Source organism: Sorex araneus, chromosome X (genome assembly GCF_027595985.1).
Source record: "Sorex araneus isolate mSorAra2 chromosome X, mSorAra2.pri, whole genome shotgun sequence".
Lineage (NCBI taxonomy): Eukaryota > Metazoa > Chordata > Mammalia > Eulipotyphla > Soricidae > Sorex > Sorex araneus.
In genome coordinates this window covers 9,782,858-10,069,221 of record NC_073313.1, presented here as the reverse complement: position 1 = coordinate 10,069,221, position 286,364 = coordinate 9,782,858, and the positions used below count along the sequence as shown (strand labels likewise).

General features: G+C 49.9%; 4 protein-coding genes and 1 pseudogene across 4 annotated transcripts; 2 read left to right on the top strand and 3 right to left on the bottom strand.

Moving 5' to 3' along the window:
- Nucleotides 1-47,217: 47,217 nt before the first annotated feature.
- CLCN4 (chloride voltage-gated channel 4) lies at nucleotides 47,218-104,193 on the bottom strand. Its single transcript, XM_004612175.3, has 12 exons — nucleotides 104,068-104,193; nucleotides 89,634-89,788; nucleotides 88,631-88,730; nucleotides 84,841-85,028; nucleotides 81,253-81,375; nucleotides 75,941-76,147; nucleotides 75,249-75,329; nucleotides 73,557-74,102; nucleotides 71,411-71,597; nucleotides 69,619-70,017; nucleotides 64,584-64,800; nucleotides 47,218-57,119 (listed from the first exon to the last, which is right to left on the bottom strand). Exons 2-12 carry the CDS (start codon nucleotides 89,775-89,777, stop codon nucleotides 57,029-57,031), a joined length of 2,283 nt encoding a protein of 760 aa, XP_004612232.1. The 5' UTR covers nucleotides 89,778-89,788; nucleotides 104,068-104,193; the 3' UTR covers nucleotides 47,218-57,028.
- Nucleotides 104,194-112,381: 8,188 nt separating this feature from the next.
- Nucleotides 112,382-195,226, bottom strand: WWC3 (WWC family member 3). The gene is made up of 23 exons (XM_055120840.1): nucleotides 194,829-195,226; nucleotides 164,747-164,856; nucleotides 161,499-161,702; nucleotides 151,759-151,835; nucleotides 150,823-150,902; nucleotides 142,975-143,104; nucleotides 140,484-140,630; nucleotides 136,676-136,749; nucleotides 130,549-130,791; nucleotides 127,656-127,745; nucleotides 126,680-127,245; nucleotides 123,003-123,129; nucleotides 122,834-122,908; nucleotides 122,597-122,680; nucleotides 122,023-122,215; nucleotides 121,198-121,338; nucleotides 120,822-120,943; nucleotides 120,172-120,337; nucleotides 119,079-119,243; nucleotides 117,540-117,632; nucleotides 116,360-116,587; nucleotides 116,084-116,211; nucleotides 112,382-114,496 (listed from the first exon to the last, which is right to left on the bottom strand). Exons 1-23 carry the CDS (start codon nucleotides 195,113-195,115, stop codon nucleotides 114,430-114,432), a joined length of 3,597 nt encoding a protein of 1,198 aa, XP_054976815.1. The 5' UTR covers nucleotides 195,116-195,226; the 3' UTR covers nucleotides 112,382-114,429.
- A 63,023-nt stretch (nucleotides 195,227-258,249) lies between these two features.
- On the top strand, nucleotides 258,250-258,903 carry LOC101542726 (putative claudin-24). Its single transcript, XM_004622181.2, has one exon. The coding sequence runs from the start codon at nucleotides 258,250-258,252 to the stop codon at nucleotides 258,901-258,903; it is 654 nt and encodes a 217-aa protein (XP_004622238.2).
- Nucleotides 258,904-271,767: 12,864 nt separating this feature from the next.
- On the bottom strand, nucleotides 271,768-272,274 carry CLDN34 (claudin 34). The gene has a single exon (XM_055120061.1). The coding sequence runs from the start codon at nucleotides 272,272-272,274 to the stop codon at nucleotides 271,768-271,770; it is 507 nt and encodes a 168-aa protein (XP_054976036.1).
- Nucleotides 272,275-284,963: 12,689 nt separating this feature from the next.
- LOC101544396 (ubiquitin carboxyl-terminal hydrolase 15-like) overlaps nucleotides 284,964-286,364 on the top strand; it is a 2,661-nt pseudogene continuing 1,260 nt past the window's right edge.

Here is a 286,364-nt window from a genome sequence, read left to right as displayed (position 1 = left end):
CTTCTGTAATAAAGACTCCAGATCTGGCCTCTCTGAGTGGTACTCATCAGTCTCTCACGAAGCGCCCTTGAAACAATATGAGAAAGTCAGAAGTGGTATCCTGGGGCTGGAGCAATAGCACAGCGGGTAGGGCATTTGCCTTGCAGCAGCCAACCCAGGTTCGATTCCCAGCATCCCATATGGCCCCCTGAGCACCGCCAGGAGTAATTCCTGAGTGTAGAGCCAGGAGTAACCTCTGAGCATAGCCAGGTGTGACCCAAAAAGCCCCCCCTCCAAAAAAAAAAGAAGTGGTATCCTGGTCAGCTTGAGGGTGGAGTGGTGACAGGTTTGGGCCTGCTTTTCCTGTGTCTGAGCTGAATTCCTCTTTAGCCCTTGATAAACCCTGTGACCTTGCTCATAGTAATTCTACTCCCAAAGCCCCTGTGTCCTCGCTCTAAATGACTAGTTAAGAGGCTTACTTGCCTCATCTCATGAGAATGAGAAAGAACATGGAAATGCATACACACAAATATTCATACTAATATCTTTGCATAAATAGTTTTTTGGTTTTTTTCCTTTCATTTACCCCTTTCATTTTTGTTTCCTTTCATTTACCCCGATGTCTAAGAGTTTCACTTCTGTTTATCTTTTTATAATGACAACTAAAGGTTACATCCCAGAATGTAGAAATCTGACTTAAGTGTGGTACTTAAATTCTAATAATAATGAAAAATAACTCATCAGTGAGAAACCTTTTGGAAAAGATCACTCAAGAAGAAAATTGTTCTTGACAGTGTTAAGAACACCGCTCCGCTCCGCCAACAGGCAATCATGACGCACAGGGAAAAAATCAGCATTAGCGTCAGATAACATTCTTCCAGATGCCATGAAAATTCTCTCTCATCTTCCCCAAGTACAATACTCTGTTCTTTGCCACCTGTTTCGTTTGAATTCACTGCCAGAGAGAGGAGAGGAATGGTATACATTTCACTGCCTGCAATATCCCAGAAGGCAGAATTTATAATGCAAAATATTTGAGTTTTGTGTATTTCCTGAAGTGAAAAGATCAAAGGGAAGGCAAGACAAACAACATTTTTGTTCCCCTTCTGCCTAATTTTAGAAACAGAATCTTTGCCTTTCTTCCCATGGCTGTGCAAGTGAGGGAAGTCCAGGCAAGCCACAAATGTGCGGTGATGTTGATCAGCAATGGGGAAGGTTATGACTGCACAGTGAGGTAGAAAATTGAACTCAAAATACAAACACTGGGGCTAGAGCCCTTGCAGGGAGCTTGCTTTGCATGCAACTGACCTGGTTTCAATCTCTGCCATCCTATTTGTTCCCCCAAGCACTGCCTGGAGTAATTCTTGAGTCCAGAGCCAGAAGTAACCCCTGAGCATTGCCAGGTGTGGCTCAAAAACCAAAAAAGAAATATACAAAAGCCATCTTACTATCTGTCAGATAAAAATGTATAGGAATGTATGGGGAAATAAAACATATTTATCCTGTTCACTTTCATTTAAAACATTAAGAAACATTAAGATTCAAAGGTTTCTATTCACTTGCAATACACCATTTTATAATTTAGGACGTATACATATTTTCCTTTCCTTTTTGTGCATCACACTCAGCACTTCTCAGGGGTTACTCCTGGCTCTGCATTCAGAAATTAATCCTGGTGGTGCTCGGGGGACCATACGGAATGCTGGGGATAGAACCTGGGTCAACCGAACGCAAGGCAAACACCATCCCAGCTGCCATACTATCACTCCAGCCCCTTATACATTTTCTATACTTTAGAAATTTACCCTATTCTTTTCCAAATGTGGGTCCACTTACAACAGTTTGATCTTTTGTTTTATTTTTGGTTTGGGTGCCACACCCAGAATGCTCAGGGCTTACTCCTAGCTGTGCACTCAGGGATCACTCCTGGCAGTGCCTGGAAGATGATGTGGGATGCCATGGATTGAACCATACTCAGTTGCATGCAAGGCAAGCGTCCTCCCTGTTGAACTATCACTCCAGCCCTGCCATTTTACCCTCTGTAGTTTCAATAACTATGAACTGTCTCTGAGAGTTCCTTCAATGTGACGTTTATGCCAGCATCACTTCTTTGGTGCATCTCCATCCACAACTGCTTTCCTCATTTAGGTTGACAAGTTCCCCTTGGAGAACTTTCTCTATGATTCAAATGATGACAGTATCAATATTACTGTAGTCAGCTTTTTCTTCTGTGACACCCTACGTGTTTGATTTAAATTTCACTTCCAGTGTTACTGTTTTCCTTTCCTTTGGACACTGTCGTTTGTGCTGGTCAATTCCTTCTTTAATATCTCCATTGTGCATAATATCACATGAACTAGTCGTTGGGGGACAAAGAGATAACACAATTACGTGCTCTTCCATCTCTGTGAAAACTAGAGAGATACACAGAGCCACTCATCAATAGATTTTGAAAGAAGTGATAAGCGGCTAGTTAGCCAAATACCCTATATACCAAATGACCAACTTCTTTAAAGATAATTAACTGAAGGAGCAGCCTTTAAAATTATTAAGTTACAAAATAAACATTTGATTAAATCTGCTGAAGTTATTCTTTGGCTAAAACCTTTTAAGGTCTCTTCTTGAATATTGTCAATAAAAATAAATGTTTTATTCTTAGACTCATATACTTCTTAACTATACTAAATTAAAATATTGAGTACATGTATTGGGTCATATACTCAAGAATATAGTTAATATATGCTATCAAAGCAAGCACTCAACATATTCAGATTATAAAATACTTAGTTATTGATATATTCAATAAATAATTTCATTAAAATGGTTCTCCATAAATCTGAAAATTAATAAGAAATATATTTATGAAGCCAAAAGAACCCTGAGACCCAGAAGTTTGGGCAAGTTAATGTGAAAAGGGAAAGTACATTATTGACTAGACACAGGAAGAACAGCCTCAAAAGTAGGCTTTGCACTAACAAATGAATCAATCGACCGTTGGGAAATTAGCTCTCAGTAATTAGGCTCTGGGTCAACTGGTTTTCAGCAAATCCTCTCCTGGGACACCTCTGTCCTCCCTCTTTCCTCCTCTTAGCTGGTATCAAGGTCCCTGCTATGTGTCCCCTGGTGTCCTACATGCCTCTGCCATGGGCATAACTGATTTCTTAACCTGACTTAAATGCCAGGCTGCCACTTTCCAAGCAGATTTCATCGGCTCAGTGCATGCTAGGTCTCCATCAAAAAGAAAACCAAAATAAAAGATGCCTTGGACTCTGCCTGTCAACTTGGACACTGGAATCTTTAAAATGTAAAAAAAAAGTGAACACACAGGTTCACAGCTGACTTTGTAAGAGCAGAAGTCGGCCCCACCTGGCGCCTGTCTTCTGAGTTTCTCCCGAGAGTATCTGCTCAGTGGAACCTCAGATACATCTGGTCCCCCAGCTATAAAGACCATATGTTCTAGTTCTCAATGTTCCAACCTAGGAGGAGAAGAGGCTGACAGTTGCTCACCTTAAACAGCCACAGCCAAGCAAATTAATCCTGATGTTGTCCTGTGCCTGGGAATACAGGGCTAGTGTGTCAACATGTCTGACTTCTTTGTGTAAGAGATGGGAAGGATTCGTGGACACTTGCACTTCTAACCTAATTACTATCTAGAAATACATCATGAGTGTAGGAAGGTCCAGATTTGGGGAGAGGAATAGAGTCAAGAGATCTAGCACATATAGATTCTTGCCTTTCTAGTTTATTAGCCCTGTGAACTCATCTGCCCACATTAAGACAGTGACCAGCATTGTCATATCTTCTCTGGTCAGCCCCAGCCTCCTGCCATCACATTGCTGTGTTTATTCTGCAATAAGGAGTGATCATGTAAACCCAGTCCTCAGAGAGACTATGGAGAGGTGGCATCTGGAGGAAAGGGTAACCATAACAGCGATGGAGCCCATTTGTGCTGAGGTTGCAAACAGCTTCCCATGAGCCCCAAGTATGTAAACATTGCCAGCAAAAAGACTGAGAGTTGTTCAAGATGGATTGTTGCATGGGGAGGAGAAAGAGTCCAAAAATACCACCTTCCCTAGCAGTGTATTCACAGGGTTATATGCAATCAGATCAGGAAGTACCCTTGGATGAGCTGCAGGCATGGCGGGAGTGAAGCTCAGAGAAAGGAGCTAACTTCTCAGACCCCAGCCCCAAGACTAGTGGAACCCAGGCGACCCTCTGGAGCCCAAGACACCTGCTCAGACTTGGAAGAATGTGATCTCTATAGCAAGACTTTCCTCTAGTGTGGCCACCCTGTGAGTTTTTTAAATGGAGGTTTTTTTTTTAAACTCTTAAAGTTTGTGTTGTGAAGATTTTCTTCCCTAAATTTGCACTTGCTTAGGAACAAAAACTCATTAATGTACCTTAGACAAGGATCTATTTCCCAAATCTATTATTAAGGTCAAATTAAATGTCCCTAATATTCTTCCTTCTGGCCTCTTCATACAATTGAAAAAGAAAGGAGGTGTGATCGTGCAAAGGTATGATCTCACACAATGATTGGAAAGCAAGCATTTGTCGCAGGCATTTGAGCATTAATGCAATGCCTTTGCGGGCATTGAGCTGGTATGTATTGACTCATATAATATTCAACACTCTAAAGAAGTTCTGCTCTCACCCCCAGTTTATAGTAATGGAAGCTGAGATGAGGACAAATTTGTGTGCCCAACGTCACAGAGGAAGGAGGCAATCTCCTTGAAACCAGACAATTTCCCCCTGACTCTTACCTTCAGATTAATCACTATCTTCCTGTTTCCTCATTCAATCTTTTCCAGCAAACATGTATGGAGCATCTCACATGGAGCTAGGAGCCAGTAGGGCCAGACTAAGACCCTGATGGTACATTTACAAAGTGTGCCATCCACTCATGGGGTGGGGCGTATACACAGGCTCTGGGACTCCACGTCTCCACTCTGAACTATTATGTAGCCTGCTACTAAAGAAAGATAACTCATTTGTTTTCATTTCTTTGGTTACTAAGCTGCACTTTTTCATAGCAATGAGCAATATTTCAAGTTTACTTCTAAAATTTGTTCATTTTTCTTCCCCGCTGGGAAATGCTTCCCTAGGAAGGCTCCAAGTGTTTCAAATGCCTAATTTATACAGAGCTTAAGAGTGCACATCAGCTGGAGCCTCCTGGTTCTTTTTTGCTTTGCTCCACTTTTCAAACAATGGAAGGGGGCCAAGCAGGCATTTCAAACTAGCTAAGGTCCGGGGAAATGGAAATTAATTCAAATTAGCAGAAATATTTACGAGGATGATTTTTAAATCTCCCAAATGTGGAAATAACAGAGAAAGAGAATGAATTATTATGCCAGAGTGTATCAGCTAATAGTCTTCGGTTGCATGTGGCAAAAATCAACCTGAGCTAGTTTAGGCAGAAGGGGGATTTATTATAGGGATGTGGAGTGTCTCGTGGAACCAAGAGAGAAATTATGTGAAGGAGAGCTAAACCACTGAAAAGCTAAACCATTCCCAAAGCTCTTCTAGAAGGTAGCATGCATTGCATCCATGTTCAAGCAATAATCCCTAAAACCAACCCTCAGAAAGACAAATACTAGATGCTCTCCTTCATCTGTGGTACGCAGAGAAACAAAACAAGGGAACAGACAGCACAGAATGATGGCAAACCCTCGCTCAGCCTTGAAGTAAAAACTAAATTGAAATGACCAAGCAGTGAAGAATGGGGGAAGAGACAGGCAAGAAATGCATAAGGAGAGTAGTGGAGGGCCTTGGAAACTTTGGTGGTGGTGGAGGTGCAGCAACTTCATACATTAGTGCCATAAAAGTTAACACTATTGTAAGCATGTTACCTCAACTATAATGCACTGTCTTCCCGTTGTTCATAGATTTGCTCGATTGGGCACCAGTAACATCTCCACTGTGAGACTTGTTGTTACTGTTTTTTGACATATCGAATACGCCACGAGAAACTTGCTATAGTACCTCAACTATAATAAAAATAAAAATTTTAAAGCCCTCAAAACTTACTTAGCAGTTGCTACACTCTCTTAATTTACCAACTAGCACAATGAATTGTCTGTAGAAGCAAGGTTTGCTGTCTTCCTCAATAGAAACGCCTAAGGTTTAATTAGGCCTCCTTCAGACTGTGCATTCAAAATCCTCCTGAATAACTCTGCCATTAGACGTTTTGTGAGATTTTTCATATATTACAATGCGATTTTATCCTGCTTTATTCTGATGCACCATTTCAAAGACTGGTTTTCTTCTTTTGCTATTTAGGGCCTTTTCTTCCTACCAATCGCTCCATTCTTGGGAAGGGGGTAAAAAACTTCCTTAGGTTTCATACTCTTTCTCAACATGCATAAAAAAACACTTGAGACAGGCTGGCGTATGGGGGGGAGGAGGGGAAACCGAAACCGAAACCAGGGACATTGGTGGAGGGAAGTAAGTTGACACTGCTGAAGGGATGGGTGTTGGAACACTGTATCTAAAACTTAACAGTGAAAACTTTGTAACTCGCAGTGATTTAAAAAATTAATATTTTTAAAACTTAAAGAGTTATTCAAACACATATGTTTCTGACTCAAAAAGTCACAGTTGTGGTGGTGGGTCCGGTGTTTAAAATTATGTAGACATGAAAAATATGATCAATGGTATTATAAATCTTGAACCTCAGTAAAAATGATTTAAAAGATAAAAGAGTGAAATTTTTACATTATGAAAATAAATTAAATTTCAAACAAAAAAGTCTGAGATGATCCTCAAGAATTTATATCTCTAGCAAATTCCTAGGTGGAGTTGGTGCTGTGGTCATGAGTTATACTTTCAGAACCACTTGCCTAAGATCTTCTCTAAACGGTTTGTGGGAATACCAAAGGTTTGAAGATGGCTAGCTGTACCATCAGGAATAGCATTCACATCATAGTTTTACCCAGAACGTTATTTTGTGTATATTGACAAACTGATTCTATCTCACAGTGATTCAATAAATTTTTTAAAAAAAGATTCTAAAATTTATGTGAGGATGGGGCTGGGGCAATAGCACAGCGGGTAGGGCGTTTGCCTTGCACGCGGCCGACCCGGGTCCAAATCCCAGCATCCCATATGGTCCCCTGAGCACCGCCAGGGGTAATTCCTGAGTGCAGAGCCAGGAGTAACCTCTGTGCATCGCCAGGCGTGACCCAAAAAAGAAAAAAAATAAAATAAAATAAAATTTATGTGAGGATGCAAAATACCCAGTATGGACCACACAGTGTTAAAAGCGAAGAAGGAAGTTGGAAGATCAATGTTACCTGATTATAAAACCTACTATAACAACAGTCATCGAGGCAGAGTGGTCTCAGTGAGAAAATAGACAAGTAGATGGAACAGATGAGAAAGCCCAGAAACATGCCCACATAAATAAATTAAACCGATCTCTGACAAAAGAGCAAAGGTAAAGTTAGTCTTTTCAACAAATGCTGCTGGAGCAACTAACCTTCCACATAGATAACCTGGATCTGGATATGAATCTAGACACAGCTTACAACCCTTCATAGAAATTAACTCCAAGTAGACCACAGACTTAAATGCAGGACACAAAGCTATAAAACTCGGAGAAGAAAATGTAGGAGAAAATCTAGATGATCCTGATTATAGTAATGACTTTTAAAATAGAAAATCAAAAGCATAATCCATAAATAAATGGTTGATAAACTGGACTTTGTTCTAAAAAGTTTTTTTAATCTGCTTTACTCAAGGCAATGTCAAGAAAATTTGAGGACAAGACACAGACTTGGAGAAAATGTCTGCAGAAAAGGGGGCTTACTTCTGATAAAGAAGCTTTGTCTGGGATATACAAGATTGTTTATTAGAACTCAACAGTAAGAAAATAAACAGGGGGCTGGCGCGATAGCATAGCGGGTGGGGCATTTGCCTTGCACGAGGCTGACCCAGGTTCAATTCCCAGCATCCCATATGGTCCCCTGAGCACCGTTAGGGGTAATTCCTGAGTGCAGAGCCAGAAGTGACCCCTGTGCATCGCCGGGTGTGACCCAAAAAATAAAGAAAAAAAACCAATTTATTTTAATGTACAAAAAGACACTTGCAGACATATCACCAAAGAAAGAAGATAACCAAATGGCAAATAATCCTATGAAAAGATGTTCTGCATCATATGTCACCAGATAAATGCAAATTAAAACTAGGTACACCCATCAGTATAGTCAAAATCCAGAACAATGATGAAACCAAATCTTGGCAAGAAAGTGAAGCAACAGGAACTCTCATTCCTTGCTGGTGGGAACAAAAAATCTAGCGGCCACCTTGGAAGATATTTTGGTGGCTTCTTATATAACCATAGAATTCAGCAATAGAACTTCAAGTTTTTGACCCCTTTGGGGAAATACTAAGGAGTATCTACTGAGCAGATAAATACATTCAGACAATGGAATATTACTAAATCCTAGGAAGAACTGAGCTTTCAAGTAATGAAACCCCTTGAAGGAACCTGAAATGCACCATGGGAAGTGAAGGAAGTCTACCTGAAAAGGGGCTGCGTGCTGTACGGTTGCAGGGGTTGGTGAGGAATGGATGAATAGGAGGAACAGAAAGGATTTTTAGGGAAGCCAAAAAAATCTGTATGATTCTGCAACTGCCTAAACCCATAGAAGAATGTATATATCAAGCATAAACCCTAAGGTAGGGGGGTTTTGGTGATAATGATGTATGTCAATATGTTCATCAACTGTCACAAATGTGCCCTGTGGTAGAGATGGGAAGGTTGTGCATGTATAGGGGGCAGGGTATATGGGCAATCTCTGTACCTTCTCAATTTTGCTACAAACTTGAACCTACTCTAAGGTAATCTTGAAAAACTAAATTATATATATATATATATATATATATATTATATACATATATATATACACTCTGTTGTTTGTTTGTTTGATGGAGGGACACAACTGAGGTGCTCAGGGCTTACTCCTGACTCTATTCTCAGGGATTACTCCTGGTGAGATTTGGGCATATGGTGTACCAACCATACCAAAGATCGAAGCAGGATGTGTGGCCTTACCCACTATACTATCTCACCTGTCCCACATATATCTGACTTAAGGTGTCAGTAACTATAACAATCATTATCACAGTGTTGTACTTCATTTCAAAATTGCTTTTGAATTTAGTATCTTTAACAGGTTTAGGGCTGGCAGCACAAATTTTTTTCAACTATTTGAAAAGGTGATAAAATACAGAAAGTCAATCATTGTAAACACTTTTAAGTGTACCATTCAGTGGCATTACTTGCAATCACATTGTCATGTAACCATCATGCATTTCTAGAACCCCTTTCATTTGAAACACTGAAGCTCTCTTCCCATTACGCAGCCTATTCCCTCCTCCCCCAGCCCCTGCAAACCACCATTCTACTTTCTATATGAAGGAATTTGCTAAAATGTCTTAAAGTATGTAAAGTATGTAAAGATAAATGCAAACCAATTGAGATTTTAAACAAATAAATATGTACTTATAAACCAGTTGTCAGGGATGAGGAAATGGGTGGACGAGTATGGGTTTTAGCAAAGCTAGTAACACGTGCCGGCACCGATTTCCTGATAAATGATGTTGTTGCTAAGTAATCTGCTTCTCACTCTCCCCCTGCTTCACACGGGGCCATCTCTGATTCGAAACTCCTTGTCTCACTCATTCTGAGATTTAAGAACTCAACTGATCTTTTAAGGTATCAATATGGGGGCTGGAGCGATAGTACAACAGGCAAGGCATTTGCTTTGCACTGGACCAACCCAGGTTTGGGCCCTGGCATCACATATACTCCCCTGAGCACCACCAGGAGTGATTCCTGAGTGCAGAGCCAGGACTAACCCCTGAGCATCGCCAGTGTGATCCAAAAAGCCAAAAAAGAAAATTAAAATAAAAAGTTATCCATATGAAAATACTATAAAGCCTATTTGTCTTCTTGCTCCTTTTTTGTTGAAGTAACATTGACTCATAGCCTTATATAGGTTGCAGGCACAGTGTTATAATTTGACATTGATATAGACTACATTATGGTCACCACCAAAAGTCTAGTTCCTGTTCTTCAACTGCATACCCATTTCACTCGAGGCATTCACCTCCCTCCCCATTCCCTTTTGCTAACCATTACATTGCTGTTTCTGAGAGTTTGCTTGATTTGTGGTTTGTTCACTTATTGTACACATATGAAAGAAATCACAGTGTTTGTCTTTTCCTTTCTGACTCATGTCACTAAGCGAAATGCTTTCTAGGTCCATCACATTGTTGCAAAAGGCAATACTGCATCTTTTTCTTTTGTGCATGGAGTAGTATTCCTTGAGTCTAGAGACCTTACCTTTAGTGACTTGTTCATTGATAGGACCTGAGGATATTTTCAGATAGCTATAGAATCCCTCTATTCCATTCCCTGGGGGGAATTACCCCAAGAATGCCAAAACACTCATTCAAAGGCCACCCACACCCCGGTGGCAATAGTCATCACCTTTGAAGCCCAGACATCATGGAGAAGTATGGACAGAGGCAGGCCATCAGCTTCAGCTGGGGCAGTGCCCACAGCAGGTCTGACCTGGGTAAGGATACTGGTCAGCTTTTCAAGGTGGCCACGTGGGCCGAAACTGATCGGGATTCCTGAGGCAGAGTTCAAAGCAAACAGCTATCACACTCCAGTGTGCCAAAGCCTGGGGCCAAAGGTAGACTTCTCAGTCAATGAATTATCCCTGAGTAGCATGTGATGAGATCTGGCAAAGACAGTTGCCTGCACCCTGCCCTGACCCCGACCTGCATTTCATTCCTGACAAAATGAATGGGCCCTTTAGAGTGACCTCTGTTAAGACTCAACTGCTCTGCCTGTTTCTCTTTCAGTAGGAACCTTGAGAATACCAGATAACCCATGGCCTTTCAACAAAAGCCCAACATCAAGCTGCCTTTGACGTTTATGGCGTAGCTTTTAGAACAGTTTGCGCTAACAAAAACAGTTCACATAATTTAGCATTTCAAAAGAATTCTACTTTCTAAATTGCTCCCAAATTGTTTTTATTTATTTTTATTTTTTTTTAATTTTATTGAATCACTGTGAGATAGTTACAAGCTTCCATGTTTGGGTTACAATCACAAAATGATCAAACACCCATCCCTCCATCCCTCCACCAGTGCACATTCCCCACCACCTATATCCTTGGTATACAGCACCTTTCCCACCCTCCCCCTGCCTCCATGGCAGACAATATTCCCCATACTCTCTCTACTTTTGGGCATCATGGCTTGCAACACAGACACTGAGAGGTCATCATGCTTGGTCCATTATCTACTTTCAGCACACATCTGCCATCCCGACTGGTTCCTCCAGCCATCATTTTCTTAGTTATCCCTTCTCTATTCCATCTGCCTTCTCCCCTCCACTCATGAAGCAGTCTTCCAGCTATGGGGCAATCCTCCTGGCCCTTGTATCTACTGTCCTTGGGTGTCAGCCTCATGTGATGTTATTTTATATTCCACAAATGAGTGCAGTCCTTCTATGTCTGTCCCTCTCTTTCTGACTCATTTCACTTAGCATGATACTTTCCATGTCTATCCATTTATAAGCAAATTTTATGACTTCATATCTCCTAACAGCTGCATAGTAGTCTATTGTGTAGATGTACCAAAGTTTCTTTAACCAGTCATCTGTTCTAGAGCACTTGGGTTTTTTCCATATTTTGGCTATTGTGAACAGTGCTGCAATGAACATCTAGGTACAGATGTCATTTCTACTGTGCTTTTTTGCATCCTCGGGATATATTCCCAGAAGTGGTATTGTGGTGTCATATGGAAGCTCAATTTCTAGTTTTTGAAGGACTGTCCATATTGTTTTCCAGAAAGGCTGGACCAGTCAACATTCCTACCAACAGTGAAGGAGCATCCCTTTTTCCCCACATCCACGCCAGCACTGGTTGCTTTTGTTCTTTTGAATGTGTGCCAGTCTCTGTGTTGTGAGATGATATCTCATATTTTACTTGCATCTCCCTGATGACTAATGATGTGGAGCATTTTTTTTGTTTTCTATTTCTACTCTATTTCTTTTTTTTAATTTATTTTTTTATTGAATCACCATGTTGAAAGTTACAAAGCTTTAAGGCTTAAGTCTCAGTTACATAATGCTTGAACACCCATCCCTCCACCAGTGCTTGTATTCCACCACCAAGAACCACAGCAAACCTCCCACCCCACCCCGCCCTGCCCCCCGGTCCCCCACCCCATCTGTGTAGTTGGTAAGTTACACTTTACTTTCTTTTTACCTTGATTACATACAACAACAACAACAACAACAACAAAAACCTCACTATTATTGTTTGGAGTTTCCCCTCCAGAGTCGGACCTGCTGGAAAGGAAGCATTTGATAATTTGTTTTCTACTGCTGTGATTGAGGAGATATGAGGTCATGTGGCCACAGTAGTGGCTGTGAGATTTCTGTCTTTTAGTATTTTAGTGACTAAGTCCAGACGGCTTTCTGCCAGAGGTTGCATCTTTGCTAGATTGATGTGGAGCATTTTTAATGTGCCTTTTGGCCATTTGTATTTCTTTTTTGAGGAAACCTCTGTTCATTTCTTCTCCCTATTTTTTGATGGGGTTGGAGGTTTTTTCCTTATACAATTCTACTAGTGTCTTATATATCCTGAATATTAATCCCTTATAAGATGGGTATTGGGTAAATATCCTTTCCCATTCTCTGGGCTCTTTCTGTGTTTTGGTCACTGTTTCTTTTGAAGTGCAGAGCTTCTTAGCTTGATTTAGTCCCATTTGTTCACGTTTGCTTCCACTTGCATGGTCAGTGCTGTTTCATCCTTAAAGATGCTTTTAGCTTCAATATCATGGCGATTTCTGCCGACATCGACATCTTCAACACTGCTTTATCACCTCTTGATAGATCAACCAGACTCAAGCTTAGCAAGGACATACTTCATTTGAGGGAAGAAATGGAAGAAAGGGACTTAGTAGATATATACAGGACACTTTATTCTCAAAAATCTGAATACACTTTCTTCTCAAGTGTGCATGGAACATTCTCCAAGATAGACCACATGCTGAGCCGCCAAACATACCTCCATAAAATTAAGAAGATAGAGATCATATCAACGATCTTCTCAGACCATGATGCGCTGAAATTAGAAATAAATCACACACAGAAATGGAAAACTAAATCAAGTACCTGGAAATTAAACAGCTCACTATTGGACAATGAGTGGCTTAGAAAGGAAATCAAAAGATTCCTGGAAATGAATGAAAATGAGGACACGAGTTACCAAAACTTATGGGACACAGCAAAATCTGTGTTAAGAGGAAAGTTTATAGCTCTACAAGCATTCCTCAGGAAGGAGGAGCGAGCCCACATAAGTAACCTAACCTCAAAGCTTAAGAGAATGACCAACAAAAGGAGCCAAATCCAAACAGGAGGAAGGGAATAATAAAACTCAGAGCAGAAATTAACGAGATGGGAACCCAAAAAACAATTAGAAAGATCAATGAAACCAAGAGCTGGTTCTTTGAGAAAATAAACAAGATCGATAAATCTCTCGCAAGACTGACAAAAAAGGGAGAGAGAAAACCCTAATAAATCAAATCAGAAGTGAAAAGGGGGGCATTACAACAGAAACTACAGAAATTCAAAGGATCCTCAGAGATTACTTTCAGAATCTTTATGCCACGAAACACGTAAACTCAAATTGCTTCTAATGTTGCACTTTTATTTCCCTACTTACAGGGAGGATGGATGCTGCAGGTGTTCCAAGTGGGATGTGATGGGTAATGCAAATGCAAACTTGAATGCTCAGTGTGAGGTCTTGGATGTAAGCTGCATCATGATACAGGAAGCGGAGCCAGGCTGGCAGGAAGGGGAAGAGAGGAGATAGCTCCTGAGTCCCAGCCATGTGTGAGAGGCCCAGTCTGAGTTCATCTCTTATAACCACTGCTACTCTGCAGGCACTGGCAGCTTGCTCAAGATGCACAGTTGTTAAGAACAAATCTGAATGCAAACCCTGTTCTTGTATTCCTTGATGCTCTCTAGACTATTTATTGAGCACCTTGAGTAGGTCCAGGTATGAAGGTTTCCACCATTTCCCTTCCTGGAAGAGCTAATTTATGCAAAGTGCTCAGGCATACACATCATTAATAATTCTCAAGTTTCTGAGAATATTGTTATCTTAACATCAACTCTATAAGCTGATAAAGATGAATGATTTAGCCAAGTTTCACATAAGGGATTAAGCTACATTGTGAATTTAGGTTGGTCTGGTCCCAAAAGCAGTATGTTTCAATGAAATTTTTTCTTAGCCTCAGTTTTTCTTAGGGTTCATAAGAGTTCCATTCACAAGGCTGAAAAGCTGAAGACGATCTGAGTGCCCATCAAGGGCTGAATTTGTAAATAAAATGTGGTGTATCCAAACAATGGAACATCATAAAAAGGAATTAAGTTCTGACATGTGCTACAACATAGAGGAACCTTGGAAACATCTGCTCAGTGAAAGAAACCAGACACAAAGAGTGCAGAGTGTGTGATTTCATTTTTAGAAATGTCTAGAATCGTAGACACAGAAACTAGATTAGTATTTTCCAGGGATGGGGGGAGAGCAGGCAATGGTAAATGATTGCTAATGGGTACAGAGTTTCTTTTGGAAGATGATGGAAATATTGGAATTAGATCCTGGTGGTGGTTTGACAAACTTTGTGGATATATATAAAATATATGAATTACTGAACGGTACTTTAAAATGCTACATTTTATAGACTGGGGTTTATCTTCTCAAAAATAAATACAGACACAGAAACATGGGAGTAAAGAAAGTATTAACGCTGAGGATGTTTGTGTGGATTCAATGAAGCAAGAGCAGGGAAAGTCGTGTCCAGCCTCTGGGCAAATGCTCTCACCAAATGGTACCTTTAGAGCAGTGGAAGGGCAAGAATGGATGGTATGGGTGGCTGCAGCCCTACAGGAAGTGGCTTCCTCTCTGTTCTAGTTCTTTCCTCTGGAAAGGCCGTTTGTTTATCCATCGGATTGTCCACACTCTGGCAGGGTGGCCACTTTTCTACCCTGATCACCCTATTGCTTCCTCCTCAGACTAATGAGCAAAGCAGGAGCCTCATAGCAGGCTGCCATGCCATGGGGGAGCTCACGGGAAGGAAAGTGCATGCAACTGCCAAGATGAAGAAGGAGCTTGCTTTCACAGAGGCCTCTGGCATTCGATGGGAGTATGTGAACTCTGGCAGAAGTATGAGGGAGTCAATTGTGACTATCTCAACAGGTTCCCATGATGCTGGAACTTCATCTGAAATATCATCAGACTTTCCAGGAAGATGTCAGACTAAGGAAGCTCTGTGATCCAATGTCCAGCAACCACAAACAAAAGCAAGCAACAGGACCTTGAGCTAAAAAGGGGCGGAGCGATTCGAGGGAGGACAGGCAGGGAGCAAGGGTGTGCAAGGTTGAGTAGAGTCTTGGTCAGTTTGAGTTGAGTATGCCTCTGGAGAGGAAGCGTTCTGGAAGGGTTGGGTGGCTGAACTTGAAGCATCATAGAGAGCATACCAACAGAGTCAGATCAAATAAATGTGAGCTTAGTTGAGCTCTACAAAGGAACAGGACAGAACATGACACCAATGGGACCCTATAGAATTCTAGCAAGCTCTGACAATTAAGGATGGTGAGAAAAAGGTCTCTGTCTAGTGCATGTATGAAAATGCCATCATTCCTGTCTGTCATTGAAACCTTGCCTTTCCCCTTCACTGCCAGAGAATTTTTTTGCTATCTCATGTGCCTTCTTTCCTCATCTGCATTTCACTCCAAGAGGCCCAAGAGCAGTGCCAATTTGTGCCAATCACCATCCCCATTTCAACACGAACAAATAGTGCCATGAGTGGAGGGAGTCGGGGTGGGAGAGACAGGGCAGGCACACAGAAATAGTCCAGCTACAGAGTGCTCAGAACCTAGCCCACCAAAGTGGTTATTGATTTTTTTCAATCTTTTTCATTTGGAAATTCCCACCAACTTCAAACTCCTGCCCTGAGTTGCAAAACCAAGATGAGCAAGCAGGTGGGGAGGTGGTGGGGGACTGATGAAGCCGATTAGAGGTGATCTACGAACAGTGGCTGAGACTCCAAGGGACTCCGGTGGCAGTGAGGGGTCATAACTATATGAGACCAGAAACATTCACACTATTGTAAACATGTGAACTTAATGACAATCACCATTACAAGAATAAAATTCCAAAGAGTTAAAAGTTTTTAACCAAAAAAAGTCCATCATCATGACAGAAGCAGAGAAAATTAGACTATAAAGTAAATGTGCAATCTGAAGCCAAAGTGATGTAAAAAAAAGTGATATTTCTCCATCCCAAATGGTCCTATTAGCACTGCCAGGAGTGTCCCCTGAATGCAGAGCCAAGAGTAAGTCCTGAAGACTGCTGGGTATGGCCAAAAATATCTTCGTGTGTGTACGCACGCACAATTTGCCTGGTCAATGGCACCAAATTCTCTTGGCTTTTGCAGGGGGCAGGGTGGTGGTGGTTTATCTCTGGAAATTATTCCTTTTGAATGACTGAAACTTTACATATATTGAATATCTTCTGCAAGTCCCTAACCACCATCATTTCAGTCTCTACTTCTACTATCTACTTCTATTAGTTGATGACTTTAGATACCTTACAAAACTGGAATCACACAGCATTTGTCCTCCAGTGACTAATCTAATTCATTTCATGCCCTCTGGATTTTTCCTGTTATCAGATGCAATAAGATTTCCGTCTTCTTAAGGCTAAATAAAATTTCATAGTACATCAATTCTACATTGGATATTCGTTCCTCTACTTTATGAACATTTAGGTTACCATCTCTTGAGCATTGTTACATTTCTGTATTCTAAACATATTATAAATATGTTTTCTATTTCTGCAGCATATTGTGAATAAAGCTTCAATAGACAGGGGAATGTAGATATCACTTTGAAATAGTGATTCGTTTCCTCTGGATAGATACCCAGAAGAGGGATTACTGGCCCCTACCCCTATGGCAGTTAGATTTTTAATTTCGTGAGGAATGTCCATACTGTCTTTTCATAGCAGATGCATCATTTACATTCTCACCAATAAGAACTGGTATAGGATTGCACAAGATTCCAAGTTCGCCACATCAATGCACAAAGGAGTACAAACTCTGTTTTCGGTTATTGCTATTGTTTGAGAACAGCCACCCTAAAAGGTGTGAAACTTAGCCTACTGTGGATTTGATTTATATTTCCCTCATGATTAGCTATGGCAAGCACTTTCATATTGGTCATTTATCTGTTACCATTGGAGAAATGTCCAGTCAAGTCCTCTGTCTACTTCTCAACTAAGTTATAAGGAGTTTGGGTAGTTTTATTTTTCTTTTGCTATTGTCAGTTTATCTTGTGTATTTTGAATATCACCCCCTTGTTATACAAATAAAATTTAGCTTTGCATTGTTTTTCTCCCTTTCCATAGGTTATCTTTGGAAAGGAAATCATTGATGGTCTCCTTTACTATAATTTGATGTGTTCCCACTTTGCAGGTTTTTTTCCTTTTTGTTGTTCTTGTATGTGTCCAAGAAATCATTGCCAAGACTAATGTCAAAAAGCTTTTCCTGGGGACCAAAGCAATAGGTACAGCAAGTAGATCACTTGCCTTGAACATGACTGACTCCCCCCCTCCCCGGGTTCAATCCCTGGCATCCCATATGATCCCCTGAGCACCAGGAAGAATTCCTGAGCGCAGAGTCAAGAGTAACCCCTGAGTATTGCCAGCTGTGGCCCCAAAACAAATCAAAAAAGCAAAACAAGGGGGCTGGAGTGTTAGCACAGCAGGTAGGGTGTTTGCCTTGCATGCGGCTGACCTGGGTTCGATTCCCAGCATCCCATATTGTCCCCTGAGCACTGCCAGGGGTAATTCCTGAGTTCAGAGCCAGGAGTTACCCCTGTGCATTGCCGAGTGTGACCCAAAAAAAGGCAAAAAAACAAAACAAAAAACAAAAATCAAAACAAAAGAAGCTTTTCTCCTGTTTTCTTCTAGAAGTTTCAATAGTTCCAGGATTTTGCTTAGTTTTGTTTTATTATCAGCTACATGGAAATGATGATTGTCTAATTAGTATCAAGGCAAAATGTTTTCATTGGGGGCATGCAAGAACCGTTGATCAGGGTTGAGAAAATGAAAAAGTTACCTCCCTCCCCTTTTCCCTTCTCACCAGTTCAACCTACTCTTTATTTTATTCCTTACTTTTCAGTGAGCAAATAATTCCGTAGCAGCCAAAATCAAGAAGAGTTGAAAATTATTTAGCCAAGGTTTGAACTGTCCTTCCAAGAAATCCCTTGCTTTTTTCTCTGCAACGTGTATTTTCAAAAGGAAAACCTCATTTAAAAGATCGCTTGTCTCAACATATTCAAATTGAACAGATGTAAAGGAATGCATTAAATCAGTTGTTAGAGGATATGCCCATTAAAGCCACATTCAAGACGTGATTGAACACTTGCATGCTGGATCGTAAACGTGAACCCTCCTTAAATAAGACTGATTATCATCTCCAATGGCCTGTCAGTTTCATCAGAACCAAATATAGCCCCAGATTCTTTCTTTTCTGCTGCAGAATTCTGAACTGGGAAACATGCAGCCATCTGGTTCCCCTTTGGAATCGCTGTGTATTAAATACACAATCATCATATGTGATAAAAGAAAACGCAGGAGACATATGGTGCAGGGGTTCGAAAGTATTTGAATGATTGCACCAAGGGCCACTTTTAGCTCATTTTCTACATGGCAAGAATCAAGAACATTGTTTTTTTTTCTTTGCAAAGTCATTCGAAGCAGTATATTTGTTTGCCCACTGTGATTGCGTTCTTAATCCATTTGTTTGATGTTAGATCTGAAAGTGACAGTGAAGAGAACTGACCATAAATCAGCAGGTTACAACAGCGTCTCTCTGGCATTCTCCTCTGCTCGGGATGTCACGCCAGGCAGCGCATATTGAGGCAGTTCTATAAATTGGGTTATCTTGAGAAGGGAAGAAGGACGGAAAAAGAGCACAGCAAGCTTAAAGAAGCTCTAAATTCTTGATAAGGATCAAGCTGCCTTGGCTTACATGATTTACGCTCGCCACAGTTCTGTCTACACTCAGAGACAAGTTGGCTCCAGGTTTTTTCAGGATATATGTTTTTAGTTCAGTGGCATGCAATAAGTCTGGTAGAAATGATTTACCTTGACTAGAGAATCAAATGATGTATTTCCCCCACCCCAAATATCTTATTTTCCAAAGCCAAAGCTTCACTTCTTCTCTCAACCCAAGATTCCTAAATATTATCTGATTATTTTTTATTTTGCAATTACTTATGCAGTGCTTACTCCATGCCAGGCATTGCTCCAAAGACTTATACATATATTAACCCTTGTAATATCAATATTTTAATATGCAACACAACCATATGCTGTAGGCATAATTTTTATTATTTTTATTATTCTCCTTTGTAGATGAGAAAACTGAAGTGCAGAGATCACTTACCCAAGGACAGAGAACCAGCAGGTGACTGATCTGGCATCCAAGACTACTTTTTGCATCACTTTTGGGGAATGAAAGAGCCACACTTGGTTATCTGGGTAAAGAGGATGTCTCACACTGCCTGGGGAACTGGCTGGAACCCTGAAACTGAAAGGCTCCAGTCAGCTCTGGGACCAGAGTTCTCGTAACCTTTCTGCTAGTATCTATGTTCACACACACCTCCCTGCCTCCCTGTATGTCTGTGATCCATGCCAACACTCTGCTCGTGCTTTCTTCTGCTCCCTAATCTTTCTCAAAGATCCACTCTGTCTCCACTTTGTTTTACACTGCTCTCTGTATCTCTTATGTCTCTGTCTCTATCCCAGACTCTTTCACTCTCATTGTAACAATTTGTATTTCTGTCTATCTAGCTGTCTTTTGTCTGTCTGTCTCCCTCTCTCACTCTCTCATTGTAATTTGGATTCTGAATTAAATAGAGCATGGCTGGTGGCTCTTGTCAAGCTACATCTAGTTTCTGAGACAACCCAATGACTCCTCCGAGTCAAGACCACTCCTGCCACTGGACTCATTAGCTGAGTAACATCCAATAACAGTAGTGCAGTTTTCAATCACAAGGAATGAGTTGGCTTCTCCTCTGCATGAGTTTGGGCTGGTCTATGATTCTCAGTGGTCAATAGTTTGTGGTTGGAGAAACATTCTGGGACTTATTTTTGGCTCAGACCTGGCGATGCTCAGGGTTTACTCCTGGATTTGCACTCAGGAACTACCCCTGGTAGTGCTCCAGGGACCATATGGGATGCTGGGAATTGAACCTGGGTCAGCCGCATGCAAGGCAAACACCATACCCACTGTACTATCACTCCAGCCCCCATTCTGGGACTTTTGATGACAGCATTCATCTCCTCCTCCTAGCTAAAAACCAGCCACGGTTCCAAAGTCTCACCCCCCTGAATGGAAAGGACCCACACCTGGACATATCATGGAGCAAGAAAGACCAAACTAGCTACATGGAGAGAGAGAAAGAGAGAGATCAACTACCTAGTAGAGTATACTGAATGTCCAGGATTATGTGCAAAGATTTCTTGGATATTCTGGCCCAGTCCAGCTGCCAGGCGGTCCACCACACGAATGGTCACAGTTTACAGGGATTTGGTCACAGGGATTTAGTGGGAGAATCATCCACCAAAGCTCTTACCTGATTCCTGGTCCACCACATTGTAACAGGAAAGAAATCGTTATTTCAAAGCTCCAGGTTTGGGGATACTTAATGGTAAGAGATCACTGACAGGATCTTAATTGCCCACAATAAATAACAGTTTTTACAAGGTGATGAATGGTAAGGGCTACATAATAGGAGATGACTTTAAAATGAATATAAATAGGGTTGGAAAATAGCACAAAGGTTAAAGTGCTTGCCGTGCACGTGACCCACACCGGTTCAACCCCCAACACCACATATGGTCCCTCCAGCACTGCCAGGGGTTACTATTGAGCACAGAACCAGGACTCCGAGGCCCCAGCACAACACAGAAGAGATCATAAATGAAGCCCCAAACTGGTCATAGCCACAGCTACAGCAGGACCTCCCCTTTCCCCTTTCCTGCTGCTGCTATCTGATCTTCCCCCGCTTCTTAGCCACTTTGTCCTGTCCCATTCCTCCTAAGTCTTGCTATAACTTCCACAAAATCAGTTATCTGCCTAACTTCTGCACCCTTGCTCTTTTTTAGAAGGGGGAGGCACACCCAGAGTGCGCAGGGCTTACTCCTAGCTCTAAGCTCAGGGTGGGCTATATGGGGTTGCCAGGGATTGAACCCAGGTCAACTACCTCTGACCTTCTCTCCCAGGTTCCCTCCCTTGACTGCTACAACTTCAGTCCCCCAAGCTCCACAGCCTAACCCCTCAGCCACTGAGGCTAGCCAGATTGGACACACAGGCCCAGCTAAATCACCCATGTGCCACACCATTTCACTAGGACCCAAACCAAGAGCCACTCATATGTTCTCTGAAGGCCCAGCAGGAAATTCCTTTTGCAAGCATTTGCTAACTCAGTTGTGTATGGAGCCTCGTGCCCAAGATACAGAGAGATTAAAACCAGGAGATTAAAATCAAGGGGGTTAGTGGAGGAGGCTGGGAAACACATCAACTGGCAGGTCTAAAAACCTAGGACTGCTCAGAAAACACCAGTGTGGAAATTCAGAGAAATCCAAGCCCATGGAAGATTGAGGGAGGGTATGGAGTTGAATTTGAATTTCTCTAGTGAGAAGGGGGTTTTCAGAACTCCAAGGACTCGTCTTAAGAAGGAAAGAAATTATTTTAATTATTTAAAATTGCTCAGGGTGAAAAACAGATTCAGGTTTAGATTAATTTAATTACACAGATGAAATCCCTCCAAGTAATTAAGCGCTCTCAAAATTAGTTGCATGAACAACTCCAGAAAGCATCATGTGAGCGAACCACGAGCAGCTTGAGGGTCCTGAGCAGATCCTCTGAGTGTGGCTCTCGGGACAAGAAAGTGAGATGGCAAGTGTTCTTCCATGGGGGTGTCCTGAGGCTGCCCCCACTGTGTCCCACCCCAGTTGGCTTCTGTTCCCAAGCAAGCTGCTATTGTGTCACCTCGACACCACACTGTCTCCATTGGGTTTACCTGGGGGCTTCCTCGGCAGAACCCAGCACTTGCTGAGCCCCTTCTCAGGGAGCGGCCCAAAGTGGGGGGATCATGTGTTGAGAACAAGCCTGCACTGAGGAGAAAGGGGCGTCAGTGGAGAAATGCCTCCACCTGTCAGGTTTCAGTGTGACCAACCAAGAGCCTGTTCACGGATCGCTCCAGGGTTGGCTCTGGTTGTGACCCACCTATTAAGGCACCCTTTAATCACCGTCGTTCCACCTCCTTCTGCCCTCCCACTTCCCTCACTCTCTCTCCTGCTTCCTACTATCATCTGTCAAATCAAAAGCTCTCAGCTAGTACTTGTCACAGGCTCCCAGCTCAGAGGCTAAGATCCTGAGAAAGCTGGAAACAAGGGGAAGAACAGACAGGTGCTGAAGGAGGGTTACACATTTCAAGTGAGCGTGATGGAGGTCAGAAAGGCATTGTCGGGGAGCCAGAGAGAGGACAGCAGCGTGGACAACTTGCATGCGGCCAACCCAGTCTCAATCCCAGGCACCATACATGGTCCCCCAAGACCCACCAGGAGTGATTCCTGACTGCAGAGCCAGGAGTAAGCCCTGAGCACCATTAGGTGTGCTTCCCCAAAAAAATAAAGCACAAGAAGGAGGGCCTTTGCCAACACCAGGCACTTAGCACCCAGGTGGGCTCTTGACCAATGTTGCCTAAAGAAGACCCTGAACTGAGCAGGATTTGGCTGAAAATTGTATACCTCTACCCCACATGATGCATTCTTGAGGAAGTCTCTTATTCATGAGAGAGAAATGGAGACTGGAAATAGCTCATCAAAACCTGTGTCAAGACACTTCTTGCCATCCTGCAGAGAAAACTGGTAACTGTGGCTATATCTGACCACAACAAAGAGCAGCCAACATGAGTGACTAAGGCACACAAGATAAGAAGAGGGCTGCATGGGGTAGCTCAAGGGACCCGGGTGCAATTCCCAGTACTAAATGGTCTCCTGAGCACCAATGGCTGTAATCCTAGCGGCCCCTAGCACCACAGAGAAGGCCTCAAAACAGACAATACCAAAGATTAGAAATAAGGGATGGGCTAAAACCTCAGGAAGGGAAATTAGATGCAGCTGAAACCACAGGTAAATTATGGGGAGGAAATGGGTCCGTTGGTCCTGTGAGACAGAGAGTGGGCAGGTAAATGTAGAGAAGAATTCTGACACAGGCAAGAGAATGGCATATTTGATATTTTTCTAAAGTAGATGACATTTTAGAAATGGAACCACTACAGCCCAGAAAAACCCTCTCCTTGAAGAAAATTGAGGAGACTGAGACTATTGAAACTTACCTTGCATTGTCAAAGCCGTTGGGAGTAACAGTTGAATGGGAGCACTATATACCGCACATTGGCAGGGAATGTTCACTGAAGGTCAATTACCATCTCCGTTCTTCAAGGGAAGCTAATTTGGAAAAAACAGTCAATGAATTCCTATTTCAAACCACACTTACTTGGTATCAAGGGAAAGCTCAGGCCTGCTGTGTCCGGCTCTTTGCCTACTCAAGCCCAGACCCAAACTTTCCTGCTCTACTCTGACATTTTCAGACTCCTTTTCCCAGGGGCCCTTGCTCCTGGGCTTGGAGTTCCTTTCAACACCTGGGAGGCCAGGCTGGGGCAAGAAGCGTGGGAGCATGGCAAGTCACAGGATTTCTCTTCCTTCCTCTTCTCTGGGTACTGTGTCTGCAGTGGTGGCACCAGCACATGACTCTTTGTCCACCGTGGCTGACCTCTTGCCCAGGGACGCCCTGTTGAGACTTCCAGTCCCCACCAGGCTTTCCCAGTGCCCAGGCACTGGCTGCTTCTTCACTTTGACTCTCAGTCCTTAACCCCAGCTGCAGATGTCCAGGGCCTTCACTTAGCCTCTTTTGTCCTGTCCCATCACCTTAAGGTCACTACTGAATGCTCCTGGGGCAAGCAATCACTTTAGCTGACTAGACCCTGACTAGGAAAAATGTTGATGGAATTGAACCCGAAGTTCCTTCAAAGCAGGAGTTAGACTGTTTTTGTCTGGAAAGAGCAAGAGTGCAAATTTTCCCCCTTGGAAGGCCTTAAGGTCATCGTCCTTGAGGCAGAAGCAGCCTGAGGCCATCAGGGAAGTGAGGGGTGTACCCGGTTCCAATTAAATTCCAATCCACAAGGGGTGGCAGCAGCCAGGAACTAATCCTCTGTTCTGGATGTTTCCTGGAGGAGGGCAGAACACCTAGGAAGAAGATAATGATTGTTGAGTGGAAAGACCTGTTCAATCTAGCGCAGGGAAAATGCCAGAAGGAAAGGACCAGAGAAGCCATTTGACTCGGCCTAGCAGTAATAGGAGGCATTGATTACTGTGGCTGTTTGGGTATAAGGAATTTATTAGACAGTTGCATGCACTATTGTATGAATTCAAAATTCTCCACAATCAAAAGTGGAACAGGAGGAGGAGGAAGAGAAGAAGAGAAAGGTAAAGATCTCTACTATTTCATGTCAGCTTTTTGAAAGATGATTTCTGGGCCTTAATATAATTCATGACTTTGTATTTGGCAAAATTCACATAAAAAGAACATTATGTCTGGAATCATGGCCAGTATTTTATCTCAGAAATAGCATATGCGCTTTTTAAAATGATTTCTCTAGTCCCAAAGAAACTATAAGGGCTCAGCTGGCCCCTTAATCTATATGACATTTTTATGACAATTAAAATATCGCCCCAAGGAGAGTCTTTTGTTCCATTTTCAGATTTTATTGGGCTAGCATAAGCTAAGAAAACTGAATGAAATTATACAGTTAATATATATTTAAGCCATCAGTTTATTATATTTAAGGTTACACCTCCCAAATACATAGGCCTTTGGTGTCAACCAAACAAAATTAATCACACATGTTTAATATCAAATTATGAGTTTTTCCGCCCTAAGAGTAAGTTCCTTTGTTTAGATCACAGATAGCAAGAGTCATCCTCCTAAGCATGATGAGAATTTTAATAGCAACTAAAGAATCATCTGCTGTCCTTGTCAGTTCCTCACACTCGTTGGATGTAAATTCATCTAACTCCTTCCAAAGCAGAGTAGGATGTCTTTTGTGGGAAAGAGCCAAATCTTTTCTGTCTCCTTGGGCTTGAACTATGGTAGAACATAAACTGGGATGGGAGACTTTCACTCCAGCACAGGGCAAGTTGCCGACCCTTTTAAAGTGCCCATTTTCTCATTTGCTAAAGATAAACAAATGAATAAATAAGTAGAAGCCTAATATGATCCCTGGAAAGTTTTTAGCACAGTAACTGGCCCAGAGTAAATGCTTGGGAATTGCTAGTTGTTTTGCTTTCCCTAGAATCACTAACTTTTCCTCCAAAACATCGTTGCCTCTCCATCTACTTTGATCAGGAATCAGAGCTGACCTCTGGGCCTGTGTTTAGCCCTGCAGGATTCTTGTGTGGTCTAGGACATGTTAAATCAAACTAAGCTATAGAGCCAGCATGAGAACTCCAAAATGAAAATTTCCCAGCCCCAGTCCCAAACCACTGAGTTGGAAGTCTCGAGGACGTGCCCCGGAAAGTATACTTTTTATAAGCTTCGCAGGCACCTCTTAAGCAAATGGCCTGGGATCATCTACACAGCGTGTCTTGTTATCACCTACATATTTACCATGTTTTCTTGTCTTCAGGGTCAGGATTCATTTCCTCTCCTATTCACACCTTGAGACAATAGCTAAAGTTCACCTTTTTAGAAGAAAAACCCAAGAAATTCAAGAAAAATACAAGGAATGCATCCCCAAATGTTTTTGTAACAAACTGTACTCATTATTATAATTTGGTGTGATTCCTTATGTTAAAAGGACATGAAAGGGCTGGAGCGATAGCACAGCAGGGAGGGCATTTGCCTTGCACGTGGCTAACACGGGTTTGGTTCCCAGCATCCCATATGGTCCCCTGAGCACCGCCAGGAGTAATTTCTGAGTGCAAAGCCAGGAGTAACCCCTGAGCATTGCCGGGTGTGGCCCAAAAAGCAAAAAAAAAAAAAAGGACGTGAAAGAAGCCCACCAAAAGCTCAACAATTTTCCTCTATGACAATACCCCATTAACTGCAGAAAATGCCAGGCCAAGACAATTAGAAGAATATCCATATACAAATCTTATAACCCCATTCCCCAAACCTTCAAGGTCCCCTCTCCTCCCGGAGAAGCCTACATCTATCTTCTCTTGAACGCAATAATCTCTCTTCTCCCTTCTTCATAATCTCTGTCAATGTCACTGTCATCCCATTGCTCATCGATTTGCTTGAGCGGGCACTAGTAACATCTCCATTGTGAGACTTGTTGTTACTGTTTTTGGCATATCGAATACACCACGGGTAGCCTGCCAGGCTCTGCCATGCGGGCGGGATACTCTCGGTAGCTTGCTGGGCTCTCTTAGAGTGGCGGAGGAATCGAACCCAGGTCGGCTGCATGAAAGGCAAACGCCCTACCTGCTGTGCTATAATAAAATTATTTTAATTCACTCTTCATACCCTCTTCAAAGTCTCTGAACGACAGGCCTGACAAGAACCTGGGCAGAAGACTTGATTTTCCTTCTCCAACAGAGAACAAGCCCTTGTCTGCGCTCAGTCCTCCCCGTGTCTGAATGACATAACCACCAAAGTCTGGACACCATCTCAATGCTGAGCTCCCTGTTTGAGGGAAACTCCCAGAAACCAAGGCCTGTCTCCTCGCTTGCATTGTGTAACACTGAGCACTGAATAATCTTGGATCGAGGTTTCAGAAATGTCACCAAAAGCCAAGGGGGAGAGCCACTGCCTTCATTCTCAGCTTCACTGGGATGTGGGTTATTCTAACAGAAACCTGAGCACACACACATGTCATCCTGGTGGGGGTTGGGCTGCTGCCAGAGCAATGCTAACTAGTATCACACATCCAACTTCAGAGGCGACAACCTGAGGTTTGAACGATCGGGTGAAGGAGCCCAGTCTGTCTGCAGCACCAACACTGGGGGTGTGCGGGGCTGCTACAGGCATCTGGACCAGGGATGCATGAAAAAAGCAATTACAAGTTACAGTCAACTAAGACCTCAATGCAGGACAAAAAATAAGAGAAACAAGAATGCAACGTGAATGAAAATAGTAAAATGCCAGGGGTGGCCCCCTACATCCATACACACCCCTTGGTAAACTTCATTTGAACCTTTCAGGATACAGACTTCACAGTAATTCTGAAGGAACAAAAATGTTTCTGTTGAGGCAGATGGAATAGAGAAGGGATCGCTAAGAAAGTGATGGCTGGAGGAATCAGTTGGGATGGGAGATGAGTGCCCAAAGTAGATAATGGACCAAACATGATGACCTCTCAGTGTCTATGTTGCAAGCCATCATGGCCCAAAGTAGAGAGAGAGTCTGGGGAATATTGTCTGCCATAGAGGCAGTGGGAGGGTGGGAAAGGGAGGGCATACTGGCAATATTGGTGGTGGGGAATGTGCACTGGTGGAGGGATGGCTGTTTGATCATTGTGAGATTGTAACCCAACATGAAAGCTTGTAACTATCTCACAGTGATTCAATAAATTTTTTTTAAAAGTTTGCTGTTCATTCTGTTGTCATAGTTAGGGCTTGATGGGTTCAGCAGCTAATGGGAACTGGACTAGACATTTGATCCAACATTACCATTCCTGGTCATCGATCCAAAGAATACAAAATCATTAACCATGAAAAGTTTTTCCACTCCAGTGCTTATCGTGCCATTATTCTTAATACCTAAACATGGAAGCAACCAAAACACCCATTGAGAAGTGATTGATAAAGAAAATGGGGTGTGTTCATACAATGGAATACTATTCAGCTACAAAAAAGAGAAATATATGACTTTGCCACACAAAACAAAATGAAAGGAGCTTGAGGAATTATGCGAAGAAATATAAGACAAATGGTAAAAAGACAGGTTTTTGGAGGATCTGATCTACATTTACACTAGGAGGAGATAAAATGGGCAGATAAAACAGAAAAAGATGAGTCTGTGGGCACTGATAGTAGGACTAAGACTACCCAGAGAAGGAGGTCAATGGAGGCAGATGTATGGGGAAAGGAGAGGTAGAATAAAATAAATCACTTGACCTATGTGAACTTAGTGTTAAACCCAGAGGGACCCCAAAGCCACACTGTGCTTCATTCTCTCACATACTAAGTAGATGATCAGAAAAGGGCTAAATCACCAACTCTTCTCCCAACGTGTGTTGAAAAGAATGAGGAAGATTCCAGAATCCACTCCTTCCCAAGAAAGGGAAGTGCTGAATCCGAAGAGATAGTACGCTGGGTACGGTGGGTAAAGCATGGGCCTTGCATACAGCCAACCGAGGTTTGATCCCTGGGAACCCATATGGTCTCCCAAGCCCCACCTGAAGTGGTCCCTGAGCACAGAGCTCAGGAAATAATTCCTGAGCACCACGGGGTGTGACCCTAAAAACCAAAACCAAAAAAAGAAAGTCTGACCAACTCTATGAAGTCAGGGAGTCACAATGACCGGAAGAACCACTGAGACTTGACAGATGCAGGATGGAAAAGCCCCCACAGCCCCAGGGAGCAGTGCTGGAACAGGTGGGAAGAGGTGGACTAGGGGAGGCCAGGTGGTGACTCCCATTAAGGCTGCAGTTCTTGAAGTAATCTCTTTCCAGAGTGGGGAGTGGAAAGACCTATAGAAGTGCCTTAAAGCTGCTGCCAAAGGTGGAGAGAGAGTGGCTAGACACTTGCCTTGCACATGCATTTGTTTTTGTTGGTTTCTTGTTTGGTTTGGGGGCCACACCTGGCTGTGCTGTGCCCAGGGATTACTCCTGACTCTCCACTCAAAGATCACTCTTGGCAGGACTCAGAGGACCATACGGAGTGCCAGGGCTTAACCCTGGGTTGGCCATGTGAAGGCAAGTGCTCTACACACTGTTCTATCTCTTTAGCCCCCGAGCCCAGTTTGATACCCAGCACTGTACAGGGTCCACTGAGTACTTCCAGGAGTGACCACTGAGCAGGCAGGAGTAAGCCTCAAGCACTGCCTGGTGTGGCACAAAAAATGCAGGAGGAAAAACAATGCTGCCTACCAAGTACCTCACAGAGTATCATGGGACCCCATTCCAGCCCTGTCCACCTACGGGACAGAGTCATCACCTCAGTGCACACACCAGGAATAGCTCTTTATTCTTTCTTAAAGATCTAAGGTTCCTGAAAATCAGTGTTGTTTCCTTCCTGCCCAACCAAAGGATTACAGTATTATCCTTTTCTCTCAGTATGTCACTGTTTGGGCTGGAGTAAATAGCCAGCCTTGCATTTGCCTTGCATGCGGCCAAACTGGGTTCGATTCCTCCAACCCTCTCGGAGAGCCTGGCAAGCTACTGAGAATAGCCCGCCTGCACAGCAGAGCCTGGCAAGCTACCCATAGGGTATTCGATATGCCAAAACAGTCACAAGTCTCACATTGGAGACGTTACTGGTGCCTGCTCGAGCAAATCGATGAGCAATGGGATGACAGTGATACAGTGATGTAACTAACTGTTTGGTTCTTTCTTTTCTATTTCTGTTGAAATCACATTGCGTTTTATCGTCATTAGTTTCAGGTGTGCATAATTAAAAATCAGCATGTGCATATAAACTACTTTAAGTTCCTGCTAAAAGTACAGTTCCACCATCCACCATACATGATTTACGGTTTACGTGATTTTCTCACCCCTCTCCCCATTCCCTTCTGGTAACCATGAATTGGTCTTTGAGTCTGAATGTTTATTTTTATTTTATTTAGTTCGTCTGTTGGTTTGTTTTCTCTCTATATACCACATATGAGTGAAATCATATGGTGTTTGTCTTTCTCTGACTTATTTCTCTTGGCATGAAACTCTTGAGATGTATCCATGTTGTTGCAAATGGCAGGATTTCATTTTTGTTTTAGAGCTGAGTAGTATCCCATTGTGTATGTACACCACATCTCCTTTCTGCACCCATCTGTTGTGTGACACTTGGGTCCTTACCAGCTCTACCACCAAAATGAAGAGGCATTCTATGGAACAGATATTTGCACATCATATATTTGACAAGGGGTTAATAGTCAAGATTTATAACTAAGTCGTAAAAGAACAATAATGCAAGCAACCTGACTTAAAAATGGGCCGAGAGTTTGAAGAGACACTTTTCTAAAGAAGACAGACAGATGGCCAACAGGCACATGAAAAAATGTTTGTCTCTCACTATTAGGGAAATTCACATCCAAACCACAGTTAGCTATCAACTCACACCTGTGTGAATGGCTATTCTCCAAAAGATAAGAAATGTTGGCGAGGATGTGGAGAAGGGAATCCTTGTACTGTTGCTACGAATATAAATTTGTGTGGCCATTAATGAAAGCAGTATGGAGTATTTCTTCCAGTACTCAACTGCCAGCAATGAGCTCTCCCAGGTCATCGAAATCATTTGTTCTCTCTCTCCTTCATCTGTCAAGGGTAGTGTTGCCAGAACAGTCGAGGTTCGCACCCAGAGGAGGCAGCCTCCACTGCAGGGCTACTACTATGGGACTACCCAGCCCTATGGCACTATCCCAGGGTCTTTGATCTGTGGTTCTGCTCCAACTGCCAGTTCTGCTACATTGATAGAACCATTGTCATTCTGGGTACACTGGCAAAACAATGTAGTTCTGCTAGTAGCAAGTGTAACCCATGAATGAAATGATACCATGTTTTTAAAAAATAATTGAAATTTTAAAAAGTGACTCAAATCCCATTAAGTGTGGTGTGCTACTCTTGGAGTATGAGTGATGTGAGGTATGAGATGTTGCAAGAGGAAACCAATCTTAGAGGGAAACATTTTTACAGATATATATATATATATATATATATATATATATGCACACAAGGCTCAACCTGTAACAACATATTAGTAATCTCTTACAGAAGGGCTTAATGGCCCCTGGGTGAAATAAAACAATCTTCGCACTCTCCTCTATGGAAAGTTTTTTAGAACATTTTCAGCAGTTTATTCATAACAAACAATTGTAGCACTGTCGTTCATCGATTTGCTCAAGCGAGCACCAGTAACGTCTCCATTGTGAGACTTGTTGTGACTGTTTTTGGCATATCGAATACGCCACAGGGAGCTGGCCAGGCTCTGCCATGCGGGTGGGATACTCTCGGTAGCTTGCCAGGTTCTCCGAGAGGGATGGAGGAATTGAACCTGGGTTGGCTTCGTGCAAGGCAAACACCCTACCTACTGTGCTATTTCTCCAGTCCAACTGCATAGTACTTAAATAATTTTCTTTCCCCCCTACCTTGTGGAGATGGGGGTGGAGACAGGGAGGATTACACCAAGCTGTGCCCAGAGTTTACTCCTGGTTCTGCATTCAGGGGTCGCTCCTCATGGTGCTCAGGTGCCGGGGATGGAAACCAGGCAGTCATTATCCCCATGCATGGCAAGTGCCTTACCCACTGTACTAGTGCTCCAGCCCCTCAATCTTCTCTTACAAAAGAACAGCAGGATTGGGAGGCGATAAAAATAGCACATAGACTGTGCATATGCAGAGAGCTGGGTGTGAGCCCTAGCACTGCCAGGCATGACCCTGTGGGCCCCCCAAATAATAACTTTATAAAGGATTATCCGATGTTAGGAACTATAATCTTTTTTGGTTTGGGGGCCATATCCAGTACTGTGTGGGGGCCAGGTAGAGCAAGCAGCCTAACGACCTCACACACCAGGCAGGTACTCCGGCATTCTGAGCTCTCTCCGGCCCGGGAATGATGACTGTATGTATGTTTGTATGCATGCAAACAATACAAAATAAATTATTTCAGTTCTGTATTGAGGCAGGGATTGAGTTTCTGGATGGAAACATCCAAAATATGGTGGTAAGAAGGTGTGATGGTGGTGGGATTGGTGTCCAAATATTAAATGTAATCAAATATTGTGAACTACTTTATAAAAAATAAACTTAACAAAATAAAAAGTGACTCAGTTGAAATAAAATATTTTAGCAAATAAAAATATACATAGGACAGGAGATGTGCCCCCAAATTGAAGTCTATAGAGAATGACTTGGATTTGGGAGACATGTAATCTGCCAATTATTCCAAATTGAGGGAGAAATAGTGTCATTTCAGGGCAGAGACATCAGGTAACCACTGCAAAGTAGCAGACGTGTAGGACCTCTAATCTGAGTGACCCCAGAGAGATATAAGACTAGAAAACAGAATCATAGACCCAATGGCTTATTAAAAAACATTGGGGGGGCTGGAGTGATAGCAGTGGGTAGGGCCTTGCACGCGGCCGACCCAGGTTCAATTCCCAGCATCCCATATGGTCCCCTGAGTACTGCCAGGAGTTATTCCTGAGTGCAGAGCCAGTAGTGACCCCTGTGCATCGCTGGGTGTGACCCAAAAAGAAAATAAAAAGAACATTGAGCCAATACATTGACTTTGTGGAGGAATAGTGAGGGGCAGATTGTTCTAAGAGACATATCCAAAGTCGCAAAGTTAATAGTTACAGGAACAAGGGTTGAAACTTGGGCCTTCTTCCAGCTCACCCATCCCCTTCTCCAGATTCTCTTTTAAGCCCCTGTGCTCTTGGACAAAGACTTTCCGGGTCTATTTGTGCGTGAGACACACGGCAAGTGCAATAACTCTCATGCTTGAGTAGCAATAAAATTTCCAGTTTGAAGAAGAGCCTCAGACCAGCATGAAACATACAGCTGAAACACACAGGAAGCTGGAATGGGAGAGAAATGCATGATTACTGTGCTACAAACATTCTTCAGCCCCAGTCACCGGTTTTTCAAAAGAAAGAGTGATCCCATGGGTTACATTAGCACAAAGAGAATGACTTTTTAACAAATGTTAACTAAAAATCTATGTACATTGAATTCTTTCTTTTGAATTGCATGAACTTTCAGATGTTACATTTGTCTATGTTTAAGGGTTCATTTATGGTGTGAATTCTGCCCCTCCCCCAAAAAAATCAGCCATCAGATATTCATGCATTTACTCTGGAACCAAATAACCTCCTAGTATGAAAGACGGGGGGAGGGACACAATATCATCACATATATTCATGTCTGAAACAGTGGTACAACCCCACAGTAAGTTGAAACATACTTTGGAGAGAGAGAGAGAATGGAGGTAGAGACATTTCCAAGGGCAAGTTATTGTGCCCAGTTCTGCTTTGAGAGAGCAAGTCAGACTCTGGTGATTGTTTCTGTTTTCAGAAGACCAGAGAGGGGACCAGAGAGATAGTAGAACAGGTAAAGCACTTGCCTTGCAAGCAGCCAAAGCCACTTGGTTCCCTCTCACCACATACAGTACCCAGAGCTCGGCTAGGAGTGACCTCTGAACACAGAGCCAGGAATAAGTCCTGAACACCACTGGATGTGAACGCCAGCCCCCCCCCCCCCGCACATACACACACACACACACACACACACACACACACACACACACACATGCACGCAAAGGCCAGTGCGTGGGCCTAGCATGAACCCGTGCCTTGTGAGAATGCATTCAGAGCCCGGGTCTGCCTTGGGGACAACAGTAGCATCCACAGCCATTGGCAGGAGGCATTGCAATTCCTTTCACTGAGGAGTGGTACCCAAACACCCTAATAAGACATGGTTCCCGGCCAGCAGAAGCCGACATGTGTAATCTGGCAGCTCTGTGTATAGGAACTAGAAGATGCTACTTCCCATCAGTGAACTAATGGGCCATTAATCCCAGGCAAGTGCAAACCTCTTATTCAGAACTGATGAACTGAAAATTCGATCTATCACAATGATATCATGACTCATTTTCCCACCCAGCCTGAAAGCAGGGTTCGCTTTATTGCTGCTTTCAAGGGACCTGCTTTTGATTGCCAGGTAATTGAAGAGGAACTGTTTTCTTTTTTATGATCTGCAGGTGTCTCTTGCTTTGGGCTCTAGATATAAGGCGGAATTCTCGAAACCCCTGATGAGAGGAAATAACCTCAATCAAACTTGTGGTGAATGATGATCAACTTAATCTCTGAAACCTAGTTAGTCTCTGGCAGGCGGCACCAACTCTCGTGTTAGGCAGGAGAATAAAAACCAAGCAAGTTTTCAGAGTTCTTTCCAGAGTTCCCATCTGACCCTGGCTCCCTTTTCAATGTCTCATTTTAGCCTGCATCCTTTTTCCTATTTTTCCTATTTCCAGTGGGTGAAAAGACATGGGTGGATTTTACATATTACCCTATATCTACAAGGTACATATTGTAAGATAAGGTAAGATATGCACATATTGTACATAAGATATACATCATACGGGGCTGGAGCGATAGCACAGTGGGGAGGGCGTTTGCCTTGCACTCGGCCGACCCGGGTTCGATTCCCAGCACCCCATATGGTCCCCTGAGCACCGCCAGGGATAATTCCTGAGTGCAGAGCCAGGAGTAACCTTGTGCACCACCAGGTGTGACCCAAAAAGAAAAAAAAAGATATACACCATACATAAAAATGTCCTTTCTTTGCTGTCATGTAACATGAGTAGTTATTATAGATGTTATGTTTATATGAGCATAATATTAATATGAGAGTAACAACTGCACTGTACATAAAGCTAATGGAGGCTCTATGCCATGACAAATGCTAGACTTGCATGCAGATGGTATTTTATTTAAATTTTTGCTGATGAGATCTCTAGATGGACATGACTCTTACAAAATGGAGGCAACTACCCCTACAAGGTACTACAGTGGCTCAGTGATGACCCCCTCCAATGACGGCTCACCTCAGTCCCGATTGTACCTACAGAATTTAAGATGACAATGGAAATGAATCCCCTTTAAGAGTGAAGTCAGGCTTGGACAACTGCATGGTATTCCTCAATGCCACCAGCTCCATGTTCAGCTCACTCAGTCCACATCTTTCTCCTCCAGCTCACCCTCTAGTTCACTGGGCTCAAGATCACCAGGGCCTTCTTCACTTAGATGACACACAATGTAATAGTGATCATTTAATTGACCATTAGGTGATTTAAGCAGCTCCTGTATAATTATAATGTAAAGCCTAAAAACCCTGATGATGGGCTTAGGAGAAGGTAAGGTCAAGCACACAGATATGAAGTCTTCACTGGATCTTTCAGGGGAACTTTGGGTCTAGGCTCCCAGAGGATTTTTTTTAGCAAAGTGGTAAAGAAGGGAACACGGGTGTTCTCTTCAGTGTTCCGGGAAGAGAACTCTTAGCTTGATTTGGAAAGTAAACAAAAATCTGAAGGCATGTGTAAAAAAAAACCTAACACCAAGAATAAGCGCTGGGGAGGAGTACAAGGAGTAGAGGATTAAGGTATTTGTCTTGCATGTGGTAGATCCTGGTTCGATTCCTTGTACCATATGGCCCTCTAGCAGCACCAGGAACAAACCCCCGAGCACAGAGCCAGGAATAACCCCCAAATACCACTATTGTTGCCCCCACACTAAAAAAAAATAATAAACTTACACTGTGCCAATGGGCTCGTTCCTGTCATGTACTCTGTCTTTAAACAGCACAACGCTCAGATATTCAGAACCTGTTCCAACAGAAACAGGCCATTCCAAATCTTCACTCTATAACTTCCTTCAGTTCACAAACCTGTTGAAAAGTAGATATTTCTGTCTAAGAGTAGAAAAAAAAAGTTTCTGTGAAAGCTATTTCTGCTCCAACGGTCTATTACACAGCTTGGAGTACTAAGAGGTCGGAAGCTCTCCTCAATCACTGACATTTGAGTCGAGGAGGGAAGAGCTGGACCAACTTTAAAAAGTCTCTTTTCTGCAATAAATACGATGTTTTCTGGTGAAGTGAAAGGGCAAAGGCAAATGAAACCTTACAGTGAACTGTGCATAAAAATCCTGCGTGTGTCCTGAAGAGCAAAGACTCTCCAGGGGCAAAGGGGCCAGGGCTGGTCATAAGAGATAACGGAGTCCTCATCACTGAAACACATTCCCACCGGTGAAATTGGGGTGAAAATTTACCTCATCACCCCGCAGCTCAAGAGAAACTGGAGCTTAAATGTCAGGCTCAGACGAGATAAAGTTGTGATTAAAATCAAAGCAGTCACCCTTCCGTTCGGAAAATTACAGCAGCAGGCATCTGTCACCTCTCAGTTCACTGTGTCAGCAAGGGAGCGGGCCTGGCCACACAGCCCAGACTCACCAAGTAGCCACCGAGACACACACACATGGCCCTGTGGAGGCACAGACACGGCTCCAAGGGCTGAGGAGTGGCTTTGCCTGTAGGAGGCCCAGGTTTCATTAATGATGCCTCATGGTTCCCTGAGCATTGCAGGAGGAGCCTTTGAGGCACCTTCGGGTGTGAACCCAAAACCCAAGTAAAGAAAATGACTCAGAAAAGTGGAAGGCGGTAAAGCCACCGCGGGACTGATTGAGGAACCTCTAGGGTTGCAGTTCAGAAACAGGAATCTCATCTTTCACCATGTTTCCCTTCCCTTCACTTGATTCTTGAGATGAAGGGGTGGGGGTGGGGGTTCACTGGATTGCAGTGCACACCAGGGACCACATAGTACAGTGGTGGAGCGGGTGGTTCTGGATGGCAGTGCCCTGGGATTGCCCTTGGCATGTGGGGCGGCGCCACTCTCCTCAAGCCCCAGAGAATGGCCCTTTCTACACCCTGATCATCTTCTTCAGTGAGCAGATTTGAAATGAGAACGAGCAGAATACTATTCGAGCGCCTAAGAGCAAAGCAGCATCACCGAGTGGCCCCACCCCCACGGCAGAGGCCATCTAGCTCTCCATGGGAATTCTCTGACACTCCACGCGACAGACACTGCACATGGCAGGCGGGAAAGGAGAAATGTGTGTCCAGGGGCCTAAGCACCCACATGGGTCAAAGTGACGCTCCATCTGGACATTGACCTGTTTTCTCTGCTGAACCCCTCTTGTGATGACCCTGGCATAGAACTGGGTATCACAGCCAGGGATGTGGCTCAAGTGGTAAAGAGTGTGGGAAGCCCTGGGGACCAATGTCCGGCACTGCCCGCTGGAATCTGGACACAATCATAACAGCTAATAAGCAGATGCCTGGTGACCAGCTGCAGCTTTAGGAGGGTGTGCACATTTGCTTTCCTCTGGGGGAAATCAGGGGCTGTGGCGGGAGGAGGGGGTGCTACACCAACTGTGCTCAGGGATCATTCCTGTGGTGGTGACATTGAACCCAAGTCAACCATGTACCAGGCAAGTGCCTTCCCCACTGTGCTATCTCGGGCCCTGGGTGCAGTGCTGTGCCCAGAGGGCAGTGCCAACCAGGCCACTATCCAAGAAGAGGCATGAGGTATGGGTTCAGATCACTCCAACTTGAAAACCTATAGCAGGCAGATGGGGGGGGCTGGAAAGTGGACTGGGAAGACATAGTCTGGGAACCAAAGCAGCCCAAAGGCATGAAGGCCTTTGAAACACAGGCCCGTCTGACGATCCTTTGTGAGGGAGCCCAGAGAAGAGATCCACTGCAGGAACCAGGGAGTGAGAGAGGCTGCCCCTGAGACAATGGTAGAAGGAAGTGGACACTACCTTGGCGGTTGTGGTGTTGTAATGTTGTATGCACAAAACCTACATTCAACAGTATTATCAAATTGTCAATCACAGTGGCTAAAATACACTTTTTTAAAAAAATTAAAATAAATATATTAAAGAAGGGGCAGATAGTCCAGCAGATAGGGCTCTTGCTGTGCACGTGACAGACCCTGGTTCCATGCCAAACATTGCCAGGAGTGATCCCTGAACACAATCTGGCATGATCCAAACCCCACCCCATCCCCAAATAAAATTAATTTTAAAAACCATAAAAACCTGCAAAGGACAAATTGCTAGCTCCAGCCAGAGGCCACAGCTCCCTGAATAAGCAGATGGTAGAGTTCATTTCTGCACTGTGGAGATCAAGTGGCTCCCCAGTTTGGAGGGTGCTCAGAGAAGACTTTATGGGTTCACTTCTCAACCCATCCCCACCCTGAGTACTTCCCAGGTGAGCAAGGTGGGCAAAGAGGAAGGGCCCTCTCTTAAGGCGATACCACCCATCTTTCCCCACTTCCCAGAGATCCCCAGCAGCAAAGCCTGCCTGATGTAGCCCTAATGCAGCTTCTTACATCTTACGGGTTCGGGTCTCCAGCCTCCAGATGTTTGGGGAGACAGCCCCTTCTCTGCCTCTCACCTCCCCAGCGGTCTTTCCAGGAGAAGAGTGGACGTGTTAGCTATAGGACCACTGGCAACACGCTTCTATGATGTCAGTCAACTGTGAGGTTACCTTGTGGAGGTCAGCAGCCCAAGCCCAGGGGCATAGCTTATTCAGCCCTCTGTTCAGGGAGCCACAGACTGCAATCCAGTCTCCTCCTCAGAAGCGCTGAGCAGGAATCTGCTTCTGGTTCACTCAGGTTGCTGGTAGAATTCCCTTCCTGGTCCTTGTGGCCTTGAAGTAGAGGGCTAGTCCTCATGAACCCTGAGAGACTGCCCACATTCTCCAGCCCCCCTGTGGCGACCCTGCGTGCATCCCTTTCAAGCTTTGAATCTCTCTGACTTCCGCTATATCTCCCCACCTTCAGCTGAAGAACGTTCTGGCTCTTAAGTGCTCGTGTGGTGTGATTAGGCCCACCTAGATAAGCCACACAACTCTTCCAATTTTCAGATCCATACCCTGAATGATAGCTCGAAGGTCCATTCAAGTGTGGTGAATGCATTCCCAGACGAGGGCTACCACCTACAGCTCTGGGCTCTAGAGAAGCTCAGTGGTCTGGGGTGTGTGATTTGCACCCACAGGGCTGCAAGTTAAATATCTAGCACTGCACGGTCTCCCCCGTGTACCACTGGGTGTGGCCCAAAAGGCTCCTGATCCAGCTGACATAAGTACTGAAGCACCGGCCTAGTTGGTGAATACTGCTGGGAGTGCCAATGGGGCCCCCGAACACTGCTTGGGAGGTCCCTCCAACAAGGGAGGTGCCAGGTGAGGATGTTCTCTAGAAAAGAAGGCTCTCTAGGTAAGGGTCCTCGGGAAAGAGGAGCTGGGAAAGAGGAGGAAGATTTAAGCAACTTTGGGGTGTAGATGGATCTTTTGGAGACTGTTAGGATAACACAGAATGGAACAATCGAGAACCAGGAAGTAGGCTTGCTTAGTGGGTGGATTGTAATCTGTTGTGCCATGAATTTGGGCTTCTGCTTCCCAACTGGCCTTTCTTACACACCATCAATTTTACCCTGAACCTATCCCCCACCACCTTCCCACCCTGCCCTCTTAGCTAAAGTTCTTCTGCTTTCTGGATTTCCTCTAGGCCATTCTCCCACCATAAAGAAGTTTACGCCTTTCATTCCTAAGAGACAAGGGGGCTTCCCTGCTGATCCCTCGCCAACACTAGGTGCAAACGGGGTAAAGGCGCGCTGCCACTCCAGCTACCCCTCACAGACAAGGACGTGAAGGTGGCCAGAGATCCTGACTGGAACCCATTTTTCATTTGGGTGGGCCACACACAGCAGTGCTCAGGGGCTACTCCCAGCCTGGTGCTGGGGGTGAAACCCAAGGGTAAAACTTGCAGAGCACTGGACGACAAAGCGCAGCAGCACCATGGGCCCTAATGAATCCAGCATACTGACTGCACGCACTGGGTGAAGGCTAAAATGAGACACAGCTTGATGTGTTACGTCTAATGACTGCAGATCACAGAGGCTGAAACCAAATGCACCAGGACTCACCTGGCTCAGACTCAGGAAAGACGGGATGGGTCCTGACTTCCCAGAATTTATTCTCCTCTGCCTGGTTTGCACTTACTAGACTGTGCTTGGTCTCTCTGGCACGGGGCCCTTGTGATCCCACGGGTGGTGCCAAGCACCACACAGATGCTCCTTCTCCCGCTGGCCTTCAGGGATGCACCTTCCTTCAGCCACAGCCAGTTGGGGGTCTCCCTCCCTGGTAAGGCAGTCTCCAGAGAGCCACATGCCACCTCTGCTTCTGGCTGGCTCTGCCCTTGGTCGCCTCTGCCGGAGCCCCTCATGAGACAGGCGGTTTTCTGGAGAGGGGTTCCTAGCTGAGCAGCCACTGATCCCACATTTTCACCAAACCTCATGTTCAAACTTCCCGCCGCTCTCATGGCAACCCTCTGCCTTCTCTTTCCCAGTGATGCCAGTCTCCAGCCCCCAGCCATGTCCCGGCAAGTGTCAAACTGCAGTCTGTGTGCCCTCCAAGCTCTGTGGCATCTTTGCCCACATGTCCACAATTTTGCAAAACTCCATGTGTCGCCTTCATAGGGAGTGCTGTCAAAGGCCATCTCTAACCTTACCCTGCATACATGTCTCCGGCTTGAGAACTCAGCCCAAACAGGAAACAAAAAACGCCTCGTTCAGCATCATGTTGCACCAGATTAAGGAGGGAACCAGAATGGCAGTAAAAGGTCTGAGCACTCTGAAGGGAGCTCATACCTCAATAATACACCATAAGGAATTCAGGCTTCAAGAAAACTTGGATCAAGCCAAAAATAGGATTCGGCCAATAACAGAAAAGGTCTTCCCATAAGAAAGCCCCTCGACATCACAGCATGAACTGGGTCAAACCCAGCATAGGGCTCAGGGCCACAACACAGGGACACTACAATGGCACCAAAGCATTTGCCACCCTTGACTAATATTACCTGTTTATTGGTGACCCCAGTGCCATACATGTGTTGGCAATGACAAATTATCTAGGTCGATGAGATGGACAGAATGGCCAGGTGAACAAATAGATAGGCAGATGGCTGGATGGATAGCCAGATTGATGGGGAGAGAGATGGAAAATAAATATGGTGTAAATGTGGAATAAACAGTGTCAGTCACAGTACTAAATTTCAACACTGGTCACAGGTGACACAAGCATAAGCATCTGTTACCCTGTTGGCAGAAAAGAGGAAAGGACAGATGCATCTGGAAAGTTTTCCCCATCATGTATACCCTTGGTGGGAACCCTCCAGGCCTTGAGCTTTGATAAGGCTGTTTGGAGCACTGACAGGGCTTCACAGTGGGACTGGAGAAGAGGCTTGGACGTTATCTGGGTAGGTTAACTCCTGCCACAAACAACTCCCAGATCAGAGTGATCTCAAACTTGAGAAGTTAATTTCTGGTGCTTGCCACAGTTCAGAGTAGGCAACCAGCTGGCTCTATCCCACACCGTCATTCAAGGGCCTGGGTCCCTTCCACTGGTGCTCAGGAGTGACCCCTGGCAGTGCTTGGGAAACGTGTGCTGGGTGGAAGGAAGGGCCACTGCATCCAAGGAAAGCCTGTGTCCTCCCTCCACCCATCCGAAGATTCTACCACCACTGGGGATCCTGAAGCCTTCAGCTTACCATCCCAAACCTTTCACTTCATTTGCATTTGTAAGACTGGAGCGATAGCACAGTGGGTAGGGTGTTTGCCTTGCATGCAGCCGACCCAGGTTCGATGCCTCCATCCCTCTCGGAGAGCCTGGCAAGCTACCAAGAGTATCCTGCCCACACGGCAGAGCCTGGCAAGCTACCCATGGCATATTCAATTTGCAAAAAGACAGTAACAACAAGTCTCACAATGGAGATGTTACTGGTGCCTGCTTGAGCAAATCGATGAACAACTGGACAACAGTTCTACAGATAACATGGAATGTACCTTAGGGACCCAGCCGGCCAGGAGATTTTATTGTTCCTTCTGGCCCACACTGGTCTGTAGCCCAGTCTTCCCTGTTCATTCCCTACAAAAAACGCTTCCCTTCTGTGACTGTCGAGACAAGATGGGGATTGGAGGACAAGAAGGCCATCCACTTTCCACATTGCTAGCACCTGAAGAGAACTTGTTTTCTTATCAGTCCTTGTCTTTTGCATAATTGGCCCTCACACCTGAACTTGAGATGGGGAACAAGATCACTTTCAGAAGGTAAACCAGGCAACATGGATATGATTAGGACATTGGGAGCATGGGTGCAGATGGGTGACTGCAGGGTCTGTGTGAGATCCAAAAGCCCCTGAATGCTTCCCCGACCTGGAAAACCAATCACCAACTGAGAGAGTAACTGTCATGGAAGTGTCGGGCCGCTGGCGGGTCATCTATTCCTCCTTCACCTGGGAAAGAACTGACAGACATTTTGGTGAATCAGGCAAGGTGCTGTGACTCTAGCTCCGCCCTGAAATAGAAGCATCCATTCAGCAGGAAGAAAGAAAACTCTCCCCGCAGCTATATTCAGTGGAGCAGGGATGCACACCAGATTCCGAAATGAAGGTGGCTCACAACAGTGTGATGGCGTCACATCGCAGCTGAGGGATTACTCAGAGGAGCGATCTTGACCTCCTCCCTTGCTCCCTCCAATGCAGGACATGAGAAATCACCGCGAGAATATATTCTGATTCCTGGACACACAGAGAGAGCAGGGTTTTGCTCATTTTTGTCGACCTGCTCAAGAAAAGCCCAGTGATTTCAGCTCCACTTCTTGCTAGCATGACTTGGAATTTATATCTGTAGCTTGACTGACTTCCTGCAGCCTTTCCTAGGACCAAATTGGATGTGCCACCTTTCCATAAACTGCACTCCCAGGGCCAGTGATGCACAGAGCAGGGATCTGGAGACACATTTTTGGAAAAATGACCACCGGTCTAAGCCAGCACCACGCTTCCATACGCTTCCTCAGATTTCCAGCACAGCTAAGCTAAAGCACACCCCACCCCAAAGAAAGTCAAGGGTTTTTGTGTGCTTCCAGAAAGTTCTTCCTGGAAGGTGCTCTCTGCACTTTCTGCACCTCCAGAAATATACCTCCATGAGAGACACTCTGGCTGCACACGGCCCCTCGCACCCTGTACCCGATTCCCTGGCTCCAGGTTACTCACAGCCTCAGAGTTCCTGGTCAGAGGACAACGCTGTTACTCCCAGATCTCCGAGATACGTTTGTGACACAAACCCAGAAGAAACATCCACAGCTAAATCTCAGGTGCCGCAGAAGGTGTCTAAGGACCCAGGGAAGCAGAAGCCTCGCAGAGCCCCTTCTTCTGTCTGTCGGGGCCTCGCCAGGACCTGCATGGTGGCAAACACCAGCCTGACCTTCTCAGCCCCGTCTCTGAGTACCGAGCATCCATCAAATCAGTCTGGCAGCACTAACCATTTCACATTCCTGGGTTCAGGGCTCTTGGCACTATCTTCCATCCCCATTTTTTTATTCAAAACCTCCCAAGACGAGCCAGAGAGAAAACTCAAAGGGCGGGAGCTGGGGCTTTGCACGCAGGAGGCTGGCTTCCGTCAGTGGCAATGCCTGTTCCGCCAGCATCGAATCAGCCTCTGAGCAACAGCAGCTGTGGGCCCCCCGAACAAAACTCAAACCCTCTGAGATCCCCGAGGGGCAGAGCAGCAGGATGAGATTCACTTCCTTCCTAACCGGGGCACAATTCAGGCCTCGGGAAAGACCCAAAGACTCTCAGTCACCTTGAAACCGCACCAGGACAGACAAGGAGCCCCTGGATAAGCTGTCATCCCACCAGCCGGAGGAAGCAGGGTGAGTGGGGGTCAGCCAAGCCTTGGTAGCGGGTTCAGCATGAGGTTCCCAAGAAGAAATGGGAGGCGACAGCTGATTTCTGAGAAGGCATTTTAATGAAGTTGTGAGGCGCAAAAGGAACACAACTTGCTAGAGCTTTGGCTAGCGGGCATCTGTCCTAACCCATGTGTGCACAGTTGCCAATGCCAGCCGCTTGGCACATGCAGCAACATTCCTGACGCTACTGGAAACTGGGACCGTGCGGTCCTCTGCTTGTTTGCTCTTTCCCAAACTACTGCCACAAATATTATTCGCCTTGGAGCGTTACACAGTACAAGACACGATACATTTATTGGGCAGCATGCCAGAAACAGCCACTTGCCAAGACCCAAGATATAGTTTGTGTATGTATGGATATATGCATATATTTTGTGTGTATGCATATATATGCACCCATCCATCCATACACACACAATCTCTACCATCTCTCTCAGGAATCCCCAGACTCCCTGCATTTTTGTAGGATGATGTGTTCTACTAAGGTGGCCAGTGGGGTAGAGGTGTGTAGAAGCAAAGTTCCAAGTGCGAAAGGCAGGCCAAGGCGGGCGCCCTTGCTGCTCCTGGGCTCCACTCTAGCTGGCACACAATCTACATGGAGAAGCCTGGCAGCACCCCGTGTTCTGAGTCTCAAGGTGCTAGCAAGAAAACCCCAATGGCTAGGAGCTGGAGCAATAGGCCAGCGGGCAAGGTGCTTCCCTTGCACGGGGTCAGCCCAGCACCGTGAGCCCCAACAGGAGTGATCCCTGGGCACAGAGCCTGGAATAAACCCAGAGCAGCGCTAGACATAGCCCCTAAATACTCCAAAATAAAACCACAAAACCCAATGGCCAGCACGGGGCTGTCAGACAGTTCTTTCTGCTTTGCACGTGGTACCAATGAGGCAGGCCAATCTGTCAGCCTGGACAGGACCAATAGAGTGACTGACAACTCTGAGAGAGCAGGGCCAGCACGGGGGGCAGAGGCCAGCCAGGATCATACCCTCCACCCTAACATCTCCCCCTTGGCTCATTGGCAGGACGACATCTCAGGAGATTCCCAGCTGCCACCCTCTGGCTGTCCAAGTGGTGACCTTGTGGCTCTTCCAGAGCATAGGGACCCGGGGCGCTGTGCAGAGTGAAACTCATGTGGAAAAGGGACACGCCCAGCCCTGAGCCTCATCCCTGTGCCACTAACACCTGGCCCGTCACCCTGTTGTAAAGGTCACAGCAGATGACAACCTGACACAAACTTGTCTGTCACCCAAGACCAGCCACGGCAGGCAAATGGGGTGGCAGAACTTTTTCTCTTATTAGAGCAGAGCCCACACCATTTCCTCAGTTCTGCCTCCTGGTCTGCAAAGTCTAGACATCTTTGCTCCCAAGCCTTGCCAGGAAAAGTTTCACACTGCCTGGTACACATTCTCTTAAAAGTTTTCCAAGAGATTCATCAGAATGGCGAGGAGGGGAATGGGTGGCAATACTGGGAGATGATTATTATGCCCGCAAGAGACACGGCCAGGGCCAGAGAGACGGTACAGAGGGGAAAGGACTAGTCTAGTACATGGCAACCCTTGTTGGAATCCTCAGCACTGCATACGGTTCCCCGAGCACAGAACCAGCCACCAAGCATACCCCTCCAAAAATAATGGAGGGAGGAAAGTGGGTGCCCTGGTGACTGTATTGTTGGAATTTTGTGAAAGAGCAACCATCATTAACAGTACTGTAATGATCATAGTATCTCACTCGATAAAACAAACGACTTGCGAGAAACACCCACGATCCATTGGTCTCCCGCACACCTGCACTTCTGAAAACCGCAATCATCCCTCACCTCAGGTGGCATTTGCACAGCAGTCTTGGTCACTCGAGGTGTCTGAGTTCCACCTACTAGGCATGGATGCCTCCCCTCATTCCAGAGCCAGAGCCCGGCAGCAGCGGCTGGCATCTGACCGGGTGGCCCTGCACGTGCCAGGCACCCAAAGGACGTGAATAGACTGAGAGTCACAATAGGCCACAAGTGTGATTCTGGTCACAGAGGAGAGACTCTGAGCCACTTTATGGCAGGGGCTGTCCTGGGCACTGAGCAACCTTTCTCAGTACCCTGGGCCTCTAACTCATGGACAGGGTTTAATTGTGCTCCCCTCAGGAGACATGGTCAAGGGCTGAAATACCATAGGGCTTAAGGTGCTTGTCTCACACAGAGCCAAGCCCAGCTCAAATCCCCAGCATCACATATGGTCCCCTGAGTACCACCAGCACTCACTGCTGAGCACAGAGCCAGGGGTAATCCCTGAGAACCATCAGGTGTGGCACCAAATCAGACCAAACCAAACCAAAACAGTCCAGTCCAACCCCCCAGTACCTGTGGGTATGAGCTTCTGTGGACAAAGTATCATTTCAGATGGAATTTTAAGGGCCCCGCCCACACCTGGCTCTGGGCTCAGGTATCTCTGCTGATGGGGATTCAGGGACCATATATGCTCCCATGTACTGTCCCTTAAGAGTAGTAGTATTTCTTGGGGTGAAACCATCCTGGTCTTAGGGAGGGCCCCAAACCCAATGCCAGGTATCCTTATAGAAGAAAGGGCGATGTGAGGTCCAGAGCCAGATAGACAAAAACAGGGATTTGAGGGGTGCAGCATGGGCCGTGCCAGAGGGTCCTGAGGTAAAGGCACTTGCCTTCCATGCAGCTGACCAGGGTTCAATCCCAGGCACTACATATGGTCCCTTCAGCACTGCCAGGTGTGATCCCTGAGCACAGAGCCAGGAGTAAGCCCAGAGCAATGCCAGGTGTGATCTGAAAAAAGAGTGGTGCAGCCCCCAAGCCATGGAATGACCAGGAATGCTGGAGTGGGGTAAGGAACAAGTTCTTCCGGTCTCCATAAGGGGCCCAACTCAGACTTCAAAAGTGTTAGAAATCACATTTCTGTTCTTCAGAGCCTCCCAGTTTCTGGTAATTTGATACAGAAGCTTCAGAAAACTAAGGCAATATACTAGAGGCCAGCAGGCACCGGCCCAGCTGTTCCTGGTTACGGTTAGATCACACCTTTCCCAAGTCAGCATCAAAGTGTCTGTGTCTGACTTCACCTCTCGAAAACTGGTGGTAGGGAGGAATATGATCCTAATAAACTAAGATTACTTAGTTTCTTCAGCAAGACACAGCTCTACCTGGTGATCAGAGATGCTCTTGTCTTACTGTTTCCTTGGCCTTGAGGAATACATGGATTGGCCAAGAGAGCCAATCCCAGGTTTTTCCCTTTAAAATTCCCACTTAGGGAGCATGAAGACTGAATTCTTCCCAGTGCTGGCTGAGCCCTGTGACCCTGGAGGTGATCCAGCAGCGACTAATTCAAGTCCAAGTGACTAGCTGTAGAGTCAGGGGCAAAGGGATTGTTACTATAAAATCAAATATAAATCAAACATAAGTTGGTATGTTTGTCCCTCCAGTGTCATCCCCAATCAGCATTTCATCTCAGTCTTCTTGAATCCCCAAGAAAAGAGTCAAGTTTCTGGGCTGGAGAACTTCAGCCATCTTGGATGTCATGGCCAAAAACAACGTCTCCCATCACATCTCTGAAGATTAAGAAGCTCTTTTTATTTATAGTCATGCTTTTATTTCCTTCAAACATGATAATTAGATACTTCTTTAGAGTATTTTTCAACTAAGTGAACAGAATTTCTTATATTTAAATAAGAGAATCTATTAACCACATCCAGAAACACAGAAACTTTATCTCATTTCTATGCTCTTTCAAACACAGTCTCCAGTGAGTGAGGCATTTTCCCCTTTGATGTGACAGGTTTGGAAAGTCACAGGCCTGAATTTCCTGAGTCACCGTGGTATGTGGAGCCTGCCATATTTCTTTGCAGGTTTGGTTAGATCAAAGATACACCAAGGCATAGAGAGTCTCCAGACTCCACTTTCAAATTTATTCCTTGGACGCTCAAGACTCCACAGAACACTGAGCAGATTACCATTTCAGAAACACTTTATACAATAGTCAATGGGTCTCTTTGGGAGAAATTCCCTATGTCTCCAGAAAACTCTACCAGGATTATTTTCTTGGTTTACTCTGAAAGGTCATGATGAGAGAGCTGATTTTTTTCAACACTTTTATTCATTCTTCAAAAGTATGCTATCATCATCACCAATACACAGTCTACTGAAACAATAGAGTAAGATAATGAGCTCACATTTCCTTAACCTTGAGGAATGCAGAGATTGACCAAGAAAGCCAATCCCAGCTTCTCATCTTCAGAATTCCCACTTATGGACTCACTCCTCTACATCAGCTCTGGGCTGAAGAAACAAGTGACAGCATGTGCTTCCAAGAACAGCACTCTGGAGCTGCAAATTGATGCTCCTCAGTCAGGTGAGGGCTGCTTGTCAGCTCACGGGGCCTAACAGCAATGCCGACGTGTAGTGTTGAAACCCTAGTGAGCACACATGCTCCACCCATCTTGGAAACAGCCTGTGCCTTGCAATTACATCTGGGCTGTGTGAATGCTCAAAAAAATTGCACACACAAAAAGAAAAAAACAAACCAAATAGTCTGATTTCACCCAACTGTGGGCCTTTGGGGGAGTCTGCAATCAGTTTATACTTCCCTTGTCCCCTCACTTTCAGCCACCAGAATGAACAGACCTGAATTCTGACCGGGACTGGCAATGCTGGGGTGGGGAGGGGGCTGAGAGGTGCCGGGGACCAGGTTGAGCATCCCTGTCCTTGGATGAGTCCTGTCTGCCCCTTCTGTGTACCGTCTCGTCTCAGGCACAGTCGGGAAGCTCACATTACAATATGACTTCTGGGGCCTTTGAAGTTCCAGCTGCAGGGGCAAAGGCACTGGAGTGATTAGGAGCCAGCCCGTGCAGTTGAATACAAAATGCAATTAAAAGGGGACACCTGGACTGAGCGCAGCAAAGAATGTGACTTGAGCTCCAAGCAGAAAAGGGCTCATTTCATCACGCAAGAATGTTCAGCTCTCAAAGGGTTTTCTGGTTCTGAGCCCCTGCCCCAAACTTTACAGAACAAAACTGAAATGAAACCAAACCACCCTGACTTGCCGGCACAGCTATGGAATGTGTGAATTCTACCCGGTACCCCCCGCAGCGCTACCCCAAGGAAAACTCAGCTACAGAGGCGTGTCTTTCTCGCTGCTGCCCTGGGATCTCCGGATTGGACCCCTCTAATACTGCCTTATCCCAGCCCCACCAGGGCGATTTTCCCCCAGCGAGGGAGCATGTGTGTGTGTGTGTGTGTGTGTGTGTTTGGCTTCAAGCACCTCAGATCTGGGCCATCTTCCCATCATCTTTGGTCTCAAACTGGAGCTGCAGCTGAATGGGGGAGGCTTGGTGTCTGGGCTGTGTCCTCATTTGTGCATTAACCATATGCAGGGCAAGTCAGAGAAGCGGCCCTTGCAAACAGCCGCTGCACTTGCAGAATCACTGGGTCAGATCACTGGGTTAGTCGAACTTGAGCACTAATTCAAGCCAGGCACAGTTCCCAGACTTCAAGTCCCCCAGAAGAAACAGGTTTGAGCTCTGGCAGACCCTGTAGCCGTGCCAGGCTGGTGGGTAAGTCCCCGGAACCCAGGGACTATCCAGTGACTTGGACTGCCCGTTAGAATCACTCAACTACACCCCACCCCGGGGTCCACTACACCCCCCCCACCCATGGATGGAAATGGACGGAAGCAGCATCTCATGTCCCAACCCATTGTGAAAGCCCCACAAGGCATCTCCTGGGCTGTCACTTCTGGGCCTCAGATCTGTCCTCTGAACAATGGGTATAATCTACTTTAGAGGACCAAGAAGAGGAGCCAACATACATAAATACTGAAATGCCTTCACACTTCAGTCCCCAGCGCTGCAAGGGTCCCCAAGCACAGAGCCAGGAGGAAGCCCGGAGCATTGCCAGGTGTGGCGCAAACACCACCCCCATATGCCTTCCTAAATGGCAGAGCGAGTCAAACATGAGGTATTCCTATCCACTGACAGAAAACGTACTTCAGCCTTAACATCTGTCACGACACCGCTGGCGGGGCCGACCCAGGGCCAATGTGTCTGGCACATGAAGCTGTTAGAGAAACAGCTAAACATGCTGGTCTTAGTCCACCAGCATCTCGCCTCTCCCACTCCTGCTGCAAATGCATCTCCGTGCCCTGCGCTCAGTGCGAGAACCCTAAACGACTCCTGGTGGTTGTCCAGCGGCCGGTGATCCTCACTGGCTGTCAGGGTTGGCAGCATTTTCCATAAAGGGCCAGAAAGGAAGTATTTCCAGCTTTGCAGGCTCTGCCGTCTACGGGGCAGCTGGAAGGCAATGCCCTGTGTGAGCCGCACTGGGCATGGCTGTGCCAATGCATGCCTTACAGAAATGCTGAAGGGCCTCCTGGGGGGCCCTGCTGCTGCGGCTGGCCCATGGGAGCACCCAACCTCCAGAGAAGTCAAAAACTGCTCCTAGTCCGCTGGGGAAGTTTCCGAGATGGGCCAACGTGTGCGGGTGGGGGGAGTGAAGCGGGAGTCAGCAGCAGCAAAGGGGAGCTGGGTACCCAAGGCTCATCCAGGCAGTGCCAGCACAGCTGCCTCCTCTAAGGTGCTGAACACCAAAGCCCCAGCCCTTGGGCACCCCCACCCCACCTTTGCTGGGACCAACAGTCACCCCCAAAGACGTGAAAGCACAGTCTCCCCGGCCCCCAAGGCTCTGCACTAGCAGTGTCACTCTGACAGCTAACAGGATGTCCCCCGCAAAGGACTGAGCCCCAGAGCTGGACAGCGAGGAAGGAGGCAGCAGGGCTGAACTAAGACCTTGTTTCTCAGGCCGGTCACATGACCAGACACCCAGGTTGTGGCACTTCTGACCTTCCGTCATGTCCCCTAAGGCAGAGTCCCCCAGTGTGCCACTGCACACCCAGACCCTGGGCTGGGACCCACGTCCTTCCCTGCCCCTAATGCCCGGATGGTGTGTTTAAAGCCCCAGGTACACCAGCGGCACCCAGGTCACTTGGCTGCAAATTCTAGAAGAAACTTCCTGATGCCCCAGGCCCAGCATATGGAAATTTCCATTTGCGTCCCCACATCTGCTCTGCCCTGGGCAGCTGGCCCTTTGGGCGGGGCCTGCCTGGTGGAGCAACTGAGCCTTGGCAACTTGTCACTATACAAACCACCCGGGGCCATTCATTCCTGGCAATGCCTGAGGCTTTCTGGGGACAGGTTAAGTTTGAGAAAAGCCAGAAGGGCCCAAAGGACAGCACAGGGGGTCAGGCATGTGCCTTCCACGCGGCCGACCTGGCTTTACCCCAGCATCCCACAGGGTTCCCCGAGCCTGCCAGGAATAATTCTTGAACATAGAGTCAAGAGTAATACCCGAGCACTGCCAGCGGTGGCCCCCAAAACAAAAAACAATGAAAAAGAAAAGTCAGAAAACCTGTCCCACAAGGGAAATCTTCTGTTCCCTGCAGGTTAGTGAGGTCTGGAAACACGTGTGTAGAGGGGCACGGGCAGGAGGGGAGCCCCAGAGTCACTGAGTCACTGAAAGCGTGTGCGGAATGAACATGGAAACTCAAGGCAGGAAGGACTGTTCTACAAGCACCTCTGGCCCTGTCACACAGCCTGCAACGTAAGGCTCTGTGGATGTGTTTGCAATTTCTCTGGCACAAACCGTTTGGATTGACGATGGCTGTTTCATCTTTGAAATATGTGTTCCATAACCAAGATTGGAATCCTACAGACATTGCTCCCTTCCTCCTGTGAGCCAAATGGCGACTGAAGGGGTTTGGAAATCCCCACAAGGTGCTCGCCACTCACTGCTCATCGGGAAAGCAAAAGGCATTTCTTTAATGCAACGCTGGGGAGCTGCCAGCAAGAGATGCTCCCTCTCTGCTGTCACAGATGGTAGCTTCTTTCTAGCTGATAAGCTACCAGTGTGTGTGGGGGGGAACCGCAGGCAGTGTCAGCTGGAGCACCGGCCCAGGACCGGGAAGGGTCGCGTCCCTTCTGTCGGTGCAAGCACAGGAAGACGTTTGTGACCTGGAAAAGGATTTGTATAGCCATTCTGGTTAGCTCTAGCTAAGCTCCCAGAAGGTCAAGCTGGCTTGTCACCTTTGGGACAAACAGTGCTCGTGCATTCAGCCTCTCTGGCTTTGAAGCACCGAGTTGGAGGGAAATCCTGCAGCCCACACAGCCTGGCCCATGCTGAACTGCACTCATGACTCTCGTGTCTACAGCAGCAGCAGGCCGAGAGTTCCGTCTGTCTGGAAGAGCAGCAGACCTTGAGTTTCTAATGGCAAAGAAACAAGTTACATCTACCCTTGCACTGGGTGACTTGCTGCAAGTCAAAGGGTCCTTTTCCCGTGGTTCCTGCTCCCCCGGCAGAGCTAGAGAAACGGGTGTGGCTCTCTGAAAGCCTCCTGTGGCTTTCTCATTCCCCATTAAGTTAGGGTCGGTGGCCTCCCCTGAGAGGTCTGGGGGTAGGGGCTGGAGCCTTGCACACAGCAGACTCCAGTTCGATCCCCAACACCACAAGATGGTGCCCCATGCACTATAGGAGTAAGTACTGGCTAAAGTCACTCAGCTTGGGGTCACAGGGCTGGAATCTCAGCAAGACCCTACGGGCACCAACATCAGTGTGACCCCCAAAGAGCTGCAATATTTGGCTGTTTGTTAGGACAGTGCTAGAGCATGTGTGTCTCCAGGCATGGCTTTTATGCCACCCCTATATTAATGGCTTGATTGACATCCACAAGCTTACAATTCCCCTGAACTGAGTGGAAACACGGAGCTCCAGTAGACAGCATCCACAGGGCAGATGCTCAGAGTATGGGAGTGCATGGCTGGCACTTGGCGGGGGGTGGGGGGTGTCCAGATTCAACTTCTCTAGATCAGCCTGGAGCCCCCAGTTCCACTGGATAGAGCAGAATGTAGCCAAGTTTTGTCAGAGTGACTATGAGGACAAGTACCACTCGGGAAAGAAACACTCTAAATATTTTCATTTTAAAACTAACAAAAGGAGGCCCCTTACCTAGTCGGGCCCATGTTAGAAAACAGCAACTTGGTGGTACCATTTGGTATCCACTCTGCCTGCAAAGCAGCCGGAATCCAAGATTCTCTCTGGGACAAGCTTGTCATCACTTGCGTCCTTGCGAGGCTCCTAGCCAGCCTCCTGCTGTCTACTCCTGCAACAAGCCAGCCTGAGTGGGCCATGGAGAATGCACATTGAGTCACATCATTACCTGGCCCCACACCCCCATCTCCCCGGCATCTGCTGGTGTCTCCCTGCCTCCCAAAAGAAAATAAAACCCATGTCAGATGCTCCCTCCCAGGCCAGGTATTAGGGGGCAGCCAGGCATGCCGACCTGCTTCCCAGCAGGCCACGTCTCACTTCACTTCAGGAAACACACACTTCCTGTCCACTCGACTGATGTCATGCCCCAAGCTGCCCACCTCCTATAATCGGAGGGGACGCATCTCTTCTAGGTGAAGCCTATGTCAGCATCCTTTGTGCTTTTCTGCAGTTTTAAAAGCTTTCGAGTTGAAAACTTCAAAATACACAAACTGGTAAGGCAAGGCATGATTCAAACCACTCTAGGCTCCGACAGAACGGATTCTGTTGAAAGGAGGAACGGAAGAATGAGTTAGAAGGGAAGAATCCTCCCCAGCTGCTCCCTCGCCCAGGGCGGACACACAGATGACCTGGGGCCCAGTGGTCCTGTCCGTCTGTCCATGGAAATTTCCAGCCCCAGTCTGCATTTGTATTTGGCTTCTGCCCACCTGCTAAGAACAGGGATTGGCAAGCAGCCCAGACTTGTGTCACACTCTTGCGTGACACTCTTGCGTGGGTCTCGGGCTTGGCAGGGCATCTCCGCAGTCGTCCAAATACAGGCTCCTGAAGGCTCTGCTGGGTAGAAATAAGCTGTGAAGTCAGTATCCCGTTCACACACAACGTGCTTCTCAAGGACTCTCTGCTAGTTTTATTTTGAAAAATACAGTTGAAACATTTCATTTTTAATAAGGTGCCAATGTTCACACAGCGTTACAATGCAGAGACCACACTCCTCTGTGGTCATTCCAACACCGAATGCTCGCCGAGTTCATGAAAGTTGCGAGGCTGACAGTTATAGTGGCCACAAGCCTGGTGAGTGCACCCAGCTGAGAGTCAGATCCCGCTCCTGCAAACGGATGGCAAGGCAGGAAGCGGAACCTGTGGAGCGCCCAGGCCCGAGCTGCACAAAGGAAGACTATTATGATGAGGAGGTGAGTCCGCAGACCCCCCTCTTGGTTTCTCCTCTTTTTCAGCTCAGCGCCAAGCTGAAATGGATAGTCACTACTGAATGGATGTTACACCCCTTGAGGAGTTCAACTAAGCTGCTGTCACCAGAATGAAGCCAACTCCTCAAAAATGTTCAGTTTCTAGGTGCACCAAATATGTCTGTTTTTACATCTTCTTTGGAAGGTGTTTCTGGGAAGAACCGAATGTCCTGTATCTAACAGCAACCACTGAATACTGAACTGCTTCTAGCACATTCCCTTCCCCTAAAAATCTGCATCTAGGTCCATGCTAAGAAGCACTGACAAGAATTTCATCTGTCACCTTCAGGACATTTTATCTGGCATCCATCCCTCTATAGCACATTTCCGTAGAGAGAGAGTGCAAGAAAAAGATTAATGGGCCTCATTAAGGGACCCCCTTTCCACTGCATATTTGTATTTATTTACATTAAAAAATGGACTCTGAGAGAATCCAGAAAGTTGTACAAAGGTCGATATGCTTTGGTTACGGAAAGAGATACCGCATCCTTCTGAAATGGTTTTTTTCCCCTCAGCACCCCAGTTCTTGGAATCTGGCTCTTTGGTCACTGGGTAGACCAGATGGAAGACTTAAATTGGGAGACAGTAAAGGCACCCCCTGTCCCCAAACCCCTGCCCCCTGTATTTTGAGGGAGGGTGATCAAAGGCCGTGGCAGGTTCCTGTGGAGTCTAAGGTCTGGATCTGGAGACTAGGCATAGTTAAGGATCCAGGAGAGGGAGGCACCCCTTGCTCACCCTACCTTCCCAGACCTTAGCCCACCTGCCTGACCTCAGACTTCTTGGAGGAGCGTCTGAACCCCACAACCAATTAGAAGTTCAAGTTCTGGAAGAAAGCAAAGATTTTTAAGTCACATGAAGCTCCCGGGGTTGCCAACCATTCTCGGCTACATCTATATGAGGCACTGGGGGGAGGGGGTGGGCTCGGTTCTTTGAGATGACTGTGGCCCCAGGGCACTGTATACTGTTTCCTGTCCCCACTGCAGCTCCGGGCCAGCCCCGTGGCCAGCCTGGCTCATCCCCAGCCCACCTCTGAGCCACACTCTTGGAGGAGGCCACAGGGGAGCGAAGAAGGAGGATTTCAAGCCCAGAGGAAGAACCCAGCCTCGCTTGCGGCCATTCCTCCCAACTTGCCAGCCAGTCCTCTCACTCGGTGGCCGACCTGCCGCTGCTCCTGTGGGTTCTCAGAGGAGCTGATGGCGAACCGGCCTATATCAGTGGATTTTCTTCCACCAAGTCCAAGTTTCTGACGAGCCTGCTGGTGGCTAGGTTGGTGGCCCACATGAGTTTTTCACTCTGGCTGTGCGGTGACAGGTTCCGGTGGGAATGCGTCAGCCGGGAGAGAGAACAGCAGGGACGACAAGGCTCCAAGAATGTTCAGGACAGAGCAGAAATGACAGTGAGGGCAAAGAGCACAACGCACCCAAGGCCCACCCCTCCCCTGCAACAACACTCTCCATTTCATCAGAGTGACATGCTAGCTCCAAAGCTGCCTTGGCAGACTCACACATAGTAGGGAACCACGTGACCCAACTCCAGCTAAGGCCGGGTGGCAGTGGCTGATTTCCTCCCTTGCCACATCCAGCTGAGCTAGTAGAGCTCGTTCCTGGCACTCTGGCACCCAGGAAGCAATAATCCCTGGGACAAAGGGTGAAGATGATGGTGAAAGAGTCCCCAAGAGTGTGGATCCTTGAGAGGATGGGGCTGGGCCTGATTTTCCGCCCCAGTGTCTTACTCAGCATTATGTGGTTTTGGCAGGTTTGCACCTCTTTGCAGCCCAGTGCATGCACATTAATTATCCAATGATGAGGTGGACGAGGAAGAGGACAGATCAGAGAAGAGGAACAAACAGGCTGAAGAGCCCTACTCTTCGCAGATCCTACAGAGGTCCTAGACACGCAGCTCCGTTCCTCCCCACAGAGAAGATGGAGGTCCCAGGAGGAGACGCCGCCTCTGTCCATCTCAAAGACAGAGATCCTCAGCGCTCTACTCTGCCATCTGAAATAGAACTGTGTCCTGTCAGCTGACTACTAGTGTGAAAGTACACGGTTAATACATTCAAGCAGGACATTTTGCATCCTACAGAGAAGAGAATGGAATAGATTTAGAATCAATTTAGTCTCTTTCTTGCAGTCCATTTGGAGGAGTTCCCACTGAGAACTCATGCTTTGCCCTCTGTCGCCGTATTTAATCAGATCTGAGAAGGAGTGTAGTAACTCTGGGGAGCCTGTTCGGACTCTGCTACATGCTAGTTGGAAAGTAAAGCACTCTTACAGCGAGCTGGCCATCGACAGGCTACGACCCATGGAAAGTGGCATACTGATGGCTACTTCACAATGCACAGGCAGCAGCAGTGATAAATAAATGAAGTAAATGCAAGAGAGGTGCAGATGCATGACGGGGTGTGTGCACCTGCAAAGTCAGGGTGAATCCCCCGGTAGAGCAGGAAATGCAGCAGGCAGCACAAAGGCCCAAGAGATCACCAGGCAGTCCCAAGATGCTGGCCTTGCAGGGACAAATGATGGCTTCGCACTTATTCAGATGTTAGGTCAGAACCAAAAAGCAAAACAACAGTTTGAGGACAGGAGCAAGGAAGGATGAAGTCACCAGGACAACTTGTAGTATGTTCAAATGAAGTTCCTCTTCCAGCAAAGTACGAATGTCTATACTCTAGTGCAGGGACAAAGCAGTGAATCTGCAGGAACCAATAAATAACCCTAACCCTGGACCACTGGGGCTCCAAGTTTCCTGAGCAGCAGCTGCGAGCAGAAGGGACAAAGGTAGCTGGACTGGGTGCATGTGCTCCATGGACAGCTGCAACGGTTACTCCGAGCCCCGGCCCTCATGGCCGTCAGTGAACTCAATAACAAACACAGCTTGAAACTGTAGGGGTTAACACTATAAAATGTCTACTTGCTGATGGATATTGTTTCCTAAAATGGTTTCATCTTCTTCCCTTTCTTTCAAATGAGGCTTTTGTTCCCGATGCCCCCCAGCAGACAATGGTTCATGAGGGTAATAACATATGATTTACATCTTTAAAATTACACAGTTGTGTTTTCCTCGGAATCAGTGCCACCTTGCTTCTAATTAAACATGATGGATTCGGGGTCCTGGTTTGCCATCTGGGCCATATGTCTCAGAACGTCCTTTTTTGTGATGATGCCAAGAAGTCTCCTGGAGAAAAACAAAATACAGAAACAGGGTCAAGCATCACAATGGTGACTCACGCCCTCTTCCTTAACCCCCTGTGGCAAGACATCTCTGGCCTGTCCTGCAGTGGGTTAGCTGAATGGGCGAGGAGGTGGGAGATACCTTCTCATCACCAGCTGTCTCTCTCCTCACCTGCCAGTCAGAGGCAGAGGAGCCAGCAAAAGATTCCAAGGTAACAGAGAACTGACTTTAGAGCCACCAGACCCAAAGGCCTGGGTCCTTGACAGAGTGGGGAGCAGGGAGAGCAGGCCCACTGCCACCCATGCTAGACAGGACTCAGGAGTGACACAACACAATGCAGGAGATGAAGAGTCAGAGAGGCAAAACTACAAACAACTTTAGAAGGATTTATGGAAGCCATCATTAAAACTTGGCCACACTGCAGAAATTCTATGCATAAGGTATGTTCATTTGTTCTGTTGGGGACCACCCACAGCACTGTCTCTCTAGCCCCAGGCACAAGGACCAAACCAAGTGCCTCACATATGCAAAGCAGTTGCTCTACACTGAGTCACATCTCTGGCCCTGATTGTAATATATTTTCAATATAAGAAATTGGAAGTAAAAGGGAGCCGGAGCAATAGTACAGCAGGGAGGGGGCTTGCCTTGCAGGCAGCAGACCCAGGTTCAATCCCTGGCACCTCATAGGGACCTCTGAGCACCAGTCACCCCTAAGCATCACTAGGTGTGGCCCAAATACCAACAAAAAGAGAAACTGGAAATATAAGACAATCACTACTTCTATTTTTAATCCTATTTTTAGTTCTACAAGAGTGCAATCTGCCATGTGTCTAGGATCACATATGTAAATCATCCCCTCTCCCAGAGTGCCATTGCTTTAAACTGACCAAAGCAAGGCCAGTCGGCAAGCTCACTGGCCTAGGGTAAGCGGGGAGCACAATTCACAAATGCTCTACTGTCAGTGTTCTCCAACACTGCTAACCTGTGCAACAAAAGTCCTGGCCAGAATCGTGATGCCATAAATACTGTAATGGTCATGTGCCACCCTGGATCTCACCCCAGGAAGAAAGGGAAAGGCTCAAAAGAAAAGCCTATACACAATCCCTCTGGAGAAAAGAGGCCCTGTTGGCCTATAAATTTGCAAAATGCTGCCCACCAGGTTTTGGTCACTCCCAAGATAAGGAAAATGGAGAAGTAAACTAGGATGGTCTCACACTGGTATATTGTAGAGCCACTAAAAGGACAGTCCTCTGTGCTCTGCCTGAGTAAAATGATTGTATGAAAAATCAGAAAGCCCCAAGAGAGAGTATGGGGAATATTGTCTGCCATGGAGGCAGGTAGAGGGTGGGAAAGGGGGGGTATACCCGGGATATTGGTGGTGGGTAATGTGCACTGGTGGAGGGATGGGTGTTTGATCATTGTGAGATTGTAACCCAAACATGAAAGCTTGTAACTATCTCACAGTGATTCAATAAAATTTTAAAAAATTAAAAATAATAAAAAAAGAAAAATCAGAAAGCCCCACTGCAAGGCACCAGCCCCTGTTTCATTAATACCCATGGACTCAAACTCATCTCTTACTATCAACAAGTAAATTCGAGACGGGAATGTAAATGTTCCGCATACAAGCTGGTTACTCCTGGCTATGCAGATAAAGGTCAGAAAAAGTGTGAGCAGAAATGCTGACCGCAATGGACTTGAAGCAATCTTGAAAAAGTGAAGTTTCTTGAGTTAGTTTCCCCAACTGTCAACACAGAGCAGATACTACCTCCCACCCCACCAGCCCAGAGAAAAGTAGCCAAAGGAACCTTAAAAGCATGCGAACCCAAAAGAAAGATGACATGGCCCATGCTGAAACAATGCATAAGGACTATAGTGGCAATCCATAGAAACAGGGAATATCATCTAATAAGTGGGGTAAGTAGGACAATTAGAAAATTGGCATTTGGTGGCATTCAGTATAACAGTATGTAGGTTTATGTAACAATTAGGTTTAGTATATAACTATAGACTAGTTTCATATATACTAGTTATATACTTACATATACTATAATAATTAGTTTCAATAATAATTATCAGAGAGATAACACAGGTGTTTAAGTGCTTGCCTTGCACATGGCAAATCCAGGTTCGATCCCTGGTACCACATATGGTCCCCAGGGCACTGTCAGGAGTGATCCTTGAGCACAGACCCAGGAGTGAGGCCTGAACCCTTCCAAGTGTGGCCCAAAAGCCCTTACCTTCCAAAAAATCACCAGTAGATTCCCTAATCTCTAGGGAAATGGTTGCCAGAAAACAGAAAAGACACAAGGATCAAGATTATATAGAAGAGAAGTGGGGGCTCGAGTGAACCACGTGGGAAGAGCTGATGCTACAGCACCAGCTCCACGGGATGGGGGCCCAAAAGGACTTAAGCCAAAGAACGAAGGAAGTCAATCCAGAGTGTGAGACTATAGGTCTGGATTCTTCAAAAGCATGTCAGAAGTCACAAACAAAAACGGACAGGGAATTGTTCTAGACAAAACACCCAAGAGATAAATCAAGCAAAGACAAAGTGTGAAGCCACATGGAATTCGGCACTGGAATCTCAGATGAACTGGCTGAGGGATGATGTGTCAAGCTGTGAACTGCATCTAATCACATGCGAGTAGGTATGTAGGAAAACAATCGAAGTCTTAGAAGCTGTGTGCTCCTATTCAAAAAGTCATTCCCAGAGCCAGGGAGATAGGACTGGGCTAAAAGTACTTGCTGTGCATGCAGCTGACCCCGTGAGACCACCAGTACCACATACGGGCCCCTGAGCACCAAAACGTGTCTCAGTTTCCTCTCCTACCCCACTGATTGACCAAATTTTGAAGCAGCCAAGATGTTCTTCAGTGGGTGAGTGGTTAAAGCAACTGTGGTACTTTATTCAGCACTCAAAAGAAAAGAGCTCTCGAGCCATGAAGAGAAAAGAAGAAACATCAAGTGTACATGACTTGGTGAGGCTGCACACAATGGTTCCAATGTCACAATGTTCTGGAAAAAGCATGTTTGGAGATTGCCAGGGGCAGGGGACTAGGGAGTGACTGGACGGAGCAAGGATTCTTGGGTCAGTGGAGCGACGCTGTATGATCCTGTAACAATGGACAATCGTCATTTTCTATCTGTAAAAATCCAGCTGAAATACAGATTAGCACACATGAACCTGACCGTCAACTGGCCCTTCCTTAGGAGCCAGCAATGAGAGTGTTGTATATTTGTATCACTGAAGCAAATACAACATGCCCACGCAAGGGGACTGTAGAGGTAGCACAGTAGGGAGGGCACTTGCCTAGCATGTAGCTGACCCAGGTCTGATCCCTGGCTTCCCATCCCAAGCACCACCAGGAGTAATTCCTAGAGTCAGGAGTTACCCCTGAACATCGCTGGCTGTGGTCCCACAAAAAAAGTATAAAAAAACACACCCATATAGGATGGGGACTAGGGAAACTGAGGGCAGTGGAGAGGGTACATGAGCTAAATCTTCTACAAACCAAAAACATTCTTAATTAAGAAAAACCAATCCCATTCACAAAAGTCCACGTGTGAGGTATGAGCCGAGTGGGGCATGGTTGCCTGAGACAAAGCCAGGAAGGCGTTTTCCATCCCAGCTGCTCAGAGCTGCTTTGACTTGAACCGAGTTCATGGATTACTTATCCAAACGCAGTGAAATTCAAGATGCCCCATAAAACCAAACACTGCCACATTGAGCCTGCCAAGCTGGGGGCTGCTCGGACCAAGCACAACGGCCATGGAGCTTAACAAGAGGAGGGCCTGTTCCCACCGTGCTGGGGACTGCGAGGCCAAGACGGGGGGCAGGGGTATAGGCAGGTTTGGTTCTTTAGAGGCTGCTCGCCTGGCCTCGCAGGTGGCTGCTTTGGGGCCGCGTCCTCGCATGGCCTTTTCCCACACGACCACCTGTGCAGCCTCTGGGGCCTCTCTGTGTAGGGCCTTCAGTTACCGCAGGTAACTGGAAGTACTTCTTTACAAGTCCTATTCTCCAAATACAGCCGCATGGCAGGTTACTTGGCCCTCAGGTCACAAAAGTCCTTCAACACTCATTAAAATCAAAAGGGAGGAAGGCTGGGCTGGAGCAATAGTCCAGCAAATAAGGCACTTGCCTTGCACAAAGCAGACCCATAAAAGGTTAAATCCCATAGGGACCCCTGAGCCCAGCAGGAGTGATCTCTGAGCACAGAGCCAGAAGCAAACCCTGAGCACTGCCGGGTGTGCCCCCCCAAACAAACAAACAAATAATAAAAATAAAAAGGAATGATGGGAAGGGAAGCAGCTGCTCCCCAGAATCTGAATCTCAGAGACCTGCGATTGGGATAGCAGATTAGGTCACAAAGATGGAGCACTTCAAGGTATTCTCAGCAGTGACATGCGGGCCATGTGTCCCCACAGCAGCAGCTCTTTTCTTTTTGTCACTAATACCAATGTCTACTATGAAGCCTGGCTCACACAGTGGTGCCCTAGAGAGCCATCAATTGGACTATGTCCCTGTTCCTTCAAGAATAAGCTCCTTGTCCTCAGAAAAGGTCAACACACTTGGAACTTTCTCGAGCTCTCAAACAGATTCTGAGCAAAATGATGATGAGGCGGGGCCCCTGGATGGCACTTAGTGCCCCAGAGCTAGCTATGTCAAGGCTCTGGGTTTGTGCTCTAGCACCCCAACCCCCCAATATAAAGCCAATATTACTTTGAAAAAGGTCTGACTTGCTAGAGTCTACAAAGTGATGAGAACCCTACTCTCTCTCACTCTCACTCTCTCACACACACTATCTATAAAACCTAGTTTCATTGTTTTTTCTTTTGGTTTTGGGGTCACACCTAGCGATGCTCTGGGGCTCTTCCTGGCTCTGCATGCAGGAATCATGCTGGCAGTGCTCAGGGGACCCTGTGGAATGCTGGGGATCAAACCCAGGACGGCAGCATGCAAGCCAAGTGCCCTCCCCGCTATGCTTTCTCTCTGGCCTAGTTTTTCTCCCCTTACCTTTACCTTAGTGTTAGTGTCAAAAGATCAGGCACTTGCATCAAACTCCTGTCAAAATCAGGCCACGACGATGTCCAAAAGCCAAGCTGGTGACAAGGGCAGTGAGGCAATAGGGCTGCAGGTCCCAGGCCCGTAATAATGACTATCACCAAAGAAAAAATCTCCGTGCCCGCCAGATGAGCAGCGAGGTCCACAGGGTTCACGAGGGGCACAGAATTGCCTTGGAAATTTCAATCCAGTGTCTGGACTTCCAGCGCCTTTGGGGAGCAGTTGGAGGGAATCTGGTGGAAGCGAACCCGCCGGGACTTGGCCAAGCCACCCCTCAGAGGGCAGCGGCAGGGTTGTCCTAAGAATACCACCCCAGCCCAGCCGGGTGGCCCAGTGAGCCACACCCAGGGAAAGATGCCACCATCTGCCCTGCTTACTTGTCCTTTCTGGGGCCCCAGGCCTCTGTCCCTGGCCTGGCTTTGTCTTGAGGCCGGCCTGAGAAGCCCCGGGAGCGGGGACAGCACATGGCCAATGGAGATGGAAAACGCGAGCTGGCTCCAGGCGTGCCTGCCTGGCAGGACGCCCGAGGAGATGAAAGGCCGCCGACCAGCCTCACTTGCCAGCACTAACGTATCAGCATCTGTGTTTGTTTAAAATACAGAGAGCGAAGGAGAGAGAGTGTGAGTTTGTTTTCTCGCAGAACATTCGGAGCCAATTTCGGCACCCAGAATTCACAGGCAAACCTCCTGGGCTTCTCGGTGAGGTGTGAGCGGGCGTTCAGGGCCGAATTTCCTGGCAGAACTGACACTGGATTATTATTCTAAAGGAGACGAGAAGCTGCTAGCCACTGGAGGCACCGTCCACCGCTGCAGTGCGGAGGCCGAGCGCGGGAAATTCAAGCACAAATTCGACCAACTGCAGCCAAGTGGGGTCTCCCTAGAGACTGGGGAGAAAGGGCCACATATGGTTCTCCCGGGGACCCAAGCCATCAGGCTGGGCTGACTCCCCCTGCCTGTGCCACCGAGAAGTACCGATATCTCGAAGCCACCAGCAGAGAAGATCCCCAGGCGCAAAGCCATGCTTGTCCGCCTCTTCTCACTGACCTGTTCTAGGGTCAACTCTCGCGCCAGATGTAGGTGGGGCTCAGGGCTCCGCCCTGCTGCTGAGTTGCCACCTGCACCCACGTGTCCATGCCAGCCTTTCTAGGAGCGACACCAGAGGGCAAACAAGACAGGGTCCCACAGAACATCTGCAGGCTACAGCCCTGGCCTCTCCCTGGCATCCAGTCCCAAGGCCCCCCACAGCAGTGACAGACACCTGTTGAGCCCAGTAATGCTCTGGCACCTGGACATTACAAGGTCCCAAGGAGCACCTGGAAGATGTCCAGAGCAAAGGGTCACACCCCAAATCTCGTGGGGGGGTGCCATCACATTGGGGGAAGACAGGCTGGGTTAAAGCCCTATGAACGCTGATGTTGTCAGAGCACGAAGCCTCTGAAATCCATGAGGGTCCATCCTGAGTCCGACACAAGCACCTCCACCACCCACAAACCCGCAGCCTGGGCTGGAGCGGAATTAACTAAGCCGGTGCCCCAGCTTCGGGCTACCCTGCCTGCACCCAGCCCTCCTCCACCCACATTCGGAAGCAAGACACAGAATTCGGGGCGCACCTCTGAGCCTGCTCAGGCCCTTAAGAAGCTTGGGTCAGGCAGGGCTCGCTTCCCGGCCTGCAACAGCACCAGGCTAAGTACCACTGCTGTGGTCGAGGCAGCTGTGGGCCCCCCAACCTCGAAGCTCGCCCACATCTGTTTTGAAAACTTTAGTTGTTTCAGGGGTCAAGGCGCAGGGTCATTCTTCTTTTTGTTCTTCAGCCATGCCAGGAATGAAACCCAGGGCCTGATGTGCAAGGCAAGTGTCTCCCACGGAGCACCAGCCCAGCCCCTGCAGGAGACATGTCTTAAGGGTTTAAAAAAGATGTTGTGGGCTGGAGCAATAGCACAGCGGGTAGGATGTTTGCCTTGCACACAGCCGACCTGGGTTCAATCCCCAGCATCCCATATGGTCCCCTGAGCACCGCCAGGAATAATTCCTGAGTGCAGAGCCAGGAGTCACCCCTGAGCATCGCCAGGTGTGACCCAAAAAGAAAAATAAATAAATAAATAAATAAATAAATAAATAGAAGAGATGTTGTGTGCTGTGCGCCTGGCCCTGCTTTTCCCTCAGCCCTGCTAGGATTCAAAGGCAAACCCTAGCCAAGACCCAGAACAGGCCCTACCTCCTGCCCACACCAAGCACCACATGGAGGTGGGAATCAGTTGCCCCTGTCCCATGATCTGCTGGTCACCCGAGCACTGAGTGCCCAAGGCCCCCCCCCGCCCACCTCTACGAGTGGAGCCCAGTCCCGTGGGCTGATGTGTCCCACCCACTTGCTCCCTGTGCACATCGCGCACGCCCAGCACTCACCCGCTCCGCGTCACCAGGCACTGGCGGAGCCCCAGCTTGCGGAAGATGTCCACCACGGTCTCCATGGGGGTGTGGTCTGTGACCGTGAAAGGGCTGAGGTTCAGGACACGCCGCAGCTTCAGGGGCTGAGGGCTGCTGGCCGGCAGCTCAGGAGGCTCCTCCGTGAAGTACATGATAGAGTTGCTGACGATGCCCTCCTGCCTCTGCCTGGCGTTCTCTAGGATAGGCAAGCAGGGACTGTCAACCACACAGCGCCTACGAGCAATGCCCCGCCCAACTCCAAACGCTCTGTTGGCAGTGCTCCGAGGACCATATGGGGTGCCCGGGACCATACCCATGTCAGCCGAGTGCAAAGCAAGCACCCTGCCTGCTGTACTCAGTATCCCAACCCCCACACCTACCCGATTTGTATTTGTTTTTGTTCGGGGGCCAAGCCTTGTGGTGCTCAGGGGTCACTCTTTGTGGGCTCAGGGCACCATATGTGGCGCCAGGGATGGAACCCAGCTTGGCCGTGTGCAAGGCAAGCACCCTACCCGTCGTACTATTGCTCCAGCCCACCAACCCCCATATTCTTAATGAGGGACTCCAGCCACGCACCTGCAAAATGGGCAGCTCAACTCAGTCAAGCTGTGTAAGGGCCCTTGTGGAGTCCCAGCATGCAACGACACCATCAGCAAGATGGGGGCTCCTTTGGGGGCCTTCATTGCTTCTCCCCAAACGCCTCAGGGCCCACAGCCCTTACTGTCCTTGCACTCCTGCACCTCATCATGGGCTGAAGTTACCCAAGACCCATTTCATGCGCATTTGGCCGCCAATGACCCTCAGCCTTTACACAGGCTCCTGGCATTAGGGATCCTGAAGTGAACAAGAAACCCACAGGCCATCCCAGGCTCACGGCCCAGAAGCTCAGCCCAAACAAGGCCTTTGGGACCAAAAAAATAACCCGAACAGCCCTGTCCACCCTCTCTGGGCACCTCCACTCCTAAAAACGGGACATTTTGTAGATTTCTAAAAAAAAATGATAGTAAAACGGTTATGGTAACAATTAGTCTACTGCTATCTGGAGCAAGGCCATGTGAGAGAAGGCTGGAGAAAAGCAGGGTAACAGGAACTCATTAGAAAGAGTTTTCTGCAGGACTAGAAGCCAGGCTATTTTAAGTCACACGTGAAATAAATCCACCCTCTCAAGATATTTCTCCAAGGCGATTTTCCTTCTGTTGGAATTTTAATCTTTCTTTTAGTTCATGGGAAAAGGTTAGGAAAAATGCACAGCAAAGCTTGCCTTAAAATGGAACCTGGCTTCTCCGATACATTTCCTGCCTTCTCAAAGACCGTCATTCACCTGTATTGTTCTTTGGAAACTAAAGTTGGCCCCGCCCGCTCTCAGACCCTTTTCTGCAGTCAAGTCCTCTAATGGAAAACTGGCAGCAACGGGTCAGGCAGAGATGGTAAAGGTCTGTGGCCTTTGGGGAGGGAAGGCCACTGGGTAAATGCCTACACGGGACACTGTCAGCCTCCACCTAGTCACATCAATGGCACTGGATTCACCCAGCAGTGCCCGATGGCACCAATATGACACACGACAAATACAGATGCTGCCCCAATCCTCGAGGCATGGATGCAACTGGCCACACATACTGAGCCACCGTTCATAAGCGACCCCCCTCTCTAAGCGACTGGCTTGAAGCTGAGCATCATCCAGGCCACCCTGCCCCCATCCGGGTCTGCTACGCCCCTTCTACAACCAAGCACAACTCAGTGAACGGTGGGTCCCCGACAGCGTCTTGGCCCGCTGAATCTGCGAATCAGCCGCCCTGTTGGTTCAGGGCTTTGACAGCAGCTGGTACACAGTCGACACAGAACAAGTAGCAAGCCAGCAAGTGAGTGGGCCTGCAGGTGGTCAGGGAACGGCTGCCAAGCAGCGCCAAGGCAGAACTGCCAGGCGGGGTTCCAGCTGGTATACCAAAACACTGCTGTCTTGGGGACTGCTATAAGACAGACTTGCCAGGGCCAGAGAGACAGTACAAAGGTGAAGGTGCTTGCCCTGCATGTGACTGACCCCCTGCATTTGGTTCCCGGAACCCTGCCAGGGATAATCCCTAAGCCCACAGCCAGGAATAAGCGCTGAGCACCCCCAGGTGCTCAACCCTCTCAAAGCAAACAGAAACGCTTCTGTGAAACAGATGCAACTAATGAGAAAGGTTCAAAGAGAAAATTGGCGAGAATTACAGGGGAGGTCAGTGGCACAAAGGCGAGAGGACAAAGAAAATTAAGACAACTTAGAAGTGTCAAAGGATCATATGACTCGTTACTCTCCCGAGCCACGGGAAGTCCCTCTCTGGAGCTGCGAACAAGCAGCACAAAGGTGCCAGCTGCTCCCCAGGGCACATTCAGGGTGGCGCGGGGAGGGAGCATGGAGACACTAGTAGAGGGAAGTGGACACTGGTGGTGGGATTAGTGTTGAAATATTATATGCCTATGACTCAACTATCAATGACTTTGTCAATCACAGTTCTTTGATTAAACTTTAAAAATTATCAATTAGAAAGGAAGAAATATCCACTCAGAGCTCATCGCACAGACCTGACACGGGTCTCCCGCTCTGCTCAGGCACGGTGGATCCCTCTCTCCACGCCAGCCCTGGCACATGCTGGAGAAGCGCTATTAAATCACTCAGGGAATGAAAAACATGAGCGTTCCCTTCACTCTTGCCCAGGACTTCCCATTCCTTTAATCATCTCTGTGGCTTCCTGCTGAGTCTTCCCTGACTGTCCTCCCCTAATTGAGGAACTCAGGGCCCAGCCGCTGAGCGCACACAAGAGACTCCAATTTGCAAAAGGCACTAAGAGGTAAAGTTCCATTTACCAGGAACTTGAACAAGGGACACATGTGTCCCCATGTGTTATGACACCGCGGAGCGGCTAACAAAGGCGACATCTATGGCCTGGCATTCCACAAATGGAGGAAAAATCCCATCCGCAGCTTCCCGTGAGCAGTCGCTGCCCAAGACATAAGACAGAGCTTCATTTATCACGTGAACACAAACCGCCTTGGATCTTATCCATCCAACCCCTTTGCTCCTGACTCCCCTGAGAACAAATGTGGCCTGGGGTAGTCACGAGCTACATGTGAATGCCATGTGTCTGCAGTCCCAAAAGGGCAGATTTCCACAATACAGGTCAGGAATTCCCCCCACCCAAGTACGGGAACTCTTCTGTTCCGACTGATCAGGAAAACAGCTTTTCTGATTGCTTAGAAATACTCCTTACCTTTTCCACAAACCCCGCAGAGAGCGGCATCTCTACTATTATGGGTCTGATTGAACGCAAAGAGGTATTATTTACGCCACATGTCGCCTCTTCACACATTCCAAACATAGCTTCTAGGAGAGCACTCGGTTGGCAAGCTCCAATTTCTTCTCTAGCCGCTTGATGACAATTACCGCTTCCCACTTGATTACGGTAATGGGCTACAGCAAAATTAGTAAGCTGGCTCCTAGCAGGTGTGCTACGGCACACAATAGGTAATGGATTCGTGACATCTATTACTTTAGTTTTTAAATTTCAACCTTTGCTTAAAAGATTTCAGGGACTGAATAAATTTTTAAAGGCTGCTGATTACATTATTTTAAAACAAACCCAACACTACTTATTCAGCTTAGGGAAAAAAACCTCATTATCTGTCAAGGAACATTTATGCTTCAAGGCACCTGCCTTCCTGTAAAGCCACAGGACCTGTAATAATGAAAGAAGCATCACCCAACGCTGGCGCACAAACGTGCCCTTGTGTCTGAAACATAAAATCAATTGCTTGATGGCGGGCGGGGGGAGGAGGGGATGTATGTAAGCATGTCTGAGCGACCAAGCTGACATGAGACAGTATAGCGTATCGAAATTGATTTTTATAAAACCTTTGATGAGCAGACTTTAAAGATGTTTACAAAGCCATTTAACATGAGGAAGAGGTTTGAGAAACTGAAAGGAAGAGACTTAGAAATAGGAACCAGGGGAGGCGAAGGTATGTTTCCAGGCCAGTTCCCACAGCCTGACTTCATCAAAAGTGCAGAGAACCGTCGGGGCGCGCACCAGCACCACAAGCCCCCACCAAGACGGGGCTGAGCACACCTGGCCCTGCTCATCCTCCTGACACAGCACACCCTGCCGGGGGGCGCTTGATACCCCCAGGCTGCCAGGGCCCCCAACCCCAGTACCAGCCCGTCCTCTCTTTCAGCTCAGCAGAGCTGTCCGCAGAACACCAGAGGGAGAAGCGTCGTGGGGCAGTGACCCTGCGCCAACCTGTTCCATGGGCTCTGACCATGCAATGGACGGGGACGGCCTGGAGAGGGCGAGAGGCTGGTGGCTTGCCCAGGCACTGCAGCCATGATAGCCATCATTTCCCAGTCCAGATCACCTCTGGGGGGGTCGGCACTGTGGCTCAAGGGCCTCCCCCAAGACCCTGACTCCCACAGCATGGCACTGATGAGGACTTTAAGGGATACGCAGCACGAAACCCCATCCCAGGCCTACTGAGTCAAGACATGCAAGAGACCCCAGGGGCCCAAACAAGCCCCCAGAGCATGCGACCCTCTGGCCCTGACAGCACTGTAAGGCTGCTGACCACTGGCCTCCCTGCTTTTTAAAAAATTTTTATTAGTGAATTACCGTGAGGTGCAGTTACAGACTTACAAACTTTCGTGCTTGTGTTTCAGGCATACAATGGTCGAGTACCCATCTCTCCACCAGTGCCCATTTCCCATCACCGATAATCCCAACATCCCTCCCACCACCCTACCACCCCGTCCCCACCACCCCACCCTGCCTCTGTGGTAGGACATTCCCTTTTGCTCTCTCTCTCCTTTTGGGTCTTGTGGTTTGCAATAGAGGCATTGAGTGGCCATCATGTTCGGTCTATAGTCTACTTTCAGCCCGCATCTCCCATCCTGAGCGGGCCCTCCTAGCACCCCTTACTTGGTGGTTCCTTCTCTATCTGAGCTGCCTTGTCCCCCAGCATGCATGGCCTCCCCTGCTTTACTCACTGATGGCCAAAATGAGCTCCCTCCTCTGCGCGAATCCGATGAGGCGCTCCGAGTCTCTGGACACCACCACAGGGAAGCCATTGTAGTCTGTCTCCTTGATAAGCGTCTCCACGTCCTCCACGGTCATGCTGTCCTGAGTGAGCACCGACAGTGGCGGCTCTCCCCGCCGGGGCCGCATGACATCAGTGGCCAGCGTGCGGTGGGTGAACTCGTCCTTCACGTCCAGGAATGGGTACCCATTCAGGTGGATGTGTGCCTCGTAGATGCCCTCTTTCCCAAAGGCATCCGCCACCCACTTGCTCGTGACAGCAGCTGCCATCAGGGGCACAATGTACTCGAGGCCGCCCGTGAGCTCGAACATGATGACCACCAATGACACCGTCATCCTGGTCACTCCACCTGGAAGTAAAGAGATGGATGAACTTCCAAGCCTCACCCAAGCTTCTGTGCATCTTCCTGAGCACCCGGAGAGGGCCCCCATGTCCCCTGGCTCACCGTCCCCTCCAGGCCAAGCTCTGCTGAACATGGGGCGCCAACGAGGGCTCTTCCTAGTGACAGGTAGCTGGGCTGTCACTTACCCAGCCTACATGCCTGACTGAGTGGCCCTCTTCCAGAACCCCCCAACCTGAAGATTCTTAGGGACTGGAGACAGGCAAGGGAACTAACCTCTTGTGCCCCCATATTTAGAGGGGGGAGCCATGCCATCTCCCCATCTTGTAGGGAGCTCAAAGCATGCTTTCTCGGACTCAACACAAGGAACATGTGAGTCTGAATCACTCTGTGCCATGCAGCGTGCTCAAGGAGGCCAACTGGCTTTACCCACTGATGGGGCAGTGCCATCACCTAGATGTGACCCCTGATGCTGTCAGATGTCATTAACAGAAAGAACTGTCCCAGGTTGGTGCAACTGCAAAACGGTAACAACTCCATCTCATCATTGAACACAAACACACACACACCATCAACACACACACACACCACCACCACCAACAACAACAACAACAACAACACATGGTCTCCAACCGGGTAGGATCTATAAAGTCACCAGAAACACTGAATTAGCCACTTCTGATATTGCCCTGCAGAATTATAAGTTTCGCTCTTTGGTCCCACTGCTTTGGCCGATCAACACAGAACTCTTCATTGATGTGGCTTTCTTTTGGGACACCTTCTTCTTACTCACCATAGCTTGCCGATTCGTGGAGATCCAACTTAAGGCCACAGCATTGCAGCTCATGCCTGAAATGAAGCTGTTGGACCACATGGCCGTGCTTTGTAAAGCCCAGCCCGGCCACACATCAGCCTTTTACTCAGCAAAGTCAGAAATGGCGTGCATGGAACTGCAGGGAAGTGCTCAGAGCACAGCCTGGAAAGGCCATCTGTGTGCAGACTGAGGGCTGAGGCAGACGGTGATTTTGTGCCTGAATCCCAGCTGGGAACTGTATGTCAGACCAGTCAAGTCTTCCACTGCTCTGTGTGTCTAAGAAAGACTGTGGAAGCCCCACGAGGATCAACAGGAGGGTGACATGTTGTCGCAACTTAGCAAAGTCACAAATATGAACTCCATAAAGAGCACGAACAACTGCCATGGTGGGTGAGAAGCGAGCCTCGGTGCGGGGAGCCGCTGCGACTTAGGGGCTTACCCGGCCCAGCAGCGGCACCTCCTGCTTCGACAAGGGCCTCTGAGTCTACATCTCCCTTTTTACCACTCCCCTCAGCCAGAGCACTCAGAGAGGGGCATGCCAACTTTCCTGTGGCATCCGTGGCCATGGTCCCTACCCCGTGGTCATACCTAAGCAGGCGGCAGCCCCCACCATGGCGTACAGTCCCGGGGTGACACAGTCCGCTCCGGGCCGGCACCAGTTTCTGAAGATGATCCAGTCGTGGTGATGATAAGCCAGCTGCTCCACGCCGATGCCCACCATCCTGCCTGCCATGGCGCCCACAGCCATGCTGGGGATGAAGAGGCCCGACGGGATCTCCGGGGAGCAGAGAGGAGAAAGCAGTGTGAGGACAGGGCCCCCATCCCCCACCTCACCACCCCCAGCAAATATTGACCACCCACGCCCCCGCCAGCCTGCCTTGGCTCCCACCTTCTGAAGGAGGTCAGTCGGGGATCGGAGAGACAAGTGTCTGCTGTGCACTGTGACACTCTCATTTCCTCTCCATCCAAACTGCCCAGGCTTGCCAGCCGCAGACCCAACACAGGAGCTGCTGTGCCAGGGAAATGCCACATTCTCCTCCCCCCTGCAGCACTGTCCCCTAGACTTTCAAAAGGCAGTGTCGGGCCAGGGAGATGGCTCAGCGGCTGAGCACAGGCTTGGCATGCAGGAGGCCCAGGGTTGAGCCCTGGTACTACAGGGAACCCCGGAGTATCACCACAAGCAACCTCTGAGCACCACCAGGTGTGGTCCAAGAGCACCAAAAAATGGTTAAAGATAAATAAATAAATAAATAAGCAAATAAATAAATAAAATGCAATGTCTAGCCTGAAAATATCAGGGAAGGACTTTTGGCTGCTCATAGGTTAAGAGCACAGCTTCAGCGCATGCCACGGGCTTCCTGGCTTCTGTGTGGTGACCAGACACGTATGTGGGCTCAGCCCCTCTTCCCATGCCTGGGCTTTTTCAAAAAGACTTCTGAAGGGGCGGGAGACATAGTTTCAGCATCTTCAACTTGCCTTGCATGCAGCTGACTGGGGTCTAATCCCCGCCACCTCCTACAGTTCCCCCAGCCCGGCCGAGCGATGCTGAGTGCAGAGCCACCAGGTGTGGGCTCCAAACAAAACTCTTCTGAAGAACTTGGAGCTAGATTAGATGCAGGAAAAAATAGGTAATGTAGTAAAAGGTCCTATACTGGAGGCCAGGGCGGTGGCTTGAAGGACTGAGCACCAGGCTCCAGCCCTGACAACGCGAAGCCCTGATTCGCCCAGGTGGGCAGCTGGCTCAGTCGGCAGAGCACATGTCCAGCATGTGTGACACCCCTACTCAGATCCGCAAGCAACTCCAGGCCCCAGCACTGTTAAAGGACACTGTTAAAGGAAAGAAATACAAATGTATTGCCATGCATGGAATAATCTTGCTACTAGCACGGAGCATGCTTTCCTGAGTATAAAAGAAGCTCTTGAATTCACCTAGTGCGCACCCACCCCAGAGTGGCATCCAAATTCAAGACCCCTTGCATCCTGAGCACATGCAAAGGCCCCTCTTTTCATCTGGATCCGAACAGCTCCCTCAGCCTCCAGTCACTGCCTGTTTTCCACACACCTGTCCTAAGGCCGAAATGCAGCTTTCTGCTCTTCACTCTTTTCTTTTTTCTCTATTGTTTTGGGGCCACATCTGGCAATGCTCAGGAGTTACTCCTGGCTCTGCACTCAGGATTAACTCCTGGTCTGCTCAGGGGACCACCAGATGCTAGGGATCAAATCCAGGTCAGCCGCGTACAAGGCAACCACCTACCTGCTATGCTATCGCTCAGGTTCCTATACTCATCAGCTTTCCATTTTTGCTTTCAGTTTTAGTTTTGGGGCCACACTCAGCAGTGCTCAGGGGTCGCTCCCAGCAATGCTGGGTTTTTAACCGGGGTCCCCTGCAGGTAAGCCCTGTGCTCAGCCTTTTGGGCCCTGACCCCCAGCCCTTCTTAGGCTTTTTAAAGAAACAGCACGGAGATTTTGTTCAAGAGGAACAGTGTGAGTCTAGGTCAGATGGCTGTGGGCCACACAATAACAAAAATTTGTGAATTAAACCAATTAACAACCCAAACCACAACGGCACCCAGACCCAATGCTGGGCTTCCCGACACGACCCGGTCACAGGCACTACATCGCTGGGCTAAAGCACCATTTCCTATGAGCTAAGTCAGTCAGGTACCCGGCAGCTGAAGGAAAAGGTATTGGGGACAGCAGGCGCTGTTCTCCATTCATCCTGCCCTCAACTCACCTTCATACCGAAGGTGAAGATGGTGATGACGATCTTGAAGATGAGCGCCAGGGCCAGCTGCCACATGGCCGTGTAGACCCCGACACCGGCAGGCCGGTCGGGAATGTCATCCACGGGCCGGGTCATGTTGGGGTCGTTGATGTAGTCACAGAGCTGCGAGGACTCAAGGGCTCCGCAGTCATTGAAGAGCTGTGATATGAGCTCGCTGGTGCTCCGGCGCGTGTAGGGGTTGGGGTAGGCGATGATGGCAGTGATGGCCGTCACCACGATCACCTCCAGCACCGGGTATTTCCCCAGCTGCGTTGTTTTGCGCCTCCGGCACCAGGCAATGTTGCAGCGGATGAAGAGGGTGCCCCAGAGGCCCCCGAAGACCCCCAGCAGGATGAAGGGGAAGAGCTCGGCCATGTACCAGGGTGTGTGATACTCCACATAGAAGAGAACCAGACGGCTATTCCCAAACGGGTTGATGGAGCGCAGCGTGAAGGCCGCCACGAGGGCCGCGAAGAAGGAGCGCCACAGTGTCTTCAAGGGAAAGTAGTAGCTGACCTGCAACCCGGAACAGAAATTTCAAGACCATCTAAGAAAAGTCTGTCCAGAGTCCAGCCCTAATGGTGCCACTGCCCAGAACACAGGACCAGAGACTGGGTTCCAAGCTCCGCTACTTAGCTGGTAGGAGGCACAAAAGTCAAACAACTGAGAAATTTCTCAGGAGTAGCTCTATCACAGGGATGGATTCTACCCGGGGGCGGGAGGTGGGGTGCTGCTTTCTAAAGAGAAATGAAGTGTTCAGTCATGATTTTGTCTAGGACATGGAGATCCTCTGAAAAGGAAATCCACCTCTGGATTTGACCCTGGAGATAAGGCAGTGGGTTAAGGCTTAAAAAACAGAATCCCAGGACTGGAATTTGTTTGGCACAAGAGTTGATTTGTGGGGCCAGAGAGATACCACAGCAGGTAGAGCATTTGCCTTGGATACAACCAACCTGGGTTCAATCACCAGCATCCCATATGGTCCCTTAGGCACTTCTAGGAGTAATTTCTGAATGCAGAGCCAGGAGTAATCCCTGAGCATCTCCAGGTGTGGCCCAAATACTCCCCGCCAAAAAAAATAGTTGATATGGACTTGCATATCCCTGCATGGCTGGCCATGAACTGAGAGAGTATTCTGTAATGTGTGAGCTATCCAGAAGTACAAGATATGGGGACAGGTAAAATTTTGTAAAGTTCAAACTTCAATGTCCTGAGGAAGTACTCTTGGGATACAGCCAGTCCCAAAATGGCTTGCTGCCCCCTAGAATACATCCATTTGGGTTGCTCAAAATAGAAACTCTTAATGAAGCTGGTTATGAGAAAGAAAATATATTCCTCCACCCCCCGCCCACCAAAATGATCCTGGCAGTTTTTAAGTCAATAATTGAAAGCAGATCTTTACTAGCAAGTGGTGGTTCCTGAATGAGCTACGGGAATCTTCAGGTCTAATCCACAGAGGGTGGATTTCTGCTAAACATCCACATACTCCTCAGCCCTGAAAACCACTAATCCCCGTGACCAGCACCGCTGGTGGTCACTGGCGTGCCACATCCTCGGGGCCATGCGTTCAACCGTTAGCCCAGATGGCCGAGAATCGTTGGGAGAGGTCCCCAGGGCCTCCCCTGACCAAGATCCGTTCATCCCTTTGCCATCCCTTCTTACCTCTTCTAGACTGAAGAGCACTCCCCCAATGGGAGCACCGAAGGCCACGGAGACTCCCGCAGCAGCAGCGGCCGAGAGCACCTGCAGGGAAGACTAGTGTGAGCCTGTTTCAGCGTCACCTGCCACACTGCAAACTTGGGCTGAGTTGCTGGGGAACCTCACCCACTTCCGCTTTCTCTTTATCTGAGGCCACCCAAGAACCCCGCTTCGTAGCTCTCTGGTGCTGTCAGCCAACCGCAGGCAAGTGGACTTAAGAACTCATCTCCTTGCTTGCATGCAGGGCACTCCAGTTCGATTCCCAGCACCACACAGTCCACTGAGCACAGAACTAGGAGCAGTCCCAGCACCACGGGATGTAGCCCAACCCTCCCTCCCACAAACAAATGACTGGGGATGTGGTGCAAGCAACAGAGCATATCTATAACTGTGCCAGGCCCTGGGTTCTATCCTCAGCACTGAGCATCGCAAGGGTGACTCGCAAAGAAATTTCAAAATAAAGACAAATAAAGAAGTCATCCTGGACAAAGGTTCTGAACAAAGGATCCAAGCTCAGGGCACTTCCATGCTGAACCCTTTCAAAGTCTGGCTCCCTGCCCGCAGACTCACAAGCCCACACTGTGAGCCCTACTCTGGGATCGACCCGTTCCCCATGCCACCGGCCTAACTCGGTATGGCAGACCTTCCCCACTCACCTCGCGCCTCTTGCCTTCATTCTTGCTGTACTTGGAGAAAAGACTGCTGAAGAAGTTGCCACAGCAGCATGCCACATGCACCAGCGGCCCTTCTTTGCCGAGGCTCAGGCCCGAGGACACCACGAGAACTAGGGTGACAGTCTTGATGAGCAGAGTCCACTTCCCCAAGTAGCCCCTGATGATAAACCCACTCAAGATGGTCTTTATCTGGAGCAGAACAGGAACAGGGGGTAAGCGACCTCAGTGCGCAGCCTCGCTGCAGTGTGGCCTCTTCCATCACATGCGAGAGGTCACATCCGTCTTTGACTTAGCTGCAATTTTACATGAATGGAATGTGGCACTAACATGCGATTTGAAATTAATGGGCACATGAAAAGCTTCACTTTCCAGTGAGTTTCAAGGCACAACAATAAGAACAGAATACGCAAATAGCAAAGTCACTTTTTTTGGTTTTATTCTTGGGGCCACACCCGGCGATGCTCAAGGGTTCCTTCTGGTTCTGCACTCAGGGATCACTCTTCGCAGGGCTCAGGAGACCATATGACATGCCAGGGATTGAACTTGGGTCAGCTGCGTGTGGGGCAAATCCCTTACCCACTATACTATGGCTCTGGCCCCAGCAAGATTACTTTTAATCCTGTTCACGTTGCCCCTGATGTGTCAAAGAGTGATACACACCACTGAGTTTTAGCCATTTCTTCTTGACAATGAAAGGACATCCAAAATACAGGATGGGAGCTGCCTGGCAATTTAATAGAGCAAAACCAGGGAAACTGCCCTTTAGGGGCAGGTCAGCAAACCACAGCCTGTGGACCAAGTCCAGTCCGTTGCCCATTTCCTGGGACCTGTGGGCTCAAGTGTGCTTTCCACATTTTAACATAAAGTATGAAAACAAGTCTACTCACCTACCAGTGGAACAAATGCAACTGAAGCCTTTTGCCTACCAGTGAAAAGGTTCAATTTTGCCTCTTGGCTTACTAGTCTAAAATACTGAGTCTCTCTGGACTAGAGAGAGAGTATAGGTCAGGAAAGCGTTTGCCTTCCATTCAGCTGATCTGGGTTCGATCGCCAGCACTGCCAAGAGAGACACCTGAGCAGAGTCAAGAACACCCCTTAAGCATCACTGAGTTTAGCCCCTAAATTTTTGTTTAAAGTTTTAATTTAAATAACTGACTCAGGGGGCTGGCAAGATAGATAGTATAGCAGGAAGGGTTTTTGTCTTACATGCAGCCAACCTAGGTTCAGTCTCCAGCATCCCATAAGGTCCCCCAAGCACCGCCAGGAGTAATTCCTGAGTGCAGAGCCAGGGCTAAGCCCTAGTTATCACCAGGTGTGACCCCAAAACAAAAACAAGCAAAAATACAACTGTGTTCTTGTCAAGAAAAGTTTGCTATAGCCTGCTGTGGACATTGGGTACATGGATGTTTACTGTCCAATTATTTCCACTTTGCTCTATGTTTGAAAATATGCCTACTACACTGCTGGAAAAATTCATTCGACATTCTAATAATATGCCTCCAAGTAACCAAAAGGGGTAAGATTCTCCCACCCTCACCCCCACCCCCATACACACATAAACTCAGTATTCTTTTGAATCTAGAAGCATCCTGGATAGCTAAACGACCTAAATTGTAAAAATTCAATTTCTCCCAACAATTGGTCAAAAGGTGTGAATGAATATGTACTGCTGAGCTGGCAACTCATAAACCTGTGATCATAAGATTCCTTGGACATGTACTCAGCCAATGAAATGCTTCTCCTGTACGACAATATGTAATGGACGACGCTACCTCTGATCAGTGTTGAGGCATTTACAAGTCTTCAACATGCTTCTTAGTGGGCACCACTCTGCCACATAAACCAAAGTCTCAAATGGCTGTGTCAGTCGTCCTGAATCCTGGAGTCACCTGGGGAATTAGACATCAGTGGCACTGCTCTGACGGTCGCGGGCAGGTGGCCCTGTGTAGCTTGCGCAGACGAGTCTGAAGTGCCACACGGGTGGAGAGCCCCAATTCTGCTCCTGAGTGGCCCAGGCATTGGGAACATGTCATTGCTCAATATTTAAGGGATGGCCCTGAAACGCTTCTGGCCATTGCTGTCACTTTTGGCAGTTTGGGAAGGACTTTGAAGCATACTCGTCTTCAATTTTTTTTTCCATTTTTTTGGTACCAGCTATGAGTGAATTGTTTTCGTCTCAGGAATCTGTATCTTTAATTCAAGGAGGAACAGCCAAAGCAATCGAGGGTGGGGCACTTCCGGAGAACTCAATCACCCCTTTCAGAACACACGAGGAATTCCTGGAAGACTCTTTAACTAATGCAAGACAAACTCGCGGTGGTGAGACACGTCTCCAACTAGCGGTGGCCTATTTTAGCCTGAGCTCTGGGGAGCTCAGAGCCCTTTATTTAAGGGATGCTTTATTATGCCTGCCACAATCCTGCCCTTTTGTGTTGCTTCGAATAAAATTATCTATAATTTTTTGTCAGTTAGTTAATGTGGATTGGGACCCTAGGGTCCAGTTTAAAAGCATAATCGCATTGAGAAAATTACAAGCATCTAAATTACCTGAGCCTTTGCCAATCATGACATGCGGCTGAGGCGAACAATGTACTAGGTTTCCTGTAATTCTCTGCAATGCTTTTATACAATTGTCATGATGGAATTAGGAAGACAAGCAGGCACACTCAGCCCCAGTAGCCGCCTCAATCCAATCACTTGCTCTAATTTGAATTAATAGAGACTGAAACAAGCTTTCACAGCAGCAGAGTTGGGGCTCTGAGGGGTTCGCTTAAGAGCCCTTCTGGTAAATCATTATTCGTAGAAGTGTCCTTGTTTTGGAGTGAACTGAAATATCAACTCAAAGTAAGCTGGTAGAGGCTGGGATTTCTCACATCCTGCTAGCGGCTCTGAGCAAGGCCGTGGCAGAGGGGTCATGCCCTCGGCAGCCAGTTCTCTGGAAATGCCTAGTCTAAGAGCTCTGCTGGTTCATTTTCCAAGGTGCTTTAAAGCACTTCGACAAGCACAGTGATTACACGGAAAGATCTTTTCTCTAACTTTGCTTTTTTGGGGGTTGATGGGAGAGCAGCCACTGTACTATCACTCCGCCCCTAGCTTTGCATTTTTAAAGCTGTCTCCGAAGACACTGCCATTGTAAGTAAGCTGCATGTTCTAGAAGCTCGGGAAACTGAGCAGCAGAAGTGCTGTGCATTCAAGGTTCCTTTTTACAATGCCAGCCACATGGTAGCTTGTACTCGCCTCTAAGGGTGGGCTCTACAGAGCTCGGCCGGTTCCGCGCTAACAGGAAGGCCGTCTGGGCTCTGACTGAGTAGAGAGCTGTCCATTCAGAGTACGGATTACTCTGCCCTAGCCCCTAAGAGTTGGGGTAGGGAATGGAACCTTAGGGTGGGAATTTCGGGCTCTAATCTTGTAGCAGTGAAAGTTTTGCTACCACTGAGTCATTGCCATCAACGTTTGGTTGCAAACCCTCCTTGGAGCTCCTGATATGCTGGGAGATGACTGACTGTCACCTGTTTCATGGGGGGATAAATTGCCACACGCTGCCAAGAACATTAATCAAACAGCCGAGGGACCCACCACTAACTGGAAGACAAGCCTGGGTTCCTTTGGAAGTGGGGTGGTGGCTTCCTCGTGGAATCTTCCTCCTGCTCCCCCATTCATTTCCCTGCCTTTCCTGTGGCTTCAGTTGTAAGCGCATTGCTTGGGGTGGGGGGTGTCGTTTCCCAGCACTGCGTTGTGGGGACTTTACCTATTTGTGACCAGCTCCCTTTCCACGCTGGCCGAAGCAGTGAGCTCCTGGCCCTGGGTTCACGGAAGAGAGTTTGTGCTTCTTGGAGTTCAGCTGCTTGCTCTGGACAGAGACTGAGGGCAGCCAGTTCCTTCTGGGCTGCTGAGACGTGCCCTCCTGGCCTCACACTGGGGCTTAGCGCCTGTGTGGGGCAGATGCGCCCCCCTGGCACATGGGCGCCACTGTGTCCCAATGCCCCATGGCTGTCTGCGTCTGCCTGAGAGGCTCCAGGGTACATACACTGGGAGCTGGGTTCCAGTTCCTCTCTGTGAGGTCTCGTAGAGCAACAAAATGCAGGCACCTCTCCTGTTTCCAAACCAGGCAACGTGTAGTCAATGGCGGCATGGCTACGACGCCATTTCTTTGGCTGTCCCTGATGACATCTCTGAGCACTGGGCCTTTGTAGGCCCCTGTGCACCACTTCACATAGGCTGGGATTTGGTCGGGGGTGCTCGTGCCGACCTGGAGGGGCACTGGCAGGACTGAAGAAGTGAGTTCCGAGTATGAGCCACTGCCAGTTCAGTGGGACATGGAGCTGAACGTGTCCTGTCTTGCTTTCTGGCCTTGTTTCCTGACAAGCGGCCTGTGGGTGGACATCTTCTTGTGCCCACATGGAGAAGCAGAAACTGCTCCATCATCTCCTGCCATCTTGGCATCCTGCACAGCAGTGAGTTCCCTGTCTCAGGAAGCATGTAAGCAGGTGCTATGCAGGGGGCCCCCAGGACCTGGTGGGTGTTCTCCACGAGAAAAGTCATGTTCGTCGCCGCTTGAGCTTTTCTTTTGATGATCCTTAAAGTTCCTCCAGCCCCATCTAGGAAGTGCCAGGACAGCCATCGGCAGGCGGAGGCGCCCCTGAGAGTAAGAGGAGTAGAGACTCCCGTGGACCCCTCCAGAGCTGCTCACATCTTCCAAGCGCCCCTCCACTTCCCACAGTGCCGCTGAGGCGCCCGCAGAAGCGCACTGGTCAAAGAGGGAAGGGAAGACTGTGATCTCGCCTTCTGCCACCAGGGTCAGTGCTGCGCTCAGGGGTCTGGGGGATCAGCAGGATTCTCAGCACTGTCCCTGGAGACCCCACCTAGGTGTCAGCCTCGTCTCGAACCTTCCCCTCAACGGCTGAGGCTACCGCCCTGTTCCTGGGTACATGCAGGTAAACAGAACATCTCTGAGACCCCGACACCCACAGCAGAGGCCACACAGCTGCGCTCCCACCCTTCTTTCCTCTAACCCAGCGCAGCTTTCAGGGCCAGAGTCGTGCCGCGCGGCCTGTGTGGATAAGGAGCTTCCCCGCCACCAAGACCTGAAGCCGGATGGCCGGGCACACTCCCAGCTGGGCAGCTGGACCACCCTGAGCAAGTGATACCAGTACCTGAATTTCGTCCCCCCCACCCCCGTCATGCCATGGAGAATAACAGGCCCCTCTCAGAGGCCTCACGGACCTTGGCACACAAGTGCCACAGAAATGCTGGCTTGTCTGGTAACTGGAACTGGCCCACGGGGCGACACTCACCTCTGGGATTCCGGAGCCACAGGCATAGGGCGCAAACACGCGCACCAGGGACACAGCCAGAAACGCGAAAAGCAAAGCCCACAGCGTATACATCAGGTAGTTGAGAATGTACGCACTGGCACCCTGGAGAAGAGGCAGAACACAAAGACACGTGACAGCTGGGCCCTATCCATTCCAGAAGCTTCTCTCCCTCCCCATGCCGACAAGCACCAAGTGGCCCTCTGGGGTACTCGCTACTGCCTGGGCCACAGCGGCACACCCCGCTGCAGCTCAGAGGCTTCTCCAGGCGCCAGAGACAAGGCTGGGCCATGGGCTGGGGAGACGAGACAGGGAGCTTGGTCTTGTCTAGTGTGCCAGCCTCCCCCAACTCCCACAAAGGCCACTGGCGGGCACCGCAAGCCACTGTGCCTCCAACAAGTGTGAGCCCAAGTCAGCAATTCAGCTCCTCAAAAGTAAGCCCACTGTGGGGGCAGAGCAATAGCACAGAGGGTGCTTGCCTTGCATACAGTCAACCCGGCTTCGATCCCTGACATCCCATATGGTTCCCCTAGCAACCCCTGAGTGCACCGCTAGGAGCAACCCTGGAGCACTGTGGAGCGTGGCCCCAAAACCAACTCCCCCGAAGGTGACCCCGCCAAGCCCTGGTGGCTGCAATCCTGGAGGCGGCCCACACTGCAGGGCTGGAGCAGCATGGCCTCAGGCCCTGGCACCGAAACCACCCACCCCTGCTGGCTGAGAATGGCCTGGGGGCCCCAGGGACACCTAGTGCCATCACCTGGCCATGTGAGCCCTGCACCCATAGCCTCAGCACTTCTAGGGCGTTGGGTGTGAATGCAGACTCGCAGGCCCACCCAGAGCTGGGACCGAGAACTCCCGGAGGGCGGGCCAGCAAATGTGCATCAGCAAGTGCCCTGGGTGCTGGGGGAGGTGCCTGCGGGGGGGGACCCTGTCATCTCTTCTCCTCCCTGGCCTTTGCTTTCTGAACCAAGGGCACCATCTACGTCATGGAGGCTGCAGACCTAGGCTGCTTCATGTCACCTACCAGTCGGACCCGAGACACGGCCACATGTATGCCTGTTATGAGCAAACACTGTGTCCCGGAGACAGCCCTGCTCTACCCAGCCCTGCGGAGTCACACCCGACAGTGAGAAATCTGGCAGCCAGGGACACTTGACTCACTTCGTGAAGGTTCTGTCTAAAGACTGAAAATAACTTCCCACTCTCGTGCACAGTAATTCTTTGAATCAATGTATAAATCTTAAAAGTGGCTGGAAAGAGAAACGGCCATACTTTTCCCCCTCAAAAAAAAAAGGTTTTGCAAGCAGGAGAAAAGAAATGAAACATGGCACCCGGCCAAGTCCGCCTGCCCGGCCCCATCAACCCAAGGAGAGAATTTATTTTTAAAAGTAATGGAGAACACTGAGAACGTGTGAGATTTCAAGATCCATGTCTACTTCTGAGATTTGAAGGAATTAATTTTCAATTCCACTGGGAGAGGGGTTTAGCAAAATGGCAAAGTGCATTCCAAATGTCTTCAGCTGTGGTAAGTCAATCGAGCAAAAGAGGGTGGGCGAGAGAAGAGATGTATAAATAGATGATTATATCTATCTTCCAGGAATATTCCAGCTCAAACGGTCCTCACGTTACCCCCTAGTATGAATCTTGGCAACCAAGCTCCTGCTCCCATGGGCTTCTGTTCCCTCAGTGACCTCCAGCCACTAGTAAACTGGGTTAGAACTGAACCATTTCCTAAAAGATGACTTGAACACACATCTGCAACTCGAAGTGCTATGAAGGCAAGCACCCAGTCTGGGATTCACCTCTGCACCCCCTGGTCCTGGGACATTGCCCATTGAGAGGACCCACAAACCCCAACTCTAATGCACTCATAAAAGGCATGGGCAGATGGCAAGAGCAATGACACAGCTCACACCTCATACCTCCAAGGACAGCATCGTCAAAGACAGGGAAAAACCAATCCGGGTAGTGATCCAAAACAGTTTGGTCAAGATGTGCACAAATAAGAATCCCCATATAAGATATGTGGGGGGGAGGGGGCTGGCGGTCAAACAGTGCAGCCATTTTGGAGGTCTGCCAATTTCTCAAAAATTCAAGACATACAACGGTCATGTGACCCAGCAATCCCACTCTTAGGTGAAGAGAAACCAAATCCCGCACTCACACAGAAATGTGTACACAAATATTCAAAGCACAATCATCCATGACAACACAAAAGCAGGAACAACCGCGGCTCATCAGCCGGGGCTGGCTAAGAGACATGGCAGATCCAGACCTTGAAAGAAGATGGAGCCAAGGAAATGAACCAAGAACCAATTTATGCTGCAACATGCAGAAACCTAGAAATCCTGGCGCTGAGGAAAGAATCCAGACACACAAGCCTGCATGCAGTGTACTTGAATGTCTGGAATTGGGGTTGGAGGGGTGACAGAAGCAGAAAGTGGGTTGGTGGCTTCTGGGGAGTGATGGATACAGGGAATAGTAGATAATGGGTGCATGGTTTCTTTGGGAGTAAACGAATGTTCTAAAATGAGATTGTGGAACTGGGGGAACAACAGTGAATATGTGAATATCATAAAAGCACTGTATCACTGCACTGTCATCCTGTTGTTCATCGATTTGCTCGAACGGGCACCAGTAACATCTCCATTGTGAGACTTGTTGTTACTGTTTTTGGCATATCGAATATGCCACAGGGAGCTTGCCAGGCTCTGCCGTGCAGGCAGAATACTCTCAGTAGCTTGCCAGGCTCTCTGAGAGGGACAGAGGAATTGAACCCGGATCGGCCGCGTGCAAGGCAAATGCCCTACCCGCTGTGCTATCATGCCAGTTGGTTATTGAAAAAAAGTCAAAGGAAACTTGAAGGCATAAAAACACAATGTGTTCTTGCTTGCTTTTATTTGGGGGCCACACAGTGCTCAGGACTTACTCCTGGCTCTGCACTCAGGGATCACTGCTGGCAGGGCTCAAGGGATCCTATACAGTACCAGGAATTGAACCTGGGTCAGCCGTGTGCAGGGCAAGTGCCTTATCTGCTGTACTCTCACTCTCTGGCCCCATAAAAAATCCTGTTTCTTCAGCATGAGCACTCATTCAAAGTCCAAAGCCAAGAGAGCTCAATAGGCTGGCATGCATGCTTTGTCACGCGTAGGCCCTGGGTTCAAGTCACAGTACTGCACAGTCCCCCAGTATTTTCAGGAGTGAGCCTAGAGCACCATCCCGAGGGTATCCCCCAGCATCTCCAATGTGGCTTCCTGCCACCATCAGAACAGAAAGCCAAACACAAGGATTAAAAACACAGTTGGGCCTCACTTAACACGGAAACAGAAAACTGCTTGTCAGGGGGCTCACCAGTGCCACCAGCGCCATGTGAGTGCCCTGGAGTATAGACACCCCCCGACAGACAAGCAGCCCCCTACGCATCATGAGGAGGCGAGGCAGGGTCTGGCCGTGTGTGGGAATCAGTCAGGAAGGGTTTCCCTAAGGTTGGGGGAAGCCCAAAGTGAAGGGACCATCATCGGGACAGTGACAGCCCCAACACCGTCCCACGCCGAGGCCCCAGATACCCACCTCCGACTGATTCACCAGGAGCTCCGACCATTTCTGCCACAGCGGACACTTGTCCCTGTCCTCAAAGGTAGTCTCGTTGGAGGTCCAGCAGCACTGCTCATGGCTGTACCAGAAGGCCGAGAGGCACACGCCCTCCTTCAGGTCGGTCATCCAGTCCACGGCCAGATCGATCACCCCAGCCAGGGTGCCTGGAAGAAGCAGATAGGAAGCGCGCAGGAGCCATCACCCGCTAGGAAGCTGCAGTCTTTCTAGAATCATCTATTCCAGCCTTTGAGGAAGCCAGGGAGTATGTGTTTTCAAGCTTTTCCAGCGGAGGGATCCTGGTTTCAGTATCAGCTATTCACCTACAGCACCACGGGGTAGCCCCCTGGCACCACTGCCCACCATCCACACCGTCAGAGCGCACAGCTCCCCAGGTGTCCACTGCATCATCTTGGGCAGCCCCCACCCCCCATCCAGTTTTTAGCTCAGGCACCGCTTCCTTCAGGAAGTTCCCGTTGATTTCTCCTCACTCTCCCCGCCATGTCCTGACAGGCCGCAATACATGTCCATCTGTGCATGGTGGGGGCCAACCCACACTGCTAGTCCCTGGCTCCCCAGTGTCCAGGCAGCGTGGGCCACGACTGCCGGCCTTGTACAGGACTGTATAACTCACAGGGAATCGCTGAGCGCACCGAAGAACTAAAGAGAAACCACAGCACTCAGGCCGGCCCATCACTCGCAGGCTGCAGGGTGGGCACAGGCCAATCACCCACGACTGCACGGCAGGCACGACTCCCTGCCCTGGCAGTGAGCAAGGGGAGAAAGACACCGGAGAGAGTCAGGAGGAAGCGCGTTCTTCCAAGAGCTGATCCCAAGCGCCCCCTCTGCCCAAGAGAATAGAGGGCCCTGGATGTGTGCATTTCTAGAACCATCGCTCACCATCGCCCCTTTGTGGAAACAACACAAACAGCCACCACCAAGTACGCGCAGAAGCGAACACACTCGGTCCAAAGAAGCGAACACACATCACAAGCTCCATTTCTAGAGAACAGCGGATCAGGCTAATGTAGCAGCACAGGAAGTAGGTTCTGGGCTATGGGAGGGGGGGGGGGCTGGGGGGCTGCGTCTGGGGAGCCGCACAGACTTCTCTGGACGCTGAGGGAGACGTGTGGAGCAGAGGCCGGCCACACAGCAGAGAGCCACTGAGCTGTGTGCTTCAGCTGGGGCCTTAGTCAAGTTCCTCAGTGAAGCTGTTTGCCAGGGACGCTGGGCCGAGGGGGAGATGGAGCCTGGGGAAGCTTGTCCGGGGCAACTCGAGAGGAAAATGCTCTCTACCTGCTAAGCCCCCATGACCTGAGCCCAGTCAGGAGTCAGGAGGCTGCTCCCACCGGGCCGGTGTCTGCAGACTGCGCTGGAGTGTCAGCATGGCAGAAACTGCAGCTAAAGTCCCCCTCCAGCTCCCTGGGCCTCTGTAGCCAGCTGTCCCTTCCCTGTCCCCTGGTAGCCACTGCACCGCCACTCAGAGACATTATAAAAGAGAGGAAGAGGTCCTGCAGATATCTGGGGACAAGGCCCAACCTTTACCCCAAATGCCAACCCTCTGCCAGCCTTTCATTTCCAAACACATTACCTGGCATCTCCTTTTCCCGGCCGGCCGGGCCGGGCTAGGGCTCAGCTCCTTCCGTGGAGCAACAGTGACACCTAGTGGTCACTCCTGATAAAGGCCCTGCAGAGGCCCTCCACAGGTGTGGGGCCAGGCAACAGAGGCCCGGGGACCCTGGCCAGTGGCAGGTGGGGCAGTGGTGCCACTGGGTCCTGCCCACCATCAGCCCCTGGGGCAGTCTACCAGCTTCCCTTTAAGGTGCCTCCAGACCCAAACAACACTCCCTGCCTTGGCTTGCAGTGGCCCTGCCTGCCCGCCTCGAACCTCGCATCACGGAGTACCACTTGGGTCCGGACAGGCGTCCTGCAGGCTACAGTGGAACATTCTAGGCTTAGGTCACTCCACCCCATGCGGTCACAAGACCAACTTGCCCAGGAGCATGCCACTGTATTTATTCGGGTAGACCCTTCTCCTGGCGGCCAAGGAAAATGGGGGAAGGAGACTCATCTCCACCGGTTTACTCCACCAGTGATCAGCAGCAGCATGCTGCCTTTCAACCGCCGGGACATTCTCCCTGCAGGAACTGATGGAAGGCAAGTGGGGGTCCAGCCAGAGCGAACAGCAGCTCAGTTACAGAATGGCCAAGGAGGCATGTGGTGCAGAGTCGACGCCAGCACAGTGCAAAGTGCCTAGTCTGGGGTTCTTCACTCCTTATTTCTCCTTCTGAGGAGCCCAGCACCCCACAAATCCCTCCTAAATAAAGACAGCAAAGCCGACAGCAAACTCCTGCCCACCCCCGAGCCAGGCACGCTGCCTGCTTCCTATGCACCGTTTCCCTCACTGACCATTTCCTTCATGGTGGGAGATTTTTTTCCTTCTGTGCATCTCTTAGATATTAATCACCCAATATGGTCCTCTGAGCACTGCCAGGAATGAGCCCTGAGCACCACTGAATATGGCCTCAAAAATAAAAAATAAAAACATAATAATAAAAGAACAGTTTCCTTCTCCACACACATTCATTTACTCTGAAAAACATCTACTGCTCAGCACGACAGCTACGGCACGGTGCTGGGGTTAGAAAAGTAAAGGTCACAGAGCCCCCACAGATCAGAACATTGCAAGGACTGGAGGGATCTTCCCAGACTGGCTTCAGATACTGGGGGTGTGTCTCACTGTGTGGGGTACCTGAGAGTGTTACGGACTCATACCGCACCCTGCCAGTAGGAGCCAAGGCAATCCCATATGGCCTTTTAGTATTTGACATCAAATCTTCCTATTTTTTCTTGCTTTCTACATAACCCAGTATGTAGAGCAAAAAAAAGAATGTGTTTGCTAAAAAGATTCATTGAAAAGGGCTAGACACACAATCTAGTCATCACACCACGTAAGACAAGAGCCATGGCGTGGAGACAGCCCAAATGTCCAACTACGATGAAAGGGTCAAGAAGTCATGATCTATGCACACAACGGGGTACCACAGAGCTCTAAGAAAATCACGCAACTTGCAGCCATCTAAATGGAACGGGACAAGATCCTGCTGAGTGGAGTCAGGCAGGAGGAGAGGGACAGACCCAGAATGATCTCTCATCAGTGGGATTTAAAACTACACAGCCAGGAAGCAACTAAGGGCCAAAGGCAACACAGCGGGAGAACTGAGGCACACAACTGAGTTGGAGGTGTGGGTCCTTAGGGGAAGAAGGTGGTGCATTGGTAATGGTGTGGTGTTGGCACAGGAAACCATGAGCAACAGTACTGTAAATTATAGTACCTTAATCGATTATTTAAAAATTACATATTGGGGCTAAAGCGATAGCACAGCGGGTAGGGCGTTTGCCTTGCATTCGGCCAACCCAGGTTTGATTCCCAGCATCCCATATGTTCCCCTGAGCACCGCCAGGAGTCATTCCTAAGTGCAGAGCCAGGAATAACCCCAGGTGTGACCCAAAAAGCAAATAAAGAAATGCATAATAAAAATTATGTATTTTTTAAAAAGAAAGAACACATATTTGCAATGCCCTGCAGTGTGGACTGTGCAGAAAGGGCCAACCTCGCTTATAATCACAGCCTCCAGGGGGGCTGGCCGGGGGCCCATGTGTGGTCCACCCTAACTGTGACAGGACACATGTATTTTCCACGAGCAAACAACGTGAAAATAATCCTCTGCCTGGGAATGAAAGATGAGCACTCGTGTCTGGCACATACCTGCCAGCAGGCCGATGAGCAGCATCACCGCCCATCCCGACCAGGCGTCCAGCAGGCTCTTGATGAACTCCCATATGGACTCCTTGCTCTTACTCGTTATCTAGAAAGCAAGCAGAGACAGCAGTCGATCCGGATGTCTCCCAGTTCCCGTTCCATGGGAAACAGAGCTACTGAGAAAATGAATGGCACCGAATTCCCACTCCCATTACTCTCACGGCTTCCTACCACAATGTGCAAGCGGGGTGGCAAGCGGGGTTTTCCGGCTCAAAGATGCCACTGGCATCTCCAATCAATCAGGATCCATCCCGCCTCCGATGCACTTAGCACGCTGACACCGGCGCTGCAGCTTGTGTTAAAGAAGTCACATTCAAGTGTGAGTCACTGGTGGCAGGCGCCAGGGTCAACGCATTCATTCTGACACTTCCAAGGAGTGATTTGATCTCTCTTGATGTAAGAGCTGCTCTGAAGGGAGACCAGATGGGCCACTTATTTCCTCACAGGCCAGCAGGAAATTTCTACAGACCAGCAGTGGTGAAAGGCCGGCTCGCAACAAAGGGGAGAAGTTGGAATTAGCTAACTGCATGGGGGGGGGGTGCATGCCAGCAGGATGAGTGCATGGAAGCCACCCCTGTCTTCTTTGAAAGCTTGGCCTCTTCTGACCGAGTGTCTTTGCCAGCTACTGAACCTTCCTGTGCACCACCAGTGGGCACCTCTCAGGTCTGCAACACACCCTATCGCCTCATTGGCAGGTCACTGACCTCCCAGATGAGTACACGGGGTCCACAAATGCACCCCAACAGTCCCCCAGCCTGAAGGAGACAAGGGTGGGAGGTGACCCTTGTCTGGATCTGTCTGGATCCAGGGTCCGCTCCCTGAGACACAGCCTATCCTCCAAGCCCCCGAGGCCATAATTATCTGCGATACCATAATTATCTGCGCATACTGTAAACAGGTCATGATCTCTGTCCCTCCCACAGGGTGCCATTCTGTGGCTGCCACCTACCTTCCGGTGTCTGTCAGTGTCCCGTGACTTCTCCCGCAGCCAGTCAATGGTGTGGAAGTCCTCGTACGTCCCCACATCAGGGAAGGGCTCATCGAGAAAATCCATCAGGTTCCCAGAGCCACTCATGGCGCCCTCACTGACCATGCTAGACAGCCCTGGGAGAGAAAGGCACGGCCGGTCACTAGCAGGCACTGCCGTGAGCATGCGCAGCCACCCCTGCATGCCTCCCTCTCGCCCAGCTTGGGCCACAGTCCATGCTCCACGTGCCGAACCATCCGGCTGTGGATTCCGCCGCCCACAGACTGTCCACAGTCTTCTCTGGGGCTCAGGGTGGAGGGGGCAAGAGCACTCTGTGGGCTCCTCTGTATTTTATTACTGTCGTGAGGGGCACACCCAGTGCTACTGAGGGATCCAGAATCACACCTCGTGGCTGTCAGAGCAGGAGCAGGGGCAGAAGGCAGGTCCCATACACCCCTGGCTCCGCGGGCTTAGCTCACCCTTATGGGCGGGAGCCTAGCACGGGGGGGACCAGGCTTGAGCCTCTGCCATCTAGAGCCATTATTTCTGTGTCCACTGTGGAGCCTGTTGGGAGGGGGGAGAGGGGGAGGGGGGCTTTCCAACAACCTCTGCTCACACCGACGCCAGCCAGTCTTTCCTTGTGTGTGTGCCTCTATTTCAGAGGCCCTTGGCCCGCCTTCCTCTGCCAGAAGACACCTGCACCCTGGGAGAGGGCATAGCTGACTTAACTGCAGACTGTAAGCAGACCCATCCTGTTTCTTTCTTTTTAAAAAAAAAATTATTTATTTCCAGATTGTGGCTATTGTAAACAGTGCTGCAATGAACATAGAAATGCAGATGTCATTTCTGCTATAACTTTTTGCCTCTCCGGGATATATTCCCAGGAGTGGCATTGCTGGATCAAATAGGAGCTCAATTTCTAACTTTTTGAGAATTGTCCATATTGTTTTCCAAAAGGGCTGAACCAGTCGGCATTCCCACCAGCAGTGAAGGAGAGTCCCTTTCTCCCCACAACCACCGGAGTGTCCAAAAACAGATGACTAGTTAAAGAAACTTTGGTACATCTACACAATGGAATACTATGCAGATGTTAGAAAAGATGAAGTCATGAAATTTGCAGATAAGTGGATCAACATGGAAAGTATCATTTGAGTGAAATGAGTCAGAAAGAAAGAGACAGACATAGAAACCACTCATATGTGGGTTATAAAGTAGCAGAATAGGACACTAACACCCAAAAGTAGTAGAGATAAGAACCAGGAGGTCTGCCCCACAGCTTGGAAACTGGCCTCACATGCTGGGGGGAAAGGCAGCTCAGATAGAGAAGGGAACACCAAGTAGAGGATGTTAGGAGGACCCACTCGGGTTGGAAGATATGAACTGAAAGTAGACTATAGACCGAACATGAAGGACACTCAATACCTCTATTGCAAACTACAACACCCAAAAGGAGAGAGAACAAAAGGGAATGCCCTGCTGCAGAGGCGGGGTGGGGTGGTGGGGGTTGGGGTGGGGGTGGGGGTAGGGATACTGGGATCATTGGTGGAGGAGAATGGGCACCGGTGGAGGGATGTAAACTAAATACAAACATTAAAGTTCATAAGTTTGTAACTGTACCCCACAGTGATTTCTAATAAAAATTTTTAAATGGAAAAAATTATTTATTTGTTTTGGTTTGGGGGGTCACACCTAGAGATGCTCAGGGGTTACTCCTGGCTCTGCACTCAGGTATCACTCCTGGCATTGCTCGGGGGACCATATGATGAGATGCCAGGAATCAAACCCAGGTCAGCTGTGCGCAAGGCAAATGCCCTCCCCGCTGTACTATCGCTCCAATCCCCCACCCTGTTTCTTTCATCCCCAGGTTGTGGTCTTGGGAGAACAGGGGGTGGGTGCAGGCACTGCACCGGCTTTCCACCGTTCTTCACTGGAAACGCAGCAGGCCGGCCTGAGCTAACAGCTCCTCGCCCAGCCAAGTCAGACACCGGCCAGGTCAGAGCGCCTGTACACCCACTGCCCGGCCACAGGCCCGACAGACAGTGGGACCAACATGCCCCACTGCATGGCACCTATGAGGCTCTCAAGCAGAGGGACTTGGGCAAAAAGCAGGGAACCTCAGTTCCAGGTCAAGGACAAAGAAGTACGAGCCAGGGATCTGCTGACGACGGGGGCTGCTGGTGACAATGCTGGCGAGTGGCCTTCCCTCATGGTTGCCTGCACTGGCCCACGGGAAGGTCTCACCCGGGACTCAGGAAAGTGCATGGTCATCACGCGGAAGGGTCGCTCTGGGCAAAGTGGTAGAATCACCTTATAAGCTATAAAGCAGCCTGAGTGACGGACTGATTGACCTTCTGCATGACTCTCCTGCTTTAAGACATCCCACCTTGGAGGGTTGCGCCATGCCAAGGTAGAAAGTAAAGCTGCTGCTGCAGACCCGGGCAAGAGTCGGGCAGAGCAAGCACCCAACGGGAACGCCAAGTTCCTTCTCCTTTCTGCGGATGCAGGTGGCAACCAGCTTGCAGTGGGCGGGGTAGAGCAAGTCTGCTGGGCACTGGCAGCTGAAAACCCAGCCAGCACGGAACGGAGCTAATGCCAAAGCGATGGCACAGTGGGCAGGGTGCTGGCTCTGCATGCAGCCGACCCAGTTTCCATCCCAACACCCTATATGGTTCCCCGAGCCCCACCAGGAGTGATCCCTGAACCCAGAGCCAGGAGGAAGCCCTGAGCACCGTCGGGGACAGCACGCGCATGCGTCGAGTCGAGGCCCCGAGAGGTGACGGGTCTCTGCTATTCCTTTCAGGGCTCAGCTGTGGCAGTGCCGGGAAGACAGGAGACCCACTCAGCAGAGGATGTGCTGGATCACCCAGGCCCACAGCGGGAGATCAGGAGCGAGCCCCGTCGAGGCCAACTGAGTTCCACTCGATCAATCAAACCACCTGGCTGACCCGCACAGAAGCCCAGGAACAGATCTCTGTGAGTCACTGGGCTTGAGGAAGGACGTGGCGGCAGCAGCCTCCGACAATGCACAACAGAGACTGTCCTGGCCAACGTCGACTTCTCTCCAAAGGACTCAGCAGGCACAAGAACACATCAGTCCTTTATCCAGTCCTTCAAGGCAGGCAAGGACCTGTAGGGCTGGTCTCCCGGCAGGAAAAGCCCCAGGAGCCTGGCACAGCTTGTCCCCTGCAAGCCAAGCCCATGTCCCCTCCGTGGATGCCAATGGATGGCCGAGCCCTTGACAGCAACCCCAGGTACATTCGCTCCCCTCACAACGCGGCAGGAAGCCTGGCCTTTGGGCACTGGGGTACTGACACAACAGAACGGTTTCTACAGACAAGCGAGCAGAGTTTGGGGCACAGTTGAGTGCTGGACAGGGTAGAGAGGGGATCGCACTTCTGGATAATTGAAGTTATTGGCATGTCTGATCCCCAACACCAGCAGAGCCCTGGGGCCCTGAGTGTGCCAACCGCTCTGCCTGGCCCCCACTGCACCCCTATGCCCACAGAGATTGGAGGCTCCTTCCTGACAGTCCAATGGCTCCCCTTACTCAGCTGTGCTCTTCAAACAGTAGACAATGACCTGTCTGTGAACTCTGGCAAGGCCTCCCCCTTTACACGCACTGAACTCCAACGCCCTCCCACCAGCCCCATGCAGCCACCATCATACTTCTTTTTTTTCTTTTTTTTTTTTTTGCTTTTTGGGCCACACCTGGCAATGCACAGGGGTTACCTCCTGGCTTTGTACTCAGGAGTTACTCCTGGCGGTGCTCAGAAGACCATATGGGATGCTGGGAATCAAACCCGGGTCGGCCGCGTGCAAGGCAAACGCCCTACCCGCTGTGCTATCGCTCCAGTCCCGCCACCATCATACTTCTTCACGCACCTTTTCATCCACTGAATTGGGGAGTGGGCCCTGAGGCAAGTACCTGATCTGACTCAGTTTGGGCTTGGGTTTTAGGGCCACACCCAATTGGGTGCTCAGTGCTGGGGAGCTGCTCCTGGCAATGGCCGGGGGCCCCTCTACTGTGGCAGGGCTAGAACCTGGGTCTCCCACATGCAAAACTCCCCACTCGGCCCACCAAGGTCTCAGGCTCAGCTAATTTCTGAGGTACATATTCCTCTCCCAAATTATACCTGGTCCCATTGGCCAGCCGGCTCTCTACCTGCTAAGCCCCTGTGACTTGAGCCCAGTCAGGAGTCAGGAGGCTGCTCCCACCGGGCCGGTGTCTGGAGACTGCGCTGGAGTGTCGGCATGGCAGAAACTGCAGCTAAAGTCCCCTTCCAGCTCCCTGGGCCTCTGTAGCCAGCTGTCCCTTCCCTGTCCCCTGGTAGCCACTGCACCGCCATCCAGAGGGCAGCGTGGGAAATCCAGTCAGCTCGTTGTCCATATCTGTCACAATGTGCAGACAGGTCCATGAAGAATGTCACCATGACGCCAAAAGCCGGCCTAGACACTCTCTCTCTCTCTCTCTCTCTCTCTCTCTCTCACACACACACACACACACACACACACACACACACACGCAGTTCCTCAGCTCGTGAAGACAAACACAGCCTCTTCCTCACCCCAGCTCTGACCTAGTTTTCCAAGCCATCAGGAAAGCAGCCCGCCCCCCCCGCCCCCGCTGCCAGTCCCAACCAAGCACAAGGAGAGGCTCAGAACAGGGAGGTTAGCGGCATCCACAATCAAGGTGAAGACACCTCCATTTCTCACAGACTTCGCACAGCCCTGTCATCACAAGCGGCCATTCCTAGTGCCCTGAGCTCATACCGAAATGGATTACAGAGGACACTGAGCTCAGAGCGGATGTCTGAGAGCTGCAGCTCCTTCAAGCCGGTGCCCTGACCTAAGAGTGTCATAGTACCCCCACGGCCACCAGAGGGTGCTCGAGCAGGAGCCCTGCCATCCTTTGAGAGCACACTGGAGGGGGGTGCCCCCCCGCCCCGCCCTGCAGTGGAGCAGATGAAAGGCACTAGGGCCAAAAGCAGGACTCAGCTGGCTGTGTGCACACCTCCAGCCCTCCCAAAGGCAGCTCAGCAGAACATGGAGTTCCAGGGAGAGGTGGCAGGTGGGCCCAACGGCCATGTGTGCCTGTTCCTGACCAGTCTCCTCCGGCCTCTACCATGGGCACATGACCAGGATAGCCAGTAACCACGCCTGGATGAACCATTGAGTCAGGGAACATGGAGAGCCACATTATGAACAACAGGAAGAAGGAAATCCTTCTTTTGGGGAAAGAAGCCACCCTCGAGCGTTCATCCAGCCAGGTGTCTATAGCAAGGAGCAGGGAGCCAGGGACGCTGGGCCCAGAGGACTTGCACACTATTTAATAGTCGTGGGTTCAAATTCCCAGCATCCCACATGGGACAACATGACTTGAGCAATTGTGCTGCCTGCCATGCCCAGCAAGCACTGAGCTAAAAAGTAAGTACCACAAGGCCGGACTCAACAGGCTCAGACAAGCCTCGTCCAAATATAAATCTGTTGAAAAACTCAAGTAGCAAGTTTTGTGACCAAAATCTCCAGGCTCTCATGGAGTCAGGGATAGGCGAGCTCCCCCCATCTTCCTGTTCTTCTGGAAGCCTGGCATTCATGCCCATAAACTATCTCTGGTGCCATATAAGCTCATTAACAGGCCATGATCCAGAGACTCATAATAAATCTTGAAAGAGATCAGCAAGTTTCAGACATGTTTCCAGACCCCAAAGTCACCATCCAGTTAAAAATTAAACTCTAACTGTATCACCACATCAAAATTTTAGAATTCCCAGAGCAACATCACAAACTCTACATGAATGATATACCAGGAATGGTATACCACATTGGATGGGATGTAAAGTAGAAAGTAACCAATCTCAAATATGAACACACAAGTCTTAACCTGTAACAATATGTTAGTAATCTTTTATACAAGGGCTTAATGGCTCTAGGGTGAGATACAACAATTTTCATACACTTTCCTCTAAGGAAATCTTTTTTTATCATTTTTACCAAATTAATCATAATAAGCAATACCAAATAAACTATTTAGGGCCTGCTATTGGGCAGGCTTAGGTGGTGGTTGGGAAAATTGGAGATAATTGTGCTGGGAAGGTGTAATGGCGGTAGGACTGACATTGGAATGTTGAATGTAATAAATCATTGTGAACAACTTTATAAAAATAAAAAACAAAATAAAATTAATTAATTTAAAAAATAATAAGTGAGGACCACAGGCAGGAATGGCGAAGTCCAGGGTGACGGGTGAGAACACTACAACTCAGGGAGTGTCAACATGGGGAGCACCACAGCCAAGCACACAGGGCTGAAGGGAATGGGAGTGGAGAAGGGTTGGTGCCCCCCAACACTGGCCGTTCTGCCCGCGGGAACATCGGCCATGTCCAGAGACACTGTCACATCTGAAGGGCAGCTGCTGGCCCCTGCTCAGTCTGTGGCATGGCATGGGACTGAATGTAAATTTCTCAAGACATACATGTCCGGGCTATGCCCCGCGAGGCTGGTGCGTTCTGAGCGAGGCAGGGACAGTGACAGAAGCAGAAGGCATGGGGCCTGCACAGTCGGGCCCAGGGAGAACCAATGGCCACTTTCTGAACTCCCCCTGGCACCAGCCCAGAGGCATGTTACATTAAAGAGTCCAAGGCACTGCCTTGAAGCTGAGGCTGGGACACCCTGATGGAAATTCAGATTCACCCTGGAGTGCAGAGTAGCACCTAGGAATCAGCATTTCTGTTCCCTGTGAAGCAGAATCGTTTTCATGGAACAAAATTTACTTAGAAGTGAGAGCAGAGGGGCTGGAGAAACAGTACACAGTGGGGAGGGCGTTTGCCTTGCACACGGCCAACCTGGGTTCAATCCCCGGCATCCCATAGGGTCCCCAGAGCTCCGCCAGGAGTAATTCCTCAATGCAGAGCCAGGAGGAACCCCTGAGCATCACTGGGTGTGACCCCAAAAAACAAACAAACAAAAAAAGTGAGAGCAGAGATGAGTTCAAGAGAGAACACGGGCTTCTCCGGAGTGGAAGGAGCTGGACTTGGCATTTGTGGGAGTGCCCAGAGCAGCCTGGTGGCTGCTTCAGGAGCCCGTGGGGAGCCTGGTAGCGTGAGTCACCTCCCTCAGAGGACGACACCTGCATAAAAGACGCCACCATCCAGCCCACCGTCACTGCCACATTCAGAGGCTGTGGCCAACACTATTCTGCCCCCTTCTGCGAATCCCAATTCAAAGACTCAGAGTTTAAAGTCTAACCAACACATCAGCATTTCCTGCTTCCACAATTACACATACACATGCACACACACTTTTCCAGGCGGTCCGTGGGCAGAAAGAACTCCCAGCTTGTCCCTTCCAGTACCAAAGGGCCTGTACCAGTGTCCCTATCACACTGCAAAGAAGTTCAAGGAAAGTGCTGACCTTGATCTATCCACTCACAGTTGTAAGGCGGCACGTGACCACACGAACCGCCCATACTGATGGCTTTGTGGTCCCAACCCATCTCGAGAACAACTAACTGCTTCATCCAAAGTGGTCAGCACTCTGCTGCATCCTTCAAACCCTTCCACTGCATTCTGGCCACTTTTCAAGTACAGATGTGACAGATTAGGCCACGGGCCCGTCCTCGTGCACAGCTTACCACTCTGTAGGAAGGCTGCTCGCAGGGCTGGCCCCAGTAGGGCCGGGGAAACTTGAACTTCAAGAATATTCCCAGCACATCATTTTATTTTTTGCATTGTTTTTGCTTTTGGGGCCACACCCAGCGATGCACAGGGGTTACTCCTGGCTTGGCACTCAGTAATTACTCCTGGCAGTGCCTGGGGGACCATATAAGATGCCGGGGATCAAACCCAGGTTGGCCGCGTGTAAGGCAAATGCCCTACCCACTGTACTATCGCTCCAGCCTATTCCCAGCACTTCAGAACCCCTGAGTTTAACTCTGTTTAACATGCGCTTCCTCCTGCCAGGAGCGTGACCTATGAGCTAGGCGTCACCCCAAAACCCCAGCACTGACACACAAGTGCGCTCCTGGATGTGCTGTTTCAACTCCCGGCAGGAGGCACGAAGCAGGTCATGCGAGCCTCCAGGAAGCAGGTGAACGAACTCTGGAAATGGGCGCCCGATTCCTTAGACTTTGCCCCCTCGCCTTCTGCCTTGCTGGCTGCGCAGGGTTGTTTTGCAATAATAAATCAGGGCGAGGAAGACACAAAACGGTGGAGTGCCGAGAGGTCTGGGAAGCGCTGAGTCAGCCACAGCCTCCCGTGGCCCTCCCAGGAGTCCCTGCAGCCCACAAAATGTCCTTGCACTGGACTCCTTAGCTCAGGGTCCACTTTGGCGTGTCTCCAAAAGAAGGCACAATTCTATGGCACTTGCTCATTCTTCATTCCGAGCTGCTCGGAGCAAATGGACAAAATTTTCCTTTTACCTAGGGCTGCAGCAAGAGTTAGTAGAAATGACAGCAAAAAGCTCTGTCAGTGGAAGGTGGGGCCACACCCAGCCGTGCTCAGGCTCACTCCTGGCTCTGCACAAACGGATCACTCCCGGTGGGCTCGAACCCAGGTGGGCCACAGATAAGACAAGCTCCCCAGCTGCTGTGCGATCTGCCCAGCCACACCATCATCTATTCTACTGACTGCAACAAATGTCCAGCTGAGATAAAGCCGCACAATGGCCAGAGACAGCGACGAAAGGCTGGCCGCTGCTCTTCATGGTCACACCCGTGATGGAGGAATTTCAGTGAACATCAGCACCACACCCCCAGGACAGAGGGTGGGGAGGTAAACAATCTGCATTTCTCCTTTTGTTTGGTTTTCCATGGGACCACATGGGATGCTGGGGATTGAGCCCAGAATGGCTGCAGGCAACACAAATGCCCTCCCCACTGGACTGTCACCGCAGCCTGACAATCGACTTTCGTAACCACCTCCCAGAGAAGCTGACACTGTGGCAGGGCCTATGCTGTGAGAACTATCCCTCCCCGCCCCCAAGCGCTACTCCCCAGTTTATTTCCTGTCGTCAGTGTGTGGGTGCCGTGAGCAACCTCTATGGTCTGGTCCCACATTGGAGGTGCCTGCACAATCTCTACCCTCCCAAGAGCATGATCAAGACAGCACAGGGTCAGGATGTCAAAGCCCAGGGCCCCCTCATGCACGAAGGTGAGTGGGAGTCTGGGTAAAACAGGCCCAGAAGACGGTTCAGTGGTTTGGATGTGGAAAGGGCCGGGGAGAGGCACTCCGCCCTGGGTGCTGACTGGAAAACTGGGGCGCCTACTTGTATTAGCGTCTGTGCTAATGCCAGGGGACTCCTCATCCCCGAACCCACTGGCCAAAAACCACGCAGGGAGATCGATAGGGAAAATCCCTAGTGGAGGCCGATGGGGGCAGGATGCAGACAAGGCTGGTGGGTCCAGGCTGTTGGGGACAGGCCTTATCCTGAAAGTTCCATAGGTCGAGTACAGAATAACATCACATGAGGCTGACAGCCAGGGACAGTAGATACAAGGGCCAGGGGGGATTGCCCCATAGCTGGAAGACTGCTTCATGAGCGGAGGGGAGAAGGCAGATGGAATAGAGAAGGGATCACTAAGAAAATGATGGCTGGAGGAACCAGTCGGAATGGGAGATGCATGCCGAAAGTAGATAATGGACCAAACATGATGACCTCTCAGTGTCTGTCTTGCAAGCTATAATGCCCAAAAGTAGAGAGGGAGTATGGGGAATATTGTCTGCCTTAGAGGCAGGGGGAGGGTGGGAAAGGGGGGGTATACTGGGAATATTGGTGGTGGGGAATGTGCACTGGTGGAGGGATGGGTGTTTGATCATTGTGAGATTGAAACCCAAACAGGAAAGCTTGTAACTATCTCAATAAAATTATAAAAAATTTAAAAAAGGAAAGTTCCACAGGTCATGCCAGGTGGCTTCCACCAGAGCGGGGGACCAAGGAAGCCATGTGGAAGTAGTAAAGGACACTCCCAGGCAGCCTGGAACCTGGGTGAGACGGACCAGAGCCCCAGGGTCCCACTCAGGAGCTGGCTCCCACCCCAATCCACGCTTTCCATTCTCTGCACAGCCATCAACGACCAATTCATGGGACCCACACAGTCTCCTTTCATTTAGCTCATTTATCTACTTCTTTTAGTTTGGGGGCCACATCTGGCAGTGCTTGAGGGGCCTTGAACTGCCAGGAACCAAACCTGGCCTCCATCATACCAAGCAGGCGCCCCAGCGCACTGAGCCCCCAGGCCCGTGTTGCACTGTCTCCAGTGCAGGCAGTGAAGCTGGTGAGATCATGCCTTCACCCCTTGCGGCTCATCTTCCTGAAGGCAGTGAGGGGGGCCCCCTGGGCCTGGCACTGGGGGGCGAGGCCAATGGACCACAGCTCCAAAGAAAGTCGGGGAAGGGAGTGAATCTCAGAGATGCACAATCCTAAACTGCAATTTAGTCTGTTTCATCCATGCAAAGCTGCTGTACATGCCTTATCAGAGAAATGCAAATCACAACGAAAACCTCCTCACCCAGGGGTGACTGGTGCACATCACAGAGAACGGACAAGCCCACGTTGGCAGGATGTGCGTGAGAATGGAACCCCCGTTCAAGCTGGTGGAAATGGCGGCCAACCATTTTAGGAAACAATATGGACACTCCTCCAAAAAACTAAGATTTGAGGACCAGGGAGATCTACAGCAGGTGAGACATCTGCCTTCCAGGGGGCAAACCCAGGTTCAATCCCCAGCACCCCATAGGGCCCCCCAAGCCCCATGAGGAGTAATCCCTGAGAGCAGAAACAAGACTATGGTGTGAGCACTGCCGGGTGTGGGCCCCAGACAAAAAGAAACAAGCCTTATAATAGACCTGACACAGGACCCAGCAATCCCACTTTTCGGCCATCTATCCCAAAGGCCACCCAGCCCATGGCTCCACCCTGGGCAAACTATAGCCCCAGGGCCATGGTCTTATTTGTCCCCTCCTGGAACGTAGCCTGCATGGAGGACAAGGCGGCCAGCAGCACACGCTTAGGTGGCACAAAGCACCCAGTGTTCTCTCCTCACCACCCCAGGGGCAGGGGGGCATGAGGTCCCTGGGCTCCCGGTGCCAAGGATTGAGTCTCCCCAGAGAACCCGTCTCTCGACAATAACCATTCTGTCTGGCGCTGGCGGCCACACTGCTCCGAAGGCGCATCTGTTGGGGAGCCGCTGAGGCTCCTCTGGGCCTGCTGAGTGCTACAAAGGCCCCGGACCGAAATCAGCTCACTCTGAGGTACCGGAGGCACCCCAGAGCAGGGACGTAGACACCATCAGACACTGCTGCTGGACATGGCCGCTGTGGACCCTCCCTTGCACTAGCCTGCCCACTGTCCAGCAAGCCCACTGCCCTCCTGAGGGAAAGCTGTGGCCCCCGGGAAGCCAAAGCACCGAACACACTGACGGGCCCCTCCGGAAAGGTTCCAAGCAGAGAGGCATCAAGCATGGCCAGGAGGGGCCTTCCCCAGCACCCCCCAGGAGAGGGCAGAGTGTCGTCCATTCAGAGCTGGGGTCACGAGGGGTGAGAGTCTCAGTCACAAGTCAGAGTCCAAGGGCAGGGGCTGGAGCGATAGCACAGTGGGTAGGGTGTTTGCCTTGCACGCGGCCGACCTGGGTTCGATTCCCAGCATCCCATATGGTCCCCTGAGCACCACCAGGAGTAATTCCTGAGTGCAGAGCCAGGAGTAACCCCTGTGCGTCACCAGGTGTGACCCAAAAAGCAAAAAAAAAAAGAGTCCAAGGGCAGCGCCTGCCCTAGCCTTTGGGGCCCTGGGCAGAGAGGGGGTCTCGAGAGAAGACCATGGGCTCCTGGGAGGAAAAGTCTGTGTCTGTGGAAAACACAGAATAAAATCTACCTGGAACGGAGGCGGGAGGAGAGCGCCCGGGACCACTGCCATCTGGACACACAGCAAAGGCGGCAGGGGCCCATGAAGGCAGTTCCTGGAATAAGACCCTCCAGGCAAGCACAGTCGGCTCCGTGGGCCATGGACAGACACCAGGCAGTGGCCGCGAGCAGGGGGTGGAAGCCGCCCCTGAGAATCAGCCCTGACCATGGGCAGGCTGCCGAAGAAATGCAAGGCCAGAAAAAGGCCCTGGGCACGGCCAACCCCCAGCGCCCCCAAATGATACAGCCTCTGAAGTGACGTGTCCAACCCACGAGCAGTGTGGCACGAGGGGTGACGGGACCATCACAGCTCCTACAACACTGTTTTTCCCCGCAGGCCCGCTGTCTTGGGGCTGCCGGGAAGCCCCCCGCCTTTTGTCGTGGACTGAATGTTTGTGCCCCCCAAATCCCTACATAGAGATCCTACCTCCCCTGCGTGATAGGATGAGGGGGAGCCGAGGGGCACATGCTGGGTTGACATCCCAGAATGCGAGTTCACTACCAGCCAGGAGAGCCTCATGCCATGACCTTGGCCATCCAGCCTGGAGTACCGCAAGAAACTAGTGTCTTTGGTGCTGACCCCACCCCGCGCGCCCGCCCCACCTCTGTTGAGGACCCTGCTACAGGCTCTCGGGTTGGGCCAGCACGTCGCCTTCCCCCTGCTTCTCTGAGTTCAGGTGCAGCTGGGCCGAGCGCACAGTGCCACCCTGTCACGAGTGAGCTGCACTGAGCTCCCGGCGGCGACGTGGGAAGCAAGAGCTCAGGGAACGAACAAAGCGGCTTCTGCATGCTGCCGGGAAGGAGGGCCTGCGCCAGGCCCCTCCCGGGGGTCAAGGAACCTATTTCTGGACACTGTCAGCACCCCCTGCCTGAAAGCACCCTAACAGGGTCCACAGTCCCGCTTCCTGCCTCTCCTGTGCCATCACATGAGGCGATGCCTCCACCAGGAAGCCGGCCCCGCAGGCCCATCTTAGCTATAAGGCGGGGCCGTGCCAGGGGATGCTGCTGCCTTCAGATGCAAGTGCCACCCAGGGCTGCCGCAGATGTCACCGCCATCCTCTTCCCCCCCAGCCACATCCTATTCTGGGACGCGTAAGGGGGGGGGGACGCACTCAGGGCTGTCCCCAATCTGCCAAGCACCTGCTGATCTATTGCTTGCGGGGTGCTTCCTGTTCCCCACACCCTCCTGCCGCCAAGCTGCTCTCCCAGTCACCAGCAAACAGGCCACGCCTTCTCAACAGCTATTTCTGGAAGCCCCCACAATGAAAGTCTTCACGCTCTATTTTCCAATACATCCTACAGCAGGGAAAGGCAACAGAGGAGGGATTCTCGCGAGAAGATAGACATGTGAGAGTTTCTCCAGCTCACTGCTCATTCCCAGTGCTCTGGGGCCAAGGCACAAAGGCAGCGCTCTGAAGGTGTAAGAGGCTCAAAATACTAATGCGATTCACCAGGTCTGGGCCAGGGGTGATGGATCTCCAAAGGCATTTATGGAGACACTGGGGGGGGGAGTCTCTTCCTGGGAGGTAGGGTTTTTCCAGGCGCTGGGCTGGGAGAGAAAGAAGGGTGTGGACTCCGGGATCTCAATCCCTCTAGGCAACACGAACCCAAAGAAACCTGAGATCAATAATTGAGTACGGGCAACACAGCAGGGGGTCGGCTCCGAGAGAAACGTACCAACGGAAGCCGCGGCTCCTGGGGGAGTTCCAGTTTCCGCGGGGGGGGGGGGGGCGGGGAATGTCACAGCCCCTCGGCGGTTTCTGACCCAAAATGCAGACTGTCACCCCAAATCCACGCGTCAAGAATGCACTCCAGTCCCACGCCGTCCTGCCAGAACTCGAATCCCCTGACCCGCCGCCGGCGGCTGCTGAGTCATCACGCCCCTTCTGCATTTCAGCCGCTAATTACTCAGCACGGGAAGGAAACCAGCCTGGGAATTCTTGCAGGAGGGTTTTGGTCTCCGCCCCCCGCCTCTTCGAAAGCCTATTTTGTTCTCGGGAGATGCGGCTGCACCCCGCGCTCTCTTTGGGTGCTGCTCTCTGTCCCTGTGGCTCTGACGAGCCCCGATTCTGCGTGCATCTACTGAGAGCACTGGAGGAGAAAGCCCTTTCCGACCCCGCGCCTTTCAACACCGGCCCCGGGCAAAAAAAAAAAAAAAAAACGCGCACGAGCGCGTCCGAAATTCCAATGCCCCGCACGCCTGGGCTTGCAGCCCGCGACAAGCCCTCGAGAAGGGGAACCGGGGTCTGTGTCGGCTTGGCGGAGCACAGCGACCGTTGGCGGGAGGGGTGATGCTAACGGGGGCTAGCGCCCTCTCTAGCCGTGCAAGCAGGGTGCTCACCCCGAATTTGGGAGGGTGCAGCCAGGGCCGCTCAGCACCGTTCCGGGTGCCAGCCCGGCTTTCTATTCCGCCCGAGCGGCGGCCGCTCTCCCCCTGCCCCCTTTCCCAAAGGGGTCACACCAAGTCCCGGGCCCTACGCGCGGCGCCGCCGCAGCCAGGCAGCCCGCCAGGAGCCCCTTACCTGCCGTGCCTCATGGCGCAGGCCGGCCGCCCACCTGCCCCGCAGCCGAGCATCCTTTCTGCACGCCGGCCGGCGCGCTGACGTCACCGGGAGGCGGGCCGCGCCGCCACGTGACGTCGGACCCGGACCCACCCCGCGGACCCTGGCACCCAGTGGGCGCGGGGCTGGGGCCAGCACCGTCCGCGGACCCCGGGAGGCACGCCGGGCCGCGCAGACCGGGTCGCAGCCCCGCAGAGGGGCGGGTAGGAGAGCGCAGGGGGTGACTTTCGGAAGTCAGCGCTGAGCCACCGCAAGGGCGAGACCCAGGCATCTGGGCTGGAGTCCTTGAGAACGGTGCAGGCGCACCTGTGACCCCGAGGTCGAGGGGTGCCAATGCTAGGTCGCGTGCGCTGCTGCTTTCGCGTGCAGTGTATTCCTTACGGGACGCGCTCCTGCTGGCGCCGACGAAGAACGCTTTCAGTTACTCTCTTTAGCTTCATTGCGGTAGGAGATGGTCCGCGCCAAAGAGAGAAAGGAGGCACCAGAGCCACTTGCACCCCTCAGCGCTCCGTTTACCTGAGGCTCGGTCGCCCTTCCCGAGGCGGGGGCTTCCGGAGCTGTGCCCAAACTTTCTTAGCTCTTCGGGCCGAGGAACTAACTCTGTCTCGGTCACGAAACGGTTACTTTGCAGTAACTCGTTATTTCCGTGTGCTAATTTTTCTCACGTCCTGCAGAAGTGACTCACCTTACTATTACGGACACTGTGTCCAATGTCAACATCTCTCACTCACAGCCGCGGGAGCCTGGTGGACGGAGCCCTCGGAGCGGCCCCTCGGAGCCCTGTGCACGGTGCACGTCGCCTATTTGCAGGCTACACGTCCACGCTCCAGCACAGAACGGGTTCCGAAACGTGAGAGAACAAAAGCAGGCGCCGCTTGCCTTTGCATTCGGGTTCCAACTTCCTTTGCTTTCCTTTGGGTTTCAATGACAACTTTCCCTGACCCTAGCCGGAGGGGCTGCTCTAGAGGGGGGAGCCGGGCTGTCCTCCCAGGGGGAGTGAGCAGAGTCCCTCTCGTGTGTCCTTCCGCCCCGCGGCTTTCACGACCTCCACGCCACCTGGGCTCCGAACCCCCGTTGCCTGCGCACCAACCAATACCGGTTGCAAGGCCGATCTCCCCCGGGGGACCGACAGAAGCCCGTCTGTCCGGGCGAGCTGTTTTCAACACCGGATATGAAAGAAGCCACAAAGTGGCCGTGTGCTTTTCTAGGTCACTCTTCTTTGTTTTCTCATAGGCAACTTACCTTTCGCTTCCATATTCTTGAGATACTGAGTTAAAATGCTACCGAGATCCCCAACGCCCGTGGGTGGAGGGTGGAGGGGCACATTAACAGGAGCCGAGAAGATGGACTAGCAGCCCCAGGGAAATGTCGCTTCAGCCGCGGGAACCCTCTCCTTCCCCCGCGCCCCTCCCCTGCCCTGCCCCCCCCCCCCGCCGCTCTGCCGGAGTCACGTGCTCGGCCACCCTCTGGCCCTGCCCCTGACGCTTAGGGCATTCTTGCCCACAGAGGACGCAGCGTCCTGCGCGCGGGCCGCACCGCCCCACTGCGACGGGACTGCCAGGCAGCAGTGGGGACACCACGACTGGGCGGGGGGGAGGGAAGGGAGGAGGAGGCAAAGAGGGGGCGGTAGATTTGTTTCATCTTTTCTTTTCCTGGGGATTGCTCCAATGTTGTTTACATGACATTACACAAATCTTCCCCACCACCTGCCCCTTTTTCCACAGGAGCTGACGAACTGATAGTGCCAACCACCTCCTCCACCCCCTGCTCGGACGGCATTTTTTGGCCAAGAAATACTGCCCGGACAATGGGAACGAATGATGGTGGATGGGTGAGTAATTGCGCCCACAGCCTTGCAATGTCGCAAAGGTTAATGAAGAATTCCAGGGACTGTCCTCGCCTGCAGTGAGTTGCAGTCCAGAGCTTTTCCCTCGGGAAGCAAGTTGTCCCCTGGGCTTAGCTGCGGGCTTGTTTATGGTTTGCGCGGCCAGGTAAGTCTTTAAAGCCAGATGCAAGATGAGTTCCGTGAAGGACCATGCTTAAGCGAAGACGGTAGAAGATGCTCTGGGCCCCGAAAAAACAACGGTTACACCAGCACCCCAAATGGGTTCGTTTGGAAACAGAGCGACGACTGGGCCTGGTGTCCAGAGCAGCTAGACTCCATCCAGCATCCCCTCCCAGGACAAATTCAAAGCATGTTGCGTCCCCAGTTTGCTGATTCACTTGCATGGCTACTTAAAAAAACATTTTTTTTCTTTTTAGGCCACAACCGGCAGTGCTCAGAGCTGACTCATGGCTCTGTGCTCAGGGATCACTCCTGGCAGTGCTCAGGGGACCAGATGGGGTGCCACGGAAGGAACAAGGCAAGCGCTCCCCCTGCTGCACTATCACTCCAGCTCCATACTTCTTTTCTGTTCCCCGTGTGCAGACAGGAAGAAGCCCCCAGCAGCCTTTATGAAAACATTTCATGAGGGGCTGGAGCGATAGTACAGCGGGTAGGGCGTTTGCCTTGCACGCGGCCGACCCAGGTTCGATTCCCAGCATCCCATAGGGTCCCCTGAGCATCACCAGGAGTTATACCTGAGTACATGAGCCAGGAGTAACCCCTGAGCATTGCCAGGTGTGACCCTCCCCCCCCAAAAAAAAAAGAAAACACTTCATGACTTGGGAACTCTGTTTGCTAGGCTGACTTTTTTCTACTTGCCTCAGTCTTCAATAGTTTGAATAGTTTGCACTTTCCAGGGCCCAGAGAGATAGTACAGCAGGTAAGGTACTTACTTGCCTTACACATGGGTGATGTGGGTTTGATCCTGGGCATCACAGATGGTCCCCTGAGCCCCACCAGGAGTGGTTGCTGAGTGCAGAGCCAAGAGTAAGCCTGAGCACCACCGGCTATGACTCCCCCAAACACTGTTGACCCTTTCCCCGTGATTTGCTACTGCTGGGACATCTGGCCATGTCTAGGAGCATTTTCAGTTGCCACCACCTGAGGCAGGGACTGGGGTAGAGGCCCCAACTGCTGCTGAGTCACCAGTGGCACCCAGAGCAGCTCCCAGCCGAGTGGCCAGGCAAGGTGGCCCCTGGTCTCGAACTCCTGTGGGGTCTCGTGGACACTCATTCGCAAATCCCCTCCCCTTTGCAGTGACCAGGGTCACACATACGCTTGGCCGTGGTGCTCCCTGGGAGGCCCACACTTGGGTGGTGGTGCCCTCACATTCTGGATGCAGTGCTTGCCGAGGCTCACACTCCTAGCCACAGTGCTCAAATGCTCTATTGCAGAACTGGGGGCGGGGGACCAGACAGCAAAGTTGCCAGGACCCTGCTAAACACGCGCAGGTAGCACTGGGGTCGAACTCTCAGCCTCATTGAGTCATCTTGGAGTGGCTTGGAGGCTCAAGGGCCACTTCCGGTCATGGTCCCATGAGGCGAGGGCCTGATGGCTTGGTGCTTGGTGCCAGCAACCAGAGCCATACGGTGCTGAGGGTGGAACACTGGGGCACTGGACATACATGGCCTGTGCCCTACCCTTTGGGACCTTCCCAGTCGCCTTATTTGGCCCCAAGTAGGGCTCAGGGAGTGTCAGGGACCGTTCCCAGTGGCGCTTAGCCCAGTGCTCAGGGCTGGCACCACACGGGGACCCTTGAGCAGACCCAGGTGTAGAACTGAACACGCTCCTGCGTGTGGCCCCATGAGCAAACAAAAACAAGAACGCTTGGCCCTTGCTGGGGCTGCCAGAGCACATCCAGCGGGGTGTGGAGGGTCACACTCTGCCAGGGATCAGCTCGAGGCCGTGGACTGCCAGGCACGAGCCCCAGCCTTTGAGCTACCCACCAGCCCCCTCCGTCCTTTTTTGGTCATGAAGATCACACCCACAGCCTCACACACGCCAGCCAGCGCTTTCACGGCCAGCCTCGTCTCCGGCCCACCATGCCCACCATCGGCCATTTGCCAGGGTTCGCCGTGGCCCGGCGGGCTGGGCACTCTGCTTCCTCCCTGTGTGCCAGCCGTTTCGGTTCCAGCACCAAACCGAGGTGCCGAGGTTCGAGGGAGGACAGCGGTGGCCAGGGTGGAGGTGGCAACTGTCCATGGTCAACAGGCTGTTTTGGGGGCGCCGTATTCATACTCCAAATGAAGAGGACACTCAGTTGCGGGGCGTGACCTTCCATTCTGGCTTTGCCATGTGTCTGTGGTCACCACCCCTAGCTCCCTGGGACTGTCGCACAGCACTTGCCAGGTTGGACCTCCATCCTTTTGCTTACACATAAGGGAGAAAGAAGCGCTGGATTTCCCTCCAAATTTTTTTTTTGCGAGACACACGTGGCTTGGTGCCTGCGGGACCATAAGCCCTCACACAGTGGCACACAGGCACGGTGCCACTGAGCCCCATCTCTGTCCTGGAATTCGTCCCTTTGAAAGCCCAGTGTTCAGCCCTGTCTCTGGACAAGGTTGCACAAGAACCTGAGCTTATTTCCAAACGCGTTTCCCCTTGTGCAGCGCTGTCACGTGGCAGTAATAGCACATTTCACCCCAGGGCCGTGCTGAAGCTTAATCCGAGCAAACACACAACTCCACGTAGCCCACCCCCGACCCAACTGATTTGCATGCCACAGCCAAGGACAACAACCCAGCTAGGGAACCACCTGGCCCCCCTGGATGTCTGGGAAAGACTGATACCCCTGCACAGTGATTTCTGGCCGGCAAACAGACTGTTTCGATTTTAGGGTTTTTTTTGTTTTGCTTTTGGCCCAACCCAGCGATGTTCAGGGGGTGCTCAGGAATCACTCCTGGAGTGCTCAGGAGACTATATGGGGTGCCAGGGATCAAACTCGGGTCGTCTGTGTGCAAGGCAAACACCCTACCCACTTTGCTATTGCTCCGACCAACATTTTAATTTTAAAATGTCATTTTATCAATGGGAACTTTTGCAGGTACTTTTTAGAAATAACCCTATCCCGAGTACTGATTTGGGGGGATGCGCACTTACATTCTGCACCCGAGGCCTCTCTTGTCCTTTTGCCAATTCCAGCACTGACCTGTCAATTTTGCCTATGAGGTGGGTCCGAAAACTCCTGGACTTGGGGCCCTCTTTTTTCTGCCCTGCACCCTGTGTGCATGAACACCTCATCTGAATGCATGACCAGATGTGTCCGTCCACTTCCACATGTCTCACATCAGGAAAGATTTGGGGAATGGCAGTTTTCCCGCTACCCTAAAACTCGATGTTCCCATTGGGTTTGGCGGGGTGGGGGTGTGGGGATGCTCTGACGGCTAATTCATAATGGATGGAATTTTATTTTGGGTTTGGGGCCACACCCATCGGAACTCAGATTTACTCCAGGCTCTGTTCTCAGAGATCACTTCTGGCTCAGGGGGACCATATGGGGTGCCTGGGATCAAACTCAAGTTGGCCCAGGCAAGAAAGTGCCTTAGTGTCTACACTATCTCTGCAGTTCCAGAGAGGGATGTTTGTTTGTATTTATTTATTTATTTATTTTGGGTTTTTGGGTCATACCCGGCGATGCACAGGGATTACTCCTGGCTCTGCACTCAGGAATTACCCCTGGCGGTGCTCAGGGGACCATATGGGATGCTGGGAATCGAACCTGGGTCGGCCGAGTGCAAGGCAAACACCCTACCCACTGTCCTATCGCTCCAGCCCAGAGAGGGATGTTTTTAAATAGGCACCTCCTGGCCATTCGCAGGGGTCCCGGGGCCACTCCCAGCAGCACCCGGCCTGGCCCTGTTTGTCTGATGATCTGGTTCTGCCCAGATCCCCAGTTCTCAGATGCCACAGGGCACACCCAGTGGGGCTGGCAAACAAAGGCCCAGGGCACCCTCCCCAGACACCTGTGCACAGATCCCTCAGCTTTCCCAGATCCCTCCATAGAAACTCCAAATCCTACCAAATAGGAGCATTCTGCTTCCCGACAGCAGGCGTGGGTGATGGACAAGAAGATGCTACCTGGCGCTTCCCAAGGCATCTGCAGCTGCAAATGTAGATCACGAGCCTTGGTTTCTGGCCAAGGCTCGGCCGTCACTGCTGTGACCAACACTAGCTTAGAAAGCCCTCTGCATGTCACAGTGCGGTGGCCCAGGCCACTGTCATCCTAGGAAGCACCAGTGAAGATGCCGGGAGAGCAGATGGCCTGGGAGAAGTGCTGTTGCCCCCGGGAAACCTTCTAGGTGACATCCTGACAGGAAGAACCGGGGAGCTGCTGGTGCCAGGAAACTGATATGGTGAGAAAGCCATCAGTCTCGCTCCCAGAGTGGCATGTGGGCGCGGCTGCTGACCAAGGCTCAGTAGCGGGCACTCTGAAGAGCGCGAGGCTGGAAAGAAGGGGCTGCACCAGACTCGGGCAAAACAAGGCAGTCCTTCCTCACCCCTGGACTGAAGAATGGGATTTTCTGCATCAGAACCCGGCCTTCGAACAAAGCTGCCGGTGCCTGCCCAGGTGCTTTTGCTCAAGAGGCTACTGAGGTGTCTGTCAATGTAAAGGAAGACACCCTATAGTCCAGCTTCTTGAGGCCACACCAGCCACACGTCAAGGGGTCCAGAGTTGCACACGTGGCACGTGGTGACACTACTGTAGCACAGAGCGCCAGGCCATGCCCACAAAGCACATGCCACTGCAGCGAAGCACAGGGAACCGTGCAAAACCTTGCACCCAGGAGGCCCTGCCCCCTAGTCAGTGACTCCAGCTTCATTTTGATGCCACCGAATAGGTGACTGTCCTTGGGCTTTTCTGGAGAGGAGTGTCTGATGGTCTCTAAGCAAGAATGGAGGGCTGGAGCCATAGTACAGCGGGGAGGGTGCTTGCCTTGCACATGGCCAAGCCAGATTCTATCTCCAGCATCCCACAGGGTTCCCCGAGCCCACCAGGAGTTATCCCTGAGCATAACCGCGTGTGTCCCCACCTTGAAAGAGAAAACCCAAACAAACAAAATAGCAAGCATGGAGATGCCTGTGAGCCCGTGCATGTGGGAATACAGCGGCACGCCATTCAAAGGCTGAATTAGGAGCTCTCCCTTCGAGATCACTCTGGTCCGTGGAACCTGTGAACTTGGCAGCTGGCATCTGGTAAAGTTCCTAGAGTGGACAGATGCTCCCAGACTGTCTGGCAGGGCCCAGAGTCAGCCAAAGGAAGGTAGAGATGTGATGTGGAAGCAGAGGTCAGTCCTCAAGATGAGCTACATTTTTTTTTTTGCTTTTTGGGGTCACACCTGGTGATGCTCAGGGGCTACTCCTGGCTTTGCACTCAGGAATTACTCCTGGCGGGGCTCAGGGGACCCTATGGGATGCCAGAGATCGAACCTGAGTCGGCCGCGTGCAAGGCAAATGCCCTCCCCACTGTACTACAGCTCCAGCCCCAAGATGAGCTACTACTGACATTGACAGAAGTGGCTTTTAGAAGCTTTGACCCGGCAAGAAGACACATGCAGGACCTCCAGGCCTGTGGCCGGCCCTTGCCCCTCCTGTAGCTAGCAGGCTACTGCCACAGCACCTCAACTGGCTCAGTGAGCACTGCAGAGTGGGCAGGCATACAAAAAGTGGGTCTTCACAACCCACCACAGGCCATGTGCTGAGCAGAGTGCTCCTGGGGGGAAACTGGGATCAGCGGTGGTCCCCAAGTTCATCTGCAAAAGCCCGAACCTCCGGGAGTCAGGATGGGGCCTTTGAAGAGGGGGATGAGGATGGAGGAGGCGACTAGGGTGGGCCCAGAGCTGGTGGCAACAGAGACACTAGCCCTGCAGGGGCGGAACACGGAAGCAGCAGCCGGAAGGCGGCCACGACCATCCACCGACAGAGGCACTTCAGTCACCCGAAGGGGAGAAGCTCTAGGGCAGCCCTCGAGACTCAACATGCACAGGCCAGGTAATTCCAGGCCTGCGGTCACATCTGCCTCCTGAGAAAGTGGCCATTGGCCTGTGAGGGAGGAGCAGGGTTTAGCGTCAGAGGGCGGTCGGGTGCCCAAGGGGAACCACCAGGGGTCCTGCGAGCCAAGACTTCAACTTTTCCACTTGCAACCCCTTCCTATCTCAGACACTTTCCTGCCACATCCAGGCACATGCTGGGGCCACAGAGCCTACCAAGCACGACTCGGGTGGCTCTGAACAGCCACGCCAATGGCCCGGGATCCTCTGTCCCTTCACACAACATCCTCGGCCCCTGAGATTGAATCACTGGCCCAGCTGGCTGAAAATCTCAGGCCATAGTCGCTGGGTCTCCTGAATGCCTCATGGGAAACACACCCCCCTGCAAAAAATAAAATACATCTACAAATCAAACATTTATTAGTAATAATTCATAAACAGAAATGGTTTTTGAAACATACTAGCAAGTCTGACTGGGCAGCATCAGTGTGTGAATGACGGCTAGCTCTGTATCATGCATGACTGTCTGCCTAAGCGTTTCAGGAAAGTGAGTTTTAAAAATCATACCTCTCACGTTGCTGTTAAGGCAGGTTAGTTTAATTTTACAGAAGACTCGGAAACAAGACAAATGACACAAGTCGAGAGGACAGAGGCAAAAGCAGAGGTGAGCCCTGATTCGAACACACCGCCCACACACAAGTCCCGGGCACGGGCCCCCTCCCGCCCAGCCAGGCTGAGGACAGTCCCTGGGCCTCCACTTTCCGAACAGGGGCCGAGCCCGGGTGCAGCCGTCTGCGCGGGCCGGAAGGGGCCTCCTTCAAGTGGACGAACAGACGTGCAGGGACGCAGGGACGCAGAGCTGGAAGGCCGGGGCCCTGGGGCTGGCCCCAAAGCAGGGGCGATGGATCTCCCTGAAGCTCGTCAGCAGCTTCCCCCAGACTCCCCTGGACACGGCTGGCCAGAGAAGTCGCCTCGGCCATCTTCCCCGTCCCAGGAATCTGTGTGTGGCCGGCACGCGTCCCGGGCAGCCAGTCAGAGTGAGCAGGTCAGCAGTGGGGCGCGGGGGTGCTGCGGGCAGTTCTGGCGAGGACCAGTGGTCTGTGTCTCCCTCCCCATCCACCGGTGGCCATCAAGCGTTGTGGTGAGGATGGCGCCGCAGGGGAAGCCGTTTCCGTCGTACCAGCACTGACAAACTCCTTTGTCCGTGACAGGTCATGTGTCGATGAAATGCTTTACAAATTCAGTTTTCGTAAGTGTCAACAGGGGACTGAGGAGGGAACAGAGCGATTAAAAGGGGGTACTTCCAAAGCAGGGGTCACAAGAGCATGGTGAGAGGGTCCCTTTTTCCAGTCCCTGGCCTGGGGCTTCCCAGGTGAGGAAATTCCGTCTCTCACAGACAGGCATTGGGAGAAAGTTCTAGCATCTGCAGAGTCAGGGCATGCTCGTGACTGGCCGAACCATGCTCCTCGTGCACTGCTTCTAAGCTTTCCTGACCAACGCTGGCAGGCCAGTGGCTCCAGCCTTTCCACAGAGACCTGGGCACCAGGCCGGAAACCGCTGCAGGGGACCAAAGACTCATCTGGAAGTGGGTACCCGAGTTACCCACGTGCTTCCTTCGAAGGTTAGCCAGTCCCTGGGGTCCTGTGCTGTCACTGGCAGAGTCACCCACTCATTGTGTCCTCTTTCCCTGGCCTTCGTGACAGGGGACACCTTCTTGATCGCCACGCCCTGAAGGCGGTGTCACCCACGATCTGGCAGTGTGGGCCCCACTGTGGTCAGGGCCTCGAGGGGCTGCATCGGGGATGACAGCCGAGAGGCAGGAGGCTAGTGGGGTGCAGGCCAACCTAAGGCCTGGCCACTGAAGTGCTGCAGCAGGCACCTCGGTGAAGATGAAGCATGTGCAAGAGGACGACATACATGACACATGCATGTGGGGGAAGCTACGGGCATGGCCAATGGAGTACAGTGCCTGCATTCCCGGGGTCTGGAACCAAACACCGGCCTCCAAGTCCCATTCCACAGCGTGACAGATACTGAAGGACAAAAGTCAGTCTGAAGACACATCATAAAATTGGTATTTTCCTTCAAGGAAAAAAAGGACTATAAATAAATTACAATACAGTGAATTTGCCTGAACTCACTTCGTTTTCTCTCTTCCAGCCTTTAAGTCAAATAAAACAGCATAAAAACTGTACATTCTGAACACAATAGCTGATCTCTTATAAAATAACCTGTCCTCAGAGATGTTCATTTGACAACAAGGAAAAACCAGGCCCTGTTGTCGTCACTAGTACAAAATATATAGGTATAGATATATGCGTTTTATTTTGTTTTTACAAAATGTGTATATCAATAGCTTTGCGCAAATATTCTTAAGACAAAGTTTAGCTAGTCTAAGAAATTCATGGATAAAACAGGCAGATAAATATGTCATGTGTACAAAGCACCACATCAAACATCGTCGGCAGGCAGAGGCGGCACGTTGATCCTTGGTCTTGTGAAAAATGCGATCTTCTCCCTGGGAGCGGAAATGACTGCAGGTTAGAAGCTGGCAGGAGGCAGCGATGGGGACAACAGCTACCAGAGCGCCCGGTCCACCTGCAGCTCCCCTGAGTTGAAGCAAATGCTCTGAAGTGTCCAAAGTTGAGGGTTCATCTAGCCCCGGTGCCTCGGGCAGGGGTACTGCAGGCACTCGGTGTCTGCATTAGGACTGACTGACTGACGAGCTATGCGGATATACTTCTCTATGTTCTTTTGTAACCCAAACAAGCAACTTGAAAAAACCTATGTAGACAAGAATGAAGCCTGCAACTCAAGTGCTTATTTATTTTTTTATTCTTTTGGCTTTTTGGGTCACACCCAGCGATGCTCAGGGGATCCCCCTGGCTCTGCACTCAGGAATTACTCCTGGCGGTGCTCAAGGGGACCTTCTGGGATGCCGGGGATCGAACCCGGATCAGCTGCAAGCAAGGCAAAAACCTTCCCCGCTAGACTATCACTCTGGCCCCATGTGCTTATTATTCAGTCAGAAAAAGGAACAAAGGTCGGACAGATGCTACAACATGGATTAAGCCTCCAAAATAGGAAGCCAGGGGCCGGGGGCACAGCTCAAAGGCCTGGGCTCGACCTCCGGCACGGCCCGGTCTACACTACGGCGAGTGGAGCCCTGGAGTCTGACACCATCAGGAATATCCATGGGGCTCCAACACCACACAGAGCCCCTCACACACCCAGGGACAAACACAAAGTGTCATGGTAGGAGACGCTGCTGCTAAGAAATTTTGAGAAGTGGCAAATTCACAGAGAGGAAATGCAGATGGGTGGCGGCCCAGGCCTGGGCAAAGGGGCAGGGCAGTGAGTGTGTCGTGGGTACAGGACTTTCTTCTGGTGTGGGAGAATGTTCTGGAACTGGAATGGCAGGATTGCTCAACACTGAGAATGCACCAAATACCATGAAATCTTCCTTTGTTCTGTTTGGGGGGTCACACCCGGCAATGTGCAGGGTTCGCTCCTGGCTCTGTGCTCAGGAGTCACTCTTAGCAGTTGCACGAGGACCACATGGGATGCTGAGGCTGGAACCCAGGTTCACCTCGAGCAAAGCAAGCGCCCTCCCTGCTGTATTATCGCTCCAGCCCCAGAATCACTCTCTCCAATGATGCTGAATGTAGCTGAAATTTTTCTCATGTCCAAATAATAATGGAAAATGAGTCTGTGCAAGAGAAATTCAAGACAGCGGTATTGGGGCAGTCTATGGGGGTGCTAATAAGGGCTGTCTCTCACATGGCTCAAGCCTGACCGCTCACTGAACTACATGCACTGGCAGCCCTTCCCGCATGCATCCTCTGCTTCCGTCCTCCATGAATACACATATGTGAACCAATGTTGCTGACATGAGGGGACACTGGAAAGCCAGGCTGTGAAAGTCGGGGAGTGCGGGGCCTGGAGCTCAGAGGCACGGCACACAGACCTGCAGAGAGGCCCTCCGAGCAGACGGGCTGAGGAGCCGGCTCTCACGGTGAAAGCCGTGCCCGCAGCGCTGGGCAGTGTGCTGAGAGCAGGAAAGGGGGCTGCGGGGCCCTGCACCCACGCCCCGCCCCTCCCCTACCTGAAGGTCTGCACCCGGATGGGCTCGTCGTGGCTCTGCGTGCGCAGCTGGCACACGCCCCTGGACGCCTTCTTCAGCATCTTCTCGGCCGCCTGCTCCTCGTGGAAGTCAAGTTGGCTCTGTCTTGTCTGGAACAGCAACGGTGGTGCAACGGGCCACTGGAGTCGGCACGCGAAGAATGCCGGGCGCCACAGCCCGCCCCGTCCCAGAAGGCCCCGGGAACCCATGCCCCACCCCCAAGTCCCGGGCCGAGGGGGCTGTGCTCGGGGCCCTTACCTGGCGCTCGGCCTCCTTGAGCAGAGACAGGAAGCGCTCGTCCCGCAGCACCCAGAGCGGCAGGTCGCCGTGGCCACGCAGCTGGGCGTCCTCCAGGCGCTGGCGCAGCTCCCGCAGCAGGCCCAGCTCCTCGCTCAGCTGCCGCTGCCGGGTGCGCGACGCCTGGAGATCCAGCTCCAGGTCCAGCGATGTGCGGGCCATCAGCTTGGCCAGGGACGACCTGCACGGCTGTAGGGGGGCTCTCAGTCCAGGCCCAGCCCCCAGCAGGCCCCACCTTCCAGAAGGTTCTGCGCACTGAGCCAACACAGGTACAGCAGCCGTTCTGGGAGAGGCATTTCTCTCGGCATGACCCTTGCAACTGCAGAACCCTCCAGTTTGGGCCAAAGCAGTGGCAGCAGACTGGACGATGGCCTGTGTCACGTGTTTGCAAAACTGAAAAATGAGTGCCACTAGGGGGCGCAGGGGAGCCAAATGGGCATGACCTTTCTGAAACTACTGAGGGCTTTAGTTTGTTTTTTTCTCGGTTTTTGCACCATAACCAGAGGTGCCCAGAGCTTCGTCCAGGCTCGGCACTCGGGAATGACTCTTACAAGACCCAGGACCCCACACGGTGCTGGGAATTAAACCTGAGTCGGCCACGTGCAGGCAATCATCCTACCCACTGTACTATAACGTTTATAACAGGAGAAAAATCCCTAAGTACAGCACAAGAAGAAACCGATTCAATAAATTACAAGGCCAGGGGCTGGAGCGATAGCACAGCGGGTAGGGCGATTGCCTTACATGTGGCCAACGTGGGTTCGATTCCCAGCATCCCATATGGCCCCTTGAGCACCGCCAGGAGTAATTCCTGAGTGCAAGGCCAAGAGTAACCCCTGTGCATCGCTGGGTGGGACCCAAAAAGAAAATAATAATAATAATAATAACAATAATAACAATAATAATAATAAATTACAGGGCCAGCATCAAAGGCAGCCATGTGAAAGTCAGGTAAAAAATTGCACATGTGGAAAAAATCTCAAGAGACCAACTGCAGACACGAAAAGCTTGTCAGGATCATTTTGGCCGCACAGTTCCCCCACACCAGCAGCAGCGGGAAACAAAACACACAAAAACCCATTTCCTTCGATGAGTATCAGCAAACCACACGGCGAGCATCAACTGTACGTCACTCTCCTACCTGTTTATAGCGAAGGGTTCGTCTTTCTAGAGTATTTCGGACAAAGGGCAGCTTCCGGGGCAGCGTTGAACTGTCACTGTCACTACGATAAAGCTGCGAGGGAAAGAGGAAGTGCTGAGACGGGCGGCTCGCAATCAGCGCCCGCACACCCGGACTGCGAGCTCCGGCCAGGAGAGACCGACACTGCCACAGGCTGGGCAAGTAAAAGACAACCCGAAATAACCCCCTCCCCGGCTGCTCGCAGACCCCAGGCTCATGGAGCTCAGCTCAGCCCCCAGTACCAAGGGTGACAGGGCCGCCTGTCACGCGCTGTCCTTAGCCCTGGGCAGGAGCTGGGGAAATGGCCTTCCAACTACAAGACCTGCCCCTGGCCATAGGACAGGCCTGCGGGATCCAACATGGTCAACCTCTGCTGGGGGAGCCTCCCCCCCCACCCCCGGGCTCCGGGCGCAGGTTCGGCTTCGGGATCAGAGGCCTCACTGTCCATGCCAAGACAGGAAGTGCCGGCGCCTGGCAGCGCAGCCGCCCACTGCAGACTACAAACATGCGAGCAACAACGGGGCATCTGCACACAGGCACGGAGCCCTGCCGGCCTTGCGCCCCTTTCCCGACAGGCTGACTATTTCGTCCGTTGCCTGGTCTCCCGGGAAGGTTGGGAGGATGAGCACACGTGGTGGTGGGAGCAGCTGCAGACACCCCGAGTTCCCTCAGAAGCCGCTAGAACCCGAGCATCGCCCACAGGGGCCGGAACTGGAAGGCGCTTTCTGCAGGGATTCCAGTTCGCAGGAGAGGGTCCTCCAGACCACTGTGTTCACTCTATCCATGTCCCTCTGGGGCCGGGGGACGCCCAGTAGGCTGAGCACATGCTTTACATGCACGAGGCCCAGGTTCGAGCCCCTACACCCCCAGGTGCGGTCTCCAAAGCCAAATAAGATCATAAGGTAAAGTGCGCTCCGGGCCCGGGGCCGGGAGAGGTGGTGTGAGGAGCCCAAGCAGCGCCAGGTGGGACCCCTGAGCACAACTGGGTGGGACCCCCAAACCAAAACATAATCAGATGTCCTTCTCCTCCAGCCGCGGCCGTCTGTCACACTGTTACTGTGCCCAGAATCTTGGCCTGTTCCAAAGACCTCCCGGCCTCCCTTTGTCCGAGAGCTCCCCGGAGCCCGCAGCCCCCACCCTGCCCTCCAGTGAGTTTGCATGTGGTGGCGTGACCCCAAGGCATCCAGGCTACTGAGAGCCCAAGACCTCCTGAGTGACCCACTGCCCTGTGCTCACCCTGCGGGGACTCTGAACTCCTTAATCTGACTCTTTCGCCCAGCCACAAGCTGCTGCAAGACAAACAGCAGGTCGGGAGCAGCCTGAGGAAACCCACAGTGAGAACAGGGCGTGGGGACCGGGAGCACGGACGGGCCCCTTTTGCCTCACTGGGTACCGCTGGGAATCTCAGGAGTTGTCAGAACAACGTCATCACAAGGGAGACAATGCAACTCAGGAGGGCAGTCCGCCGTCGCACCAGGGGGGGAAAGAATGCCAACTCACTCTGCAGACATACTGGCTCCGGGCCCCGGGCGAGAAGGTCTGTGAGCGGACGATGGTGCCGCTGCGGACAAATGGTGAGCCGCGCACCCTGCGGCCCGGCCGCTCCTTGGGCAGCCCCGCCGCGTCTTCTGGGAAGAGGTCTTCCGTGTTGGTCTCCTTGTCGACCTGCAGGGTACAGCCCCGTTACCCGGCTCCTCACATGCACCGCCCACACGGCAGCATGGCACCAAGCCCCGTTCAATGCCCGGCACAACGGTGCCCTGATCAGGAGTGGTTCCTGAGCACAGAGCCAGGAGTAAGTCCTGAGCACAGCTGGGTGTGGCCCGGGACGGGGGGAGGAAAGGGGAAGAGCAAGGCACTACTGTAGGGCGCGGGCGATAAATCAGCACAGACACGCTTCACTGTGAATGCGAAGCTTCTCAGCACGCTGCGCCCGGCTGGCCTTGCTGGCCACTTCCCCAGCGGGCCCAGCGACGCTAAAGCCAAGGGCGGGGGGCAGGGGGGCGCTTACTACCCGCCTGACCACTTCCACCTTCTTACCTTGGCTGCCAATGCCAGTGCTCCCTAGCCCACAGAAAGCGGGGGCAAACAGTACTGAGCTAACAAGTGGGGAGCCCAGATGGAAGCGTGTGGGCGGCTGGTGTGTCATTCCACCAACTTCCCTGCAGCATTTCCCAATTAAAACCCAAGGGGCGAAGCTAGGCGCAATCCCGCCCCAGCCCAGGCCACTGTGCGCAAAGGACTCACAAAGTGGGGGACCAGCCGGGGCAGGGGTGGTGGGGGGCTCGGTGGTGCTGTGGGAACCCAATGGCTCAGGAACACCGTTGACACAGCTCTGACCCAGAGGGCTGCGTGGGATTTGTAGCGGTCCGCGGGGAAGGGAAGGACGCGGGCAGTGCTCACAGCAGGTGGACACAGTCCTGCCCCAACCATACAAAGCACACTTGGGCCTGGGGCCCCACCAGAGGGCACGGGATGGTGAGCAGCCTCCTGTAGCCCTGCAGTGCCCGCTGGCCACTTGCTTGCCTCGGCACAGCGTGACCGGCCGATGCTCTGTCCCCGTGCTCGTCCCTGCCCCCCGTGTTCTACCTACCTTAAGAGGCAGGGGCTGGAGTTTCTTGGGGCTGTAAAGGTTTGCCTGGGCGGCCAGACTGGGGGCCTGGGTGGCGTCGACCCCCACGCAGCAGGGCTCCGGGTGCGGAGGGCTGGTCTGGGCACAGCTGCTGCAGCCACTGTCTACGGAGTCCGCCTGCCAGCTCCTGAAAGGCCCCGACACCCATCAGAGGGGCGCCCCTAAGCCCCCAGGGCTGACAGAAGGGCCTTTGCATCTGGGCTGGGCACTCGGCAGCCATGGGCCTGCGGCCAAGACTGAGCTCACGGCAGCGCCACACTTGTGTCCCTGTGACTTCAGGGAAAGTGGCTGGGGCGGTGGGGACACCCTGTAAAGCTCCCGCCAAAGAGGCCCAGAAGCTGCTCCGGGCAGGACACAGGGCCAGGGCCTGCTCAGTAAAGGGCCGAGTGGATGGTGCTCAGACGGGCCCGGGCAAGGCCAGGAGAGGGGCTGAGGGCGTTTCTCCAGCACATGTCCTGGAAGTTCCTGTGGGGAGCGGGCGCCAGGCAGGTACTCTACATGTGGAAAGCTGTGAGGGTACCCCAGGGCCCGGGGACAGAGGCGCCCCACGGCCCTAAGTGGGGGGAAGTGTCCGGGGAGGCACCGTGGCCTGCAGCTCGGAGGGGCCTCACCTCTCGGACACGGCCTCGGCCTGCTCCTCCGTGCACTCGAGCTTCACGCGCTCCTCGGCCAGCTCCCGCTCCACCGCCTGCAGCTGGGCCGTGGTTCTGGCCAGCAGCACGGTCACTGCGTCCTGCCGACACAGGGCATGGCCTGAGGGCCCTCAGGAGCCCGGACTGCCAGGGCCCAGAGGTGCTCTCGACGGGTCTTTACGGGACGTGACGGGAAAGTGCCGACACGGACTCAGTCCTTGGCCCCACTTGGAACCATGAACTGTGCCAGCTGACCATGACCGACACCCCACGCCCCCTTCCGGTTCCCTTGATCTGCGGAATATCCGCGGAGCGTCTGTTGAAATGGTCCCAGGCAGAGCCCACGGTCACCTACCGTCTTCTCGGCGGCGGCGCTGGCGGCCGGGGCCGCAGGCTCCGCAGTGCGCTCGGGGCCGCTGAACACCTGCACGGGGCACCAGCGCAGCTGCATGTCACTGCACGTGTCATAGTCCGCCAGGCTGATCTGTGCAATGCCCTGCACGGGTTCCAGATGGAGAGCGCTCAGCCACGAACTCCATGCCCCCTGAGCCAGCAAGGAAGCAGGGTCCCAAGCGCCCCCAAAGGGCCGAGAAGAGCCGGCAGGGAGCATGCACTGGGGTTCTGAGCTGCCATTTGGGGAGCCACAATTCTGCCAGGAAGGGCTAGAATACAAGGGTGGGAGCGAGAAACCCAGACACAGAAAGCACCCTGATTTCCAGGGCTGGCCTGGCGGGGGGCTAAGGCCAAGCTGCCCAGCTGGGCAGTCCGAGGATGCAATCTGGGTACCTGAATGGTAACCCTGAGTGTAATGCGGGCCCTCTGCAAGTCTTTCCCTGTACACCCCCGGCTGCCAGTGGTGCAAACACCTCGGCTCCATTATGCAGCTGAGCTGGATTTCGCTTTCAGTTGACGCATGTGCAGAAACCTTTGGCTGTTGCCATATGGGCCCAATGCTTAAGAAGCTCCCACACCATACGGTTTCGGGCTTTTATGTGCCCATCAACCCTACTCTGTTCCTGTGACTGCACACGGGAGGGGGGAGGGGGGAGAAACTGCAGGGAAGTCCCCGCAGGCACCAGGATTACAGGCCGGGCGCCTCGGGCCGGGAGAGGAGGAAGCTGGGACGTGAAGGACACCGGGACAGGGAGGACACGGTGCGCGCACACTGAGGGGCACCTACCAATAGCTCCTCCTGCAATTGAGGGCTCAGTGAGCACACATACAGCTGCAGCGACCTCACGGCCCTGGCGCCCGCGGGCACGGGGATGCGGAACACCTCATTGAACACCAGGTGCCGCTGGCACTCCAGGGCCTTGGAGCAGTAGGTGCTGGGTGCGCTGGAGTCCAGCGGGGGCAGGTAGACACGGACATGGCTGCAGGCGAGAAGGACAAGACAGGGCACACGCTGAAGGCAGGGCACCCGGCACACACACGCCCAGCACCTAGGAGCCCAGTAGCCTGAGGCCCTGAGGCGATCCCCGCAGCCGCCTTCTCCTCAGTGCAGGGCCTGAGGCCGTCTGGTGCTGCAGTGACCAGGCCTCACGCGTTCCCCTGTGGCCCTGGGGATGGAGCCCAGGCCCGTTCCGTGTGCCAGCTCAGTGGTCACTGCACCCCAGGCCTCAGGCCTCGGTCCGGCTGGGTTTCAGTGAAGCTGAGCCCCAGGCCGGAGACGTGGGACAGGGCCCGGCCCACTTCCACGCCCCAAGCCCTGACACGAGTGCCCCCCCAGCCCCCCCGCGGCTCCCGGGGCTCACATCCTGCGCTCAGGCGCCTGCAGCCGCTCCAGGTTCTTGAGCTGCAGCACATTCACGAGGAGACACTCGGCGGCGCTGTCGTGCCTAGGAAAGGGACACGGCCACGGTCCCCACGGGGAAGCTCCTAGAGGAGGCCAGCCCCACCCCGCCCCAGGACTCGGAATCAGGAAGGCGCCAGGGCAGACGGTCCCCAGGGGTGCGCTGGCCTCACGGTGCATGGGAGCCCCCTGGACTCACAGAAACCCCACGTGGATCTGGGGTCCCTCGGGCGCCGCAGCTTCCCCACGCGCCGGCTCCTCGGCATCTTCACTCCTGTGCAGGGGGGAGAGGCGCAGGTCACCCCCAAGGGGCCCGAGGCAGAGCGACAGTGCCAGCCTGAACTCACTGCGTGCCGCAGGCCCCTCACCTCCTGGGTGGCGGTTCAAAGACCCCACTGTCGCTGGCCAGCGAGTGCGCCGACACACAGGCCGAGGTGCGACGCGTCCTCCGCTCCAGCCGCCGTGCACTGTCCCCGCGGAGAGTGACTGTCGCACCTGAGAGACACAGCAGGTCACCGGGGCCACCCTGGGGACTGGGGGGCCGGTTCTCCCACAGGCAGAACATGATGGAAAAGTAAGCGCCACCCCAAAGGACACGGGGAACAGTGACTACCATGAGAATGAAGCCACACGGCACCTGGAACCGACCGGGGCGAGAGAGAGCTGCCCTCAGCAATACTCTCCGGGGTCCAAAGCTTGCCCCTTGCAGACACCCTCCTTTCCTCTCACACCCACTTCTACCAAGAATCTTGGGTCACCTTCTCAGCTGTCCCCGCTTTCCTCTGGGCAACAAGTGCCTTCCAGCAGAGCCGCTGACTAAGGCTGCTGCTCCACGCATGCGCCAGTCCCAGCCCTCACAGCTTCTCTCCGGCCCCCAAAGCTCCAGTGTCTGCCAACAACTGCACACAAACACGGCCCACAGCCTAGGGGGAGCACTTTCACCCTGTCCCCAACAGAACAAGCTGATTCTCTGGTGCCCAGAGGCAGCGATGCACCCACTCCCAGTGGCAGACACAGGCACTCCCTTTGCAACCTGGATTCCAGTCATGCACCGTGGGCCCGCACCTCCAGCCCAGACACTCGGCACAGCGCCGACACAGCCCCTGACGGTCATTCCTTTAGGGAAATGACACTGAGGCTAACTCTAAGCACCTCCGGTCAGCCCGATGGCGCCTCGGACTCTTCTCTCCAGCTCCAATGAAGTAAGGTCAAGAGAGCGCACATGGAGTGACTCAGCCTCACCTACCCCAAACTTAGTCTCTGCAGAATCGGAAATGGCCACAAACGCACAGCTCAGCCAGTCTCACGAAGCCTGCAGCCTAGCCTTGGGCGGGAAGGGGCCAGGTACCCGGGGGCACTGCCACTGCAGTCAGCAAATCCAATTCTCCCAACGTCAGACTGTCTTCAAGACAGACACACAGACACACAGACAGAACTGACACCCAAACACATCAACGCTGACTGATCTAAAGAAAATAAATACAATGGCGATGGCCTTGTGGGCGAAGGCGCCAGCCGGTGCGTTCCAATGACGAAAGCCATCACACTCTAGAAACCTCACGATGCTCACAGTTGCACGAGCACTATTCAAGCGTGGCGACCACACCTGGGCACCCCAAACACACCCTTTCTGGGCACGGTAGGCCAGCAAGGAGGGGGAATCCCAGGGGCACTTACAGTGATGACCGTTTCTGCGGAGCCGCATGAGAAGAGATCAAGAGAAAAAGGACAAAGTGAAAAGACCGCAGCACTGAAGGCAATGATTTTCAACGCATAAACATGCAACAAACAACTGGGCAAAGTTTGCTTTCGCTGATGCGTACTTTCCAAATATAGCCCGATTCTAGATTTAAAAAAAAAGCAGCTCAAAACTACGACCCATTTGCTATTTAGAATGCGGGGAAGGTTTAAAATGTGAAAATAGTAAAGGTTATGTTCTATTTTCCCCAGTTCCTGGCCTGCCCGATCCCCATGGTTTAAAGCACACTGGAAGAAGTTGTGCTAAGAGTTTTGGAAGAAGTTGTGCTAAGAGTTTTGCCTTCTAAGTTCAGGCAAACTCTAGATAAAATTAATAATTTTATCTTAGGAGGATTTCATCATGGGGAGCTGGAGATTGTGGACTAAGGCACTTGCCTTGTAAGAGGCTGACCCAGGTTCAACCCCCAGCCCCCCATATGGTTCCGTGAGCACAGCCAAAAGTGATCCCTGAGCACAGAGCCAGGAGTAAGCCCTGAGCACAACCAGGCACGGCCTTAAATACAAAATGTTTTTTTAAAGTTTTAAATAAAATTTTATCATGCTAAAATCTGTTTGAGATGAATCTTAGACTGGACTTCCCTGGCCAGATTACAGAGCCAGAAAAAACTATGTGACCTTGAGCCTGATATGATGGGCTGGGAGCATGACAAGAGCAAATATCGCTGCCAAATTTCGGAGGTTATGATAACCCTGGCCTCAGGTAGTCTTACAAGCATCAAGAAGAAAAGGTTAATTACCTTATATGCATGTGTGAAGCAAGTTTTCCAGCCCTGGGCCCTGAGAACACCCACTAGTACCCATTCACTAAGAAAATTACTCCAAATTTATAATAAAGCAGCCAAGTGTAATCTGCGATTCTACCACGAGATGGCAGTATCGAACACAAATACGGAATTTCCCCACTAGGCAGCAGTGTTGCGCAGGAACAGAATGCCATATACGAATCAACCACAAGATGTCACTCTAAGACCGTAGAGCAAATGCCTCCCAATCTCAGAAGCTGGAATTTACTAGAGGATAGAGAATGACAAAGTTAGGATGAGAAATTAATTCAGGTATTTTGCATCCCATCTTGTCTTTACCCCGGCTCAAAGGCCACCTTCAATCTTTGACTGATTTTCTTCCTTGTCATATTAATACTCATATTCTCGATCTTTAAAGAAAAGTGGGCACACAAAATAAAAGGGCTGGGAAAAGAAAGTTCTGCAGTGAAAGACCTGCTGCTCTTATGTGCATTTTCTTCTTTTAGGTGGAAGAAACAATGGACCAATGACTCTTTACCAGGGCCCGAGCAATAGCACAGCGGGTAGGGTGTTTGCTTGGCACGCAGCTGACCCGGGTTCGATTCCCAGCATCCCATAGGGTCTCCTGAGCACTGCCAGGAACGATTTCTGAGCACAGAGCAAGGAGTGACCCTTGAACATCACCATGTGTGCTCCAAAGACCAAACCAAACAAAAAATGAATCTTTACCCATGAAGAAAAAGTAAATAAGAGTTACATCAATAAGTTAAAAAAAATTCTGGGAATGCTGAAATAATTGCTGAGGAACACTGCAGAGAGAACAAAAAAACGGAGATGCCAAAAACCCTCAGAAAATAAGTGGTCTGGCACAAGTACCTGAACTGCAATAAGCAGCACGACTGTAAGGTGAAGAGTGGAACATGTGAAGGAATCAGAGATCCACCTTGCTCAGTAGCAAAGAAGTTGATAGTCAAGTGGCCCCAAAGACACACAGTAAGGTAGTAAGGTTAGGGGTCTGCCGACCAGCAGAAAAAGTGAGCTGGCAGAAAATGACTGATGTTTAGTGGCACATTCAAAGTCCAGACACTTGCCTCATTTCCACACTGATAGCGCTGTGTCCCGAATACGGCCCGGGAAGGGATGAAGAAACGAATGCACAAAGGAAGTCGAGATTTCCTTTGGGCTAGGAAAAGGGCTGAGTCCACAAGCTGGACTTGGACAGCACCCACAGCGAGTTCAACGTGGACAGTTCTGGGACATTCACGGAGGCCCCTGGCCCTCCCTAGCCAGTCCTCTGGGTGATGGCGGGTGATGCTCCTTTCGGATTTGGACCACACGTGGCAGCGCTGGGGATTGAACCCTGCCTCCTGCATCCAGCCCTGGGCCGGCCGCCCAGCCTGAAGCCCTGCCTAGCAACCAGCCAAGCCCTACCCTGGCGGCAGGCACGCACTCAGCTACAGCACGGGGCTCAGGGCAGCGCGCCTGCTGTGGCCCCGGAGGAGACCTCCCTTCCCGGGCAGAGGCCAGGCGCGAGGGGTACTCACTTGTGCCCATGGCAGGGGCGGTCACTTGGGCTCCCCGCTCTCGAGGCCCGTCCCCTTCCCCGGGGAAGACGTGCGGCTGCAGGGCCACGGTGGCCTGTGGGTCTTCATCCCCAAAGGCACACGCCTGAGCCCGCAGTCTCTCTAGGGCACTCAGGCCCGGCACCTCGAAACCATCTACCACCTGGGCCAAGGGCGAGTCACGCGCAGCGGGGAAGAAGGCTGTGTCGCGGGGCGAGCTGGGCGGGGACAGCGAGGACAGGGAGGAGCGGGAAGACAGGGACGCCAGCGACTGGGGCGTGTCCAGGGAGCGCCTCTGCTTATAGAGGCCGGCGGGGCCCAGGGCATCCGAGAAGGCGCCGTCTCGGGCCAGGGCATCCAAGGGGATCAGGTCGAAGCTCAGCAGCTGCCCCGCCTCTGCGTCCGGCTTGTCGTACTGAGGGAGGCCATAGATGTCGGTGAAGCTGACGGAGCTCAGGGAGCCGCGGCTGGACGCCAGGGAGCCGCGGCTGGACGCCAGGGAGCCACGGCTGCTGCCCGAGGACACTGTCAGGGTGCTGGCAGACAAGCTGGAACGAGAGAGCCCGCGATCCTGGAGAGGCAGCTGGGCGCTGCGGCGTCGGCCTCCCAGTAACTGAGCCCACGCCCGGGAGCAGCAAGGAGGGCGCCCGCACCCCCCTTCGGAACGTGGCTAAGAGCACTCAGTGCTGCCCTGAGTGCGAGCTGAGCTCAGTCGCCAGTGCTCATGACCTCCCCACTGACCCGGGAGCCTTGGCGGCTGTCGCGCCGCCTGGCCCTTTCACCCAAAGGGGGCTTTACAGAGCCCCGCGCCCTTCAAGGCCCCGGGGAGCTGACGGCCGAATGGGGCTGTGTGGCACACAGGAGCAGGAACCCCGGGCGACAGCACAGGGCGACGCTCTTGGCTCTGTCCTGCCCAGGATCGTTCAAGAAGGAGGGTCCTTCCGCTCGCGGCACCCACCTTTTCAACTGCGACTGCAGGTAGGACGTCAGCCGGGTGGCCTCTTCCAGCTGCATCAGGAGGCGGCTTCTCTTCTCCCGAAGCAGAAGCCTGTGAGGAAAGAGGCCGTGGGGACACCTCAGAGACAGGCACTTTCCCACCGGGAAATTCCAGCCGGAACTGCTGCGTGCTGCAGCGCCTAGAACCACTCAATCCTAAGCAGCATCTCTGATCACACACAGAAGACTACCACGGACTCATTTCTGCCCTGCATGAAAATAGATCCTATAAACAATACAAACGCGCAGGCGGAAGGGTAATGTGATGTGTGCTCGAGGGCTCTTGCGGCAGCCTTCTCTCTCTCTCTCTCTCTCTCTCTCTCTCTCTCTCTCTCTCTCTCTCTCTTTCTCTCTCTCTCTCTCTCTCTCTCTCTCTCTCTCGCCACTCGCGTTCGGTGCTCCCGAGCTGCTGTGTATGAACCAGATCAGGAGGGCTCCTCCTTGTGCTCTGCTTCTGTGTGTGTCACTGTGCTCTATTCTGTTTGTCTTTATCTCTGACTCTGTCTCTGTCGTCTCTCCTCTGATCTCTTCCAATCTCTCTTCTTCTGATCTCTCTCTCTGGAGCCTTTCTGCTTCTCTCTGTGGAGCCCCACTCACTCTCACTTCTGACTCTGACTCTGATTCTCACTTGCTTTGGGCTCTTTCTTTCCGCTGCTTCTGCCTCCAATGATTCTCTTTTGCTCTATGCTCTGCTTCTGTGTCTTTTCCTTCTTCTGTGTCTTCTCTCTGCTTATGTTACAGCCTTAGTTTATTCAGCAGTCACATAGGGTGGTGACACAAAGGTGGGTTGAACATTAACAAATCAACAAAGAGGGGTAACTCCTCCAGGAGATTAACAAAATCTCATCTAAGGAGATTACTCCAGATTACAAGGAGATCCACTCAAGGACGGGATCCCATCCAGGGTGTGTTGCTTTCTTCTTTCCACTTAATTAGTTGTAGTAAATCTACTTCTAATATTTCTAGCAATGTCATTCTGTATGAGCACAGTAAGAGATATATCAAACTTAAAGTTTGGTTCTTCCTGAGGACATCTCACTATATATTCCAGACCACAGTCTTCAGGCCAGATTAGTCTTCCTAACCCCAGCATGGTCCTAGTCTCATCATTACTTTTGGATCATGACAGCATTTGTCTATGACCATACTCTCAACTTATAGCTGAGTATTGTGGTGCTTTGGCCTGGCCCATTTTGATGCCAGGGTGGCTCACAGCTTGCCCTGGGTCCATTCTGTCCCTCATCAGGACCCTGCTTTGGGGGTGCTAGGAACTAAGGGCAACTGAGTTGAGAAAGCAGAGGCCCAGGAGTAAATATTATTGGAGTCAATCAGCTCCCAAGTTACAAAGTATAATATTAACTGTCTTCCTGTGTCCATACAGAAAGGACATTGCTTTAAGGTAAACTAAGTTCCCTGTGGAAGGCTGAAAGGACAAACCCCATGTTATCCTACAAGATCCCAACTCCCTGGTTAGTGCTCAGTCCCCGGAAATGTCAGTGCAGGAGAGTATGAATGGACAGATGATGGAGGAAAGAGTGGGGGGAAGAAGGGATGGATGAGGGTGATGGGCAGAAGAATGGGGAGGGGTGGAGATTTGGGTGGATGGGTGGGTAGGCGAGTGGATGGAGGCACAGTTCGTAGTACAATCGCAGGTGGCTAGAAGTAGAAGTGGGTGGCTGGAAGCAGCAGGTGGGCAGCAGAAAGAATAGACGGACGGTGCAAGGGCGGATGGGCAGACAGCAGGGTGAGTGGGTAGCAGGGTGGCAAGGAGGTACACAGAGGCATGATTTCAAGCCCAGAACAAGTAGTGATATACTAGAAATCCTTGAAGCAGTAGATCCCCTCAGCGTAAGCCCTTTCTGGGCACGAACACGGGGAACTAAACTCCTGTTTGAAGAAGAGAGCAAGTGTCACCTCTTCCACTGCGGCCTGCACCGAGCACAGTGGCTGGCCCTGATGAGGGCATCTTGGTTTGTGATCAAAGTCATGGCCCTGGGGCCCCAGAAGCTTCCTGCTCTGACAGCCGAATCGCTCCAGGCCCGGCAGTACCCAGGGGACCCGAAGCCGGTTCTAAGTTCCCACTTGCCCCCCCCCCCCGCCTTCATTTGCAGACACCTGGCTGGGCCCAGGAAACAGGACGCGCCATGGGCCCATTTCTCGTGGACAAGCAGACTCCAGGGAGCTGCAGGAGCTGGCGAGGGGCCCTGGCAGAGGGTGGCAGGAGACTGCTCAGCAACACCGTGCTCCAGGCCACTGAGTGATGGCCTCTGCCTCCCGGGACTGCCCTGGGTCTGGCCCCACAGAGACCCTGGGAGGTGAATGAACTTGCTTCCATGCCCAGGATGCTGGCACCGCCCCTGGCAAGGACATACGGCTGGGGGGTCACTGTGGTGTCCTGAGAGGCAGGTGCATTCTCGGGACCCGGTCACGCCCCAAGAGAGCCAGAGGGGCTCCTGGGGAACATCCCCGCATCCAGGACCCACTTCAGTCAGCTCTGTGGCCTTGGGGGACTGGGTGGGCTCGGGAGCACCGTGGCTCTGCCCATCGGCCGGCCCGTCCAGTCACATGCTGTCCCCAGAGACACGGCTGACGCTTGGTGAGAGGGCTGTTTCTGGGGTGTCTGTGAAAGCAACAAACACCCCGCGTGCAGTCAGTCCTGCCAACGCCATGCACTTGGCGGGCTGTAAGCGGGGCAGCTGGCCAGGGAAGGCCCGGGCAGGCCACCCGAGGACAGGCGATGCCAGGCTGGACACAGGCAACGGAGCCCAAGGGAGCCGTTCCAGGAAGGCGTATGGCCTAAGCCTCACGGGCCTCTCCTAGCGTGCCCTGTCCCCTGCCACGAAGCGGACACGCACCTTTCGGGGGCGCCCTGCACGGCCGAGGCGCGGGCGCGTTGGATGTCGTCCTCCAGCCGCTGGCGCTCCTCCTGCAGGCGGCCCTCGGCCTCGGGCGGCCGCCTGTGCTGCGGCGCGAGCAGCAGCTCCTGCAGCAGCGCCTCCTTCTCCTTCACCAGCTGCTGCCGCTCTCGGTCGGCCTCGGCCAGGCCCGGCCACGACTCGCTCTCCAGCTGCGCCAGCTGCTGCTGGATGCTGCAGACCCTGCCGGGTGCGCACAGAAGTGCATGTCAGTAACGCCACACCAGGCGCACGTGTCCCCTCTGCAACCCCGTGACCTCGGGGACAGAGACGGCATTGGGTGCTTTTCAAAGTGACCATGCTTCAGTGGCAGCTTTTTCCCCTTTCTGGGGGGGCGGGGCACACCCGGCGATGCTCAGGGGATCCTCCTGGCTCTGCACTCAGGAATTACTCCTGATGATGCTTGGGGACCCTATGGGATGCCGGGATCAAACCCAGATTGGTGGCATGCACGGCAAACGCCCTCGCCGCTGGACTATCGCTCCAGCCCCAGGCACTCTTCTTTCTCTATCTCTCTCTACTTTGGGGCAGGCTAGAGGTGGCAGGACGGAACCTGGGGACACAGGTGGTGGGAAACGTGCACTGGTGAAGGGACGAGTGTTGGAATATTATATAACTGAAGGCCAATCATGAGCTTTGTAGCTATGTATCTCACAGTGACTCATAAACAAACAAACAAACAAACAAATAAATAAAGAGCCCACGCTGAAGTGCAGATCCCGGGCTCCGCCCACCTCCCGTGCCCATCCGCAGGACATGAAACTGCCCTCATGCCCTGCCCTCTGCCACGGCCTCTCTAACTGCCGGACTGAGAAGCCGGCACAGAGCCCTAGCGAGTAAAGGGCCCCTGGCCCAGCTCACCGCCGGGGGCGTGGACCTTGCTACGGCGAAGGAGGCGCCAGCCTCACAATGGAGTTCGGAGGGGCCCAGGGGCTGTCCGTCTTTGGAGACGGAAAGCGGAACACACGAGCCCAGTGCGTGATGGGGAGTCAGGGCACCCCCTCGCAGCAGAGTCCCAAGGCTCCCTGACATCTCAGTAGCAGAGAAAGAATGTCAGGCCCAGGCCTGCTGGCAGCGGTGGGGCCGGCAGCCTTCGGGTGGCTGGTGTGACTCCCTGTGTAGGCAGTGAGACTCCTACACCCCCCCACGCAGGGTCTATTCCAGCACCATGCCCACAGCACCCCCGGCGGCGCTTGGAGCAGCTGCGTGCCAGGCTCCCCGGGGCCCGGCCTGCTGGCTGCATGGCCACGGGAGCCCCCCCTTCAAGTTCACAGCCAATTAGAAAGCCACGCTCATGTAAGAGGGTCACAAGGCCCGGTTCCAGGGCCTGCAGTGTCCTCGCGCCCCGCTCCCGAGGAAGCAAAGGAAAACGCTGTGTCAGCAGTCTCACTCGAGCTCATTTCCTGAAAACGCGGGCGAAGGCTGCCAGAGCGTGTCGCAGAGCAAACTGAGAACCAACGAACCTGAGTGGCCCCAGGGCCAACCCGTGTCTAACCGGTGTCAAGAAAACGTCTGCACGCAGGCACGTGCCGAAGTCCAGGCATCCCCCAAAATAACTTAGCGCCAAGTCAGGAATTAATACCCAACAAGACTTCTGGAATAAGTCAAAAGGGAGGAATAAAAGATGAAAGACACAAAATAGGCAAATTCACTGAGTCTTTCGTTCCTTCCATTTGGATTGATCAGACCAGCAGGCCCATTTCTAGAAGTGCCAGCTTAGAATTTTTGGAAGCTTCTGTGTGAGGGTCAAGATCCTACATCAGTGTGGGGCCAGAAAGATAACACGGCTGGCTGGAAAAGCTGGCCTGGTTCAATCCATATGATCTCCTGAGAACCACCAAGAGTGGCCAAAAAAATGAAATAAAAAAATTCTGGGTGCTGGAGCGATAGCACAGCGGGTAGGGCATTGGCCTTGCACGCAGCCGACCCAGGTTTGGTTCCCAGCATCCCATATGGTCCCCCAAGCACCGCCAGGAGTGATTCCTGAGTGCAGAGCCAGGAAGAACCTCTGAGAATCGTGCAGTGTGACTCAAAAAGCAAAATAATAAAAATAAAATTCTATGTAAGTGGTTAGAGAGAGAGATGTGAGGGCTAGAAGCCCCAGTGTATCTCCTGCAGTGGACAAAGAGCCTGACGCCTGACAGGGGCATGGACGCTGAGGGCAGCAGGAGTCTGAACCCGAGCGAATTCCATGCAAGGTAACCCTTCGCCTTCCAGGACAATCTCAAGGAACAGTCACCATCAGAATGATGAGGAAGCAATGAAATTATTAACGGGAGAAGAGGCAAAGAGCACAGTAAAACGTCTGAAAACATCCACTCACGGTGGCCAAAGAAATATCTGCAGGCCCCAGCTGGAACAGTGCGCTGGGACCCTCCGCACCGTGGGACAGAAGCAAGCACAGACATGGGGCCTGGTCTGCCGCTGCGAGGGACATCAGTTCTCCAGGAGGCTGGCGGCACGCGGGCTGCTCTCAATACAGGCAAGCATTTCTGTACTTCCCAGCAGGCCCGTGGGTTTTTATTGCTCATTTTCATGATGACGCAGATAACTGCACACTCATTTCTCAGCTCTCAATGAAACGTAGAAGAATGGTGGGCTCGATCAGGAAGTGCCATTCCTTCCTACAGCCACCCTCCAGACGGACATCCGGGGCCTATTCTCACAGGGCTGAGGGGAAACTGCGCCCAAAGCCACAGAAGGGTTTCACAGAGAACATCTACGTGTGGCCTGGGATATGCCGGCACGTGCCAGCCTGCAGAGGGGGCCCTCACTGGCGCTGCACAGGACCTTGGCGAAGCGGCCTTTATGCAAAGTGACAGGAAAAAAAAACAGGTCCCTGAATATGGAAATTTGTTCAAGGTTATCTTGTCTGGGCCAGCGAGACAGTATAGTGGGTAGTGTGCTGGCTGTGCAAAAGACCGATCCTGGCTTGATCCCTGGCACCCCTGAGGACCAGCCCCACCCCTGACTGCACCAGGAGAGACCCCTAAGCACAGAGCTAGCTAGGAGTTAGCCTGGGGTGCCTCCCTCTGTGGCCCAAACACATAAAACCTCCAAGGAGCTTTATTATGACAATGAGAACAATCCCGGCTGGCAGCCACGGGGCCCAGCTGTTCACCCGCGGGCTGGAACTCACTCCCTCGGGGTCTGTCATTCTAACCCTGGGGAATTAAGGAAACTTCCAGAAAAGCTTTTTCTTCCACTCTGCAATGGCATTTCAGTGAAATTCAATACGAGGGAGCAAAACCACGATGAAAGTTGGCGGGCCCAGAGCACAGGGATGGGGCCTCGCGAGGGTCCGAAGCAGGCTCCGTCTCAAGCGCGGCCAGGGTCTCAGCGTGACCCACGGGGTCCCCAGCACCCCAGCTCCCGGCAGCACCACCACCCCCTGCCCTCACACTGCACTTGGGAGTACTGCTTGGGACAAAAAGGCCAGTTAACAGATTTTCCTCCTGGCCCGCAAGGGGCCAAGAGAGGCAATGCAGGGCAGCCTTCATCATTTCTCCCCACCCCCAAAAGCCAGAGGGGCGGTCACTTGCGACCTGGAGGGGCAGTCCGAGGACTGATCCAATTCGCCTGGAACCCTAACGCTGCGCTGATTTCTGAAAACAGATGAGCAGTAGGACCCATCCTGGCAGCGCACACGGAGCTGGACAGAAACTGGTCAGCCGAATGTTTTGTTCCTATCTGCACCGCGAGGGTTTCTATGGAAACGCTACAGTTTGTGCCCAGTTCTGGAACAAGTGCTCTTAGGTTAAAAATAAGGAGCCATCTGCGTCATTGGGATTGCTTCAAGACTTGCTCTTCCAAACGAACTTTAGAAAAATCGCACACTTTTAACCAGGAATGTGAAAAGATTTCTGTCCCAAGGTCTGCCCAGAATCCCAAGTGATGTTCCTGAAGTGAAAGGAAGAAGCAATCATGTGGGCGCATTTGACAAGATCCACTGTGGAAAACACCAAAACTAGTCACCATGACAATGGTTCTGCTGGCAGAATCACCGAGCAATCACATCACCAACTGGAACTAGGAGTTCCACTGCCACCAACTTCCTTGAGGTCACACTGCGCACGCAGGCCACTCCTGTCAGGAATACCGCATTATCATCACCTGGCGTCTCTAAGAAACCGTCTCCAACCCAGGCCTCCTCCCGTTAGAGCTGGCTAGGGGACAGGGAGCCCCGAGCGGGACTCTTCCATTTCATAAATGGGAGCAAAAAGACACATGTCCAGACACAGTAGGCAGAGGGCAAAGACCATCCTGTGACTGGTGGCCCGGAGAAGAGAGATCCCAGTGGGAAAGGAAAGGCGAGTGCAATTCTCCAGCCCGGGCCAGTGAGCACGGGGACCCCACAACAGGGGCGGCCCTGTCCCCAGCAGAACCAATGGCTTTCTCGGACTGGCTGGTCCAGGGCAGGGGTGAGGAAAGGTGTCCCCGGGCCTCCTGGCCATTGCCCCATGCCCAGCTGTCAGGGAACCATAGACGGAGGGGACAGCCCCGGAGCTCATGTCAGCACAGACTCTCAGCTCGCTGCTTGTGCCACTGGGCTGGTGCATTCTTTGTGAGGGGTTGTCATATGCCCCAGAGCTGTGACAGCTAAAATGGTCTCCGGACAGGGCCAGAATCTCGACCTCATAGGGACAACCACAGCTAAGTGTCCCCCAGTGTTACTTGAACACTTGGGTGCTGCCAGCTGCCCAGAAAGACATTTTGGAGGTGTCCATGCTGGGGCAGGTCCTTCCTCTGCAACCAAGAGCAAGGTCCTCCTCAGAGGAACTGTGTTGACTCCCACCCTCCTTCTTCTTCCTTTTGGTTTGCAGACACACCTGGCAGTGCTCAGAGTTGACTCCTGACTCTGTGTGGGGGACCTCTGGGGACACCGGGGATGGAACTCAGGTCGGCATGTGCAAAGTAAGCGCCCCCGCTGCTGTTCTACTGCTCTGGCCGTAAAGCCCTTGACTGTTGTTTGGGGGATCTGGGGCTGTTCTGAGGCCATAGCCGGCTGGGCTCACGGCTCTGTGCCCAGGAATCAGGCCTGGCAGGCTTGGGGAACCCGATAGGGTGCAGGGGCTAGAACCCGGGTGGCAAGCACCTTCCCGCTGTACTATGGCTTCAGCCCCAACCTTTAACCTCCCACCCCACCCCTTGACACAGAAGCTACTGAACGCTGTGGAAAACTCCAGCTCCAGCGAACACAAATGTCTGCTAGGTGGGGGAAATGTCAAGGCACAAGGCAGGACAATGATGGGCCTGTTTGCGGCGCTTCCCGGTGGCCGGTCCTGAAGATCACACGCCCCCGCCGTGAGCACCCTCATAAGTGTAAGTGTGTGGGACCGATGGGGGCATGCCGGCAGGGAAGCCCCACAGCCTTCCAGAGGGCACTGCTCACCTCTGCCCCCCACAAGACAGCAGGGTCCACGCCACGGCCACTCAGGCCAGAAGTGTGGCTTGGGGAGTTTGGCAGCTGTCACGACTGGCTCAAACTCGGCGCCTCCAATGCTGGGACCTGCGCTCTCATCTCCCCAGCCCGAGAAGCTTGCTTCCCAAACAGACGCCTGGCCATCTCAGGAGGCGTGTATTCTGAAATCATTTGGTCTTAAGACTCCTTCCAAGAGAGCAGGTCGTGAGAGCTAGCGCTGCACCGGATTTCTGCCAACATGGCCAGGGCCGGCCTCAGCTTTAAGAAGATTCCCCTGCCACCACCCTGCCAGCGCCTGGGGACCCAGACCCCATTAAACTGTCCCGTAAATCAGAAGGGACAGCTGTGCCCATTAACCCGCGCGGCTAGAGGCCAGAAGAGTTAAGATCAGACACGTAAGAGCGAGTCTGAGACGCGGTACTCGCTGGAGGGGGGAGGGAGGTGATCCTGAACTACCCAGAGAGCGGGAAAAGTCCTTCTGACTGCGAGGTATAAAGACTTTCAGACCTGAAACGGTTTGAAAGTCTGCCCGACCCGTTCCAAGTAACGGCACAGAAACGACTGTGCAGGCGGCCGGCCCTGCTTCCCAAGGCGCGGCGGGCGGACGCCCGTGCAGGAACTCTGCGGCTCCTGTGCCCTCCTCACCTCTTCCGGGCCTCCTCATACTGCCAGTTAAGCCGGACTCGGTCCACCAGTCTCGTTTTATCATCGAAGATGAACTTTCCAGAACAGAAAGGGGAAACAAAAAGGGAAACATATTAGAAACATTTTCCACCAAAAAAAAAAAATCCATCGCAACGTTCAGCAAGCATGAGGGTTTGGTTTTTCAATCAAACTGCACTGATCTTCCCCGGGGCCCACTGCCGGGAGCGTCGGGGCCCAGGGCGCCTTGCGCCTCTCCACGCGCAGATGCTCTGCTGCTTCTTTCCCTCCCCACTTTGCAAAGGTCAGGAAGGAAGAACAAGTCCAAGGTGCCACGTGTGGCCAGCGGGGGCTGGGAACAGGGCTGCCATGAATGGCCTCACCCAGTAGGGTGGGTGTGCTGGACCAGCTAGGGTGGAATTTCAAACAACAAAAAATGACATTTTCAAAGGAACTCAGGGGTGACTAAGTGAAAGTGGACGCCAGGGCAAAACCATTCCTCTCATTTTCTACCACATCGTGCCAAACTGCTCGGCATACACCAGACAATGCACGGGAGCAGCTGAGGTCTCCGGGAGATCCAAGGGAGGCCCTGGAGTGAGGTCGGGAGCGAAATGCTTGCACCACAACCCCAGGGGCAGCCACTAAACGCTCCGCACAATTCCAGAACCTACAATCCTCCGTGCGTTCTAATAGACCTGTACGGACAGGCTGTTGGCTCATTTGTTTGGGGGCCACATCCAGCCATGTGCAGGGGTTGCTCCTTGCTCTGTGCTCATGGATCACTTAGGATGGTAGTTGGGAGGACCCTATGGGATGGTGGGGATCATTTCTGGGTCAGCCATGCACAAGGCAAACGCCCTACCCACGGTAGCCTCTCTCCAGCCCTGAGATCTATGTAATCTCCTGGCTTCACTGTCCCTTCTTTCTTGGAACTATCTAGGTACAGTTTCAAGACTCTGGGTTCCAGTAGTTGGTGTGACCTCACTAGATCATATGTGATGGTCACTTGATCTTTAAAGAACCGCGCCCCAAGTAAGACGTGACAACAGCCTACTGTAGTGACCAGCTTTGCTAGTAAATGTCTGTCTACTTCTCCTTGAGCAGAGATGGGAGAGATGCCTTAGGAGGGACTGAGCATGCTCCAAAAACACGTCTCAGGAGCCCATGCAGGGACTCTCTGCATGGCATTCCCAGCAACTGGGGCTACAATGTCACCCTCTGGAAACGACCATTACAGTGGCCTCTTAAAACCAGTAAGGTTGGGGACAGGGCGACAGTACAGTGGCGAAGCTGTTTGCCTTGCACATGGCTGACCCAGGCTCTATCCCTGGCATCCCATATGGTCCCCCAAGCACTACGAGGAGTAATTCCCGAGTGCAGAGCCAGGAGTCACCCCAGCATTGCCAGGGGTTACCCCACACCAAAATAAAATAAAAATACAAGTAAGTGTCATTTCTATTTTGTTTCTGTTTGGGTGTCATACCAGCTGATGTGCAGGGATTAGTCCTGGCTCGGTGCCCAGGAATCATTCCTGGCAGAGCGTGGAGGACCCTATGGGGTGCCAACGATCAAATCTGGGTTGACCCCATGCAAGGCAAGTGTCTTCTCCAAGTGCCGTTTCTGTGCCCTGGCATCACTCCTGCTAGGGTTTGGGGGAACGTGTGTGGCGCAGGAGAAGGAACCCCAGTTAGCTGCACACGGGGAAAGCACCGGGCCCACTCTACTCTGTTCTGGCCTCTTCTCGACCTGCTTAGACCTCTGTAAGTCTGCTTTCGTCCTGTCCTTTGAGAACAAACTGGACGTGTTAGTGAACAGAGAAGAAAAACCTACAGTCAGATCGTGTGGAGCCCGGAGGCAGGCTGCTGACTCCCACGCTCCTGCTTGCGTTCCTTACAAGGCTGCACGTGTCTTCTTTCATCAGCAGCCAGCCACAGAAGTGACTCAAAGGGATCACTTCGTGGGGCACAGTGATGTCGCCAATGGCCCACTAGCTTCTACTTCCTGGGGCTAACCCATGTGACACGATCCCCGATGTGGCTGTGACCCACAGAAGCCACTGTATGATGAGGTTACAAAAGACAGTGACTTCCATCTCGCCGGGAGATGTTCGGCTTCATGTTCTGATGAAACAAGCTGCTGTGAGTGGAAGTTCACATTCCCGTCCTGCCGGAAATCGTGGGTGGTCGGCTGGACCATCCTGCAGCCAAGTCCTCGGACGAGAGCACAGCCCTGGCCGACACCTTGTCTGCAGGGTCCTGAGAGCATAACCTGAACCCGGTTTGGAGGGAGTGGGGGTGGAGGGCGGTGGCCGAACAGCAGCACAACTGGCAGCTGCCTGCCACGCTTTAGAAGGCGAGAGAGCAGAAACCCAGAGGGGCGAGCTCAAACCCAGACGCGCTGCACTCAGGCTCCCTGACCGCGAGTCGCCCGGCGTCAAAGGGCGAGGGCAACAATATTTCAATTGAGATACCAGTCAGGGAGCTGTTCTGGGACCAGGCCCAGGCTGGCCCCGAAAAACAGCAGGGGTCCGGGGTTACTGCTGGGGTCATCTCCACATAAGCAGCCACTCCCCACCTGACAGTCTGAGAAAGAGAGTCTTACCCAGATCATTAGAGAACCTTTGATCTCCCCCGTCTCTCAGAGGAGCTCTGAGTCTCTCCATCCTAATTGCAACCTTATGATAAGCAGCAATAAATTATTCATGGAATTCAGTAAGTCTTGTACTCCCTGCCTTCCCTCATTCCAGTATCTTTAGGCGGGAATGCCGGACATTTTTCACTCGGATTCTTCTGTGTGTGCGCGCATGGTGTCACAGCCCTGCCTGGGCGCAAACATGCTGTGTGTGAGAACAATGAGGGGAAAGACACACACGGGGCTGTTCCCGGCCACGCAAGACAAGACGGATTGTTCTGGACTACTTTATGCTCCCCTCAAAGGGCCACAATTGGCCATAGTTCCCAGGGCGTGCTGGCTCTTATTGACTTTGTTCGGGGAGGGCATTCTGCACTCCTGTGGCCTCGTGACTCAATGAACCCTCTGCACGCATTCCCGGGTGCTGTCCGAGGTGGCCGCAAGAGTGTCAAAGCAGCAGTGTCCTTGGACAGTCACCCCCTGTGGCTGCGAACGGTGGCAGCCAACTTTGTTTCCGGGGCTAGTCAAGGCCTCAGTCATCATCAAAAGGGGCACTATGAAAGTCTTCCAAGACCCAAACAAAATTAATTTTAGTTCAAGTCGATTTCCTGACATTCTCTTAGAAGAATAAGATCAAAGTATGACCCAAGGTGACACAGTCAGTCACCCGGCCTTTGAAAGTCATTGGGCTAAGCTACAGAGGGACAAGCTGTGGCCCTAGGGCCAGATCTCCAACAGCGAACCCCCCAACCCTGTTCTGTAAATTAAGTTTTCTTGCCCCAGGCCACTTGCTCACATGACATTTTGTGGTGACTTCTGAGGGGCCAGGGCAGAGACGACATGACCAGCCATCCAAGAATCTGTAGGCCCGGGATCTGGACAGCGGAAGTTAGTTGGCCTGTGCTCAAAAAACACACAACACAAGGTCCAACACAGGTCTGTCCACAAGCACCTACGCTCCACTCTCGCGAGGATACTAGCATCTTTCAGAATCAGAAGGCCCGAGAGAGTGATGGGCACTCCCTCGCCTCCCAGGTCACTAAACCGTCTGTTCCAGCAGCCATGAGAGACACTACGGTCCCCTCAAGAGCCAACACACTTCTGAGGCACATATGGAAAGTGGGAGCGGGTGAGCGTGCTGAGAGGACAGCGCCTCCCTCCCTCCCGGCTGCCATACCTCGCCGATAATGTCCGTCTGAGAGCCCGCATCGCAGAACTGTTGAGGGAAAGACTCGCCAGGCCCACTGGCCCCCTGGGGCCACTCCTGAGGGGGCTCGCTGAGGGAGCAGCTGCTCTTGAAGCCATCGGTGAGCTTGGCCAGGCTCTGCAAGGGAAAGAGAGAGTTGTCTGAGCAGAGCTGGCCCCCGCCTCGTTCAGCTCCCAGGAGACGGGGCAGAAACGAGTGCCAGGGGCACTTTAATAAACGTCTTGGTAACTGAAATCAAGTGTTGCTGAGTCCTCATGGCAGCGTGTGAATAAAACCGAGAACAACTGAGGAGCTATTTTTACTGTTCTGTTGTGTTGTTTTTCTTCTTAAATTGAAAGGCTGTGTTTCCTTAAGAAAAAATAAGCTTTCCCTTCCCCAAAAACCAAACAAGACACAGAAGCAGAAAGTAAAGGGGCTGCCAGGGTGGGGGGCGGGGGTCACGGTGGGCAGTGCTGGTGGAAGGGCCCCGGGTCTCAGTGAGAACAGGCGTAACTCCAGGAACACAGCGAGCAGCGAGCCCAACACAACAGCCACTAGGCGCACTGAGGAACGTGCCTCAGCCACATTCACCCCAGCTAGACACACACACACACTGTTAATGTGTGGGGCCGAGCCAGTGGAGAGATGGCCCTGGGAAAAGGTGTACAAATGGTGAGCCCTGGCAAAGGTGAGTGCCGTCACACCACGTGGCCTCGTCTGGCGTCATTTTTTTTTCGATTTTTGGGTCACACCCAGCAATGCTCAGGGGTTACTCCTGGCTCTGCACTCAGGAATTACTCCTGGTGGTGCTCGGGGGACACTATGGGATGCTGAGGATCGAACCCGGGTCGGCCACATGCAAGGCAAATGCCCTACCCACTATACTAGCGCTCGGGTCCCAGTCTGGCATCATTTCTTCAGCATGATTCTACCTCATCCTCTCACCGGAGGTTGGCTTGTAACAATGAGATGAACTACGTATTATGGCATATAGAACAGCTTCGGGCAAAAGTTCAAGAGAAATCCACTTTTCCAAAGAGTTTTTCCAGTGAATTCTGGAGACTGAGGACGTCTACAGACACCAGAACGTGCAGATCCAGCATCACGCCTCGGGCTGAGCTCTGTACGCAAAGGTGCCTGGGCCTGGGCTACTGCTGCTTAAGGAGTCTCGGAAGAAAACCAGCACTCTCTCCCACTGACACAAGCTCCTGAAGCTTCGCAGAGAACATGAGGGGGCCTGCACCTTCCTCCAGAAATTCTGTCTTCTCAGCCTCGACAGGGTACGAACTGTGGTGTCCGGCAGAAAATCCCAGCGGAGGCCAGTTACCTCCCGTACCCGGAAGAATACTTTCTCATACTTTCTCTCTGAAAGCATGAGACTCCCACAGCCCTCAGATGATGGCCGAGGTGGGGCCCGGTAATCTGCAGGACTCCCAGCCCTGAGTTCTTGGCAGGCCTGTTTCACAGCACCTCGGAGCCTGAGCTCGTCACACCACGCGGCCCTCTACGTCTGACATTCTACAGAAGCTAGACAAATGCCCAGCAGGAGCCAGGTGCTCGCTGAAGCATGTGACTGAACAACTAAACTTCCCAACTGAAACCACTGAAGGAATTCTAGCTCAGAGCAAGACCTGTGTGCATCCATGTGCAGCGGCCAGCTTTCTCTGAAAAGAACAGAGAGCAGGGGTGCTCCAGGGTACCCCCAAGTAAAGGCATGGAAAGCTCCGCAAAGGTCCACCATGGCCGTCCAACCCCATGGTGGACACCGTGCAGCTGCGTCAGGGGAGCCAGAGGTTCCTGGTGGGGAGAGGTGAAAGGTGAGGAAGAGGCCAGTGGCACTGCCTGCTTCTACTCTTGTGACACCTGAGCAATGGCTGCTGTATACCACGCTCGGGGCATGGATTACATCATCCACAGAGACAGGCTGGAGGGACCTGATGCAGGTAACTTATCCAAAACCAGGAACCCGAGGTCTCTGAAGGTGACATGAGGTTAGTGCGGGGCATGGTGGGTGCATCACTGTGGACTCCAATGCAGTGACTAGAGGTCTGAGGAGAGGAGACTGAACACGGTGTGTCTAAGGCAGAGATGGCAGGGATATGCCTATAGGCCAAGGGACACGTGGCAGTGACAGCAGTGACTGAAGTGAGGGCTGAGACCAGGAAGATACTTCATGCAGGCCTTCAAAAGGAACATGGACAACACCTTTTCCACAAACATATGTCCTCCAGACTCCAGAGAAGAAATTTCTGCTGTGTAAGTCACCAGTTGGGTGGCACTTGGTTACGCCACCAAGTAGCCATGAAACTGACCATGTACTCTGCAATATGTCCTTCTCTGCAAGCACAAACACTCATACCACAGACTCAGGCCCTAACAGGCAAAAAACCCAGCTAATAAAAAGATTCTGTATCTAGGAAGGCTCTAGAAGGAAACAATGTCTGGAGAGGGAGGCTGGAGCAGGTGGCAGCAGATGAGTTACCTGCATCAGGTCCCGCCTCTCCTTCTCGCCTGTCCAGATCGCCTTCTTGATGGTCCGGAGTTCATTCATGATGGCCTGAGCCTCATCCACTTTGTAGTTGGTGTGAGCATTTGACATCTTCCGATCAATTCTGGTTAGAAAAGAAAGGTAAGAGTCACTCCGGGAGGGGGGGGTGGAGATTACCAACATTCCATTAAACAACAATGAACTCAAAAGCTTCTGAGAAAGGTAAGAAACAGTAGCAAACATGGGACCAGAGTGACAGTGAAGCGAGGAGGGCATTTGCCTTGCATGTGGCCCACCTGGGTTTGATCCCCGGCATCCCATATAGTGTCCGGAGCACCACCAGGAGTGATTCCTGAGTTCAGAGCCAGGAGTAACCCCTGAGCATCGCCAGGTGTGACCCAAAAGGCCAAAAAGTAAAGGAAAAGGAAATAGTGGCAAACAGTGGTCAAGTCTACCTCAATATAAAAGTCATTGCTAAGTGTTCTCAGTGTTTGGGGGTAAAAAATACAGAGCCTGTACATCGTCCCTTCTCAAGGTAAACCCAAGAGGTAGGATTTGGCTGTGAGTGATGCCCTCTGCCCTGGAGCAAGCCTGGTTTGGGTGATGGCAAAGGCTTGGCTCTGGCCTTCCAAAACCAGTTCGCTCTGGTACAACATCCTTATCATGTGTTCGATACCTCAGTCCTGGAACTCAGAAACTGTTGGTGCTAACAAAGACGGCATCATTTTTTCAGGAAATGGAGCAAACACCTCTTCTGCAAAACCTTACCTTATGCTTCAGTTCCACTACACGGGTTCTGCTCCTAAATTGCCTCTCCCATGTCATCCTACAAATCTGAGCCCTCACAAAGAAAGCCCACGCTTCCTTACTGGCCACTCACAAAACCATCCCCGTGTGGGTGAGTTCAGATGACACCCACGGAAGTCACGTTCCCTCCCCCAACCTCACTTCCATCGTGGCTGCACAGGGGTACCAGAGCAGCTGCTCCCCTCTCCTGACACCATGGAAGGGAGAGCTCGCTCGGCAGCTGCACGGCACATACTACTGCTGGAGATTAGCACTCCCAGGTAAACGCCGACTTGACATGCCGTGGCACATATGGAAATAGAAGTTGCTGAGTCCTTTACGATCACTCTCCAGTTCCAGCCACAAGTCACTGCTCCCAGGAAAACTGCAGCTGCACTCACTGAGAAGGGCGAACCGGCGCCAGGGCCTCTGCTCTGCGGGGGGTCCAGGTTCAAATCCCGGCACTGCATGGTACCCTGAGCACTGCCCAAGGTGAGCATTAAGTTGGGAGTAGCCCCAAACACAACCAAGTCTGCCTCCCCCAGAAAACTGCTTGCCAGTCGTCTTCCAGGCAGGGGCGACAGGTGCACCTGGAGCATCCTGAGCCCCGACAGGGGGGCTTCGTGTTCCTGAACTTGGTGACCTGGCAGAGATGCCAGGTGTAGGACAAAGATCCAAATCCAGCTGATGGCACAGGTCCGTGGGCACCTGCCAAGCTGAGCCCACAGCTGAAACATCCGTCCGCCAGAGTTTAGGAGCAGGGTTGGGGAGCCTCTTCTGGCACTATTATTAGCCACTGCATGTTATATAATAGCTATAATTAGCCCCGACTCCACCCTCTGCACACACTTCTAAGTGCCCAGAGAATTAACAATAAAAAGATTCTGTGATCAAGAACCCTCATTGAAGAACAAGCCACGCCCGATACCAATGAACCCGACTCGGCTCCCACTCGGGGCGGGCTGCAAGGGACACCCCTTGTCCGGGGCTGTTCGTCTCCTGGGGCTCCACAAATACCATTTCAGCTGCTCTGTGGATTACCAAGCACACAATACAGGGCAAAAATGCAAGGAGCGGCCAACACTTCTTGCAGATCAAGTCAAGACACCTTGGCCTAGGAACGACCCCTCTTCCGCCGAGAGTCCTTCCGATGCACCACCCTTGACACCATCAGCCACAAACACAGAGGCTGAAGCAGTCTGCTGGAAAGGGCTCCACCATTTCCACCCAAAGACTCCCAGGCCAGGAAGGTGGGCTTCTCCAGAACAGCCAGCCAGCTGCCTGTGTGCTAAGGGAACGAGCATCTTCCCAAACACAGCAAATGTACCATCACCGACAACACCATGTCGAGAAAGGAAAGCGCTGCACCCAACCTAGCTGCAAACACAGGCCCGGCCACCTTTCAGGCTGCAACCCACCTGCTGACCCTGGGCAAGCGATCCCTGTAGGCTCTGAGGGGCCGCAGAGCCCACATGCAGCCCTCAGCAAGCCTGGAGTTGCGGGCTCACGCCAGCAGCCTCTCAACATCAGGCTTTCAGTTAGGAGGAAGCTCCCGCCGGGGAAAAGCATCCATTGGCTCAGATGCCCGGGAGAAGAGGAATTGAAGCCCCGGGCCCAGAGCCGGCCTCTCTCCAACAGAGAGATGCGGCCCCCCAGAGAAGCACAAAGCCTAGCCTCCTTGAGCAGTAGCCTTTCCCCACACCGTGGGTGAACCTGTGAAGGGGGGTACCATCATAGGGCTTGGGCGCCCCCACTGTGCAGTGTCCCACACATTCCGAAGGTTGTGTCAGTGAGAATGGAAGGGGGAGTCACAAGTCTGAGGGCCTGGGGAGATGCACGGGCAAACTGGAGTCCCAGGTTCGAGACCTGGCACCACATGGCCCCTTGAGCCCCGAGCGCAGAGCCAGGAGGAGCACTGCGGCGGTGGGTCCCCAAACAAAGGCCAGGTTACTGGATGATATTCCTCTGTGTGAGGACCGGATCGAAACCATCACTCATGGAGCAATGACCCGAAGGCGGCTCTTTGTCCCTCCTCTAAGGGCCAAAGCCAGCATAAATGCATCTCGGAAAGGAAAAGGAAACTAAGAAATGCTGAGCCCTGAACACCAGTGCCCCCAAATTCACATCTGCAATCCTGTGGCCCAGTATAGGGGCCTGTGGGAGGGGACCAAGTCAGGTGTGTGGAACCCCACAAATGGCAGGTCTGAGACCCCTTCTACTGTGTGAGGACACAGTGAGGTGGCCGTTTCTGAACCAAGAAGTTGGCTGGTCACCAGGTGTGACTGTTTAAGGCACCTCGAGCTCAGCTCTCCAGGCTCCAGAACCATCTGGAAAAAATTCTCATGTGCCTAAGTTGCCTAACTGTGGCACTACAGCAGCCCCAGTAATGAGCGCATACACTCCCCCAGGTGCGGCCACAAGGCCCCTCCAGAGTCAGCCACACCCAAGTCAGGCCCCTACACTCACACCACGTCGAACCCAAAGACCATCCACTCAGCTCGCCAAAGAGCAACTGAAACTCAGCTGCTGCTCTTCACCGTCAGATTTGATTTGTTTTGGAGGGAGGCGTGTCAAGGATAGAACCCGGGACCTCATGCGTGCACAGCCTGTGCTCTACCTCTGAGCCCTACCATGGGCCTGCGGGTCGCTTCTGAAGGGCAGGCTAGCACGGAGACAGATGGAGCAAAACGGGCCGCCGTCCCATTCGAAGGCCGACTGGAGGGGCCTGCGCCAGCTCTGCCCCCATGGAGCCATTGTGCCATGCAGGCAGGGCACTTACCTAGCACATGGTTGACTCACATTGGATCCCAGCACCCCACATGGTCCCCCGAGCCCTGCCAGGAGTACTGCCAGGTATGGCCCCCAAACAAAACCAAAGCAAACTTCCAAGGAGGAGGAGAGAGGTGCACAGCAAGCCGCCATCTTGCAGCAAGAGTTGCCAGGGAGGCCTAGGAGAATGAGGCTCTTCTCCCTTCGCACCGCCCTCTCACTCGGGGCCTGGGAGGCACGTCCCAAAGTAGCCGCCAGCTTTCTACCACCAGCAGGTCCTACAGGGCACCGCAGACTTGTCCCCCAAGTGTTGGTCTTGTAGCGCTGTCTGAGGAAACTTGTGTGTGCTCCTGATCCTCCCTGAACAGTGCTCTCCCCTGGCACTCCATCCCCACAGGCCAAGTGGCTGGCCTCAGAAGACATACGGCTGGGGCCAGAGCAATAGCCCAGCGGTGGTGGGCCATATGCCTTGGAGACGGCCAACCGGGTTTGATCCCTGGCATCTCATGCCCCCAGGTCCTCCAGGAATCATCTCTGAACACAGAGCCAGGAGTAAGCCCTGAGTACCATAGGCTCTTGGCACAAAACCAAAACTAAAAGGGCACATGGCTTAGCTTCCTGGCTGCCTGTCCCCCGGGAAGCCCCCAAGCATGAAGGGCACAGGGCCGGGGGCTTCATGAAAGCGGCCTCTGGACCTGTGGGTGCACATGCAGCCGTGCCAGGGGAGGATTCTGAGGAAAGCACGGCGAGACATGGACGAGATCCCTGCAGTGACACCGGGAAGGTCCCACGCCCTGGAGCAGTGTGACAGCCGCCACTGCGCCCCATCCCGGGCCCAGAACTGCGGGGGTTCTAAGGACTGGCTGGGAACAAAGCCAAATCCATGTCCCATGCAGCATGGAGAACAGGGCAGGCTGCACGGCAGGCGCGGGAGACTGAGGGGGAGGGAGGTGTGTGAGAATCGGGGCACAAATTTCACACGTGCGCACCAAGCGGCTGATCCCAGAACAATGGCCCCCGAGGACTGGAAGAGACCAGACAGGGTGGGAGTTGGGGACCAACTCAAGTCTGGATAGGATTTTATTTATTTGGGAGGGGGAAGTATGGGTCACATCCAGCAGTGCTCATGGCTTCCTCCTGGTTCTGTGCTCAGGGACTATTCCTCACAGTGCCACAGACTGAACGTGCATGCAACGCACGCATGTAAAGCATACGAAGATACGGAAAGCATGCCTTCCTGACTGTCCTATTGCTGCGGCCCCCAGGTGGCATGTGAAGTGATAAAGCAGAGCACAGGTGGCCAGTGTGGCAAATGAGCACCGAACATGATCATAACAGCCTGGGGACAAAACGGGGCCAGGATAGCCTTCCCCAAAGCCAACTGGGCCAACGGGCCAGTACTCAGGGGCACTGGGGGTTTCACAGTAGAGAACAGCTTTGATGACATGAGGCATGGGAAACGGGAATGAGCCCCACACCCACTGGCCCACACCCCCGTCTGGGGAGGTGCATGCATCTGGCTCCAGTGCTCCCCAAATGTGAGGGCAGCAGAGCCTGGGGGTAATCTCAATTCACCCAAAGGTTTTGGTTACCCATAAATGTTGCTCCCATTTCCTGAAGATTATTCAACTGCCTTGAGAGAAATTAAAGTTCAAGTTCTGCTGAGATACCATTGTTCACCCACGAGACTGTCAGGAAGGCAAAAGCTGGGCAGCATGTGTCTGCTGGTGGCAGGCTATAGAATGGTGCAGCCTCTGAAAAGGGGGGTCCAGCAGGACCCAAGCACCCACCCTTGCAGCATTAAAGCCACTTGAGGGCTTCCTCCTAAGATAGTCACATGCTTAAGCACCTGAATGACAACAACTGCACCCTTGAGCCGGACCCAGCCTTGCGACAGCATGCTGCAGTAAGCAAGCGCCTGTTCCAGTGACACGGGAGCAGAAAGAGCTGCTACAAGAGACATTTGATGGGACAAAGCAAATCGATTTTTTTCAACCAATCAGCTGTCAGAGAGGGGGAGAGAGGGGCTAGAAACAGAGCAGGAGACGGCAAGCCAACACTCATGACAATCCGGACATAGCTCAAACTGGGGAAGCTTCCTGGAGTGCTATTACATGCGGGTGCAGTCAGCGTAGCTAAGTCCAGAACTGCAGAAGAGATGTTCATAGATTCCACATGATTCAGGCTTCACTGCACTGATGCAGGAGTTGGAGTAAGGCTGGGAAGCCTCCAGTACACTGTCCCCTCATCTGGCATGTTTGACATTTGCCATCATTGAAGTTTTATGTGTCCGTTACACACGGCCACAGATATATTCTATCATGAACTTGAGACTGTGTTCGTGGCCAGTGCCCCTCTACAAAAATGAACAACATACACAGACGTGCAAAAATACAAAAGCTTCTTTTTACCTCACTTGGACCCAAGCATAATGATGGATTTCCTTGCTTGCCAGAGAGTTCACCAAGATAAACAAGTCAGGTTTAAAATATTATAAGGAGCCCAACTCCTGGTGAGGTGCTCTGGAAAAGAATACTCCACATTTTCTGGGAAGCATGAAGCACCCAACAGTTTCTGGAAAAAAACCCAGAGCCTCTACCTCAAATCAGTGTTGGTAAGAATATGTGGGATGGTTGTTTATGTATTACCCGTGCTGCAGGCTAGCATTCATAGTACAGGGGATAGCGGACAGGGGCAAACACATCTGCAAGACTTACAAAAGATTTCCCGAATGTCTCAATGGCTAGTTCAACTCTGCACGAGCCGATGGAAATGGAGCAAGGTCTTTGAGACCAGAACGAAGGAGGCTGCTTCCGTCCCAAGCACCGCCCGTGGGAGCCACCGGGAAGCTCCCTCGGAAACTCACACATGCACATGGCTGGAGTGCCCACACGTGCTGTCCCTCTGTCCCAGGACAGCAGCACGGTCCATCAGCACTGACGACGGCAAACGCTGGAGCACACCATCCAGGACCACGGCCAAGTGCAGCGCCCTCACCAGAGCCACATACCCTGGCAGGAAGTGGCCTGACAAGCACTGCTGGCGAGGGCGAGTGACATGGTGTGGCTACCACCCACGGGCGCCACAGCAGCTCCTGTCTCGCTCCCACAACCCTGGGGACACTGTGGCCTCCTCCTAGTCCTGAAATGACTTTGACTACAAGAAACGGTTCTCCTTCCTCCCAAGCCCAGGGGCCAGCTGAACACCTGGCACATTTTGTTTTCTGGAAGGTTCGATCTTCAGCTGACACCACACTATAAGCTTGTCGCTAGTCCGGAGCCACCCCCGCTCCGCCACTCACCCCCTCCCCCAAAGCCACCACTGGTAGGGAACAGTGGCGGGGGGGGGGTCTCCCTCCAAGGCTTCGGGTCTTCCTGAGCCACCTTATGCCACGACTCGGAGGTTCTGCTTGTGGGAAATGAGTTCACTGCCCTCCAGAGAATGCGGGGCAACTGAGGGAGACAGCTGTGGCCCCCAAACTGGGCACTGCAGGGCTGCTGCCGACCCACCTGGAGAGACTCAGCGCCATGGCTCACCAGCAGGGTTCAGGCCTGGCCCAGTGAGGTTCCAGGGTCCTCAATACAGGAAAAATTTCATCAAATAACCAAGCATCTATGAGGCACACAGCCTTGCCACAGAGGTTCATTAGGCTACAAACGTCAGTAAGATCGAAGTGAAGAAAACCCACAGCAGGTGCATATGGGTACAACTTCAGACCCAGTGACGGGCAGGGAGCGACTAAAGGGGACTGGTGACATCCATTTCACTAAACTGAAATGAAACCTTGTATTTATGTTTTGCGGCCACACCCGCAGTGGTCAGGGTTACTCCTGGCTCTGTGCTCAGGGATCACTCCTGGCAGGCTCAGGGAGCCCTATGGGGTGCCGGAGGCTGAACCTAGGGTGCCCACACAGCAGGCAGGTGCCTCACCTGCTGTGCTATCTCTCCGTCCTAAATGTGACTTTTAGAATGAGATGGAGAAACTACGACTAGCACAACTGGCATTCTCATCTCCATGGCCATGCTTGAGCATGTGCATAAGTACTCAATTCAGCTTGTTTGCCAACTATTTCCCCAAAGGGAACCAAGTGTCTTCCACAAAGACGCATGCTGAGGAAGACTGAGCCTCAGCCCAGCAGAACGGCAGACAGCCTGGAGGCTTTAGGACGTGAGCCCTGGTATGTCTCACAGTGGGCAAGTACCAGACACCAACACGTAGGTAGGCAGACAGACAGACAGACAGGCAGTCCCAAGGGGGGAGCCCCTCCTTGGCCTGGGGGTACTCACTCTTGCAGAGTCTCCACCCCCTTTTCTTTGTACTGAAGTTCCTGCTTCATCTGGGTCAGTTCCCGCTTTAATCTGGAAAGCTAAAGACAGATAACATATTTCTTATTTTCCCCCCCAAAACAAGCTGTGGAAAAGTGTTTCTACGGTTGTTAGTGCTGCGATCACCTTCACAAGGCATTTCCAATCCATGGGGCTCTTTTCTCTCCCTCAGCTTCCGTGGGGGGGGGGGGGGTGTACACCTGGCTCCCAAGGCAAAATCAGGAGCAACTATCTTTCTTTCTGAAGTGCGACACTTTCTAGGTAGCGAGTGTGTCCTTGCTTCTACCTGGCACTCAGAGGCCAGGCGCCCACCGCTGACGCCTTCCCCCACAGCTGGGGCAGGGATTCACAGCCTCTGGAAACGCCTAGGGGGTTCTCGGAGGTGAGAATCTCTGCCAGGAAGATCACTTCTGGTTTCAGGATTAGACAGCAACCGGGGTTGCAAGTCCCAGACATGTCCTCTGCTTTGGGACAGGCTCTAGGAAAGAGGTCCCTTCTCAGGAGGGAGGCGCCAAAGGGCTGCGATGAGGAGGCGCAGGCCGGCCGCGAAAGGCAGAAGCGCCTCCAAGGCCACAGTGGGAAGGTTCCTTGGGAAAAGCAGCAGCAGGGAGAGGGCAGACCCAGCCTGGAGGGGAGCAGCCCTTTCAGACCCGGCCTGACGGCACCAAAACACCTTCCCAAGCTGAACTAGGAGGCAGGGGCGGGGGACGCCGTGCAGGTGGCTCTTCAGGCAACATAAGGCTTGCCAACGAAAACTGTGTCCCCTCTGCAGTGACACCAACTGGGATAAGCGTCCATGAAATCGGAAACCTGAGCACTGACCACAATGGTCGCCCTGCAGTGAACCCAGATAAATGAAGTCACCGGCAAATGCAAACGGGGCTCCAGGCAACTCACCCGATCCCGACGACTCGCAATTTCCGCCTTGATTTGGTGAGGGTCATACTTCGTGTTTGCCGAGTATCCAGAAAAGGCTACGCAGAAGGGGGGGAAAGAGTTTATTTTAGAAGAAATCCTTTAAAATAAACACACACACACACACAGAGGAGATCTTCTGGGTCGCTGTAGCAGAGTACCAGGTGGACGAGGACCATTTCCCACTTCACAACCCCAACGCTGGAGGTTTGAGCCTGGCCCAAGCCTATCTGCACAATTCCCCAACAAAAATGACACGGCTGGAGGGAAATTAAACTCTCTCCACCCAGGGCAGAACAGCCCAGCTTCAACGCGAGTGGACACGCGGACACGCACGCACGCACACACTCACACACACACGGGGTGGTTCGACAGTCGGGAAACTGCCCTCCTGTGGAAACAGAACGTGCGCATGAATCCATTTTCACTTGCTTTTAGGACGCACGCACATGTGGAACCACTGCAAGGAAAGAGCCACAAAGCTTTAGTTCAGCTCAGCAGCTTCAGCACAAAGATCTTATTCTTAAGCTTTGCACAGCTCCCGTCTCCGAGTGAGTCATCTTTGACAAGGGGATAAGAGGGTAAAGATTTGTACAATGCAAAAGTCCGCTCTCGGGGCCGGACTGATACAGCAGGTAGAGTGCTTGCTCTGCCTGCATCTGACCCGTGTTCCATGCCCAGCATCCCATAAGGTCCCCTGAGCACCGCCAGGACTGATTCCTGAGCTCAGAGTCAGGAGTAAGCCCTGAGTATCACCAGTGAGGCCCCGAAGCCAAACGAACTGAAAGTTAAGGCCACTCTCTCAAAGTACATCCACAGTGGGCAGGCTCCTTCCAAGTGGCTGCTGCAGCCAGAACAGAAAGGCCCCCCACTCTGACTGTAGCAGCAGCTCCCCGAGTTTAGCTGACACTCATCACAGCTCACTGCTTTCTCAAATTGTGTAGCGCAATGATTTTAACCCCTCTTACAGGTACCCACCATCTGGAGAAGCGTCTCTCGCCAGGGCCGGCGGCAACCCAAGCACCATTTCCCCGACTCACCCACCTCTCCACAGACACAGCCCCCAGCACCTCTGCTCATGGTTCATTTCAGCCTTGCTTTGTTCTAGATGGTTCTGCATGCCGCACTGCCCTGCTCACCAACCCTTCCTGGGTGAGGGGAATGCTCTTTTGTTTGTAGTGGTGACTCACCCCATGCGGGTGTCCCCTGCCTCCCAGTCACATTCATTCCATCCACCGGCTCAGACACCCATCTGCAGGGCCCGGTTGCTTCATTTGATTCTTTGATCTGGGTATGGGAGCTGAACATCGTTCAGATAAGGGCCAGTGACTGGTAATCCGTTCAAAGTCATTCTGTGACTTTCTACTGAGAAGGATGGCGAAAACCCACCCAGGGACCTAAACAAGGAGATTAGTTCCCGCCTTCAACCAGAAGCGCATCCAAAGTTCATCTGAACAGTGCTCCTTTTCAAAACCACTTCAAGCCCCCAGTTGGGCAGAATTCCAAGCACCAAGAACTCTCTGGCGGAGCGCTCTGTCTTCCAACTTTATCTCAGATCTCATATTTAGAATTACAATCTTTTGAGACATCAAGCCAAATGTTTTAAAAACAGAATTCTTCCTTAGACAAACAGTATCTATTGTCAGATATGAGCATTTCCATCCTGCCTGTCCCTCTGGCTTCACGAAACCAGCCCTGGAGACAACCCCTGAACGCTTCTCTGTGAAATCGCCACAGGAAACTCGGGGGGCCTCGGGTTCCTAACCTGAGTTTAAAGACCTTCCACGTGAGACCGAGAGAGTCGGCAGAGGAGCTCTGAGGGTATCTGCAGAGATCATGGGGGCTCTCCTGTCTGAGGTAGTCAGAGGGGCGAGGCACCAGCGACCAGACCCTCGGCCATGGTTCTCTGTGCGGGCTCCCAGGGAAAGCAAGCAAAGATGTGAATGCACGCAGATGCCCGGCGCCATTTCCTTTGGGAGCTTCCTGTCACGGTTGAACCGGACCTGAATGGCTGAATGAAGAGGTCTGTCTGACTGGATACCATTTAAGTTGCCTTTGCTATGGGTCTGAAGATGATTACCTTCTAGAACGGGGACAAAGGAAGACAGGGACAACTCAAGAATCTCAGACTCTGAGCATTTTCTTCTCTTCCAATGCTGAGGAGAGCTTTGAGCACTGACTCCAGTGACCATAGTTCAGTTGCTACAAACAGTCTCGTGAAACAGAACCCATTTCTGGAGTCCAGGGAACAGCGTAGTGCTCTGGTCCCTACTGTCACAGCACGCCCCTCCCTGCACTTAGGGAAAGAAACAGCTCCCAGCTCCACCCCAGCACGGCCCTGGTGGCTGCATCTCTCGCACCAGGTATGCCGGGACAGGCCCTAGGCTCCCCCCAGAAGAGGAGAAATAGTCGAGACGTGCTCTCAGTTCCAGGTTTATGGTAAATAAGATCTTTCTTCTCACTTGAACAGCAGAGCGGGTAGAGCCTGAGTGTGACAGTGACGCAGTGGTTTGACCAGGTCATGGCACGTCAGCCCTGGTGCCTTGCTGAGAGAGGGGCCTTCCACACTGACTTCATCAGAGGGCCTGGGGGAGAGACTCGGGAGAGGCAAGACACGGGTCGGCACCGGCCTACACGATACCGTCGGCAGTCGAGGTCCTCGTGTGGAGAACTGGGCACCTGTGGGTCAGGCCAGCTCACCCGTGCCAGGATGCACAGCCCCGAGGGCAGCTGCCCCGACAGGTTTGGCTTCGGCAAGCTGTCGACTCCAGAGCTCAGCCTGGATGTCCACTAAAGGGTTACAGAAAGGGGTCTGTTTATCTCTCTACCTGCTAAAGACCAGGCCGCATTCTTCAAATACACCCTGTGGGCAGTGTCCACCCCCCACACACCTCACGCACCTCCAGGCATGAAGACTTGGACACGCTGCTCAGAGGAGCCAGGGCCCCAGTCCCCACAGTGGGAGCTAATTACCAGCCACATAAGAACATGAGAAACCATCCAGGCCAACAAAAGACAGCATAACGCTCTGTTCCAAGGTGCCGTGCCGTATGCCAAGGACTGGAACATTCAGTGAGGGCTGACCACAGAAGTGACACAAGCTGCCGCCCAGTCCCACCCAACAAAGGTCTCCTGGGGGACCAGCACCGGGGGGGGGGGTTTCCTAGTGGACGGCCTTCCAGATTGAATCCGGCCAATGAATGCCTGTGAAGTGTTCCCTGATCCCTTTCCTCCGGCCTGCTCCAACATGCCTGCAGGAAGGAAAACAAAGGCTGAGGGCCGGGGTTGTGGCCCTTACCCTAACCTAGATAGGAGATGAGAAAGCCTGGAGCAGACAGCCAATGGGAGGCCCTGGCGGTGGGATGGGCTGGGAGCCTCCGAAAGAATGTTGGCAGGACTGATGACTGATAAGGTCAAGGCTTCACCACCTACCCCAAGAATTCAGGGTGGGTCAGCACTTTCTCATGGGAGATAAGGCTGACTCTTTCCCAGCCACCCACAGACACTTCTGGTGGCTCCTCCTAGGCCACAGGCCTGCTCCTGGGTCTACAGGAGTAGATCCCAAGGCTGGGAATCACCAGAAAGCTTTTACAAAGGCTGGCCCCACCCAGGCCAATTAAGGCAGCGATGGCACTTAAAACCCCATTAGGAGATTCTCACTTGCAACCAGGGCGGAGAATCATCCCTGTAGTCCAGGGCCTGGGAAACCTGGCTAAGGCCCAGGACCGGACGGATAGTACAGGAGTTAAGGCAGTGACTTCGCATGAAGTGGACTCTGACTCTGCGGATGGTTCCCTGAGCCTCGCCTGGAGTAAGCCCTGAGCGCCACTAGGTGTGGCCCAAATCCCCAAACCCCACTAAAAAGAAAAACCCAAAGGGATAGAGAATAAGTATGTTAGTCTCCGGGGGAGACATGCTCTGTCAACTGTTCACACTGCTATCACAGCTGATGAGCAAATGGGCATGACTGGGTTCCAATAAATCTTTATTTACAAGCAACCAGAGCACACAGTGGGCCCTACGTGACTTGCTGGTCCACGTTACCCCGTGGCAGAATGCCTTTCAAAAGAGCCTTGTAAATAGCCACGTGCTTCATCTGAACTTGTCGTGTGCCCAGCTCTCAGGAAGCATGAAACAACAGTGCCAGAACTCAACTGAACTCAACTGTACTCAATGCTTAAATGCAGAAGCATGAAGACCATAGAAAGAAGGCGCTTTCGTTCCGTGTGAAGCTTTGAGCCCAGGCACCAGTGGCGTGTCCCCCTCCAGGACAGGGAGGAAGAAAACAAGAGCAAAGTGCAAAGCAAAGCTGCTGAGACGGCACCAAGGAGCACTGGAGAGTGGGTCCAGCCCAGTGCAACTTGCTCAGCTTGAGCTTCAGCTCATACAAAGGAAGGAGGGCAGGGTCCCTGGTCCACGTGTGTCCAAACTGCACAAAGCAGCGGGACTGGCTCTGATCAGGACAGAAAAGGCCCAGGTGGGCAGAGAGCATGGGCTTGTGGGGCAGGAGGGAGGTTCGGGTCCCGCCCAAACCACAACAGCAGGATCTTCCCTGCCAAACGGAGTTTTATTCTTGGTGATTCCCCTGCCTTTGGGCAATATGTGAAAGCTCCTGTACTAGAAATAGCTGCTCCCATTATAGCCTCATGACCCCCTAGCATCAGGTATTAAGGGTAAATCATGTTCCCAATCTTCCATTTGCCCGTGTTGGCATCGAGTTGGCAGGCAACTTCTCAATTTCTTCTCTTTTCTCTTTATTTGGGGGTGGAGGCACATCCATTAGTTCTGGAGACTATTCCTGGTTCTGTGGTCCTACAGGGGCTGGGGGGCGCCATGTTGTGCCAGAACTCGGACCCAGAGCACAGTCATTTGAGCCATCACTCCAGCCCAACTTGTCCATTTCTGATCAGTGTTTAACCACACACACCACACATACACACATACCCCTGAGCTCAAGTCCAAGTCTACCACTTCCTGGAGCTGGAGCTGCAGAGATGCAATATCACTTGCACCACTATTCAGCTTCTCATAAACGCTGTGAGGGCATGGTGTTCACAAACCCCACAGAACCGCAATCAGAATGATGCACGTAAAACACTGCACACTGAATCGGGCTTCTATCCCTTTAAGCTGCTGCAAATGAGGGAAGTATAGGGAAATAAATCCTAATGGTGTTCCATTCCCATGATGAGAAGATGAGCAGAAACCTAGCGGGACCATGTGGGATCCAGCCAGACTACAGATAACACCACTGCATCTTCCCATATGGGCCCAGTTCCTGCCGCGACATCTGCTACATCACATGATTCGAGCCAGCAGGCTTGAATTACTATGTGGCCAAAGCCATCATTGCAGCCACACAGTTCAGGTTAAATGGCAAATTGAAGGAGCTGGGTCAAAAGCCCACAAACAGGAATACCCTGAGAAACAACTTGGATTGATTCCTACATTCCACTAATTCCTAAATCCCATCTGACATCTACCAAAGAACCAATAGTCCTGGCAGGTTCCACTGGCCTTTGGGAAAAGAAGCCCAGTCTGGCCTCCAAGACCCCCTACACAAGTGGGCACTGACACTCCCTGCAGCGACGCTCACAGGTGGCAGGCAACGGAACCCAATGAGCAGGCTGAGATCCAGTCAGCACCAGCGCCCTCCGCCACCTCAAACACAGCAGCTCCACAGTGCCTTGTTCACTGGGCATTAATCAAACTCCCTAGCTTGTGGGCAGGGATGGGACCGAGTACAACTCCCATATGCCCGAAGGTCAAGGAAGCAAAGAGCCCGTGGAAATAGACCAATCTGAGGCACACCAGGCTCAGACGTCAAGTTCTGAGGGTCCTCACGTGCCAGTGCTGCCCCAGGGTTGGCAAGGACCTAACAGGCGGGGCCGAGGCCCTCCTGTGTCTGCAGCCTCCAGAAGCGCAGTGGCAGGGCTTCATGCGCACTGTAGCCTGTAGGAACCAGTCCTAACACAACTCTCAGCACTCCGTTTGCTTTCACTGACAAGAAGCTTCCATCCACCTTAGTCTTACCCGCCCTTCTTCCTTCCCAAAAAGACAGCTTTCGAGCCTCTGGAGGCGCAAGAACAGGCAGCGCAGGCGAAGGAGCAGTACAGGTAAAAGGGCACAGGGATCATGCAGGCTTAAGGCCATGGTCACGGCCAGTTCAATCCCTGGCACCCACATATTCTTTCCTGAGCACGGACAGGAGTGATCCCGGAGCAACGCTGGGAGTGGCACAATTCCCACCCCACTCCGCCCCAAAAAAGGCAGGACTACTAGAAGGAAACATTCTAATAGGCTGAATCCCTGAAACTGCCAATAGGTGCTTGTTTCAAGCTATAAATATGACAAGTTTTGGTTTGAGAGGTGGGGGCAGTGCTCAGGGTTTACCCCGACTCTGCACTCAGACCCGGGTCAGCTGTGTACAAGGGAAGCGCCCTACCTGCTGTATTATCACTCCGCCCCTACCAAAATGGCAATTTTATATGGCTCTACTTCTACCAGGTAGGTTTCTAAAAATTTTTGCATAGCTAACTACTATTCTCCAAACCGGTTATCAGTGACTCCCTTCAGCTTCCACCCCCACAATAACTAAGACATCATCAACTGGGCCGAAAGGACCATCTCAGTATGGACCACACAGGCAGGAAGGCCCTTGCCTTGCATATGGCTATGGTGGCTGCGACCCTGGTTCAAATCCAGGAACCACATATGGTCCCCTGAGTTCTGCCAGGGGTTACTCCTGAGTATGGAGCCAGGAATGGGTCCTGAGCACTGCCAGGTATGATCCAAAGTCCAAAAAGAAATCATCTCAATAGATTTTTCAAAGGAATGAACTCTCACAGAGTGTACATAGCTTCTGACTACATCAGAATGAAATCAGAAACCAATGGTGTGATGTACAAGTCCCAACAACTTACTTTTAAAGACTGTGGTTCAAAAAGCACACACATACACACACTCAACACAAAGGAAATGAAAAATACTTTGAAAATGCCAAGATGTGTGGACTACAATGAAAGTTGTCCTTAGAGGAGAATTTATGCTTTAGAGGATTGTTGGAGGAAATAAAAGATGGTCTAAAATCAAGGACCTAACATACTTAAGAAGCTAGAAAAGGAAGAACAGTTTAAAGCCTATTTAAATAGGAGAGGGGGAGAATAGATTAAGAAATAGAAAACAGACAAGAAATGAGATGGGAGGAGGAAAAATGAAAAGCCAGTTTACCTTCAAGATAAAAGTTGAGCTACACTGATTAAGAACAAGGGATGACTCAGTTTTAATAGCAGGAACGAAAGAGATGACAGCTCCGAACTCCAGATATGAAAAGAATCAATAAAAGAATTTTACAAACTAGACAAACTCCACGGGTTGGGTGAACAGCTAGGGACAGAAGTCAGTTTGTTACCTGCAAGACAGTTGGATCAAAACAAGGCACAATACTCCAGATTATCTCTGGTGTTTCTCCACGTGAACAGACAGTAAGGCCCGGGAGCAATACAGCACCCAACAAAGCCAAAACTACTATCTGACCCTTTGCAAGTTTCATTTTTAGCTTTTGGGCCACATTTAGCAAATCACTCCTGGCTCTGTGCTCAGGGGACCATATGGGGTGTCAGGGATCGAATCTAGGTAGGTTAGGTTGTGTGCAAGCAAGTCCCCTTCAGTCTCCAGCCCCACCTTTACAAGGTTTTACACTAAAGAAACTAGACAGACTCCTTCAGTTACACAAAAACACCAAAATTAGACCAAGCAGAGACAATGTGAACAGCCCTATAGAAGGTGATTTTGTAGCTGCCAAAATCTCACAAAGATCTCCTGGTCTACGGGGCTTTTCTAGAGAATTCTATCAAACAGTCGAGTATTAAAACCAATCCCACAGTAACCTTCTGCAAAGAGAGGAGAAACACTCTTCAATTCCTTCTATGAGGTCAGTATTATCCCTATTCCAGAGAAAGAAAAAGAAAGCAAAAACTTCAGAGATAAGAAACTAGCCTCTAAAAATTAACCCTGAGCCGACCTGTCACATTCTGAGGGACAGTTTCAACAAAGCAAACAAAACCAATAGCTAAAGAGCAAAAGAGATAAGACAAGCTGGTGAGAACATACCATTATATCCACATCCCTGCATTTTCTGGAGGCACATGGCAATAAATATCTCACATTCCTGGCGCCCCCACCTCTTCTCCACAGTGTGGCCCCAGGCTCTCCCCTGCACTCCAGCACTGAGCAAAGCATTGCTGATGTCTGGAGTGTTGAGTGCTGGGTCACCAAAGTCACAGGTGGGGCCCTGCACGTCTCACCTAGGCTTGGGTTTGATGAACTCAAGCCTAGTACCAGAGTCCTCTGTGCACCCCAAGGCCAATGGCGTCCAGGACAGTCACGGTCATGGACCTCGGGGTGGGTGTGGCGGGGACAAAAATAACAAATAACAGGCCGTGGGATCCCAGTCTGCGTCAGCTTCCTCGAAACCCTCAGCACTGCCTGAGTAACCCACTGCCCCCCAAACCAGAGGGGTCCATCGGGGAAACATCCCTGTGCATCCACCCAACTGGTGGGGCACGTCCCCAGAAACAACTGTACCGAGAAGGCTGCTGGGCAGGTGCGTGGACGCCAGAGTCTTGCCGCCAGGGTCCAGCAAAGAACCGCCTGAATTTCCCCAGGCCACCCGGCAGCGTGTGCTCGGTCCTTCCCGCCCAGTGCACCTGACACATGGCCTCTCATGTCCCCCTGGATTTCGTGTGGGCACGTGTTTATTCTCTCCAAAATTCCATGAGGGCAGGGACCCTGTGGCCTCAGTTCATCACCCCACATGGCAGAGTTTGGGCACCAGGTGGGCACTAGATGGGCGTTTGCTGAAGGCTGTTAAGACAGGATGAAATCCGGCCATTTGCAACAACGCGGGTGGACCTAGAAGGCTTTATGCTGAGTGACACAGGCCAGGCGGAGGAAGACAAACACCAACAGATTCCACTCTGACACGGCAGAGAGAGAAAACAAACAGATGAACTAAAGAAAGCAAAAAGACATGTCTAGGCTATCAAACCAGAAGGAAGGAGAGCGCAAGCTTGGGAAAGGGGGGGTAAGTACAGAGTGAAGGACAGAGCTGGACCCTGTGACCCCACTGTATATACATCAGCATTGATTTTGTTTTTTCCTGCTGGCTTTGTTCTATTTTATTTTGAGGCCACACCGGGAGGTGCTCAGGGCTTCCTCCTGGCTCTGTGCTCAGGCATCACTCCTGGCAGGGCCCAGGAGAACAGAGTGGTGCTGGAGATGGAACCGCAGTGAGTCACGTGCAAAGTGAGCACTTTCCCCCCTGTACTATTTCCCCAGTCTCGTGCTGCTTTTCTTTTTTTTTCTTTTCTTTGGCTTTTTGGGTCACACCCGGCAATGCACAGGGATTATTCCTGGCTTTGCTCTCAGGAATTACTCCTGGCGGTGCTTGGGGGACCATATGGGATGCTGGGGATCGAACCCGGGTTGGCCGAGTGCAAGGCAAACGCCTTACCCGCTGTGCTATCGCTCCGGCCCCTCACACTGCTTTTCAATGACGCCTGCCTAAAACCTCCACAGTGTTAAGGGGCAACGTGACTTCAGCCCAAACACGCGCCTCCACCGAAGCAACGGCAAACACGACTGGGCAGTGCCATGGAGCAGTCGATGGCTGGGATGGAGGAGGCGGCCACGCAGAGCCCCAGAAGAGAGAGTCAACTCACAGCTGGCATAGGAGCGGCTGTCATCCTCGCACAGCTGGTGCAGCTGTTGGTACTGCTCCTGAGCGAGCGCAAAGCGCTGCTGCTTAATCTGGTAGATCTCCTTCTTGGCACTGAGCGCCTCCTGGGCCACGATCAGGTACTCCTTCAGCATCCGCTCCTGCTCTCGCCGCCACTGTTCCCGGGGGTCCTCGATCTGCGTGAGCTCTACGAGGAAAAGGAGGAGGTGAGCGGAAGGGAAGGGAAGGGAAGGGAAGCAGAGGAAAGCCCGTTCCTGACCAGGTCAACCCTTCTGGAGCCAGTGACGGAAAAAGCCTTCTCAGGCTGGGAACGCTGAACAACAGGGACCCTCCGCAGAGTCAGGGACCAAGAAGACTGAGCAACAGGCACCAAACAGCTCCCTGGAGGGGAGACAATAGCAGACAACCTTTCACACCGGAAACAGATGCTGGCAGAGATGACCCCCGCAGCTGTCACTGTCATGCGACCAGATGTCCCGGCCTTCTCACGGCCCTTTGTCAACCCTGCTGTGTCCTGGCTTTCTCTGGAACTTGGAAAAAGAGGCAGTTGCACAGTGCTGCGACCGCACCAAAGAACATGGAGCTGTTCCTTCAGAGGTCCCTGTGACAGCCTGTGAATGGCGCTTCCAATTGTGCAGAAGGACCACTACCAGCTGTGTTTACTTAACACAAACTCACAGAGGTGTGTTCATGAGATATTTCAAGCAAGTTCCCCCTTTTATTTATTCACTTATTTATTTTTAAGTATTTGGGTTATACTAGGCAGTACTCAGCCATCACTACTGGTAGGGTTCAGGGGACCCTATACAGTGTCGGGGATCAAACCGGGGCCGGCCACATGCAAGCGCTCTCCCCACTGTGCTATCTCTCTGGCCCAAGCTCTCCCTTTTAAAGCCCCTTTCACCGACATTCCCTATGCCACTCCCCTCCTTGTGCCACCTCTACAGGGCCCCCTGGAAAGCTTACAGGGCATTAACAGCTCTCAGGAGACAAGACCTTTCAGGGCCCTCCCTCACCCCTGAGTCCAGATGGGTCCAAGGAGGGACAAAGCCAGAGCTGTGAAGAAATGCCCAGCTGTTTTTAAGGCTGATGGCCCCATCCCAGGGCCAACCAACACGGTCCCACTCTCTGAGGTGCCCACCTCAGTGGCATCTGTGGCCTTCACACAGTGCTACCACCTCAGCCTCTCCTCACGAGCCTCTCAGGGCTTTGAAACCTGTGCACTTAGAGCTGAGCTCTGAGGGGCTACTCGCCCAGAATGCCGTCTCCGGCCTTTACATATAAACCGTTCCAACACGCATCCCCCTTCCGGTTCCTGTGGTGGAGGAAGGAGGGGGAGAGGTGGGCTGAGACAGGCAGAGGTGCAGGACACAGCGCTGGCGTGTTCACCGGCCCCGAGGGCCCTGGGCCCTCACTCAGTTTGGGAGTTGGCTGGTGCCTAGAGCCCCCACTGAGTGGCCGGCACAGGGAAGCAGCCCCCGATACTTTCAGGGCCTCGGCGAGTCTGTAGACCAGCACCAAGGCCCACAGCACAGGGGGCAAATGGATGCCGAGTCAAGTTCATGAGAAAGATGAGCCAGGACGAACCCCAGGCTGAGCCGCCAACAGGAAGGAGTGTTGTGTAAGGTGCTGGATGCCAATGCTGCTCAGTAATGCCACCTGGGCCCCCGAAGGCCGAAAGCTGCTGATGAAACCACACACAAGGCCCAGGCCCAGGGCATGGTGCCTCCACCTCCCATGCGGGTGCCAGAGAGCCCAGGTGGCCGGGCATGGTGGACATACATAGATGGAAGGCACCCACCACAGCCTCGCTGGGCACTGCGCCCCGGCCACGGGCTGGTGACAGCAACTAGGAGGCCAAGACTTGAGCCACTCGCCACCAATCACAGGCCCCAGTACTTTTGTTGTATCACGGTGAATTACAAAGTTATCCATGACTGGGTATCGGGCATACCGTGTTTCGGCACCATCCCTTCCGCCTCCCTGCCCAGAGCCTCTATGGCAGACACTGGAATTCTAGATCTTAGGCACTATAGCTGACAGGCCTGTGACTGAGAGAGCTTCAGGCTCAATACCCACGCACCTTCCAGCAACCCCTCCCTCTTGCAGAGCGACCCCTCCTCCCCCTGCCCTAGTGTTCCCTTCCCGGACCTCTCCCCCACCCCCCGCAGCAGGCTTCCTCCTGAAGACCAGTTCTCATGGTTTCCGTTTCAGATGCCTTTGGCATCTGTTACTCCCTATGTTCCTTTATGTCCCACATGTGGGAGATCCTTCTGTCTGTCCCTCTCCCCCTGACTCACTTCACTCAGCATGACACTCTCCAGATCCAGCAACGGAGCAGCAAACTGTGCGACTCTGTCTTTTCTTACGACAGGCCCAGTCTCAGGGAAGAGCTAAAGGTAAGTGCAGTCGGGGCGCCCAGTATCGGAACGTTTCCCCCCCACACACACAGCACTGAGTCACGTATCTGAACCCCCCACACACGTACACACACAGTCAGGAAGCTCCCTGCACAGAAGCTGGCAAGACCCCAACACTGAACGGAGCTGACAAGGACACCAAGTGACCCAGAAGGCGAAATTGGCCCTGCTAGGACAAAATACGGCACCCCATTCCGAGAGAAAGAGGAGGGAAGGCACGTAGCTTGCATGTAGCCGACCCTGGTTCAAGCCCCAGCATCCCACCAGCCTCCCTGAGCCCACCAGGGGTCACTCCTGGGCACTGCCAAGCATGGCCCAAGCCCCCCTACCCCCACACACACACCAAGAAAAGAAAAAGACTGGCACACCAGGGCCCATCACTTTAGCTGAACCCTTCTCCCTTCTCTGAGACCAAAGGTTCGGTGCACGATACTTAAAAGAAACAGAGGTGACAAAGTGAAGGGAAGGGAACCACTTGGGCATTTATTGTTCCAAGAACCTGAAGGCTCCACTTTGCAATCCACAACCTGCGGGTTCTGAGAGTTATTCAGTATCTGCAGGCTGCCTTGGGGGCTGATGCCTTATGTTAGATAGTGAACCGTCCATTAAACACATTCCGTGACTTCCTAAGCAAGACAAGCGAGCAAGCGATAGGACGGCTTCCCCTTTGAAGATTCAACTAATAAACACTTCAGATCACATTTAGAAAATCTACTTTAGTGCCGCCTGGGACAACAAGGCTTGTGGCTTCTGTGGGAACAACCTGCAAACGCATCCACATAGAAGCACTGCAATGCAACACTCTACTTACTATTTATGTGGTCCATGTAATAAATTCCAATTTGTTTATCGTATACAGTTTCCCATCCTAAAGGAAGTTCGTCCCCAACACAATCGGCAAAGGTCAAAGGCTTCGTTATTCTGCAAAACAAAACCATGAAAGCAAAGTTAAAGGCCGGATCAATTTCGTGTAGGTTTGCTAACCTGAATCAAGAATGAATGTAAAATTATATCTGATCACTTTTGCTTCAATATTTGATCGGACAATTAACTAACTTTGCCTAAACAATGAATGGTAAGAATTATCACTGCATTCACAGCTCAAAGCATCCTAGTCTCTAAGTGCGACTTTGCCGAAACAGACACTGACGGTCAGAGGGGGCAAACTGAGCGTTTTCTTCCAGGCAGCATGTCGGACGCTGCCTTCCCCACTTTCAGAGCCCCTACATCACGGCTCAAATCTCGCATGCACTTGTGACATTTCCACCTACCAGTAGTCATGAACCATAGATCAAATGCCAAAAGCCATGCTGGGTGACAATGCAGACACAGTGTAGAGTAGGTATCTCCTACTCGGGCAGCCGGAGGAGGAGGCGTCTGTGTTCCTTACACAGTAGAAAGCACAAAGGGGCTTTTATGTTTTCTGGGGGAAAGTAAGAACAGACTGGCAGTGGACTTCTCTCCTTAATGTAAACGTGATCAAGGAAACAGTGGCTTGGCACAGACAGGAAGGAAAAGAGTTCCAGATGGATCTCTTAAAGTAGAATCCCATTCCCTATCGCCTATGACCCCATTGACTGAGGAGATGGAGTGACAAGAGCATTGTTGGGTATGCGGCCACCATCGCTGGATGATTGTCTGGGTTGTCTATAAATGCTACCAAGTGCGTGCATGGACTCTGCTAGCTGAATTCCCACTAATTCAGTTATGGGAAGATCCTTCCCACATCTTCGTTCAAGCCCTTGGCTCCAGAAAAGTGAGCTGCGACAGACCCAGGCCACTGCCTGAGACCAGGATCACTGGTGAATATGTCCTTCCCCCAGACTGGATGGGTAGGACAGTGCAAATAGCACCCAAACGCTGAGTGTCATTCATCTTCCTGTCCAGTACAGCGTTGCTGGGCTAAGAGAATCTCCCTACTGCAAGATCCTTCTGTAAAATCCTTTTAACCACAGCAGATCCCAGGCATTAGGACTGGGGGAGAGGGGCACTATTCGGTCAATCAGATGGCCACTGGTTGACCACGGGGCCAGAGAAAGTGGACAGAGCAGTGGAGAAAGCCTTCATGGCCAGTGTCAGCGCTGGCCGATCTGCTGCCAAGTTCACACAAGAGCAGCTCCTACCACAGTGTTTCCGTGCTAGCCAGCAGGGGTGGGGTTTCACCTGGAGGCTAGGAGTGCTCCGTACCCAGTCTCCACCAAGCAGGCCTACAGTTCAGTGAGGCAGCTGGGGCCACCAGGAATGCTCCAGGGCCCGCACAGCGCCCTCCCCTCTGTACCAGCTCCAACACTCTGGCTGGTTTTGCTTCCAAACCCACCTTGTTCACCTTCTCATAGGGAGTGTCAGAGCCCATGGGGACATGGCCACCAGCTGTTTGGGGTTACCCACAGACTGAGCTGGACCCTGCCCTGTGGTTTCTCCAAACTCCAAGTACATGACATTTAATCTAGAGCTGTTGCTCATAAAAGAAAGGGCTGCAGAGAGTACAGCAAGTGGGATGCTTGCTTTGCAGATGGCCGGCCCAGGTTCTATCCCCAGCACCGCACATGGTTCCCTAGGCACCACCAGGAGTGATCCCTGAGTGCAGAGCTGGATGTGGTGTAAAAAATCTAATAATAATGACAAAATAATAACCCGAGTCCTGGGTTCTTTCTCGGCACAGAGTGGCTCTCTGAGTGCCAGAAATGCAGGCATGAGGGACACAGCAAATGGCAGGAGATGACAGTCAGCACTCCAAAACCTCAACTGACCTGCTCTTTCGGAAGACTGTTCTAGCCTCCCTCGAGTTTGAAGCAGTGGTGAATGAACCATACTCCCCTTCACCTTAGTCCCAAAGATGCTCAAATGAGTCAATCTTTACTTGAGCTCTAAACAGTAGGGAAGAAGGTGCATCCACCACTTGGTAATGGACACCCTCCCCCAATGCTACAACCAACCTAAACACATTGACAAAATAGTGTACAGCGGAATCTTCAATTGTGCTTGCTTCCTTTTGGGGCCATACCAGCGGCACTCAGGGGTTACTCCTATCTCTGAGCTCAGGGATCATTTCTGGTGGGCTTGGGGGACCATATGGGGTTCCGGGGATCAAATCCAGGTGAGCCAAGTGCAAGGCAAACACCCTGCCTGCTGAACTATCTCTCCGCCCCTCTTCAATTGTTCTTAAATTATATTTGAAGTTTATCAAGTCCTGAGAGAGAAGAAAAAGTGCCTGCTATAGACGCAGGCTGGAGGAGAGGGGGGACTGGGAACATTGGTGGTAGAAAATGTGCAGTGGTACAGATCCCGGTGTTGGAACACTGTATGACTGAAACCCAATCATGAATAACCTTGTAACTGGGTATCTCATGGTGATTCAGTTTTTAAAAATCCTAAAAACAAACTATATATATGTGTGTGTGTGTGTGTGTGTGTGTGTGTGTGTGTGTGTGTGTGTGTATGGTCAATCTTTTCTTTTCTCTTTTTTTTTTTGGGGGGGGGGCAGACCTGGCAACACTCAGGCTTACTCTTGGTTCTTTGCTCACGGATTACTTGTGGCAGGTCTCAGGAACAATTCGGAGTGCTGGGGATCGAACCCAGGTCAGCCATGCACAAGCCAAGTGCCTACTTGCTTTATCAAGTCTGAGTCCAATACAGAATTTACTGGTACATTTCATGGATGGATGAATTCCCAGACTCTTTTGAAGGAAAAATCGCCCCCCAACACCGGAAAGAGGAGATGGAAGAAACTGGTTCTACGAGTGACAGTGAATCCGCCAAATGACCTTGGACACAGGTGAACCCCATTCCCCCAGGAGCACAAAAGAACATTCTAGGAGCTCTGTCTTCAGTCTCGAGCCACTGCCAGCCTCACTGCCTTGAGCAGGAACGTCTCCTGCTGGTTCCGCTGCCCTCACCCTGAGAAGCACGCACTATTTCGGGGTGTGTCTGTCTTCTGGAACCTGCACGGGCGAAGAAGGCCTTTCCACCTGCCACGGTTCTTGCAGTGGAGACAACGGGCCCCGAGGTCTGAAGGGAGCTGGAGGGACCATATCAGCTTGCCTGAATTCAAAGGTCCCTGTGACAGCCAGGAGGGCACTTGCTGCCCTGAGCCCGGCCAGGAGGAAGCCCTGAGCACCACGGGTGTGGCCCCCAGGAGAAACGACAACTAAAATAATCATCAAATCCAACCAAACCAGAGAGCGGCAGCATCAGGGCAGTGTAGGAGGCCACAGGTAGGGCGAGGCGAGGTGACCGGCGACGGCATCAGCATCACTGTCAACGCGCCACCTAAGCTAGAATAATCTTTTTTATTTAAACAAAAATGCAGCCACTCAAGCATAAGACCATGAGAGTTTTGGGTGTTGGCTCAGTAGCGAATATAGGAAAAGAGATTTTGAAATTAGAATTTTGAAGGGAGGGAGATCATACAGCAAGTTTGGGAGTAAAAAAGAAACAAGCTCTAACAATTGGAGGAAGAAGTAAATCCAGCTAAAGTGGGAAAGAAAACCCAGGCTGGCTGGGGAAGCAGAGAGGCCGAACAATAACATTCCTTACAAATGGCATCACAGGGGGAGGCGACCCTGGCCAATCCTCCGCCATCCACGGTTTGTCCTCGGGCTCTGTCGTCTCCATGTCAGCTGCAGATACAGCCACAGCGGGGTGTCCCCTTTGGATTGTACCCAGCAAAGGGATTCTATTACCTGCCCCTTTTTGCACTCATTACCTCCTCTCCGAGGAAAGAAAACACGACTTTTCACCCATCAGTTAATCTGTTTTCTTTTTTCACAAAGGAATTGCACGCTTTAGGGGCTGGCGTGGTGTCCAGCGGAGAGTGCAAGCCTGCCGGCCCTCCCTGGCAGGACCACTCCTCAGCGGCCCGACAGCGCGTGCACAGCGATGATGAGAGCGTGCCAGGCGGGCAGGCCAGGAGAGCATGGCTCGGGAGAGGTTTGGGATCTCCGGGATCTGAGATAAACCATCAATCCCCTCCCTAGAAAAATGTGCCTCCACTTACACCCCAAGTGCTGCCCTCCCCTAATGCCGAAAATGCTGCTGGTCTGGCCGGTCCAGTTCTGCGAAGCACACAGCTGCAGGGGAGTCTGTTTCCTAGCCCAGAGTTCAGGGCCGAGAACAGCCCGAGATGCCTGCGGAGGCATGGCGGCAGGGGAGACACACGGTACAGAGCAGGGCTGCGGCCGCCCCGGTATCAACTCCCCATGGCCCTCCACTGTGGCCTGACCAGTTCGGTTCCCCTCTAAGGAATCACCGCAAAGCTTCCTCATGCCAAGGCCCATGCGGCCACAGGCGATCGTCCAAGAGGCTAATGGCACTGGCACCGCCAGCCTCTGCGATGCTCCCCCAAGAGACAGGGCTGGGCCCCCGGATTCCCTGGGGGTCACTGGCTAGAATGGGAATGTTGTGGGATGCCATGAACTCAACAACCCCTGAGTGTGAACACTTACACTTCCTCGGGCCGGCCCATCTGAAGCAGCTGCCAGGCCATTCACGGCCACCTGAGCAGAGCCCACCGTGGCCTCCTGGGGTGTCTGAGTCTCCTTTATGACAGCAACAGGGCACATGAGAGAAGAACCAAGATCTTCCCAGCTACAGAAGCCAGGGACAACTGAGGGCCCGCACTGGCCTGTCATTCTCCTCCCACGACCAGCTCAGTGTGCTGCACCCCCAAGCGCCAGGAGTGCATCTTCTCTCCTTCCCTGAGGAAGCTACCTCCTCACAGCACCTGGCGGCCACTAAAGGGCCAGTACCTTCACACCAGTGCCCGAGAGTTTGGAGACGACAAGGGCAAGGGTCCCAACACACAGTGCTGAGCAGACGCCACCCAGCAACAGGAGTGGATGATGCTCAGACAGATGCAGGGAGGGAGCGCTGGAGACACAGCGGGAAGGGCAGATGGGCAGGGAGAAGTGTAGGGTGGGTGGAGAGTACACAGGTGGGCTGAGGGATGAGTTGATGGAAAGATGGAAGAAAAACAGGGAGGTGGAGGGAGAGACAGAAGGGAGTGATGAGTGGATAAACAGGCAAGGATGGATGGGTGGGTGAAAGGAAGGAGGGAAAGAGAGATGGATGGGTGAGTGGATGGGTGGACATAACAGAGGGATAGACGGATGAGTGGATAAAAGGAAGAAGGCAGAGAAAGACAGACAGAACAGAGAGATGGATGCTAGGTGGATGAAAGGAGGGAGGAGGGAGAGACGTGGTGAAAGCAAGGAGGGAGGGGCAATGGATAAACAGAAGGCTACGAGGATAAATCAAAGAACAGATGAAGGATGAAGGGAGAAAGGGAGGGATGGACAGAAAAATGGACAACTGGTGGAGGGGCAGACAAACAGGTGGAAGAAAGGTGAGTGGGGTGGGGCAAAAGGAGGGAGGTGATGTGACTTAAAGGAAACCCCTCCTCTCACTGGCCTTTCCTGCTGAGCAGAAGGCCCAAATCAGGTCCCTGGGGGTCCCAAAACACACCAACTCCTGTTACGGTGAGGGAGCCAGAGGGCACCCAAAACTCTCGTGACCCAACTGCGGCTGTGGGAAAGTAACAAGAGTGAGCACACACCAACCACACACCAACCACGGCAGAGCCACCTCAAAACTCCCTACTGATTTGGTTCCCAGCACGGGAGTGCAACGGAAGAGGCTTTCCTCCTACTGTCCACGGGACAGCCACTTGAAATAGCACAATGGAATCGGGCCAGAGAGACAGACAGTGCTTAAGGTGTTTGGCAGACCCAACCCCTGCGAGCACATGGATCCCTGAGCACCTCCAAGAGTGATCACCAAGCACAGAGCCAGGAGCAGCCCCAGCACCACCACATGTGACGGAACACAAAACCAAAAAAAAAAAATGCCAACTACGTTTCCAAAAGGAAAGGGTTAGGGTTTATACAGAATCCAACCTAGCCTTCCCCGGCCTCTCCCCACACCTCCTCCTCCCATCCTCTCCCTCCCCTCCCCTCCCCTCTCTTCTCTGGCTAGAGAACATTCAGGAAGTGCCGCTCAGGTCAATACACGAGACACATGTCGGGCCGCACCGTGGAGGGGACTGATGATGGGGAACCTGGGATAGCTTCTTCCACCAAACATCTGACAATACCTTGGGAACTGTAATCTAAGAATTATGTCTTCATCCACCCAGGGGCAAGTGGCTGGGCACTGCCGAGTGTGAGAGAGCTCTGGGACACAAGGCAGATGAGAACAAGCCCCCGACAGCATCTTGCCTCGCAAAGAGAGTGAAGGGAAGCGCTGAACAGGTACATGAGCATGTCTGGCCATGAGCCGCTGCTACCAGCATGACGCCGAGTGGGGCAGTGGTTCTAACATAGTTGCTCGAGTCCCAAAACTGGTAGAGAGAGCACAGAGGAAAACAGGCCTATGAACCATGCAGCCAAAAATACCTTTTGGCCTGACGTGGAATTTAACAGAATCACATGCCGAGCAGTGGGTCCCTGAGAGGGGACCTGGCCTACTCCGGTCCCGCCCACCGACGCCTGGGCCTTGGGCTCGGCTCGGGGGAAAGTCCTCCAAAGGCAGCAGGAGCCACGGGAGTCTGGGTGGCTGCAGATAGCAGTACCAGGAGGCCAGAGCCTCGGCCAGGGACCAGGAGCCACCATGGTGGCAAAAGCAGGGTCCTGGCACCCCGCTCCCGCCCCCCATGTCCAGAAAGTTCCGCAGCCTCAGAGCCAGGCAGCTTCTGAGTTTGGGGCCAATAAAAGACGGGGCCATCCTTATGAAAGCCACACACGGGGAAAGCTGGTTGATGAAGCTCCTCTTAGGCCTGGGGAGCCCCAAGAGTCTCACTCGCAAGGCCGAGGTGCTGCTCCCAGCAACACGACACAACACGACACGACACGGGAGTGTCCTCTCCAGCCAAAAAAAAAAAGGAAAAGAAACACAAAGCGCACGGCTCCTGCTTAGGGCAAGCGCTGCAGTGTCCTTCTCTGCGCACAGAAGGAACGGGGAAGGAGTGTCAGCTCCCGAGAGCCCGGCATGATGACAGGGCTCCCGTGATGAACTGCACATTTAACGAAGACTCACACAGAACATTCTGGGAGGCTGGAGCGAGCTCACGCCTGGCAAGTGTCGGTACAAGGATGAGCTTCCGTTGCTGTTGGCCAGCTTCGGCGACAGCACCGTATACTGGGGCAGGCAGAGGGGCTGCTTGCGAAAGCCTCGCAAATGCGAGAGCTTCTCTCGGGAGCCCCAGTCACTGGGACACATCAGTGCCACTTGAGCCTCACTGCACACAGGACTCATCACAACTTTCCCAAAAGGGCTTCTAGCAGCAAATCATATGTATGATATGGGTGCAGGAGCGAGAAGATGTAAAGAGCTCCAAAAACCCAACAGCAAAATGACAAAGAACCTAATATGAAAATGAGCACAGAGAACCAGCAGACAGTACAGCAGTGAGAGCGCATGCCCCGTACACGGTCCCCAAGCATGCCCCGTGTGGCCCTGGAGGTCCCCCACTGGCACTGCTGGGGATGACCTGGGTAATCCAGGACAGCACATCCTCAGGCCCTTGCACTGAAGAGCCGGCCCTGATTGATCAAGAATCTCCAGGGGGCCCCGGACCACTTGGGAGGTCAAAAGAAGGAGGGGAGGGCAAAGGACTGAATAGATAATTCTCTAAGATATATGAAAGGTCAGGACGAGCCTGAGAGGATGCCAAGTGTCAAGCTACCAAGAAGTGTGTGACAGAACCACGGGGGTCAGGACTCCACGCCTACCAGCGTGGTGAGCCTTGGCGAAAGAACAAACAGCAATCACCGGAAAATAACAAGTACTAGAGAAGATGGAGACGTGAAGCAAAGTGGAAGCCTCGCACCATGCCGGCTCGAGTGCGAAATGCTGCAGCTGCTGGGGAAGGTCACTTGGGGGTACTTCAAAAGGGTAAAAACAGTTCCCAAAAAGGGCCAGAATGATAGAACAGCAGGCAGGGCGCTTGCCGGGCACAGGGCTGGCCCGGGTTCAATCCCTGGCACCCCATATTCCCGGAGCTCACCAGGAATGTTCTCTGAGCTCAGAGCCAAGAGTAGGCCCCGAGCACGGCCAGGTGTGACCCCAAGACAAAAACAAAGCAAACAAATAGCTCCCACGGACACCAGCAACTACTGAAGAAAACTTGAAAGCAGGGCCCAGGTCCATGAGCACACACGTCCAAAGAAACACTACTGGCCACAGCCAGAGATGCTCCGGGTGTCCAGCAAGGCATCGGGGGACTGAAGAACGGGGTCTCTGGGATCAATCCCCGGCACTCCATATGTCCCTTGAGCTGACCACCAGGAGTCATTCCTGAGTTCGGGGCAAGAAGTAACCTCTGAACATCTCTGGGTGTGGCCAAAAATAATTTTTTTAATTAAACCATAAAAAACAGGGTCTCTGTGCAACAACACGGGCCTCAGCTACAAAAGGGAGCAAGAAACCTTGAGAACACTGCACGGACACGAAAGGTCCGACGGTCTGACTCGGCTCACATGAAACGTTCCGAAGCGGCGACGCGGCCGGCGGAGGGCAGGCTGCAGGAGCCCGGGGGTGGAAGGCCAGGAATGCGGAGTGACTGCTTCATGGGTACAAGGGTTTCTTCTCAGTGATGAAAATACCTTGGAACTAGATAGAGGTGCTGATTGCACAACCCCGTGAATGTACCAGATGCCACGGGATTAACCATATAAATGGTTCTGGTCACTCTGGGGCCATGTGAATCTGACCTCAATATGCAACAGAAGGGGATGCCCGCGTGTGAGCACATGGAGGGGGAGGAGGGAGACTCCGCAGGGCTCGGGGGCGCCTAGCCTAGAGGCAAGTGCTGCTCAAAGCTGAGGGGGGCCCAAGGCTGCCTCCCCTGCCTGCAGCCCAGGGGCTACCCCAGTACCGTGGCCCCAAAGGGACCTGGGCTCCAAGGTGTGCCAGCACAAGACAGATGAGTCCTGTCACCCGAAAGACATGGGGGCTGGCGACCAGGGGCCATCTGCTTATCACAATCTCCGAGGGCTGGGTCATGTGTGTGTGTGTACCTGTGTGTGTGCACGTGTGTGAACAAATACACACAATATACAGTCAGCCTCCCGGGTTACTCAGACTCACACATAGGTTGGAAAAGCATCAGATTAGCATGTTAAGCATACGTGCAGCCTTAAAGTGATACACACTGGGGCGGGGCCATACCGAATGGTGCCCAGGGGATCCTGGGCAGTGCTGGGAATCAAACCAGGGTGCACGGTGTACAAGACCCGTGTACCGTCTGTCCAGCCCTCACACCAAGACACAGATGGGGTTCTACTGTGACGAAGGTCCCAGGGCATGACAGGAGGCCCAGGGACCAGGGCAAAGTGCACTGCCTCCCCCCACGCCACTCACAGAACACGGAGAAAGAGAAAGGTCACTCCCAAATCACAGGCACATGACACTCAAGGGAAATAATCACGACAGAGTCCACACAAATGGACAACAAACTAGGGGGTACCCGCAGCGTTAGTGAGCCATGGTGTGCCGTACCGAGACATGAGGCAGAAGGCAGAGGACGCATGTGGACCTGCAAAGGCCCCACGCGAGAGGGGCAAGGCAGGCCACAGCCCAGAGAGGTGTCCCTGGGCGGAAAGGGCCGCTACCTGAGCACTGATGGCCAGCACTCACGCTGGGATGCTCCACCGTGGGAATGAGACGCAGCTCACACCAGAAACGAGGCCTGCGGCACGGAGCTGGGGCGCCGGACAGGTCCTGCAGGCATTTCAAACACGCGGCTCCATTGCTATGTCCGGCCAACCAGTCCCACCGCTCGAGAGTATGCCTTTCCCCTGGGGGCTCAAGCACACTGCAGTGGACACTTGGCCAGCACCGGCTTCCCCCTACTTCTGAAGAGCTCTTCCCTTTGATCCTATCTCTCTAGGAGGCCTAAGGCCTAATATCACCAGAAGAATGTTGGCCTCAAGGCCATACTTGGGTTTCACCTGTCTTCCATAGGAAAAATCCCTTCAGTTTCTTCAAAGCCCATTCGTTCATGCAAGATCTATGTGACTGAAATGGAGGGCTGACTTTCGCTTGGGAAAACCTACTCCATCTTACCAGCCAACTGCTTCACGAGACCAATTCTAGTAACTCATATACTTGGTGCTGCCATGTCATTAGTTCGCTTCATGGAAAATTCTACAATTTTTGTCTAGCAGTTTGCAATATGCAAAAAAAAAAACCCTACCTTCTTTAACTCAGGTGGACAAATAAACCCACCAAACATGTGTAAAATATACCAAAATATCAGGGCTGAACAGAAGAGACAGCCCAGCCGGCTGCATACATGCAGAGGGCTGGGTTTGGCCCCCCTGAGCACTGGCAAAAACGGAAAACTAGGGAGAAGAGAGGAAAGACACAGAGGTGGGCTTCTTTGCCCTCTGGTTGTAATCACTGGTGATCTCCCCATAAATACTGAGACCCACATGCCATCCAGGCTACCTCTGAACTACCCAAGCTTCTGGAGAGTTCCAAATGAGTCTCTAGGGTCATGAGCATGAAAAGAACCAGCTTAACTCTTGCTTCTACCCCACCACCTTGTTGGGATTCATCTACACGGTCTTAGGACTCCAAATATGATCGATCATACAAACAGTGTCTGTCCCGGTGTGGCATGCTAAACAGTGCGGGAGAAAGGGCTGACATCCACCCCAGCCAGCATCAGATGGGAAATGAGTGTATATCTCTGGACTTCACTGAATAAAAGCAACAGGATAGATCAAAAGTAGCCATTGGAAGGGAGTGCAGGCTTCAGCTTCCAAATGGGGACTGAGCTTGCACTCGATGCAGAACTGAGCAGCTAAGAAGGGCACAAGAAAAACAAGCAGGAGTGGAGCGATAGTACACAGGATAGGAAACTTGGGCTGCGTGAGTCCAACCCGGGTTCCATCCCCGGCATCCCACAGAGGGTCCCCCAGCCCCGCCGGGAGTGATCCCTGAACACAGAGCCAGGATGAAGACCTGAGCATCAGCAGGTGTGGCCCAGGTACAAAGAACAAAAGCCAAAGGAAAAAAGAAAAGCAAGTATGTTCTGAGTTGTGTGGGGCTGTATTGTTCTGCAGTGGGCCACACCCAGTGGTGCTGGGGTGACCCGGCACTGTCAGAGGCTGACCCTAACGCTCCCGCACGCTAGGCAGATGTTCTGAGGCTCGGAACAATCTCCCGCTAGCTCAGCCAGGGGGGTGGGAGACTTTACAGGGATCCATACTAAGTAAAACAGCCAGGACATGGGCAAAAAAAATGGTGTCTTACTGTGACCGAAGCGTAACCAGCGCATGCGCTCCCACTCGAAACTTCAAAGTAAGGGCACGGACAGCCTGGGATCCGGCTAGTCCTGGGAGCTGTTCAAACAGGAATTATTGGTTCTGGCCACCTTGGTGGCTCTTAAAATGCTGCTCTGTCCTTCTCCCCTAAGCACAGGCGGACGCAAGAAGCTATTCTGGGCAATCCTTGACATTTTTGTCAAAACGCCATCCGCATGGTGACATTTTGGAGGTTTCTGATAGTGGAGGGGGGAGGGGCGGCTGCTGGTATCTTGGCCCTCAGAGTGAGGTTAAGGAGGCGACAGCGCGTGGCAGCCTGGGCCACCCCAGTGACACCCCAGCTCTCATGTCTCCAGAAGCAGCACCTCTGCGACAAACAAAATGGTACCACGGTGCTTCCTGACGCGCCGCGGGAAACGCTCTGCGGGACCAGAACATCCGAGTCCACCCGAAGCACACAGCCCTGAGTGAGCAACTGCCACCCCCTTTTTTAAAAGAAGCACCAAGTGTCACTTGCTAAATGCAAGGACCGGTCACGTGCCATGGGCATGGCAAAGGCCGAACTAAATCCCTGAGCAGGGTGCGGGCGGCACAGCCCCGCTGCTAAAATAAGCAGGTGAAATGCATCTGCCGCTCAGCACGGCCTGCTCTCTGCTCCCCGGCAGCCAGGACCCCAAGGCACCCCTGAGCCTCCCTACCAGCTCCTTTGTCTCCCTCCATCAGCAGAGATAGCCCAATAACTGGTCAGTGTCAGATGACCCGCACCAGCCCTGCCAAAAGTCAGTGCTACACTAACTTCTCCCGGAGAGTCTTGGGGCCCGGCGCCCACAGCACAGAGCTCTCTCCCCCTGCTGGCGTCTCCCCGAAACCAGAATCCCGCTCCCCTGAGCCAAGCCTACAGGATGCTCAGCCCTAGCTCTGGTCTCCACCCACAGAGGCCAGGGATACCCCAAACTCCAAGCTGTGAGCCCCTGAAATGTCTCCAGAGGCAGTGAAATATCAGGGTGCATGCAGCAGAGACCCACTGTTCCTAGTGGCATTTCCAGGCTGAGGAAGGCAGGGGCTGTGATGGGCACAGCCCAGACAAATCCTTCCAGAAACATCCAGCTCTGGGAGTTTCCAAGACCCAAACAGCAGTGCAATTTGGGACATTTCATCCCCAAGTGATTTACCTGCATGTGGAGATTACCCCCTCACCCCCCCCAAAAAAAAAAAGAAACAGTGACCACACTTGTGCAAGAAAACTGTCCAGGGGGCTTCACCTTGAGTCCTCTCAGCCTGTTCTTCACAGCCTTGTGTCCAGCACTCCGGTCTATGAGCATGGAAGCAGGGCCCAGGAGGAACGGGAATTCTCAGACATCCCACATGGATGAAAGCAGAAGATCTGCTCTGCTCAGCGAAAGGTGCTGAGGGAAGTGTCCCAGTGGCCGGGCCCATGCTTGGGTACCATGGGGCCCAAATGCACCGCCACACGGTCTCCGGGCAGTCACACTCTTTGTCTCATGCTTGCAAGCAGACCCAAGCCACTGGGCCATTCCTGTACTGTTTCCACAACAACACCCTTAGTCCAGTATGAGGACCAGGTGAGTACCCGGGGGCATCCCCCTTTCACCCCACTAGCACCCAGGCCCTAATACCCTGCATCTTCTTAGGAAGCATCCCTGGGGACTATGTGACCCTTTTGAGAAGCCCAGAAGCCCTGTGCCCAGTTAGACACGGCCAAGGCTCATCTACACGGTCCCACTACCAAAGTGAGGCAGCGTTCTGAACTGAAAAACGGGTTCCACACTCCCTGAGCCTGCGACAAGTGAGCTCTGAGCACTGAGCCAGGAGTTAGCCCTGAACAGTGACGGGTGTGACCCCAGAACCCAAAAAATAAACAAATAGAAAGAAATTGTTTGAATTTCAATAAATAGAAACAGGTTCCCTTTTTCAAAGTGAAAACTGCCTGCATTGAAGTCTAATCTCCACACCAGGAAAGCCTCCCATTTCCTGTGCAAGTCACTGGTTTTTAGATTTACTGAGTTGCACAAGATACAACCAGTTCTGGAACAAGTCCATGAGCTCAATCAAGTCCCCGATCCCACCCCCAGCCCCCAGTAACCTCTAATCTGCTTCGCCTCTCCGGATCTGCATGCTGCGGGCATCTCGGTGGGCCCACACAGCTGCCTTTGCCGTGTGCAACCCACGACTCAGGGGCCAGCTTGCACCACAATCCGTAGTGGTACCGGGCGTGAGGCTGGGGAAGCATCGTAGAAAGCAAAAAGAGATTTCAAGAATCACTTCTCCAGGGCTGCAGGCATGGCGCAGGAGGTCAGGGGTTTGTCTTGTGCACAGCCAACCTGGGTGTAATCCCTGGTACTGCTGGAGTGATTTCTGAGCACTGCCAGGAATAAGCCCTTAGCACCACCAGGTATGGCCCCCAAACAAGCAATAAAATCCAAACACTCCCTGCTTATGGCTGGCTGGGCTGCGCACTGAGGCCGTGGTGCCCGAACAGGAGGATTCATTCCTCCGGGAGGCATCAAGGCCATCTGCCACGGCAAGTGGCCTCCAGGGTTCTGGGAAGCATGTTGGACTTGCAGGGCTCTGTTGCAGATGCCGTTTTCCACGGAAGACACATTTCCAAACACAGCCCCTCTCCGGGAATCCCTGCCCACTAGCGAGCGTGAAGTTCCTCTGGCGAGAGAGCGAGACGCACAGAAGATTAATGAAGGCCTACCAGACAGCTGGCCAGAAGGTTTCAGTCCGGTCTGAACCACGGTGCTCGAGAGGAAGAGCCCAGCAAAGACAACAGCAGGAGAGCTGTGGCATCCAGTAACGTCTGCGGGCAGCTCACAGGGATAGGGCGGGATTGGGATCTTAACCATGGGAAATGCTTTCCCGGTTTTGCAGCTTCTCTGTCATTCTAAAATCATCCCAAATAGTGCCACGGAGAGTCCAAGGGCTGCACTACTCGCTCTGTCTGTGGGGCTTAACGTCCAAACCAGGAGAAGCCCCCAAGCACTGCCAGGTGTGACCCCACAAAAAAAAAGAAAAAAATTAAAAAGCATTCCAAGGCAGTCAAACGCTGAGCCGAGGCCTACGGCCCCATGGTACAAAAAGCCAACAGAGAGAAAAGGGTATGCCTCGCTACCCTCCTCACGGACCCAGGAAGATGGCTCCTCCACACAGCCCCAAACAGAACACTTGGCAAGTGAAGGTATGGCTGCCGGAGTGGCAGCCTAGGGACCCCACAAGAATGCCAGTGATGGACCTGGCTGAAATCAGGGTGAAAAAGTGTCATGGCAGGGGATGCTCACCATGGAGTCCATAAAGTCACATGGAGACACACACACACACACACACACACACACACACACACACGGACAAACGTAGGTGAAATCCCCTGTACCATATATGGTTCCCCAAAGTGGTTGCTGAGCACAGGGCCAGGAGTACACTCAGCATCACTGAGTGTCTGGGTGTGGTCAGTCCCCACCTCACACCCTCCCCGCAGAAAACAGAACTCCAAAGATGAGAACGGGGCTGCCTCTGCGGGCAACAGCGGGGATTACGGGGAAGGAGGTGCACATATTGGACATTTTATGTGAGAATGGGGGGGCGGGGAGGGGGGCTGCGGGAGGCAGCTCAGAAGCTTTCGGTGTCCCACTGGCTGGGATGCAGACTTTCAGCTCTCTACCCTCCCTTTGTCTGCGCTCCCACGGTAATCCGGCTGCCCCGCCCCATAGTGGTAACCTGAGTCGGGTATCACAGGACAGCGCTGGGTCACGTGGCCGCTGGCGGCCCGGCCCGGAGCTGCCTCCCGCACTACTGATACTTTAAGTGTGTGATCATTCTTTTTAATGCATGGGTTGGGGGGGGTTCTCGGGGGTCTGCGTTGAGAATCCAGTTGAACATCATTTTGCCAAATGAACCCTGGAGGCGAAATCACACCTGCCTCAGAGTAACCAGGACTTACTCCACCAGGAGCTGAAAAGAGGCTGCGGGCCGGGAACCCAATACAACAAAGAGGGGGTGCCTGCTTCCGGGCAACCCTAGAGCAGACAAAAATACTAGCTGGTGGGCCAGAGAGAAAGGGGACACTGGACAGCCAAGCTGTGCTCGATCTCTGGCACCACAGAGGGTCTCCCGGTGCTGCCAGGAGTGATCTCTGAGCACAGAGGCAGGAGGATGACAAAAACCTAGGTGAAACACAGAAATGCAAAATTAGCACTGTAAGTAAAACCTGACCTGTCATGAATAATTATATTCAATTATATTCATTTGTTGCAGACCTGCTAGGTGCAGGAGATTTAGGAAAAGCAGAATAAAATCTAAGGGTTTTTTTTTTTTATTAAATCACCGTGTGGAAGATTACAATGCTTTCGGGCTTAGGTCTCAGTTATACAATGCTGAAACAACCATCCCTTCACCAGTGCCCATATGCCACCACCAAAAAAAAAAAACCCACACAGTACACCTCCCATCCCGCCCCCCCACCCCCTACCTTGTAACTGATAAGTTTCATTTTACATTCTGTTTACTTTGGTTACATTCAATATTTCAACACAAACCTCACTATTGTTGTTAGGAGTACCCCACTAGATTCAGACCTACTGTGAAGACAAATAAGGTCGCGCGGCTGCAATAGCGGCTGCACGGTTTTGAATTTCTGTACTTTAACAAGAAGTCCAGGGAGATTTCTTCCAGATATTAGATAATTGCAGGCTTGAAAACCCAATCTGTGGTCGTCTTAATATGGCGGCCACCGCGCCCTTCATCCCCGGAGAGAAAGAGGCGAGAGAGAGAAATATCTAAGGGTTTTTTTTTTTTTAAAAAATAAAGATAACTTCCATTTTTCTTTTCTTTCTTTTTTTTTTTTTTTTTGCTTTTTGAGTCACACTCAGCGATGCACAGGGGTTACTCCTGGCTCTGTGGAATTACTCCTGGCGGTGCTCAGGGGACCATATGGGATGCTGGGAATCAAACCTGGGTCGGCCGCGTACAAGGCAAACGCCCTACCCACTGTGCTATTGCTCCAGCCCTGATTTTTCTTAAAAACCATACATTAGAAGAACTGGAGCAATAGTACAGTCGGGAGGGCATTTGCCTTGCACAGGGCCGACCCGGGTTCAACCCCCAAAACCCCACAGGGTTCCACAAGCACCAACAGGAGCAATTCCAGAGCACAGAGCCAGGAGTAACCCCCAAGCATTGCCAGCTGTGACCAAAAAGACCAAAAAACCCCAAGCATTGGGGCTAGAGAGCTAGCTGAACCGCTCTTGGCAGTGTTCGCCCTGCACACGCCCAACCCAGGTGCAATCCCCAGCACCCAAATAGTCCCTCCAGCCCTGCCAGGAGTGATCCCTGAGCACAGAGCAAGGAGGAAGCCTGAGCACTGCTGCATGGGACCAAAATGGAAAAATAACAAAAATAACAAAAACTGATTTTCTGTGTGCCTTCTTCATCCTCTAATTTTTGAAAACTTTTTATTCAATAGAGTCACAGAAACGTTTAGAGAAAGATACGAGGAGGTTCCGTGTGTCCTTTCTCCGGTTCCTGCCACAGCCTGCATAAGGATACTGCAGTCCCAAGCCGGGCCCCTGACATGCACAATGCAGTTTATTCAGCTCCCCTGCATCAGTGTGTGTGTCTATGCACCTGTATCAGGCATGCAGCTTGTCTAACCACAATTAAGACAGAGAAACGTTGCCCCATGTACAGCCCCACCCCAGCCCATGCCCATGGCCCTCTCTCCAGCCCCGCCTGGGGACAGTTCTCCCAGAAGTGAAAGCTTTGCTACCATCACCCCGTGTGTGTTTCTCTTTCTCGAGCTCTAACCGACACAGCTCACTGGGCGGAAGGTGCCTGCGGGGAGTGGATGCCCCTGCATACAGCAGGCTGATGAGCACCTTCCCTTTCGTGGTGAGGACTGCACCCTGCAAGCACCCGGGGCGTGGGAGAGACCCCCCGACTGTCTTTTTAACGCAGAGCTGTTCTCAAGGGGCCTATTCCCTGCCTTCTTCCCCGGAGGTATTCATTCCCGTGCTCTTGAAACGATCCAACCGACTTCCCCTGCTGGTCTAAGATTGGAGACAGCATCCTTCTGGGGGGGACGGGGACAACTTTCTACAGAGGGGCTCCTTCACGACCGGGTTCCACAGAGGCTTTTCTGAGCCCCTCACTAATCGGTGGCACTTCCTGCTGGGGTCTTCTATCCCGGCACCCCACTGGCCAGAGGTTACCTTGATTAGTCCTCCAGATCTGCTTAAGCTCGGGGATCAACGAAGCTTTTCAATACAGGGTTGGACAGGAAATATTTTCAGCTTCGGTATGCTGGTCACATTTTCTTTGTGGACACCGAAACCTGAGTTTCACAAAATTGATCTTCTTTTGCTTCTTTTTTCAGTTTTTCTGCAAGCTACACGGAAACAAGCCCCGGGGCTGCTGGCGCCAACCCAGCCCAGATCTCATTTTTTTTTGCTTGTTTTTGGGCCACACCTGGTGATGCTCAGGAGTTACTCCTGGCTCTGCACTCAGGAATCACTCCTAGCAGGGCTCTGGGGACCATATGGAGTTCTGGGATCGAACCTGGGACCCTGGGAGAGCACATGACACTCAGTACACACTGCTTCACCAGCTAATGACAAGCATGTCAGGGAAGAGACTGTCGGAAAGAGAAGCAGGGGCAGTAACTGGTCACCACACTGATGTCACTGCCGTCATTCTTGTTATCAGATCACTGCGTACAGGTTCTCTGGTACCCCACTGCGCCTCCACTTCCCCCCGGGATGTTACTCCTCAGCTAGCCTCCATTGTACCTGACCAGGATGTAGCATCTAGACTATTAGAGTCAGACCGTTGATTTGTACTTTGGTTTCTTGTCCCTGTATTCAGAGGAAACATGAAGTATTTTACTTCTCCAGGCAATAAATTACAAGAGACATGAGAGTGGTCTCTTTGGTTCGATCCACAGTTGGTGGGAATTTTTAATTTTTTTTTATTGATTCACTGTGAGATAGACCCTTAACAAAGCTGTTTGTGATTGGGTTTCAGTCATACAGTGTTCCAACATCCGTCCCTCCACCAGTGCACATTTCCCAGCACCAGTGGCCCCAGGCTCCCTCCCACCACCCCCACCCCACAGCCTGTCTCTATGGGAGGCACCTTCCCTCTCTCCCTCCCCCCTTCCTCTTCCCTTCCCCCTCCCTATCCCTCTCACCATCCCTCTCCCTTTCTCCCTCTCCCCCTCCCTCTCCCTCTCCCTCTCTCTCTCTCCCTCTCCCCCTTTTTGGGTATTACAGTTTGCAATACAGATACTGAAAGGTTATGTCTCTTTACCCAATTTCAACACTCAGTTCTTTTTTTTTAATTTTTAAAATTTTATTGAATCACTGTGAGGTAGTTACAAGCTTTCATGTTTGGGTTACAATCTCACAATGATCAAACACCCATCCCTGTACCAGTGCACATTCCCCACTACCAATATCCTGGGTATACCCCCCCCTTTCCCACCCTCCCCCTGCCTCTAAGGCAGACAATATTCCCCACACTCTCTCTCTACTTTTGGGCAGTATAGCTTGAAACACAGACACTGAGACGTCATCATGTTGGGTCCATTATCTACTTTCGGCATGCATCTCCCATCCCAACTGGTTCCTCCGGCCATCATTTTTTTAGTGATCCCTTCTCTATTCCATCTGCCTTCTCCCCTCCGCTCATGAAGCTGTCTTCCAACTATGGGGCAATCCTCCTGACCCTTGTATCTACGGTCCTTGGGTGTCAGCCTCGTATGATGCTACCCTACACTCCACAAATGAGTGCAGTCCCTCTGTCTGTCCCTCTCTTTCTGACTCATTTCACTTAGCATGATACTCTCCATGTTTATCCATTTATAAGCAAATTTCATGACTTCATCTCTCCTAACAGCTGCATAGTATTCCATTGTGTAGATATACCAAAGTTTCTTTAACCAGTCATCTGTTTTAGGGTACTCGGGTTGCTTCCATATTTTGGCTACTGTGAACACTCGGTTCTTATCCAGCGTGATCACTTCCAACTATTACTGCCATACTTGCCCCTTCTCGATCTTACCTACCCTCCACCCCACACACACTTGTGGTAGATTACAACCACTGACCAGTCCTTCTGGCCCTTGTTTTCCTTGGCCTTGGATATTAGTCTCACAGCACAATTGGTGTTTCTTATGGGGCCCACTGCTCTGTTCAGCAAATGGGAGAGTGCATCTCCTGCATTACAACCAAAAGCAGATGCAAGAAAGCGGAGCCTACAATATGGGCAGACCTACAAAATGGGAGGCTGGAGTCAAAGAATCTGGACAGCAAATGCCACATAGCATAAAAACTCCATTGCTAAGAAATATCTAGAACTGGAAATCTGTAGACACTGGAAGCAAACTGATGGGTAACAAGACTGCGAAGAATGGATAGCAAGTAACTGTTCAATGGATATGGGCCTTCCATTTGGGTGATGGAAATGTTCTGGAAGTAGAGTGAGTGGTTCACACCATGGTGACTGTTCTAAATGCCATGGAGCTGTTCCTCTTACAAAAAGCAGTTGGGGTGGGGGATAGAAACAGTTCAGCAGGCAAAGTGCTGGCCTTTCACACAGCCAACTCAGGTTCAATTCTGGGCACAGCATAGGGTCCCCTGAGCCCCATCAGGAATTATCCCTGAGCACAAAGCCAAGAGTAAATCCTGAGCACTCCCAGGGTTTCCAAAAAGGAAATAAAACAGTGATTTTGTTATGTGAATATTCTGTCACTGTCATCCTGTTGTGAATATTACTTCAATAAAATTAAGTGTGTGGGGGGAGGAGCTGGAGCAATAGCACAGTGGGTAGAGTGTTTGCCTTGCAAGTGGCCAACCCGGGTTTGATTCCAAGCATCCGCATCCCATATGGTCCCCTGAGCACCGCCAGGGATAATTCCTGAGTGCAGAGCCAACCTGTGCATTGTTGGGTACCACCCAAAAAGAAAGAAAAAAATTAAGTGTGTGTGTGGGGAGGGTGATAGCACAGCAGTAGGACGTTCGCCTTTCACACAGCCAACCCATGTTCGATTCCTCCGCCCCTCTTGGAGAGGCCGGCAAGCTACCGAGTATTATGCCTGCACGGCAGAGCCTGGCAAGCTACCTGTGGCGTATTGGGTATGCCAAACACTGTAACAATAAGTCTCACAATGAGAGACGCTACTGGTGCCCGCTCAAACTAATAGATGAGCAACAGGATGACAGTGACAGTGACAGTGTGTGTGTGCATACACATGCACATCTGTGCTACTGGGAGTACAACCCAGAACACCACTCATGCTATGCATACACTCTCCCACTGAGCCACACCCCAGTCCAAATGACACATCTGTCAGGGATAGTGCAGGCCTATATCGTCTTTCTTCTTTCTCCAAAACTGCCATGGGGGGCAGAGAGATATGACAGTGGGGAAGGTACATTCCTTGCAAGCAGCTGGCCTGGGTTTGATCCCCAGCACCGCACATGGTCCCCTAAGCTTACAAGGTGTGACCCTTGAGTGCAAAGGCAGGAGTAAATCCTGAGCAGGGCCAGGCCTGGCCCCAAAACAAACAAAACTGACTTATAGCAAAAAGAGTAGCGCAACAGGAAAGCAGCTATTTTGCATGTGTGAGGCCCTGGGTTCAATCCCCAGATCTCCAGTACTACACACACATACACACACACAGAGAGGTACAAGTGATGCATAAGATTGTATTGGTGCCAGGCCAGCAGCATGTTGATTTGATGAACGCATATACTGTGGAATAGGGGTTACAATATCTATTTAATACCCATCCACAAACATGCATCCCCCTGGGATGAGAAGGGACTCAGGGTTTTGTAGCCTGGTCCCCACGCTGTCCATCGGCACATTCTGGTGGCGGAAAGAGAATGCAGATGTATCGTTAAATGAAAGTGGCAAGTCACACAGAAAAAATACCTACAGGAGGGTCCTTGATTTCAGCTTCCCAAAGGTGAGGGTACATGCATAGATACTGAGGGGTACAGTGAAGGTACTACAGGGAGCTGTTGTTGCTGGTCCCTGCCAGGCAGGGGCACACATCGCTCTCCAGTGGAACCCATGGAGCTTCAATGGGCCTGGACACGGTGTGTGTGTGTGGGGGGGGGGGCGGAGAGCCAGGTCCCTGAACACAAACTCAGCCTGAGGCCATTCACGCACCTCTGCACATTAGAACAGAGCCTTGAGGAAGGATCAGCCAGAGGTCCAGGACACACGCACAGCAGCAAATGCCAGCACAAGCGAGCAGCAATCTGGGGGCAAGAGCGCTGACAAGCCACACTCTCTTCCACAGCCGGGGCTGCCTCGCCGGGCTTGCACTTCATGTGAAGGACAGGGGGCTTCCTATATGAGCACAGGACAGCAATACCCCCTATTAAAGAAAATGCCCCGACCCCGATGCTGAGGGCATGAAGACGGGCGGCCGCAGACAGACCATTCTGAAACTGCTCTCTGACTGCCAGGCCCCAGGCCAGGGTTCAGAATCCCACAAACCAGTGGGGCCCAGCCCTGGTCTCATCCCAGCCCATCCATCCTGGACCAGCAAGCTTGCAAACCCCTCCCCCGCCACCATTCCAGATGCACTAGCCATTGACCATCCCAATGTGACCAGCTCTTCCAGAGAGTAATGAACTCCTAAGCAAAGAAGCAAGAGCAAGTTTTGCAAAAAGTCAGGAAGAACAACTTCCTAGAGAAGGTGCTATTTGTCATGATCTCTGACGCTGCTCCCCTGTGCCGGGCTGCACACCCCCCTTACAGCAGGAATGCTCTGGAGACGCGGGTCAAGGACTAGACACTCGCCTGAGACAGTTCAACACGAGGGGCAGAGGGAGTGTGAGCCACGGAGCAGGAGGAGGAAGGGGAGGAAAGATTTTTGAAATTCTTACCTATAACACCACCCGCTTCTCCTACGCTGCGTGTTTTCACTTAATTCTCCGAAGAGTGAAGACATTCTTTTGGTTCAAAAAGCTAAAGTGGGGGGCAGGCACTGGCTCAGTGGGCTAAGCGCATGTCTTGGGGGTGTATTAGGACCCCAGCAACCCCCGGTTCCCAGAGTACCACCAGGAATGAGTTCTATACCCTAAACAAGCCCCTGGGGACCTCTGGGTATGGTCTAAAACAGCAAAGACCCAGGGTGAAGGATGTGGCTCTGGAGTAGAGCGCATGCGCAGAACTAAAGGGATCAAACAACGTCACCCAAGCCTGGTCCCATCTTCACTGCGTGCCCAACGTGCCTGCGGAGAGAGACCTCACTGAGATCTCAAGTCTCTCTGGCTAATTATTTTCCTCTCAATCTGCTTCAATCCCAGCATCTGCTAGACCACTTTTCCACTAGCCTGGTTCAAAGCACATTTGATTGTTTGGTTTATTTGGGAGCCACACACGGCAGTGCTCAGGGCTTACTCCTAGCTCTGTGCTCAGGGACCAATCCTGACAGGGGGCAAGGGATTTTACATGGTGCTGGGGATGGAACCCAAGAGGAGGTCAATTCCCTAACTGCTCCCAGTTGTGACTCTTGACTACACGATATACGTTCCAGGGTCGCTTCAAAAGTGGGGTACCCAGGACCCATGCAGCGGTGCCAAGATGACTGAGGTTTCTGCCCGCTCCCCAGTCAGTTCAAGGGGGCGCTACGGGGCAGCAGCCCAGCCCCTCCTCCAAGAACTGATACAATGAGGGAAGGGACGGAAGCAGAGCACAACTGACCCCAGCGCAAGGCCCTGAGAGCAGAGGGCCTCTTTCGGCCGGGCACAAGCGGAGCGATGGTCATTTGTGTGTGTGCACAGAAAACAGCTGGGAGTTGCCAGAGAGAATCAAGGGCAGCGGTTTCCTATATTCCGCAGGGACGCTTCTAAAATGAGGTCGGTCAACAGAAGGGAAGTTTGGGGCAATAAAATGAACGGGGCACTGGTCCAGGCCGTGCGCAGAGGAACTGTGCAAACGTTCTGCTGTCCGAGATAAGCCCGAGCCGGAGCACCACACGCCTCCAAGCCACTTCCACGAAATGTCCCAGAGGGGTGCCTTGAGGTGAGGGCGGCAGCGCTCGGCTTTCCTCGGGGGCTGAACAAGGTCCACGGCCAGAGAGCAGCCAGCAGCCGCGCTTCAGAGCCCCGGGTGGAATAACAGTCACTAAGGCCTGACAACGGTTCACTCGGCCCAGAGCAACAGAACAGGGGTTAACACGAAGGCTGCCAACCGGGTTCCATTCCCGGTGCCCCAGACGGTCCTTCGGGCTCTGCCAACAGTGACCCCTGAACACAGGGCCAGGAGTAATCCCTGAGCACCACTGGGTATAGCCCCAAAACCAAACTTAAGTGAAATTCAATGGCACACTTACACCTACTGTCCCCTGAGCACTGCTGGGAGTGAACCCCTCCCCCCAACAATAAAACAGGACGTTTCCAAGCATGCAAGCTGGGCCAGGCACTCAGCAGGCAGAAATGGCCCCCAGTGGCATAAGGTGTCTGGTTCCCTGGCCAGGGCTCCTCTCCCCACACACACAGTGCCCGAGAGCTCTGAGATGCTTCCCAGGTGCCCACCCGTAGCAGAAGTCTCTGGCCTGTAACATCTTAGGAACTGGCCCTCCACACAGACAGGGCGAGCAGGGAGACAGAAGCGGCTTCGGGTCCTTGGCCAGGCCATTCTGCCCCCAGCGAGCTCTGATCAATTGTGACTGGGGACCGGCCCCAGTGTGCTGACAGCAGTGTCCCCCATCAGAGAACTGTGCAGAGGCAGAGATCCCGGCTGAGCCCTGGCCAGCGCAGTGAGTCAGCAATGGTCAGTCCAGCCCCGGGACCCCCCCCCCCCCAATCAGCTAAAGTGATGAGAAGCGCCAAGAGGGCCTGAGGGAACGGGCCCAGCCCGCACAGCTGCCCTGCCAGGGTCGCGATCTCCCTGGCCTCTCAGCTGCACCGCCACAATTGCAGCGGCGGCTCGATCCTGCATACTTCTGCCTCCTGTCACTGTTCTGACGTAAAGCCCATCTTTGCCAGTCTTGGTGCCCTGAGAGCTGCAGCTGAGGCCTCTCACCGTCCATGCACATAGCCAACAGTTTCCACCTCCGCTCTGCTCTCAGGACACCAGGCCCAGCGTCAGGGGGCGCACACAGGAAGAAGGCTCCTAGGGGCGAGGGTAAAAGTAGGACTATGCCACTGCACCTGCTGGCAGACACGAGCCAGCCAGAGGCTCCATGCCAGGGCACAGTGCTCTGTACCTTGGCTGTAACGTGGCCACAGACCCAGCGACCTCAAACACCACCCAGATGGGCTCCGTCCAGCTAGAATGAAGCTGGCAGGGCCGGATCGTATGCTCAACTCGCTTTCCTGTCACCTCTAGCTTCTCGAGACTTCCTACATTCTTTGGCACATGGGCATGGACACCAGCCTGTGCCTCGACAGTCCCATTGGATGTGGCCCCCTGTCGCCTTGGGGAGCGTGACTTCCCACCGCAAGGCCCCCTGCACTGCTGCGGGTGGCTTATTAACAAGCTCCCAGGACAGGAGATGGATGTCAGGCAGGGGCCATTATTCCGGCTACCACTGGAGGGTGAAACATCAAACAGCGCAAATACCAGATAAAAATAACCAGGGGTACGGCACAGCGCAAGTGCCTGGTCGAGGGTGGGTCAGGTGCGGGCAGCAGGCCCGGGCGTCCATGCCCCTGTCCACAAGCAGCCAGCCTGACCTCAGAGCTCTCGGGGCAGGTTCGCTCCCCGGCCCTGCCTGGAGTACAGAGCCCTGAGCACGGAACCCTGAGTAGCCCTGGAGCACCACCAGGGGCAACCTATCAAGGCCCCCCTCCAATCACAGAACTGAAGGATGGGGAGGTGGAAGCACCCCCGGGGATAAGGCCACAAACTGGTGACACGTCACCCCACACAGCCCTGTTGATAGGGAGCACCCCAAAACTGAGAGCAGCCACTGAAAGAAGGAACAGAAGCCACGAGTTATAAGTGGGTGGGTGAGAACCCGCCCCCCGCTGGAACCCAAGTCTCTCCCATCTGGGGGAGGGTGCACCCCTCCTGTGGCCCAGAGTAGAGAGTGTGAACAGGACAGTCTGTGCCAACCTCACCCCACCATAGGGCTCGGAGTAGGCCCTCCCTTCCCCCGAGACTCTGAGCTCGCTCGCTTATTCCCATACCCCACCCCCACACGCCCAGGCCCCTGTGCTGGAGAGGCCTGGGCATCCCCGCATCCCCCAAAGGAGGCATAAAGACCCGAGACTCAGCGAGCCCTCCCCCGGCAGCCTGAGAGGGACGCCGGGGCTGGCCTCATCCTTGACCACACGTCTGTCCCCATCGCCCAGACCCACGGGCTCTGCCGGACAGCCCGGCCCAAGAGCCTCTGCAAACAGTTCTGGAACCCCGCAGAATATTCCATTAGACTGACTGGCCCCAGCAGGAGGCACGGGATGTGCCCAGAGCAGGCCCTGCGATGGCACCAGGGCCCTTAAGCAGAGCCTCAAACCCACCAGAAGAGGTGAAATGTGCTATTTCCACTTCTAAAATCAGAATGAAAAGAGGAAAGGGAAAGTAAGAGGCTTCCAAATGCCCGGGAGCTATTTTTAGATATGAATGACTTTTCCATTCACTTTTCTCAGTGTGTGTGGGGTGGGGGAGCAAAGCTATTAGACCAAGAACAGACTGCCAAGAGGTTATCGATAATCTACACGTAAGGAAATTCTTCCAGTGAGGGAAACTGGGCATATTAGTGGTGGGAAATGTACGCTGGAGGGCCGAATGTTGAAACATTGTATTACCAAAACCCAATCAAGAATAACTTTGTAACTTTGTCTCTCACAGTGCTTTGATAAAAAAATAAATAAATAAACACAAAAAGTACGTAGAATAAAAAAAAATACTAAGAGCCTAAAATTTAAAAAAGAAATCTTCCAGAACCTACTCATTATGGTCATGGAAACACTCCCCATGTTCAGATAAACACCACCAAGAACAGAAAGTGGAGAAATCATGACTTGTTTATCAGAAAGTGAACATGATGCTGAAATCAGACTGTGCGAGGCCATGCAGTGCGCCTGCACTCATCAGCTAGAGGAGGGCTCGAAGGAGGCAGCAGTGCAGTTCACGCGGCTGCTGTGCGGGGCTCCGAGCTGGCAGGTTCCCGAGCCACAGACTGTCCCCTCCGTAAAGCAGGACGCTATTAAAGCCCTTTTACTACGCCGCAGGACTGGTGCAAGCCAAACCCTGCCTCCTCCTGAACAAATGGGTCCTGAAAGTCACGCTCAGGAGAGAAGGCGGTCCTCCCGCACAGCTTCACGCTGCAGTCACAACTCGTGGCTGGGGGTTGGCGAGTCCAACTACCCCACTGAGCCAGAGGAAACAGAAGAGGGGCTCGTATCTATGGGAGAAGAGCAACAGCCACCAAAGGAACTGACTCTTTCCAAAGAAAGCATAAAGGGTTTTCTCATACTTTCCACCTAAACGGTAAATACCTTTTCCTAATGTGGTCACAGCTCTCCAAGCTCATATCCGTAGGCTCTGCGTTACTAACAGACCACAGTAGACTCACCCGCGAAAACTACCAGGCAGAGAAGTGGTGAATTCACTTTTTAAACCAAGTTTTGGGGACGAATCCCAGAAAGCTGACCATAAAACTTACGTCCAGCACTGATCTGCAGACACAATGGAGTCAAACCTAAGGTGGATTTTTTATCAAAGGGGGAGAAAATAGATCGGTTCTTTTCCACATCTATAGCTATAACTGCAAAGACGTTTCCTGTGGCTTGCAGTCAGTCTCCTCTGTTGTAACTTTAATAGAAAGTACAGTCACAGTAATTCACCAACACTCCCAGGACCCACAATATCACATTTTTTTTTTTGCTTTTTGGGTCACACCTGGCGACGCACAGGGCTGACTCCTGGCTCTGCATTCAGGAATTACTCCTGGCAGTGTTCAGGGGACTCTATGGGATGCTGGGCATCGAACCCGGGTTGGCCGTGTGCAAGGCAAAGGTCCTACCCACTGGACTATTGCTCCTGCTCCTCAAAGTTTTTAAACAACATCTGGGGCCAGAGAGAGCGCTCAATGGGCTGAACACATGCTTTGCTCGTGAGAGGTCTGAGTTCCGTCCACAGCACGGCATGGGCCCCCAGGTACCCCAGAGCACTGCCAGGAGTGCTCCCCCCAAACAAAAACAAAGCTCCACCCCCAAAAATCCATGTCAGACTAATCCATACTACAGAACTCTAAGAGACCGTTGGCTACCCTGGGCCCTGGGCTCCCTTGCTTCCAGCAGCGCTACTTATGCAGCTAGAGTTTTCACTCAACCGCTGATGAGATTCTGTTTGAGGCCGGCCACAATCTCCACCTACCCTACTACATTCATTGCTCTGTAACTTCCTTTTCTTTCTTAACAACCTATTCCTTTATTTGCTTTTCTCCCCTGTGGAAGCTGTCTGGGGAAAGTTCTCGATTCCTGCACGCTGTTTTCTGGGCGTGTGAATGAAACCTGCCTCTAAAGGGTTTTAACTGTCAGAGGCACATGGAGAAAATGTTGAGCTCTGCTCTGACACACTGCTTTTCCCACGTAGTAAAAACCAATTACCCCTGGGAAAGGCAAACCGGTCACCTGGAAAACCCGGCAGGACTATGCTGGGAAAGAGGAAGCAGAATGGGACCCCCTTGGGTGGACCGTGCTGAACCGCTTGCGGCTTGCTGAGCATTCCATACATATTTCGGGCAAGGTATTATGGGAGCTGAGAAGTGCAAGCTGTCCCCGCTGAATCTGTGCTCGCTGTGAAAACAACGGCTCCGAAAAGCCCACACATGTTTTTACTTTACAAAAAAAAAAAAGTCGGAGACCCACTTTGCTTCATTTAATCAACACTTTTGGCTTTAGAAACGGGGCTTTTGAAAATGGTAATGGAAGTGATGTCTGAAAACAGTGAAAGATGTCATTCAGGAACGTCCATCTCTGGAAAGGGACAGAGGAAATGGGTGTGAAACACCCCAACGGGAAAAATCAGTAGGGTGTCTGCTCCCTTCCGTCCTAGGAAGGGAGGACCCTTGAAACGGAAATGCTCACATATAACCTCCCCCGCCCCCCACCAGACGCACCCAAGAGAATCACAACTGTTTTTATTTTACCCTCAGAGAACGAGCCCTCATTTTGGGGAAACACAAACGTGTTATTTTTCATCAGTTCATTTTCCAGTTGTTTGGGAATTTTAAAAGTCTACAGAAAAGAGCATCAGAGTCCACTGCGTCCCACCAACTCCAGAACCATCCCGGGCCTGATCAGAGTGCCGTGGCTCTAGCCCTCGGATAAAATTCTAAAGTGAGCTCACCTGATTTTCAAAATTACTAAGCATCTTTGTCACCCATACCGTCGTGCTAGGATTGATCTAAGTTTCAGAGTTCAGGCGTCAGCCACAGTCTGAGAGAACGCTGTGAGGAAACCACTATACTTTAGCTTTGATTTTCCATATCCGAACCCAGAGAAATCTGCAAACAATAATGGAGCACTTCCCCTCCTCCCCAGAGTATTTTCCGAGGCCAGTGCTTCTCGGCGCTGCTGCCTTTCCTGTGCAGGTAGGAGCAAGCTGGAGCCATGTCACCACCATGGGCCTCTCCAAGTCTTGACATCGCTGGGAAGCCTGCAGTATTTCCTTTCTGGCCAGAGGTGGAGAAGTTGCTCCAGAGGGGACAAGATATCAGATAACCACTGCAAACACTCGGTTTCAACAGCATTCTCTCTCTTCTTTCTCCTCTCTCTGTCTCTCTCTCTGTCTCTCTCTTTGTCTCTCTCTGTCTCTCTCTCTGTCTCTCTCTCTCACACACACACACACACACTATGCATCTCTCCTAATGCAGCTAAACCATTGAAACCAGTAGACGACGAAGTAAAAAGAAGTTAAGGAAACCGTCATCAAATGAACTTAATTAAATGGAATCTGGTTGTTGTTTTAGAAGAATCTAGTCTTAGTCCACGGTATTTAAACATGAGTAAGACAAGTCGGCGTGCCGGTCTCACTTCGCACCAAAGGGAAACCTAAATTCAACTGGGCTTTTCCCTTTTCTCCCAATGCTTACGGGGCTACTACTCCATCCCGGCCGCGGACGCTACACAACGTTGTTTCTACTCGAATTGAAACTCCATTTTCGAGGCGCTAAAGAGGGCCGCTGGCACGGTTGGGGAACGGGCTGTCCCCCTCAACGTGCCGCGAGTCGCTTCGGTGTCGCGTGTGGCATCAGCCTTGGGATGGGAAAGTAGGCTGAGCCCGCCCGGCGGGGACGCGCACGAAGTGGGGGCGCACGTTCGTGCTCCAAGGTGACAGCTCCGCTGGTCACCGCGGGCCAGGGGACAGCGGGCCGCAGAGGCCCGGGCAGTGATGGGCGAGGCCGCGGCGGAAAAAGGAAAAGCGAGCCATCCGTCAGCCCCGGGAGAGGAAATTCCAGGCGCCGGACCGCGGGTGACGCGAGGGAACCGCGTCCGAGTGTCCGCCCCGCGCCGCGGCCGGGGAGGAGGCCGGGGCTCGAAGCCCAGCGCGGGGGCGCCCCGATCCCCCGCGGCCGCGGTCCCGGCCAGGGGGGCGCCCTCGGGGCCCGCCGCCCCGACCCGGCCGAGCCGGCCCCCTTACCGATCGCGTGGGTCGATCCACGACGTCTGGCGCGTGTTGTGGTCGATGTAGAAGACGCGGCCGTCGTAGTCGCGCGCCTCCTCCCAGCCGGCCGGCAGCGGCAGCTCGGCGCTGTCCCGGGCCCGCGGCGGCGCGGGGGGCGCGGGGGGCGCGGGGGGCGCGGCGGCCGGGGCGGGCGGCGGCGGCGGCTCCCGCGGGGAGGTGGCGGGGGGCGGCGGCGCGTCCCGGGGCGCCTCGCGCGACCGGCCCCGCCGCCGCCGCCGCCGGCCCCCGCTCAGCCACGGCATGACGGCGCGGGCCCCGCCGGCCCCTGCCCGCCCCGCGCGCACCGCCTGCTCGGCCAGCACTAAGGCCCGGCGGCCGGGGCGCGGGGAGCCGCCCGCCGGCCCCGGGGCATCCTCCGCCCGCCGCCCGCCGCTGCCCGCGCGCCCGCCCGCGCGCCCGCCTCGCTCGGGTCGCCGCCGCCGCGCGCGCTCACAGCCGCCCAGCCGCTGCCCCCGCCGCCGCCCGCGGCTGCCGCCTGCCCGCCGCCCGCCCGGCCATCTTCGTGCGTCCGCGCGCCCGGGGGCGGGGCCTGCGGGGGGCGGGGCGCCGGCGGACACGCCCCGGCCCGCCCCCGGCCCCCGGCTGCCCCTGCCGCCCCGCCCCCGCCGGCCGCGGCGCCTCCGATTTTCCTCCGCGGCTCCCCTCCGGCCCCGCCCGACGCGCGGCGCCCCCCCGGCTCCCTCCGGGGGCGCCGCGACTCCCCGCGCCCGGACCCTCCCCCGCCCGCCCAGCCCGCCGCGGGTTTCTCCTCCCGGCGGCGGCCCGCTCCGTGCCTGCCCCTCCTGTCCCCCCTCTCTCCCCCGCCTCCCCCCTTCCCGGCCTCGTCGCCGGGAAACCGCACGGGGGCCAGGATGGGCGCCGCCGCGTCCGTCCGCCCGCCCCCGGGCCGCAGGGAGGAAGGGGAGCCGGGAGGACGACGCCCCACGCGGCTGCAGGCGCCACCGGCCCGGGGCCGATCCCGGGGGGTGACCCCCGACAGTTCCCGGGAGATAGGGCGGGCCCCTAGTGTCCCTCCCCTTCAGGCCTGGGGTCTTCACCCTCGCCCGTCTTGGGGATCGAGAGTGGCACCTTGGGGCTCCCACGCACCTACCCTACGTGATTCCCCCAGCCCCGGATGCAGGGAAAGCTGCTGGAGTAGAAACGGGCGCTGGGCAGGTGGCCACGTCCAGTGCCTGCCAGGGGAACCCCACAATAGCTGATCCGGAATTCCCGCCGTGGACAATATTCGCTGCCCTGCCGGGCTCTTCAACCCTCTGCCCCAAGGGTCCGAGCGTCTCAGCAGAGACCCACGCGCACGGCGGCGAGGGGGGCGGCAGGTGGACTGCAGCGTGCCCAGTCCACGGACTCTCTGTTCCGCTCGCAGTTCTGAGCGCGGGAGATGCAGCTCAAAGTTGGGGCTCCGTCTTGCCCCAACCCCCACCCCCCGCCCCAGCTACTTCGTGCTCCAGATCCCAGGCCACAGACTTCATGCCAGGAAACACAGGAAATTATCAGGGAGGTTTTAAAACCCGGCTATAGTAACACAAAAATATCTAGTAAAAAAGGATCCAGATCCAGATATATAGGGGAAACAGACCCGCGGGAAATGGCTTCAGATGCACACAGCAGTCGGACTCCTTCCTTGGGAATTATTTTTAAGTTGTTTTCCCATTTTTTCGTGAACAATAATAAAACTTTTATTTGGAAAATATCCTCTTTGTTTGGGGACCGCACCCGATGGTGCTACTCAGGGCATTGTGCTCAGAGGTCCCTTTTGGTGGTCCCAGTCAAACCCTGGTCTCCGGTGTGCTGAAGGAACATGCGCTCTAGTCCACTGGCAGGGAGAGGGAGAGAGTGCGCATGGGTCTTGGGGGGATCGGAAATCCAAAGGTCTGGGACACACAGCTTGCAAGCTGGAGACCCCAAGTTTGATGCCCAGTATTACGCACCCCCCCAAACACCACCACGTACCAGGTGGAGCCCGCTACTGACTGGGCAAGTACAGCTGGCCGTGATCCTGCCATGGCTGGGGATCCCCTGCCCCCCCAAAAAAGAATGGGAAGTCTTGGAGACTACCTGGGACCATTTCAAGGAAAGCCACTCTCCGTGCTCCCCTAGTCGCCTCTCCCAGATGTGGCAGAAATTCCAGCCCCGGGTCCTTTCAGTGAAATTCGGTGGGTGAGGACATTTCCACGGGAAACAGTGAAGCCGTCCCAGTGGGGCCTCGCACATTCCAGAGAACGCCCAGGCGCTGGCACCCCCTCTTCCTGCCCACCCAGCATGGCCAGGCCGAAGCTGCATTCCCAGGTCACTCCCGAGCGTCACAAATCTGGGTGCTGTCACTTGCAATCACCCCATACAGGCGGAGTCTATTTGCGGGAAACCAAGGTCTACCGGGAGGTGGAGAGCGAGGGAGATTAGCCACGCGTTTGCTCTCTTTGATGCACGAACATCAAAGCACTTGCAGGGGGCAAAGGCAGGAGGAAGGCAGGAACCGCTAGTGAGGGCGGGGAGGGGCTAAACCGGCGGACCCGCCCTCCCCCGGGGCTGGGAACCCGGACGCTGCGGGCCTCCGAGGGGAGTCTGCGCGCCGCCCGCCCGCACCCGCCAGGTCTAAACAAAGAGTCATTAACTCTGACTCGTCTATAAAAGAAGTCGGAATGCGGGGACCTGGAAGGAAAACATCCTGGCGGAGGAAACTAACGTTTGCGTCTTCAGAGTCCTGAGGCTTGGATTCAGTCACTGGCCCTGGGGGGACGGAGCAGATAGGGGACCCCACCTCCACCTCCCTGACTGGGGGCCACTCTGAGCTGAGAGATATCCCAGAGCTTGGTCCCACCCCTCAGGAACTGATTCTGTAGTCTGACAGCGTGTGCGTGGCTTCTCCCTGCCCCCCACGCCCAGTACCCAAATCCCCGTCGACTCCCGAGTCAGGAGGACCTGAATTTTGTTTGGGGGGGCCACTCCCAGAGGGGCTCAGGGCCCGGCGCTGACAGTACTCAGGGGACTATGCCGTGCCAGGGACTGACCCCAACCTGCGCCCGGGTCCTTGGAAGCCGCCTTCCAGGCCCCGGGAGCCCAGCTTTGACGCTTGCTCCACCGGCTCCAGGCAGCCTGGAAGCACCTTCCGTGCTTGTGGCCGCATGCCCAGGTCTGCCTGCCTCCCGCGCACTCAGAGGCCGTGGGAGTCTGCAGTGCTCCACCTCGCGGGGCAGAGCAAGCTGAGAGCCTGGCTCCAGAAGCAGGCCCAGCCCCGGGAAGGACGCTGGGGAGGGAAGAGAGCAGAGCTCCCAGGGGCCTATGAGTGTCCCTTGGGTCCTCTGACTAGTCCTTGGCACGAAGGACCAGAGCGTGGGGCTGGGGTGAACTGGGAAGGGGGTGGGAGCGACCCAAGCCCCCGGCCTGGCCATCAGTTGGGAAGTGGGTCTGCTGTGTTCATTGTTGCGGAGAATAAGGCCGGGCTTTCTTCCGGCCACGCGGGGCTTTCCGTGTTGGATGCAAATGCACACAGAGCACTGCAGACGGGGAGGCCAGCGTTAGCTGAACACACAACTTTGCATTCTTGATCTTTCCAGACGAAACGGGGGCCTCGCCAGCCTGAAAGATACACACACACACACACACACACACACACACACACACAAGGTACTAGGGGTAAGGCATAGGGCAGAGCCCACTTGGCCTGGGTAATAAAGCTCAAGCCCTTGTTCTCCTCTTCTCGACTCTCTGGGAAATCCCCGTCCTGTCCCCGGTAACAGGCGCTGATCGCCTTGGCACCCACTGACTGTAAAGGAGTAAATCCCAGCCACCCTTTGCCTGCCAGGCCAGCCCGCTCTGACTCCGTGGATTTTTGCTCTCTGGGAGGATTCCATCCTCTCGCCCCACCCCTCTCCCCCAAAAGTGACCTTTATTTGGGGAAGCAAGGTTCACAAGTCATGTCTGTACACATTCAAGTCTTGAGAAGCTTCTAGGAAAGGGAGCACTGTAAAGGCGGCTGTCATTGCTCTGAGAAGAAGAAATACTGCCAGAGAAATCTCGCTTCCTCGGATAAACAAGCGAGTGTTCTAGTAAGTGGCACCTGGGGTAATTCTACACTCAGTGCTCTGAGGGAAACGGAAATGGGCCCAAGTGGGTGTACAGACAAGCGGCTCCAATGCTGGCGTTCCCTCGGCGCTGGAATAATTTCTCCACCGTGAGCACTTCCCTGGTATTTGAGCAATGCGAACACACACACACGGTGGCCGGGCTCACTGATTCCTATATTGTTCGTCTGAAGACTTCGCGAATGTTAACATGCAAGGGGCAGGCAGGGATGCTATGTCACTTCCTTTCGCTTTCAGAGAAGCCATTGTTTTCCCTTGGCCCTTAGCCTGGGAGCACTGGTGCTCAAAGGGGTTTATAGATGGATTCTGGGCCACTGTATAGACAGAGCTGCACACACAAGCGGGTTCTCGGCAGCCACCGTGATTCCAACGGACGCCCACGTGCCTGCTGGAGTCTCGGCCGCTCCAGGCCATGTCCTCGGGAACTGTCCACGGCTGTCTCGGGCAAATTTCAGATGCACCTGGGTTCATAGAGTTCACACTTGGAACAGTTCCAACAGCTTAGGAACTGTCCCCGTTTTCCTCTCTCTGCCCAAGACCACACCTGGATTTCTTCTCCACCCCTCCCCCCGCCAGTATGTATTCCAGCGCGGGTGGGGGTGGATTGGCCGCAAAGCACCTGCCTTGCCCGAGCCTCAGAGTCCTATCCCCAGTGCTGCACACATGTGCCAAAGTCCACGCCGCTGAAGTGTGCCAGCCATGTGAGCGTGCACAAGGGGGTGAACTCCATGGCCCTATCGGTGCTCCCACCAACAACCAAAGGGGCGTGGAAAGAGGAATTTTCAAAGTGAATTTGGGGGGGCGGAGAGATAATGCAGTGGATAAGGCACTTGCATCAATCAACCTGGCTTTCACCCCCAGTACCATGTTTGACCCCCTGTGCCCGCCAGTAATGAGCCCTGAGCACAGAGTCAGAAGTAAGCCCTGGCCCCCACCACGAGAATTAATTAATTTTTTTTAATGTAGGGGTTGGAGCAATAGCGTAGCAAAGAGGATGCTTGTCTTGCATGCAGCTAACCCAGGTTCAATCCCCAGGACCCCATATGGTCTCCCTGAGGCCCACCAGGACTGATCCCTGAACTCAGAGCCAGGACTCAGCCCTGAGCACCACCAGCTGTGCTCGTCGCTGCCCCACCACTACCACAAAAAAAACCAAAAAAGCAAAAAACAGATTCTTCTACTGCAGACCTTGGCTTTAGGAGCGGAGCAGAGCAGCGGAAAGTCTCAGCTTATAGGAAGGAGGCGGCTTCATCCAACAGAGACGAACAGCCCCAGTCATTGTCACACTGGACGTTCACTTCCCTTCTGGTATGAATGGCCCGTTTTGGAACATGGGGAAGCAACAAGATACCGAACCAGAGACGGTTGGCCCTTCTCGATGATGCTCAACCGTGTGATCGGGGAAGGGTTGTGGTCCCCAGGGGACATCTGGTGATAGCTGCAGACATTTTAAGTGGCCACCTGTGGAGAGAGTGGGTGGCTACTGTCATCGAGTGGGCGGAGAGCAGGCAGGCTACCCCACAACACACAGGGCAGACCCCCACAGCCAAGATAGATGCAGTTTAGGTGCCATAAGTGCCGAAGCAGAGAAACCCCATCCTACTTGTGCAGTTCCTCATCACATGGATGCAACGTATGCTTTACAGCAGGAAAACCAAGACTCAGACTCTAACTGCCTGGTGGACCAGTCAGAGTTCTTGGAGAAAGGGAGCCGAGCACCCAGATATGTATCCATATATATAATTATGTGGGCCAAGTCATTATAACTAAAATCTATTAATTTCTATATCTGTCATGCATCTATCTGTGCCATCTATATCATTCATCTGTCAACCTCTGTGTCTTTGCCTTTAGTGTCTATCTATGTCTACAAGGGTGGGCATATTATTCTGTGGTAGGGAACTTGGCTCATATGTGTGAGAGCTTGGGTTCAACCCCTGGCACCAAAAAAGAAAAGATAAAGAGTCTGTATCTATCCATACATTCACCCATCCACCCATTCATCCATCCACTTACACACTCATCCATTTATCCATCCACCCACCTACCCATCCATTTCAGCTATACATTCATACATCCACCCACCTACCTAACCATTCACCTACCCACCAATTCGTCCATCCATTCATCCATCTATCTGTCCATCCATCCACCCATCCACCCATCCATCCTCATCCATCCATCCACCTACCCATTGATCCATCCACTCACTTATCCATTTACCTACCCACCCAACCAGCCATCCCTCCACCCACCTATCCATTTATCCACCCACCTACCCACATACCCATTCACACAACCACCCACCTACCTATCCATTCATCTATCCACCTGCCCACCCACCCATCCATCCATCCACCCACCATCCATCCCAGAAAACTGAAAGCTCAACAAAGCCAAAGTTGTCATCACAACCCAAGACCTGGGAGGTTCACGTCCCTGGAAGAGATGCTGTCAAGGCTTGAATTCAAAGGCAGGAACAAATGGCAGCACGGCCAGGCAGGGGAGCCCCCTCTTAGCCAGGGAGAGTCTGTCTCGATTGGAGTCAGGTTCGGCGAGGCCCACCCCCATGGTCACGTGATTCTCAGACACACTCAGCACCCTGTGTGACCAGGTTCAATCCCCAGGGTCACGTGATTCTCAGACACACTCAGCACCCTGTGTGACCAGGTTCAATCCCCAGGGTCACGTGATTCTCAGACACACTCAGCACCCTGTGTGACCAGATGTCACCTCTCTGGCCTTTACCACCAGCTGCCCTGTGCTTCTCCAAGCTCCATGTGGCTACGTGGCAGGGCAGCTCAGGAAAAGCCCAGGCCAGATCCCCTCCGCCTGCGAGGATGGTATGCAGGGTGGGATGGCCTTCCTCAGACTGCTTCCACGTGCACGATGGCATTCTGAGACAGGCCCAGCTGGTAATGTGCTCCTGGCTAACCTCCCGGTCAATAGGGTCTATTGATCACTTTCTAGGTGTCAAGTCCAGTCGCTGAGTGGAAGCATGAGCCCCAGACACGAGAAGCACGTGTGCTTTATTCAACATTCAGCCGCGTCGCTGTGAATTTGTGCCAGACTCACCTGGCACAGAGGAGGCACCGGCACAAGGCCAGTCCCGAGCTGGGCCCGCTGAGAGCGCCGCTGGTTCAGGCCTGGCCGTTCGCATGGCAGCGCCAACTGAGCCCCGTGAGTCCTCCAGGCTGCGTGCACAATGCGCTCCAGTGTGGCCTGTAAACAAAAGAAGCCTATTCCCCACCCCACCCCCGTTTGTTCGACAGGCTTCAGAGCTCCAGACCAGGGTGCCAGCTTGGGGGGGTGGGGCTGGGCTGTCTTCCAGGGCGCAGACATCTGGGCACAGCCTCTGGGGCAGAAGAGCAGCTGGGGGCATTGCTCGGTGGGAGAGCACTTGGCCTGCGTGTGGAGGCGCCCGGGATGGGCTCCCAGGAAACAAGCCCCCAGCAGAGAGCTGCACTCCCACAACATGGGGGGCAGCTCCCAAGCACTACCAGCCATGGCCCCCAACCCAGAAAAGAGCCTCAGTCCTCACCCCCACCCCCAGCCGGGTCTCCAGCTGAAGGCCTGCGCACCTGAAGAATGTGAGTCCTGACCCTTCAGGTTTAGGAGTTCAGCATCTACACCGTGCATGTGTGTGCATGCGTGTGTGGGGGAGGGGAGGGTGGACACACACGGCACCCCAGGCTGAGCCCTTCTTTGAAAGCTAAAGCCTGTAGAACGCCAAGCTGAGTGTCCACCTGCCACTCATGGGGTCCTTCCAACCGAGGCGGGTGGCAGCAGCGAGGCCCCCCGGGCTCCCTCGGGGTGCGGGATGAACTGCATCTCCCAGGACGGAGGTACACTGAAATCCTCCCCCTGGCGGTGCTGAGTGTGACCTGGCTTGGAAACAGGCCGCTGAGGTCAGACTGGCGAGAGTAGCCCCAAGCCAAGGCCCTGGGTCCTGGGAGAGAAGACACAAACTCACAGACCTAGATCTGGCATCTGTCTACCAGCCAATGAAAGCTCAACACTTGCCAACAACAGCAGGAACGGGGGGACGGACACCCCAACAGGTGTGTGCAGGCACCTTCCTCTCAGACAACCCAGACGGGCAGGGAAGTGCATCTGAGCTGTTTGAAGACCCCTGGCCGGTGGCGGTCCTCGCTCAGGTGAAGCCCTGAAGTGGCCTACCTTGCTGGAATCACAAGACACAGGCAGACTCATGTGCCCCTAGGGGTGCGGAGGAAATCAGCAGCCCGCATGAGGCAATCCTGCCCGAAAACCGAACCCAATCTGATCAAAGCCCCTGGAGAAATTCCACGGATTCCACAGGCCTTATTAGCAGATAAAAGGGTATTTACGTATCTTAGGATTCCTCAAGTGCAAAGGTCTTTGGAGCTGGAGAGAAAAAGTACATGCTTTGAGACCCACATAAAAAAAAAAACCAAGCAAGGGATCAGGCAGGACTCCGCTACCAGTCCCCAAGAGTCCAGGGGGGGGGGGGGTCCGGAAGAGTCCAGAGAGGGACAGCTTCAAGCCTGGGTCAGGACACAGCCGCACTCGAGGCTCAGAAATCATTCATAGCGTTCAAGTGTCCAGGGCAATCACTGAGTACAATCACCTGGCCAGCAGCAGCCTGCGGCCAGGCATGTCCGCAGGCGTGGGACTGAACTATCCACAGGGCACGATTCCCGGGCTCCAGGACGTTTGGGTTCGCACGTACAGAAGCTCCTCAGAGAATCAACATCGTATTTGAGATGAGGAAGGAATCCGTGTCAATTAGATACTGTTGCGTTTGCAAAGTTTCAAAGGATTTTTAAGTCTTCAGAAATGTGATAAAATGTGTCATTGGGTAATAAGCTAAAGCTGTGATTTTAGGGGCCAGGGTGTGACTCAGCTAGCTGTGACTGGATGCCCCCCCAGGCTCCCAACGTGCGGCCCTCCCCGCCACAGAGAGCCTGAGCACTGTGTGGAAGGTCCAGAGTTGAGTCCCTGGCACCAAATGGTCCCAAAGCACTGCCAAGTGGAGCTCTAGTGAACCCCAACACCGCTGGGACCCCGAAGCACGGACACTCTGCCTGAGAACTGAGACTGGACCCCCAGAACACCACTCAGCAGGCCACCCCAAATGAGCCTTTTCGGTTTGAGTTGGAAGCTGATTTTATATATAGTATCGTATAGTATCGAAACACTTCTAGATGTTTCTCCATTTGTTCTTTGGGCAGCGCTAGGAATCGAGCCCAGGGCCTCCCCCCCAACAAGGCAAGTGTGGACCCCATCCCTAGCCCCAGAGCTGGAACATTTGAAAAGAACATCGCTAGTAGAGACGATGTAAACTGAATTTATTACTTTGACGTTTTTTGCCTACTTGGTAATCCATTGGTCAGTTGGGGCAACAGAAGCAGACTAGTGGCCGCAGAGCTGCACACGGACTCAGAAACCAGTGCGCGAGGGCGGATGAGTCGCCTATGCCGGGAAATGAGACTAAGCACTTTCCAAAGACCTCTAAAAAGTGACTGCTAGATGCAGAGAGAGGGAGAGGGAGAGAGGCTGGGGTGGGGACGAGGTGCAAGGGCACAGAGCCGAGGGGCCCAAATACGTCAGATTCCTCCCCCACAAAGCCATTGCCAGGACTTACTATAAACCAAACTGAGTGTTGGCTGTTCCTTTCTGGGCACTCCTGGGGTCTGCTTCCTGATCTGCGCTTGGGGGTCACTCTGCACAGGTGCTTGGGGGTTACCATGCACCGCTGGGATTCGAACCCGGGGCCTCCGCCTCCGAGGAATGTGCTTGAGCACCTCAGCCCAAAGTTATTATTGCTACTATTGCTTTGCACAGGAGTTTCTGTCCAGCCCTGATTTCTTTTTGACAGTTTCTAGGTTAAACTTAAGAAGCATAAAGAAAAACTGGGTATTTGAACGCGTCATTCCACCAGCTACCACATTTGTCAGATGGAATAAATCTTTTAGTTGTGTGTGCCATCCATTTTGGGCAATTCGATTGCCACTTTTTAAGGGGAGACAATCTTCTATTTCTATGCTTACAACAACAACAAAAAACTGGTTGGTTTCAGAAACACCATGTCCAAACTATTATCTACTGTGAATCTCATTTACCAAATCTATTCCGCCCACAGCCAGCCTTACTCCGGCCTCCAAAACCTGCTCAGGGCCCATTAAGTCCCCAGTGACTCATGTGGATCCGTCCTAAAGAGTTTCCGGTTCTATCCCTAAGCTCCCCATAAGCCTGCTGCCAGCTTGGCCGAGGGTTGCCAAGACAGCCTCCAGGGCTTCTCTGCACCCTTGGGAGGCAGCCCTAGACCCTTAAACAGATGGATGTTTATTCTTTCAACCTTTTCTGTTGAAAATGGGAGAGCAGTGAAAAGTAAAGAGTCTAAGAGACAGACTTAGTAGACATTTTAGGAGCAGGCTGCATCAAAGTATGCTTCTACAAATAGAGACAGAGGTGAGAATTCTCCAGTTTAGCAACACTAAGTTCAAGAAATTATTGCTGGTTTTAGCTCGGTAGTTCTCTGTCAAGGAACGGGGGTCAGATCATCCAAGAATAAGCAGTAACCAAGAAATCCCCAAGACCTAGTGTAGGAAAGCTTTCTGAATGCATTTGTGGTCTCCAGGCCCAGTTTGAGAGTTTAAGCAGGACTATGTGACAAAAGAGACTCGGTAAAGCTTTAACACTGCTATAAAGAAAAGGTTGGCGAGTCTGCAGAGCACCTGCCTTACTTGGGAGGTACCACAACAAAGAAAAGGCCTGAGTTTCTGCATGCCACTGAAGGGGAATCTAATCTCCTCCCTTGTCACCAGTCTTCCATGGAGAGATTGCGAATCTGTGTGTTATGATGGGTCTAACGCATGATTCTGTCTCAGCACAGATGGGTGAAAAGAGACAGAACAAGGGGCCTCCCAGCTGCAAGGATGCACTGGCCCACGAGTCCCAACCTTGACTGTGAACTGCATTAACCAACTGATCATGCTTTGGGTCCATACCAAGAGGGGCTCAGGGGTTACTGCTGACCCAGTGCTCAGGAGTGACCCCGGATGGTTCGCAGGGGACCAAAGGCAATGCAGGAGTGGAAGCAAGGTGAGACGGGATCACAGGATTTCTTTTGCATGAAAAGCTGACACCTTCCACTGAATATGGAACCATAACATACAGGGAATGGTTGAATGCTGTGTTCTTTTTATTTATGCACTCAGATTGGTATAATAATGTTGTCCCGCTCCGTGAAATACTATTGCAGACACAGGGGCAGAGGGACATTTCTGCCTGAAGTGAGGCGGAGCATGCTGGGGCCCAGGAAGGTCGGGAAAATGCAGCGGGCTCGAGGCGGGGTGAAAGGTCACACAGACCCACTGTGTCTTGCCAGACACCATGTGAACAGCACTAGGTCTTCTGTACTCAGGCAAATGCAACTGACAGAAATGAGTGTAGCCCACGAGCGATGTTCTGAGAGGGGCTTCATGGCGGAAGCGCCATGGAAGCCGGGAGAAAAGAGCAAAGCAGGGAGGTCGGTGAGGAAAAATGTGATGATCCAGCAAACGCAGGGCCGGGTGAGGGGCACAGCTACTTACTCACACCCACAGGGCACGATGGACAGGCTTGAGGTCTTTGCTGATAAGACCAATGACAATGGGTGTCACTGTTGTCATCCCGGACATGGCACAGGTAGAGACTTCATGGGCAAGGCACCTATGGAAGCTGGGGGGGGGATCAAAGGGGGAGTCCGGTGAGCTTGGTGTTCTGTATGTCGCCTCCACGACTATGCATCCCAGTGGGTGTGTGTGGACCCCCACAATGATGCCCTGCTGCGGCATCATATGGAATGACGGGAAACTGGGCGATGCTTTCAGAGGAGACAAACACTGGGGACAGGTACTTAGACACAAGATCACCGCGTTATGGGCTTCCCATGAGAGAACACGGCGGCCAGAGGGAGGCGCACAGACCCTGGGTAGGAGGGAAACCTGAGGGAGAGGAACCCAGATTTACCTCCCTGCTCTGCCCTGAAGGCCACGCGCCTTTAATACGCTTCAGAGATTCCTGAGTCACGTGGCACATTCTGGCCCCGTGCAGGGACGCGGTCTCAGTGGGAGACACATTCCCGGGACTTCCCCAAGGAGCATCTTCCGGGACCCCCCCAAGCCCCGTCACCACACGGGGGAATTTGAGCTCAGGGAAGCCTGGGGACCAGCTTTGCGTGGTTCTGTGTGGTGGCATGCATGGACAGTCAGAGCGGCTGCAGGGGGGATGGACAGTGTGACCGTGAAGGTGTCAGCTGGCGCGTGGCCTCCCTGGGCAGGAGCACTGAGCCCGAAAACTCCCGCACAGCAGGAAGATGCTGTGCGAGTCAGGGCAGACGCGGTGAGCACTGCCATCTGCCAGTCGCTAGAGGTACTGCATGTCCTTGCTTTTACCTGACAGGTGTGCAACTTTCTGGGGGTGAGCCCCAGCGCGCATCAGAGATATTTGAAAAATGCCCACAGACAATTATCTACAGGCTCACTCAGCACTGCCCGGGAGGGTCTCATCCTCCAAGTACAATCTGAACAGGAGTTAGGGGTCGAGTGAGGTGAAGAGCATTTCATTTGCGTGGATGATCCCCCGAATTTGATGCCAGCACTGCCCCAAAACCAAAAGGGCTGAGATTCTGCATCATTGCAGGTGTAGCTCATGTCCCGCCCTTGACGGACGCTTTCCAAATAGAGATCGTGCATTTTGCGTATGTGTGTGTGTTGTGTGTACGTGTTATGGTGGGTATGCATGCAAGCTTTTATCCTCGCTAGAGATAGGTGATGTCCAAAAGTGTCCCGCGAACACAGGGGCCACGAGCCCATGTCCCAGATACTTACTCAGATCAACGTGGATGGTGGATGTGGTGTGAGGACTCTGGTTAGCAGGACCAGACAACGGGTGTCGTTGTTGTCGGCCGCAGATGTTACTGTCAGTCTTCGTGTAGGACAGTCAGCCAGGTGGGAGGGAGCAAACAGGGCGCAGGTCAGTACCAGTCTCCTGTATTTGCTGGCTGGATGGCTGTGCAGCCCACTGCGTGAGTTCCCGGACCACACCAGAAGCACGGTGTCCCCCTCCTGCACCCTGCCCGACTGCACGAACAGCGATCGGTACGACAACCTCACAGAACCTGGCATGTTTATTTTTCTTAACAGATTCAATAATTAGCCTTAGGGTTTTTCACCACCCCTAGTGGTTCTCTGGTTTGCTCCTGGCTCCATGCTCAGGGGTCACTCCAGGGAGCGTATGGGGTTCAAACTCGTGCCAGCCGTGTGCAGAGCAAACCTATCTCCTGTACCTATTGCTCCAGCCCCATGATGCCGACTCTTTTAGTGGTGACCAAACTTTGTGACAAATACTTAAGCATTAAAACTAACATCCCAAGGCCAGAGCAATAGCACAGGGGGCTGGGCGTACTCCTTGCACACTCCAACCTGGAATCGGTGTCCGCTATATCCTCTATGGTCCCCTGGGTGCAGAGCTGGGACTAAGTTCTGAGCACAGATGCCGTGGCCTAATTATATTTTAATTTAAAAAATAGCATCTCAGTGGCCTAAGTGATAGGACAACACGCAGAGTGCTTGCCTTGAATGCAACTGATCCACGTTCATCAGAGGAATTCCAGAAGGTTCCTTGAATCGACCAAGAGGGATCCCTGAGCACAGAGCCGAGGTAAACCCTGAGCACTACTGCTGTGGCCCAAAAGCAAACAAACAAAAACAACCCCAACAACTCAAAAGAGCATCTTACTTGTGACCCATCATAGAACAGGCAAGGTGGTGCTGGGAAGGAGAGGAGATGCGAGGCCATAGTGAAATTCCTTAGAAGAGAGAACCTGACAGAATGAACCCCAACTGCCCTCCTGCTCGGCCCCAGAGGCCACGCACTTTAATACGCTGCAGAAAGTCCTGAGTCGCTGGACACAGCCTGGCCCCATGCAGGGGCGGTCTCGGTGGGAGGCACATTCCTGGGGCTTCCTGGGGGAGCATCTCCCGGGACCCCCCCCTTCAGTCACCACACCTGGGGGAATTTGAGCTCAGGGAAGCCTGGGAACCAGCTATGTGTGAGGTTCTGTGTGGTGGCACTGCATGGACAGTCGGAGTGGCTGCAGGGCGAATGGACAACGTGATCGTGAAGGTCTTGGCTGGTGCGTGGCCTCCTTGAGCAGGAGCACTGAGCCCAAGCACTCCCTGACAGCAGGAAGATGCTGTGTGAGTCAGGCTGATGCTGTGCGCACCGCCATCTGCCGGCCAGGAGGGGTACTGCGTGTCCTTGCTATTAACTGACGGGTGTGCAGACCACTGACTCACAGGCCCCCTCAACTGCCAGGAACCTTCACACCCTGAAAGAAAATCTGGAGTTGGGGCGGCGCTCAGGGTGAGCCCTTGGACATGATCCTCATCGCAGCAGAGAACTAAAGGATGGAGTCTGTGTTTCACTGAATCTGCCTCTACCGTCCTAAATGCTTTGTGTAGACATGAGAGAGAGGGAGAGAGGGAGGGGGGAGGAGAGAGAGTTATGAGAGTTATGACGGTCTGATGCATGATTTTGCCTCAGCACAGACAGGCATCGTCCGTAAGGCCCCGCTGCCACCTGTGCCATGTGCCTGGGAGTGTGTAGGAGCCGCAGCTCAGCCGGGCCCAGGGGAGGAGGGTGGCGCTGTGGGGTGATGGGGGACTCCCCGGGAGTTTGGTGCTCACAGACACAGACAGAGACAGAAATCCTGTGCCGCTCCTGAGGAGCACCATGGGGACTCATGAAAGTTTAATGCAATCGAGATCTGTGTGTATGAGTGTGTGTGTGTGTGTGTGCGTGCATATGACCAGCAACGAAAGAGACAGAACAAGGGGCCTCCCACCTGCAAGGATGCACTTTCCCGCAAGTCTCACCCATGACCTCAAACTGCACTAACCAACTGATCATACTGTGGGTCCACGCCGAGAGGTGCTCAGGGGCTACTGTGGCCTCTATTCCCCAGGAGTGACCCCTGGTGGTTTGCAGGGGACCAAATGCAATGCAGGAGTGGAAGCAAGGTGAGACGGGACCACAGGATTTCTTTTGCATGAAAAGCTGACAATTTCCACCGAATGTGGGACCATAGCATACAGGGAATGGTCGGACGCTGTGTTCGTTTTCTATGCAGTCAGGATTGGCATATCAGTGTTGTTCCACTCTGTGGCAGAATATCAGGGACACGGGGCAGAGGGGCATTTCTGCCTGAGGTGAGATCGAGCTTGCTGGGATCCAGGAAGGTCAAGAAGATGCAGCAAGCAGGCTTAGGTCCGGATTAATGGTCACAAGGACTTACCTTGTGCTGCCAGGCGCCATGAGAATAGCACTAGGTCTTCCGTGGGCAGATGGAGACAACTGGTGTCATTGTTGTCATCCTAAGAGATGATACTGGGCACTTCGTGTGGGAAGCACTAGGTCGGCCACGTGGAAAGAAGCAAAGTTCTGTCAGGCTGGGTAGGAAGATGGCGCAAACAGAGCGGTGGGGGAGAGGTGGAAGGGACTTACTCTGAGCCGCTGGGCAAGATGGAATCAGGACCCAGGCCCTCCCTGGACTCCAGACAACTGTTGTTGGTGCTGTCCCGAGATGCTATGTGAGCTCTTCGTGCAGGACACCCTAGGTAGGCGGGCAGAGAGGGCGAAGAGATCTGGTCAGCGTGCCCTCCCGTGCTGCCCTCCCGTCAGCTATGAGCCCAGAGCGTGGCTGCCCAATGATGCGGGCAGGGCTCTGTCCCCGACCTGCCCCCGCCTGACCAACACATCACAAGGAAGCAGTGAGACAGGGTGGCTGTTGCTGTCACATGTGGAGGTGACACACGCTGACACCTCGGAACTCAGGCAGCTTCCTGTCGGCTCAGAACAGGGGGCGCAGCTGAGGGTCTGCTGGGGGGGTGATATTCCTCACTGAACGAGCCCAGTGAAGTTCAGCTGCCTTCCTGCTCGGCCCAAACGCCACATGCCTTTAATATGCAAGGTGCTTTAATACATGCCTAATACATGCTTTAATACATGCCTGCAGAGCCCCCTCCCCCCAGTCATATGGCACAGCTTGTTCCCATCCAGGGACGGTCTTGGTGGGAGACACTTTCCCGGTGCTTCCTGGGGGGGAGTATCTTCTGGGACCCTCTCAGTCGCCACACCTGGGGGAATTCGAGCTCAGGGAAGCCTGGGGACCAGCTACGTGTGAGGTTCTGCACAGACAGTCGGAGCAACTGCCAGGAGGATGGACAGCGTGACCGTGAATGTCTCAGCTGGTGCGTGGCCTCCCTGAGCAGGAGCACCGAGCCCGAGCACTCCCTGACAGCAGGAAGATGCTGTGTGAGTCAGGGCAGACGAATGTTCTTCAATGAGAAGTGTGCAATTTCTGGGGGGGGTTGGACCCCCAGCCTGCATCAGATATATGTGAAAAATATCTCCGAACAAACTCAGACCGTCCAAGTGGATGATAAGAAATGGCTCAGCGCTGGAATTTCAGAAACGAAACTGTCCTAGGGAGGGTGCGGGGATGCTCCGTCTTGCCGACCTATGCAGCTTGGCGCCAAGGGACGCTCCTTGCCACCGCGCTGAACTGTCAGCCGTTATCACTGACGGCACAAAGCACCGCTGCATGCCCTGAGTTAGCTCTTGGGTCGTCACAGTCCCCCTTGCATCAAGCCATAACATTGGGACAGGGCTGTGGCCACGCGGGCCCCTAGCACGCCAGGGTCAAAAACATCTCTCCAAACCCACACCCTAGTAAGGAAAATACCCAGTGGGCGGAGTGAGGTTTTGGGGGTCATCTCCACCTGTGCTGGGGAGGGCTGCGCCCTCGGCTCCCTCTGCACCACTGCACCAGCATGGGTGGAGATGATACATGAAACAGAAATGAATAAAAGTAACACTGGTAATACTACAGAAAAAAATCATGTAGGAATGAGTTCCACTGACACCTGGAAGCAGGCTGAGTGTTTTTATTTTCTGTCATACACTGCCCTCTGGAGGACACACTGAGAATGATTTTTTAATTATTATTATTATTATTATTATTATTATTATTATTGCTTTTTTTTGGGTCACACCTGGCGATGCACAGGGGTTACTCCTGGCTTTGCACTCAGGAATTACTCCTGGCGGTGCTCAGGGGACCATATGGGATACTGGGAATTGAACCCGGGTCAGCTATGCTATCACTCCAGCCCCGAGGAATGATTTTTTTTTAAATGTAAAGTATGTAAAGTCTTTAGATATAATGATCACTGTATCACTGAATCACTGTCATCTCGTTGCTCATCGATTTGCTTGAGCGGGCACCAGTAATGTCTCCATTGTGATTCTTGTTGTTACTGTTTTGGGCATATTGAATACGCCATGGATAACTTGCCAGGCTCTGCCATGCGGGCCAGATACTCTTGGTAGCTTGCCAGGCTCTCCGAGAGGGATGGAGGAATCAAACCTGGGTCAGCCGTGTGCAAGGCGAATGCCCTACCCACTGTACTATTGCTCCATCCCATTGATAATAATACTTTATATAATTTTATTTAAAAACATTTGTTCATGCTCACTAGAGAAAATACATGCAAAGAAATAATAAAAATCACCTATTATCTAGCTTTACCAGTGTCTCAAGATTCTGAGAGCCTAGCCATGGAGTGTCTTCTCAACATAAGGTCAGTTCTGTATTTTGGTGCTAAACTTGATCTTGGCTTGTAAAAATATAAACTGTTGAGGCCAGAGAGACAGAACCGTGGGCAGGGCACTTGCCTTGCATGCGGCCACTCTGTTTTCCAGCCCCAGCACTTCATATGGTTCCCTGAGCCAAGCCAGGAGTGATCCCTGAGAACAGAACCAGGAGCCAGTCCTGAGCATCGCAGGGTGTAGCTCAAAAGCCAAGAAAAAAAGAAAGGAAGGAAAGAAGGAAAAAAGGAAGGAAGGAAGAAAGGAAGGAAGGAAGGAAGGAAGAAGGAAAGAGAAAGAAAAGAAAGAAAGAAAGAGAAAGAAAGAAAGAAAGAAAGAAAGAAAGAAAGAAAGAAAGAAAGAAAGAAAGAAAGAAAGAAAGAAAGAAAGACTAAAAAAGAAGAAAATAAAACAAAAAACTGTATCACTGTATCACTGTCATCCCATTGATCACTGATTTTCTTGAGTGGGCCCAGTAACGTCTCCATTCATCCTAGTCCTGAGATTTCAGCAGCCTCTCTTTACTCATCCTTTCCAATGGTGCCACATTAGAGGCTCTTCAGGGTCAGGGGAATGAGACCCATCATTGTTACTGCATTTGGCATGTGAATATGCCACAGGGAGCTTGCCAGGCTCTCCCCTGTGCGGGCAGTAAACTCTCCGTAGCTTGCCAGGTTCTCCAAGAGGGAGAACAAAAAAATTGAAACAAAAAACTAGAAATTATAGGGGCTGGAGTGATAGCACAGTGGGTAGGGCGTTTGCCTTGCACGTGGCTGACCCAGGTTCAATTCCCAGCATCCCATATGGTCCCCTGAGCACCGCCAGGGGTAATTCCTGAGTGCAGAGCCAGGAGTGACCCCTGTGCATTGCCGGGTGTGACCCAAAAAGCAAAAAAACAAAAACAAAAACAAAAACCCAAAAACCCTAGAAATTATAAAACCTGTATAATCTTTACATCAATTAAAAAAACAAACCATTATAAGTAATGTTACTTAAAGATTTACTTCTCTTTATTTTTTAAAGGTCAGATTTTTTGGTGTTGTTTTGTCTCTTTTGTTTGGGGGCAGCATGTAGCAGTGCTCAGAATTTACACCTGGCTCTGTGCTAGTAGCACTTGGATGTGGATGTGGGGTGCTGGGGATTGAACCTGGGCTGACCACAGGCAAAGTGAGCACCCCATCTGCTCTACTACCTCTCCTGTCCTTCTTTGTCCTTTGAAGTTCAACCTTGAACTTGTTTTTTTATTGTTGTTTGATCATTAAAACTTTCATATTTTTTGTTTCCTTTCCCTATCATCAAGCTTCTTCTTAAAAATTCAAATATCCGGGATGCCCTGGAGCAGGGTGGGTGAGGGCCCTCCCCGCCCCAAGGTACCCAAGCCCCCGAAGCCAAAACCTTCCAGAACTTAACCAACCGCTGCCATTCTCACGGCCGCTTTCCACACAATCGGGCCAAGCCCCACCCACAAGCGAACCTATTCCTGGACATCTCATACTTCATACCCTGCCCATACTCCAAGAGTACCGCACCACATTGGATGGGGTTTAAATTACGAGGTAACCAATCTTAGAAATGTTTTTACAGCTATATTTATAAAAGTAGACTAGGCTCAACCTTTAACAACATGTCAGTGATCTCTTATAGGAGGGTTTAATGGCCCCTGGGTGAAATACAACCATCTTCACACTCTTTCCTCTAAGGATATTTTTGTAGCATTTTCAGCGGTTTTTCATAACAAACAATACAAAATATATTATTTCGCTTGTGCTTTAGGGCAGGGATTGGGGTTCAGGATGGAGATATCTGGAATATGGTGGTGGGAAGGTGTAATGGTGGTGGGATTGGTGTTTGAATATTAAATGTAATCAAATATTGTGAACTACTTTAGAAAATAAAAAAAAATTAAATTCAAATATCTATCTGCTAAGCTGATGCAGTTCAGATGCCTTGTCTGCTCCAAAGGGTTTTTCATGTTGGTTTGGTTTTTGCTCTGTTTGTTTGTTTTGGGTCTGTGGGCCATGCAGAACTGTTCTAAGGACTTGTAGCTCTGTGCTCAGGGGTCCCTCCTGGCAGTGGTTAGGGGGACTGCATCTCCACTGCTGTACCTTCTGTCCAACTCTGGTCTCAAATCTTTTTTTTTGGAGAGGGGGCATACCCAGGAATGTTCAGGGGTCAATCCTGGTCTGTGCTCAGGAATTACTCTTGGGAGTGCTCGGGGGACCATATGGGATGCTGGGGATCGAACCCGGGTCAGCCACATGCAAGGCAAATGCCCTACCCGCTGTACTATTGCTCCAGCCCCTCTGGTCTCAAATTTTAATGGCATTAGTCTTCCCAAGGCTTCAAACAATGTCTGGCACCTGGCAGGTTCCCAGCATGCTACTGGCTGGAGTAAATGAATGAGCGGTTGGATGCTTTGGTGTGGGTTTTTATATTCATGAGCACAGTTTAAAGTGTGCATCATACAGAAGATAGCGTCTTTCACTGTGCAAAGAGGGCTTTGAAAAGAGAGTTTCAGGGTCTGGAGCAATAGCACAGCGGGTAGGGTGTTTGCCTTGCAGGCAACCGACCCGAGTTCGATTCCAGCACCACCAGGGGTAATTCCTGAGTACAGAGCAAGGAGTGACCCCTGTGCATCCATTGCTGGGTGTGACCCAAAAAGCAAAAAAAAAAAAAAAAGAAAGAAAAGAGAAGAGAGTTTCAGGGTCTATTCTCAGCTGGGGGTGTGGCTCAGTGGTCCAGCACTTCCCTGCTTTGAATTTGGTGGTCCGCACAGTCAGCACGGGGCAGACAGCCATGCTCCCCCAACTAAACAACGAAGCTAGCTGAGCTGCATTTCAAAGCCAGGAGGGAGCACCCAGGCTGGAGCCTCGGGTTGCTTCTCAGAAACAGGCCAGACATTGAGTCTTTCATTTCCAGACTCCCAGGGAGAAGATGGGGCCAGGCATGGAGGAGGTGGCTCCAAGGGCTGGACCGCGCCTTTGTGCATGCCAGATGCCTTCCTGAACAATGGCAGTGTGAGCGCACTATAATGGGACCACCGGCACCCTGCCCAGCCCACGGAAGGTCTCTCTGATGCACCCATATCAGATACTCTGTGCCCCCAGAGCACCCTCTTTCCTCTTAACTTTCCTCATTTCTTTCTCTTTCCTCTCCCCTCCTCTCCCCTCCCTCTCCCTTCCTTCCCCTCCTTCCCCTTCTCTTTACCTTCCTCTCCCTTCCCTTCCCTTCCCTTCCCTTCCCTTCCCTTCCCTTCCCTTCCCTTCCCTTCCCTTCCCTTCCCTTCCATTTTGTTCCCTTCCATTCAGTTCCTTTTCATTCCCTTCCCCTCCCTTCACTTCCATTCCACTCCCTTCCCTTCCATCCCATTCCAGTTATCTTCTCTTCCCTTCCCTTCCGTTCCATTTCATTCCCTTCCATTCAGTTCCTTTCCATTCCCTTCCCTTCCCTTCCATTCCCTTCCCTTCCATCTCATTCCATTCAGTTCCCTTCCCTTCCCTACCATTCCCTTCCCTTTCATGCCATTCCCTTTCCTTCCATCCCATTCAGTTCCCTTCCCTTCCCTTCCCTTCCCTTCCCTTCCTTTCCTATGCCCTTCCCTTCCATTCCATTCAGTTCCCTTCCCGTATGTTCCCTTCCTTTCCATTACATTCAGTTTCCTTCCCTTCCCTTCCTTTCCATTCCATTCAGTTCCCTCCCCTTCCATTCCATTCAATTCACTTCCCTTCCCTTCCATTCAGTTCCCTTCCCTTCCTTTCCTTTCCCATTCCTCTCCCTTAGTTTCCTTCCCTTCCGTCCCATTCAGTTCCCTTCCCTTCTGTTCGCTTCCCTTCCATTCCATTCAGTTCCCTTCCCTTCCTTTCCCTTCCCATTCCTCTCCCTTAGTTCCCTTCCCTTCCATCCCATTCAGTTCCCTTCCCTTCTGTTCCCTTCCCTTCCATTCCCATTCCCTTCCCTTCTGTTCCCTTCCCTTTCTTTCCATTCAGTTCCCTCCCCTTCCATTCCATTCAACTCCCTTCCCTTCCATCCCATTTAATTCCCTTCTCTTCCTATTCCCTTCCCTTCTGTTCCCTTCCCTTCCATTCCATTCAGTTCCCTTCCCTTCCGTTCGCTTCCCTTTCTTTCCATTCAGTTCCCTCCCCTTCCATTCCATTCAACTCCCTTCCCTTCCATCCCATTTAATTCCCTTCTCTTCCTATTCCCTTCCCTTCTGTTCCCTTCCCTTCCATTCCATTCAGTTCCCTTCCCTTCCGTTCGCTTCCTTTCCATTCCATTCAGTTCTTTTTCATTCCGTTTCCTTCCCTTCCATTCCATTCAGTTCCCTTCCCTTCCATTCCATTCCCTTGCATCCCATTCAGTTCCCTTTCCTTCCCCTCCCATTCCCTTCCCTTCCGTTCCCTCCCCTTCCATTCCGTTCCCTTCCCTTCCATTCCCATTCCCTTCCCTTCTGTTCCTTTCCCTTTCCTTCCATTCAGTTCCCTTCCCTTCCCATTCCGTTCCCTTCCGCTCCCTTCTTTTCTGTTCCCTTCCCTTTCTTTACTTCGTCTTCCTTTTCCTTCCCTTTCCTCCCCCTTCCCTTGTCTTACCTTCCCCTCCCTCCCTTTCCCTTGCCTTCAGTTCCCTTCTCTCCCCTCTCTTCCCCTTCCTTCCCCTTCCCTTTAACTGCCCTTCCCTTTCCCCTTATATCCCCTTCCCTTCCTCTTTCGTTTCCTTTCCTCCCTTCCCTCGGTCCCTGAGTCACGCCTCCAGCTCTGCGCTGGAACCCCCGAGCTCAATCCCTGACTCCGCCTGTCCCCCTTAGCCCCACCTGCGCCCCGCCGCTGGGGCCCCCAAGGACATTCCCGAGGGGGTTTCTACCTGGCAAGTTCCCTCGGGGTGTCCATCCCCTAGGTGGCGCTGGGGAAGAGCTCGCCCGGCGCCTCAGAGGTTGATGAGAAAAGAGCGGTTCCGAGTCCGGGTGCGGACATGGGTCCGGTACACGTCCCAGATGCTCTGGCGCACGTAGAGCACGTAGCCGTGCAGTGCCTGCTGGTAGGTGAGCGCCACGTGCAGCATGCGCACCTCCTTGTGGGTGGGCCGCTGGAACGACCGCGCCCGGAACCACGTCCGGATGGGCTCCACGCCAGGCCCGGGCTGCCCCTCCATCGTCCCGCCGGTCTAACCGGGAGGTGGCCCACAGGGATCCGGGCTCAGCCGGGTGCTGTGACGTCACTGCCATTATGACCCTGGCCAGTCCCTAGGGACCCCGCCCCGCCTCCCGCCACTGCACAAAGTCCTTGGCAAGTGCCCTGGAGCTAAGGGGAGCACAACACAATGAACCGAACCCACTGAACCTCCCCTCTCCTCTTCTCCTCCCCTCCACTCTCCTCTCTTCCCCTCCCCTCACCTCTCCTCTTTCCCCTTCCCGCCCCTCTCCTCTCCTCCCCTCCCCTCTCCTCTTCTCCTCCCCTTCCTCCCAACCCTCCCCTCCCCTCTTCTCTTCCCCTCACCACCCCTCCCTCCACTCCCCTCACCTCTCTTCTCCCCCTCCCCTCTCATCTCCCTTCCCCTCCTCACTCCACCCCTCCCCTCTCATCTCCCTCCCCCCTTCTCTCCTCCCCTCCCTCCACTATCCTCTCCCCTCCCCTCTTCTCTTCCCCTGCCCTCTCCTCCCCTCTCCCCTGCCCTCTCCTCTCCTTTCCTCTCTCCTCCCCTCTCCTCTTCTCCTCTCCTCTCCTCCTCCCCTTCTCTCCCCTCCCCTCTCCTCCTCCCCTCCTCTCCCTTTCCCTCTCTTCCCCTCCTCTCCCCTCTCCTCTCCTTTCGCTCCCCTCCACTCTCCTCTCCTCTTCCCCCTCCCCTCTTCTCTTCCCCTCACCACCCCTCCTTCCACTCCCCTCACCTCTCTTCTCCCCTCCCTTCTCCTCTCCTCCCCTCCCCTCTCTTCTCTCTCCTCCCCTCTCCTCTCCCCCTCCCTTCTCTACTCTCTCCACTCCTCTCTTCTCCTCTTCTCCCCTCCTCCCCTTTCCTCTTCTCCCATCCCCTCCCCCTTTCCTTCCCTACCCATTCCCCTTCTCCTTACTTTAGACTAACCTTTTTTCCTTTCCTTTCATTGCATTTCCCCTATCATTCCCATCCTTTCCCAATTCTTCCTTTTCTTTCCCTTATCCTTTCCGCTTTTGTTTTCTTTCCTTTCTTCTCTTTTCCTTTCCTCTTTCCTTTTCCCTTTCCTATCCTCTTTCCATTTATTTCCTCTTTCCTTCCCTTTCCTTTACTTTTCTTTCCTTCCTTTCATGCCTCCTCTTTCCTTCCATTCCTTTCCCTTTCTTTACTTTTCTCTATCCTTTTCCCTTTCCTTTACTACCCATTCTTTCCCTTTCCTTCCTTTTCCTTCCTTTCCTTTCCTTCCTTTCATTCCTTGCCTTCCCTTTCCTTTCCTTCCCTTCCCTTTTGTCTTTTCCCCCTTTCCTTTCCTCTTTTCTCTTCTCTATCCTTCCCTTCCATCTTTCCTTTCACTTCCCCTTTCCTTTCATTCCTTTTCTTTCCTACCCATCTTTTCAGTTTTCCTTTCCTCTCCTTTTCCCTTTCCTCCCCTCTCCTCTATCCTTCCGTTTTTCTTTCCTTCCATTTCCCATTCCTTTTCTTTCCCTTTCCTTTTCCCTTACCTTCACTTTCTTTCTTTCTCCTTCCCTATCATTTCCCCATCCCTTTCCTTTATTTCCCTTTACTTTACTTTTCATACCTCCCCTCTTTACTTTATTATTCCCTTCCCTTTCATACCACTCCTCTCCTCTCCCCTCCCGTCCTCCCCTCCCCTCCTTTCCCTTCTCTTCCTTTCCTTTCCCTGTTTCTTCACTTTCTCCTTTCTCATTCCCTTTCATTTCCCTTTTTATTTATTTCCCTTTCCATACCATCCAACTTTACATTCTTATTCCATTTCCCTTTCCCTTTTCCCCCTTCCCTTTCCATATCTTCCCTCTTTCCTTTCATTTTTTTATTTCCTCTCATTTATTTCCCATTCTTTTGTTCTTTTCCCCCTTTCCTTTTCTCTCTCCTTTCCTTTTATTTTCCCTTTCTTTTTTATTCCCCCTTTCTTTCCATTTCCCATTCTCCATTTCAACCCCTTCCCTTTCTTTCTTTTTCTTTCCCTTTACTTTTTCATTTGTTTCATTTTCTCTCTCCTTTCACCAATCCTTTCCTTTACCCTTTTCTTTTCCCACTTCCATTACTCCTTTTCTTCCCTTTCTTATTCTGTTTCTTTATCCTTCCCTTCCTTTTCTTCCCCTTTCCTTCCCTATCTTTTACTTTCTTTTTCCATTCTTTTCCCTTTAATTTCCTTCTTTTCCTTTCCCAACCCTTCCTTTCCCTTTTCTTCCATTTTCTTTCTACTTTCTTCCCCTTTCCTTATATCACCCTTTTCCATTTCCAGTCCTTTCTCCTTCCTTTTCCTTTCCCTATCTGTTCCCTTTCCCCTTTTCCTATTCTTCCCTTTCCTTTCCTCTCCCCTTCCCTTTCTGTTTCTTTCCTCTCCTCTTATCATTCCTTCCCTTCCCTTATCTTTCCTCTTTCCTTTCCCTACCTCTCCCCTTGTCTTCCATTCCTTCGCTATTCCCTTCCTTCACTTCCTTTTCCATTTCCTTTTCTTCCTTACTGTCCCAACTCTTTTCCCTTTTCCCTTCCCTCCATTCTCTTTCTTTTCCTATACTCAACTTCCCTCCCCTTCCCATTTACCCACTCTTCCCTTTCCTTTTACCTTCCCTCCCCTCCCCTTCCTTTCCCCTTCCGTTTCCTTCTCCACCACCCCCTTTCCCTTGCTCCTGTTCCTTTCCCCCATCCTTTCCCCATTCCCTTCACCCTTTCTCCCCCTCTCATTCCTTGCCTTCCCTTGCCTTCCTTCCCATTACTGTTCCATTTCACTTCCCTTCCCTCTTCCTATCCCCCTCACTTCCCTTCCCTTTTATACTCTCTTCTTCCTTTCCCTTCCATCCCCTTCCCTCCTCCTTTTCTTGCCTCCCCCTCCCCACTCCTCCCCTCCCCTCTCCTTCTCTTTACTATTCCTTTCCCCCTATCCTTTCCTCTTTCCATTTCTTTACATTCCTTCCCCTTCCTCTTTACTTTCTCTTTCTCTTTCCCTTTCCTGTCCTTACCTTTCTTTCTCTCCTCTCCTCTACTCCCCTTCCCTTCCCTTCTCATTTAATTTCTGCTTCCATTTTCCCTTTCCTTTCATTTTCTTCGCTTTCCTCCCCTCTTTTCTTGCATTTTCCCTCTCCTTCCCTTTCCTTCCCAATCCTTTCTTTTCCTTTTCCCTATCCTGTCCTCTTTTCTTTCCCTTTCCTTCCCTTTCCCCTTTACTCTCCTCTTTCCTTTTCCCTTTCCTGTCCTTACCTTTTCTTCACCCTTCCCTTCCCTTTCCTTTTCTACCAATAAAAGGAAACATTCTTTCACTATCTCCTTCTTTACTTTCTCCATCACTTCCATTTCCCCTTTCCTTTCCTTTCCTTTCCTTTCCTTTCCTTTCCTTTCCTTTCCTTTCCTTTCCTTTCCTTTCCTTTCCTTTCCTTTCCTTTCCTTTCCTTTCCTTTTTATCCTTTCTTTTCCTTTCCTTTCTCTTTCCTTTACTTTCATTTCCATACCTTCCCACTTTACTTTCTTATTCCCTTTCCTTTCCTTCCCTTACCATTCCTTCCTCTGTCCTTATTCTCATTTCTTTCCTTTTCATTCTTTTCCTTTCTTTCCTTTTCTTCCCTTTCCTTCATTTCATGCATTTCCTTCTTTTCCCTTTCCACTTACATTTCTTTCCATTTTTCTTTCCCTCTCCCCTTTTCTACCCTCTACTTTTCTTTCCTTTAATTTCCCCATTCTTTCTCTTTTCCCTTTTCCCCTTATCTTTTCTTGACATTTTCTTCCCTTCCTTTTACCCTTTCCTTTCATTCCTTTCCCTCCCCTTTCTTTCACCTTTCATTTTATTATCTTTCTCTTCATTTAATTTCCTTATCTTTCCTTTACACTTCCCTTTCTTTCCTTCCCTTTCCTGTCTTCCCTTCACTTCCTTTCCATTCATTTCCATCCCCTATTTCCTTTCCTTCAGTTTCCCCTTCCCTTCCCCTTCCCTTCCCTCTCCTTTTCCATCCCTCTTCTTTTCTTTCCTTTCCCCTCTTGTTTTTTCCCTCTCCTTTCCTTTCTTCTTTTCTCTCATTTCCTCCCCATTCTTTTCCTTCCTTTTCCACTTTTCTCTCTCCTTGTCTTTTTACACCTTTCTTTCCATTTCCTTTACCCTTTTCCCTCACTTCCATTTCCTTTATTTTCCTTTCCTTTTCTTTTTCTTTCTAATTTCCTTTCCTTTAGTCTCTCTTTTTGCCATTCCTTTCCTTTAACCTTTTATTCTCCACTTTGCTTTATCCTTCCTTCTTTTCCCATTTCTTTTTCTCCTTCTCTTTCTTTCCCTTTCTCATTTCTTTTTTCCTTCTCTTTCCTTTCCTTTCTTCTCCTTCACCTTTCCCATTCCCTTCCTTTCCCTTCTCTTTCCATTCTCTTCCCCACCCTGCCCTTCCAGTTCGTCCCTTCACTTCCCTTTTCTTTCTCCTTTCTTTCCCTTTCTTTATATTTCCCTTATCCTATCCCTTTTCCTCTTTCTTTCCCTTTCCATTTCCATTCCCTTTCCTCTTTTTCTTTCCTTCCCTTTTCTGCCCTCTTTCCTTTTTTTCCCTCTTTATTTTTCTTTGCTTTTTCTTTCCTTACATTTCCTATTTCCTTTCCCCTTTCCATTCCCTTTCATTTCTCTCCCTTTCTCCTTTCTTTCCCATTGTCTTTCCTTTCCCTTCCCTTCTCTTTCTCTTCTCTTACCTTCACTTTCCTTCCCTTGCTCTTCCCTTTACTTCTTTTCCCTTTCCCTTTCCCATTCCCCTTTCTGTTCTTTCCTTCCTTCCCTCTTTCCTTCCCCCTTTCCTTTCCTCTTTCTGTTTCTTTCATTTCCTTCCTTTATCTTTCCCCTTTCCTTTTCCCTTCCCTTCCACTATTTTCTTTTCCTTTCCTTCCAATTAATCTTGTTCCCTCTCTTATTTCTTCCACACTCCCATTTCATATCACTTATCCTTTACTTTCCCCATTTACTTCCCCTTCCCTACCACTCTCCACTCTCATTTCCTTTTTTCTCTTACCTTTAATTCTCTTTCCTTTTCTTCTTTTGCTTTCCTTCACCTTTGCTTCTCTTCCTTCTTTCCTTTCCCCTTTCATTTTCCCTTTTCTTCCCTTTATTTCCCACTTTTGTTTCATATTCATTTTCATTTCATTTCTTTCCCTTTCCTTCCGTTTCCTTTTCCCTTTCCTTTCCTTTCCTTTCCTTTCCTTTCCTTTCCTTTCCTTTCCTTTCCTTTCCTTTCCTTTCCTTTCCTTTCCTTTCCTTTCCTTACCTTTCATTTCCTTTCCTTTCCTTTCCCCCCTTTCCTTTCCCTGTCAGTTTTGTCTTTGTCCTCTCCTCTCCTTTTCTTTCTTTTTCCCACTATTTCCTTTCTCTTTCTTCTTTCCTTTCTCCCTCCCCTCCCTTTATCATTTTCTTATTAGTTTTGTCCCTCCTATGCCTCACCCTTCCTTCCTGGTTGCTTCTGTTTGGGAAGTTTAGGGCTGACTCCTGGCCCTGCTCTCAGGGATCACTCTTAGTGAGGCTCAGGGGACCCTATTAGATGCCCAATCTCGAGTCCATGTCAGCTTTATGCGAAGGTGCAGGATGTGTTATTTCCTGAGCCCTGAAACACCCTTCCCTGTGTCTGGGTCTGCAGCTTTCCCAGCCAAATGCATGGCACAGTATGGTATGCTCTCCCCATTCACCATGGGTCTGTTCCTCAAGATAGAGTCAACAAGCAGGACATCAGTAAGCACCCAGGGGAAGATTTCACTTAAAGGCACTTCTGGAAGGGGCCAGATCAACACAGGCAAGGACAGGCTGGAGGGACTGGTGTGTGCTGGTGTCCCAGACGGCTGAGGTTGGGCAAAAGCGAACGGCCTGCCTTCAGTAGGAGGCCAGATCTCAAAGAGATTCCAAAGGAAGGCCAAGGACCAGCACATTATTTAGGACTCTAAATAGAGGTGCTAGGTTTGGAGAGATGGCAGAATGGCTAAGAGCAACACCTGAGTATGATTGTGTGTGGCCCCAAAACAAGAAAGGAAGGAAGGAAGGAAAAAAGAAAGAGAGAAAAGGGAAAGTAAGGGAAAGAAAGAGAGAAAGAGGGAGAGAAAGAATGAACGGTGGGAAAGAAAAAAGAAGAAAGAAAGAAAGAAAGAAAGAAAGAAAGAAAGAAAGAAAGAAAGAAAGAAAGGAAGAAAGAAAGAGAAAAGGGAAAATAAGGGAAATAAAGAGAAAAAGAGGGAGAGAAAGAATGAAGGGAGGGAAAGGAAGAAAGAACAAGAAAGAAAGAAATGAATGAATGAAGAAAGACAAAAAGAAATGAGGGAAGAAAAGAAAGAAAGAATGGGTAGATAAAAATAAGAAAGAATGAATGAAAGATAAAAAGGACAAAAGAAATAAGAGAAAGATGGAATGAAGGAGAAAAGGTTGGAAAGAGACAAAATCAGAGAAATAGAGAGATAGAAAAAAGGGAGAGAAAGAGAGAGAAAGACATAAAGAAAGTAGAAAGAAGAGGATGAAATAAAAATGAAGAAAAGAAGAAAAGAATGAAAGAAGGCAGGAAGGAGGGAAAGAAAGAGAGGGGAAAAGAATATGAAGGAGATAAGGAAGAGAAAGAAATAAGGAAGGCAAGAAAGAGAGAAAGAGAAAAAGAAAAAGAAGGAAGGAGAGGAAAGAAAGAAAGAAGAAAAAGAAAAAGCAGAGAGAGAAGTTTGAAGGGCTGTAAAGAAAGAAGAAAGAATGCAGGAAGGAAAAAAGAGTAAGAGAAGAGAGGAAAGTAGGAAGAAGAGAAAAGGAAAGAAAGAAAGCAAGGAAGGGAAAGAAAGAAGAGAGAGAAGATAGAAAGGGTAAAGAGAAAGGGAAAGAAGGGAAAAGGACAGAAAGAAAAAAGAGAGAGTGAGAGAAAGAAGTCAGGAAGGAAAAGAAAGGAAAGAAAGAAACAGAGAAAGAAAGAAGGAAAGAAGAAAGGAAGAGAAAGAAATGATGAGAACAAAGGAAGAAAGGGAGGGAAAGAAAGAAGACTGAAGGAATAAAAGAGAAAAAGAAAATGAGAGAAAGAAAGAAGGAAGGTATGGGGCTGGAGTGATAGCACAGCGGGTGGGGCATTTGCTTTGCATGCGGCCGACCCAGGTTCGAATCCCAGCATCCCATATGGTCCCCTGAGCACAGCCAGGAGTAATTCCTGAGTGTATGAACCAGGAGTGACCCCTGTGCATCGCTGGGTGTGACCCAAAAAGCAAAAAAAAAAAAAAAAGAAAGAAGGAAGGTAAAGAGGAGGGAAAGAAAGACAGAAAAAAGATAAAGGAAAAAGAAGAAAGAACATAAGAAAGAAGAGAGAAAAGTAAGAAGCAAAGAAGAGAGATAATGAGGAAAGGGGGAAAGGATAGAAAGAAAGAAAGGTAGGAAAAAACATAAAGAGAGAAATATGAAAGGAAAGGAAATAAAGAGAAACAAAGAGAAGGAAGGTAGAGATGAAGGGAAAGAAAGAAGGTAGGAAAGAAAGAAGGAAGAAAAAAGAATGAAAAAATAGAAAAAGAGGAGAGGAAATAAGAATGAGAGGGAAAGAAAGGATAAAAGGAAGTGGAAAAGAAAGGGGAAAGAGGAATAGAAAGGATGGAAAGAAGGAAAAGAGAAAGGAAGAGAAAGAAACAGTGGGAATGAAAGAATGAAGGAAGGAGAGAAAGAATGAAAGAAACACAAAGAAATGAGAGAAACAAGGACGGGAAAGGAAGGAAAGAGGGAGGGAAAACGAAAGAAAGAGAAAAAGAAGGCAGAAAGTGAAAGAGAGAAGGAGGGGAAGGAAATAGAAAAAAACAAGGAAAGGAGGGAGAGAAAGAAAAGTAAGGAATGCAGGAGGGAAAAAATAGAGAATTAGAGAAAGAACAAAGAGAGGAAAGAGAAATAAAGAATGAAGGAAAGATTAGATAAAAAAGAAAGCAAGAAACAAGGAATGTTGGGAAGGAAAAAGAGAAGGAAAGAAAGTAAAGACAAAGAGAAAGAGAGAAGGTAAGAATGGAGGAAGAGAGGGGGGAAGGAAAGAAAGAGGTAATGAAAAAGGTAGAAAGAGTGATAGAGAAAGAAGGAAGGAATGGAAAGAAAAAAGGAGAGGGAAATACAGAAAGAAATAAAGAGAGAAAAGGGAGGAAAGGGAAAGAATGAATGAACGATAGAAAAAGAGAGAAAGAAAGAAGGGGGAGAAAGAAGGATAAAAGAGAGAGTCACAGAAACAAATCTCGGAACCCAGCGACTTCGGGCAGAAATACGTCCAGACTTCACATTAGATTATTGGCGCCAGGTCAGCCCAGATGGAAAAAGGTGTCGTCTCTCCACCTATTCCTCCTGGCAGCTTGGTGGCCGCCATCTTCCTGAGGCCAATGGACAGTCAGATATGGGCCAGCAGTGATGAGGCACATGGGGCCTCATGGGATGGGGGTGGAGCTGGCCCTTTCCTCTCCCGCCCCAATGAGACCCTGAGTCGCCTCCCACGAACAGCCCCTCTAGCTAATGATCAAGCTGTTTAATGGCCATGATCCCAGAGACTCACAAACGAATCTCAGAACCCAGCAGCTTTTGGCAGAAATCCCTCCAGATTTAATTATTAAAATTTCAGAATTCCAAAAATCATGCAGCTGCTACTGTGGCCGCACGACCTCATATGCTATTCATAATCAGCAATAGAAAACAAATTGTCTAATGTTGCCTTTTTAGCAGATTTGAGAGTTGGGGTAAAATCCAATAAAATAATGGTGGGTCTGGTGTCGAAATGTTGAATGTAATCAAAGTAGAAAGAGAGACTAGTGTGGAAATCATTTGCCACACAGATAGGGAGAGGATGTGGGATGGCGGGTACACTGGGGTTTTTGATGGTGGAAAATGTGCACTGGTGTAAGGAGGGGTGTTTCATCATTGTATGACCGAGACTTAAACCCGAAAGCTTTGTAACTGCTCTCATGGTGATTCAATAAATACATTTATATATATATATATAAAGAAACAGTGAAAGAAAGAAGAGAAAGAAAGGAAGAAAAAATGAAAGAGAAAAATGAGAGAAAGAAAGAGTAAAGAAGGAATAGAAAAGGAAAATAGAGGGAAATGAAAGGAAGGAAGAAAGGAAGAGAGAAAAAAGAAGGATGTGAATAAAATAATGAAGGGAGAAGAAAAAGAACATGAAAAAAGAGAGAGAAGATAAAGAAAGAATGAATGAAGAAAGGAAAAAGAAATGAGAGAGGGAGAAAATAGAGAAATAGAGGAAAAGAAGTGAGGAAGTGAAAGAAGGTAGAACAGGAAGGAAACAGAAGTAAGGAAGGAAGGGAGCAAAAGAAAGAAGGAATGAAGGAGGGAAAGAATGAAAAAGGGAGAAATAAAGAAGGAAGAGAGGAAAGAAAGAGAGAAAGAGAAAGGAAGAAAGAAAGAGAGAAAGAAAGAAAGAAGATGAAGGAATGAAGAACACCAAGAAAAGAAAGAGAGAACAAAAAAGAGGAAGGGAGAAATTAAGAAGGAAACCAAGGTAGGAAGAAATGAAGGAAGTAAGGAAGGAGGGAAGGAGATAAAGAAGGAAAAAAGGAAGAGAAAGAAAAGAAAGAAAAAGAAGGAAGGGAGAGGGCAAAGAAAGAAGGAAGGAAAGAAAGAAAGAAACAAAGAAAGAAAGAAAGAAAGAAAGAAAGAAAGAAAGAAAGAAAGAAAGAAAGAAAGAGAAAAGGAAGGAAATGAAGAATGGAGGAAGAAGGGAAATAAAGAGAAGTGAGATGGAAAAACAAAAAGGGAAGGAGGGATAGAAAGAGAAGAAAAGAAAGAAAAATGACGGAAAAGAAATAAAGAGAGAGGGGCCGGAGCGATAGCACAGCGGGTAGGGCGTTTGCCTTGCACGCGGCCGACCCGGGTTCGATCCCCGGCATCCCATATGGTCCCCCAAGCACTGCCAGGAGCAATTCCTGAGTTCAGAGCCAGGAGTAACCCCTGAGCATCACTGGGTGTGACCCAAAAAGAAAAAAAAGAAATAAAGAGAGAAAAATAAAGAAAAGAAAGAAGAAAAGAGAAAGAGAAAAAGAAGGAAGGAATAGAAGAAAGGAAGGACGGAGGATAAAAAGGAAAGAGGGAAAAGTAAGAAAGAAAAGAAATAAAGAGAATGAAAAAATGGAGAGAGGGAAACAAAAAAGGAAGAAGAAAAACAAGAAAGAAAGGAAGGAAGGCAGTCAGGAAGTAAATAAAGACAAAGTAAAAGGAAGAGAAAGAAAGAAGAAAAGGCAGGAGGGAAAGAAGAAAAAATGAGGGACGAAAGAAGCAGAAAGGAAGGAAGGAAAAGGAAGGAAATGAAAGAGAAGGAAAGAGAAAGAAAGAAAAAAGAGAAATAGAAAAGGAGGGAAGGAAAGGAAGAAGGAAAGAGGAAAAGAAAGAGAAAAAGAAAGGATGAATTAAGTGAAAGCAAGAACAAGAAAGGGAGGGGCTGGAGCGATAGCACAGCGGGTAGGGCGGTTGCCTTTCACGCAGCCAACCGGGGTTCAATTCCCAGCATCCCATATGGTGACCTGAGCATCGCCAGGAGTAATTCTTGAGTGCAGAGCCAGGAGTAACCCCTGTGCATCGCCAGGTGTGACTCAAAAAGAAAAAAAAGAACAAGAAAGGGAAAATAGAGAAGGAAGGAACAGAGAAAAACAAACAAAGACTAAGGAAGGAGGGAAAAGAGAATTAGAGAGAGAAATAAGAGATTAAAAAAGAGAAAGAAAGAGAAAGAGAAATTGAGAAGGAAGAAAGTAGGATGGAATGAAGGAAAGAGGGAAGAAGGGAAGAGATAAAGAAGGAAGGAAGGAAAAGAAAGAAAGAACACGAAGAAAGGGAGAGACAAAGAAGAAAAGAAGGAAAAAAGGAAAGAAAGAAAGGAAGGAAGGAAAGAAGTAACAAAGAAAGTTAAAAGAGAGAGAAAGAAAAAAGAAGGAAAGAATGCAGAGGGGTGAGAGGTAGGAGGTAAAGAAAAAAGGAGGATAAAATGAAGAAAGAGAGAAAGAAGAAAGGTAAAAAGAAAAGAAGGGAGAGAGAAAAAAGGAAGGCAGTGAGTAGAATAAAGGAGGGAAAGAGAAAAGAAAGAAAGAAGAAAGGAGAAAGAAAGAAATGAAAATAGAAAAAAGGAATAGAGAAATGAGAGGAAGGGATGGGAAAAGAAAGCAAGGAGGGAAAGAATGAAAGAATGAATGAAAGAAAGAAGAGAGAACTGGAGAAGCAGAGAAAATAGGAGGGCAGAGGGTGGGAAAGAAAGAAGGAAGGAGAGAATGAAAGAGAGCCAGAAAGGAAGAAAGGAAGAAAAAAGAAAGGAAAAACAAAGAAATAAAAAGAAAAGAGAATAAGAAGGGAGGGAAAGAAAGAAGGAAAGAAAGCAAGAGAAAAAGATAAAAGAACAGGAGAAAGAAAAAAGAAAGGAAGGAAGGAAGGAAGGAAGGACAAGAAATACAAGGCAAGAAGGGACGATGGGAAAGAAATAAGGTATGATGGAAGGAGGGAAAGTAGAAAGAAAGAAAATAAAGATGGAATGAAAGAAAAACAGAAAAATTAGAGAAGAAAGTAAGGCAGTGAGGGAAAAAAGAAGGAAGGAGGGAAAAAGTAAAGAAATAAATAAGAAAGAAAGAATTAAATAAAGATGAAAGTAGAAGAAAGAAATAGACATAAGGAAGGTATGGAAAGAAAGAAGGAAGCAAGAAGTGAAAGAAGGGAAGAAAAAGAAAAAAAGAAATAGAGATTAGGAAGAGAGGGAGGGAAACAAAGTAGGAAGGAAGGAGGGGAAGAATGAAAGAAAGAAAGGAAAAAGAAAGGAAGAAAGAGATCAAGAAAGAAGGAAAGAAATGAATGAAAGGTGGAGGGAGGTAAGAAAGAGAAAAAAGGAGAGAAAGAAAGAAAAAAGAGAAAGAAGTATCACTGTATCACTGTCATCCCATTGATCATCGATTTTCTCTAATGGGCCCAGTAACATCTCCATTCATCCTAGCCCTGAGATTTTAACAGCCTCTCTACTCATCCTTCCCAATGGTGCTGCATTAGAGGCTCTTCAGGGTGAGGGGAATGAAACCCATCATTGTTACTGTATTTGGCATGTGAATACGCCACAGGGAGCTTGCCAGGCTCTCCCCCGTGCGGGCAGAAACTCTCGGTAGCTTGTCAGGTTCTCCAAGAGGAAGGCTATCAGATGTCAGGAGCTTGGTTTTATAGTCTCTGGATATTGGCTATTGATGGGAGTACATGGCGCTGGGGGCAGTTTCTGGGTGTGACTGCCTAGCTACTGGAAAATGGGGAATCTGGGTGGAAGAGGCCCAGTCCCAATCTGAGCAGCTTTGGAGATCTCGACCCCGGGTCCCAGACATCTGGGTTCCTCTGCCGGTTCCTTCATGCGTGAGGCTCGTCTGAACCTGTGGAGAGCGACCTTGATCATGGCTGTGGCTGGGTTCTGGAGGTCTCCAACTGCTGGAGCTCTGCTTGGAGCGGGGAGGGAAACTCAACCTGCCCCCTCCAAGAGGGACCCCGGTGAAAACAGCCAGGTGTGGGGGCAAGAGATTCTGCGTTGATTTCTTCTGGGAGCTTGGTTTTATTATCTCTGGATGTTGGCCATTGATGGGATTACAAAGTGCCAGGGGCACTTTCTGGGTGTGACTGCCTAGCGACTGGAAAATTGAAAATCTGAGTGGAAGAGGCCCAGCCACGATCCGAGCAGCCTTGAAGGTCTCGGCCCCAGGTCCCACACACCTGGGTTCTTCTGCCAGTTCATTCATGCATAAGGTTCATCCGAACGTCAGAATGAAAGGTGGGAAGAGGTAAGAAAGAGAAAAAAGGAAAGAAAGAAAAAAGAGAAAGCGGTAAAGAAGAAAGAAAGAAAGAAAGAAAGAAAGAAAGAAAGAAAGAAAGAAAGAAAGAAAGAAAGAGAGAGAGAAAGAAAGAGAGAAAGAAAGAAAGAGAAATAAAGCATGAAAGACAAAAAGAAAGCTAAAAAGGAAGAAAGAAGAAAGAAAGAAGAGAGAAATTAACAGTCACGCCCATAAGCCACCCTCGCTGGCGCCAGCCAGATAATCTCATCATCAGCCACCATCCAGATCCCATGTGAGACCATCCATCCATCGTGGGTGAGACGCCTCCCCGCCCCAAGAGATGTGCCCTGGCTAGCCAAAACCCCTCAGATCTCACCATCACCCTACTCATGGCCGCTCTCCACTTGCTCAGGCCGAGCCTCACCCAAGAGTGAACCTATTCCTGGACCGCATGGCCGAACCCTACCCATATTCCAGGAGTACCACACCACATTTGATGGGATTCAAAGTAGGAGGCAACCAATCTTAGAGGGAAATATTTTCTTTACAGACTTATAGAAGGGCTTAATGGCCCCTGGATGAAATAGAACAATCTTCACACTCTTTCTTCTAAGGATACTTTTCATAGCATTTTCAGCAGTTTTTCATAACAAACAATACAAAATATCTTATTTCATTTCTGCTTTAGGGCAGGGATTGAGGCTCAGGATGGAGACATCTGGAATATGGTGGTGGGATTGGCGTTTGAATATTAAATGTAATCAAATGTTGTCAACTACTCTATAAAATTTTAAAGAAATTTTAAAAAGAGAGAAATTGAAAGAAGGTAGGGAGGGAGGAAGGTGGGGGGAAGGAGAGAAAGAAGGAAGGAAGAGAAAGAAGGAAAGAAAAAGGAGTGAAGAAATGAGAGACAAAAGAAATAAGAAAGGAAAGAAAAACAGAAAGAAGGAATGAAAGAGTAAATGAAAGGAGGGAGAGAGCGAAAGAAGGAAGGAAAGAACAACAGAAAGCAAAAAGAAGGAAAGAATGAAGCAAGAAAAAAGAGGAGTAAAAAATAAAAGAAAGGGAAAGAAAGATGGAAGGAGGGAAATATAAAAAGACAGAAAGAACGAAAAATTAAAGAAGGAATGAGAGAAAGGAAGGAAGAAAGAGTAAAAATAAGGGAATGAAAAACAAAATAAAGAACGAAACAGAAAGAAGGAAGGAAGGGAAAGAATGAAAGATGGGAAAGAAAGAGAAAGAAGGGAAAGAAAGAAGAAAAGAGAAAAAGAAAGAGAAGAAAAGAAAAGAAGAAAGGAAGAAAGAAGGAAAGAAGGAAGGGAGGGAATGAAGAAAGAAAGAAAGAAAGAAAGAGGAAGATAGGAAGAGGAAGATAGAAAGAAGAAGAGAGAACTTGAAATGTAAGATAGGGAGAAGGATGGAGAGAACACAAGGAAGGGAAAGAAAGAGAAAGAAGAATGAAAGAAAGAAAGGAAGCAAGGAAGGAAATAAATAAAGAGAGAAAGCAAAGAAGAAAATTGAAGAATTAAGGGAGAGAAACAATGACAAAAGGAAGAAGGGAAAGAAGGTAAGAAAGAAGGGTGAAAAATAAGAGAAAGAGAGAAGGAAGAAAGGTATGGAGAGAATGAAAGAAGTACGAAAATAATGAAAGAAAAAAGGAGAAGGAAGCAGAGTGAAAATAGAAGAAAGGGAAGGACAAAAAGAAAGAAGGAAGGAAGGAGGGAAAGAAGGAAAGAAAGAAATGAAGGAAGTCAGATAGGAGGAAGAAAGAGAGATGGAGGAAGGAAGGAAAGAAGGAAGGAAGGAAAGAAAGGAGGGAGGGAAAGAAAGAGAAAGAGAAAAAGAAAGAATTAAGATAGAAGGAAGAAAGAAAGGAAGGAAAGAAAGAAAGGAAAGAAGGAGAGAAAGAAGGAAGGGAAAGTAAGAGAAAAATAGAGAAGGAAGGAGGGAGGGAAACTAAGGAATGAGGGAAAGAAAGAAAGGAAGGAGGGAAGGAAGAAAGAAAGAAAAAAAGAAAGAAGGAAAGAAAGGAAGGAAGGAAGAAAGAAAGAAAAAGAAAAAAGAAAGAAAGAAAGAAAGAAAGAAAGAAAGAAAGAAAGAAAGAAAGAAAGAAAGCAAGGAAGAAAGAAAGGAAGAAAGAAAGGTGAAAGGCATAAATAGATGGAAGGAAGGGAGTAAGGGAAAAAAGAAAGAAGAAAGGATTGAATATGGAAGGGATACATGAAAACAAGAGGAAAGGAAGGAGGGAAAGAAAGAATTTATGAGAGCAAAAAAGAAAGAATGAAAGAAAGAGAGATAAAGAGAGCAAGAAGGAAGGGTGTGGAGCAGGGCGACAGGTACTGGAGCAGAAAAAAACCGACCTTGCAAAGCAGTCCTAAAGTGAAACCTTGCAAGAGGGAATAACTGGGCCATGTTAGCAAAAAAGGGTGTCTGCCCCATGTGTCCGAGCTTGAGCCTCACTCGACCCCATAGTCACATATGCCTGAAACACAGAAACTGTCAGGTATGCCTTTAGCAAGTTATTCTAACTAGCCTTGAAGGGGATTGACATATCGGGGGAAAGCAGAGAAGAAAAGGTAGAAGAAAAGGCCAGTAGTGCTAAGCTCTATGTGACTGGACCTCCTATAAGCTAAGACCCTCGATAAAAATGTGTGTATTTGGCAATAAAGTAAGCTGTGATCAAGTGCTCCAGGAGGGGTTTCTCTGCACGCTCGTCCTCCTTTGCCCCACAACCAGACTCCTGCCCAAGCCCGGTGCGCAATGTGTCCAGGCACGTTGGGGATAACTGTTCTCCAACAGAAGAGAAGGAAGAAGCAAAGTTTGGAGAGAAAGAAAGGAAGAGAGAGAAGGAAGAAGGGAAGGGGAAAAGAAAGAAATGAAGAAAGATAGGAAAAAGAGGGACAAAGAGAAAAATAAGGAAGGAAGGGAAAGAAATAAGAAAGGAGGTAAGAAAGAAACAAAAAAAGAAGAGGAAGGAAGAAAAAAGAGAAAGAAAAATGAAAAAGAAAGAAGGAAAAAAGAAAGAGTGGAGGGACCCTCAGCGCCTAAAGACTTTGATTCCAGAGATGTAACACATTCGGGCATCCAGCGCAGCATCCGATAGCGATGCACTGGGACACCGAACTGGGCTACAACTCTGTGCTGCCGGGGGTGGATTTTTTTCCTTCCCACCCTGTCTTCCTGCACGGAAAGCAGCAGCCTGGTGGCACCCACGTGGCAGGCGCCATCTTCTGTGACTCCAAAACCACAGGTATTCGGTTTTTACTTTTGGGGCTCCCAGGAACTCATGGGAAAGGGGCGTAACTGGCACGCCCTCGGCCCAGATAAATCCGGAGCTGCTGAGCGCGAATCGGACACTCTGCGCCTAAAGACTTTGAATTCAGAGACTTCTTACAGCAATGCACTGGGACTGTGAGCTGGGCTATGTAATTTCTGGCAGAATTTTCCCTGGACTTTATACAGAAATCCAAAACCACGCGGACGCGGCAGCGTCCGCACGACTTAACATTTATAATTGTCAGCAATGTGAAACGGTTCCATATGAACAGGTCTGACTTGGGGGGGAAACTCCAAATAATAACAGTAAGTTTTTGTTGAAATATTGAAGGTTTTTAATGTAGCAGCCACCTCTCTGGACTGTGAACTAAGCAAAAGCCCCACGCTGGCCGACGCAGCATGGCGTACACCATACTATGAGGCGCAGGAAGGGGGATGAGGGGAAAAAAGAAAAAAAAATGGAAAAGGAAAAAGGAAAAAAAAGAGAGGGAGAGAGAGTTATGTACTTGTAGCAGTGGGGCTACATATCTCTTCATTTCCAGCAAAGAAAAACTAATTATCAAATGTAGTAGGTCTAAAAGCAGTAACAATTAAAACAGCATGGTACTTGGGGCTGGAGTGATAGCACAGCGGGTAGGGCGTTTGCCTTGCACGCAGCCGACCCGGGTTCAAATCCCAGCATCCCATATGGTCCCCTGAGCACCGCCAGGAGTAATTCCTGAGTGCAGAGCCAGGAGTAGCCCCTGTGCATCGCCGGGTGTGACCCAAAAAGCAAAAAAAAAAAAAAAAAAAAAAAAACAGCATGGTACTGGAACAAAGGCAGAGCCGTAGACCAATGGAACAGGGTGGAATATCCCTACACACAACCCCAAATGTATGATCATCTAATCTTTGATAAGGGAGCAAGAGATGTGAAGTGGAGCAAGGAAAGCCTCTTTAACAAATGGTGCTGGCACAACTGGACAACCACATGCAAAAAAATGGGTTTAGACCTTGACCTGACACCATGCACAAAAGTCAGATCAAAATGGATTAAAGACCTCAACATTAGACCACAAACCATAAGGTACATTGAAGACAAGGTCGGCAAAACCCTCCACGATATTGAAGATAAAGGTATCTTCAAAGGTGACACGGAACTAAGCAATCTAGTAAAAACAGAGATCAACAAATGGGACTACATTAAACTAAAAAGCTTCTGCACCGCAAAAGATACAGTGACCAGAATACAAAGACTATCTATAGAATGGGAAAGGATATTTACACAACACTCATCAGATAAGGGGTTGATATCAATGGTATATAAAGCACTGGTTGAACTCTACAAGAAGAAAACATCCAACCCCATCAAAAAATGGGGCGAAGAAATGAACAGAAACTTTACCAAGGAAGAAATACGAATGGCCAAAAGGCACATGAAAAAGTGCTCTACATCACTAATCATCAGAGAGATGCAGATCAAAACAACCATGAGATACCACCTCACACCACAGAGACTAGCACACATCCAAAAGAACAAAAGCAACCGCTGTTGGAGAGGATGTGGGAGAAAGGGACCCTTCTTCACTGCTGGTGGGAATGCCGACTGGTTCAGCCCTTCTGGAAAACAATATGGGCGATTCTCAAAAATTGGATATTGAATTCCCATTTGACCCAGCAATACCACTGCTGGGAATATATCCCAGAGAGGCAAAAAAGTATAATCGAAACAACATCTGCACATGTATGTTCATCGCAGCACTGTTTACAATAGCCAGAATCTGGAAAAAACCCGAATGCCCCAGAACGGATGACTGGTTGAGGAAACTTTGGTACATTTATACAATGGAATACTATGCAGCTGTTAGAAAAAAGGAGGTCAAGAATTTTGTAGTTAAGTGGATGGGCATGAAAAGTTTCATGCTGAGTGAAATGAGTCAGAAAGAGAGAGACAGACATAGAAAGATTGCACTCATCTATGGTATATATATATATAGAATAACAGAGTGGGAGACAAACACCCAAGAACTGTAGAAATAAGTACCAGGAGGTTGACTCCATGGCTTCGAGGCTGGCCTCACGTTCCGGGGAAAGGGCAACTCAGAGAAGCGATCACCAACTACATTGTAGTCGAAGGCCATGTGGGGGAAGGGAGTTGCGGGCTGAATGAGGGCTAGAGACTGAGCACAGCGGCCACTCAACACCTTTATTGCAAACCACAACAGCTAATTAGAGAGAGAGAACAGAAGGGAATGCCCTGCCACAGTGGCAGGGTGGGGTGGGGGGGAGATGGGATTGGGGAGGGTGGGAGGGACGCTGGGTTTACGGGTGGTGGAGAATGGGCACTGGTGAAGGGATGGGTTCCCAAACTTTGTATGAGGGAAGTATGAGCACAAAAGTGTATAAATCTGTAACTGTACCCTCACGGTGATTCTCTAATTAAAAATAAATAAATTTTAAAAAAATGTAGTAGGTCTGTCTCTCTTGGTTGGAAACTCCAACAACTATAATGAGTTTTGTGTTGAATTATGGAATGTAATCAAGGTAAAGAAAAAATGAAGTGAAATTCATTAGTTATACAGTAGGGGGTAGGGTGTGGGGGCGGGGGGTATACTGGGGCTTATGGTGGTGGAATATGGGCACTGGTGAAGGGATGGGTGCTTGAATATTGTATAACTGACATATAAACCTGAGAACTTTGTAACTTTCCACATGGTGATTTAATAAAAAGTTAAAAAAAAAGAAAGTGGAAAGAAGGAAAGATGAAAAGAAAAATAAAGAAAGAAAGAAAGAGAAAGAAAGATAAAGAAAGAAAGAAAGAAAGAAAAGGAAGAAAGAAAGAAAAGCAAGAAAGAAAGAAAGAAAGAAAGAAAGAAGGAAAGAAAGAAAAAGAAAGAAGAGAGAGAGCAAAAGAATGAAGGATGGGGCTGGAGCAATATCACAGTGAGTAGGGCGTTTGCCTTGCACGAGGCCAATCCGGGTTTGAATCCCAGCATCCCATATGGTCCTCTGAGCACTGCTAGGAGTAATTCCAGAGTGCAGAGCCAGGACTAACCCCTGTGCATCTCTGGGTGTGACCCTCCCCCCCAAAAAAGCAAAAAAAATGAATGAAGGAAAAAAGACAAAAAAGAAAGAAGGAAAGAAAGAAAGAGAGAAATTGAGAAGTAAGGAAGGGAAGTAGAACAGGGGAGGCAATAAAGATGGGAGGAAAGAAAGAAAGAAAGAAAGAAAGAAAGAAAGAAAGAAAGAAAGGAGGGAGGGAAGGAGGGAGAAAAGGAAGGAAGAAAGGAAAGAAGGAAGGTAGGAAGGAGAGATAAATTGAGAAATAAGGAAGGGAAGTAGGAAAGGGAAGGCAATAAAGAATGGAGGAAAGAAAAGGAAAGAATGATCAAGAGAAAGAAAGACACAAAGGAAAGGAAGGGAGAGGGCAAAAGAAGGAACAAGGAAAGAAAGACAGAAAGATGGCAAGAAAGAAAGAAAAGGAAAAAAAGAACCAAAGAAACAGAAGAGAGAAGAGTAATGGAGAGAAACTAATAAGTTTGAAGGGAAAATAGGAAGGAAGGAAAGAGGGAAGGAGATAAAGGAGGTAGGGAGACAAAGAAAGAAAGAATGAAAGAAAATAAAAAGAAAGGAAAAAGAAAGGAAGTGAGAGTGCTATAAAGGAAGAAAGAAAGACAGAAAGAAGGAAAGAAAAAAGGAAGGAGTGAAAAGGGTGAAATAAGGAAAGAAGGAAAATTAATGCTGAAAAAGGAAGGAAAGATAGAAAAAAGACAGAAAGAAAGGAAGGAAGGAAGGAAGGAAGGAAGGAAGGAAGGAAGGAAGGAAGGAAGGAAGGAAGGAAGGGAGAAAATGAGAACTAAGAAAGGGAAGTAGGAAATAATGAAGGAACAAGCAAAGGAGATAAAGGGAGGAAGGGAAAGAAAGAAAAATGAAAAAAGGAAGAAAGCAAGAGGAATAAAGATATAGTAAGAAGGGAAGGAAGGAAAGACACAATAAGGAAGGAGGGAAAGAAGAAAGAATAAAAGGAATAAAGTAAAAAGAGTAAGAGAAAAAGGAATAACAAAAAATAAAGGAGAGAGAAAAAGAAAAGAAAGGAAACAAAGAACGTAGAAAAAAGAGAGATAAAACAGGTACGAAGGGAAAGAAAGAAAAAAGGGAAGAAAGAAAGAAAAGTGCTGAATATGTGAATAATTTAGCTAGAAATGTTTCACTTGCTTTTACCACCCAAGAAGATTGGGATTCTAAAGTGGAGCAACGTCTGAATGCTCTTTATGACACTGTCAATATACTAGGTGATGAACTTTTGCAACTAGAGACTCATACAAAATTAAGATGCCATTATCAGTTTCCTTCAATTTGTATTACTTCTACAATTTATAATGACACTCTTTTTCCATGGCACAAGATAAAAAATCATCTATATGGTATTTGGCATGATACTAATACTTCCTTAGATCTACTTTCCTTGCATCAAATGATAAAAAGTATTCAAGATGCCCCATCCCTGGATAAAACATTTGTCCAAGAAGCTCAGGCATTTGTACAAGCGCTTAAACAACAATTTCCCCCATTTTCTCATTGGCTGTATTCTCTTATCGGTATTGCTTCTGCTGTTTTGATCTTGATTGTATTAATCGCTGTTAGTTGTGTTTGTCTCCGGGTGCTTCTAACTATGGCCAAAACTTCAGCAAAAAGAATTCGGAAACTGCAATTAGAAAATGAGGCGCGTTCCTTATAAAATAAAAAAGGGGGGACTGTAGTGGGATTGCTTGGAGCACATAGACTAGAGACTAGAGACCAGCGTGGGACAATGAACTTTGTATGACCTGCACTGGGGGCTTGGGAGAGTCCTGTGCAGAGGGCCTCTTGAAAGAGGGGCCTTGAAGGTAAAACCTACCAGCAAGATAAGCAGGGCACATCCTGCCCGTACATACTTCTCGTGCTCTAAGTAACCTTGGGAATAATTTGACTTGGTATTTTTAATGAGAACATCTTGAGACAAACACAAAATATGTCTAACCCATGAGAACATCTTTGGACTTGGCTACGTGCCTGGGCCAAGGTATGCAAATAATATAAAACTGCTTGCTTGAGAATAAAAGGGGCCTTCAGCCTCGATAGCTGCTGGTCAACACATCATCTCTGAGTCGGCTAGCCATCATGCCGGAGCTGGACTCCGGCAGAAAAAAGAAAGAAAGAAAGAAAGAAAGAAAGAAAGAAAGAAAGAAAGAAAGAAAGAAAGAAAGAAAGAAAGAAAGAAAGAAAGAAAGAAAGAAAGAAAGAAAGAAAGAAAGAAAGAAAGAAAGAAAGAAAGAAAGAAAGAAAGAAAGAAAGAAAGAAAGAAAGAAAGGGGATAAGAGGATAAGAGATATTGATAGGTTTGGGAGGTATGGAGGAAGGAAAGAGAAAGAAGGAAGGAAGGGAAAGAAATAATGAAAGAAAGAAAAAAGAAAGAAGGAAAGAAAATAAAGATATAGATAGAAAGAAGAAAGAAGAAGGAAGAAAAGAGAAATTGAGAAAGAAGGGAAGTAGGAAAGAATTATGTAATGAAGGAAGGAGATCATTGTTGGTGATTTTAATGCCAAGATAGGACCGAGAAGGTCGCCCAAAGAACTCCACAATGGGACCCATGCCTAGAATGAAACAAGCAGGGTGAGAGACTGTCTGAGTTCATCATGTTGACCAAGACCATCCATGGTAACTCACAGTTCCAGAAGGCCGAATCTAAAAGTTTTGACATGGGAGTCTCCCGGTGGACAGTTCCACAATGAAATTGACCACATCATATTCAATCGAAGGTGTTGCCGGACTGATGTCGCTGTTATCCCAAAATTCCAAACGGGATTGGACCACCGTCTCCTTTGTGCAAAATTCTACTTCACAGAGTGGGGAGAAAGGACTGCAACATATAAGTTTAAGAAGAGAACTCCCAGAATGACCACCAACTGGGAGCTCTTTGGCACTATTGCAGCAACGTGGGAAGATGCCATCATTGACAACACCGGCGAGGAATACTATCAACTGGTTCAGCACCTCCATGACTGTGCGAGGACTGCTGATAGTGGAAAGCCACAAACAGACACCTGTCTTCGGAAACTCTTGAGTTCATTCGCCAACATGGTTTGGCACAAGCCTCAGGCAATCACAAGCTAATGTCCAAATTTGCAAAGCTGTGCAGAGAAGCGATAAAGGAAGACCTCAAAGAGAGAAGAGCAGCAATGTTAACCAATGCGGCAGAAGCTGGGAAAAGTATTTGCAATGCTCGCCTGTCCTTTGCCAACTGCAAGACCAAGATGACTGCCCTCCAATGTCCTGATGGATCTATCACATCTTCCAGATGGGCAATGGAGAGGATTATTCACAACTTCTACTCGGATCTCTTTGACAACCATGTCCACCTGCCCACATACCAAATTCCGCAGGATGGATATGTTGTTCCCAACGTCCTCCCTTCCGAAATCCGACATGCCATTTCATCGGTAAAGACATGTACAGCTCCAGGTCCAGACAAGGTGAGACCCGAACACCGGAAGAATCTGCCGCCAGTAGTCATCAATACACTGGCTCGGCTCTTCACATGCTACCTGTCTACATGCAAGATTCCGTCCCAATGGAAAACCACCAGAACCATTCTGATGTACAAGAAGGGAGATATCCACAACATTGGCAACTATCACCCAATCTGCCTGTTGTCCATTGTTTAGAAGTTGTTCACTCAAGTCATCCTGAATAGAATAAGCAGAACACTGACAAAGGACAACCATACGAGCAAGCCGAGTTCCAAAAAGGATTCAGCATAATTGACCATATCCACACAGTGACCAAGCTCATTGAAGTTTCAAGAGAGTTCAAGATGCCACTCTGTCTAAAGTTCATTGATTTAAAGAAGGCCTTTGATTCTGTTGAGGCTGAAGTGGTCATCGAAGCCCTAGCCAAACAGGACATTCAAACTCAGTACATCAAGATCCTCCATAAGCTGTATTACGGACTCACCACCAGGATCTCACCATTCTACAAGGAAGTGATCATTGACGTAAAGAGAGGGGTTCGACTTTGGTACATCTACACAATGGAATACTATGCAGCTGTTAGGAGAGATGAAGTAATGAAATTTGCTTATACATGGATAGACATGGAGAGTATCATGCTAAGTGAAATGAGTCAGAAAGAGAGGAACGGACATAAAAAGACTGCACTCATTTGTGGAGTATAAAATCACATCACATGAGGCTGACACCCAAGGAAAGTAGATACAAGGGCCAGGAGGATTGTCCCATAGCTGGAAGACTGTTTTATGAGTGGACAGGAGAAGGCAGATGGAATAGAGAAGGGATCACTAAGAAAATGATGGTTGGAGGAACAAGTTGGGATGAGAGATGCATGCCAAAAGTAGATAATAGAACAAACATGATGAATTCTCAGTGTCTGTGTTGCAGGCCATAATGCCCAAAAGTAGAGAGAGAGTATGGGGAATATTGTCTGCCATGGAGGAAGGGGGAGGGTGAGAAGGGGAGGTAGACCCGGGATATTGGTGGTGGGGAATGTGCACTGGTGGAGGGATGGGTGTTTGATCATTATGAGATTATAACCCAAACATGAAAGCTTGTACCTATCTCATGGTGATTCAATAAAATAAATTTTTTTTTATTTTCTTAAAATTTTTTATTAGTAAATCACCGTGGGGTACAGTTACAGATTTACAAACTTTCATGCTTGCATTTCAGTCATACAGTGATTGAGTACCCATCCGTCTGCCAGTGCCCATTCTCCACCACTAATGGTCCCAGTATCCCTTCCCTCACCCCCACCCCCTCCCCCACCACCACTCCCCCCATCCCGCCTCTGTGGCAGGGCATTCACTTTTGTTCTCTCTTTCCTTTTGGGTGTTATAGTTTGCACTAGAGGCATTGAGTGGCCATTGTGTTTGATCTGTAGTCTACATTCGGTTCTCATTTCCCAACCTGAGCTGATCCTCCAAATACCCTTTACTTGGTGTTCCTTTATCTGAGCTCCTTTTCCCCCAGCATTTGAGGCTGGCTTCTAAGCCATGGAGTAAACTTCCTGGTCCTTGTCTCTACTATTCACTAAAAAAAAATTCTTAACTCAGACTAAATTCAGATTTTAAGATTGCAATTTCTCTGCCTGCTCCTTCAGTATGAAGGAACTGTTACTCTCTAGACCTTAATCAAACATAACACTGGAAACCTCTATCTCAGGGATGACGCTGGACCACAAGAAATTCCAGTTCTGTATAAAATCTTCTGGAAGTAGCTTTTCTTTTTTTTTAATTTTTAAATTTATTTATTTTTAATTAGAGAATCACCGTGAGGGTACAGTTACAGATTTATACACTTTTGTGCTTATACTTCCCTCATACAAAGTTCGGGAACCCATCCCTTCACCAGTGCCCATTCTCCACCACCCGTAAACCCAGCGTCCCTCCCACCCTCCCCAATCCCATCTCCCCCCCACCCCACCCTGCCACTGTGGCAGGGCATTCCCTTCTGTTCTCTCTCTCTAATTAGCTGTTGTGGTTTGCAATAAAGGTGTTGAGTGGCCGCTGTGCTCAGTCTCTAGCCCTCATTCAGCCCGCAACTCCCTTCCCCCACATGGCCTTCGACTACAATGTAGTTGGTGATCGCTTCTCTGAGTTGCCCTTTCCCCGGAACGTGAGGCCAGCCTCGAAGCCATGGAGTCAACCTCCTGGTACTTATTTCTACAGTTCTTGGGTGTTTGTCTCCCACTCTGTTATTCTATATACCATAGATGAGTGCAATCTTTCTATGTCTGTCTCTCTCTTTCTGACTCATTTCACTCAGCATGAAACTTTTCATGCCCATCCACTTAACTACAAAATTCTTGACCTCCTTTTTTCTAACAGCTGCATAGTATTCCATTGTATAGATGTACCAAAGTTTCCTCCACCAGTCATCCGTTCTGGGGCATTCGGGTTTTTTCCAGATTCTGGCTATTGTAAACAGTGCTGCGATGAACATACATGTGCAGATGTTGTTTCGATTGTACTTTTTTGCCTCTCTGGGATATATTCCCAGCAGTGGTATTGCTGGGTCAAATGGGAATTCAATATCTAATTTAATAAAATAAAATTTAAAAAAAGAATTATACAGCTCTCTTTCCTAAGAAAATTATAGTAAATACAATAAAAATGTGTACCCAGTGATTTGGACACCAAAAAAAAAAAAGAGAGAGAGAGAGGGGTTCAGCAGGGTGATACCATTTCACCAAAACTCTTCAGTGACACCTTTGAAAACGTCATGCAATGACTGGAATGGAAAAGAATGGGAGTGAAGATAGACAGTCAGCAAGTACACCACCTCGCTTCCCTGATGACATCGTTCTAATTACACCAAACATTAGCCAAGCGGCACAAATTCTGGCCCACTTCGACTGAGAGTGTGGAAAGGCCGGACTGCAACTGAATATCACCAAAACAATGTTCATGAAAAATGAACTAGTCCCTGACATTCCATTTTCTCTCCACAGAACGAACATCTCCGAATGCAGCAGCTATGTGTACCTGGGTCGAGAACTCAACATAAGGAATGACTTGGCGCCAGAACTGTGTAGGAGGAAGAGAGCAGTGTGGAACGCCTTCAAGAGCATCAAAGAAGTGGTTAAAAGGATGAAGAACCTCCGGCTCTGGGCACATCTTTTCGACTCCACCATTTTTCCTGCACTAACATATATCTCAGAGACCTGGGTCCTACAAAAACAGGTTGAGAACGCTATTTGAGTATCCCAAAGAGGAATGGAAAGAGCCATGCTGGGAGTATCACGTTTCACTCAAGTGAGAGAAAGAATCCAGAGTTCCAACCTCCGTCGACTATCAAGAATCAGGGACGCTGTCTCCTTTGCCAAGGCATCAAAAATCAGATGGGCCGGACACGTAATGCATTCAGAGACGACCGCTGGACCATAGTTGTTACCGACTGGATTCCACAGGACGTCAAAAGACCACATGGCCGCCCACCAATGAGATGGTCATACTTCTTTGTCAAAACCCTGAATGAACAATTTGAGGCTCTTCCTGTTCCTGGAGCGAGCAGATATCATTGGGTTACACTCTCATGCGACAGGGACAAATGGAGACGTTACTGGCGCCTGCTCGAGCAAACCAAAGATCAAATGGATGACAAACGATACAAGGAAGTATGAAAAAATGAAGGAATGAGAGAAGTAAATGAAGAACAAAGAAGAAAAGAGAAAGAAAGAAGAAAAGAGGAATAAAAGTAGAATAAAGGGAATGAAGGAAGAAAGAAGCAAATGAAGAAATGAAAGAAAGAAGGAAAAAAGATAAAGTGAGAAAGAAATAGAACGAAAGAAAGATAAACAGAGAGAAGAAAGGGAGGAGAGCAACAAAGATGAAATGATAGATCAGAAGAAAGAAGGGAAAAGAAGAAAGAAAGAAAGAGAAAGAAAGAAAGAAAGAAAGAAAGAAAGAAAGAAAGAAAGAAAGAAAGAAAGAAGAAAAAGTCAGAGAGGAAAGAAAGAAGGAGGAAGGAAAAGAATAAGGAAAAGAATAAAGAAGAAAAAGTCAGAGAGAGAAAGAAAAATGAAGGACGGAAAATAGAAAGAAAGAAAAAGGGAAATAAAGAAATAGTGAGAAGGAATAAAGGAATGAAAGCAAAAGAATGTAAAAGGGGAAGAAATATAGAATGAAAGAAAGACAGTGAAAGAAATAATAGAATGAAATATAGAGAAGGAAGAAAAGGAGGGGGAAAAGAAGGAAGGGAGGATGGAAAGAATGAAATAGAGATAGAAAGAGTGAAAAGGAAAGGAAGAAAGAAGAGAGAAAAGGGAGGAAAAAAGGAAGAGCAAGAAAAAACAAAGTAAAGAGAAAGAAATGAAAATGGAGGGAAAATGTGAAAGAAAAAAGGCTGAAAGAGAGAAAGAAATGGAAGAAAAAAGAAAGAAGAAATAAAGGCAGAAAGAGAGAGACAGAAAGGAAGGAAGGAAGGCAGAAGGAAAGGAAAGAAAGAATGAAAGAAAGGAAAGAATTGATGAAAGAAAGGAGGGAAGAAAGAATCAGAGAGAAGAGGAAGAGAAAATTGAGAAGAAATATATGAAGTAAAGAAGAAAGGACAGAAGAAACGAGTAAGGAAGTAGGGAAAGAAAGAAGAAATAAAGGGGAAAAATGAAGAAGAAAAGAGAGAAAAAAGGAGAAAGAAGGAAGGAAAATAGAAAGAGAAAAAAGAGAAAGAAAGTAATAGCGAGAAGCAGGCTGGATCGATAGTAAAGCGGGTAGGGCATTTGCCTTGCACGCGGCCGACCCCGGTTCGATTCCCAGCATTCCATATGGTCCCCTGAGCATTCCAGGGGTAGTTTCTGAGTGCATGAGCCAGGGATAATCCCGTGCGTCGCCGGGTGTGACCCCCAAAATAGAAAAAATAGCGAAAAGCAATAGAGGAGTAAAAGAAAGAAGGTAGAAGGGAAAGAAAGAGTGAAAGTAGAGGGAGATTTCAAAGATGGAAGTAAAAGAATAAAAACAGGTGGAAAGAAGAGTAGAAAAGAAAGACAGGAGTGGAGAAGTGGAAAAAGGTTAGGAAGAAAGTGAGAAAAACAGCAAAAGTGAGAAATTAAAAGAGAAAGAGAAAGGGGCTGGAGTGATAGCACAGCGGGTAGGGCGTTTGCCTTGCACGCGGCCGACCCAGGTTTGATTTCCAGCATCCCATATGGTCCCCTGAATACGGCCAAGGGTAATTCCTGAGTGCAGAGCCAGGAGTAACCCCTGAGCATCGCTGGGTGTGACCCAAAAAGAAAAAAATAGAGAAAGAGAGAGAAAGAAAGAAAATGGAAGAAAGAGAAAGAAAGTTAGACAGCAAAAAGAAAGAAAAGGAGAAAGAAAAAAGTAAAAGTTGAAGGGAAAGATACTGAAGAAAGGAAATAGGAAGAAATGAAGGAACACAGAAAGAAGAAAAAGAAGGAAGAAAAGAAAGAGAGAAAAATAAATATCAAGAGAAAGATGAAAGAAGCAAAGAAAAAGAAAGAAAGAAAAAAGGAAGGGATCAAAACACGAAGTAAGGAAGAAAGAAATAGTGAAAAAGAAAGTAGAACAAGAAAGGAATAAGGAAGAAAGGAAGAAAGAAAGGGAGTAGCACACAAAGAAGGAAGGATGGATAGAAAGGAAGACAGAAGAAATATAGAAAGAAATAAAGAAGGAAGGAATGAAGGGAAAAGGAAGGAAAAAAAGAAGGAAGTACAAGAGAAAGATGAATAAAGGAAGAGTAGAGAAAAATTGAGAAGTTAGAAAGTAGGAATGGAGGTAGGAGGTAAGAGAAAAAGAAATGAGGAAGGAATTAAAGAAAGAAATAAAGGAAAGAAAAGGAAGGAAGGAAGGAAGGAAGAAGAAAGAAGGAAAGAAAGAAGAGGCATAAAAAGAGAAGAAGGCATTGAAAGAAAACGTAGGAAGACAAAACAAAAGAAAGGAAGAAACACAAAAAGACAGAAAAAAGAAAGGAAGGAAGTAGAAATGAGAGAGCGAAAAAGAGAGAGAAAGAAAGAAAGAAAGAATGAAAGAAAGAAAGAAAGATTGAAGGGAGAGTAATACTAAAGGAAGGAAGTAGGAAGGAATGAAGGAATGGAGAAGGAGATAAAAAGAAAGAACAAAAGAAAGAAGAAAGAAACAAAGAAAAAGAAAGAAAGAAAGAAGTAAAAGAGAAATAAAGATAGAATGACAGGTTCTCTGCCCAGTGGCCGCACAGGAAGCTCTCTGCTCCTAAAAGACCATGATCTTGGAGGCCCACTAACTACTTTTGGCACCCAGCAGCTCCTTGCAGAAATGCCTCTAGACTGTGAACTAAGCTATGGCTCCATGCCATCCTGGAGGGAAAGGTTTTTCTCTCTCAGCCTTTCATTTCGCGGCGGCGTGGTGACCGCCATCTTATGGAGCCCACTAACCAGAGGTATGAGCTTGCAGTAATGCGACTTCTGGCATAAATTTCTCTGAACTTAATTACTAAAATACTAAATCCAAAATCGCATGGCTGCTATTGCGGCTGCGTGACCTCATATGCTCTTCATTCTGAGCAATGGAAAACAAATTATCAAATGATGCCTTTTCAGCAGGTCTGATTTTGGGGGAGGAAATTCCAAATAATAATAGTGAGTTTTCTGCTGAAATATTGAATATAATCAAAGTAAAGAGAGCGTAAAGTGAAAATCATCAGCCAAAAAGGCGGGGGGTGGGTGGGATGGAAGGTATACTGGGGTTCTTGGTGGTGGAACATGTGCACTGGTGAAGGGATGGGTGTTTGATCATTGTATGACTGAGACTTAAAGCTCAGACTGAAAGCTTTCTAACTTTTCTCATGGTGATTCAATAAAAAATATTAAATTTTTTAAAAAATACAATGAAGGGAATGATGGAAGGAGCAGAAGAAAGAAGTAAATAAAGAGACAAAGAAACAAGAAACAAAGAAAAGAAAGAGAAAGAGCAATATAGGATTGAAGGAAAGGAAGACAGAAAAATTAAGAAAGATGAAAAAAATGATGGAAATAAATGAGTGAAGGAAGAATAAACAAAGACAGAAAGGAAAGGAAGGAAATAAGGAAGGAAGAAAGAGAAAGAAAGAAAAAAGAAAGGAAGGAAGAAAGAAAGAAAGAAAGAAAGAGAGAAAGAGAGAAAGAGAGTGAAGGAATAAAAGAGTGAAAAATGAAAGAAGATAGAAGGAAAAGGAACTAAGAAAGAAAGAGTGAAAATAAGAGAATGAAATATAGAGGAAGAAATGGAGAGAATGAAAGAAGGATGGAGAAAATAAAAGACAGAACGAAAGAAAGAAGAAATGAAAGGAAACTAAAGAAAGAAGAAAGCATTAAAGTAGATATATGAAGGGAAGGAGGAAAGGAAAGAATGAAGAAAGAAGGGAAAACAGATGAAAGTAAGAAAGAAAAGGGAGAGAAATTGTGACGTACAGAAGGAAGTAGGTGGAAATGAGGTAACGTGAGATGTAGATGAAGAATGAAAGAAGGAAAAAATGAGAGACACAGAGAAAGAAAGACTGAAGGAAAGAAGAATAAAAATAGAATGAGGGGGGAAAACGAATGAAGGAGCAAAAGAAGGGACAAAAGATAGAGAAAGAAAGAGCGAGAAAGAAAGAATAAGAAAGAAAGTTAAACAGAGAGAAGGAAAAGAGAATGATGGATATAAAGGAAGGACGGAAGGAAGGGGAAAGGGGAAAAGGAAGAAGAAAATAGAGAAAAATTAAGAAAATAAAGAAAAAAGAAGGGAAGAAAATAAAAAGAGAAATAGCAAAAGAATAGCAAGAAGGAATAAAAGAGTGAATAAAGGAAAGAAGGTAGAAGGAAAAGAATGAAAGAGAGAGAAGGAAGGATCGAAGGAAGGAAGGAACGAAGGAAGGAAGGAACAAAGAAACGAAGGAAGAAGAGGGAATTTTAAAGACGGAAGAAAAGGAATAAAAAACAGATGGAAGGCAAGAAAAAAGACAGACGGAACGAAGGAGTGAATAAAGTTAGGAAGAAAGCAAGAAACACAGCAAGAGTGAGAAAGAAAGGAAGAGTGAGAAAGAAAGAGGAAGAAAGAAATTGAGAAGAAAGACATGGAGGATGGAAGAAAGAACAGAAGGAGCAAAAAGGAGATAGGGATAGAAAGAAGAAAGAAGGAAACAAAGAAATGGGGCCGGAGCGATAGCACAGCGGGTAGGGCGTTTGCCTTGCACGCGGCCAACCCGGGTTCGATCCCCGGCATCCCATATGGTCCCCCAAGCACCGCCAGGAGTAATTCCTGAGTGCAAAGCCAGGAGTAACCCCTGAGCATCGCTGGGTGTGACCCAAAAAGCAAAAAAAAAAAAAAAAACAAACAAAGAAATATAGGAAGAAAAAAGAGAGAAAGAAAGAAAGAAGAAAGAAAGAAAGAAAGAAAGAAAGAAAGAAAGAAAGAAAGAAAGAAAGAAAGAAAGAAAGAAAGAAAGAAAGAAAGAAAGAAAGAAAGAAAGGAAATGGAGAGAAAGAAGGGAAGAGAGAAGGGAAATGGAGAGAAAGAAGGGAAGGAGTGCAGGGAGTGCAACGAAGAGGAAAGAAGGAGGGAAAGAAAGAAAGATAGGAAGAAAGGAGAGGAAAAGTAGAATGAGGAAAGACAGAAAGAAAAAAGAAAAAACAAAAGGAAGAAAGAGAAAAGAAAGAAAAGGAAGGAAGAAATAAACAGGGAGGAAGAAAGGAAGAATGGAAGGAAGGAAGAGTGGAGAGAAATAAAGAAATTAGAAAGGAAGTAGGAATGAAGAAATGAGGGAAGAGAAAAAGAAATGAGCACAGAAGGAAAGAAACAAAGAAAGAAGGAAAGAAACAAAGAAAAAATAAATGAAAGAAAGAGAAAGATGGAAGAAAGAAACATAAAAACAAGTGGAAGTAAGGGAATGAAATGAAAAGAGTATGAAAGATGAAGCGAAGGAAGGAAAAGAAAAGAGAAACACAGGGAGAGAGAAAAAAGGAAGAAAGAAGAAATGAAAGAGAGAAAGAAGGCGAAAGATTTAAAAAGAAAGAATGAAAGAGGTTAAAGAAACTCTGGTACATCTATACAATGGAATACTATGCAACTGTTAGAAAAAATGAAGTCATGAACTTTGCATATAAGTGGATCAACATGGAAAGTATCATGCTAAGTGAAATGAGTCAGAAAGAGAGAGACAGACATAGAAATATTGCACTCATCTGTGGAATATAAAATAACAGAGTAGGAGACTAATATCCAAGAATAGTAGAAATAAGTACCAATAGGTTGGCTCCATGGCTTGGATGCTGGTATCACATGCTGGGGAAAAAAGCAGCTCAGATAGAAAAGGGAACACCAAGTAAAATGTGGTTGGAGATCCCGCGCAGGAAGGGAGATTCGTGCTGAAAGTAGACTAGAGACTGAACACAATGGCCACTCAATACCCCTATAGCAAACCACAACACCCAATTGGAGAGAGAAAACAAAAGGGAATGCCCTGCCACAGAGGCAGGGTGGGGTGGGGGGAGATGGGATTGGGGGGTTGGAGGGATACTGGGTTTATTGGTGGTGGAGAATGGGCACTGGTGGAGGGATGTGTTTGCGAACATTGTATGAGGGAAAAACAAGCTCGAAAATGTGTGAATCTGTATCTGTACCCTCATGGTGATTCACTAATTAAAGAATAAAATAAAATAAAATAAAAAACGAAAGAAAGGAAAAAAGAGAAAGAAACCCAGAAGAAAGAAATCATGAATCACGAATCGAATCATGAATCACGAAATCCCGTTGATCGTCGAATTTCTCGAGCGGTCTCAGTAACCTCTCCATTCGTCCTATCCCTGAGATTTTAAAAGCTTCCCTCTACTCGGCCTTCCCAAAGAAAGAAACAGGAAAAATAAATAGAAGGAAGGGAAAGGAGGTAAGACAGAAGAAAGGAAAGTGCAAAAGAAACTAAAGAAATAAATTAAAAAGGAGATAATGAAGGATGAAAGAAAGAGAGAAAGTTAGAAGAAAGAGAGAAAGAAGGAAAGAAAGAAAAAGAGAGAAAGGAGGAAAGAAAGAAAAAAGTCCAAGGGACAGCAACCGTGAAGTAAGGGAGGAAGTAGGGAGGGATGAAGGAAGGTGGAATGGAGAAAAAAAACATATGAAAGAAATAATAGAATTAAATATAGAGAAGGAAGAAACAAAGAAAGGGAAAAGAGAGAATGGAGGATGAAGGAAAGAATGAAAGAGAGAGCAAAAGAGAGAATGAAAGAAAATAAAGATAAAGAATGAATAAAGAAGGTAGAAAAGTAGATAGATGAAGGGAAGAAGGGAAGGAAAGAATAAAGAAAGAAGAAAAGAGATTGATGACAGAAAGAAAGAAAAGAAAGAAGGAAAGAAAGATTAAAGAGAAATTGTGAAGTAAGGAAGGAAGTTGAAAGAAACGAAGTAACATGAAAAGTAGATGAAAGAGAGACGAAAGAAAAAAAGAGAGAGGCATAGAGAAAGAAAGAAAGAGAAGGGGGCTGGAGTGGGAGGGCGTTTGCCTTGCAGACAGCCAACCCAGGTTAGATTCCCAGCATCTCATATGGTCCCCTTAGCACCGCCAGGGTAGTTCCTGAGTTCTGAGCCAGGAATGACCCCTGTGCATCGCCGGGTGTGACCCAAAAAGCAAAAAAAAGGAAAGAAAAGAAGAAAGAAAGAAAGAAAGAAAGAAAGAAAGAAAGAAAGAAAGAAAGAAAGAAAGAAAGAAAGAAAGAAAGGAAGGAAGGAAGGAAGGAAGGAAGGAAGGAAGGAAGGATGAAAATAGCAAAAAGGGAAAGAAAGAAATAGTGAGGAGAATAAAGGAGTAAAAAAGAAAGAAGGTAGAAGTTAAAGAAAGATAGAATGAAAGAAAGATAGGAAGAAGAAAGAAAGAAAGAAAGAAAGGGAGTTAAAGAAACAAGAAAATGAAATATAGAGAAGGAAGATAGGGAGGTAAAGAAAGAAGGATGGAAATTTAAAAAATAGAAAGAAGAAAAGAAAGAGAAAGAAAGAATGAGAAAGTGGAAAACAGAAGGGAAGGAGGGAAGGAAAGAATGAAGGAAGAAGGGCAAAAGAGAAAGATGAAAGAGAGGAAGAAAGAAAGAAAGAATGAAAGGGAGAGAGAGAAAGAAAGAAAGAAAGAATGTTGAAAGGAAGAAAATCAAAGAAACAAAAATGAAAGAAAGAGAAGGAGAAAAATATAGAAAAAAAGGGATTGAAAATCTATTAAAAAAGAAAAGAAGGGGCTGGAGCAATAGCACAGCGGGTAGGGCGTTTGCCTTGCACGGGGCCGACCCGGGTTCGATTCCCAGCATCCCATATGGTCCCCTGAGCACCGCCAGGAGTGGTTCCTGAGTGCAGAGCCAGGAGTAACCCCTGTGCATAGCCAGATGTGACCCAAAAAGCAAAAAGAAAAGAAAAGAAAAGAAAGAAAAGAAAGGAAAAGAAAAGAAAAGAAAAGAAAAGAAAAGAAAAGAAAAGAAAAGAAAAGAAAAGAAAAGAAAAGAAAAGAAAAGAAAAGAAAAGAAAAGAAAAGAAAAGAAAAGAAAAGTGATTGATGGAGATATGGTGCTGCCAGCAGGTCAACCTCTACTTGCGGAGTGAGTGCATCAGCAGCCTGATGGTGCCTTAGGCTTCCTGATACCCCTAAATTTCTATTGTGCCTTTGACTGGACCCCGTCAACTTGGCACCAAGTTTACCAAGAAATTAAACGGCCAAAATTTAGGTATGTGGGAGCCACACCTACAAACCACTTCCAGCTCAGCTATACAAGCTCATTCATTCATCTTATTTCAGAGACCCATAAATTAATATCGAAAGAGATCAAAAGCCACAATTAATCTCAGATCCGTGCATGGCTGAACAGACCAGGGTAAAATGGAGAGGGGTAGTTCAGCCTGGAACCTGTCCAAGCAGAGCCTCCGACAGCCGCTTGCTCCCACAATCCAAAATCCACTCCGTACCCTCGGCTTGACTCCACCATCTCAGGAAAGATCCCGCCGAAACACAATCTGCTAAAAATTCAGGTATGCGAGTTTTGTGACTGATATCTCCAGGCTTTCTCGGGGGCCTGGATGGGCTACCTCCTCCCACCTCACTGTACTTCTGGAAACCTCCGCAGTCACATCCACACTCCAAAGGGGCCACCCAGTTAAAAAGTTACTCCAGCCTTACCATTCCGATAAAAATACTGAATGCCCTCAACAAACTTGATGATCTATTAGTGCAAACCATTATGCACAAAATGAAAAGAAGAGAGAGCAAGAAGGAAAGTGCTACCCATAGAGGGAGGCTGGGGGTGAGGGGTGGGGTGTTGGGGGATGGTGGGAGGGAAAATTGGGGACATTGTTGATGGGAAATATATACTTATGGAGGGATGGGTGCTGGATAATTGTATAACTGAAATCCAATTATGAACAGTTTTGTAATGGCCTACCTCATGGATAGTCAATTTAAAAATTTTGAAAGAAGGTAATGTGGAGTTCATGCCCACTTCAAACAGCTTAATCAATGGCTGAATAAATAGCAGTACTCCTCCATTTAAAAATAGAGAAAAAGAAAAGCGATTGAGTAAAGAAAGATGAGAAAGAAGGTAGAAAGGGAAAGAAAGAAGGCAGAAAGAACGAATGAATGAAAGATAAAAAAAGATAAAAAGAAAGAGAAAGAAAGGTAAGAAAGAAGGAAAGAGAAAGAGTAATAAAGAAAGAAAGATAAGAAAGGGAATAAAGAAGAAAAGAGAGAAAGAATGAACGAATGAAAGCGAGAAAGAGAAAAAATAATAGAGGGAAGAAAGAAGGGAAGGGAGAAAGAAAAAAGAAAGAAAAAGAGAAAGAGTGAAGGGATGGGTTATCGAACTTTGTATGGGGGAAACATGAGCACAAAAATGCATAAATCTGTAACTGTACCCTCACGTTGACTCACTAATTAAAAATAAACTATTAATAAAAAAAAGAAAAAAGAAAATAATATGAACATTCCTAAAAAAGCTAGGAGGGGGCTGAAGCAATAGTACAGTGGGTAGGGCGTTTGCCTTGTACTCGGCTGACCCGGGTGAGATTCCCAGCATCCCATTATGGTTCCCCAAGCACTGCCAGGAGTAATTCCTAAATGCAGAGCCAGGAGTGTGGCCCTAAAAGCAAAAAATAAATAAATAAATAATTTAAAAATAATAAAATATCTAGGAATTGAGCTTATATTTGACTCTCCTTTTTGGCTCACAACCGGCAATGCACAAGGGTTACTCCTGGCTCATACACTCAGGTATTACTCCTGGTGGTGGTCAGGGGACTATACGGGATGCCAGGGATTGAACCCGGGTCATCCGCGTGCAAGGCCAATGCCCGACTCGCTGTGGGATCGCTACAGGCCCGTATGATTGAAACAGAAACTTAAACATGGAAGTTTGTAACTGTATCTTATGGTGATTCAACTAAAAAAATAAATAAAAAGAATTAACTGAAAAAAATGTTCTCAATAATAGAAATCATTTGCTGACAATCATGTTATAAAATATTTGAATATTAAAAACATTTCAAAAGATTTCAAAAAAAAGAAAAAGAGAAAGATAAAAATAAATAGAGAGAAGAAAGAAAAAACAATGAAATAAAGAAAGAAAAAAGAGGAAGAGGAAAGAAAGAATGAAAGAGAGAAGAAAGAAAAGAAGGAAAGAAGGAAAGAAAGAGAAGAAAGGAAGAGAAAGTAAGAAGGAATAAAATGTAAAGAAAGTAATGAATAAGATGGAAGGAAGAATCAGAAGAAGGAACAAAACGAAGACAAAGACACAGAAAGAAATAAAAGATAACGAAAGAAAATACGAAAGAAAAGAAGGAAGGAAGGAAGGAAGAAGAGGAAGAGAAAATTAAGAAGAAAGTTAGGGAGGAAGGAAGAAAGGAGGGAGGGAGCTAAAAAGAAAGGAAAGGAAAGAGTGAAATAAAGGAAGAAAAATAAAGAATTAGAAAGATAAAGGAGAGGGGGAAAGAAAATGTAAGAGAAATTGAGAAAGAAGGAAAAAGCAAGAAGCAAAAAAGGAAAGAAAAAGCAAAGGAGAGATGAAAGTAGGAAGAAAGACTAGACAGAAGGAAAGAAGCAAAGAGAGAAAGTGAGAGAGGAGGAAGGAAGAAAGAAAGGAAGAAAGAAAGAAAGAAAGAAAGAAAGAAAGAAAGAAAGAAAGAAAGAAAGAAAGAAAGAAAGAAAGAAAGAGAAAGAAAGAAAACAGAAAGAGGTAGAAAGACAAAGAAGATTGGGGGCTGGAGTGATAGTACAGCAGGTAGGGCATTTGCCTTGCTCGAAAGCAACCCAGGTTCAATTTCCAGTATCCCATATGGTCCCTCGAGCACCGCCAGGAGGATTCCTGAGTGTAAAGCCAGGAGTAATTCCTGTACATCGCTGGGTGTGACCCAAAAAGTAAAAAAAGGGGGAAAAAGAAAGAAAGATAAAGGAGAGAAAAAGAAAAGGGAGAAAATAGAAAGAACGGAAGAGAGGAAAAACGAAAAATAGGAAGAAAGAAAGAGAGAGAGAAGGAAAGAGAGATTTAGAAGATGGAAGAAAATGGAAAAAGCAGACAGGAGAGGAAGGAAAGAAAGACAGAAGAAAAGAAGGAGTGAGGGACGAAAAGGGAGAAAGAGAGAGAGAAAGAAAAAGAAACTAGAAAGAGGGGGAGGGGAAAGAAAGAAAAGAAAGATTGAATGAAGAAGGGAGAAAGAAAGACAGAAGAGAAAAAGGAATAAAAATAGAATGAAAGGAATGATGAAAAGAAGGAAGGAAAGAAATGAAGAAAGAAAGAAAGAAAGAAAGAAAGAAAGAAAGAAAGAAAGAAAGAAAGAAAGAAAGAAAGAAAGAAAGAAAGAAAGAAAGAAAGAAAGGGGGAGAGAGCAAAGTAGGAATGAAGGAAAGGAAGACAGAAAGAAATAAAAACTCAATGAAAGAGAGGATAAAGCGCAAGAAGGAATGAAGGAAAGAAAGAAAGATGGAAATAATAAAAGAGAAAGAAAGAAGAGGAAGGGAGAAATTTATTAGGAAGGTAGGGAGGAAGGAAATTAGAAGGAAAGAGAGAGAAGGAAGGAAGGGAAAGAAATAAAAAGAATGAAAGAAAATAGGCAAAAGCAAAGAAATAAAGAAAGGAAGAAAGAAAGTTAGAAAGATTTAAAGAAAGTAAGAAAGAAAGAAGTACTGAAAGAAAGAAAAAGAAAGAAGAGGAGAGAGCATTTGAGAAGAAAGGTAAAAAGGTAGGAAGAAAGAAGGGAATGAGATTAAAAAAGGAAGGGAAAGAAAAATACGGAATGAAAACAGGCAAAAGAAAAAACAAAAGAACAACGGAAGAAAGAAAGAAAGAAAGAAAAAGAAAGAAAGAAAGAAAGAAAGAGAGAAAGAGAGAAAGAAAGAAAGAGAGAAAGAGAGAAAGAGAGAGAGAAAGAAAGAAAGAAAGAAAGAAAGAAAGAAAGAAAGAAAGAAAGAAAGAAAGAAAGAAAGAAAGAGAAAGAGAAAAAGAGAGAGAGAGGAAGGAAGGAAGGAAGGAAGGAAGGAAGGAAGGAAGGAAGGAAGGAAGGAAGGAAGGAAGGAAGGAAGGAAGGAAGGAAGGAAGGAGGAAGGAAAAAAGAAGGAAGGAAGGAAAGTCGGTACTAGATGATTCTCCTTTGCTCCACTCATATGAGCCTTCTGGGGAGTCTGGGAGACTGGGAAGATGTCTCCAGGGACGTATGTCTTTGTGTGTCTCTGTGTGTGCCCACCAACCTTTCTCTCTTGCTGCAGTGATGACTGGGGTGTTCCTCCATCTTGGCTATGCTGCTCCCACACTCAGCCCTGCTGCTTGCATGCACGTGGCTTCCTTGTGACTGGAAGTTACCTGCGTCACGGGGCTCCCAACAAAGGGTAGAAGGTGCTCACAGCCTCCTGCCCACAACGTGGGCACTTTAGTCACTGAGGTGTCTTCCTGCTCCCACCTTGTTCTTTCAGAGGTCTTGGGAGCACAATAGTATTGAGCAGAAGGAGCTGAGACGTTCCATCTCGCCAGTGTTGCATCTGTGTATCCACAGTTCCACTGGGGCCACTCTGAGAAATGCACCTTGGTATGGATCAACTCATCATGGCATCATAGAGTATTTTTTGCTGTAAAAATCCTCTGTGGGTCCCCCTACTCACCTCTCCTGTCCACCTATGGCAACCACTGGCTTTTTCCTGTCTTCATGTTTTGCCTTCCTAGACCAGAAATCCTGCAGTATGCAGCCTTTTCAGGTTGCTTTTTTAAAATTTATTTTATTGAATCACCATGTGGAAAGTTACAAAGTTCTCAGGCTTATGTCTCAGTTATACAATGCTCAAACACCCATCCTTTCACCAGTGCCCATATTCCACCACCAAAAAACCCCAGTATACCACCCACCCCCCACTCTCCACCCCCCACCCCCGCCTGCATAACTGAAAAATTTCACTTCATTTTCTCTTTACCTTGATTACATTCCATATTTCAACACAAAACTCACTATTGTTGGAGTTTCAACACACAACTCACTATTGTTGTTGGAGTTTACCCCCCAAAAATACAGCCCTACTGACAAGGAAGCATTTGATAATTAGTTTTCCATTGATGAGAATGAACAGATATGAAGTCCGCGGCCGCACGGTTTAGGATTTCTGTATTTTAGTAATTAAGTCCAGGGAGATTTATGTTGGAAATTGTATCATTTCCCTTTCTGGGGCAGCATGGGGCTGAGGCTTAGTTCACAGTTTAGAGACATGGCTGCAAGCACTTGCTGGGACCAGAAGTAGTGTAGCTGGCCTCCGGATCTTGGTCGTTCAGCAGCAAAGCGGCCGTGCAAAAGCATGGCCACCCGGGTTGAATCTCGGTGGAGCTCGAGCCGGTATCGGCCCTGGCCTGAGACTGCCCAAACGTCCTGCTGTTTCAAGTTCAAAACACATTTTTTTCCCTCCTTCCCACACCATCAAGTTCATACCTGCTTAAAAGTCCCATAATATGGCAGACACCACGCCGCTTCTTCCCACAAAGGGAAGAAAAACCGAGGAAGAAGGATATTTCCCCTTCTCGGCCAGAGTGGGGCAAAGGTTTAGTTCACAATCTAGAGACATGGCTGCAAGAACTTGCTGGGACCTGCTTTTTTTCACGTAAAGGTAGGCTTTGTTTTGTTGGGTTTAGTTTTGGGGCAAACCACGTGGTGCTTAGGGCTCATTCCTGGTTCTGTGCTGAGGCATCACTCCTACTTAGGAGCTCCAGGGACCCTATGGGGTGCTGGGGATGGAACTCGGGTCAGCTGCGTACAAGGCAAGTGCCCTCCCTCTCATGCTGTACAGCCCTAATGATAGGCTTTGAAAGTTTCTCCCTGACAGTTGACTCCTTTGTAGCACTGGCTATTCAACGCTGTATTATTCATCAATTCACACATTATAGGGTCTTGGTGGCAGGCGAGTGTTAGCCATGCTAAAGAAAGCGTCTCAAAACATCTCTGGAGGATTCCATGTTCAGCTTCTCTAGAGGCATTCCAGGGAAAGCAAGGGCCAGATCAGAAGTGCGGCTGATCATCCCAGCTGATCCCAATCATGAGAGGCTCCTGTGAAGATAGGAAGGACAGAGCCAGATCCCAGACTTTGGTGGAGAGGACCCCATTGACAATGAGTGTGACAGTGTCCCTGTGAGGACAGTCTGGATTCTTGTGCCTTTGGGCCTCCACCATCAATATCCAGCTCCGAGGAAACAGATGGCTGCCCACAATCCCGCTCACCGCAGACGGTTGCCTGAGTCTGGGCAGGCTGTCTCACCCGGCTGTTTCACCTGCAGCTGGTCTGTCAGGCCCCTTTTAATGGTAGGGGTGCCTCCCGTAATTAGGGGGTGGCGGCAGCAGCCCGGTTACGTGGTGTCTTAATAAGCAGGTGCGCTCTGATGGGGCGCCTGAGGGTGTGGACACAGTCGCCAGGCCAGCCCAGCCAGCTGCCACAGCCATCCCTGCAGGTAGCCTGGGCTCCCGGAGAGACGCATCTGCACTCGGGTCGCTGGGCAAGATGATCGGGGCCCTCTGCCTGGCCAGGAGCCTGGGGGTCCTCTGTTTGTTAGTGGGCCAACTCGGCTGCCTGGTGGCCCTCTGCATCCCGCAGTGGCTGACCGTCTCCTCCGGCCTTCTGGAGAACGAGAAGTACGTGCTGGGCCTATGGGAGGCATGCGTGGTGCAGGACACCGGCCAGAGTGTGTGCCAGGCGTCGGGCCGAGGGGACCTGGCTGCTGAAATGCTGCTGGTTCGCATCCTCATGTGCGTGGCCTGCGGGGCAGGTTCTCTGGGACTTGTGCTCACCCTCCTAGGACTGACATGGCTGCGGTGTGAAGGCCGTCGGGGGAGCTCTTTGGAAAGCAGGGCCACCGTGGCTGGAGGAGGCCTGATGGGCTTCGCTGGCCTCACCACCCTGGCGCCTGTGTCTTTCATTGCTCACGTGACGGTGCAGAAGTTCTGGGGCCCCGGGGCCCCCACCCATGGGCCCCGCTGGGAGTACGGCAACGCCTTGTTCATCGGGTGGATGAGTGGGTTTGCCCTGTTGACCGGGGGGCTTCTCTTGGTGGCGTCACAGCTTTATGCCAACAAGCTGGCTGAAAAGACGACGTCTTTGACTTCAGAAGCAGGCTTTCCGAGAGAAGTGCAGTTTGCTCAAGTCGGTGTCGTTTAGAAATGGACGAACCATCAACTGTCTTAAGAAAGTTTCCAGAGCAGGGCTTGGTGTCCAGAAATGAAGCTTCTCTTTCCCCTGTCTTCTGACCGTGAATTGGCCTGACTAGAATCTCTTTGTGGGTCATCATTAAATATCAACTAATGCTTGACGAATTGGGTGAGTTGAGTCTCAATGTTTCCGTTCTGAAAACAAAGACCACACAGTAGGGTGGGCGGGGGGACTGGGGGTGGTGGGGGAGAGGCAGTGAGGAGAAACCGGCCTGTCAGAATTCCTGTATCATGGGCCCCGGTGACGACATCTCCATGACGTCATCATCACGTCAGGCCAAAACATTGGCATTCTTTTCTTTTTTGGTGGGGGGTGGGGGCCCGGCTGCCATGCAGAGCTCAGAGGTGCTTGGGGCAATTCTTGGCCACATTCTCACATTGGGAAGGCCCTAGGACATGAAGCGGCACAGACCTAGGGTGAAAGGGACCACCATGCCCAGTGATGCCTCCAGAGCAACACCAGGTGATACTGGGGGTGGGGTGTGAGCAAGCAGTAATGGGGTTCAAACTCGGGTCCTGACATACGCTTTTTCTTAGGGGAGCTGGACCACACTCAGCAGTGCTCAGGGCTCACTCCTGGCTCTGTGCTCAGGAATCCTCCTGGCGAGCTCAGAGGACCATACAGGGTGTGGGGATCAAATCTGAATTGACATGCAAGGTCAACACCCTGTCCACTATCCTATCTCTCCAGCCTCTGATGTCTGCTTTTTGCCCTGATCTTGGACTAACCTCGAGGCACTGTCGGCATTCCTGCAGAGAAATTCCTGCAGAGTTCCTTTCTCAAAAACAACTAAGAATTCAGCCAGTGGTTTGAAATGAGTGAGTTCCAGATAGATTGGGGAAGTTCCACTGTTTCTGTGGTTAACAGATCGTGAGGGCCAACATGGAGTCAAGGATTGATGGGAACATACATCCTATTTGTATGTCTGTTTGTCTTGGGGGTCCACACTCGCAGGTGCTCAATCTTCCTCCTCATTCTGCACTCAGGGCTCACTCCTGGTTGGACTGAGAACCCTGTGCAGTGCTGGAAGTACCTTCCCCGGTGTAAATTCTTTCCAGGTCCAACACATTTCTTTTTCCCCCAGTCCCTGGCCTTCCCTTCCTTGTTGCCATGCTGGGGGCTGGCTCACACACTTGTGCTGGGAGCTGCACACTTGCTGTGGGGCCAGGGATGACAGCAGCAGAGGCAGCAGGAGTGCAGCTGTGCCAGCTATCGGAAGAGTGGCTGCATCATGCGTGATTCCAATACCACATGCTTCAGGCTTGCCCAGAAAAAGCCTCAACGCTTCAGACAGGAGAGATTTACCACAGGGCCTTGGGCGTTGGAAGAATGAGCTAAGCGGGCTGCAGACAGGAGCCGGGGCAGGGAAGGAAAGGAAAACCTGCTTCTCCAGAGATCTGGTGGTTGTGGAGTGGCCCCAATGGCAGCCTTTGCTCCGGGCTGCTTCCTCTCACCCCCAGTGTCGCAGGATGCCCGTGCCATCACCTCTCAGACTCTGCACAACTGTGCGGCCTCCGAACTATGAAGACTGTGTTCTCTTCCGGTCCTCTCAATTCTTTGCATCCTCTTTCTTCACATGTGACCCTGACCATTTCACACAGACACTCATTTAACCTGAAACTGAATGGAGCACAGAGACTGCCGAAGGGCAGGGCTGAGTGTATGCTTCACGTGCTGGGGCAGGGTTCAATGCCCAGATCTACCTTGTCCCGGACTTGGAGTCATCTCTGAGCACAGAGCTGGGAGTAGTGCAAGGCACTGCCAGATATAGCCCCCTCACACACACCCGCTGTCCATCTTCTGTAGCTTAAAGCTAATCACTGATGAAGACATCAAAAACACCCTTTTTCTCCAGGGGCCAAAGGTATAGGAAAGCATGGAAGGCACTTGCTGTGCACGCTGCCCACCGAGGTTTGATCCCTGGCATCCCGTATGGTCTCCTGAGCCCACCAGGAATGATTCCTGAGAGCAGAGCCAGGAGTCACCCCTGAGTATTGCCAGATATGGCCCCCAAATAAACAAAGCATTGCTTTTACTCTCTGGGCTGGGGCTGTAGCTCAGTGTTGGCGTGTGTGGTTCATATGTATATACCCTTGCCTTTGTCCATGGCACCAAAAATAAATGAATAAAAAGTCTTCACCCAGGGCCTGAGAGTTACGGAAGTCACTTGTCTTGGTTTTGGTCCCCAGCTCTCTACCTAGTCCCCTGAGCCCCTTGGGAGTGATCCCTAAGCACAGAGCCAGGAATAAGGCACAAACACAGCCAGGTGTGACCCTAAACCCCACAAAAGAAACACTTGACTCTAATTCTTCTTTTACCTTACATGTTATATGTGAACCTATATAATATACTGTAGCACTGTCGTCCTGTTGCTCATTGATTTGCTCGAGCAGACACCAGTAACGTCTCCATCGTGAGAGTTGTTGTGACTGTTTTGGGCATATAAATAAGCCACAGGGAGCTTGCCAGGCTGCCATGCAGGCGGGATACTCTTGGTAGCTTGCCAGGCTCTCTGAGAGGGATGGAGTAATTGAACCTGGGTCGGCCATGGGCAAGACAAATGCCCTACCCCCTGTGCTAGCACTCCAGTCCCTTCATAATATAGACATTTAAAAATTAGAACCAGTTTCACTTACCCCATGCTGAAAATTTTCTGTTTACCTTATTTTTGGGTCCAATTCCTTCATTCTGGCTCAATGAGTTTCTTGCCAAAGTGTCTCCTTTCATTCTTTTTTCTGAGAATGTCCTCATTTGTCCCTCCATCTTGACTGAGTGATGAGTTAGTAGTAGGTATGGAATAATCAGAGACTCATCACTTTAATCTCTTTCAAGGTATTTTAATAAGGCTAGAGTTCATTGGTTGAACTGTAGATCTTTTGTTAGCAGGAAAGGAGGAGGGAGGGACCAGAAAGTGGACAGAGGGGTCAGAATGCAGATGAAGCATCTTATACACACTAGTTTGCATTATAAAGTTGGATTGGCCAGCCTGCAAACCTTATTTGTTTAAGAGCATGGGATCATCTTACAAAACCTCTAAGGGGGGTGGGGTGATGTTATTTGTTATTCCATAGTGAGCCCACACTTGTGGCTGGAGCAATAATAGCACAGCAGGTAGGGCTTTTGCTTTGCAGAAGGCCAACCCAGGTTCAATTCCCAGCATCCCTTATGGTAGCCTGAGCTGCCAGTGGTAATTCCTGACTGCAGAGCCAGGAGTAATCCCTGTACATCATGGGGTGTGACCCAAAAAGCAAAAAGAAAAAAAACAAAAACAAACAAACCAAAAATAGTGACCCCCCCTTCATTTGTATATGCAGCCTGATTGGCTGATCCAATCAGATGCACTCAAAGGGTATACCAATCAGGTAACAGAAACAATTAAGGGGCAGACGGAAGAACAGAAGCATCAAGTAGTTTGCTGTGGCAAGAATGAAGAGAAAATCGGTAAGCAGTGAGGAGTGGACAGAAAAAACAGTGGTGAGAGGAAATGGAACAGCCATTTGGGTTGCTGTCTAGAAAGTGGAACTTACTCATTCTGTAAGTATTGCAGACTGCAGGCATATAACCACATGAGCTGTTCAAGAAATAGCCAGTTAAATAGATTCTATAACAAAAGAGCTCTCTGCTGGTGGGCACGTGTTGGTGTACAACATCTCACAGTCTCAGGCCTAGCTAGGCTCCGATATTAAAATTGTTTTTCTGTTACTGTTACTTTAACTGTAACTTTAACGATGCTTCCGGTTATGTAACTGACTTTGATACTGTTTCTCTTGACTAAATTAATTTGCATATTCTGCCTACCTGGCTGAATGTTATTGGTTAGAACATAAAGCTAGTTAATAAAAGTGCTGAGCAGGCTGCTCTGGGCACAGCACAACACCAGTGACAGTTCGTGATCCTCCATAAAGTATTTCTTTCACATGCATATCTCAATGCCTCAGGCTGTCTAACCAAACCTACCTGCAACATATGGCGCTCAACGCGGGGCTTGAAGGTAAAGGCCAAGTACGGAAGAAATAAAGGGAGAGATAAAGAAAGAAATATATATCGAAAGAAAGAAAGAAAGAAAGAAAGAAAGAAAGAAAGAAAGAAAGGAAGAAGAAAAAGGGAAAGAAAGGGAATAAAGAAATATAGATAGAAAGAAAGGAAGAAGAAAAAGAGAAAGAAGAGGAATAAAGAAATATAGATAGAAAGAGGAAAAAGAAAAAGAGAAAGGGAGAAAGAAATTAAGATAGAAGGAAAGAGAATAAAGAAAGAAATTAAGACTAAGATAGAAAGGAAGAAAGAGAGAAAGAAAGGAAGGAAGGAAGGAAGGAAGAAAGAAAGAAAGAAAGAAAGGAAGAAAGAAAGAAAGAAAGAAAGAAAGAAAGAAAGAAAGAAAGAAAGAAAGAAGAAAAAGGGAAAGAAAGGGAATAAAGAAATATAGATAGAAAGAAAGGAAGAAGAAAAAGAGAAAGAAGAGGAATAAAGAAATATAGATAGAAAGAGGAAAAAGAAAAAGAAAGGGAGAAAGAAATTAAGATAGAAGGAAAGAGAATAAAGAAAGAAATTAAGACTAAGATAGAAAGGAAGAAAGAGAGAAAGAAAGGAAGGAAGGAAGGAAGGAAGGAAGAAAGAAAGAAAGAAAGAAAGAAAGAAAGAAAGAAAGAAAGAAAGAAAGAAAGAAAGAAAGAAAGAAAGAAAGAAAGAAAGAAAGAAAGAAAGGAAGAAAGAAATATAGAAAGGAAGAAAGAAAGGGAAAAGAAGAAAAAGAGAAAGAAAGGGAATAAAGAAATATAGATAGAAAGAAAGAAAAGAAGAAGAAAAGAGAGAAAGAAAGGGAACAACGTTCAACTGCTTTTGCATACTACTTCCTAATGCATACTAGGAAATAATACAGGCATGAAAAGAAAAGGTGATTTTGGAAGCACTAATTCAGAAATATTTTGGGCAAAAAGGAATACTGATGATAAGCCTACTTTAGTTATGACTTTTGAGGATGGGACAAAACTGGAGGGTATGTTAGATTCAGGTGTTGATGTTACTGTTGTCGCCTTTCATCATTGGCCTATGGTTTGGCAAAAGTGTTGTGTGGTCGTTACTTTTTCTGGTATGAGAGTGGTCACTGATGTTCAACAACAGAGCGTGCAACCTCTTCATTGTAGTGATCCTGATGGAGACACGGCGGTCCTCCAGCCATCTATTGCTCCAATAGCTATCACCCTATGGGGACGAGATTTGTTGCAAAAACATGTGCGAAATATATGAAAGAAAAAGAGGTGTCTCAGCAATCGCCTTTTTAATTTGGGCCAATACTCGAAGAACAGCTCTCCCAATAGTCTGGAAAAAGGTTCAGCCTGTTTGTGGAGCAGTGGCCCTGAACAAAAGAAAAACTTAAGGCTTGAAATGAATGAGTTACAGAACAGTTTGAATTGGGACATATTGTTTTCAGCTCTAGTCCCTGGAATTCACCGGTACTTGTAATCAAGAAAAACTGATAATGCACTTGATTATATCTTTTCAAAAATGCGTGATTTTTCTCTGCTTATGGTGGTAATCATATTACGGAAATTCCGTATAACAGTACAGGACAAGCCATTATTGAACGAGCAAATCATTCACTTAAAGATGTGTTACCTAGACAAAAAGGGGGAATATACACAGATTCTTCTGGACAGCAAATATCCAGAGCACTGTTCACCTTGAAATTTTTGAATTGCTCTGTTGAAATGACATCGGCGGAAAAACATTGGGAAATTCAGGATAGCTCAGAAGAAATAAGTTCTAATAGAATTAAAAATGATTTAGATAAAATTAATCACAGATGTAAAGTCCTTTGCAGGGACCCAGTCTCTGAGAGTTTGATGGCAGGCCAGGTAGAAAGGTGGGGACGAGGTTTTGCTTTTAGTTCAGCAAACAGAAACCATTTTTGGTGTCTTACAAAAAGACTGAAGCTTCTCAGTGAATAAGGGATAGCAAATGAAAAACCTGCAGTATGGATTCCTTCTCTAAAAATTTTTGCCGACTTTGTAAAAACAGAAGCGCTTCTTTTTTGACCCGATTTTAACAAGCAGGAGACAGGCTAGTTAGACTGAGAAATGGGGAATAATCCAAATCGGCCGATAGGGAATTTTTACCGTGGGGACTGCCCTTCCTTTCTCTGTCCATCAGTTTTTCTTCCCTGGTCCTTGGACAGTCAGATCAATTGATCAGGTATGTATAAATGTACATGCATGTGATTTTTGTTGTCTTTCTCTATGTCTGTCTGTGTTGAGTCCTTGAAATTTTGAAGTCAGATTGAAATCAGAAGTGGAAATCCTTGTAACTGGGCAAACAGCCCCATCAAAAAGGCTAGTAATATGTACTCCAAAAAATTTTAAAAGTTTGGGTGTTTTTTGGAGCTTATTAAGAATTGTAAAATTAGAAAGTGAAACCAAGGTGAAAATTGTTAATGATTGGTGTGAAAGATTCATGATTTAAAACATCTAAGGTATAAGATCTATCGAAATTAATGAAAACGATGTTTTCCTCATGCTTTGTAAAAATGGTACAAGTTTTTGTTATGCTAGTACATTTTTCTCTCTAAATATTTATATTATAATTTTTATTTGTATCTGCATTATATTGAGTTGATAAAAAGAGAATTGAAATAATTGTATATAAAACAGGTTTAAAAGTTACTGTTTTAGTTCAAAACATCAGTTTTAATAGATAACAGGTTTATTATATAAGACTGGATAATATTCCATGCATATTTTATTGGAACATCTATGATGTTTGAGGAGGAAGTTTCTATTTTTCTTATGGATGCCAATGATTCTGCTTTGGCCATGAGAGAAGAATCTAATAACGGGAGTGTTTCGGCAGTTCCTGATAGTGGAAAAACCTGAACTGTGGAGTTCATCCAGAAATGGCATGAAAGTGTTGCTTTTGTTTAGAGACTAATTGGTTTTCACTGACAAATATCTCTGAACCAGGACTGGAACTGGAATATTACTTAGTATGCGTAAACTCTGTATATGTAAACTCTATTGTAAAATGAGAAAGAATTTCTGTAGAATAAGGTTAGATTTTCTTAAAGCAGCATTGAGGTATTGCTGGAAAGATTTGTGAAAATGTTTGTGTCGTTTGTTACTGGTCATTTTAAACAAAGAAGGGGAAATGTTGGTGTACAACATCTCACAAACTCAGGCCTAGCTAGGCTTGGCTGTTCAAATTGTTTTTCTGTTACTGTTACTTTAACTGAGGATGCTTCCGGTGATGTAACTGACTTTGATACTGTTTCCCACGACTAAGTTAATTTTCATATTCTGCCTACGTGGCAGAATATCATTGGTTAGAACATCAAGCTAGTTAATAAGAGGGGCTGAACAGGCTGCTCTGGGCACAACACAACACCAGAGACAGTTTGTGATCCTCCATAAAGTATTTTTTTTCACGTGCACATCTCAATGCCTCAGGCTGTCTAACCAAACCTTATTGCAAAGGCATGATAATCTTACACACTGTTCACAAGTACCCAGAGCCGGTCAGCACCCAGTGCAGCAATCCGACCACCAAAAATACTCCTCTACCATTGTACTCACTCCCAGCCCTGTCACACCACCCCCTCACTTCTGGTAACCACTGAGTCTTGTAGCTAAGATTGTTGGCTTTTTTGGCCAGTTCAATTTCCTTTGGTCATAGTCTACGCCTACACATGAGTGACACCATCTGGCAACTGTCTTTCACTTCCTGGCTTATTTCATTGAATCGCCTGACATTATTCATCCATGTTTTTCCAAAATACACAGCCTCAGTTCAGAATTACAGTTATATTCTCTAGGGTATGTGGAGCCCATTTTCTTTATTCAGTCATTTGTGAAGGGGAATTTTCATAGCAATTAGGTTCTGGTCATTATGAATATAATTCATAACCACAGAGGTACAATATAAGTGTGAATCTTTCAGTTTATCCAATTTCAGATTCTCTCAGCTCTTAATTGAAGGATTCACGTCTTAATTCTGGAAAACAATTGAAGCTTGGGCTAGAGAGTACAGTTGGTAGGGCTTTCGCCTAGGATGAGACTGACCTGAATTTGATCCCTTGCACCCCATGTGGTAGCCTAAGCCCCACCAAGACTTAATCCTGAGAACAGAGCCAGAAGAATTGGCAGATATGCCCCCACCCCTGACCCCCCAAATTTAATCTAACTAACTTCAAGTATGGCTATGGCTAGGCTCCGAAGGTCTTTGGCCGCAGGGAGCTCTGCTCAGGGTCGGGAGGGAAGCTGGAGCCCATCCCCTCCGAGGGGCCCTGGGGAAGACAGTCAGGCGCTCGGGCAAGAGAATCTCTGTGTCGCTCTCTTCTGTGAGCTTGCTTTTAAGTCTCTGGATGTTGGCTGTTGATGGGATTCCTCTTCACATGTCCGGACGAGCCTCACACATGAAGGTACCAGCAGAGAACCCAGGTGTGTGGGACCTGGGGCTGAGACCTCCAAGCCTGCTTGAATCGGGACCAGCCTCTTCTGCCCAGATTTCCCATTTTCCAGTAGCTAAGCGGTCACAACCAAGGACTGCCCCCGGTACCGTGGTATCCCATCAACGGCCAACATCCAGAGACTTAAAAGCAAGCTCCTGGAAGCGAGCTGCCGCTTTGTGGCCGTGTGATATCTTATAGCCTATTTCTCCTTCTGGAAGAAACTGGCAGGCTACCGAGAGTTTCCTGCCCACATGGGAGAGCCTCACAAACTCCCCATGGTGTATTCATATACCAGAACCAGAAAGAAGCTGAGTCTCATTCCCCTGACTCTGAAAGAGCCTCCAATTCGGCATCGTTGGGAAGGATGAGTAGAGAGAGGCTTCTAATCTCAGTGCAAGGACGAATGGAGACGTTACTGAGACCGCTCGAGAAATTCGATCAACAGGATGATGATGATGATGATGATGATGATGATGATGAACTTCAAGTATTACCTTTTTGTTTTTCTTTTTCTTTATTTCTCATATTTTTCTTTTCTTTTTGGCTTTTTGGGTCACACACTCAAGGGTTACTCCTGGTTCTGCACTCAGGGATTACTCCAGGCAGTGCACAAGGGGAACATAGGGGATGTCAGGGATTGAACCCTGGTCAGCCATGTGTAAGGCAAATGCCCTCCCTGATGTACTATAGCTTCAGCCCACAAGTATTTCCTTTTTCATAATCTATTTCAATCCCATTGGGATGCCTCAAGACGTACATACCTGGCCCCTGTCATTCTACACTCCTGGCTCCACACATCTCTCTCTATGTATTTTGTCTCTTGATTCCCACGCCCAGGGGTTGAGGCAACGTCTTCAAATTTATCCTGTTCAAATTTAACTCTTTCATTGACTCTGTCTTTTCAGTCACCTAATGCTACCCTAGAGCCTGGCAAGCTCCCCGTGGTGCGTTCAATATGCCAAAAACAGTAGCAACAAATTTCACAATGGAGACGTTACTGGTGCCCGCTCGAGCAAATTGATGAATAATGGGATGGCAGTCCTACAGTGGAGTGCAATTGTGTCGCAGAGTTGTCAAAATCAAACACTGCATTGTTCATCGACATTATTAGATGTCTGTGGGAAAGCAAAGTCACTGCAACAGGCCCATGTGTGCTGGTAAGGGAAGATGAAGAGCCCCAGGGGACACTCAGCAGGCTCGGGGTTGGGGACAGTCTTTGCACACGCTGCAGGCCCAGTGCCCCTCAGGGCTCCCATGCACCCCAGGGAGATACCCCAAAAGCCTGAGTCAGGTGCGGCCCCCAAACAAACCAAGAAACATGCTGGAAACCAGATGCTGTGTTTCTGGACCTCTGCAGTTTACTTCCTAACAAACTTCATCAGGGCCGGAGGGAGAGTACAGTGGGTAGGGCGTTTTCCTTGTATTACATGGCTGACTCTCATTCAATCTCTGTGGTCCCCTGAGCCCTGCCAGGTGTGATCCCCGAGTGCATAACCAGGAGGAAGCCTGAGCACTGCCAGGTGTGGCCCTGAAACAAACAAAACCAAACACCCAACAAAATTCTCTTCTGAAAATCCTTTCCGGATGTCATTGTGTGTCCCGAGTCAGCAGCTGTCCCTAATTTGGAGGTTCTGAGACAGTAGCAGACAGTTTTGTCCCCAGAGGACATTTGGAACTGTGTGGAGATGGTAGGGTTCAGCTAGAGGGAGAGTGCAGTGTCAAGGCTAGTGTGCTCTGGAGGCTTCTAAGCATCCAGCAGTACTGGACAGCCCTCCCCACCCCAGCCAAGACCCCACTCCCACAGGCCAGCAGTGCTGTGAGAAGCCCCCTCCCTCATCACCATCCCATGACTACGGGCCTCCAGGCTCTCAAGGGGACAGTTTCCTGGAACACAGGCTCATGCAAGGACCCGCCTAATCACAAGAACCCAGAGCTGGCCTGGGTTCTGGTCCTGGATCGGTGCCAGTGTGTGGCACTTTCCACGACCTTCCCCTTCCTTGGCTGTGTTGAGGGTGCAGTCAATGGTGCCTGGGGGTCTCCTGGAGGCTTGCTTAGGGGTCCCTCCCTGTGTTCTCATTTGTTTATTTGGGCCTACTCAGCAGTCTCGGGGCTTACTACTGACTCTGTGCTCAGGGAACCCACCTGACAGGGGCATGTGGGCCAGGGACAGAATCTGGGTCAACTGTGTGCAACGCCAAGAGCCCTATGTGAATTTTTTCTCCAGTTGATGTTCTCAAACTGGCTTTGTTCCGAGATATGTTTCTGCAAGAAAATTCTTCTCTTTCAGATTCTAACCTGCTTCTAGTCATCTCTCTCACACTCTTCCTTCTCAGGTTCCTTTTCTTTCTCTTGCTCTCTGACCCTTCTCACTTCTCTCATTCTCCGTCCCTTCCTATTTTCTCTACCCAACTTGCAGTGCTCAGCGTCCCTTTCACTGTGCTCAGGGGATTACGTGCCCCTTTGGGGACTCTGAGCCCATTGCCCGAATGTGCTCCCAGAGATTAAACTGGACCCCACAAGCAAACTCTACTCCTCTGCCCTTCACACTTCATAAAAGGAAAATTACTTAGTCCCGATTAGATTTTATCAAAACTGCTTTGCTGTTTTACCATCAACCATCACTGACACCTGGTAATGAATTGCTCATAAATACTCCGTAAAGTTTCAACTGTTCAAATCAATCTTCAGGGGGCTGGAGCAATAACACAGCGGGTAGCACAGTTGCCTTTCTCGAGACCAACCAGGGTTCGATTCCCAGCATCCCATAGGGTCCCCTGAGCGCTGCCAGGGGTAATTCCTGAGTGCAGAGCCAAGAGTACCCGTGTGCATCGCAGGATGTGACCCCCCAAAAAACCAAAAAAAATCAATCTTCAATCTCCATTTTAAAGCAAATTGTTTTCTTCATTTGATGAAGGGTCATGATAAACCAGAGTTTAAACCCTTCTGAGAAACACACAATCACACGGGACAACATGGGGTAGGGATGTCATGCAGTGTTAGAAGCTTGCATGCGTGAGGCTCTGGGTTTGATCCCCCGACACTGTAGAAAGATTTTTATTTTTATTTTTTTAATTTGTCTTAATTTTTCTTAATTTTTCTTTCTTTATTTATTTTCTTTATTTATTTTTAATTAGTGAATCACCATGAAGGTACAGTTGCAGATTTACTCATCTTTGTGCTCTTGTTTCCCTCATACAAAGTTCCAGAACCCATCCCTTCACCAGTGTCCATTCTCCACCACCAGTAAACCCAGCATCCCTCCTACCCTCCCCAATCCCAACTCCCCCCACCCCACCCCGCCACTGTGGCAGGGTATTCCCTTTTGTTCTCTCTCTCTAATTAGGTGTTGTGGTTCACAATAAAGGTGTTGAGTGGCCACTGTGTTCAGTCTCTAGTCTACATTCAGCCCGCATCACCCTTCCCCCGCATGGCCTCCGACCGCATTATACTTGGTGATCCCTTCTCTGGGTTGCCCTCTCCCCAGAATGTGAGGCCAGCCTCCAAGCCATGGAGTCAACCTCCTGGTACTTATTTCTATTAGTCTTGGGTGTTAGTCTCCTACTCTGTTATTCTATATTCCACAGATGAGTGCAATCTTTGTAGAAAGATTTTTACAATGAGTTGAAATGTGAAAAATGGATTTAAAGCAGGGGAAGAAAAAGGTACGGAAGCTAGTACAGCAGGTTTGTGACAACTGCTGAGCCTTCCAGCAATGGATGTGGGGAGAGTTTTTCATGCTCTTCTCCCTTTGCAGATTTGGGGAAGCTTCATATGATGGGGAAATGTTGTTAGCATGAACTATGAAACAAGGTCTGTTTTTTTGGAAGGGGGGTGGTTAGCAGCATTGCTAAGGCATTGAGAGGAAGCTTTGCCCCCTCCCAGAAATTAATTTCCATACTTTCAGTGTACAGTTTTTATGATTTACCCAACAGTAATTACTCAATGAATTATTTTGGGAGCAGAATATTAGGGGTCACATCCGGCAGTGCTCAGGGCTACTCCTGGCACACACACTTGGGGATCGCTCCTAGTGGGGCTTGAAGGACCAAATCCAGGTTGGCCACAGGTACAATAAATGCCTTAATTCTTGGACTATCTCTGCAAACCCCATCCACCAATAATTAAAGCTCCAGATCCATTTAGACCCACAGACCGCTGGACTAATTTTTTTTAATGAAACTTTCTTGGTCCCACCCACCAGAGAAGTACCACGGGAGGAAACGGCCAGCTGCTCCCTACTCAGCACTCCCAGGGGTGGTCTCATGCTCTGGCCAGTGTGGTAGATCATCGTGGTCACCCTCCCCAGAAGGTCCAGGCACCTTACAGTGCCACCAGTCATTTCACAGTTCTCTGGGGAAAGGCTGCAAGTGATTCCCTCAGGGGAGTTTCTGGAAAAGGGAAAATAAACCACTCAGGAACATCATGGTGGCTCCCAGGGATGCTACCAAAGGCGCAATGCCGAGTTCCTGTGAGTCGGGCCTGGAGGGCATTGAAAACGATGGTGGGAAGTCAATGCCCTGCTTATTGCTTACGGCTTGGTACGTGTAGATGACAGTCAGGACAACGCAGATGCTCGCGATGGTGCACAGAAACCCGGACATCAGAAAATAATTCTTCGTCTTGGACGTCTTCGCCATGAACACATTCCGGAGAGCCATGATGAGGGCGACCTTTCCCAGGTACCCCAGAATAACACCGAGGAGCAGGACGCACTGGACTCTCTGAAGTGAAGGAGGGAGGTAACTGTCGGAGAACGGATAGCTGTGGCAGAAAGGTGCGACGCGGGTGCGCGGCACTTGGTAGATGCAGACTTTCCATATGCCCACGAGGGCCAGGCCTTGGGGACTGCTCATGTGCCATATCCGCCACTCGGCGAAGCCCATGGCTGCGGTGCACATGATCAAGCCAACAGTGAGCAGAGCAAAGCTTGCCACATGCAGGTTGCTGTGGTGGACCCGCGTGTTCCACAGTCTGGGAGTCTTCCAGGGCCTGCAAGAGAGAGAGAGAGAGAGTTCCACACCAAGTAAAGAGTGTTTGGAGGAGCCGCTTGGGTCGGGAGATGCATGCCGATAGTAGACTATAGATCAAACACAATGGCCACCCAATGCCTCTATTGCAAACCACAACACCCCAAAGGAAAGAGAGTAAAAGGGAATGCCCTGGCACAGAGGCGGGGGTGGGGTTGGGGAGGTCGGGGTGGGGGTGGTAGGAGGGATACTGTGCCCATTGGTGGTGGAGAATGGGCACTGGTGGAGGAGTGGGTACTTGATCATTGTATGACTGAAACGCAAACATGAAAGTTTGTGAGTATGTAACTGTACCTCATGGTGATTGATTCACTATTTAAAAAAATTGAAAAAAACCTTTATTCTGTGCAAACTTTTTTTATTTTTTAGTAGCAGGTCACTATCTGATTTTTTTTTTGCTTTTTGGGTCACATCTGGCAATGCACAGGGGTTACTCCTGGCTCTGCAGTCAGGAATCACCCCTAGCAGTGCTCAGAGGACCATAGGGGATGCTGGGAATCAAACCCAGGTCAGCCGTGTGCAAGGCAAACGCCCTACCCCCTGTACTATTGTTCCAGCACCTATCTGAGTTTTTTTAATTATCTTTTGATTAAGGCATTGTTTCTTGCAATTGCATGGTATTCCATTGTGTGTATATACTGCTCCTTCATTATCCATTATCTGCTATTGGACATTGGGTGATTCTATGTCCTAACTCTTATGTAAATGCTGCAATAAATGGTGTTGTGTGTAAAAAGAAAGAAGAGAGAGAGAGAGAGAGTTCCGGCAGAGTGTTGGAGGGGGGCAGATTGGGCGTTGAACAGCCGAGTCACAGGCCTGCAGAGACGCTGGACACTGGACCCTCATCCTCTCTCTGGGGCATCTCACCCCAACAACATGCCAAGAGCCAGGGACACTTGCCCCCAACCTCCACCCGCACCGACCCTCCACACAGTGGGCTGCATTTCAGGGCACTGGGCCAAAGGCACCATATCGGTGTCCTCACGAGGCCACATGCTGAAGCGCAACCTTATGGCCTCTGTGTAATACTAAAACTGTTGGCATGGACACCACGTCCACTGAACCTGAGCCACAGAGCTCGTGAGCAACGCTCAAGAGGTCACTGGAAGCCCCCACGAAGCTGTCTGTCACTGTTCACACACAGCTCGGCCTTGTCAAGGGTGCTCTGTGTTCGTGGCCCTGGTGCATGTTTGGTTCCTTTCCGTGCACTGTAGGATGGAAGGGCAGGGAGGAACGCCGGCATTCCAGACTCTGCCTGGGTTCCAGGTCTGCCAAGGGCAAACACCCGCACTCCGCAGCTAACACGGGCTAATGTTGGCGCTCCACGCCGCCTAGCTTACAGCAGAAACTCCTGGTCCTCTGCAAAGCACGCTTTCCACTTCGGAAAAAAATTAAACCACCCCCTACTCCCAGTAGCAGCCCCAAGTGATTGTGCCATGGGACATTTCCAGAGCCAGGTGGGAATATTTGCCAATGCTTCTACAGCCTGAGTACTTGGAGTCTTGTTGCTCACAGCCATTCTCGGCATCTGTGAGACCTGAGGCTGAGGTCAGGCCCAGGGAGACATTGGGGAGGGTGGCAGGATGGGAAAGCAGATGCTGGGAGACCCTAGGTCCCATCCTGGGCATTGGATGATACCCACCTAAGCTCTGGGTTCCACCACTGGCATGGCAATGGCCCCTGTCCCATGCCTGGCTTCACCAGGCCCCTGAGAACCACCACGAGTGGACCCTAAAAAAAACCAACTGAACAGGGAATGCTGAGAACCAAAGGGATAAAGCTTTCCCACACACCAAGGACAGACAGCATGTGGCAAAATGCTGTGTGCAGCAATCTGTTGATTTGCAAGTGTCTGCTAGATTAACTCCTTCCCTCCCTCCTATCCTCCTTCCTTGCTGGCTCTCTTCCTTCATTTCCTTACTTCCTTTCTTTCCCCTGACTTTCTTCCTCATTCTTTTCTCCCCCTTCCTTCCAACCTTCTTTCTTCATCTTCCTCCCTTTCTTCTTGCTTCTTCATTCTTTCTTCCTTCCCCTTTCTTCTTGCCTTCCTTTCTCGCCCTCCATCCCCTTCCTTCTGTCCTCCCTTCTTTCCTTCCCCTTCATTCCAACCTTCTTCCTTCTTTCTCCCTACTTCTTTCCTTCCGCCCTTTCTTCCTTCCTTCTTTCCCTCCCTTCTTCCACTTCCTTTCTTTTCCCTTCCTACCTTCATCTTTCCTTCTTCCCTTCCTTGCTTCCCCCTCCTTCCTCTAGTTTCCTTTCTTTCTCATTCCTTCCTTTCCCTTTCTTCCAACCTCTTTTCTTCTTTCTTTCTTCCTTCCTACCCCTTCCTTCTTTCTGTCCCTTCCTCCCTTCCTTCTTCCTTTCTTCTTTCTTCCTTTCTTCCTTCCTACCCCTTCCTTCTTCCTGTCCCCTCCTCCCTTCCTTCCTCATTTCTTCTTTCTTCCTCCCCTTCCTCCTTCTCCTTTCCTTCCTCCTTCCCCTTCCATCTTTCCTCTTCCTTCCTTCCTAGCCACACCCAGCAATGCTGAGGGATCACTCCTGGTGGAGCTCAGGGGACCCTATAGGGGTCAATCTGGGTTGGCTGAGTGAGCACAAGAGAAGCTGCCTACCTGCTAGACTGCCACTCTGACCCCGAGGTATTTTTCATGACCGTACAGGAAGCACTGCTGTTCTTACTGTGGCCAGCCACATACACAGACGCTAGTGAGTACAACCTGAGTGCTGGGGTCTGGGGCCAAGCAAAAGTCCATGAAGCCACGATGAGAGAGAAAAAGTGAGAAAATGGTGAGAGAGATAACTCTCAGTGAGCTAGAACACAGGATCTGCAGGCTGGAGACTCAGTATAAGAAAAAAATGTACCACCCATGCCCCACCTTTCCAGAAGCCCCAGCAGTCATGCTGTCCTCTCACGTGCCACCATGCTGACCCACTCATCATCCCCGCTCTTCAGCGTCACAAACTAAATCTTCAAAGAGATGTAAGCCAAGCAGCTGAAATTCACGGGCATACCAGTTCTGTCTCCTGCCCCATTTCCTACCCTCCGCCCACTGAAAACTTGGGAGCTCAGGAGCGGGGCTGGCTGAGTCCTGTCCCTGTCTGGTCACATTCGCATGACCCGCTAGCCACACTTGCACCCCACAGCTGCCACCACACCAAAAGACCTCACTCCACGGCTTCAATAAGGATCTCTGCAGACTCATCCAAGTTCTACAGATTCTGAAATTTCTGGACGCTTCCAAATTGCACAGGACTGAAATTCCAGTAGGAGCTCACCAAAGTAGATAGGAAGTTAACATGGAGGCCAAGAAAACTCAACAGGGCTGGAGCAATCGCACAGCGGGTAGGGCGTTTGCCTTGCATGTGTCTGACCTGGGTTCGATTCCCAGCATCCCATATGGTCCCCTGAGCACTTCCAGGAGTGATTCCTGAGTGCAGAGCCATGAGTCAGTCCTGAGCATCTCCGGGTATGACCCAAAAAAGCCAAAAAAGAAAAAGAAAACTCAACAAATGAAACCATTAACACAGAGGGCTCAACTGCTGATGAAAACCAGGGTAAATCCTCAGATAAAGACTCTGTGATAAGATAGAACAATTTTGACATCTTTACTCTTTTTTTGGGGGGGTGGGGTCACACCCGGCAATGCACAGGGGTTACCTCCTGGCTTTACACTCAGGAGTTACTCCTGGCGGTGCTCAGGGGACCATATGGGATGCTGGGAATCGGACCCGGGTCGGCCGCGTGCAAGGCAAACGCCCTATCTGCTGTGCTATTGCTCGAGCCCTGACGTCTTTACTCTTACTCAAATACTTTTTTTGTTAATTTCTTTAGCCATTTGGTTATAACAAGCAATAGGAAACAAATGACTGCGTGCCTGCTAAAGGAGCAGGTTTGGTGAGTGGTTGGAAAACTGGGGCCAACGGTGGAGAGAAGGTCACTCAGGTGGTGAAATTGGTGTTGAGATGTCAAAAGTCTGTAACAACTGTTCTATCAAACAACTTTGTAAACCACCATGCTAAAATAAAGAAAAAAAAACAAACATGGAGGGCTCTTTTGTTGTTTTCTTTTTGCTTTTTGGGGTCACACCCAGATATGCACAGGGGTTAACTCCTGGCTCTGTACTCAAATATAACTCCTGGCGGTGATCAGGGGATCATGTGGGATACTGGGAATTGAATCTGGGTTGGCCGAATGCATGGCAAATGCCCTACCCACTGTGCTATTGCTCCAGCCCCCAAACATGGAGGACTCTTACCCTCTTCCCAACCCATTGCCCCTGCACTTTGACCTCTCCATGTGTCGCATGGACAGAGGAAGTCCCTTCCACCCAGATCTCCTACCCAGCACGTGCCCCTACTGTCCCATAATGCTGATGCTGGCCTCTTTAGTCATCCAGGTGTGTCAAGGGTTCCTACCCTCTTCCTGCCCAGTGTCCCCTGCCTCATGACCACTCCCTGGGTCCTCTGGACCAAAGAAGACCCCTGGTTAGTCAACCCAAATCTGCTCAGACTCAGACTACAATTTCCCTGTTCCAACCAACTTGAAAGACAACTGGAAGACAATTTCACCCTTTGAACCCCACCAACTCCAAGGGTTGTCTGTTTTGACATTTGGCCTCAAATGCCTCCATAATAACCCTCTATGCAAACAAGATTAGTTATTCACTCTCATGACCACTGAAATAGCATCTTAAGGGCACAGAAACTTTTTTAAAATTTTTTAAAATGTTTACAGAAATCACTGTGAGGTACATTTAGAGACTTACAAACTTTCGTGCTTACGTTTCAGTCATACAATGATCGAGTACCCATCCCTCCAACAGTGCCCATTCTCCACCACCAATGACCCCAGTATCCTTCCCACTACCCCCACAGCTTCCCCCGACCCCACCCTGCCTTTGTAGCAGGGCATTTCCTTTTTCTCTCTCTCTCCTTTGGGGTGTTGTGGTTTGCAACATAAGTATTGAGTGGCCATCATGTTCGGTCTATAGTCTACACTTAGCTCGCATATCCCATCCCAAGCAGGCCCTCTAAGCACACTTTACTTGGTGGTCCCTTCTCTATCTGAGCTGCCTTTTTCCCCAGCATAGGAGGCCAGCTTCCAAGCCATAGAACAATTCTCCTGGTACACATCTCTACTATTCTTGGGTGTAAATCGCGCATTCTGTTACTTTATATTCCACAACTGAATGCAATATTTCTATGTCTGTCCCTCTCTTTCTGACTTATTTCACTTAGCATGATACTCTCCATGTTGATCCACTTATACGCAAATTTTATGACTTCATCCTTTCTGACAGCTGCATAGTATTCCATTGTGTAGATATACCAAAGTTTCTTTAACCAGCAATCTCTTCTCGGGCACTCAGGTCTTTTCCAGATTCTGGCTATTATAAAAAAGGGCTGCAATGGACATACAAGCGCAGATTTCATTTCTACTATACTTTTTTGCATCTCTGGGATATATTCTCAGAAGTGGTACTGCTGGATCAAATGGGAGCTCAATTTATAATTTTTTGAGAAGTGTCCATATGGTCTGGAGCGATAGCATAGCAGGTAGGGCATTTGCCTTGTACGCGGCAGACCCAGGTTTGATTCCTCTGTCCTTCTAGAGAGCCCGGTAAGCTACCGAGAGTATCCCACCAACACGGCAGAGACTGGCAAGCTACCCGTGTCATATTCAATATGCCACAGTAACAACAAGTCTCACAATGGAGTCGTTACTTGTGCCCACTTGAGCTACAGTGCTACAGTCCATACAGTTTTTCCAAAAGGGTTGAACCAGTCCACATTCAGTCCACAGCAGTGAAGAAGGGCCCCTTTTCCCCCACATCCTCACCAACACCTGTTACTTTTGTTCTTTGGGGTGTGTGCCAGTCTCTGTGATGTGACATGATATCTCATTGTTGTTTTCATCTGCACCTGCCTGATGATTAATGATGAAGAGCATTTTTTTCATGTGCCTTTCGCCATTTGGATTTCTTCTTTGAGAAAGTTTCTGTTCATTTCATCACCCCAATTTTCTGATGGGATTGGATGTTTTCTTCTTCTAGAGTTCAATCAGTGCCTTGTATATCCTTGATATCAGCCTCTTATCAGATGGGTATTGGGTGAATATCCTTTCCCATTCTGTACATTGTTTTTGTATTCTGGTCACAGTATCTTTTGAGGTGCAGAAGCTTCTTAGTTCCATTGGTTTATCTCTGTTTCCACTTTTTTAGTCTGTGCTGTGTCATCTTTGAAGATACCTTTAGCTTCAATGTCATGGATGTTTTGCCGACCTTGTCTTCAATGTACCTTATGGATTCTAGTATGATATTGAGGTCTTTAATCCCTTTTGATCTGAGTTATGTGCATGGTGTTAGGTAAATGTCTGAGCCCATTTTTTTTGCATGTAGCTGTCCAGTTTGGGCACAGAAAAGTTTGAAATGAACAGATTACAAGAGCCACAGCTTCTTGGAAAATAACTAAACCTATCAGATCTCAGATAATTTGGAATTGGAAGGTCAAATCACAGCAACCACAAATCCTTAAGAACAAAGGGGAAATGAAGGATTTCACTTGCTGTGGAAGACATGGATTCTAGTCCTGGAAAATTATCAAGCTCAAATAAATCCTCAAGCCTCAATGATGAGAAACTGAAATCAATGCTCCGTGAAAAAAAGCAATCCCTGGAAGAAAACTTCAATCAACTCAAAGATGAACTGATCCAGGGTATCAAAGGTCCCATACAAATAGAATTCAAGGAGTCAAAAATACAATAGCAAGCCAAAGTAACAGAATTCAACATGCAGAGGACCATATCATTGATATTGAAGACATGAAGACAAAATACCAATAATGAAATGGCAAAAGAAAATAGAAGTAAATGAATGGAAGAGAATGGAAGATTCGCGATAGACAAGAGCCAGACAAATAATATTTGAATCGTAGAAACTTCAGAAGGAGAGGAAAATGGGAAGAATGGTGGTGAAAGATGCAATAACTGAAACTTTCCTGATATTTGAGTAGGCTCCTGCACAGATTCAAGAGGGCCAAAGCTTATGCAACAAAATAGACTCAAACAAAACAATGCAAAGACATACTGTAATCAAAATAGTAAAATTAAAACTCAAAGACAGAATACATAAAGCATCAAGAGAGAAGAAAACCCTCCAATATAAGGGAAACAGCATAAGAATCCCAAGAGACCCTCCATGTGATACCTTGCCAGACAGAAAAGTGTGGAATGACATATTCAAAGTACTGGCTGAGAAAAACTCCCAGCCTAAGTTCACTACCCTGCATAGCTGTTATTTAGACTTGCTGGAGGGATAAGAACCTTTTCAGACAAATAATAACTGGCAGAATTTGCAAAAACTAAACAAGTCTTGCTAGAATTACTGAAAGAATACCTACAAAAACCAAAAAAACTTGCAAAAACAACCTGATTCCTTCCACACACATATTCACAAAAGTCCTTTCTATCACTAATCTCTCTCAATGTCCATGGATTAAACTTTCCTATAATGAATCATAGAGTAGCTGGATGGATCAGAAAAGAAAATGCATTCATTTGCCTCTTATAGGAAACACCTAAACACACAGGATAAATACAGATTCAGAGTGAAAGGATGAAAAACAATCATACAAGTCCATTGGAGGTGGGGGATAGAAAAAGCTGGTTCAGTCATACTTCTATCAGACCGAATTCCATTCAATATAAAGGAAGTACTCAGAGACAGTGGTGGACACTACTTATTGTTAAGGGGACAAAAGACCAAAAAATACTGTCCTCAACATTTATGTACCAAATGAAGGCCCAGGAAGGCTCACAAACCTAAAGAAACACATTGTCAGAAACACAAGAGTGGTGGGAGACTTCAGCACTCCACTTTCACCCTACACAGATCCTCTAGATGGAATATGAATAAAGAGACCAGAGACTTAAATAAGGGGCTAAAAGAACTGTTGGACATATACAGGGCTCTTCATCCCTCAAACAGAATACACATTCTTCTCTAGTGTCAATAGAACATTCTCCAGGATAGATTCCCTGTTAGTGCAAAACTCAAACATACAAAAATTTACAAATAGAGAAATTTTACAGAGTACTTTCTCAGACCATAATGCCATGTAAGTAGAAATTAACCACAGAAGATGGGGAAAACTTCCAAGACTTGGAAGCTGATCAAAACACTGCTACCCAATAATTCAATCAATCAAAGAAGAAATCAAGGGAGAATACAAAGATTCCCTGAAACTAATGACAATGAAGACACAAGCTATCAGAATCTATGAGTTACAGCAAAAGCTGCAATACAAAATTCATAGCAATGCAGGCCTTATGTTAAGAAAGAAGAAAAAAAACCAAATCAACAACCAAAATACAAACCTCAAAAATCTAGAGAAGGAACAGCCAAGAAGCACAAAAAAATAGCCAAGTGAAAAGAGTAAAAATAGGGGCTGAAATCAATAACATAGAAACCAAGAAAGCAATTCAAAGAATCAAGGAAACCAGGAGTTGTTATTTGAAAGAACAAACAAGATAAATAAACCTTTCACTAGCGGAGAGAAGACTAGACTCATGAGAAAAATAAGCAAAAATGTTCAAATAAATTGAATCAGACATGAGAGAAATTAAAATGGACCTTTCTATTTTTTTAAATAGACCTTTCAGAATTTCATAATATAATGAGAAGTCACTATGAACAACTTTAGAACTGGAGAATCTTAAGAAATGGATAGATTCTTAGAGTCATGTATTATTCCAAAGTTGAATGAAGAGGAAGTAGAAAGCCTAAACAGGCCAATCCCAAGTAAAGAAATTAAAGCAGTAATTAAGAATCTCCCCAAGATCAAAAGTCCTGGTCCCGACAGTTTCACTGGTGACTTCTATCAAATCTTCAAAGAAGATTCACTACCTAGACTCCTTAAGCTCTTCTGAAACATCCTTCCTAACATCTACTATCAAGCTAACATAACATGAACACCCAAAGTAAACAGACACTTCCAGAAAAGACAGCTTCAAACCAATCCCCCTGATGAACATCCATGCAAAAATCTTGAAAATTTAGCCAAGCAAATCCAACAACATATTGTAAAATATTATACACCCTGATCAAGTGTGATTCATACCTGGGATGCAAAGGTGGTTCATCATATGCAAATCAGTGGACACAATACACCACATCAATAAAAGAAAAGAGCCTGATCAAATCAACTGATGGAGAGAAAGCTTTTGATGATATCCAACACCCATTCATGATTAAAGAAACAAACAAACAGCTCGACAAAATAGGGGTGGAAAGAACCCTTCCTCCAGAGAGTAATGGCCAGCATCCAACAAATCCACAGCCAGTATCTTTTTTCATGGTGAAAAACTGAGAACATTCTCTGTGAGATAAGGTCCAAGGCAAGAATGTCCACTACTATCTCCACTTTTATTCAATATTGTATCAGAAGTCCCGCCTACAGCAATCAGGCACGAAAAACAAAATCAAAAGGACCCAAATTGGAAACTAAGAAGTTCAATGATCACTATTGCAGATGAAGTGATTCTATACATCGAAGATCGTAAAGAGTTCATAAAAGGACTCCTAGAAATAATAAACGAATACAGCAAAGTAGCCAACTAGAAACTGAATACACAAAAATTGGTTGTGTTCTTATATAAAAAGGATGAATCAGAGGATAAACAAATCAAGGACTCCATCCCATTTTAAATAGTCTTACGGTGATTCAATTTAAAAAAGTTTGAAAAAATTAATCAAAATTTTAAAATTAGTATCCAAAATGCTATTGTATTGTGTTGTGTGGGACCTGGGGGCAAGATCTCCAAGGCTGCTCAGATTGGGACTGGGCCTCTTCTATCCAGATCCCCCATTTTCCAGTAGCTAGGCAGTCACACCCAGAAACTGACCCTGGCGCCATGTGATCCCATCAACGACCAACATCCAGAGACTACAAAACCAAGCTCATTACATCTGTGAGACATCTAATAGCTTAGTTCTCCCTCTTGGAGAATATGATAAGCTACCAAGAATCTATTGCCTGCATGGGAGAGCCTGGCAAGCTCCCTGTGGCATATTCATATTCCAAACACAGCAGAAAACATATACATACCTCTGAGAGAGCCCGGCAAGCTACCGAGAGTATCCCCCACACACAGCAGAGCCTGGCAAGCTACCCATGATGTATTAGACATGCCAAAAACAGTAACGATAGATCTCATTCCCCTGACCCTGAAATAGCCTCCAATCTTTGGGAAAGACAAATAGGGATAGGCTGCTAACATCTCAGGGCTGAGTGTAATAGAGACGTTACTGGTGCCCGCTCAAGTCAATCAATGAACAACGTGATCACAGTGATAAAGGGACTGTATCCAAAAACCAGAATTATCTATGACTTGGAAAAAATGTGGGAGATCTACACCATAATAACTTTTAATCACTTAAGAAAGAAATTGAAGACCTTAGGAAATGAAAAAATAACCCATGCTCATGGATTGGAAGACTGTTATTAGATAGATTCAATTTGAATTCATCCAAATTCAAATGACTTTCTTCAAGGTCCTAGAAAAGTGCATTATAATGTTTGTGTGGAATCAGAAGAGACCACGAATATACAAAGCCATACTGAACAATAAGAAACTGAGACAAATCCCATTGCCTAATCTGAAACTTTTATAAAGCTATAGTGATCAAAATAGCATGGTACTGGAATAAAGATAGGCTCTTTGATCAGTGGGTCAAAACCCCATATATGAGCAGTTAATTTTTGATAAAGATGAATATGAAATGGAGTAGATAGCCTCTTCCAAAAATGGTGGTGGGAAAACTTGGGAACAATGTGTAAGAAATTACGGCTGGATCCATATCTCACACCATACAAAAAGGTCCAACTACACTGGATCAAAGACCTTGAGATCTGACCAGAAACTCTAAAGTAACACTGACGAAAATATAAAGAGAACTCTCCAATAACTGGACCTCAAAGCATATTTAATGATCTGATACTACTGGAAAAGATAACAAAGTGAAAAATGAACAAATGGGACTACATAAAATAAGAGTTTCTGGATGGCAAAACAAACCAGAGCTAAAAGTAAAAGACTGTGAGCGAAAGTATTTACACCCAATATATCAGATAAAGGGTTTATAACCAATATATATATACACACATATATATAATACCCTGATAGATGAACAAAAAAAGCCTGAAGACATTATTTAAAAATGGGGAGAGACAGCAAGACAGCAATGGGAAACAAACTATCAAATGCTTCCTTTTCAGCAGGTCTGACTTTGGTGTGGGGGGGGAACTCCAAACAATAATAGTGATTTTTTTGTTGAAATATTAAATGTAATCAAAGCAAAGAGAAAGTAAAGTAAAATTTATCAGCTACACAGGCTGGGGTGGGGAGTGGGGGGGACTATACTGTGATTCTTGGTGGTGGAATATGTGCACTGGTGAAGGGATGGGTATTTGAGCATTGTATAACTGAGACTTAAGCTTTGTAACTTTCCACATGGTGTTTCAATAAAAATTTTTTAAAAATTAAAAAGTAAAAATGGATAGAGAAGAAATAATAGTGGTGGGTAGGTGCAATGGTGGTGGGATAGGTGTTGGAATATTGAACGTCTGTAACTAAACTAATGACTTAATAGAGTTATTAAGATAAATACTTCTTAAATGGGGAGAGGAAATGAATAGTCACTTCTCAGAGGAAGACAGGTAGGTGGCTATTAAGCACATGTAAAAGTGCTCAGCGGCACTTATCATTAGGGAAATCCAAATCAAGACAATGAAAATGGTACGTCAAAAATAGTAGGAACATCTTTTGCGGTCATGACAGAGTTTGTTCCATGACCGGGCTCTTAACTTATTATACTTCTCATGGTATTTAGCTTGTCCCTTTTCAATAACACAGTGGCTTATGGCTTGTCCTGGCTTTAACTAAACTGAGGAAAGCTCCTTCAATTCCCATTTTATTGATAGTTTTTATCATGAACGGGTGCTGGATCTTGTCAAATGATCTCTCTCTGCATTTATTGATATGATCATATGGCTTTAATCTTTTCTGTTATTCATCTTTTATTGATACGTTGTATTATGCTGATTGACTTGCGAGTGTTAAACCATCCTTGCATCCCCAGGATGAATCCTACTTGGTCATGGACTATGAATTTTTGATGAGTCATTGTATTATGTGTGCTAGGGTTTTGCTGAGGATATTTGCATCTGTCATAAACAACTTTGTGTATTTCACAGTGATTCAAGAAATAAATAAAAATTAAAAGTAAACTAAAGAAATATTATATGAGTAAAAGCCAAGTATCAGTAAGTGTGTAAATCAAGGTTCTTTCCATTTAAATTCTTTTAAAAATTCGGTCAAAGTACAGTTGGCCGAGTCGGGGAAGCTGGCGGAAGGCGGGGCGGTGGATCTGGACATCCAGCGTTCTGACATCGTGACGCTGCTCAAAATCTCGCTCCGGAAGGGGGACACCTGGTACCTAGTTGATAGTCGCTGATTCAAACAATGGAAAAAATATGTTGGCTTTGACAGTTGGGACAAATACCAGATGGGAGATCAAAATGTATATCCTGGACCTATTGATAACTCTGGATTTCTCAAAGATGGTGATGCCCAGTCACTCAAAGAGCATCTTATCGATGAATTGGATTGCATATTATTGCCAACGGAGGGCTGGAATAAACTTGTCAGCTGGTACACATTGATGGAAGGTCAAGAACTAATAGCACGGAAGGTGGTTGAACAGGGTATGTTTGTAAAGCACTGCAAAGTAGAAGTATATCTCACAGAACTGAAGCTTTGTGAAAATGGCAACATGAATAATGTTGTAACTAGAAGATTTAGCAAAGCTGACACAATAGATACAATTGAAAAGGAAATCAGAAAAATCTTCAATATTCCAGATGAGAAGGAGACAAGATTGTGGAACAAATACATGAGTAATACATTTGAGCCACTGAATAAGCCAGACAGCACTATTCAGGATCCTGGTTGATACCAAGGACAGGTTCTGCTCCTAATGTGAAAAACTCAAATTATTGCCTTCCATCATATACTGCTTATAAGAACTATGATTATTCAGAACCTGGAAGAAATAATGAGCAGCCAAGCCTCTGTGGCCTGAGTAACTTGGGAAACACCTGCTTCATGAACTCAGCTATTCAGTGTTTGAGCAACACACCTCCACTTACTGAATATTTCCTCAATGATAATTATCAAGAAGAACTGAATTGTGACAATCCCTTAGGAATGAGAGGTGAAATAGCTAAGTCTTATGCTGAATTGATCAAACAAATGTGGTCTGGAAAATTTAGCTACGTCACACCAAGACACAAGCCTTTAAGACACAAGTAGGATGTTTTGCACCGCAGTTCTCTGGATACCAGCAGCAAGACTGTCAAGAATTACTAGCTTTCCTGTTGGATGGTCTACATGAGGATTTGAATAGAATTAGGAAAAAACCATACATACAATTAAAAGATGCCGATGGGAGGCCAGATAAGGTGGTTGCTGAAGAAGCCTGGGAAAATCATTTAAAAAGAAATGATTCTATCATAGTCGACATATTTCATGGCCTTTTCAAGTCAACTTTAGTATGTCCTGAATGTGCAAAGATTTCAGTCACATTTGACCCTTTTTGTTACTTGACACTTCCTTTGCCCATGAAGAGCGTACCTTAGAAGTTTACTTAGTTAGAATGGATCCACTTACCAAACCTATGCAATACAAAGTGGTTGTCCCCCAAATTGGAAGCATACAAGATCTTTGTACGGCACTCTCTACTTTGTCAGGCGTACCTGCAGATAAGATGATAGTCACTGATATATACAATCATAGATTTCACAGAATATTTGCCATGGATGAAAACCTTAGTAGTATTATAGAGCGAGATGATATTTATGTGTTTGAGATTAACATCAATAGGACAGAAGAT

What these genes read in the sequence shown, in the direction of transcription:
- CLCN4 (XM_004612175.3), bottom strand. Translation starts at nt 89,777, where the DNA reads ATGGTCAGTGAGGGCGCCATGAGTGGCTCTGGGAACCTGATGGATTTT. An exon ending in ATGAAGGCAAGAGGCGCGAG is followed by an intron (nt 75,330 to 75,940) that starts GTGAGTGGGGAA and finishes TCTTCCCTGCAG; the next exon opens with GTGCTCTCGGCCGCTGCTGC. An exon ending in TGCTCTTCAGTCTAGAAGAG is followed by an intron (nt 74,103 to 75,248) that starts GTAAGAAGGGAT and finishes TCCGGGTTGCAG; the next exon opens with GTCAGCTACTACTTTCCCTT.
- WWC3 (XM_055120840.1), bottom strand. Translation starts at nt 195,115, where the DNA reads ATGCCGTGGCTGAGCGGGGGCCGGCGGCGGCGGCGGCGGGGCCGGTCG. An exon ending in TTACATGGACCACATAAATA is followed by an intron (nt 161,703 to 164,746) that starts GTAAGTAGAGTG and finishes TTTTCCTCGTAG; the next exon opens with AGCTCACGCAGATCGAGGAC. An exon ending in CAGATCCACGTGGGGTTTCT is followed by an intron (nt 122,681 to 122,833) that starts GTGAGTCCAGGG and finishes TCCCTTTCCTAG; the next exon opens with GCACGACAGCGCCGCCGAGT.
- LOC101542726 (XM_004622181.2), top strand. Translation starts at nt 258,250, where the DNA reads ATGATCGGGGCCCTCTGCCTGGCCAGGAGCCTGGGGGTCCTCTGTTTG.
- CLDN34 (XM_055120061.1), bottom strand. Translation starts at nt 272,274, where the DNA reads ATGGGCTTCGCCGAGTGGCGGATATGGCACATGAGCAGTCCCCAAGGC.